Genomic DNA, 286,099 nt, shown 5'->3' with positions numbered 1-286,099 from the left:
CACTGCATGGCATTGTGTATTAAATCGGTAAATCTCCCCCCATCAGACTTGATTGAGTCTCTGTTCAACTTCAGCTCACCTTTTGTATCCAGTGATGCGGATGGTTGCAGGCAGCGGTTCTCTCATTGCCTCCATAAATTGTTCAAACTCCCCATCAGGGACCAGACCCAGCTCCTTGTAGTAGTGCTCGAAAAGCTTATTTTCTTTCACGATATCAGCATAGCCAGCTCCCCAGGCCTGGAGACAAGGATAATCGAGTTGGAACGACTTTAATGCAATATCATATATCTAAAATCATTGTATTTAAGAGTGGTGGTGAATGTAATTCAAAAATATCTGCATATGACGAAAAATGTTCAACTACAGTAGTCGTGCACATTGTATAAACCATTACCTCACTTGGGGCTCAGCCAGTCATGGTAAATACACGCATATTATATTCTCAATTACAGTTTCTGGAAATGTTAGTTCTACTTCCGTCTTTAAAGAGTTCTAACAGGTTAAACAGACTTGTGAGGCATAATTCAACCAAAGTAATCGCACTATTTTTCGCATACGTAGGACTGCGACCGTTACGAAAAGTTCTAATTAAGATCGACACATTGCAATGGATAGATGAAGTTTTATCACTTTGCCAACTATCCATCTTTGCAGACTACACACGTTGCAAGCTAATGTAAGCACCTCCCTTTGACATTTGCGAAATAAAAGCTCATTAGTAACCTGGCAGCTCACTGTACGCCGTTAGCAAGAGTTGCTGCAACATAAATGAAAGTCTTACAGCGCTGTCTCTGCTGGCAGGCTGGTTCCTCTGCCGCTGCCTGCTTCTTTTCCCCATGATGGAACACCAGGCAGTTCTGGCGAAAAGTCTAGAGAGTGACGTTATGGCTCAATGTCCAGAAAACTTCGCCTAAACTCGGACAATGTATCCCTTCAACTGCGCGACAGGCCGGTTCAGCTTCGGTGTGTATCTTCAAAACGTGTTCGAAGATACACAGCGCGCTGACGCACGTGAATTAGGACCCTCTGTGGTGGCCACCAATTTCGCCTGATGTAAAAGAAGTGAAATGAGACAGGCATACGTGTAGGTGGGTTAATCTGCAACTTTTTGTTTTATTTTAGTTATTACAGTTATTACAGTATTACAGTTATTTCGCTTCAAATAAAATTATATGACCAACAAATAATCTGGTTTGCAAATTAATTGAATTACATAAGTGTTTAAAAACGTGGCCTTTTTTTTCCCCCTATGAAATTAGCAGTTGTAGTATTTGTAGCTATATTGCGTAAGTTTTATGCGGCTGTGGACATATTAAAAAAGCAGAGTGCTAAATAGTGTTGGATCAGATTAATTTCCTCGTGTCGTGCTGCTGATCCGCGTGTTCGTTGAATGAAGTCTCAGGAGAAGAATGTCAATTTAAATATATCTTTAGTAAATAAATCAATTCAGGATACAAATATACAGAGCTCTGGGCCGAGTTCAAAATCCTAGCAACAACAAAGTATTGTCAGGGCATGAAGTCTGACTCCTATCTGTCCCTTGACCCAGTCCTTTTATACATAAAGAAAACATGCAGATGCTGCCAGATGTTGTCCTCCTCTGACTGGCTGCCTGGTCTCCAGACCCCAACCTCATTGGATGTTGAGGCAGCCTTTGATCCAAGTCTCTGATTAGTGATTGCAACAGGAAACAAGTCCTTATCTGGCAGGTAGCCAAATGAGCCCATCATTGGTTCCAGCGTGACCTGTTGATATAATACAGTGCACGACATGCCTGAGGTCACAGGTTCCTCTCCCCCGTGCCTCCGATGGATCATGAGTTTTTCCCCCCTGTAAATGAACGGGATATAAGGTTTTATGATGGTCGCAAAGTCCCCCAGGGTCACCCTCTGGTCACCCAGGGTCACCAGTTAGTGAGGGATGTTCTTCCCTTTGTTCTTCTTGAGCCTCCTGAAACAATGCCTTTTTCCTATTAGTAGGTCAGCCAAATGATTTAAACAATTCTATATTAATAATCATGTTATTATAAACAAACATCTAAACTAATTATATTAATCAACACAAACATCTAAACTAATTATATTATTCACCACAAACAGCTAAACTAAATATATGATTCCAACAATAGTAACTAATGAATATGTAGTCATGTTGTCAGCCACCACCCCGTAGTCTTTTAGTGCATTTTCATTGGCTGAATCGATCGAAGACCATTTCACCGAGGCATATGATTGGTCGTACATTGGTAGCCCAGTCGAAAGGGATACATATACGCCCACAGCCCCCTGACAGCCTCATAACGATGTAGTTACACAAATGTAGCACAGCGTGGAATGTTTTAAATATCAATTGAAGTACGCCATTTATTTTTATTTTCAATCTCAGCCGCTCCGCCGTCGCCATGGACTCCCTGCTCTCTCGGCTTTTCTCTTCGTCGGAGGAGGAGCTGCACATTCTGAACTGCATGGCTTACTTCATGCTTTTCATGGCAGCCTGCTCCTTCGTTACGCTGCTCTTCGAGAATGTCCCGTACGGCCGATATGCCTCCAGCAAGTATGGATTTCCGGTTAATGTCAAGTTCGCGTGGTTCGTCCAGGAGCTTCCTGCTTTCCTGGTTCCTCTGTGTTTAGTAGTTTGGACCTCGTCTGCGAAAACCTCCTTCCTGGCCAATAAGCTGCTCATTGCTATGTATTTCTGCCACTATGCCCAGAGGTAGGCGCACACTCGTATCATCTCCTTTGAGATGCGCATCTCTGGTTTACTTTGTGTTCAAAACCCTCAACAGCTGATTTGCCTCTGCTGCAGGTCCTTCATTTATCCCCTTTTAATCCGAGGGGGTAAAGCAACACCATGCGTCTCCTTTGCCCTGGCTTTTGTTTTCTGCATCTACAATGGCTACATGCAGATCAGATACCTGAGCCACTACGCAGACTACCCCAAACACTGGCTCACACACCCGTGCTTCATCGCAGGTGGGTGTCCACTGTCTGCTTCCCCACCTGTCCGCCTTGATGAGATGAGCATGGTTTGTGGGTTGCATTAAAACCAATGCTCTGTGCACACAGTAAGGGTGGGGTTTCTAGATAATAAAAAGCAAAGCTCTCTGACTCCGTGCCAGGTATTTAGCATACATCATAAATATTTGTCTTCCACACATCAGAAAATCATTATTATTATTCTTAGGAACGAGAAGTCCTGTTCAGTGTGGGCATTTATTTCTGTGTTGCTGAATTCCTGAGCTAGTTTGCCCTTGAGAACATTTCTACTCACTCAAGTTAACGATTTAATGTTGATTGAATTTCATATGCCAAACTGGACACTTCTTCACAGCTGGGCTGTGTGACAGCTTCCAAACTCCATCATGTTTACTCCTCGACGTAACGCTGTAAATCTATTTCAGTTGGTTGGTCTGCATGCCAACATAAGACTGTTTGAACCATGATTGGGTCTCATTGAAAAGTCTATTTCTTCTCGACCTGTTTATCTTTCATTTCCTTTTATTATTTGGAAACATAAAACACAAAATGAATGCATACATGATCTGTAAAAGGGCTGTGTGTTTGTGCCTGGTCGAATGCACTGAAAAACTAAAATATACTGCTGCTTAAAAGTAAAAGGATATTTTTTTTAGTGCAAAACCAACAGTTGGTTTTGTTAGCTGGCTAAGCAGCTTTTGGTTGTTTTGTCTCTCAGGGTCTCTATTGTGGTTGGTCGGCTGGCTGATGAACGTGCACTCTGACCACATCCTGAGGAACCTGAGGAAGCCTGGAGAGACCGGCTACAAGATTCCCCGAGGTAAAAATGCCAAAGTCATTAAGTACCGACCGCAAAATGTTTCTCACCCGCTGCAAAGGATATTACCATTACTTTCCCTTAAGTGACCTGGCACCATGCAGTCAGATGTGTCATCCTCACGTCATGTTATAGTGTAGCATAAAGATTATTTTTTTTCGCATAAAATGGAATATAATACATAAAGTCATAAAATAAAATAATCAAGAGAAAAAAAAAGTTGTTTTTTTTCAGTAGATTTGTTATGAGCATTATGAGTCCACTTGTAAGGATGCAACCATTGTGCTTGGTTTTCTTGACTTTCCTCTCACATCGGGGCTCCATCCATCCATCCATTTTCCATACCCGCTTAGTCCCGAGCTCAGGGTCACGGGGGTCTGCTGGAGCCTATCCCAGCTGTCTTAGGGCGAAGGCAGGGGACACCCTGGACAAGTCGCCAGTTCATCGCAGGACCCACATCGGGGCTAATATATAAAAAAAAAAAAGGTGTGAGATCAAGTCAATTAACATTGTTTTTTCTTCATGAGGACTGAGCATGTGATGTTACTTAATCGCTAACACTGCACCTTTAAAGAGGGCACTGAAGCTGGAAATTTCTCGACCATATTAGGTGCTGTTATGTTTTGTGAGTCTCGTACTTGACTGTATTTGCGTTCGTGTCAGATTGGTTCGAGGTGTGATTTGTAGCCACAGATAGTGGTGACCAAAAAAAGTTAAGATAGCCCCAGTTTCTGATTCTACACAAGTGTGCTGGACCTTTAGGGCCTTATGCGGACCGCAGTGTTTTCACTTGGGAGCCAGATTTGGGACAAACCTGGTCCTAATGTTAAATTTAGACAATTTCTTTTTCCGAGAAGCTCCGTTCGTATTGCAAATCCCTCTTCTGTCTCTGCTGAGGGGCGACGGTTGAGCCAAGAAGGTAGTAATCACACCGTGGCACAGAGCTCCCTGCGGTCTCAGGGCGCAGCGCCGCATGCTAATTTTACCGTGCGGTTGCGTGATTACACGGCATCAGAGTGTAAGCAGAATCACAGGTTGTCAGTAGTTGTCTTTTGCGCCGTGCCTCACCCGCTCCATACCCGTACATTAGTGAGGCAACATGGTTATTGGTGCGTTGACATAAATAAGCTCTGACTAACAGTGTAAGGCCACTCACTTTCAGCGCCGTAAAGTGTGGCTCAGTGTGTGCGGGATCCGTTTAAACGCCCAGTGTTGGTGGAAAACGCGTTAAACAGCAGGCAGCCTCGTACTACGCTTTGTGGATTAATTGCCGGGAAGCCAGAGCATTACATTACAGTACAGTGACTAACAGTTACAGTGAAAGTGCAACTGTCAGTCGTTGTGACTCTTTCAATAACAGGCATTGCATCTCCTGCAAAGCTTTGTTCGCACATGCAACCCAACCCTCCTGCACTCAGAACTCCCTTTTCACAAAGAGAAAACTCTGCCATTCTCCAACCACTGACAGAGCTGACTGCAAGAAGAGGTTAGCAGGATGTTTTTCCATCTAAAGTCACGACATGGAGAATAATTCATGAACACAACACACTGAATCATGTATGTTATCATCATCAATGCCTTCTCGTGGAGCTTATTCAACTTAAAAACGTAGCGAAATGCCTGTACTTGTGGCTGAGGTTAACAAATCTATGTCTCATATTAAAACAAATGGAGGGAGTTTCCCACTACCATGTCAGCATTTAAAGACTATTCAGACCGCCCAGATGGATAAATGATTCATGCTTACAAGGACAAAAATTGGCTATGCTCCCTTTGAAACTTTTACTGAAGCAAACCTTCAACGCTTCACCACATGAGCCAAAGACGAGGGACATGAGATGGGCTGTATTTATCATCTGGCTAATTTTAACAGACCCAATGACCAAGAAGCACAAGCTTGATCCTCCCACAACATTTCAGACCTCCCCTCAGAAGAGATGAGTGATTCTGAGCAAACAAATCAGATTTCAGTCATTTCATTGGGAAGGACCGCTTTGGGATCCCTTCTGTAAGGTTTTCAGAAACATACAGTATCAATTTCAGACATCGACATGCGAGAGATCAAGCTCATTTGATTGAGTTACCCCCTATGCACTGCGCTTGAGAATATATGAGTAATATAAAAAAAAAAATGACCGGAATCAAAGTGCAGTAATCTCTCTGGAAGCTGAGTTAAACCTAAAAGGAATTGCATTAATTGGGAGAGAAAAAATTCCCCCAAAATAAGGTAAGCGTCTCACTGAGCTTCTCACATCTAACCGAGTCTGCATCCATTATCACACAGTAAAGGTCACGAGCTGTCAAAATACACCATAAATATCTGATGGCTGGTTCTTAAGGAACAGCTCCACGTGCATGAGATTTCCATCCACCACCACCTCCACCGCATTATTTAATTTTTTTCAAAAACAGCCTTGAGCTCAGGTTAAAGTTTAAATTAGATTTTAATTTCTGCACTTTCAAATAATATCTTTAGCAAGCACAAAAACCCAAGAACCCCCCCCAGCTCCCCCGACCACCACCTAAATGACTTAGTAATCAGATCATGCTCTCGCTGCTCAGAATTTAGCGGCACCTTGCGCCTGAACTTGCAGTGAACCTGTTGAAACAATACGTCCGGGACCTCGAGGAAAAAAAAAGAAGCAAGCAGAGAAGGCGAGGCGAGAGGAAGCCGGGAGCTCTCGATGAACCTCCAGGCACGTCTGGAATCCCATCAGCCGAGAGTCTGCCCTTTTTCTCAAGGATGCAGCGACGCTCCACAGAGCCTCCAGTCAAATAGTGAGATCATCGTGAGCGCTCAGCCATCCGCCAGCCTGAGGCCACTTCCACCAATGCCTTCTCACATTTTAGCCTTCCCGCAACTCATACCTGAAAAGGGACTGTCAGGGAAAAGTGATGGAGCGTTGTGGTTCTGTAAAAGGGATCAGTTTATGGAACAATTTGAACAAAGAAATAAAAGAATCCAAATCAGTATTAACATTTAAAAGAACAATAAATGCCAGAATGTTCAAGAAATATGTCTGTCTCTGATTGTCATGAAAAATAAATAATTATGTCAGATTTTCTGATTTGTTTGAATTAAATGGAAACATAAGTAAAATAGAATGTGACTGTCAGCTAACCGCTATTTTATTTTATTATTATCATTATTATTATGAATGTTTTGATATTTATTGTGTTGCTGTGGATGTTTTTTCAAGCTCTTTGTAAATGTATTTCTTTGGGCTAAAGGGGCAAATAACATGAGATTATTCCTCTTTCTGCTCCATTTCATTCAGGAGTTGGGAATGTTTGTGTTCGTGTCGAATTCTTTTTGTTTTTAACTAAATGAATGAAATAAAAATGTAAATAGTTCAGCCACTTAAACATAAGTAACAGGAGAAATAGAACGCCAATTTATTGATTGTGCACTAAACGATTTGACTTGTGTTTGCTTGTTGGCGAGCGTGCTTGTCGCAATCCCTCAGTCTTCTTCCCGCCCACAGGCGGAATGTTTGAGTTCGTGTCCGGGGCCAACTTCCTGGGAGAGATAACCGAGTGGGCAGGCTTCGCTCTGGCCGGCCACTCCATTCACAGCCTGGCGTTCGCCACCTTCACCGTGGTGGTGCTGGCCAGCAGGGCCGTGGCCCACCACAAGTGAGAGCGCGCGCTCGACATTCACGCGCAAATTTGTCGCCGCGAACGCTGGAAAACAATCTGATCTGAATGTTTGGTTCCTCTTCCTCCTTTTCTCCCTGCAGATGGTACCTCGCCAAGTTTGAGGACTATCCCAAAAACAGGAAGGCTCTGATTCCTTTTGTCTTTTAAGGACGCTGCGTCGTACCGACAGTCTGGAAAGGTACTTATCCTCACAGTGGCTGAATTGTTTTCTGTTCTTTTTTGCTTTTTATTTTTTTTTTTGAAGAAGAAGAAGAAGAAGAGGAGGAGGAGGATGCCTTGGGTCAAAATCGCGTTTTAACATTCAAGTTCAGGGCCATTACACTCACCTCTTCGTTTGCTCGTCTCCGAAAGGCACATATTTATCAGATCCACCGTGAACGTACAGGAGAGGCAACATTTAGCACCGCTGAGGAAATTGGCCTAGGAGTCGCAGCCCAACAGCAATAACGAGGATTTACAGGCCTGCCTCGGCCTTAAAGCGTTGCAGGACTCTCCACTGATCTGCATATTCTCCCTGATAGGATATCAACTGTGAAATGCATTATAGGATTGTTCAATTTTCATTCGTTTTTGGAAGCCGTGTGCGGCGGAAGCATGTGTTAAACATTCACATTCACAAGATGTAAGTGACAGGGACCCCCCGCCCAGCACCAGCACCACCTCCACCACTACCACTGCGTTAATTCAAGAAGCCACTGTGAAACAAACTGCGAGCGTGTATCCGCGTCCTGAGAGAAGACATTGACTGTCGCAGACCCGTTCGCACGCCGGACTGCAGGGAAATCAAAGTGCTCTCAATAACTCACCCAAGCCTGAAATGAGAAGTCGGGAGCGCCTTGCCCTCAACGAACCACTGCTGGCACCGTGCCAATCCTTTACAGAATGGAAGGACGGAAGGGGAAAGCGGCCGGCGGCAGCAGCAGGTTGAGGGGAAATGACACCGAGTAAAAGGGATCAGAATCGTTTTTTACAGTTCAAATGTTGTTACTTGAAACATTTCTGGAAATATCCATCTTGCTTCAGTGCCTTTCTAGATCTAGAGCCCTCCCCCCGCCCAATTTTTCACAGTGAAACCAAGACTTGAACAGTTATGCTGCTGGACTTTCAATAAAACTCTCTGTTAAGGATTTTCTTCTGTTTTAATTTGTAACTTTGTAATTTGAATGTATTTTAGCCGAAGTTTTAACACAACAAACTTGGAACTGTATGAATTTTAATTAGGATGCCCAAGTCGTATTAAATTAAAAAATAAAAGCTGTGTAGACTGCACTGCAAACTATCAGGGTTTCAGCTGCACTCCACTTCACAGTCCACTGTTTGTCAAACTGTTTTCTCTGGGAGTCCCCTGAACTACACTTGATTTATTTAGATCACAGACGACCCAAGAATGATTGGCTGGGCCTTATGACTGTATCACCCACAGACCAGAAACCACTCATTTCAAATTAAATGCTTTCCGAGTCAGGCATTTAATTTATATCTGCATGAGGCTCCAGATAATTTAATTCACCCATGCCAGTCCTCTACTTTAATTTAGACATCAAAATGTCCCACCATAAAAAATAAAGGTACATTCACAATTTCATGAGACCAATTTGCATCTATAAAGTGTAGCTGTTCCGTTGCGCTGAGCTGCGCATAGTAGTTTGGCATTCTAGGCCCATTTTCAACATACTGTGGAGACCTCTGATCACGTACAGTGGTGGCCAAAATTAGAACACCTGACAGATCTGGAGGCATTGACCTGATTTCATTTCATAATGTCCATGGAACATGGCAGATACTGTAGTTGCTCTTAAGCGCGGCAGATATCAGATGGTGCGAGTCATTCTGTTTGGAATCCAACATAAACTTAAATACATGTTATATTTAACAATTATCATTGTTTGTAATAATAATGACACACAGCTGTGTTCTGAGAATTTTACATCTAGATAGATAGATTAAAAAAAATTGCAGAAAGATAAAATACCTAAATCTCCTCATGATGGCTTCATTTTCTGGTATAGACAGCATAGTGATGGCTTTGTAGATATTTGATTTGTGGTGTGGTTATTTTAATGGCTTATTTAAAAAAAAAAAAAAACAGCATGAACCTACTGTATTTGCCAAGTGTTCTAATACATTTGGCCACAAATTCTGTTCTTTTTTTGTGTATCCTACATATACTGCTTCCAAGTCTAAGTAAGTGCAAACATATGGGAGCGGAAAGTTTAAAGTCCGTGAACAAAATTGAAATTCGCACATTGCCTAACTTTTTCTTTTCTTTTCTTTTTTTTTACAAGCTTTTTTGCTGGTTTGATTGATTTGTTTGGACATATCACTATAACTTGTAGAAACTGTTCCTGAGTTGAACAGCTATTTTCTGTTAATCTGGTTTCCCGGTCGCCTAGTCTTCGAGAAAAAGAAAAAATCCTCTTCTTGGAAAGATTTTTTAATTCTTTATGCATGCATGAAAATAGACGCTGACAGATGTGTCCACACTGCTGCCATCACCTTTCTTGCCTGTAGGAGGCGCAAAGTAAATGGCCCAGATTTGCATTTTAAACCTGCAGCTGGATGCAAATTTCTGGGACCCGCTGTAATTCTACTCCAGTCACTAGGCGCATATATAAACCCCGATGGGCTTGACACGTCACCGACAGTGGCTTCATGGGAGGAGAAATGAAATGACTGTTGATGTAAGACAGCAATTTTTGCTCTGACGTGGGTAAAATATCTGGAACGTGCCACGGCCTCATTGTCATTCTAACCACATGCGATCCCAGACTTCTGCCTGCTTCCATCATTACTGTTAAACCCAGGAGCGCCGCACTGTTGCATATCCCCCAGTTCCATCTCTCGCTTACATCTCGCGCGTGATGTGTGTGTGTGTGTGTGTGTGTGTGTGTGTGTGTGTGTGTGTGTGTGTGTGTGTGTGTGTGTGTGTGTGTGTGTGTGTATTTGTGTTGGGCATCCGTTGGCTATAGGGCCCAGTCAACGCCAGTGTTGTAATCCCATAAAAGCAGACAATGAGGCAATCCGGCCTTGAAATCACACACGCACAGTGCGGCACCCAGTGCTCATTGGCTTACATGACAGATAAGAGGGATGACCTATCCAGTGCGATGTGTCACTCCAATGTGCATTTTTCATACAGAGTGAGATGGGATGGATTTCCACAGGCGTACAGTGGGAGGGAGCAGCTGTGTGAGGGTGTGTGTGTGTGTGTGTGTGTGTGTGTGTGTGTGTGTGTGTGTGTGTGTGTGTGTGATACAGATAAAGCAACACATCCTGGCTAGCATGTATTTTGCTCTGGGGGGTTTTCCTTGACTCTGTCACATGCTGCACGTGAGTAAAAAGGGGGAGGGGACGGGCATTATGCAAGACACCCTCTCCCTCCCTCACTCACTCACTCGCCGTTTGCATGCATACTCGTCCCAGGAGATGCACTTCATCCAGCCTGTCTAGTCTCAGCCCCCCATTATTGAGCCTAATGGGCTGCGAAGATAGCTTTCAGAGGTGCAGCAGTGATGAGCACCACCTGCTGTGCAATGCCCCTTTAACAACAAAAAAATATAAATTTATGTAAAACAAATTTAGTAGCATGGTTCACAGCTTCGTATCAAATGATAAACACCAAAAAGAAACGCGCCGTCGGAACTCGAGCCCTGGAACTGTGTGTTTCACTGTAGAATAGAGAGTGATTTTTTTCCCCCCATCCTTTTCCCTGCTGGTTTTATGTATGTGAGCAGCATTTCAATGGGCAGCAGTCGTGATTATGGCCCCCCACAGCAGCAATTGAGATCACATGCAAGGATGCTCTCCTCACTCTCTCGTTTTCCAGAATAGTATTTCAAACAATCATTGGTTCTGATTGTTTTTAGATAGAGATTGGTTCATTTTAAAATGATGATTTTTCTGCTGTTAAATATTTCATACATCCTTTAACAGTTTTTTATTTATATATATTTTTTAGTGAAAGCATTGTGTCGAAATCATAAAAATTCAATTTGAGATTTTTTTAAAAAAAAACTGTATAAAATAGTGGTTCTGGTTCTACAAGGTCCCTGTCCTGTCGAGCATCATATTGATGGGGGATGCCCCGCGTTCCCACCCAATGGTGACAGCCGGGAGGTGGAGAGACGCCGCTCCAGGATCCGACGGCCACTTGACGGAGGCACAGCGAGCGGAACCCCTTTCTTCCTATCTGGCCCTACCGGAGCGAACCGGGCCTTCCTCCCCGTCGTTTGCTTTCGAAAAATAATTACAATTCAACGGCTACAAATGTGTTTATTTCGTCCGACACCGAAAGCGACCGGAGTTATCCGGGAGTGGGTGGAAGAGGGGGGCGCAGTCATCGTTAAAGAGCGCATGCGCCTGGATTTGAAGCGACTACGCCATATTGAATTCCCGTAGGAAAGGGCTAGCGTTTTTCTTCGGCTAGCGGCGTACGGGGGGACCACTTTACCAATGGTCCTTTTTCTATTTCACGTTTGAATATCTCTCTTCGTCTTCCCCCCCCCCCCTCCGCCCCCGGACCGCGTACGGACCTTTGGGGGGAAAAAAGGGTCCGGAGAGCGAGTCGAGATCCACGACGGGGCACGCCACGGTTCCGTACTTGTCCAAAAGGGGGGTTTAACCAGAAGAAGTTGAATGGATCCGAGGGTAGCTTGGATTCAGCCCGAACAGAAAGGACCTGCAAACGCCTTATGGATGCAAGTCTGGGAGACCTCTCAGGGAGTACGGGTGTTCTCGCCTCAGCAGCAGCAGCACCACCACCACCACCACCACAATCAGAATCAGTGCGTGAATTACGCCGCGCTGGATGTTTTAAAAAATGTGGCATCGAGCAAGAGCGTTTGCAGCGGCGGTGGTGGTGGTGGTAACGCCGCTGCCAGTCAGAGGAACGGCAGTGGCCATCACATCATCATGAACGGCACCGCCAGTATCAACGGCACTGCGATTTCCTCGCTGGGACTATCGCTGACCACCGGGAACGCGAACGACCCGTTCGCCGCGGAGCCGGGTGAGGGGAAAGCTCTGCCCCACAAGTCGGCTTCGTTCTCCTCCTCCTCCTCCTCCTCCTCGTCTTCCTCCCAGGAGTCCGGGACCGACAGCCCGCCGTCCGGCTGTCACATGGAGAGGACTACGGGTGGGAGTGTGACGGGCAACGTGAATAAACACGCCGGCGCCGGTGCTCATTTCGGCTCGGGCGACAGCGTCGACAACAACCGTGTGAACCTTTACAACCAACAGCCGCGACACCCGCTGGAGCAGCAGCAGCAGCAGCCCGCGTTCACTTTGCAGCCCGTTTGGATGAGCAGGGGCCAGCAGGTCCACCCCTCCCCTGTACCTGTTAGTCACACGCACAGTCACCACCCGGGCCGGAGGAAAAGTGACAACAAGGCTAGCACGTATGGGATGAACTACCTGCTCTCGAACTGCACTAACGTCAACTACGCGAACGCGTGGACACCGTGGAAAGCGAGAAAGTACAACCCCGGGTTGCTCGGGTGAGTGAGTTTTGCTGATCCGAGGCCAGCGCGAGGGCTACTTTCATTGGCGTGCGTGTGCTGTTAAGGATTCTTACACGACACGCCGAGGTGTTTTCACGATGTGCACTACGTCATTTCACGTCCGTTATGTACGTGCACTCTACATCCCAACGTGCAACAGAGGCTCACTGAATAAATCTATAAGCGACTCTTGATTTGCCGTTTGGCTTCGTTGCGTAAAGACAGTGACAGACCGGAAGTGTATTTTTTTTTGTGGTCCGCTAAAATTTAAATTGAGCGTGGAAAAAAAAAAAATCCCCCGAAAGTATTGCCAAGGAAGATATCAAAGCATAGCTTATAATATATATTTTTAGAACGTGTATTTTTAAAATCACGTTTTTAAAATGCGAATTTCTTGATAAAGTATTCTTTCAACACAAGTTTACTACCGGATGTGAAACTGTCGTGCAGTGTGGCAGCTTGATTGTAAAACTAGCCTAGCCGACGGTTTCCCCGCTCGCCTCCTGATTTTTGAAGTTACAAAACACGCAACCTTGCAGACACCAGCAGAACCAAATGAATTATTTCAGTTGACGAGAGACATTTCTACCGACACGACATCGAGAAAGTGCTGTAATGTTCACCGGGTCTGGCGGGTTTTCGAGTCCTCATTTTAACCGGGGAAGGTCTTCATTATTGTGGCAATTATGACTCATAGTAACTGTCGTTCCTACGTTATAACAACGTCTAAACATCGTGAGTATGTATACACTTGAGACTATTGCGGGATTCGGTAACTGTTACAGTAGTATCACTTCCCCCCGATTTAAATCAAATTTGTCGTAATGGGACAGGTTGCCCTTAGAGAAAACTGAAGCAAGTTCGACAATATTTGTCTGCGTAGTTGCTATCTGTTTACCGAAGTCAAGTGTACAAGAGCCGGTATGGGTTACTCTATGCCGCTTTACATTTGTCTTATAGAGACATGTTTCCTCCCCAAAGAGCATGGACATGGAACCAGATGTGTCGCAGGCCCTTGTGATGTTTGTAATGGCTGGTTGCACCCATCTGGGAGTTTTCTGTACAAGGAATTGGTGTTTGTCATGAAAGCAGGGCCACAAGCTTGATGTGAAGTTTCTCAGTGGCGCTTTGTGAATTAAGAGTAAACACTAAAATATATAGCCCACTGTACTAATGCATTCATTTAAAAAAAAAAACAATCCCATAAAAATAATATCATTTGGAAAGTTATATCCTGTAAACGTTACCCCCACCCTCCCCCCAAAAAAAAGAATGATCATCAATCGCTGTCTCTCAAAATCTTCTGACCTAATGTGAGGAAGAAAGACATTGCTTTATTCCAAGTGTCTCAACAAGCTCACTGCTTTCCCTTTTCTCCATAAAGCAGAAGCATATTGTCAGCGAGGTAATAGATGCCATGTTACTTTTCTGAATTAAATAGGGTATCTCCATAACTTGGTAGACTGATAGACCCATCTGGGTGTTTTAATGACGTTGTCATGGGCGGTGCTGTTCTTAAATTTGAAAAACAAAAAGTGCATGGAGCGGGCCGTGGGCCGCGACAGTAGTCTGTTTTGGAAAAACGTAATGAATCCAAGCGACTCCTTGAGATTCATAGCTTTCGTGGTTGTGTGGTGATAAACAGCTGGATTCCACAGTGGTATCAACATCAGCACAGAGCGCAGAGATGTTTAATTCCAAACCAGTGAGTCAGACATGGCGAAAGTCCGTTGCATTTATTTGACTGTGCCCCCCCCAAACAATAAGCATGCCCTCTGTCAGCGGAGGATCATTTGCAGGGCGACACTCTCGCACCCTGTCAGCAGAGAGCTTTCTCCAAAGAGTGGGCAGCCCACTGCTCTCCCTCCTGGGCTGTGGTAACCGATTGTGACACTCTCCTCGCTCCGTATCTTCACACTGACATCACGACGCGCATTCCTTCAGAAATTGAATGGCCACGGAGTGAAACAGAGTCCCACTGTTTGGAGGCATTCGGGTGGCCAGGAATGTTTACCTTCAATGTGTTCTAGCCTCTTGCTGAGCACATATGATCGGCGCGTTACAATAAGCTCCTCTGCCCACGCAGCCAGGATATTGTGTCCTTCAGTCTCATACTGAAGCCCCCTTCACTTTCCTCTCTGAACACAAGTTGGTCGTTGTGTGTCAAGGTATCGCTGGGGAAAGAAATGTCCTTTTAAATGACAATACGAGAAAAAAGTATGAAAGGTATGACCTCAGCTTGCTTCCAAGTGTTTCCATGTATTGCTCCCTTAATTGTCAAAAACTGCAGTCTTGAGAGCTTGCCACGCAATAGTTGTTTTGTTCTGATTTGGAGATGCGAAACTAGATGATAAAAACCAGAACAAGGGTGTTTCGTTTTTACGCGACTAAGACAATCAGGAATCTGGAAATGTAGAACCATAGAGGCTGGAATAGTTATTTGTGCTCCAGAGCATTAATACTTCAACATTTGAACCTTCTCTTCAAAATCAAATTTCCTTAATAGCCGGGTGGTCAAGTGGGACCACTGTGGTCGCTGCTGTTATGAGAAAGGCTTCACCTGCCGTGAGACAGGATTCACTCTGACAGGTTATTTCACTGGATCGACAGTTTTCTGCTCCTTCTTTCGCAGAGGCTGGTTGTCAATCATTTTGACAAAGTACGAGTCAGGGTCTATAATTATGACGACGAGTCACAGAGTCGTTTAAATGGAACATTTCAGTGAGTCGTTGTGGAAGTGGGTACGTCACAGGGGGGCAGTCATCGGGAAGATCCCTATCTTTGGATGTGAGCGACACTGTTGACTTTGATGCTGACTTCTAAGCTCACAATCAGAGTCCTGACGTTGCACTGAAGAGCTGTACTTCTCATAATTTACCCATGAATTTGCAAATGCATTATTCTATTGTTTGTATTCTTTCAAAAAAAAAAAAAAAACCTTACGCAGCCCTTTTCAATACATTATTACTCTCTATATATAATGGCAGACGATGACAGAATTTTGGTTTATCAGGTCATTTGGGAGAAATCATGGGCTGACTTCAAAGGTACACAGTTCACAGAAAAAGTAGATCTCTTTGGTGTTCATCATGTCATTTCAGATTGGGTGCATCTATAGTTTGACAAAGTTTTGCACAGTAAGAAAAAAAACTGCAATCAAACGTGAATAAGCAGCAATAGCAATCATGAAGTGAATTTTATTTACATATTTGGATGTCAACTGGTATGAATGGAAGCAAAAAAAGCGTATTTTATGAATATAAAGGCAAAGAAAATAACCCATTTGCCTCTCGACTGCCCTATAATCACAACTGGGGTATTTGCAGTTTGCCCGGACAGGACGCACTCCCAAAAACAACCCTGCTACATGATCCCAGTCCAATGATTGTCCTCAAATTGCCCCCCCTGTGCCGACCTTAAACCCTTTCCTCCTGCTAAGCTGATCATCAAAAATATTAAATCAAAAAAGGCTTTAAGGTTTTGGACGTAGACCAGCACTTCCAGTCCACTCAACATATTTGTGCCAATGTTTAGACCCCCAATGCCACAAGCAAAGTTCTGGAAGTGCCACAGCACCCTTAAGGTCACAGCTGACACTGCTCTCAGTTGTTGATGCTTCCCGACTTTTCAATTCCACTCGGTAACTTAATTTTCTCCCGTTAAATGTGGAGCCCCCCAGGCTTGGGTTGTAGGTCCAACTTTATATCCTCGCACATGCGATCGTTCAGGCATCTTATTCACAGACGGCGAATCTCTTAATTTTAATTTTGATTATACACAGATGTGCTTGCCAGTGAAAGCCATGGGACCTGTAACATTCAGTTCACTCAAAGAGGGACGTCAAGTCATTTTTATCCTCTGCTGAGCTCAGTCAAGGTTGACGTGCTAACCAATCTGATTTCAGCACATGGCAAAGCGCATTCATTCATTTTTGAGTTCTGTTTCCCTTTTCTTTTTTTGGGGGGGGAAATTGTATCTTTATTTGGAACGAACAGGCAAATTGCACAGTACAGCAGAATTAAAGGGAATAGAGGTAAAAGTCCTGGTATCCAGCACTTCTAGGAAAGCAGGAAACTTCCTCCTCTTTCAGCATGTACCAGTTGGATGTATTGCATAGTCACTTGTAGAGAAAAAAAACATACACAACAACCATACAGAAATTAAATCAGTAAATTGAAAAAATAAAGTAGTACCAGTAACTATCATTAAAAAAAAAATCTGCTCTCATGGGGTATATGAATAAAATTCTGTGTTCCAGATTTGGTAAAAAATTTGTCTTGTTGGATTCTTAGTGGGAAGGTCAGTTTTTCCATCCTAAATATCTCCAGAATGGTTCCAAACCTATTTTCCCTTTTCATACCTTTTCAGGCTCAGGGTTTCTTGGTGTTTTCGGTTATTCTCAAAGAAATCTCTCCAAAGTGAGAGCCAGAAGATGGTACAGCCACTGCAGGCCTCAGAGGGTGACCTGTGGCTGCCTCTGTTTTTCTTGCACAGGCTCCACGAGGAGGTGATAGACTTCTACAACTTCATGTCGCCAAGACCCGAGGAAGCAGCTATGAGGAAAGAGGTGGTCAACCGGATAGAGATGATCATCAAGGAGCTGTGGCCCACAGCTGATGTAAGAGACAATCACATTTCTGACTTTTTTTGTTTGTTTTTTTTCCCCATAACTTTCTTTCAGCCCTGAATAATCAAAAAAGTCAAACGCCGCTTAAAAAAAATCAATTGATTATCAGTCTACCGGTTTCTCTGTTTTCCACAAGTCCACAAGTCCCTCCATTGTGTAAACAAAAAGTGATCTGCGGCAGCCAGTGTTGACTTTGTGATGGACGAGCGCTAAACGGGTGAATAGCTGGGAACCATTACTCAGTGCAAAATGCAGCCGTGGTGACGTATGAGACTGCTGCTGCTTGGACTTTGTCGGAAACCAATTGGTTGATGTCATGCTTTCGGTCATTACTCAGCCATGTAAAACACATGGAGTGCTCATTCGCCAGCTGCCAGGCTGTCTCGACATTGTCAGGTAAATTGGATCAAGACAGTGATTTGTACCAGCCTCCCTTTTTTCACTTTGCCCTATTTATTCTGGCCCGTCTCTGTGCTGTGGCTGTATCGTACTGGAGAGAACCTCAGCCGACTTAAAAAGTACAGTGTAAAAATTAGAATTATTCTGGTGGCTTGGTGTTTGTCTTGCTACTTTTAGGGCCAATGTATATTAAAAAAGAACTACCTTTCCGCACAATTGGACAAACATGCAGCCAATTAGAATTTACCAAAGGGCATTCTAATAGGTCTGTTAGTTATCAATGCAACACATCCAACCTGCGTATTGGTCCTACCAGAGTTTGCCAGTAAGTCATCGCTTGAAGGACACGATTGTTGAGGATGAGTGACGTTGTGCAGCCCACTTCTCAATGGGTTCAAGCCCAGACCCATTTGTGAAGCGAATTCATTTAGCAAGTGAATTATGGGTCTGGCTGCGCCAAGCATTTTCGTGCAACGCAAACGCAGCCTTTTGTTGCTGTTGAGTGCGTAAAGCGAAGGCTCGGCCGTCTCACCAGCTCTGGGTGTTTTTCCGAGTAAAATCCATCAGTGCTTGTTCCTCCCAGTGTGCAGTGTGTCGTCATAGATGACGCCCGTTAGCTGCTAGACCGTATACACCGACGAACATCGACCGCTTTCTGCCTCAAAGCTGAGAAACTGGCATTTGTATGAGTGCCATCTGACACAGAACGTGACTCCAAACCTAACCCCAAGTTTGTTCCTAAACTATACTGTCGACATAATGCTAAGAGTTACTTAATTTGTCAGTGTTTTGATGTTGTTGATAATTTCTTTGCATGTCCAACACGCCTTGTGATCAATCGTTTTCAAGTATCGTCTTCCAAACTGTTTTCCAGGTCCAGATATTTGGCAGTTTTAGCACGGGGCTCTACCTCCCAACAAGGTAATATCTTTGTATTTTTAACTTTGAAATCAGTCGTTGATTTAAGCTAGAGTTGCACCGATATCTGGTACCGATACCGGTATCCGGTATCGGTACCGATACCGGGATTGAACACTCTACTCATGCTTGTTAAATACATGCCGATTCCGCAACCCCGATACCAGTTTTATATCTATGTATAAATGCTACCAGAAAGACATGCTGAGGAATGTTGTTCCAATAACAGAACATCTGTAATGTTCTTCTATATGTAATGTAATGTAATTATAAAATGTGTAATGGCCTTATTAAGTACTTGGTATAAATGAGCACTGAAATGCAAACACTCGTACTCGTTCTGTAAAAAAAAAAGTGGTATCGGTACATCCCTCATTTAAGCTATCATTATTGTAATACAAAACAAAAATAATGTTGTTGTTCCCCTCCCCCTCCCCCCACCCTCAGCGACATTGACCTGGTCGTGTTTGGAAAGTGGGAGCGCCCCCCGCTGCAAGAGCTGGAGCAAGCTCTTCGCAAACACAACGTGGCAGAACCTCTCTCCATTAAAGTGCTGGACAAGGCCACGGTGAGTTTCAATTGAAAAATCAACCTGTCTTCTCAGAAAGCAGTCCCGCCGGTTGGTTGGCACCACGGCTCCGCCAGCCTCTGACTAGCCGGCCCCATGATGTCATGATTTTTGTCCCACGGTCGCACGTAGCAGAACGCCGGCTGGACCGAACCCAGTTTAATCGAAATTTGCCAGCTCTTTTTACATCGCGGGACGAGTTCCTGTGTGACTTCACTTAGTCAGTGAGGAGTTGAAAGCTTTGGCTCGTTTCAGCAGGGTTTTATTTTTTTATTTTTTGCCCTATTTGAAATCCTGAGGAGAAAAAAAAAAGGAAAGAAAAGGCTCCATCTGTTTGGTGGCACACAAAGCCGTGTGGATGTTTGACTATAAATAAAATCTCAACAGTCCTATAGCAAGAGACCCTTTATCAGTTATGTCTTCACCTCACAATGTTGTATAAAGTCTCCTGCCAACGTGAAAACAAAGCACAGCACTGTGGTTGAAACACTTCCGTCGCTCTCTATACAATGCGCTCTTATCTCAAGGATTGACACGCAGGCCCGGGCGCAACCACTGACATTAAAGCTGACAAGATAATTAGTGTGAAGTGACTGATTGTTTTCCAGTCCAAATACCGCTGCGAGTGCTGCGGGTGACATTGTTCAGGATGCAGCTCATCTCGCGTCCCTTTTTCCGTCCCACTCCCTCTTGTCCAGGTGCCAATCATCAAGCTGACCGACCAGGAAACGGATGTGAAGGTGGACATCAGTTTCAACGTGGAGACCGGCGTCAGGGCCGCGAGCTTTATCAAAGATTACGTCAAGGTGAGACGCGGCACAGTTCAAGAATGGTTCTGAAACCTGAGACCTGCCCGAAGTGTTTGGACACTGAGCCTGAACACCAGAAACGCACAACGTGAACCTAGAAAAAGGAGGCCGCAGCGCTGACTTGAATATAAGCGGCTTTGAATAGGTTTATTAACGTTGTTGTCGCGGCATTAAATATTAACAACGTTCAAACGGAAAACATCACCGAGCTTTTACTTAAGGCGCTGCGGAGTTCTCAAGTTGATTGGAGATGTGTGGATTGAGACCTGGAATGAGCCGCTGGTCGCCCAGTATGGAAGCATGACGCCCGTCACGCCATAGAAATACATGAAAATGAATTGGACGTGGCGAAATGTGCCATTTTTGCAGCATATGACGTTGAATCACACCAGCCCATGAAGTTCCAAAATTTCTTTTTTTTTGTCTCGCATGTTTTAGCCATATTGTTAAAACAAACTTTACTATTGTGATTGTGTGAAATCCGTGTTTCAACAAAACTGTAAAGGAGATCTTCGGAATACGGCGCGTGAATAAGTTCTACGTCTTGTTGAATTGTGAACCAGATTTTGACGATTTCTTCTGGCCGCACAGATTCACTGTGTCGTCTTGATCGTCCAACATTTGAATCCAATAATCCAAGATGTTTCTTTTTCGTGCGTTCATATTGGTGTCTAAACATGGCGCCACAGCAAAATGGCAGTGTGGATGAAGTGACTGGAGTAATAATTTTGCTCCATGCATCTGATGCCTTTTTCAGTCAGTCAGTCAGTCAGTCAGTCAGTCAGTCAGTTAGTCAGCCGCCTGGAGAATGAAATGTCATTTTAATAATTCTGCATTTCATGATGAGACCAAGCAGCTTTTCATATTCAATCTTTTTTGACATTTTTGAAGTAATGATGCAATTGAACGTTGAATAGAATAGACAGCAACGCCTTTATTAATCCCACAGTGGGGAAATTTATATAAATACAGTAACTTAATAGTGCAAAGAGAAGGAAAATTATATTTATTTAAAAACAATGAATATAGAACAAAACAGGATATTTACATCTTATGAACAGTTGGATTATTTACAGTTCTCTGCGTACTGATATATAAGTAAGAGTTTTATTGCACCTTGTGAAATGTAAAGTGGTTCAGAGGACGTCATCTTGAGTCATGACATTTTGAACAGCGAGGTATCTATCAGGTATCCATATAAACACAACACAAAAAAATAAGCAAATTTGTGTTTGGTAGATTGCTTCTTTGTTGTCACAATGCTTCTGGAAATAAATCTTACGTCGTTGGAAAGCCTGTTTATTCCCCTTTCAAATGGGACTGTTGTTCGGTGGATTGGATGATTGAAATTTGAAGAAACAAAACCTATTGGCAATTTAACAAACAGGAGCCTCAGTAGGGTGTGGAAGGACCATACACAGCCACAACAGCCTGGCACCTCCTCCTCGTGCTGGTCACCAGCCTGGTCTCACACTGCTGTGGGATGGCATCCCATTCTTCAACCAGCATTGGAGATGCCAGCCTGTTGTGGCTGCGTATACAATGACAAGATGTAACGTGGCCGAGAAACAGACGAAATCTGTGGAAAATATCCCGAGGGGGTGAATCAAAAGCTGGGGCAGCGACTTTTTCAAAAAAAAAAAAATAATAATAAATTTAAAAGCGTGAAGATCGCCCTTATGGGCCCGTCTCGATCTCCACGTCGAAGCTGGAGGCCGTCCCAGTGGCCAGGGCTGGGAATAGTTGGCGCTCACCTGAAGAGTGTTCCCTGGAACAGCTGACGTGCTGAAGGAATTCCAAGTGCTGATGTTCCAGCACGTCGGGGAAAAGTTTCTGCCTTTTGACCTTCCCTGTTGTTGTTGTCGTCTTCCCCCCCCACCCCCCGGCACCCTCTCTATCTCTCTCACTTCTGTGCAACGGCGTCTCTCAACGGCGTGTTGCGGCTTGCGAGCTTCACAGCTGCACTGGGTTGATTTTGTTAATGCGCCAGTCTGAAAGGCTCCAGCGCAGCGAGCGTGGGGGGTCACCTCGGTGTTAATCCTCCGCCTCTCGCTGCAGTTAAGACTGTGATACCCTCCCAGTCGCTGCCTCACTTGCTGAAAGAAGATTTTGTCATTTATGGCACTTGGCTCCGACAGAATATTATCATCCTTTGTGTGGTGAGCTCACTCGTCAAAAGGCAGATATGATGGGGTTGGGGGGTTGGTCCTGGTCCCCAGACCACTTTTTCAGGGTCTCCGTTTCGCCTCGGACTCGGAGGTATTTTCACTGGGTCTCGTCTCGGTCTCGGACTGGGCCGACTCTGGATTTTTGATCAAGCCCAGTCAAGCAAACACTGCAGTGACATGATGATAACTAGGGCTGTTGGCGTTAACGCATTAATTGCTATTAGTTGAATACGAATGCATAAGGCGTTTAATATTTTTTAGTCGCATTTCAAACGTAAGCCTTCTTTCCCTTTTACTGAGCCGTAGTCAGTCCATCTGGCTGATTTCTGGTAAGAAATACTTTACATTATCGGCTTAAAGCTGCGTTGAAATGAAAAATAACTTCTGCAACCGCCGGTTAATTGCAGTAAACTATGAAGACTCTGCGATTAATCGCAATTACAAAATTAATCGGCAGAAGAAGAAAGTAAGTAAGTAAAAGATTAATAGTTTGTCAGCCTTAATAATAACGGAAAAGAATCCAGTTGCTGCCGTTTTACGCGGTGTTTGTCACACCCAGAGTGACACCCTGCCCCTTATTCCTATTTATTTTTTCATTTTATGAAGCAAAGTTTGTTCAAAAGCAGCAAAATGTTAAAGAAAATGATTAAAAGATCCCTTGCTGAAAAGAGATGTTACTGTTCAATATCTTTTTAAAATTCAAGTTTGCTTCTAAATCGGTCATTTTTTCTGTTTGTTATTTCATACATACAGTATATATTTTTCTTGGATATTTAAAGTCTTGGACTTGTCTCGATCTCATTGCTCTCTAGTCTTGGTAACGTCTTGGTCTCCGTTGGTGTGGTCTTGACTGCAACACTGCTTTGCTCATCAAATTAAAAACGCACATTTTCTCCCTCCTTAATCGATGAGTCATACACTGAAATTTCCTTTCCTTTCCTTATGATTGACTGCGTAAGTGCCACTGTTTCATTGAATATGCTGGAGCTTGAGGAAATGTGACGCAAAACTGAAGAAATAAAGCTCCAAATATAGAAACGCAGTTTGCGACGGCAGCACTGATTTTGTCTGGGACTGCCAGGAATTAATTTGCCCACCGAAGAAACACCCCCAAAAATCTGATTTCCTTCAAAGGAGAAGCTCTAGACTGAGAACTGTGTGCACTTATGAGGCTGCCAGTGGTGTTGACATTTCTTCACGACCAAAATACTTCCACAGTCACTCGAAGCTCAGTAAAGTTTGTATAAAGTAAAAATAAAGTAAAATTCACAGACAAATTTCCCTATTGGGAAAGAAGTGCAACTCAAAGAACCTGTCGATCCTCCTTGGGTTTAGTAAAGTGACAACATTTTTACAGTCTTCTGACCTCAAGATGAATCCCTTGGGATTAATGAAGTGAGAACCTCACTTTCACCAAACATCACTTTCAAAATAAAAGGTTTTTCTATCATCTTGAACAACGATGAATGGATAAATTGCAAAACGTTCATATTTTGTAAAATAAAGAGACGCAAAGCCTGGGAAGCATGTGAGAGGAAAACTTTCGATTTTGAGATTTTCCTTTTTTTAACAAACATCGTGTTGACTAATGCATTTAGATTTAAAATCGATGAATCGCACAGCCCTGATTGATTGATTGATTGATTGATTGATCGATCTGTTTGTTTGAGTGTCAAACACCCTGATTGGTGCCCAGCCAGCCACGATTACATCCACAATAGCCACGGGACTATCGAAAAAAGAAAAGCACTGTGCAGACAGTAGCTGCAATATCCCGATGCTCTATGAAGTCAGCGTGTGTTTCCAGGCCATCTGTGAACTTCCCATAAATGCACAAAGTTCATTTCGTCTTTTGTGTGCTACTTTTTTTTTTTTTTTACCCTCTCTCTTTACAAAACATAAGCCAAAACATGCAGGCCTGGCGCTGAGCCACTCGTGACGTCACTGAATACCCCTCCTTGCTTTGCCAGGTGTATGCACTGCCTTTTAAACGTGGCCCTGCGGACAAACACGCCTCATTTTTAAAAAAATTTTTTACACTTCTGGGGGTGAAGCTTCTCTTCAGTTGCTCCCTCCGACATGTTGATCTCATGTCTTGACTCTTGTTTATTAGCACTCAAACACCACTCACACGTTTCTTCTTCTTCATCTCGTTTCTCAGATGTACCCTGTGCTGCCTTACCTGATCTTTGTGCTGAAGCAGTTTCTGCTGCAGAGGGATCTGAATGAGGTCTTCACGGGGGGAATCAGCTCTTACAGCTTAATCCTCATGGTCATCAGCTTCCTACAGGTAAGATTCCAACAGAGTAGACAGTAGGAAAAAAAGAGCCGATGAAGGAGCAGATGGAGACGCCGTTCATTCAGAGTTTCGCCAAAACTTCAGCGCTCATTTTTGTTTTTATTTGCTTTTATCCCCCCCCCCCCCCCCGCCCCCCCCCCCCCCCCCCCACCTCCGGTCCTCAGCTCCACCCTCGCATCGACGCCCGCAACCCCAACGAAAACCTGGGCGTGCTGCTGATCGAGTTCTTCGAGCTGTATGGGCGCCACTTCAACTACCTGAAGACGGCCATCCGCATCAAGAATGGCGGCGCCTACATCACCAAAGAGGAGATCATGAGGGCCATGAACAATGGCTACAGCAGGCCGTCCATGCTCTGCATCGAGGATCCACTGCTGCCAGGTGTGTGTGTGTGTGTGTGTGTGTGTGTGTGTGTGTGTGTGTGTGTGTGTGTGTGTGTGTGTGTGTGTGTGTGTGTGTGTGTGTGTGTGTGTGTGTGTGTGTGTGTGTGTGTGTGTGTGTGTTTTTTTAAACGATAAGGGTGAGCAAATATTTGCGTTTTCGATTAGAGAGACTAAAATGTAATGTTGAACAGTGAGCAGCGTGGAGTTCAGAGAGAGTTTGGGTTTCGTGTTGAAGTCCTCGAGATTGGTCCTGGTCTCCAGACCACTTTTCAAGGGTCTCGGTCTCGTCTCGGACTCGGAGGTATTATTACCACGTCTTGTCTCGGTCCCGGACCGGACGGACTCAGAATTTTTTGATCAAGACTAGTCAAGACTCAGCCAACATTGCAATGACACAATAATAACAGAAAATAATCCAGCTGCTGTCATTTTACGCTCTGTTTGTGACACCCACAGTGACATCCTGCCCCCTGGTACCAGCTCAGTGGTCTAGTGGTAGAGTGTCCGCCCTGAGACTGGCAGGTTGTGGGTTCGAACCCCGGCCGAGTCATACTGTAAAAATGGTACCCATTGCCTCCCTGCTTGGCACTCAGTATTCGGGGTTGGAATTGGGGGGTTAGATCAGCCAATGATTCCCGGGCGCAGCTCTGCAGCTGCCCTCTGCTCCCTCAGGGGATGATGGGACAAATGCGGAGGACAAATTTCGCATCCTTCAGGATGTGACAATCACTGCGACTTCAACTAAACTTTTTTTTAAACTTTATTCCTAGTTCATTTATTTTTCAATTTTATGAAGTGAAATGGTTCAAAATAGTTGACAAAGCAGCAAAATGTTAAAGAAAATGATTAAAAGACACCTGGCTGAAAAGAGATGTCGCTGTTCCATCTAGAAGCAAAACTTGAATTCAAAAAAAGATACGGGTCACTTTTTTTCTGTTATGCTGTTATTTTTCTGTGATATTTAAAGTCTTGGTCTTGTCCTCCAGATGTCTTGGTCTGCTCTCGATCTCGATACTCCCTGGTCTTGATAATGTCTCGGTCTCGGTTGGTGCCGTCTTGACTACAACACTAGTTTGGGGTCAAGCTGATTAAAATGTGACACCAGAGTCAGTCTGAGACTGTTGGGGTCCTTCTCTCTCATGAAAAACTCTGCGGGAGGGAACTTCAGCCTCAGTGCCTGTGATTCAAGGGCTTTAATTAGTCATTGAAGAGCTACTTTTGTTTGGCATGGTGTTACAGATCATACTGACGAGCGCGCGCACACACGCACACAAACATCGCTTTCCGACGGGCGCTGTTGGTATATTTGCAGTCTTGCAACTCTCAGGGCTGTTATCTTGTTTTATCAATCGGACTGTAAACTCTCTGTAAATGCCATTAAAGCTTACGGGAGGCAAGTGGGTGCCTGTTGTCAGACTCGCTACCCATCAATGTATCACCTCACCTCTGTTTACTTTGGCTGCGCGTAGGACTTTCGAAGCTCACAGTCAAAATCTCCCCTGGTATCACGGCAATCTGACCTTTCTATCACCGAGGTAGCGACGAGCTGGGGCGAGCCAGGCTGAAAAACTTTTAAGTCGCTCCTGTGACCCCAGTTGTTTCTCCAAGTGTCATTTTCTGACATGCTGCCTGTGGCTGCGCAGCGTGCATGGGGGCGGCTTTTGCATTGCGCAACACTGAAGGAAAATCTACGCACTGAACAAGTGTGCAAATGTTCGAAGAGAATGACTTCCTTTGAAAGCAAAACATGTCAATAAGTGAAATATTAAGCATGTGTCTTTACTTGTGCTTTTTTTCTCTTCATTAACAATCAACAGTACAACCTGAATAAATGAAAGAATTCTTTTTTTTTCCTTTTTTCTTTTTTGTTCTTTTTTCCTCTTTTTTTTCTCTTTTTTTCTCTTTTTTTCCTGTGTTGCCACCGTGAGTGGCGTCTCATTATTGTCAGTTAAACTTGATTCCTCGGTCTCTTGCAGGCAACGATGTGGGGAGGGGGTCCTACGGTGCCGTGCACGTGAAGCAGGTGTTCGACTACGCCTACACTGTCCTGAGCCACGCCGTGTCCCCGCTCGCGCGCTCCTATCCCAACAAAGACTCTGAGAGGTGAGCGCCGATCACGGCACGTGCGCGCATAGTTCCAGAGGGGTCGCATGCACAACTTTTTGTTGAGCTTCCAGCTGCAGCAAACGGTTGCGACCGAGGTGCAACGAGTGTCTCTGGAGGTGGAGCTAAACCATCGTGAACAGTGAAATGCTCTCATTGCAAATGTTGATTTGTCTGTGTTTGTGCACCCCCGCCAACCTCCCCCGCAGCACCTTGGGCAGGATAATCCGGCTGACCGAGGAAGTGATCAAGTACCGGGAGTGGATCATCAAGAAGTGGGGCGGCAGGGAACTGGCGCGAACCGACCACAGAGACAGAGGTACCGCTCGTTCCCAAGATGCAACATCTCTGCTTTCGTCAACCTCACGATGCACCAGCGCCTGTTTTAAATGTGGAGAGGAACTTCATTGCAGTTGGCAGGAAGTTCTCATTGATTCACAATAAATGAACACACCTTCTTCTTCTTCTTTTTCCAAACTTTCTTTTCTGGTTCTGCGCAGTTTACACGCCAAAGGGGTCGACGTTGGAGCCGGAGCCTCCTGTGGCCTCGGAAGAGACGCAACGAGACTCTTCGTCTCCGCAGAGCGCCGACTCCCCCATGTCCATCTCCAGCCCTCATCAGCACTCCTCCGCCTCCTCCGTGTCCTCGCTGTCCGGCTCCGACAATGTAAGGAAACGCTGAAATTCTCTGCGCATTTATTGATGCATTGAGCACAGTTTCGCGTGGAATAGGAAACCGATGTCAACCACTGGGGTTTCTAGCCAAATAATAATTCACAACCACCTTAGCTGTTGAAACAGAGGTCAGAATTTTTAGGATTCTTTTTTTCTTGACTAATATTTCTGTTGAGTCAGAGTGAATGTATTTTGATGATGCATTTGTGATTCACTGTTCAGATAAATACCAATAATTGTGTTTCTCATGGGGAACAAAAAATCTGAAGCAGTCAAAAAAAAAAAGTGAAAGGTGATTTGGAGCTTTGGATAAGAAACAGCGACATCAAGTGGTTACATTTAAGATTGCGGGGCTCTTTCGCTCCCCTCCCTTTGCTGAACTTGCCAGTCAACTACAGTGGCCTCTGCACACAAACCTGGATACCTCATGCATCTTTTTCTTCTCCGTTGGTTTAAATGAGGTATAAAGGTTTAATTGAGGATGCAACGTCTAAATCACTCTAACCGTGCTCAAGCAAACTGGATTGTCCACACTGGGATTCCTTAGAAATATGACGATACAACATGGCAGCTCACTGGGAGCGAGACCCTTGCTCTATGTATATTCTTATCTGAAAATAAGAACCGTTCTATGGGTAGAAAAAACAAATTACCTATATTGTACCGTGACTTGTATTGACGTGTCTGTGGGCAGTATATTAAGCTTGCACCAATGCAAAAATCGTAAATCAGACCAAACTTTACCCAGTGGACCTATAAGCTGTCGCCTGACTAATATTCGGACTGTTCTATTACTTTCAACCCAAGTCCCTTCTTGCGAAATCGGTGCAAATTGTGGCATGGTTGCTCCTCCCTCCTGCTGCCTTCTCATCAGTAAGTGCAGGTGGCACCGAGTTGATTTCCAACATCGCTCATAAAAAAGGATAAATAAGTGCATCGACGACAACCCCGGCATCCTTCTCGAGTGTTTGCCGGCCGTGTTTGTTTTGGATTTAAGGGTGAGGAGCGCACTGAGAACACAGCAGAGCTCTCTCTCTTCTGGAGGCACGGCTGGTGCGTGCCCGGGCACAGTTGCTTCCACACCTCTGGTGGACCGTGCTCGGGCATGCATGAGCAGTGCCAGAGACCACCTTGCTTCTCTTGCTGACTTTAGCACAGAGGCAAACCCTCGCGCGAGGCGTGTCGTCGAGTGAACTGCGCTCCAGAGTTCACTGTGATCTGACCAATCAATCAATCAATCAATCACTCAATCAATCGATCATGAAAATGGTCCCGAAACACTGAACAGAAAAGATCAAGTACAATTAAAACACTCCAAGAACAAGAAAACAGAAACAGAAAACAAACAGTTAAGTAACAGTTGATAAAACAAACGAGACCGGACCGAAATACTGAGTAAAGAGGCAGATTTCAAAACTGCGGTGGAGGCAGCTTCTCTGACATCTAGATTCCACAAAAAAAGGGGCACGGCAGGAGAAAGCACTACAGCCAGTGGCCTCTTTATGGAGTGACAGGATGACAAGAAGGCGCTAATTTAGAGAGTGGAGGGAGCGCGGCGGAATGTATGGAGTGAGTAGATCAGACAAATAAGATGGTGCAAGTCCATTTAAGGCCTTATAAGTCAGTGAGGCGATGTCAAGACAGGAGTGGTGCCACTGATCACATCTGTGTCTGCACCCCGACCTTGAAAAACCCCTGCGTCCTTTGCCCCCCCCAGGCTTGTTGTTCTTGTCGTTGTTCTGGGATGCGGACGCACAAGGTCAATAAAAAAAGTCTGCGACCTGCCCCGTCTTGCCGCCCCGCCTCCCTCCTTGTTGCAAAACATTGATTTAGCGACGTCGCCACCTGCACTGCTGGCTGAGAGGCTGCACCTCTGTTATATTTACACAAGAGACATTCTCAACATGCATTCAGAGCACAGCTACTTTGACACCGACTTGGTCACGTGGATTTATTCGTAGGGCATCGGGTGGGCAAACTTTTTGACTGGTGGGCCACAAATTTGACAGAGGGGGGGCAGAAGCAGATGGATGGAGTGTTTGGGTGAGCCAAGTCTATGGGAGGAAAACTATATGGTAGGATGTGTAGAAAACATGTGCTGTAATGTCAATTGAAAATGAACAAAAATGTTACAACAAAAAGCCCAACCGAGCCACAGCTGTTTTATTATTACTGTTATTACTTATCGTTATTGTAACTTCTTCAAGTTCGGCGGCCGGGATTAAAAAGCCTAATGATCTGCAAATGGTCCCCGAGCCTTAGTTTTCCCGTGTTCCAGGGCTTGAGGTTGGTCGATTTTGCAGTCCTCGCCTCCTCCACCAGAGGGCGCCCGTCAATCAAGGCGGCATCGAACGCGCAGGGTCACGTTTCCTCAATTCACATAGTCAACAACGATCCGTCGGTCAGGCTGGGTGTCAGCTCGTCCGCACGTGTTGTGTCGACTGTAACGCAACCATTACTCAGTTTGTGTTTGTTTTCTCTCCCGCGTTTTTTCCCCAGGACTCTGACTCCGCCTTGCCTTGTCACGCCCCCCCACCAGCCATGCATCCGTACCACTCATTCGCACCCCTGGGCCTCACTCTAGCGCCAGGCCTCGGCATGGGCACCAGCAAGGCCATCATTGGGGGACACCACCTCCTGCTACCTCCAGGCTCTCAGGTCAGCACACGGCCACGAGAGAGAGTGTGAGTGGGAGAGAGAGAGTGAGAGTGGGAGAGGGAAAAAATATTGTGAATAATGTTTTTATTTTTCTCCAGGCTCGTGTCTCACTGCCCGGTGGTCTAGCAATGCACTCCTTGCCTGGCAGACAGGTGTGTATAGACGGCGGGCTCCCTCCCTTCTTCCATATGCCTCCCTCAGCCCATGCTCATAGCCCCGCCCCCACCAGCCCCCAGCTTCCGCCCAGCCCTCACTCCAGCCACACACACAAGGTAGGCGCCAGACGCCGCGGAGCAGCACACTGTCGAGACGCACCGCGTCTCGGCCAGGTTCACAGAAATTTCACACAAAAAAATGACTTCATTCTCTGTCCAGCTCGTACTGTTGCTGTTTCTCCCTCATTGCTGACACTTTCCTTTGTCAAACATGCAGCCTCAGACCATTTTTTCCTCAAAGTGCAGAGTAAAACATTTTTTTGTGTGTGTTTGTATGCTTTCAAAGCCAATGAGTGGCTGATATTTAACTTTACAGCTATCCAAAGTGCGTACTTCTACAGGAAACGCTTAACATTTTGCTGCCATGTGACCTATGGCCTGCGTTCAGTATGAGAAGTGTGTAAAAAAAAAAATGCAGTGCAGTCAAATGCTTCACGTTAATTACAGATGACTGTAAAGTTCTGCATGTGTTTATGTTAACGATAGTATACAGTACATATGTTACGGTGCCTCACCAGCCCTCACTGCTAATGTGCATTGTGTATATGGGTCCATGAACCTCAAACCTCAAATTCATATTGGACACAGTTGTAAAGTCCAACAGGTATTGTTGGCCATAGTGTCTCAGTACCAAAAGTTCAGTCTCGCTACCTTTTTGTTTGCCTCCTCCTTGAGCTGTTTGGCATGTACTGCCCCCATCAGTTTGGGAAGAGTCACAGCATTGCATTTCTTCTGGTTCCATGAAAATATCATAGTTACGGAAGTGCATTGCTGCCACCCTAGAAAAAACAAACAGAGGTCAGTATCACATTGTATTATAACATGATAGTTTCACGGCCTCCGGAAAAGCCTTAACATGGGTAGTATCCATAAAACGGGAGTTATCATTTTGGGTTTTGGTTTTTGGTGGAAGTGGGCATAACTAGATGTGTCCACACAAAATTTGGCGATGATTGATTGCTGTTTTCGGCCAGTAAGCTACGTTAAGCGTTTTAGAATGTCCCCTCAGTATCTCCTTATAACATGAAAATTATCACGAAATAACGTGGTAGTTTTACGTTATAATGTGAAAATATAACGTGATAGTTTCATGTTATAACTTGAAAATGGTCACGTAAAAACGTGATAGTGTCACGTTATGACGTGGAAATTATCACAAAATGACGTGATAATTTCACGTTATTACGAGATAGTGAGCGTTGTTTTGGTGGCAGCAGTGCGTTTCCGTACGTAGCATCTCATGGTATTGTAAGCATGGATTCTCAAGGCGTACCTTCGCTGTAGTTCCACCTTCCAGTTCGCTTTTGATTTCTTCATTTTTGAAGAAAAGGTTGTTCTTCTTATATGGGGCCGTGCAAAGAATGTTCCTTCTACCAAACTAAACACTCTGCCTGTTCTATTGGCAAGGAGAATCGCATTCATCCCTTGTTCTCTCTGTCTCTCCCTCTCTCCCCTTCTCTCTGTCCACCCCTCTCCTCAGGCCGGAGCCAAGTTCAACGCCAAGGGCTTCCACAACCCGCCGCTGGTCAACAACGCCGTGCTGGTCAACCGCGGACACATGCACGCCCACACGCACACGCAGTATCACCGCAACACGTGGCGACGCAGAAAGAGGGACAGCCTGCCAGTCAGCCTCAGTAGATAGGAACCACTCCTCTTCCTCCACCACCTCCACCACCCACCACCACTTTTCCTTCCTCTCTACTCCAGCTGCTAGACCCCGCCCCCTCAATGCATCACAGAGGGTTCGGTCGGCAGGGGGTCTGGGATGGGGGAGGGGGTGCAGCCTGGCCAGAGAGAGACCAGCAGTTTTGGAACAACAGCCGCCACTTCTTGCTTCTTCTTCTTCTTCATCATCATCCTCAGACTGACTCCACCTGTTTTCTTTCTTTCTTTTTTTTTTTTTTTTTTTTTTCTTAACATTTTGTTCCAGTCACAGTATTATGTCACTCCTCAGTATTTTGTTCATCATCATTTCAGGTCAGTTCACGTTCTGTGTCGTTATGATGGGACGCAGTGGCGTCGCAACCTCGTCTCGAACCCAGTCAGCCAAGCTGCTCGCGGTTCAGCTGCCTTTTTTTTTTTTTTTTTTTTTGGTTTGTTTTTTTTCCCATTTTGTGCAATAATGTTTTTTCCTCGGGGCGGGTGGGAAAGCAGTGTTTATTTAAGTTGCAAAGTCATTTTTATACTGTTTATTTTTGGATTTTTTTTTTTTTTTAAATTGGGTTTACAGCACCTTTTCCCCGGCAGCGGTGCGTGTCTGTGTGGCTGTGTGTGTGTGTGTGTGTGTGTGTGTGTGTGTGTGTGTGTGTGTGTGTGTGTGTGTGTGTGTGTGTGTGTGTGTGTGTGTGTGTGTGTGTGTGTGTGCGCGCAAGTGAGGGAGTTTATTCGTTCCGTCATCAAAGCGTGAGGGACCATTGTTTACAGCCTGCCCCCCCCCCCCCACCACTTCACCCCTCCCTTTTTCTTTTTTTTTACTACGGTTGTTGTTTTCCGAACAGTAACGGGAACAGTAAAGGGACGCGACGCTCTTACCTGGATCCTCTCTGCGTTTCTCTCCAGTCGCTGGCTAAAATGGCAGAGGAGACGTTCAAATTCCTCCAAGGAAGTTGTCTTCCTCAGTCCACTTGGTCCCAGACGTGGCCGTGGAATGAAAAATTGCCCTCGGGGGACGCGGCGAGATAATGGAGCAGGGAATGTACCTCTTATTTTGGGCCTCATAAAGGTTGTTCTTTAATGGACGGAGCTCTATAAGAGCCACCCCGACCTAGTGTGTGTGTGTGTGTGTGTGTGTGTTCCCTATGGGATGGTTTGTTGCAATATTTTTTTCAGTCGGGGGGGGCGGGGGGCGGGGAATGCCAGTGGCCTGGTTTGTTTTGTCTTCAGCTGTCTCCTTTTCCGCTGCGAGTTTCCAGCCGAAAACCTCACGGCCCACGAGAAAGTTTCAAAAACACAAACACTACTTTGTTTTTCGTTTTTTTTTTTTTTTTTTTTTTTTTCTGTCTCCTTTTTATTAGGTGTTGCCTAGAGGAGAGCCGTTGGCCTAAAAATTAGGCAGCAGCTGTTCTGACTGGAATCAGTCGGTCGGCGTGAGGGGCGAGAGGTCATCAAAGCCACTGATTCCACCTCGGAGAAATGTGTGTTTTATTTCAACCTCCCAGGTTGAGGGTTGTGATTCTTGGAAGCAGGACTCCCCCACCACCACCCCACCCCCTCCCGGATCCCCCGTCCCCACCGTGGCGTGAGGGGAAGTTGGGTCTGCAGCTGTGCAAACCAGCTGGGACCATTGGCGATAAGACCTTCTCCCATTTGGAGGCCAAGGAGGGGGGGGGGTGGGGTCTTCCTGACCGTGGGACCCCGAGTGAAAGGGATTTGTATTATTTTGATTCCATTCAGGAAAATCGTGTGTGTTCCATTGTCAGGTACACCCGCTAATTGTTTGCCTTTCTTTGCATTTACTTGGAGCGCGTGTCCGTCGTCTCAGTCGTTTTTGTTTCGGCCCCGCCCCCGCCCCCATTTTCCGCGAGTGCCACGTGCGCCACGCGAGGCGAACACTCACTCGAGCGCGCACAGACTCAAGCCTGTCGACGGATGCGACGCCTGCGCGGACGGAAACAGTGCACACGCCGTGTTATTACTATGCAAGTGGATCATTCAAATTGGTGTCAGCTCGTCTTTTTATTTGATTTCCCTCCTCCCTCTCCCCCTCCGTGTTCCTTCAACTTGCTCGCTGGACTCGGACAGCCGTGTCGCTGGCTTTGTCCATTTGCGAGCCGCCTCCACCCCTCCTCCCCCTCCCCCTCCAAATCCCCCTGCAAAAAAAAAAAAAAAAAAAAAGATAACCCCTCTTTGTATTTGAATGAAGGTCCTAAGATGTTTCAAAAGTCTAGTTTTTTACATGTAACCGTCAAGTGTAAGGATTTAAGGGGGATGTAGATGTCATTGGTTGGGTCCTGGGTCCGTGTAGTGTGTGACATAGTGAAACGTGCGTGAGAAAGTGTCAAGACTCATGACTTTTTTTTCCCCCCCTCACCCTCAGATGCCCGATGGTTTATAGAGAGGCGTGCGCATAGAGAGCGACTTGCACTCTGCAGGCGCGCAGGGCACCGCCAGGGGTGCAAAGCATCCGCCGACACTTCTTAAGCTTCTTTTTTTGTTCCTTTTTTTTTTTTTTCTTTAATCAAACATCCTGTTCAGCACTGTTGCTCCATTTATGTTTTAGTGTTTCTTGAAACCATGGCAACTCTGATCCTTCAGTCAAAACTGCACCGGGCACCAATTCAAGCCCAACAGAGGCTTTTTTTTCTGCTCTGAATGCGAGGGCAGGTAATAAACTAAAACCATGAGAAACCATGACTTCATGATGAAAAAAAAATAATAATAATTTGGATGCCGCAACTTTTTACCCTATGCTGTTGTATCCTTCGGCCCAGGGACTCCCCGTGGATGAGCATTTTTTTTAAAATAATAAATTGAAAACAATCACGTCACTGTATGAAATGCATCAAATCCTAAACCCACCTGGATAATTTGGACGACAGTGACGCTGCAATTTAAAAGTTCTGTCAAATATTTCAAATCTGCTTCCTTGATAGACAATCAAGACCAGCATTGATGAAGTACGGACGAAGAAATTGCAAACGGGAGGTTGTTGACTGGGTTCGAGTTGCCTGCAACTTCAAAGTGTCCTCAGATGTACGCATGGATTCAAATAGTCTGTGCACCTCAGCCGTCAGATACAGCAAACTCTGTTTTTCACATTCCCCTCGTCACATTCTCTGTCTCTGGTTGTAGCGGTAGTAGCGGTGGTGGTGGGAATAGTAGACACACTTGTGCCCTGACACATTGCCTTCACTTGACACTGATTGGTGGAAGTGACGAGGGAAAGGGAAAGTTTAATCAACACGGAAGGAAGGGCCGGGGACTGTTGAGATGGTGACGCACACACGTACATGTAGATGCAATGTAACGTTAGCCCCATTGCAACACAATGAGGGATTTTAAATCTGGCGGCTGCTTGTTCAGAGAGAAGCTGCAGCCCCTTTATGTCCTGGCTGATTCATGTGAGCAGTGGCCCTCTAGACGGACACCTAGCTACGGGTAGCCAGAGGGAAACACTGCCCAGTTTTTCTTTTTTTTTTCTTCTTTTTTTTGTTGTTGTTACTTTTTTGGGACATTTTTATGTAAATATATTTTTTTCTATTTTATTTTTTAATAAACATTTTAAAACTGCCTTTCTGTGGTTGCTTTATTCTTACTATTTCAAGTATTTGTAATCATTTGCACTTAAAGCAGCCTGAAGATACTTGTCATATATTGTCAGGTTGCAGAAGCAGCAAACGGGTTCATATTTGTGCTTATAATTCATTATGTGTATCAATAATTAAGTATTTCTATATTCTTATCTAATCTTAATTACTGTAGAAGAATGTAGCCTTTTTATGAAAGTAATGGGATTTAGTGTAACAATACAGACCTTCACTAGTGCACTGTTTCTTTATTTGTTTGATTTGTTCTTCTTAATTTCACCGTTTAAACCACTTAACTTGGTGAGAGCTGAGGAAAAACCGGTTGTAACGCCCTCAAATCTGGCACTGTGCAGCTAGTTTTCCTGATTTGTTTGTTAGCCGGAACAGCTTTGCGTTCACATAGCTTATTTGTAAAGTGGGTCAAGGCACAAAAATGTGAAATTCCTCACCGACATTTACACATAAAAACAGTTATCTGCAGCTGTTCATCTTCGTAAGCGAGTCAACTGATTGTGAACTTGTGTTCAAAACACAAGTTAAATTTATTTATTTTGCTGTTACAAATAAAGCTAAGACCATGCAGCAGGCTACAGGCCTGATTTCCGCCACGTCTTTTATTTCTCATTAATTGTCTGTACAAACGTTTTTTTTTTTTTCAAAAACGTTTGAAAAAAAAAAAAACCTCAAAAAAATGTTGAGACCTCCAATTAAAGCATTGGTTCAAGTCGACGGAATAGACGTTATTATATGCAACACAGTTAATTGTCAGGGGTCGTTCCCTCTCGTTTTAAGAATAGCTAACATTTTTAGTTGACGAAGTGCTTGAATAATTTAAGAAATCCCAAATTGTAACACCGAATACAGGCGTTGCTCGTTCTGATGTCGCAAGTGTGTCGTTTTACTTATTTGTCGTTTATTTTATTCATTTATGTCCGTTGTATTATCGGGTGCTTTGTTGTTGCTTGGAGCCACGTTTCCATTTTAACATGCAACCCCTCTCGCCAGCACTAGGTGGAGCACATGCACTTCAGACGCAGGAGTGCCTACATGTGCGAGCTCAATGACGCTTTCATTTCTCCTCAACCCACAAACCTTCTGCCGAGTTTCCTCTCACAATCCTCACTTTCACTCGCAGCGCAGCTTCAGTTGATGCTGCTGAGCGGTTTAGTTCTGGATTAGGCTGCACTGGCTGCAGAGCTTCCCCCCAGTCCCAATGAATGAAGGGGACACAGAGCCATCTGCCCAGGCATTTATGACACTGACCCACTTGTGGTTTTCAGGGTGGGGGTGGGGGGGGGTTGGAAAGTACACTGAAGGTAAAACTTCTCCTCTCTACAGGTCTGACACTCCAAAATTGTATCATTACACTTGTAAAAGCAAGTGTTTTATCACAGTCCACCTAATTCCTGACTCTAATCTCCAGAGAAGTATGGAGACAATGCCCACATCATTTAAAATGGAAACATTTAGGAAACATTCCATTTGACATTATGAGAATCCCCTCACAAACCGATTGTTTCCGTAGCCCTCCCTTAGCAAAGTGTGCCCATCTGGTGCCTTCATTTTGCAAAGCTCCAGTCCAAAACGTTTTCAGTCTTGTATCAGCATTGCGAAAACAGTCGGCTCCCTTTTAATAGCGAAAAGCTGAACCGCAAAGCTGGAGGCCTATTGAAAAAAAAAACGGATAACTCCAACTTACTGCCCCGTTCAGGTGCGCTGCTGCGAAAGAGCCGCCTTTCATCGGGACAGCAGTTGGATACGGTTTCAAGGCACAGCCTGCAAAGTTGTAGATATTCTGTGAGAAAGGGAACTTTTCCCAGGCAATAGAATGACAAAAGGCCCGGTGTACAGGTCGGCCTAATTGTTTGATTGAGAAATCTGTCTCCTGTGATCGTTAATGAATTGCACAGTGTTTGTCTTAATGAGGAATCAGGAGTGCTTGCAGGGATGGGAGGTGGTCGGGGGGGGGGGGGGGTAGTAGGGGTACAACTCTCTCTGTCACCCTCTCTTCCCCACCTTCCTGTCTTGATTGCCACTAATCTGGGCCGCCTCGGGGCTGTTTTAATCACTGTTGAAGAGCTGTCGAGGTGATGAAGCCCATTTTTCTCATCAAGGTGGGAAACAAGCTGAATTTCAAGCATGACGTCGTTCCCGCTGCGGCGAGTGTTGTTTGCTCCCGTCTTGCAGGCTTTCCAATTAAATGTTCACACCAGCGTGACTTTTTTTCCCTTTTTTTTTCCTATCGCTTGAAATGTCTCGCAAAGCGTTGTGCCGGATCGCTGACTCTGGGGAAGTCAGAGTCAAAATTCAGACTCTGAATTCTCTCGCTGAGAAACACGACAAGCTACGCTCTTTGGCTTCGGCACGCCTGCAAGCACGGTGTGTCATACATTTTCATTTCATTGTAGATTTAAGGAAACCCCCCTCAAGGTTAAATGTGTGATATTTGGAGATTTTGAAGAAGAAACGGCGACATCCACGTGGTTTCATTTTAGATTACAGCGTCTTTCACTCTCTCTCTCCCTCCCAAGCTTGCCAGTGAGCTACGGGGGCCTGCGCACCCAAACTTGGATTCCTTGTCCACTTTCTTCTTCTTTGGTTCACCCTAATTACAAAACGCATTGTCAGTTGGGCTGAATTGCCCATACAGTTTCCTTAGAAATATGGTTAGATGGCAGCTAACTGGAAGATCGACCCTCGCTATATGTGTAGTCTTATATACATATAAGAACCGTTCTAAGGGTCGGAAAACCATGTATTTGTGGGCTGTATGTTAAACTTTTACCAATATAAAAATCATAAATTAAACTAAATTTTACAAATATAAGAGTTAGAAATATGCTGATACAAGATGCCAACTAACTGCGAGCAAAACCCTTTCTTTGTGTTTGTGTGTGTGTGTGTGTGCGTGCGTGTGTGTATGTATATACAGTATGTATATATATCTATATATATATATGTGCGTGCATATGTGTATATATGTATGTATATATGTAAACATATATATTATGTGTGTATGTATATATATATATATATATATGTATATATATATATATATACATATATGAATGACCATTCTATGGGTAGGAAAACCAAATGTTATTTTATTATGCTGCGAGTTGACACTTTTATTAACATATCTATGGGCCGTAAGCTTTTACCAAAACAAAAATCATAAACCTAAGCTAAATATGACACACTGGATGTTTAAATGTCTTTGACAGTAATAGCCACCATTACCACCAAAGCAAAACAGCTCGGCCAAGAAATGAAAAGGCTTGAAATGGCAGCCGTTGCACTTGGTGGTTTGGCTTTTGTTCCTCTGCTCATTCTGCTCTTCCAGCTCTGTTGAAAAGGCCTTTCGGTGCTTTCCCCGGCCCGATGGTGTGCCAAGGCGGAGCAGAGCGGCCCGGGGTGTGAAATGCAAGAGAAAGTTGAGAGGTTAAACATAGACACAGCAAGGATGAAGCAGGAGGGAATAGCCGGTGGGTGAGTATGGAGTCATCAAGTGAGCTGTCAGCTGACTGGGGTCGTCTTTGATCAGCTGTTGTGCGAGAGAACTTTGTTACGCTTCCTTTGTACGAGTCAGACGATGCAGTGGCCGCACCCTTGGAATCATTGTCATCAAAGAAAAGCTTTACCATCAAACATCATCAAACAGAAAGGTTCCCAGCTGTCACTTAACAATTGCACACAACATATTTATTTATTCGCTGATTTTAATCCATACATATTTAAGCTGTGTATTTTTTGGATTGTGACATGATGACAACATTTATTCCCATCGGGATGAACGTAAAGGATCACTACAGTCTGGTGTTTTAAAGTCTTGATGACGTCTTCAGTCTACAGCTGCATTACCATTACGGTTTTTCGCAAAATAAAAAGCGATATTTCTGAAATTTCGACAAAGTACAATTGCGATTTGCAGGTGTTTCCATTGAATGGTGTGAAGCGCATAAGTCGTAATACTCGTCGAATCTCGCGGGACGAGACTTTGCTTTTTTGTTTTACGTTTGTTTGCTGTCAGCGATGGTTGTTGTAATTTTCTCTTTGATTATTTGAAAATAAAATATTCCGTCTCCTCCTCCATCCAAACACAACGCGCCATTTTCACTTCAAGTCAACTGGTCATGTGACCCAGATTGATGCGCTTAGGTCTCCTTCGCCGCTCTCTCAACTCTTGGAGGTTGTTGATGCAGACTTACTATGTTCTCCCTGCTCTTCCTCGGCGTGCTCCCATTCTGTCGTCACCTTCTGAATGGGCTACATGTTTAGATGCGTGAGTGTGTAGCTGAGCGAGAGAGCGAGAAAGAGAGAGAGAGAGAGAGAGAGAGAGAGAGAGAGAGAGAGAGAGAGAGAGAGAGAGAGAGAGAGAGAGATGGGTAGCAGGTGGCAGCAGCAGCAGCAGCCACACCTGCTTTAATGTGACGCAGAGTGAAGGAGAAAATATGCCATTTATAGCGCAACATGGGCCCACGGTGATGATGAATGAGATATGGTTTGACAGTGCGGTACAAAAAACCCCGAGAACAACAGCAACATACAAAGCAGCTGTGTGTTGTTGGCTTGTTGTTCTCTGTTCACACTCGCACCCAGTGGCCAGAGTGCAGCCAAGTGTTTGTTCCCCTTCTTCGCCTCGCGTCACCAATTGGCTCCGCGTTTGACGCCGAGCGGACTGCGACAAAGTTTTGGAAGTTTTTTTTATTTTTTTTATCTTCGTCCAATCTGTTTCCGTCTTCCGTTTGTCTTACGCCCTGTCAAGGCTCGCATTCCCGCTAATTGGAAGGACATGACTGCGGGGAGCATGAAAAGCCTTTATTGTACATCGTGCAAAAGCTCTCGCGCCGTGAACCGTTCCGTTTTGCAATTTTTCAAGCCCAGCACGAGCACACTTAATGGCCAGGCGCCGCGCTCATCTTTTTTTTTTTTTTTTTTAATCGGATATGATAATTACATTACAGTGCACAACGTGACCTTGTGGAAGACATTTTCACAGGGTCACAAGAAGGAAATGGAGCCACAGAAGAGTGCTTTGAATGTGTCATCCTTCATGTCCCACAGCAGCCGGACCGTTGGGGAGGGAACGGAGGGGAAGTCCTGACTCCTCCTGGCATTCCTTATGTCACGCCGTCGCCCCTTCAGCTCAGCTAAAATAAATATTTGGGCTTTGGTTGTTCCACTGTGCCTGATAAGGGGGCATCCCGGCCTTCACATTCAGGAGTTTATTGACCCAGAAAACTTTATCCGGAGCAACAGCAGGCCCTGAGCAGCTTCGGCCTGTTTTTACTACCTGTAAATTAGTTGTACCTTAACTGTTCAACACTTGCCTGTCTGTCTGTCCAGTTCAAAGTCTACAGCTGTTTTGAACTGCATTTTGCTTTTATGCACTTACTGGAAGGAAGTCACACTGTTCTTCCTAACATTACTCTAATAGCCTAATGTTTTTTCGACTGTTAGTTTTTTGATGACTATTTTAGGCAAAAAAATTTTATCTGCACATATACCAAATGCTCAGCCCAATGCTTATAGCAGCAACAACATCAACGAACATTAGACATATCATCTTTTCAAGGGACTTAAAGCGCTTAAAATTGTAATTGTATCCTGTATGAACGTATTGATGAAAATGCCTGATGAAAATGTTTGGTTGTCGCTTGGAGCTCATTCCACCCATTTTGCCATTTCCGTTCCACCAATTTGGGGTGAAGACGTTTGAATAAGTTGCAAGAGTTCAACATGCAAGATCCCATTTTTGGACAATTTGAGAATGCAAATTCTCTACTGTATTTTCCCCATTTTACTCAGGAAGAAGGCAGTTATGCACTCAAAATATTAACAATGAAGTAATTGTGTGCAGTTCATGACACAACGTGATACTCCCAAGATACCTTATATACTGTATATTTTGACTTGGCAGTTGTGTCCTAAAAAGTTTACATAAATCAAAATTAATATCTACAATAATCTATCCATACAGTTTTGAATGATATATGTACATGTATAACTTTCAAGTTCAACTACTGTAGTGGTGTTGTGAAGCACAGTGCAAACTCCTTTCGCCTTGTTTTATTTATTCATTCATTCATTCATTTATCTATTTTCGTATTGGCTTATTTTTCTTCTTCCTGCTTATTTTTCTTCTTTCTTTCTTTCTTTCTTTCTTTCTTTCTTTCTGTCTGTCATCATCCAAAGGCGGCTTCAACTAGCAACACCTGTGGGAAGCAGGTGGAGCTGATTCAGACACGCCGACACACTGGCTGTGTGTAATCAGTCCAAATCAGGCACAATGAGCTGGAAATAGTTGCCTTCAAACAAAACTGAGCAGCGAAGAGCTGGGTGAAAAATGACCAGTTTCAGCTGTAATTTCACCAAAGGTCGTTGGTCAGTTGTGTAGAACGCCCACTGTGCACCTACACAAAATAAAGCTTTGTAATCCAGCCACACTACTGCCCAGTACCTTCAAATAACTAGAAATGTGTAGAGTGCAGCTTCAAATGAATGCAAATCAAAATCAGTGAAGAGTGCAGATGTTTTAATGATGCAAGTAGGCCTGCATCTACCGACTTTCTTCTTCCATCTGCCTTTCTTTCTTGTATTTCACCCAAGACCCCGCAACCAAACATGGCGGCCCGTTCATTTGCTCAGCTCGCGCATCAGTCGAAAAAAGTTTCCGGCTTCCAAGATTACTTCCTGCATTATGAGACCAGTAGAGAATGCGCAGTAGCGTCAATTCCCATCATACCTGTGTAACTTCCATGATGCATCAGAAGGCATCAACCAATCAAAATGGGCTGAGACACAGGAAGTGTTTTGAAATGAAAAATCCTTGACTTAAAAAATACACAATAGAAAGATTTGTTGATTTTTGGTCCGCATGACATATTTGGCTGCAATACCTTGAGTGACCACTAGTTAAAATACATTTTTAAAATAGCCAAACTATCTTATTGGAAGTCCAGTGTCCAATCCTTATAATCCATTCCCCCATGATTTTTCCTCATGAAACTGAACCCTTCATTGGTCTCTTGCACCATCTCTCTGACCAAAAGCTCCAAAACGTTTTGGCAGCTGAAGAGTTAAGGCGCAGCAGGACAGGATAATGTTACCATTATCACGTCATTATCAGAATGATGTTCCCCAATTAGATGGTGTCCCTAAATGAATTTATTGCCGCATGTCTCTCTGCACAGAGATTGATTTTCCATCCTGCTCCGCGGTCTCCTGGAAATTGAACAAAATAAGAGCCTTTTCTTCTCCGTCGGTCTGCACTGTCACATCCACTGAGCATCAGGCTCTCTGTGTTTTCCCGCTGGTTTATCTGAGAGTTGAGGCTATTTTTCCTCAGTCATTTACAGGTGTGAAGACGTTTGCAGCACCAATTAAGTCATTTTATGTGTTTGTAGATTTTCCTTTTGGATTTCACACACATGGCTAGACAGAGTAATCAAACATCATTCACAGCTCCTGTGATTTTCTTCTTCTTCTACCGCTTCATCCGGGGTCGGGTCGCGGGGGCAGCAGCCTTAGCAGAGATGCCCAGACCTCCCTGGCCCCAGTCACCTCCTCCAGCTCATCCAGTGGGACCCCAAGGCGTTCCCAGGCCAGCCGGGAGACATAGTCCCTCCAGCGTGGCTCCTGTGATTTCCAAGTGACCAAAATAGTAATTGTTTGTTCTGTTTTGTTTTTTCCTCCAAGAGCATTGGCGAGAAGCAACATCACATTTCCTTGCTTCCGTGCTGTGAAAATGTGCACTTTCTTCCCTTTTTCTGTTGCCTGACAAGAGTTCCATTAGCAAGAAAAGTGAAGCTTTTTAATGTGTGACTGACATCTGGTCCAATTTTAAGGTAAGTACTCTCTCTGTTGAAAAATCCATTTGCATCCTTCACAATTTGTCAACCCAAAGGTATTGCTATTAGTCATGTTTTTTTCTTTCATATCCGTACCACTAAGTACAGTGCAGCAATACTTTTGAAGAAGCCACAAAACAGGATTACAGAGGGAATAAGTGGCGAGTCACAATGACCATGTGTGACAATCCGAAACTTTAAAAGAAAAAAAAATCCAACGGCTTTGGCATTCTGTGTGTGTGTTGCCACACACAATGCTAAAGTGTGTGTGTGTGTGTGTGTGTGTGTGTGTGTGTGTGTGTGTGTGTGTGTACGTGTGTGTGTGTGTGTGCGCGTCCAGCTTATTTTCATGAGACATGTAGAGAGCCCTAAAGGATAGTAACAGAAGGGACCAAAACAATTCGAGAAAGGAAGGTCATTGTAAAACAAGGCTTCAAATTGGTTAATTCAAAACATGGCTTCTTGTTGGCTATTTCAAAACGATGCTTTCTATTGGCTCTTTAAAAACGAGCCTTCCTAATGGCTCTTTTAAAACAACACTTCCTATTGGCTCATGTAAAACAAAGTCTTCCTTTTGTTCAGTGGAAAATAAGGCTTCCTATTAGCTCTTTCAAAACGAGGCTTCCTATTGGCTTGTGTAAAATGAGGCTTTCTATTGGCTCTTTTAAAAACAAGACTTCCTATTGTGTAAAACAACGCTTCCTATTGGCTCGTGTAAAACAAAGTTGTCCTTTTGGTCAGTGCAAAAAGAGTTTTCCTTTTAGCTCGTGGAAAACAAGGCTTCCTATTAGCGCTTTCAAAACAAGACTTCCTATTAGCGCTTTCAAAACAAGACTTCGTATGGGCTCTTCCAAAACGAGGCTTCCTATTGGCTCGTGCAAAAAAGACACAAAAGACTAGAGGCAGAACTGGGGGTAGCAAAGGTTCACAGTTGATCTTCTCTTTACCAGGATGGACAGGATCAGGAATGAGGACGTCAGAGGGACAGAGTATGTCAGATGTTTTGGAAACGGAGCCAGACTGAGACAGTAACAGAGGAAGGACAGTCAAGATATGGTTTTGAAGGTTTATGAATGGAGATTTATGGACAAGGTGAAAGATGGCATGAAGTTAGCTGGTGTGACAGAAGACGTTCAGGTGGAGGCAGATGATTGGCTTAAGGGAACAACTCCAATGGAGAAGCAGAAAGAAATGAACTTTTCTCTTCGGTAAAATGAGGACGAATAACAAATCCCTCTTCATCCCACTAGATGTCGCTCTGGCATCCACCATGGCCGAGCGAACAGCCGATTCCATACATCTGTTGCCTGCATCCCAGGACGCTATTTTTGGCAGGAGAGTCTCAAAAGTTCTACTCTCAGCGCTGACTCCTCCACTTATGTAACTGACTTGTTACTCGTTTCCACACAGGATGAACGATTTTTTTCTCCCTCTTTTCCTTTCTTTCTTTCTTTCTTTCTCTCTTCAGACATGATGCTGATCAGTAGGCGGCGGTTGTTTTGCTCGTGGCTGCTCGATATGTTTGGCTCTCTGAGGCTTTGATTCCGTTTTCATCCGTAAGACTTTACATAAGCTGACAGGTAGCCATTATTTGATATGTTTTGTACTATTTCCGTTTCCTTCCTTCTGCTGTCCACCTTCTTTCAAAGGCAAGCCGTCACCTAGATGTTGGGTCTGCAAATGCTTTTTTATCCACCACAGTTTCCTCACATGCTATTGAGGGTTGCCAGTTTTCACACAGATAATGTTGTCCCCACGTCATCTACTCTTTTTTTTATGGCAAACATTAATATATGTGCTCGAAAACAACCCATATAGACGACAGCTGACCTAACAAGACAGTGTTGTTGAGAGTTCCACACTTCAAAGACTCCGGCACCGATTTCTAACGACTTGTAGATTCCCGTGACGATCCTTAGTGCGCACAGTGTCATGCATCTGCACCATGCTTACCATTTAACTATGACCGCTTCCTGTTATTTCTTCATCCCACCAAAGTAGGGAGGGGATTGTGGGTGTTTGCTTGAAATTGCCTCCAAAACAACCCGCTTCTAAAACAATTTTCTCCCAATTGAACATTCTGAACTGTGAATATTGAGGATGGCTTTAAGCTTAATCGAACTTTTCATTGATTCATCTTCTATACCCGCTTATCCCTATTCAGGGTCACAGGGGTCTGCTGGAGCCTATCCCAGCTGTCTTAGGGCGAAGGCAGGGTGACACCCTGGGCAAGTCGCCAGTTCATCGCAGGGCCACATAGAGACAAACAACCATTCACACTCACACACACACCTACGGACAATTTAGAACGTTCAATTGACCTCACATCCATGTTTTTGGAGTGTGGGAGGAAGCCGGAGAACCCGGAGAGAACCCACGCAGACACAGGGAGAACATGCAAACTCCACACAGAAAGGTCCCAGGCCCGGGCCAAAATCGAACTTTTTGGTCTTAATTCTAAGCGATATGTGCGGAGAACACCTGGCACTGCTCATCACCTGCCGAATACCATCCCTACAGTGAAGCATGGTGGTGGCAGCATCATGCAGCGTGTGGGGTGCTTCAACCCGAGACGAAGCAAAGGGTAAGAATACTTATGGCTGTGTGATATTTCAGTTTTTATTTTGAAATAAAGTTGCGAAAGTTTCTACAAGTCTGTGTTTTTCTGACAATATTGAGTGCTGTGTGTGCTTGAAGGAGGAAAAAAAAAAATCAATTAATTTTAGCCAATGGCTGCAATACGACAAAGAGTGAAAAATGTACGGGGGTCTGAATACTTTCCGAACCCACTGTATAACTATGTTGTGTTTAAATGTTGCAACCTGTACCAGCTGTACTTGGCAGCATGGCTGTGTGCTCATTCAAACCAATCAATCAATCAAACGCCAACTCCAGACGCAACTGTGAAAATCCTGCGGCCGGAAAAATACAGCGAGACGCCACTTTAAACCTCCCACGTGCCCCCCGCGGGCCTTTTTGTGTTCCCCCTCCTCCCACCTGCTCTGGCAAATTACCGTGACATCACCGTGACTCGGGATGTGAAGTGGGGACACCGAAGGCGGCAGACGTTTGATCTGCGCGTCGCCTGGAGAACTCTCTCCGGTTGAGCCGAGGGCGCAGATCAAGGTTGGAGGCGACGGTGTTTGAAGTGGAGTCACTTGTTTTGTTTTTTTTTCGCACTTTCGCTCATTTGCCGGGAGTGGCGCCGAGAGCCAATTGGGAGTCGAGGGCGAATGAGACGGTGACTGGGGGGGGGGGGGGGGGGTGAGTATCCCTGCGCTCACCTGCTCCGCCCCTGACTCGGGGCCCCGACCTCTCGCTCTCCTCCTCTCCTGAGGTCTTTCTCCTTCCTGACTTGTTCTTTTTTCCTCGTCCATCAGCGTGTGCGAGTGTTTTTCTCGTTTGTCTTCCTTCTGCACTCGTCCCCGGCCGACTGCTGGATGGCATTTCACTTCTCCTGCCACACTCTGCTGCTCCTCTTGGCTTCGCACAGCTGTTGGAGCCCCTTTCTCACCCAGTCACTTGCGCATGTGCGTGTCAGACACACATGCACAGACATGCACACACATGCACACGCACACACACGCGCACACACACGCACGCACACGCACGCACACGCACACACACGCACACACACACTTTTTCTTTCTCCTGTCTTCTGCCAGTTTCACAGTCTCCTGTACCTCTCCTGCAAAATTTTCCTCCACTTTCTACGCAAACACACACACACACATACACGCTCACACACACACACACACACACACAGTCCTTAGTCATGCAACAGTTTCCACATTAGCTAATCTCACATATTTTTCTTCTCTCATATTCTCACATTTCCTCTCGCGCCGATAGGTGCAGCGCACAAGCGCACGCACACACACTCTCTCTCTCTCACTCTCTCTCTCTCTTACACACACACACACACACACACACACAGTTCGCTCTCTCTCCCCGGCACACACCCTCTCTCCTTTCACTTCTCCCCTCCCAGTTAAACACTCTCTCTCCCTTTCTCCCTCCCTCTCCCTCAGTCCTCATCTGCACCTCAGCAGGGTAGCATGTTGCCTCGTCGCAGCCCCGGCGCAGAGCGGTGAGCGCAGGCTGCCCGACCACACGTCAGCCAGCCGAGCAAGAGGAGGAGGAGGAGGAGGAGGAGCAGGAGGAAGGGAGGTCGGAGCAGCTCCGCTGGCCAAGCAGCGCACCTTCTCTGAGGGTGAAGGGAAGAAGGGGGTTGTCACACCGTCCAGCGACTTCAGAGACGATGCGAGGGAAGGCAAGAAGTTGACTGCCCCCTTCCTTCGCCGTCCGCCTCTCCTGCACAGCTGAGCAAAACTTTTTTTTTTTTTTTTTTTTTTAAAAGCAAGAAGTAGAAAAGGAAGAGAAGGAGGGAGGGGGCGAGGAGAAGGAATCTGAAGCGCTCAGGGGGGGAGAAAGCCTCCGTCCTCACCCCCCTCAGTCACAGAAGAAGCGGGGACGCTCCTCCTGAAGGCAGCTTCCTTCATGTGGCAGGAGGCTCTGTGGACCCGCGGACGCTACCTGCTGGAGAAGAGCGATGGCGCCGAGGCAGCCGAGGGGCCCGAGGGCGCTGGGGACGGCTTCCCGGGCTTCCAGGGGGGGGAGGTGTGCGCCGACGGCGGGAAGCCCCAGGACTGGCTGTACGAGTCCTACTACAGGATGAGCCAGCAGCATCCGCTCATCGTCTTCCTGCTGCTGATCGTCATGGGAACCTGCCTGGCGCTGCTGGCCGTGTTCTTCGCTTCGGGGCTGGTGAGTGAGGGAGCGAGTGCTGTGATGTTGGAAAGTTTACCCATCCCTGAAAATCATTAGTTTGGATTTGATAAAAGAATAATTGCAGCTGCAATATCAATGATGAGAAAAAAAAACTGAAAACTTTTTCTATTTTTTTTTCAGTTTTTAAAGGTCCCATTTCCTGATCTTTATTTTTCATCCTGTGTTCCGGTGGTCCCCGTGTTGTGAATCATCCGAGAGAGAAAAAACGCTTTTGTTCAATTCAACTGTCTCTGGAAATCGACATATCTGTTAGCCCTGTGTTTGCAACCCCGTGTGAAAAACTTGCCACTTGGGGGGATCTCAGAGGGTGTGGGAGGGATTTAAGCGCCCGTTGTGACATCACAAAGGGGACGGCGTCCAGATGTGGGCATTTTTAGCGTCCGATTTCTCAGAGGCGGAGCATCAGAAATCTTGGCATATCTATTTCCTCGGCAGGTGCGTCGGAGGGTGACAATTAAGTCCAAATTAAACAAAAGTCCCGCATTTTGATATTGTTGACATTAAATGTTTAAGTTCTCTATACTTAGAATGTGGGAAAGTGATTGGTTGGTGTCACACAGCCACTCCTATTTAAGATGGCCTGTGTCGGCGCAAACATTTGCTTGAAAACGGTTTAGCACTGAAACGTCGCGATAAATTCTGCAAGTTGGCCATGTGTGCGGGAACTCTTTTTTGGTTTTCGGTGGCGGAAATTTCTTGCTTGAGTCACATAACGCTTAAAAAACCATTGATAAAAACATTGCTAAATGAAATATTGCAGAATGCTGGGGCCAGTACTGTTAAAAAAAAGAAGCAACCCCCCCCCCCCCCAACCCTCCAAATGTGTCTAGTTTTGAATCTTTTTCATATTGTAGAATGGCAAGAGGACAGCAGACTTCAGTGTGCTTTGATAGATAGACGAAAGAGATGAAAACCCTGAAACTCAAGACTTGAAAGTCTTTCCGTCGGGGCTGCAGAGAGTGCAAACAAAACGCTCGTGCTAAAGCTCCTCCTTTGAATATAATATCTGTTCTCTTCAACAGCCATCGTTCTGTTCATAAATCTTCTCTGTGGTCGTGTGACATGACTCAAGTGCACTTCCTTGATGTATTTCAACACATAATTGAATCAGTCAAAGCGAGAATGGCCCCCATTGACTTGGTGGCGCAGTGGGGAGCATCACTGCAAGCCATATTCTCCTCAAGTTAGAGGCCTCCGTGTTCAACTGTGAGTAGAAATAATCCGTTTGAGTGAAAGCGCCGGGCTCAATGGAACCGGGGTCTTTGCGTGTCTGTGTGTGTGTGTGTGTGTGTGTGTGTGTGTGTGTGTGTGTTTGTGCGTGCACGCAACAGCATTGCGAGGCCATCAAGCGGCACTTTAAAAAAACCACATTGCCGAGTGGCTGAAGAGCGGGACGGGAGTTGGGACGGCTGGCAGCTGCGTGGGCGTCGGTGTTTTTGTCGAGTTAAAAACATTGCTTTGGCCAGAAAACACTCGACCGCAAACGCGAGCCATTGTTTCGTAAAGTGCCGCTTTTGTGTTGTTGTTGTTGGGGTTTGTTTTTTTTTTGCCTTCATCATGTGACAGCCTCACAAAAGGACGCCCACTCGTGGTTGATGTTTCAGAAAAGATCGCCGTGTGATCCCGCGGCCTCGTCCACTCCCCTCGCGCTCTCACCAAGTCCCGCTCGCACCGACTGAACTCCGTAACTGGCTCGCTCCCTGGAGAGCCGCGGCCGAACTCAACCTCTCTCCCCCACCTCGCGATCGCGGCAAATCGATAAATCCCGTCGGTTGGCGGCCCAGTCGATTTAATCTGTCGGCTTCTTTTTACTTCTTCTGGGACCCTCTTCCCCCTACCCCTCAACAAGACGTGTCTCGGCCGAGTTAGGTTGCAATCTCTTGTAATAATTTCCCATCATTCTCGAAGAGAATGGAAGAAAAAAAAAACAACCTCCCTCCTTTTTTTTTTTCCAATTTGTAAAACATCACAGACCTGTCGGCCGTCGGCGAGGCACGTTGTATTTATTAGCGCGAGAAGAATGGTGAGGGGGGAAAAAGAATGGCAGGAATAAATAGAGGCTGGGATTGGGAGTAGCAGGGGCCGGCGGAGTGGGTTGGGGGTGGGGGAGTGGTGGGGGCGGTGGAGGATGTTGTTGTAAGTGGTCCGGCTTTATCAGAGAGCTGACAGAAACCCGAGCAAAGCGCCGCTAATGCTCCCAAAATGACTGCGCTCTTTTATCTTCCTCCTCAAATCAGGGACAGAGTGCAGTTTTTCCTTTTTCTTTTTTTCCCCTTGAGATGCCGACTCCACCCGTTCCGCGCACGCTTGTTTGTGTTGTTTTGGTTTTGGCCGAGGAAGTCTCTGATTTCCGCCCGGGGGTTTATCTGCGTATTCCTGCCGAGGAAAATGATTATCCTTGGTGTTTCTCAAAGGCGTCATCGATTTGAAAAGGGGTGGATAAGCCTTGGACCTTGGACTCTGGGTCAATAGAGGAGCTGCCAGTGTGATGTTGAATTTTTCTTAAGACGGCATTGTTATTTTTATGGATTGCATCACTGAATTTTTCATTAACCTGCTTCGTTGCTCAGTTTTCGTTGTGTGCAACGTTTTTTTTTAAGTCTCTGGCTGCAAAAACCTTTTGACTCGACAAGACTCCTCATGTTCTTCTGTTCTACCGCTCTCTTTGAGCAAATAGCTGTGCGCCGTGCTGCCCAAGTCAGTTCCAGTGTAGGTTTTTGCCTGGTTCAATTTGAGGAGAGAACTCAGAACTGCTTTGTCTGAGACCTTCATGGTAAAACACTTTCTAAGTTGGTTACTGATGACTTAGCTGACTTCAAGTTTCACATTTTAGGCTTATCTTTTGATCTAATGCTATTAGTGTTATAGAATTATTAGCAGTTATTTTCCCAATGAGTAATGAAGTTTTATTTATTTTTTTCTGATCTAAAGTTATTCAGTTCAGAAGCTCCACGCTGTGGAGGCTCTCAATCATTTGGTTCACATGTTCACAAGAGCCATTCATGGATTATATTTGACTTGAAAACACACAGGTAGGTGATCTATTTTCGGCTGGTGTTTATTTTTCAAAAACCACCCTCCAGTCAAATCCCCACGGAGCTCCAGAGCGTTACATTTGCTCCGCAGTTTCCCCGCCTTGATCTTTGACCCAGAGGCCGAACAGCCGGAACGCAGAACAGAGGAAGGGGCGGCGACAAAACAAGATGAGAGAAACAACGCGCTGAGCGCCTGAGCAGCTGTCCAATTAAATGTTTGTTGCCGGGCCCGCGCTTGTAAACACATATCGGAAGTGTTACGAATAGGTTCGGCAGCACTCTAAGGCAGGTCCATTCCAACGTCCCGTAATGACCTCAAAACTCTTGACGTCCTGTGATGATGCCATCACGGTAACAACATTTCCCTCTGAAGTTCATGCTTCTCTTTCACTTTGATGCAATGATAATGATGATCGAGGAACTAAAGACCAGGAATTTCCCTGTTTGGGGAGGAGCTTTGGAATAACTGATAACCCCTGATTCACACCAAAGCGTCCGCTGCGCGGTTGTGGTTCCATAGCAGATCGTGGTCATTGAAGTCAGTGTGCAAGTTCCCACCAGGGGGCGGCGCGGGCGCGTTTCAGAAGCGTCCCAGAAGCGTCTCAGAAGCGTGAAACAACGGCACTTTGGAAAAATACGCGGCTGTTCTATTTTTCACGCTTCACACGTCGAGACCGTGTCAATGGCAGCAGGTAGAATCGTTCAGGCAGGAAGTCAGTGGTTGACTTTCACGTTTACAACGTGCTGCATTTTGTTTTTATGTGTGCCTCTGTCTTTTACTGTAGGATGTCAACATGACGTATCAGCTTCAACACTGTTAAGTTTGGCTGTCAAATAAACTATGGACTATGATGAAGAAAATGTGGGTATACTTTAAATACCTGCATTTTACCGATCTCGAAATCCTCGCTTGAACCGATCGAGTCGCCACTTTTGGTGCGATTTGGGGCTTAGATAGAGAGCAGGTCTCAATACATTGTTGTAATATTAACCCAGTTCAAGGTCAAGTGTGTAATTTTTGGAGATTTTTAAGAAGAAACAGCAACATCGAGTGGTTACATTTTAAATTGCACAACTCTCTCACTTAAGTCCCCTTTGGGACTCTGTACCTTCCCTCTCCCGAGCTTGCCAGTGAACTACCGTGGCCTGCGAGCACCTGGATTCTTCTCTTTCGTCAGATTATTGTCCTATACATCTAGCGATGATGAGGAGAGCATGCAGTGCCTTATGAAGAGCGGACAAATGAATTGCTCCTTAGCCTGTAATAAACTTTGGAAGTATCATATGCTTTGTGTCAGGAATTTCCCCCAAAGGAAAGTCCCTTATCATGCGAAATGACTGTTTCCATTGCGTCTACTTAAGCCTGCACGTGAGGCCGCCTTGTCTTTATGGCCCGACCAAAGCATCAGTTTTCGCAGGAAGCTAATAAAACATCAACAGAATCTCACTGTCATTAGAAAATATGTTTCAGAGTCTGCTTTGAAAGGGCTTACTGCAAAGATGAACAACCCACCGCACTCAAAAGTAACCTTAAAGGTGCTCATCGCCACCCATCAATCACCTTGTTTGCACAGAGGATACTATTATTTTTTTATTTCCCTGCTGCAAACAAAGCACTTCGCTCAGCACTCCTTGATTACTGGTGACAGTCATAACCAGGCAGGGAGCCACCTCTGCTCTCTTAAATTGTGTTTTGTCTGATGGGGTAGACATTGGAAGGCTGAAAAATAAAATAAATGGCCAGGCCATAAATATTCAGCGTGGGGTTCTTTGCTTCCCTCACCTCGTCTCTGAACTTTCGGACGGGGACGTATTTCGGCTCGCCCCCACCAATAATTAATGCTTTTTTTTTTTCAATCTGTATGTGCTGTATCTGCTTCCGCGTGTGCCCGCCCTCGCCACCCAACGCCCAAACTCCCCCTCTCCCCCCTCTCCCCTCCTCCTGCCCTTCAATATAATAGCTACATAAACCAGACAGAGCTAAAAAAAAAAAAAAAGAAAATAATTGTTCTAGATGACAATGCAGCGTATTACAGCAGACAGGCTCGGCTCCCGTTCTTTGTGCCGTGTCGAGGGAGTTGCCTTTAAAAGGTTTTCGAAGGGGGATTTTAACGGGATTAAATGGGCACCTCGATTAAAAATAGAAAAGTGTGCAAAAGCTCCTCCCTCTTTGCCCCCCGGCTGCAAAATAACATTATATTTTTAAAAAATTGTCTTTTTTTTCTGTAACCTGTTTGTACATGCTGGTTGCCCCGTGGGCGACACGGTGGCGCGTTGGTTCGTAAGAAGGTTGTGGGTTCGATGCCTGGGACCTTCCTGTGTGGAGTTTGCTTATTCTCCCCGTGTCTGCGTGGGTTCTCCCCGGGTTCTCTGGCTTCCCCCCACAGTCCGTTGGAACATCTACAACACCAACACCCTAGGTGTGTGTATGACAGCGAATGGCTGTCTGTCTCTATAGCTGGGTTTCTGTGACCCCTAGAATTGCGCAAAACCTAAATATCGCAATAAAAAAGTGGTCATGGAAACACCTAAACTGCGAAAAACCTCTCAAATACGGCTCAAAGGTTTCAATGCTCTCATTAGGAGGTTTTTCAAATGTATCCACATAGAGGAATATCGCAAAAGTGTCACGGAAAGACTTTTTTCGCATTTACACGTCACCAGACGTAACGTATGGGGTCACGTGGCCAGTTCGCTTCAAGTGAAAATGGCGCGTTATGTTTGGACGGAGGAGGAGACAGAATGTCTTTTAGAAGTAATCACGGAGAAAAATATAACAACCATTCTTGACAGCAAACAAACAAACAACAAACGTAATCCTCGTAAATCTCACGGGGACGAGATTTTAGGAGAATTACGGCTTATGCGTTTCACACCATTCAATGGAAACGCCTGCAAATCGCAATTGTGGAAATTTTTAGAAATGTTGCTTTTATTTTGCAAAAAACTGTAATGGAAACGCAGCTGGTGTGGCCCCTCGAATGAACTGGCGACTTGTCCAGGGTCTCACCCTGCCTTCGTCCTATGACAGCTGGGTGAGGCTCCAGCAGACCCCCGCAACCATGAGTTCGGGTAAAAGCAGGTTTTGAAAATGAATGGACGGACTTTTGCCTTCTAACGGCCACTCAGGTGCACTACCAGTGTTCCGTACTCCTCGGCCGCCTTCATCGTCCCTAATTGGGATTCATCACGACGCTCGGCTCCGACTGTACAGCAGCCGTGGCGTCAGCAGCTTCCCCTCGGGATCCTCTCGCCAGACCCTGAGTCATACTACCTCTGCAACTCTGACACACACACACACAAGCAGCAGCAGCAGCAGCAGCAACAACAACAACAAAAACCCAGTAAAGCTCTCCTCCTGCTTTGTGATGTGGCCAAACTGTTCCTGCCGTTTCCAACAAGCCACTCCAGTCGATAAAGTGAAAAATCATCATCATCATCATCATCATCATCATCCTCATCCCAGGGCTGAGAGTGCCGCATCGTTCTGTTGCATAAAAAAAGCAGCCCGGGCGGCCTGACGGCAGAGCCAAACACATTTCTGTGCGCCCACACTGACGCCCGTTGTGCGGGGGAACATGAAAGGGGCCGACGTCTAATCAGACCGGCGGCTTGCTGCATTTTTACACTTTGCAGCCGCCGGCCTATGGTTTTGACTTTGGATAATTTGCTGTAAAAAGTTGGCGGATGTGGGCTGCTCAGTCCTCTTGGCGAGAAATTGATGATGGGGGGGGGGGTCTTGGCCCGCGTTTCGCAAATTACACATCGCCGAAAAAGGGTCAAGATTAGAGGAAATTTTAGACCGACTCGGGCGGAAAACATTTGCATTTCCTTCTTTTGCCCCGGAGCGCATTTTTTTGTATTTTTGCATCACATAGGCAGATTTGTCCGTCAATTTCAAAGAACTCGGTCGTGTAGGATAAACCGACGCTACGGTAATGAATGTGCCAAAGGGAAAGAAAGTGCTTGGATGAAACACTTGATTAGACAATGAGAGTTTTCCTTATGATTAGCGATGATAATTGATCACAGTGGTTACGACAGGGGTGAGTTTAACTTCCCGGAAAACTTTGCCAAACAGCAGAGGCGCTTGTTTCGAAACTTGAGCTTGAGGGTTTTTGGGTTTTTTTGTTTTTTTTTTGCTCTGCTGCAACACCGTGATGACATTGCATTGAGGCAGATAAGCAAATTGCATTTTGTAACTTTTCCTGCTTCCTACACAGAAAATGATATTTTTCTCGAAAAATTCTGACAGCAGCATGACAGGATTGTGCACTCAGTTTTTTATTTATTTATTTATTTTGTCAAAATTTCTCTCACCTTTTCCAATATCTCAGGATTTTCTGCCTCCGTCTGACTCACATTGATATTCACACTCACTCAGCCACACACAATCAGCCATTTTCTATCTTTCTTAATTAATTAATTACCTGTATGGGGTGTACATCCTCCCGGGCCTTGCTAGACAGCATGCGAGTGGGGGAAAAAAGCTCTGCGATTTGATTAGAAATTGAATTGGCTCGTATTATAAGAGCAGGAAATACATTTAGGCCCTTGCAATTTCCGGCAGTCTATTAAAAACCTCTCACTGGCCTTGAGCGACGAAGCTGAAACAAATACGTCTCTCAAGTCATTGTCGCGTATTTTACACGTAAAATTACGTATACACTTTCGTACCTAATGCTAAAAGTCACTTTTATTAGCAACACATGCTCATAAACATAGCAGCTCCAGCGTGCCAATATTGTATATGTATATATTGGGTGTTGAAGAGTTCTCCAGAGCGGCTCGTGGCCACAAATTTAATCTGCCGAGTGGTGAGGTGGTGGGAGGGGAAAGGTCTGTGTGTGTGTGTGTGTGTGTGTGTGTGTGCGCGCGCGTGCGTGTTGACAGCTTCTAAATGCTGACTCTGACAGTGTGAGGTGAGAAGTGATGCAGCGGCACATTCTCTGGACTCAGACTGTCTGCCCGTCTCTCTGCCTTCTTTCCTCCCCCCCCCCCCAAGTGTCTGTGACAGTGTTTGTGTCTTTCGTTTCTGCCCTTTTCATAAAAAAAATTAAACATCAAGAAAAATTCTCGTCAGTGTTACCCATCTGTTCATCCCCTGCTTAAACAAAGGAGCACACACTCACTATGGTACAGAGCACGCTGCTCAAGGGCCCATTGATCCTACGTTCACTTTAGCGATGTCTGCTAACCATGTTATTTGTCTCTACCCTGCCAGTGACCTCCTCAGGAATTCCTCGAGAAATCCATTATTTTTCCATAATTGTGTTGTCAGCTTCTCACAAACAGGTTGTCTGTGAAGGTTGTCAGTCATCCAGGTCATCTGAAAGTAGAAGGTTGAAGTTGGGGCGACTGTTTGTTGCCATCTTCAAGATCACGTGAACAAGTCCAGTTGCCCCAATTAAACACTTCTACTTACAGAAACATGTAAAAGGTACAACAAAGCGTCGTTTTGACCAGGAATCCACAGCTGTTTAGTTTTGTTTCGTTTCTTAGCAAGAGGCTTCGAGCTGATGGCTGGACCTACGTTTTCCTCCACAGATGCCTTTGAATAGTTGATACCTTTGGACGGAAGTGTGGGGTGACAACCTGAGTGTGGGTTGTTGACGTTTTGCTGCAGAAATCCCCACTGTGTCCACGTTTGTGCGACTGGGTGTCACGCGGATGCTCTGAATCTGGAAGCTACTTCCTGTTTTGACGTCTCCCTTTCTCCTCCTCCTCTTCCTCTTCCTCTTCTTCTTTCTCCACCCAGAATACAGAGGACCACCTGACGTTCCTGATCACAGTCCCCGCCGCCCTCTTCCTCTTCCTGTCCATCTTCATCCTCGTCTGCATCGAGTCGGTCTTCAAGCGGATGCTCCGCCTCTTCTCCCTGCTCATCTGGGCCTGTCTGGTCACCATGGGCTACCTGTTCATGTTTTCCGGAGGGATACTCAGCCCCTGGGACCAGGTAAACACACCTGTGCAGGTGTCTGTGTTGACGTGGCCATCCATCCATCCGTCTTCTACCGCTTTATCTGGAGTCGGGTCGCGGGGGCAGCAGTCTCAGCAGACACACCCAGACTTCCCTGGCCCCAGTCACCTCCTAGATCATCCAGTGGGACCCCAAGGTGTTCCCAGGCCAGCCGAGAGCTGTAGTCCCTCCGGTGTGCCCTGGGTCTTCCCACCTTTTTCCTGGTGTTGAGGTGTAATTGGGCTTAATAGGGCATGTGATCAATTTGATTGACGGTTTGCGTAGCCCCGCCCACCGCTAGTTCACTTCTCACCTCCTCGCGCAGCCTGTCCTCAACGCTAATGACGGTGAGACTGATTGGAGACGTCTCTGGGACGAGCGTTTTTTTCGGGCAGAGAAATTATGACACAAGTCGCCAGTTATTTCATTTCATTAATCAGTAAATACTGATGCACTGTTATCTCATGACAATTGCTCAGTATTTTATGATCTCGATGGAGCAAAGATTGCCTTCTCGTGATCACAAATTAACTTACTTTGTGAACTCAGTGTAACGGAAGTCCTTTGTTTTCATGGGATGATTGTCAAGTCCGATGTTGCGCGGCGGTCAGCACCATCGTCCTGATTTCAGCCTTCAAGTGCTGCCACCCGCTGGTCCAGGCATGTACCAGGAAGGTGAAAAACAGCCAATTGCATTATTGATCAGCGCATCAGGATGCACTTCAATCAAGGTCCACCACAGGCAGATGTATTAGGTTGTGGCTTTCTGTTAGGCAACTAGCACGGCTATAACCACACAGGAGATGGTGAAGTGATGCCGCTGTGATTGTTGACGTTGTTCGCAAACAGAAGTTACCGAAAATTAATTGGTTAGTTATCGACAAAACAAACATTGCAATGGCTAAATAACCAAATAATAAGTATTTCTAACAGTGCACAGACATGACCGTTCTTGGCTTCCGTATCTAGATAGACTTAGATCTCCAGCCTTGATGCTTTTTTGGACCTTCCACATGTGTAGGGTGAATAAAAAAGCCCACACTTGACACAGTATCACACAGAGAATTCAACTCTTGGCTGAGGTTGTTATCAATGAGATCTCATGAGCGTTTGTGACATCACAAAGGGCTGACTGTGTGTTTCCAAAAATGTTTTCTCAAAGTCGGACAATGCTCAGGAAGTGAAGGGGTCACATTTCTGATTTGTTGGGAATCCTCTGACAGGCCAGAGACTTAGTGTTGGAGTCATTTCTGCAGAATAATGGGGCCTTTAAAGCGTTCCTGGGTTTGAGACTGACACTGGGCAAAGAGGAAAGATTGCAAATTGCCATGCTTGCAAATTCCACTTTAGAGGATGCAAACAATTTGGATGAAAGCTCCTCTGTTTGTGTTATGAAAGGCAGGCAAAATCTGTCAAAAACTTTACCGAGTAAATATTCCTCTCATCTGAAATCCGACACGCTGCACCTGCCGGCTCCACTTGCGGGATGCGGTTAATATTCATGACCAAAAAGGATCAAACCGCCTTTCATGTGCGTACCTTTGCACGACCCTGTGCGCATGTGCCGCGTGCGTCTCCGACCCCAGGATTAATTCCTGGTGTGACATGTGTTAATTTGGCCTGATGAGTTGCTGGAGGTGAGGGCGTCGGGGCCCGGCGGACACACGAGCTTGCAGCAGCCGGCTCTTTCTCTCCCGGCTCCCTGGAATCCTATTTTCTCCGGCTCGCGCCCTGTCTACCTCCATTCATCACATCCCATTTTCTCTCTGCTGCTTCCCCACCTGCCTCCTCCTAGTCCTTCTCCTCCTCTCTTGTTAGCCATCGTCTCCTTGCCCTGCCCAAATTTGTTCCCCCCCCATCCAATCCTCTGCTGACCCCATTCACATCCTTCCCTCTGCTGGGTTTGGGATATTTTTACCACCAAGCCACCTGTGAGAGTGTAACCATTATCTATTATTAACCACGCTATCTATCTATCTATCTATCTATCTATCTATCTATCTATCTATCTATCTATCTATCTGTATGTCTGTCTATCTATCCATCTATCTATCTATCTATCTATCTATCTGTATGTCTGTCTATCTATCTATCTATCTATCTATCTATCTATCTATCTATCTATCTATCTGTATGTCTGTCTATCTATCTATCTATCTATCTATCTATCTATCTATCTATCTATCTATCTATCTGTCTGTCTGTCTGTCTGTCTATCTATCTATCCAGCGGTGGTCCAGTCAGCCATTTGTTCTTCTTCTACTTTATTGATGGCAAATAGTGAGTGTAGGTGCATAGGTATTAGATTTTTGTTCGTTTTTCAAATTTCATCACACACACAAGAGTGCACGGTGCAGCACTGAGGCCCGATTAAAATGTGCTTCCATGGCTAGGAGTGTGTTATCTAGCGTAGGGAAACAGTGAGGTTAGCCAGCACGCTTTCCCAACCGCACTAAATTTTTTGCATTTTTTTGCACTTCCTCCTCGGAGTGAGAAATTTTCAAGCAATATTTAAAGCATGGATGCTAGGATTTCTTCTTGGTAGTTATGTCCCAACGGGCATACATGAAGGCTAATAATAATGTATGCATATGGTAATGTATACTACATTTTATCTAACTGTCTAGCTGTCTGTCTAACTGTCTAGCTGTCTGTCTGCCTGTAGACAGTCACCAGCTGTGCTCCAACCAGTCATTTGTTCTTGTTCCACTTTGTTTAGAAGAAGAAGCCTTGACGAATCCCACATTGGGGAATTTTGCATAATTACAGCAACAATGCAGTAGAAAAGAATGGAGGTAAAATTGATTGAGGAGAAATAAAGAAATAAAATATTGATAGACTAAGAAGGAACAAACAAGATATTCACATTAAGACAGTTGGATTATTTTACAAGTTATGGCAAATGGCAAGTAGGTGCATCGGTATTGCTTTTATTTGCTTTGTTTTTGTTGTTTTTTCTTTTAAATGTCATCACATAGACAGAGCGCATATCTATCTATCTATCTGTCTATCTATCTGTCTATCCAAAGTTTGGGAGTGAGGGATGCAGTTGGGGAGCAGCAGTGTGTGTGGAGGGGGCACAGCAGCAGCAGCAGCAGCAGCAGCAGCAGCAGGGATTTGCAGGCTGCTCTCAGTGGGTTTGGATTGATTATGATTACTGAGAGAACAGCGTGTCTGATGGAGCACAGGGAGCTCATAACAGCGCCGGGCCTGAAAAAAGAAAAGGAGGCGAGGACTGCGCGGGGAGCAGACGGTGGGAAAAGTGGCGCCCGTCTCGCCCCTCGTCTCTCGCTCTCAGCTGCTCCTCGTCACATCCGAGCGCACTCGGCTGTTGTGTGTTTGTCTCTTCTCTCTCTCTCTGTCTCTCTCTGCTGTCTGTCCGCGCTCAAGACAACACTTCGCCCACGGAGGGTAAAAGCCCTGCAGCGTCACCTTTGTTAGGCCAGCCTTTATTGAATTTCCCTGAAGGCCACGGCTTTTTTTTTCCTCTTCCCAACCACCGGGCACATTGAACGTGGCTTCCACACCTGCTGCCTCGGGAATCGAGTCGCAGTCGCTCTGACCTGTATGGGATGGACTGTGTTTACATGGACTTTAGTGCCCTGGCCCTGACTGGGGTTTTGGGTTTTGTAAGATTTCATTTATATACATATGTATATACAGTATATATATATATAAATATATACTGTATATATATTTATACCGGAAGATGATACACTTTTCGATATGCAGTCGGATCTAAACATTTTGATCGGTGCCACAAATGTATGGGAAATTGGATAAGCAGCCTCTGCCTCTGCTTGAACCTCATCATCCCGTGGTGGTGGCCACAGTCATGCTGAATATCTGATGTCACTCTCCTCAGCCGTTGCTCCAAAGCCCCCGTGGATAAGCTCTATCCGCAACGCTGCGTTGACATTTAATAGTGCTAAGCCGGCAACAAGCCACAGCCATCTGATTTTTCTCGCCTTTGAAAAAAAATAATAAAATTGCTTGCAGTTTAGGCTGTAAAAATCTCAGAATCGACGAAGCACCTGCACAAATAAGATACAGTCACCAGAAACTGGGATTTTGAGTAAATCCCCAGTATGATCCAAACCAGGATAAGGGTATTTTGGCTCAGATGCTAACATGCTTTTATAAATAATCAGTGGTGGGCCGTCCGGGCCAGCAAGGTCTTCTCTGCTGGACTAAACATACTTAGAAAAGTAAAATTTTACCTTAGATATGATAATAAAGTTATTTTCCATAGTCAGTTCTTTTCACTGCATATAATATCCACTTGGTTGCGTTGCTCTCATTTTTGTATATTAAGGTAGAGTTTTTAATCCAATCACATTCCAGGCACTTTGTGTTTTGTAAGGCCTGAAAACCCGATAGACTTAACTCAACCCGGGGATCCAGTTGCCTCTACGACATCCATCTATCTATCTATCTATCCATCCATCCATCTATGTATCTATGTATCTATCTATCCATCCATCCATCCATCCATCCATCCATCCATCTATCTATCTATCTATCTATCTATCTATCTATCTATCCATCCATCCATCCATCCATCCATCCATCCATCCATCCATCCATCCATCCATCCATCCATCCATCGATCAAACTCACGATGGCTGAAGGAGAATGTAAAGATTAAGTTGCTGAATCATCTGCAATTTGTAATGTCAATACCATGGCGCATTGGTGCAGCAGCTGCGCCAACAGGTTCAATTGTTAAATAACTTAATAGCCCAATAGTTTCTCTCATTATTGTCTCGCTGGTCTCTCCTACGAATCGATGACAATGCGCAGTTTATTGGACAAGAGTCAAAGCTGACAGAGTGCAGTTTTGGTGAACTTTTTAAAACTTGTTGAGGAATCCCTTAAAATAGAATTTCAAAAAATCAAATCGAAAAATCAAATTTCTAAGTTTTGACAGATTCAGTGGCCTTAATTACTTTCTCTCAATTGTCATTTAAATACTGCAGTGACAAAGTTTTTCTCGACGCTGACGTGATGTGTTGCTGTGATTCTGTATGGGTTCTCCAACCTTAGTGTCATACTGGGGTATTGTGAGGTGTGTCAATTTAGGGTGGACTAAATACGACGTCACTGATGGCTTCGGGGTGAAATGCCGCGGCCTACCACTGTGAACAAGAGCTAGCGAAGCGCTAAAGCTTTTTGATGGGGATATTCAAGCACGCTTACGCCGCGCACCTTTCTGCAAACGCACAGAGACGAGCGGGTATGGACTCGGTGCTGCTGCTGCTGAAACGCACTTAGGACAAGGGAGCGAGTCAGTGAGGAAACTGGAGTGAGATGGCGGCGGCGGCTGCGGCTGCCGTCTGGAGGCGCCGGGGGCTGTATTAGGATTCAGACTGAGGCGCCGCCAAGATGGAGTGTGTCTGGCGGCCCCAGCGTGGCAGACTGAAGCAGGTGATGCACCTGAAATTGGACTGCCATTCTCGATATTACCAGACTGGACGTCACACACTCCCAGGACCTCTGCCCCGCTGCTGGTTTCCTTCTTCTTTTCCTCCTTTTTTTCTTTTGGTTCTCTCCAATCTGGAAGCTCAGGGTTAATATGAGGAAGGTCATTTCAAATCCTAATCAACATTCAGTGCAGCACACTCGCTCTGACGTCAGCGCCCATCACCAGATTGGCCCCCCCGGCCTCTTGTGGAGGAAAGTTTTGGCCAGCGCCGAACGAGCCTCTGGCTTTTTGTGCTTGCGCTGCCCTGCTGCCCGTCGTCAGCAGAGGATTGGGTCAGCTGTCAGGGAACAAATACATTGCTGCCTGCGTCGTCTGTGTGCGTGTAGAACTGCCTCCCTTTCCTTTTCCTTCTACTTCTTGCTCTCGAGCGGTCTTATTCAGCCTGACAACGAATCCCACCGAGTTATTGTGTCCTGTATTTAAAACCTCTGGCTTTGCTTGATCACGTTGTCATGGCTAGGAGTGATAGCATTTCTCGCTAACTGTCTCCCTGCAGGAGTGTTTGTAATATTCATAGACACGACCCTTCGATAGGTTTGGGCTCACTGACTCGTTTCTGCATTGAACTCCATTATAAGCAGCTTCACAAAACAATCTAGAGGAATGCTCTGAGAGCATGACTCCGGCACGGAAATCAGTACAGATGTGCTGAACACATTATGGGATGGCTTTGACAGTTGTTGTCTTAAATGTCTTAATTGAATGTGATTATTGTAATAGGCATTACAGAAGATAAATGCTTTAAAATTGCAAAATATTTTTGAAACAAAGCCTTGTATTATAATCACACCTTGTTGTGTTTGCTCAACAATAAAAGAGTAAAGAAAAAAATCATCGTGATTTATATTTAAGGCTCTTTAAAGCAGTGCACTTTTCGTGTGTCCACAGAATTTTGCACACTTCTCTCATTCACTTTTAACGAGACATCGCAGAGCGTTCAAGATCATTATTTCATAAAACCAGTTATAATTGAGTTCAATGCAGAAATGAGTTAGCGACCCCCAAACTGTTCAACGTTAGCGTAGATTGTGGAGAGCATGCAAAAGTGAGTGGGTGGGCCCACGCTGGCGATCATAATGGTAGTTATAACAAGAATCAGCTCTGTTTTTGTTGCACCTTTCCAGTGATTCAAACGAGACGTGTTGCAAAAAAAAAAAAAAAAAGGCAACATGTCGGGGTCGGGGGGGATTAACCCCCTGAGCCGTCACTCCCTGCAGATTCCTGTTTTGCGCAGCGGCTCAGTGAACCCGAGAGACACGGGAAGTAAGCAGACCGGCAGGAAGGTCAAAGTTCGCCGGCGTCCCAAGTTGAAACTGACCCTCTCCTGGCCCGGCGGCCACCATAACAGGAAGAGCTGCGCTGACTGGGGGGGGGGGAGGAAGTGGACAGAGACGAGGCAGGGGGTCGAGGCAGGAGGTCGTGGCGCCAGCTATCGATGGGTAACCACGGAGGAAACGTGCATCTGAGAGAAACTCTGTTCCGAAGGAAGAGATTCTTTACTCGCCTCTTGTACCATTTGTGCACTTTTGAGTGCACAAATGGTACAAGAGGCGAGTAACAGCCCTGTTTACTCCCGTTTTTCTGCTTCGTGTGACTAAAAGGACGAAAAAACATACTGACAAATTGCTTAAACGATTCCTTGTGCTCTTACCTCTTTCTTTTACCTCACTTTGCACCTTCATTCGCCAGAGGATAACGGTAGCAATCATGTTGTTGAGGCTGCCGCATCCGCACTTTCCCTCCGAAGATGAGACTGAGAGTGCTGGCGTGTGCGTTGACGCCCTTCTTCCTGGTCTGCAGGTGTCCTTCTTCCTGTTCATCGTGTTCGTGGTCTACACCATGCTGCCTTTCTCCATGAGAGGGGCCATCTTTGCCAGCGCCATCACCTGCCTGTCACACACTGCCACCCTCAGCATCTGCCTGGCCTCTAGAGTGACCGAACTGGAGCCGTTAGTGTGGCAGGTAAGGCCGAGAGCTCTTGAAGTCAACTGAAATGAAAAGAAAATGATGTTTGTACTTTCGCGTTATCGTGATTGTTAAGGATACTCGGCGGGCGATTTAAAATGACGTACGACATTTGAATAAGAGCACGGTTGTAAAAATCGACTTCACTGCTCCACATAAGGCAAAGCACGCTCAGCAGCGGAGCCTCCGGAGTCAGATAAACTGCTAAAAATAGCCAAATAGCGCCGTATCACAAATAGAATAGCCGCCACAGCAAACACACTGACGGGCGGAAAGATGAGAAAGAGTCGTCGAATGTCAATAAAGGCATATGAACATGCCCGGGGCCTCAAGCGGTGGAACACGCAAGCAAACACGGCCGGCGGAACATTTGCTGCAACAATAAAACACACACGAAGTCGCCCGCCGAGATACGGCACCTTTTAAAGCGCTCGGGGTTGACAGAGTCGTGTTAAAGGGCGGTGGGGGGGAGTTGCGCTCTGACCCGCTCCGACTGGATAATAATGATGGGCTTAAGTGGAGGGTACACAGGTGGAAAATAGCAGCAGGGATACGTGGAACATGAGTCACCGACTGATTTTTTTCTCTGTTTTACAACCTTCTGTTTTTTATGGTGTTTTTTTCCCCCGCCGCAGATCTTGGCTAACGTGATCATCTTCACCTGCGGCAACCTGGCGGGGGCGTACCACAAGCACCTGATGGACCTGGCCCTCAGGCAGACCTACCAGGACACCTGCAACTGCATCAAGTCGCCCATCAAGCTGGAGTTTGAGAAATACCAACAGGTACGGAAAAGGGGTTGGGGGGGGAAAGTTCTGATCGCGTTTCATAAAAAACTGTTTTTCACATTTTGTATCGCAACATATGTTTTCAATTTCAAGCCTTTGCGGGTTTGGCTTCTGGTCGAGTTGCTGCTCTCTTTATTGCTCTGGCTGAGTGTCAGATGGAAGGTTTGCCAAATCCCTCGGAATTATCTCATCACAAATCCATCTGGTGAAAGGCCCATAAAGCGTTTTCGGAGATGGGAGGCGGAGATGAGACGAGCGTTTTGCCCGTCTCGTTACGATTTCTTTACTGCCACCCGATCCAGGTAGCTAGCGCTGGAGGCTAGCTCTTGGTTCGAGGAACTGGAAAGTCGGCGCTGCCCCGCGGCGCACCGCCGACTTTCATCAAAGTCGTGGCCCAGAGTCAGTCTGGAACGGTGGAGGCGCCTTCCAGTACCTTCTTTGTTCTTTCTCCCAAAGTAAAAATGACCTCCAGTTCTGATTGAACTGCCTCTGGAACAGCATCCATGCTAATGTTTTGAGCAGCGAGTAGTCTCGCTGAAACTGCTTTCTAATTTCCTCTTCTCGCCGACAAGAGAGCAGTCTGATTGAGACTCAGGACGACGCACAGCGAAGCGGGCGTGCAAGATTTTAGAACCGAAATCTCAGCGATGCCTCTGATGTGAAAGGTTAGCAAACCAGTTTTGCATTTACTGCAAAATAAAGACTGGCTGCATATTTTTTAAAAAAAGCCATCCAATGGAGTCCTAAAATATTCCAGTCTATTCAATTATAATAAGAACGCCAGCGCATTTACAAAATTGAAATCATTTACATTTACCCAATATAATTTGCTGAATCCATGACGTTAATGTTCCTATGAGGCCTGGTCTTTCTCTGTACGTTCATCACTTTTCCTGATTTTCCTTCGGCTCCGAAGGCAGCGGAGCGTCGGGATAAAATTGCTCCGCCTGACTGCGACAATATTTTCCTTCCCAGCGTTTTTCCCGGGTTGAGGTGACGGTGAGTCGCTCGTGTCTAAAGAGGCATTATGTGGTGACATTTGCTTGACATTCGCCTCCCCGGCCTGACATCAGCCGTTCTCCGCGACGAGGGAAATGACACATGAAATTAAACATTTATTGCCGCTGATCCATTGAGTGGCCGCGAGATGATTTTTTTTCTTTCTTTCAAAAAAATAAGAAAAAAAAAAAAAAACAAGTTGTACTTACCGGCGTGAAACATATCATTGCCATCGCGCCATTTTCCCCCATGTGCATCTGTTTCACCCGACCAAATTCCCTGCTCCTAATATAATTACTGTACAGCAAGTGTCCGTGTGGTGTAAATGCCAGCGAATGACTAAAACCAAAATCTGGCCGAGTTCACATCTCTGGAGTTCATCCATCTGACGTGCGACGCAAGCGGCCGCCTGGCATCTCTCAGGGGGCCTACAAGTGTTCCTATTGCCACGGCGGCCAATCGGTAAATAAAGAGGCAGAGGGTGGGGCAGAGCCGGGGGGGAGGAGAAGGGGGAGGGGGAGGGAGGTGGCTTCTATTTTTAGACACCCCTGACGCCTTTCTCCACTTAATTTGCTGCTGTGTTTTAGGAAATGAGCCCGTGGTGTGTGAACAATGTAATGACCCTCTTTGCTGCGAGACACATTTATGAGTCACACCCCCTTAGGCAGCTTTTGCACTCCGGCTCATTTGTGCGGGTGCACACACACACACACACACACACACACACACACACACACACACACACACACACACACAGCGTCCTCCATCCTTTGGTGGATGGCGTTAAATTACAACCCACCGCACACGGCCGGACCAGACCTGCACGTGATGGATCTTTTGTTTGCCTCCCCCCATTTTCCTATCACCTCACACAATAGACTTCATTATGTGCCACATCTGAGGTCAAATGCGAAGAACTGGAACTAAAAAAGTTCTCCAATCACCTTCTGTGTTTTTGCTCCCTTTTGCAAATGCTTAGTTTGGGCCCTTTACCAATTTTTTTTTTATCAGAAATTCTGTCGATGTTTATTTAAAAAAAGGAAATAAATCCTGACTATATAAAGTGAATGTGCTTAATGCCAACAGCTACCTGAGCACAAAATATTTTGAACAGTTTCGCCCTCGTCCATGCATTCTCCAGACACTCGGTAAACAAAAAACACGTTTTTTTTTGTCTGACATCATCGCTCTCACATGTTCAATTTCTCGACACTCACTCTACTACGGAGCATCGTCGGCTATTGGCCTTTTTGTTGTTGTTTTTCTCTTTCTTTTCCACGTGCTTTGACTCCTCTGCCTCCTCTGCCTCGTAGGAGCGCTTGCTGCTCTCGCTGCTGCCGGCTCACATCGCTCGGGTGATGAAAGCTGAGATCATCCAGAGGCTGCAGGGGCCCAACTTCGGCAGGACGGAGAGCACCAACAACTTCCACAACCTGTATGTGCAGCGGCACACCAACGTCAGGTAGGTGTCGGGTAGCAGTGTTGTGGTACTGGAGATTGGTCTTGGTCTCCAGACCACGTGTTAAGGGTCTCGTCACGACACGATAATAACAGAAAAGAATCCAGCTGCTGCCGTTTTACACTCTGTTGGTGACACCCAGAGTGACACATTGCCCCCTTATTCCTAATTCATTTATTTATTTAATTTTATGGAGCAATTTTTTTTTTTTTGTGGTTCAAAATAAGCAGCAAAATGTTAAAGAACATTATTCAAAGACACCTTGCTGAAAAGAGATGTTGCTGCTCCATTTAGAAGCAAACTGGAATTTAAAAAAGACACTGGTCATTTTTTTCTGTCTTGATATATAAAGTCTTGGTCTGGCCTCGATCTCCAGACTCTCTAGTCTTGCTAATGTCTTGGTCTCGGTTGGTGCCGTCTTGACTACAACACTAGGCGAGGACCCCACCTCCCTCTTCATCCATGGCTTCCTTGGCTCTTGTCTCGCCGCTCGAGTGCTCCCCTGCGTCTTGCTGTCGTCCCCCCCGGTCCTCGACGCTGGTGTTTGGATTTGGATCCCGAATCGCCTCCCCGCCACTCGTCCCTTTTAATCTGCTCGTCTTCTCTCCTCATCCACCGCCTCCTCTGCTTCCCTCTCACTGCCTCGGCCAAATTCAATTCTGCGTTAATCCACCTCCATTGTGCTCCGAGGTCACTTTGTCACACGACACGGGCCCTCTGTTCGCAACACAGCGCCCTCAACGCCCCCCCCCCAACCATCTCCCCATATCGGCGATGTTCGCACAAATCCAGGTTTACCTCAAGAGCCTCTCCTCAGACCCCCCCACCACCACCAAACTACGTCTTCCTGTTACGCCGAGGCTTTACGGGATGAGCAATATCACTCTGGTCCTTCACACTGAGATCCCAGGTGTGTGTGTGTGTGTTTGTGTGTGTGTGTGTGTGAGGGAGAGAGAGAGAGCAAAGAGGGTACGAGAACGTGATAATCTGCCCGTTATACTTCCAATAATAATATATCCTGTAAGGACGCTCATCTCCCCAAGAACAAAGAGCTCAAATCCAAGGACAGACTCAGACGCCTCAGTTTGAAGCCAGCTAGAGAATTTTTTGTATTTCCTTCTAACCCCAATTGGTCATAAGCAGATGACCTTTGACCCTCTGGAGTCTGGATCTGCTCCAGGTTTCTTCCCTTGCTCTGGGGGCCCGGTTGGTTTTTCCTCTGATTGACGTCTTTAGATGTGATTTAGTGCTGTACAAATAAAGGTTGATTGCTTGATTGATAAATTAAAATGAACTATGCTAAAGTGGAGCAAATACAGCCAAAAAAAAAAAGGTTTTAGGTGTATGAGGAATGACAGTTTCTGTTGTTGTTGTTTTGCATTATTAGAGTGATCATTCACAATTAGTCCCACTTAAGTGTCATTTGGAAACTCTTCCCTACCAATGCAGAGGAAACTGTCGCAATAACACGAAAGACAAATGCATTTTCATCCACTGTTATTATCTGTCATGTTTCCTGTGTAGCCTTCACCTTTTCAGTGCTTCTGCTTAAAATGTTTTCTAAACAAGGCTGTGTTCATCTAAATTTCCAAACAATCACATTGGTGTTCACAGGTTAATGCTTCTCCCGTCTGCGTGAATCCTACGCCTTTCGCAATGTGCTGCCTTTGTCTGTTTCGCATTTTGAATTTTGCTTTGTGTCACTGTCTGCGCCTTCCCGCAGCATTCTGTACGCTGACATCGTGGGCTTCACCAGGCTGGCCAGCGACTGCTCCCCAGGAGAACTGGTGCACATGCTGAACGAACTGTTTGGCAAGTTTGACCAGATTGCAAAGGTGGGTTCGGTCTGAGTGTCGGATTTAAACCGTGTGAACGCGGTTCTGACTGGTTGTGCACAGAATCGCAGAGAAGAATTATCTTTTATTCACTTGGGCTTCAACTGAGCTTCACACCAATTCAAGGTTTTAACGCATCTTTAGAGCCTCTGCCATGTGATTGCAGGGGCACGATTTATTCCAAAATGTACATCATGAATGCATAACATTTTAGAATTATTCACAAAGTACAAAGAAATTCACAAAATACAAATAATTCTTGTTAAAAATGCTAAAACAGAGCTTCATATAACCTAAATGCATCTGTTATGAAAGACCAAGAATCTAGGCCGGTATTTTGCTTGAAACTGCTTCTCTTGGCTGCCTTGATTTCTTGCGATTACCTCCAAGTGTGCGCAGGCTTAAAGAGCCAAGGCCACCACACCTGTGTCTCTTTCTTCATTCTGCTGCAGGTTCAGGTAATTTGCCGATGGATTACAGTTAATCTCCTAAAACTTTGGCTTGGTCGTAACCAGTAATTTTGTGCAATTTTCACCCTTTCCTTAATTCATTGTTTTGGTTGTGTCACACAAGAAAGAAACACAAGAAAATTCTCTGAAGAAAGGGGCATTTTTGCGCATTTCTCTTCTTGATTGGTCAGCCAAAGGTAGCAACTTAGCACGAATTAGAAGAAGATTTTCGAATACATTGAAGATCCGCAACGATCACAGGATGAGTTTCAAGACAGACGCACTGTGATCGTGGTAGAACACTGTGTGTCCATCACCAAACGCTGCTGGGAGACATTGGCATGAATGTTTTCTGTGTCCTGTGGCCGGCGTCGGCCTTCGGTTCTGCACCTCCCCAGAGCGCCGCGCTTTTTGTTAACCGCTCCGGGTTGTGGCGGTGTGGGCCGCTCTCTCTCTCTCTCTCTCTCTCTCTCTCTCTCTCTCTCTCTCTCTCTCTCCCTCTCTCGTGGCTCTCCGGGTCTCAACAGTTGAGTCAGGCGCTCTCGGCTTTGTGTCCGGCGCTCCGTCTGCTCGACGAGGCTGCTGTTACATAAAAAGCCGCCGATGAGCTGTTACACATCCCACATGTGGAATGAGAGCTAATGCATTAGGTCTGCGTAGGTGTGGATGCTGTTGGGGTGGAGGGGGCGCCCGCTTGATGGATGTGACTGTGTGTCTGCATGAGGGTTGTGCGGAGGTGAGAGGTAGCGCAGGGCTGACATTTTATCGATGAAACGGTTAAGTGTTCCAAAAGGCATCCAAAAGGCATTTCATCATTTGTCCCTTCGGTTTTCCTCTCCGCCGCCTTGTCCCCGTTTCTAAACCACCCTCTCTTCCAGGAGAACGAGTGCATGCGGATCAAGATCCTGGGGGACTGCTACTACTGCGTGTCCGGCCTGCCCGAGTCGCTGCCTCATCACGCCAGGAACTGTGTGAAGATGGGCCTGGATATGTGTGAGGCCATCAAGTAAAACGCCATATTTCTTCTCCTTCGCTCTTTGTCGTGTCTGACACGCGCCGACGTGATCAAAACGCAAGTCCAACGCCGCATTTTCTGCTTAGTCTCAGGGGAAACTGTCTGAGTGCGATTAATTAAAGACCTTACTGAGCAAATAAGACTTGAAAATAGGAGAGATTTCCATTTAATTCCTTTTCTTCCACTCTCAAACTGCTGCGAGTGTTCTTCCAGACCAATATCTTTGTGTGCTTGTGCCAAACAAATCTGGAGACGCTCCTTCCGTCGCTCATAATGTCAACCAGAGTCAATTTCAACGGTGTTTCAGCTATGTACAATTTTCTTTTCTTCTCAGAATAAACATTTTGGAAGTACAATCACAGGATCTACTGTGTAGGAAAGTTTCTTTTCGCAAAAATGCTAAATTCGACAGTCCCATGCTTAGTAAGCACACTTTCATGTTAATGGTCCAGTGTGTAATATTTGGCCTGATTTATGATTTTTATATTCGTAAAAGCAGAATATGGTACCCATAAATACATCAATAAAAGTGTATAATCTCACTACTGAAGAATATACAGTACATATAGCAGGGGTCTTGCACCACCATATTTTTAAGGAAGCATGATGTGAACAATCCAGCCTGCCTACCATAGTACTTCATACTCGGGGTGAATCCTCGCATTCTCGAAAAAAAAACAACAAAGAAGAAGGTGGACGAGATACCCAGGTTTTTGTGCGCAGGCCACCGTAGCTCACTGGCAAGCTCAGGAGGGGGACGGCGAGTGAAAGACGCTGCTTGATCTCGTTGCTTCTTCTTTGAAATCTCCAAATATTACACACTTAACCTTTAAATGAAAGATTATACATCTTGAGTAAGGCAAAATGAAAAGAGTTTCATACTCACACAGTCACGTGAAGGAGCATTTGTGGATTTTTTTCTGCAGACTGGGCCAACTTTCTACCGCGTCTCCAGCGATTATGCTAAGCTAAGATGAGCTGAGCTGCATCTGCATTCTGCCATGCGCTCTCGCTGTCTCTCCCTCTCACAGAAAGGTTCGAGACGCCACCGGAGTCGACATCAACATGCGCGTGGGCGTCCACTCCGGCAACGTGCTGTGCGGCGTGATCGGCCTGCGGAAGTGGCAGTACGACGTGTGGTCACATGACGTGACGCTAGCCAACCATATGGAGGCGGGCGGCGTGCCAGGGTGAGATGTAGCTGAACGCTTCAGCAAAAGCTGAATTTTGCTTCTTGGAGACATTTCTACTGGGTCTTGTCCCGGTCTCGAACTGGGCGGACTTGGGATTTTTGATCCAAGACCGGTTGAGACTCAGCCAACACCGCAATGACACGATAACAACGGAAAAGAATCCGTAAACAGAGGGCTAAACATGAGGCTAAACATCTCGATCTAATAATATGCCAACTTTTAAACAATATATCTTCGCTCTTTTACTTCTCAGGCGGTGGTGTTCTTGTCGAACGTCACAGAACAGACCAAAGTAAATATACGCACATCTGTATTCAAACTGTAAGAATGGATGGAGTGTATCTCGTTGTCAATGTTGATCCACTGTGAACTCCCGTCATGTGATGTTGAGCTTGATCCTGCCCATTTGAACTGGCAGCAGCCTGTCACACAACGCAGTGCTTGGCTAAAAATATTCATGCGACTCGCAATAAACGTACACCTGCGTGCCTGACACGACCGCACACTGTCACAGCAAATATCAGCCGTCTATGACGTGAGAGCGGCTAGTCGGATGTCTTCCATGGGTCCATTAGGTCGGTCGTTCTGTCACGAGTGTAACGAGCCACAGGCAATTTGTCAGGTCATTATATCATTCCTTTAACTAAAAACAAAAGCCTCTCAGCGTCGGTGTGTTTGTCTCAGAGCTCCTAATGGTTGGGCTCCTCTTTAATGCCCGCTAAAGGCGCCTGGAAGACAGATTGGGATCGAAAGACAAACAAACAAAAAAAACTGTGTCCGTCCCTCGGGCGCCGCGCCGATTGTAAACAACTTAGACTTTCAGGCTAAGGCAGGTCCAAGTGTGTTTAACGCAGACGTGGCTGCAGCTGGAGCTTCTCTGTGTGTTTGTCTCCGCAGGAGGGTCCACATCTCCTCCGTCACGCTGGAACATTTGAAGGGCTCCTACAAGGTGGAGCCCGGAGACGGACAGAGCCGAGACTCCTACCTGAAGGAGCACGGGGTGGTCACCTTCCTGGTCATCAATCCCAAGGTTGGTCACATTGTTCTTTGATTATTATTATTTTTTTTTTTTTTAATTAATTTAATAACTTAAGCCTTTAAGCGCCATCATTTTTTTCAAGAAAATATTAAATTTTGATATCAAGATTTCAAATGGCTGTGGCTTGAAATTGGTTAGAGATAAAGCCATACTGTAATTGAGAAAAATCTTCAGTAAACCCAAACTTTTTGATCTGTATGTCAGATCCCTGTCTCCACAATACCCCACAGGCGGGCTTTCTCTCTACTCCGAAAATCTGAATATGAACACCGCCACAAATGCTGCTCAGATTGAAGCCACAGGTGTCTGCCATCTCCTGGTGTAAAGTGGAAACTACTTTCAGCATCATATTTGCCGCTATGGCCTGTTTAATTCAGCAATGACGCTTGAATGACCGTGGCGCCTAAAGGGTTAACTTACTTAATAAGCCCATTTGACATTGTACAATTCCTTTGATTTTTTTTTTCACTGCAGTATAATCACCAATGTAATAAGATTGTTATAAACATACATATACAACTATTAACAGCGTCATGGTATCCGCACGTAGTTTACGAATACAAGTAGAGTACTCAACCTCGATATCGGTACCGATACCCGACACTGGCATTGCTATTGGTACCAATACCCGATGCTGTATCGGTGGATCCTGAGAGCAAATCTTCAGTTTTCTGCACATCTATAGCAGTTTTGTGGACTAATTGATTGAAAACTGAAATCAAGGATGAAAATCAAACCCCTCTGAACTGATGTGTTTAATGTGGAACCTTAAAGCGGAATGTCATGGCGGCCCGTCCCTGTGTCCGCTCACGGTCCACAGTGAAAATTCACACGCAGTAGCTGCTGGTTTGCGGCGGAACAATCTCCTCACGGTAGGCGTGTGTTTGGGTCAAGATGATATAATGAAGCAAAAAATATTTTCGGCGCTGCTGATTTAGAAACATTTCGGCGCTCAGCTTAAGCTTTACATAAAAGAAAAACCACACGAATCCCACGCCACCGCTTGATCCCGCCTGCAGCATGGCGGCAAGCTGAACAATTGACGACAAAGGTGTCCAAAAAGAAGAAGGGACACACTGGCACACGTTGAAGCATCCATACGGACACTTGACTGCTGGTGAGCAGCACAGCCGTTCACGCAGCTTCACAAGTCGACTCAGACGCACTGAGTTTCGAGATATCTTTTCATCGCGCCTCTTCTGTGAACTTTGTGCTGCACACGTCTCTAAATAAGATTGGCAGCCGCTCTCTGCTTCGGCTTTTTTTGCTTGGAAAATGAAAAGACACGCTCGGCAGCCCTCTGCCTCTCTAATCCCCTCCATCGCCTGGCTAAGATGCACCCACCATCCCTAAATATCTGCAATCAGAGCTCCGTGTGACCTCCCTCGGGCGCCCCGTGTTTACTCTCTTCTCTGCGTGCGCCTCGGGGCAGCCGGGGTTCTCGGCAGCACCGTCTTGTTTTGTTTTCTTCCGTCTGAAGAATTAAGGCCTTCCAGTGAATCTCAGGAAAAGCCGCGATGTCCTTTCCAGCACCGATTCCTCTAAATCTCCTTTGCATTTTGTTATTCTGAGCTTAAAAGGAAGAAAGAAAGAGAATCAGATTTGGAGTCTCTACTTTAGAGTCGTCGCTTCACTCATCCTGTAGGTTCTCGGTGGAAGATGCAAGAATGCAAAATAGAAAATAAACCTTTTTCCACCACCAGTAATTGAATTTAATAACAGGTGGTGACGAGTACATCTTTTAAAACGCTTTGCATCCTCCGCTTTGATGAGTCCTCCTGTTTTGAGGCATTGTCACCAATCATGACTGCATGATGTCAGCCTGCTGTCGAGTCGCATGGTTGGATTATTTGGACGTTGTCTTCTTTTATAAATGTTGCTCTTGTTCAACACAGACCCACATCATGATTATAATATTACCAATAGTGGATATTTGCGAAAGCTTCAATAATAGGTGCACAAATTCAGCAGCTACTCAACTAACCCGGTTCAATAAGTCTTGTTAGTGTGCAGTTGTTGTTGGGGGTGGGGGGTGGGGGCAATTTGTAAAACGTGGACAAGATAATTGAATTAGTTTGTTTTGAAGCGTTCTTGCTGGTTTTTGTTTTTGAAATGCCAATATCTTCATTGTTTGTAAGGTTTCGTACAGCTCAGTACGATATTTGCCATAACCTCTCACAAATGATTTTATATGCTACGCTCATAGATTGTGTGTTTGTGAAAGCCAGCGAACCGAACGCAGATAGTTGGTGTGAGAGAAGGCAATGCAGAGGATCACGTTCCATGGAGGCAGATGACGAACCTCAAACAGCCCAAAGATGTTTTCCACAATTTTCCTGTTTCGAAAAAATGCAAAATACATTTTTTTTTGTAGCTCAGATAGATTTTCAATCTCTTGTAAGATATTGATAAAAAAATAAATAAATAAATAAATAAAATACAGCGTGTGCCCAGTGACATTTTAGAGAATCCGTCAAATGGATAAAGGCCAAATATGGATCATGGGTTGCAGGAGGTGTCATGTCCACTGTCATTACTATTGATTGTCACTGTCAGATCTGCTCAGTGCAGCCATGGGAAGCCAAGTCCCGCAACCATCCACGTGTGCCAGGTTCAGCCAGTCACAAAATCTGGAGTTAAATGCTGGAAAGAGTGACCCCCCCCCCCCACCCCCACTCCCCACCCCCCGCTCCCCCCCCAAAAAAGAAGCCAAATGTAGGAGGAGCAGGTCTTCACTGAGCCCACTGTGTGTGGGCATCCAGATCAAAAAGAAAAATGGGAGTAGGGGAATTAAATGAGCAATTGTTTATTCGGGAGCTTCATGCTGCTGAATATTTTCTGACAGCGGTGAAGCGGCTGAATATTTGTCATTGAAAAGCACTCAGCGCACACGCTAAAATGAAAAGCATGGCGGCGTCACTCTGTGGAAGTGTTTTAGCGGATAAAACAAAAACGTAGCCGGCCGCACGTTCCCGATGTCAAGAGCGGTCAATTGGCTGGACTTTCCACCGGGTTCGTTGCACACCTGGTGAGTGCGAGCAGCGAGCGAAACCTGCAGTTTGCGAGGCGCGTCGATAGCCATGCACAAGTTTCCCTACATAGCTTTGGCTTGTGCGTGCTTGTACATACATTGATTGCAATGCAATGGTGTGTTATTTCTTTGAACGATCCCCAGAAGCTCTCTGTAGTACTCAGGATTAAAAAAAGATACTGGTCATTTTTTTTCTGTTTTGTTATTTTTCTTTCATATATAAAGTCTTGGTCTTGTCTCATTCTCAACCTCCAAATGTCTTAGTCTTGTCTTGGTCTCGATGCTCTCTGGTCTTGAGAATGTCTTGGTCACCTGGTGTTAAAACTAAATAATTAAATATTACAAAAATAACAAATAGCTCCAATAATCACATTCAAAGAAATGCTTCAACCTGTACTTTTATTGGGGGAAAAAATGTCAAAAGGGGCAGTCATCAATCCAACATCAATCAATATTTTCAAGAGCAGGTTTAAGCAGGAATGATTTATTTATAGTGTTTCCCCTCAGGCATGGCGGGTAGCCTGATTGTGCGAGCGAAACTTAATGGCTCAGCTGGGAAGCAGGCCATTAATATTTACATCCTGCTCCGTCTCTCCCCTCTTTGAGTAGATTTGCATTTCCTCCTGCGGTACAGTGAGGCTCGGTCCTGCTGTGAGCACCGCGAGAGAGAGAGAGAGAGAGTGTGTGTGAGAGAGAGAGCGAGAGACAGAGAAGTGCCATTCGATGCCCTTTGCTTCTCCAAAGCCGGTCTCTCGCTCTCCAATCCATAAGTGAGAAGCAGTGGGGGGAGAAACACAGGCATTTCCTCGCGAGGCTGAAACCAGAAACTGCTTGCAAGAAAATGCCCCCCTAATGGAAAACATGGCGTCGGAGACGCTTTTCTTTCACAATTGCACTGCCCGTGGCCGTGCGTTTCATCATGAGCAGGAAGTGGCTCCCCGGGGCGCGACGGACGGGAGCAGCCGCCACACGAGGGGTCCGACTGCTTCCAGAACGCACCGAGAGTCGAGTGGCTCTTTGTGGAGCGCTGGATCCGCATAGCTTTCCCAGAAGTGATGCAGCGTGTCCTCCCACAAATCCCTCACACATGTGCCTGACTAAATATCAGGGGTTTGATTCTCCAGCACAGTCTAGTCATTTTTAGTCCTACCTCAGTCATACACCTCATAATACCACCAATACAGCGCTACTCGAGAATCCATGCAGTATCGCGCTTACACATTACGCCACCTTACAACACTTCTGAGCATTTAACTCGCGGCCACACTTCAGAGTAGGAAACTAAGATCACGGATATTGGCCAGAACTACAAATAAATGGCGGTTTTAAGAGATTAGTCAACAACATTTTAATAAATCCACCAAAAGTATCCTATGTGAGCTTAACCCTGTTTGTCAAATGAATTGTTGCAGTTTCATATAAGACACCAATGAGAGGACAATGAAAAAAACACCCATTGAAAATAAAATGCACATATTGCTTGCATTTGTTTTTTTCTTTTTTTTTTTTGTACTCTAAGTGGATGTAATATTGCATAAACAGAGCGGACGATGAAGAATAATTTTATTTACATATTTAAAAAAAAAAAAAAAAAAACTTCTGAGAATCTTGGCCAGCGGAGAAGGTCTTTGCTCAAATCAAGCTTTTCTTTCCTTTGTGCTCCTGCAGACCGAGCGTCACAGCCCCCTGCTGGGCTTGCGTTCCCGTCCTTCCCTGGATGGCGGCAAGATGAGGGCGTCCGTCAGGATGACCCGGTACCTGGAGTCCTGGGGCGCCGCCAAGCCTTTTGCCAACCTCCACCAGCGGGACAGCCTGACCACAGACAATGGCAAGATCAACACAACTGTTAGTACAAGCGCGGTGCCCTCGTCTTTTCCCGACATTCGCAACAGCCCATAGAGGCGCGATAGGTGACTGGTCTGATTCCTCTTCCAGGATGTTCCAATGGGCCAGTACCACTTCCAGAGAAGAGAGAGGTGAGCAGGACACGGCAACGCAGGGTTTAAGAAATTGAACCGGATACACAGAATGGAAAGTTTCTGAATATCTTGGGTTGATTTTAATGCATCCATCCAGAATTGAACCTATAGAGACATATATAATATGTGTGTATATCAATAAATATATATATATGTATTTATACATATGTATATATATATATATATATATATATATATATATATATGTGTGTGTGTATATGTATATATGTATGTGTGTATGTGTGTGTGTGTATATATATATATATGTATACATACATATATGTATATATATATACACACATATCCATATATATACATATCAATAGATACACATACATATTTATATTTGATTTGTACCTTGTGACACACGAACCACTTTTTCACAACACATGACATGTCTTTCTTCTGTCACACCAGGTCTAAATCACAGAGGAGGAGGTTTGAGGAGGAGCTCAATGAGCGCATGATTCGCACCATCGACGGCATCAACTCGCAGAAGTGAGCATTTCTTCGCCAACCGAGAGCCACGACTGCATCACTCCACACGTACATCGCAGGAGAAACGCAAAGCACACGGGAGCCTCAGTGGCTCCCTGATGATCAGGCCTGTACTGAAACACTTGCCTCACTAAAAACATGGCTTTGACATCGGTCAAAGTTGATTATTTTCTTTTTCTTTTTCAAGATTATTTTTTTTAATCTTTTTTTTTATTGTTCATGTATCTCACCATAATGCCATGTGCAGTGGTGGAAAAATACTAGGAAACACCATTGCACATGGTCTCTGATTTCATCACGAAACATTTTAAGATTTTGAAAATATGTGTTTTTTTGTGTGTTCAAAAAGGTTTGGCTGTATCAGCCAGACACAAAGGCACGGCCCGTCAAAAGAAAAAACAATTTCTCTGCACTCTACATCTCGGTTCCTCTGTGTTGTCTCTCTGTCTCACCCGTGTGCCCAGGCAGTGGCTCAAGTCCGAGGACATCCAGAGGATTTCGTTGTTCTTCCACAACAAAGCTCTGGAGAAGGAGGTAGGCGAGCCGGCATTGTTTGCGCATGCACACACACACACACACACACACACACACACACACACATACACACACGCACACACACACACACACACACACACACAAAATCAATGGAACACTATAGTTCCAAGAGGCCAAACACCTTCATTACACACACACATTCTCATATTGCAGCTCCTCCATAGAAGCAGGCAGTTGTGCGTTCTCCAATATTCTCTACTTTTCCCCTCAATAGTACAGATCCACGACGCTGCCGGCATTCAAGTACTACGTGACCTGCGCCTGCCTCATATTCTGCTGTATATTCGTCGTGCAGATCCTCGTCTTGCCAAAGTAAGCAGCTCCGAAAAAAAAATAATTTGTGGGCATGGGCAACAATTTCATCAGTGACGCGGCTGAAGATAGCAGGGTGGGAGTCTTGGGGGGTGAGGGGGCGGAAGAACGGGAGCTAAAAATGAAAGCCAACTGCGAGGGCACCGTGTCGGTGAGCGATTACGGAGCAGGTGAATCAAAGTGTGTCTCTTTATGGCGAGGACGGGTAAAATTACGACTGTGCTAATTTAGCGCCTCTGGGAGCCAGGGGTGTAATTCAGCGTCTGAGTGGGTATTGATCATGCCGATTCACCTCTCATTCTCTCACTCTCGCACTCTCGTTTGGCTCAGCGTCGCCCGGCAGCGTCGTGTGTGTGCGTGACATCGTCTGCCCTCTCAATCAGCCACAGTGTCTGTACAAAAGCTGCGCACGTACGCGCAGCCGCGTTGCAAAGCTCACAGTCGCGCTTGTTCCACGTCGCGCTCGAGGATTTGTGGAATGCATCCATTATACTTGGTAACCTAGGGGATTAAAAGCGTGTCTCTGTGCGTGCGTGTTTGTGTGTTTGTGTGTGTGTGTGTGTGTGTGTGTGTGTGTGCGTGCGTGCACGTGTGTGTGTGTGTGTGTGTGTGTGTGTGCGCACGTGTGTGCGTTTTTACAGAACTGCCGTGCTCGGCGTCTCCTTTGGCCTGGCCTTCCTGCTGTTAGCATTGATCCTGCTCCTCTGCTTCTCCGGCCACATTCTGGTGAGTTTGTCTTGATTGAACATGAGCACACACGGACACAGTATACGCACGCACACACACACACACACACACCTACACACACACACACACTACATTTTGACCAAGCTAGCATTTCAGTCTTTTGTTTTCTCGCTGTTTTGTCCAAAGCAGCCGTTCTCTATGTGCTGCCTGATGTCAGTAATACAGTAATGTGCATGTTAAACATGATACAGCGTATCTGGCAGTAGCATTAGTAGTAGTAGAATAGTTGTAGTAGTAGTAGTAGAATAGTTGTAGTAGTAGCAGTAGTAGTAGAATAGTTGTAGTAGTAGTAGTAGAATAGTTGTAGTAGTAGTAGAATAGTAGTAGTAGTAGTAGTAGCAGTAGTAGTAGAATAGTTGTAGTAGTAGTAGAATAGTAGTAGTAGTAGTAGAATAGTTGTAGTAGTAGTAGTAGTAGTAGTAGTAGAATAGTAGTAGTAGTAGTAGTAGCAGTAGTAGTAGAATAGTTGTAGTAGTAGTAGAATAGTTGTAGTAGTAGTAGAATAGTAGTAGTAGTAGTAGTAGCAGTAGTAGTAGAATAGTTGTAGCAGTAGTAGTAGTAGTAGTAGTAGAATAGTTGTAGTAGTAGTAGAATAGTAGTAGTAGTAGTAGAATAGTGGTAGTAGTAGCAGTAGTAGTAGCAGTAGTAGTTGTATCAGTAGTATTTACTTGTTTTGTAGTGCAAAACAAATCAACAAAAAAGTCTTGATTTCATTCCGTTATTTAAAGGTTAAGATTTGCATATCTCCTTTTCTGGCTAATTAAAAGACTGAGCTGAATCCCATGCTGTTTCTACTTGGTAATGTCTCATTTTGTTCAGGTTCCAATTTCGTTCACTAATGTTTGGGTCCGTCGTTTCGTCACAGATTCCACGATCTTTATCCATCATTCTCCAGAAAACAGCCTTTATAGACCCCTGATTTTTTTTTCTAGCTGCCTTCCTTGTGTTTGTAAGATAAACTGGAGGCCAGTCTCTCTGATTGTTGGACACAGTCATAGAGACTTCCATCAGTGAGGTGACAATCACTTGGAAACACACAAGACCCTTTTACTACAGCCTTCTTTAGGCTCCAGTGCACCAAACATAATGGATGGATGGATGAATGAATGCTTTTAATTGTTTTTGATTTATTGTTAGAACATTGGCAAGGTTAATTTTACATAATATGGGACCTTAAGAAAATTAAATATTGATCTCCCACAATTGATTAATGGATCAAGTTTGTTCTTTATGCTTAAACCACGCTCTTAAATTTCCATTCATTGTATCGATTAAACCTGAAGTGCAGCGCATCGTGGGCTTTGGGATTCTTTTTTCCTAACTACTTTAAGCGAGTCAGCATTTTCAAAGCTAAATACCAGATGTTGTTGCACTCATTTTGATTTCCTGAAAAAGGTTTAGTTTCACCTCTTTTACCTCCCACTAACCGTGTGTTTACAAACTGAGGCATATTGACTCTTTAAATCTTCAGCCAGTCTCTCGTGATGCGTTCGATTCCAGGTGTACATGGCAGAAAAATAGACAAACTGTGATTGCTTTTGTGTTTTTTGTCATAATTTCTCCTCACCTTTCTGCTAAAGTGAACAAACACTAAACGGTGCACCTGCAAACCATTCCACAATAAAAAAAAAATAATAATAAACTGCTCCAAAATAAGGGACCAAAACATGAGAGAGATATGAAACACACTTTTTATTCATTAGTGATTTTGCACATTTTCAGATTTCATGCCTTATTTAAACACACAAAATGACTTTTTGCTCCGTATGAAACAAAATCAAAAAGCGAAAGCATGGATCGCTGACTGCTGGAGTCCACTTGTTTTGCATCCGCCCTGTGCAAGGCTCAAATGATTGAACTGCCCTCTGTCCCCCCCCCCCCCGCTCCGGTCTTTGTCCATCCGCTGCTTTTGTTCATTAGTGTAGCCGTGGGTGTTATTTACAGGCTGCACCAGCATCGGGTCACAAGTGTTTTATAGGGAATCAATAACTGATTTTTACCCTAAATGCCATCCTTCTTGCTCCTCAAGGGGGTATAATCACCCCATAGATGTGTCAGTGCTGAGTGATAAACTGTTGTCATTAAGCTTTGTTCCGCTGCCCCTTGACACAGATGTATTAAATCAAACACAGAACTCGGTCCCTTTTTTCTTCTCTCTGTATTTCTTTCTTGGTCCTAATTAGTAACTTTTATGAGCATTTGCACAGTAACAGGATAAAAGCAATGATTTACAGCCTCAAATTCCTGGGTTCATTTCCCTAATGGGGAGGGCCGGTCTGTGCACAGTTTGCATGTTACTACTGACTGTTGCTGGGTACTGAGTGGGTTCCTCCTCCAGCTGCAGTTCCCTCCACAATTAAAAACATCTATCAGAGGTTTATGGATCAAAGATCTGATTCTGATCCACAGGCTCCCGACTCCTCCTCAGAAGAAGATGAGCGAAATGCTGGGTAAAAATTTAACCACATGTAAGTGACTGTGCGTGTGTAGCAAATTAGTTATCACGTGTTGCGTGTTCACAGATTCCATACTGAAGAACTTGATTGTGCACAATGTCGTGCAGTGGCGCGGGTGTCCGGGATCCACGTCCCCTACAACACTGGCCTTTGATGTAATCTGGAGGGCTGTATTTTTCATTGAGAACACAAAGCCTTAGGTTGAAATCAAAGTGAGATCAGGTGTCGTTGCAACCACCGACCTTCCACCAGTAGTTCTGACTCAGAGGACACTCTCATCGTGGATACATCAGAGTCCCTTCAGCACTGAACTGCTTCAACATTGCATCCTTGTCTGAGCCTGAACAGTCTGGCAGCAGTTGGAGAAGGCGAAGACTTAAAAAAAAGAAAGAAAAAAAATAGATTAATCTAAATTCAGTTGCTTGATCCCTTCGCTTTTGTAGTTTTTGAGGGTGGTGCAGTTCACATCTTTCATTCCCAGTTCTTCCAATTCTTCTTCATTATTATTGTTATTGTTTTGGCATGCTCAGCAGGGAAGAAAAGGCTCCTTCTGCTCTCTCACCTGGTTCCCCACCTGGTCCTCCCGCACCATCGTCACCAACAACCCCTGGCTGCGATTGGTCCTCACCATGACGACCACCTCCCTTATACTGGTCATGGCCATCTTCAACATGGTGAGGAAGCTGCAAACGCAGGTTGAGGTGGCGTACACTTAACGCTCCCCCGCCCCAAAATGTAGTCACATACCAACCAAGAGATTAAACAGGACAGATTCAACAAATCATTTTTAAATAAAGAAAATATTATGAACTAACTATTATTGTTTTCTGCGGTATGAATTAACTCTGTTTTAATTAACTGAAGATGTTGGTGAAAGGTAGTTATTCCCCTGTTGTAGTTTGACCATTGGCTGTTTAAAAAGATGGGCGGAGCTTCCGAATTTCAAAAAAAGAGGCCAACGAGAACTAGTGCCGAGAACCTGCTCTCCATCGTTTGGCCAGCAGGGACCGCCAAAGTTGGTTGCAAAAATCACCAAAACTGACTGCCTGTCTAAACAGAAAGGATTACTAAATTCATAACCTTGCAAAGTGGTTGCATTTTTTTTGTTGGTCTAAATTACAAAAGGCATCTCGGCTCGGATGTCCTTCTTGTCTGATTTGATAGAATTTTGAGAAAAATTGTCGATGAAGTTGTGGGCGTGGCTAAAGTTAAGTGACCCCAACTTCAGTTGGCTGACGGAGGGGCGCATGCACCTCTTGATGAAACATCTACATTATGTGGCCCTAAAAATGTGACCACAGCTTCCACTAACATAGCGGTGATCGAAAAATAAGTCAAATGTAAATTTTAAGTCAACTATCTGTTTGTCCTTTTTTTTGTGTACCAGAACAAAGGGAACTTCTGTCACTGCAGTAATATGTTCACATTATGTTTCAACTTTATTCTGCAAAGCAGAGTGAATATAATCCTTCTCCAGAATAATTTCCCCGGCATTTGCTGCCTCTTTTTCTGTTTTTAACACGTCAGTCTTATTGGAACTCATTACATTCTGTCTGGAACGGCCAGCTCTGTTTTTCTCTCGACATTTTTAAAACAGAACTGCATAATTTATTTATTTTTTTAAACTGCAGAATCCTTCTTTCTGAAATCCTCTCTGTAAATCAACAGCGAAAGATGAGCATCAACTCTCTGCTCTTCTCTCATATCTCTATTTATTTGTCTATTTATTGCTTGATTTGTAAGTTTTTCGTGGAGGAGCCTGGAGTATCCAGAGAGGACGCATTCCCAACTGGTCCACCTGAAGTCCTGGTGTTCACTTCGCACATGAATGTAACCAACGAAAGCCTTTCAGACAGCCAGGGAGAAAATTCAGGAGGAAACAAGTTTTACCTGCCAGTAAGTCTCACCGTCTGTTGGAATTAATACTTTTTTTTGCTTTTGCTATTTCAGCCGTCGTAAAGCTTTACACTGGAGAAAGTTCGCAACTTTTCTTTTATGGTTTTTGTGAGAACTTCAAGGTAGTGTTGACTCAGAATTATAATTCCACCCCCATTTAATTCTGTGTTGCATGTTCTGTAAATGAGTGAGAATTCAAGGATGCAACAGAGTTATTTATATATATTTCTCTATTTGACCAGTTTTACAACAAAAACAGTGCATGTGTGTGCAAAACAAGGCCATCGCATTAGAGAACGCAAGCGTCATTTCAGTCACGGGGGTTCCACAGTCTTTGACAGGATTTTTTTGGGGAGGGCGGGGGGGATTTAATGAATCTCAGCTTTCACTCACAGCTCAGTTTATTCCTGTCAGACTTGAGGCATTCTAAAAACAGCTCTGTCTTTATTGTGTACTGTAAATCAGTGCGCAAACTCTCACGTCCAACCTCCCCGACGTGCCGCTGACAGCGTTTATTTTTACGCATGTAAGAAGAAGGAAAGAAAAAAAAATTGTATCGCTTTACCTGGCAATGCTCTCTCAGCGCTTGCCTTTTCCCTCCAGTATTTGATCTACTGCTGCATCCTCGGCCTGGTGTCCTGCTCGGTGTTCCTGAGGATCAACTACGAGCTGAAGATGGTGGTGATGCTGGTGGCCGTGGTCATTTACAACGTGGTCATCCTGCAGACGCGCTCCTCGCTGCTGGACGAATTCAGCAATGCGCCGTACCCCACCGACACCTTGGACAGGTACCCACAGAGCCCCTCCCTGGCAGTTTGAGGAGCATTAAAGACGGCAAGCTAGCACGCTGGAGGTGCGGACGCCTGTTAAAGTGACGGACGCGGCAGGACACGGACGTCAGGCAGCGAGACGCTGAAGTGGATAAACAGCAGCGAGAGGCAGAGAGGGACACAAACACTTTTTTTTGTTGTATCTTAGATGGATTCCTCCAAAGGACAGTTGGCATCTGGCTGCCGGAGTAATGATATTAACTTCAGAGTTTTCCAGCCATATTCTCTCTTTGTTCTACGACAGCTTGGGGCGTGGTGAAAATGAAATCAGTCAAGGCTGCCTTAGAATTCCAAATTGCATGTTATGAACACGTCTTACATCTCTGTCTTATTATACTTATTAGGATCTAACATACATTTTGAGTGGGTTTCATCTCTCTAGACCTCATGGACATCACATGACTTCAGTCAGTAAAATGCTTTTGGAGTTCTTGGTGTTACTGGCCGCATTAACAAAAGTCCCAGTGCGTGCTGAAAATAACTTTTTAAACAAGTGATGACACAAACTTGGAAATGCAGGCAGCAAAGCAAAGTGGAAAAATATCACATTGCGGTTGTTGTTCATTATCCACTGTCATAAGACAGATAACGTCGGCCTGATCATTATTTTTCACCTCTTCCCCGCTCGTGTGCGTGCAGACCTGGAGTGCTGAAGGATCTGAAGACGATGGGCTCCGTGTCTCTTTTCATCTTCTTCGTCACCTTGCTGGTGTTAGCCCGACAGGTCAGCTCCCTTCTCCGTCGTGCAACAGGATGATTCAACTCTTTCTTTCCTGTTTTTTTTTTGTTTTTACATCTATTTTTCGTCTTGGCGCATATTATTTATCACACCTCAAACCGTTTCATTGCCCCTTTTCACCGGTAGGAAACCGTTGCGCCGTTATGGAAGAATTTTTAAATGCTGTCGTTGATACAGTGTCCCAACATTTGTAACGTCTTTCTTGAGGAGGTCAAAGGGCGATATTTATGGTTGGCAAAAGGTGGCACAGATACACTTTACAATGAGACCATCAGGGATCTTGCATTCAAGATGGAATTTATCTTGATGTTTACTCATGCATGCATCCGCCTGGTTGAGAACCTTTTAAAAAGCATTTGTATAGCGCTGTTATAAATGCTTTAAAAGTCTCACATTACAGTCAGACTTTTCATTAACAGGCGCGCAACATCTCAAGGCTCATGGCTAGCCCTGTGGCTCGCCGCGATGTGTTACAGTGTACAACTCTTTGGCTGGAGTTTAGTCAAAGAACGATTTTCTGCCTCTTTGCCTCGGCCGCTTGGTGCTTTTTAAGTAAAAAGGCCTCCAGCTGCAACTCCATTATCGAGGTTAATCTCTTAGGCATCAGTGAGACTCACAGTCGCACTTCCTGCATTTCTTCTGGAGGCCTTTCTTTGGTTTTTACATGGGCGGTTTTGCAGCAGCTGCTTCCTGCGTTTGATCACTGCAGAAAGGAAGCCGATTGGTCACGGTTATGGTCCCGAGACCTTCAGAAAACTCTCTAGATTGTAAACCGCGCACAACTCCAGCTGGCCTGCTGAAGTTAAATGCATAACATCAGGGACATCAGCATCGACATGTACGTTTGCCTTGTTGCAGGAAGTTGCCAATGACCTGCTCAAGTGTTTCTCACTTCCATGTCTTTTTACCTTCTTCCAGTGACCCTGGCTTGTTGTCTTTGCCTCCTTCTTCCACCGCCCTCGCTTCACACAAGAGCTAAATTTAACTGACACGGATTTGTCGAATATATTTTTTTCTTTTTTGGGGGTGCCATCTATCAACTGTGACCCCACAGAGCAGATGTTTGAAAAAAGAAAGATCCCCCCCAGAGGATTAGAATGTGAAATTGTGCCTCCCCTTCTGGTCTCATTCTAGGTCATTGGAAAACAGAGCGAGCCGTTTGTTTTACAAGCACGGTTTCGCTGCGGTGAAAGACCAAAGTCTCGAAGTAGGAGCTTTTCCTTGTGAAAAGCTAAAGTCTGCAGTCAAATATAAAAATGTTTCAGGACCGTATGGATAACGAGGAGGAGGGAGTAAAAATTGCTTCTTCAATTATCATCCTCGAGCGTGTCAGAAGCACCTCGAGTGGCATCTCCAAGGTCTCAGATACAAATCTGGGTCGGATACGGGAGAACTTCCACTTCCCATGATTTTTGTCACTTATTATCAAATTGCTGCTCAAAAGAAATTTGCCTTGTCAGTCTCAGTGAGCCTGTTTCCATCTATTTCGAGAGAGGGAGGAGGAAGCAGGTTAGGGTAAAACAAGACAGCAGTAATTGATCCCTGAAGGATAGACTGGTAGTGGAGGGAAGGAGCGCACTCTGTCTGCTCTGCGTTTCTGCACCCAGGGTTCTGAAGAGACGCTCAAACTCAATACACCGTTTACATACACAAAGAACTTTGACTAAATGTCCTCTGAGTTCTGCGAGGGAATCTTTCTACTTCGAGTTCGAGATCAGAGCTTTCCAAATTGGCCGCTTGGGTTAATCTCGAGGGTGGCCGTATTCAGTGCGCACATGCATCACGCAGACTTCCAACTCCACATATGAAGAATGTTCCTCTCACTGGAGACTGAGAACACTTGTGATTGCCACTGAGGGTAACAATGGTGTTTCCAGGTCACACTGGCCAACACACACACACACACACACACACACACAAATGTTTGACTCCTTGTTATTGTCCTACACCATAACCTGTAGTGGGAAGTCTGAATAAATAGTGAATGAAAGAAGAAGGAGCGCTGCTTGGGTCCTTTAAATAAAATTAGACAAAAAACTGGTGCGCTTTGGTTGGGGTGCATACATAAGAAGCTGACAGATTCAGTTAAGTCCTTGCACAAAAATGGAGAGTGTGCAGGGAGTGCAGGATGAGGAACTGAAAAATCCAAGGCAACTCTGTTGTATATAGAAAATGAAAAAGCCTTTATTATGGCATGGCTACACAGATTAAAAATGACTGCACCTTCCTGTTCCAGCTTTGTGCCTTCATTAGGGTAAAAGTCCAAACAGTCATGAACACATCTTGTATACACACAGAGACCTCAATGCCTATCCAATTAGAGAATCATGGAGAACACCTGTGCCTTACTAATAAAACACCCAACCTCGTAGGTTGCATTACAAATAAACACGTAAATGCAAGGACTGAACTGAATCTGTCAGCTCCTGAATGAATAGTGTTTCATATATTTTATGCAAAAGAAACACCTCCCTGTTGTTTGTTTGCCTAAGTCATAAGACTGTGGATTCTTGCACCTGCTGATTGCGTTGTTTGAGTGGCCAGCACTGGCTGAGCTTGTTGGTATGACCTTCTGTGGCGTTGCAGTGGAGTGCCTGACGTAGAATGACACAGTTGTCTCTTCGCTCTGTGTCCTCCTGTAACAGAATGAATATTACTGTAGGTTGGACTTCCTGTGGAGGGACAAGTTCAAGAGGGAGTGTGAGGAGATCGAAACCATGGAGAACCTCAACCGGGTCCTGCTGGAGAATGTCTTGCCCGCCCATGTGGCCGAACACTTCCTGGGCCGCAACTGGAAGAATGAGGTGAGCTCCACAATCGCTTTACTTTTGTTGGTCCTTGTCCTTCTTACCATGAAGATGTATGTCTGGAGACTCAGATTACTGCGGCCTCTTGATGCCTCCCATGACACATTATGTGCGATCTACACTTCATTTATTTCCATTCATCCATCCTTCCAGTTTTTGCCACCACTGTACGAGTTACAGAAGTTCAATGTGGACAGGTGACACCGTTTTTCTCCTGTTTTCTTTTTGTTGGCCCTGTAGAGTACAACACGCAGTTGATTAAAGTCATTAAAGCTTGTAGATCAAACAGGGTGAAACCAGAGATTGTGATGCCCACCGCTTTTGTGAAAAACAAAAAACAAGAACAGCCTCGTTACTAATCCTTGTGGTACCCCACATTTTCCTGTCAGTGACTCAGGAATGCCCACACGTTACACTTATGCAAAGCCAGTGGAGTCATGAGAATTATTTTCCAAAACATTCAAAAATTCTTTTCAGCATTTTTCTGCAGGTTGATAATTATGGCCTGTTACATTTGCCAGAGGTTTAAATGATACCTTCAATTAGAAATATGGCAAATTCATAAATATCTGTGAATGTTTCCTTTTAAACGTCTTGATCATGAACAGTAACAGCTGTAAGATAGTGTGTGTGTGTGTGTGTGTGTGTGTGTGTGTGTGTGTGTGTGTTTTTCCACAAAACCTACTGCACCTTCCACATTTAGTAGTTCAACTGTGTTTTCTTGCTAAATTTAGCCACATTTAAAAAATTAAAAAAAAACAGAAATCTCTTATTCAGTTTGCTGTTTCTATATTTGTATTTAATAACAGTGCCGCACAATAAATGGAATCGGTGTTGAATTAGTCCCAAGAAATATTTCACTCTATTCTAAAGCTGGATACAGGAGGTGGATTTGACTTGACGAGCCAATAACCTTCCTTCTTTGCATGTGTAAAACATCCTTTTCTTTAACCAGTACAATAGAATGAGAACATTTTCTTTGTGTGTCTTCTGGCACGATTTCCCTCCACACTCTGCAATTCGAGAAATCCTGACATGCCTTTCATTTCTCCTTGTCTCATTAATTCCCTTTCCAGTGCCTGTATTTTTTGCCCCTTTCCCTCATTTCCTCCATTCTTATATCTCTGTCACTTTTCATTTTTCAATGTGATGAACGCCGCTGCTATTCCTCCGCGGCGGCCGCCTCGTTGCAGCGCTGATTAAACCTTTATTTTACAAATGTGCGGCTTCCGGGTCACCGACTGTTAAGTACGAGGCTTTGAGCTCGTTCTTCTTTCCTCCTTGTCGTGGCTGAGGCTCAAACCCAGCCGACCATCGATCTCTTTTGCGTTCCCTCTCCCAGCGACTCAATCAAACACATCCAGCTGGTATTTTTTTCCTCTTGCTTGTTATCAGGACCTTTATCATCAGTCATATGAGTCGGTGTGTGTGATGTTCGCCTCCATCCCAGACTTCAAAGAGTTTTACACCGAGTCCGATGTCAATAAGGAAGGTTTGGAGTGTCTGAGGCTGCTCAACGAGATCATAGCGGACTTTGATGAGGTAAACTCTCACACACATAATATGACAATGCAGATAAGAGATGGGGAGAAAAAAACACCACTGCTATTTTTCAAAAGAAGCCCCACACTATGATTTTTTTTTTTTGCTCTTAAGTGTCTGGAAATATGTACCACCATGTGACAGCGAGCCAGCATTATTTTTTGTTTTTTGGCATTAAAAAAAAATGTATGCTGCTTTGTGTTTGTAGCTGCTGTCCAAGCCAAAATTCAGTGGGGTGGAGAAGATTAAAACCATTGGTAGCACCTACATGGCTGCAACCGGACTCAACGTGACACCAGGACCAGATTGTGTACAGGTTTTCCTCTCGCACTGGTGTTCAGACGTCTTAATCTAGAAGAAACCTACCTGTCTAAATAAGGAACTTAGTCAAGTGGATAAAAGCTGACAGGAAAACTGTCTTAATGGTTATTAATAGTTAAAAAATAATTAACTATTTCATAAAGTTACATGGATGTAAAGATTATTTGTTGTTTGCTGCTTTTTCAGACACATCAGCTGGAACAACTTATTATTTCTCTCTTATTTAACCTGAACCTTCCTACAACTTTGTGTGGGAGAGGAAAACAAAAAAGGGCCCTTCTGAGCCAAACAGTTTGTGGGTGGGGTCATAGATAGATAATAATGCACTAATGGTTTGTAAAACCTTGCTTATATCTGCCTCTGCACAATTTGACTGTCTTTTGCATGTCTGCGCTTGTCTGTTTGTTGGGTATAGATTGACTTGAATATTTCTTGGAATTACGGTACTGCAATTACTGTATAGTGTATTTTTTCTGCATTGTTTTTAGTGCTGCAACAGTGTAGTTTCCCAATTTGGGATCAATAAAGTACATCTATCCTATTCGACAGACAGACAGACAGACTGACTGACAGACAGATAGATAGACAGGGCTACCCGTTGCCCTGCGGATGACAGATGTCAGCATGTAGAACGTGTCACCTGCAGGAGCACGACAGACAGTACATGCACATCGGCACCATGGTGGAGTTTGCCTTCGCCCTGGTGGGGAAGCTGGACGTCATCAACAAACACTCCTTCAACGACTTCCGACTCCGAATCGGTGAGAGCGTTTCCCTTGCAGACAGCGGAGGACTCTGTCGCACCCGCTGCTTGAAAGGGACTGCGGAGGTTTTGTTTATTCTCAAGGTGCGTTTTTTTTTTGTGTGTGTCATTCCTCGATGCAGGGATAAACCACGGGCCGGTGATCGCGGGTGTTATCGGCGCACAGAAACCTCAGTACGACATCTGGGGAAACAGCGTGAATGTGGCCAGTCGGATGGAGACCACCGGGGTGCTCGGGAAAATACAGGTGGGGTGTCTCACAGGGTCACCGTGTTCGATCCGATTTCTTTATTTTTCACTTTGTGCTGCAGCCGCACACGTTTAATTATCCAAAGAGGAACTCTGTAAATCACCAGGGAGTCGTCGATTTAGCCCAGAGCCCTAACGTCCTGCGTCGTCTTCCTGCCAAAACTGAAGCATTGTGGTATGTTTGCGTCCTTTGTGACATCACAAAGGGCTGGCTATTTCAGTTCTGCATGTTTTAGTCATACTTTTTTGACTGGTAGTGTATATATTTTTTGTATTGTTTTTAGTGCTTCAACAGCTTTAGTTTCCCAATTTGGGATCTATAATATTCATCTGTTCTAGTCATTCATTCTATTTTTCTATTGAAGAGTCGGACTATTCTTATTTGTGGAGAATTTAAGACAAGTAAACATTGGTAACATGAATTATTTTTAGGATTAGCATTTTATTAACGCAATAGCTCATTTAACTGCCTGTGATTTTTCCCCCCCCCCCGATAATTCTTCTGTTTGCTTTTTTCATGTGTGTGTGTGTGTGTGTGTGTGTGTGTGTGTGTGTTGGGGCAGGTAACCGAGGAGACGAGCGTTATCTTATCCGCTCTGGGATACATCTGCTCGTGTCGCGGCATCATCAACGTGAAGGGCAAAGGCGAGCTCAAGACCTACTTTGTGCACACGGAGATGAGCCGATCTCTGTCTCAGGGGACGGTGATGCCTTAAACTCCCACCCACCCACCCACCCGCTCGCCCACCCGCCCACTCACCCCCACCGGCAACCCGAACAAACAAGACCAGGGAATGTGGCCAGACGACTGATGGGCCTGGTAACTCCAACACACCACGTTAATCAGTAAGCCAACGGCGCGGCGGGTGGAGCGTCAGCCGTCCAGAGCCCCATCGATGTAACGAGGACTTTTGCGGGATGGAGTCTCCTCGCTGTCTGAAAGGAGTGCCTGACCGAGGAGCGGCCTCCTCAATTAGCGCCGCCCTCTAGGACCACAGTCGCCCCCAGTCTGTACAATAGTCGTGGTGCGCAGCTAATTTACTCACGCCAGCGTTTGCAGTGCTTCTGAGCCTTTACACTCGGGTAAAGTGAGCTGCCTGTAGAGCTGTGTTGTGTGATTCTTTTGTGTGTTTGTTTGATCCATATCTGCTCATTTGGACCCGTGAGCCACTTTGCGCTGACTTATTCTACAGTGGATGTTACAATAGTTTATATCAAGCAGAGGACGCAGACAAATCGCTCGTGTGATGGGTAGTTTTGCCAACAAAAAAAAACCTGTGAACTGTATTTATAGCTTTAGAGACGTGTTCATGTCCCACTGATGAGTAGGTGGACTCAGGATTCACTAGGAAGGTTTATGTTTTTTTTTCTTGTTTGTTTTTTTAATATAACGTCTCTGTACACGACAGACCTCGACCGTGACGTGTGTGAATGTTTTCTGTCATTCTTTTTGTTATTCATTAAACATTTGTACATAAACGAAACGCCCTCGTGTCTCGTTTGTCGTAGTGCCGTGAGGACGAGCGCACGGCGTCGGACTCGCCGCGGGCTGAGTGCGCTAGACGGCCCGCCGAAAAGGCTCCTGAGATCACGAGTGTGAATGAGTGGAGACGATCCAGCTTTTCATTGGCACAGGTATTTATTTAGAACTGTCACCTAACATGCAGAATGCATGAGTACTCAGTAGAATATTTTGTTATAGTCTCTTTTTAGGGATCATTTGCTGAGAAGATTCATTGAAAGGCGATTAGCCACGTAGCTAGCCTCAGCAGGAAGTCTCTTGATAAACAACGGCTTTTTTCATTTATGCTCAAAATAGGAATCAGATAAACAGTGAACAACGAATAAAAAGACAGAATTCGTTTCACGATCACCTGCAATCAATATGTTGGGTTCAGGACCAATGTTGCCCAGTCTCACTGCACTATCTTCACAGCAGAACAACCATACAATGCCCTGACATGAGTCTGTGGAATGAGGAGGCTTTTGTGCACGACACAAAACTCAGCAGCTTTTTTTTTTTTTTTTGGCCCTCAACATTTCAAATCACCACCTCGTGTAACGCTGTTAATACGTCCAAAATAAGCTCGCTGCAATTCTTGCTTCATGCACATTCAAACACTGTCATCGCTAAGAATAAAGGCTCTATTTTGGCCGGGGCACAAAGGCAGCCGCTAATGAGAGATGTGCACGCTCAAAAACATCCTATTATGTAGGAGGTCTGTCTCTCTTATGTGGGCTCATGATTAAAAATCCAGCATAAATCAAGAAGTTGAAAAATGAGTCTCATTTTTTGATGCGTAAAGAGGATAATTACACAAAACTAGGGAGACATTAATCAAGCAGAAAAACAAAGAAACCACAGGGCCAATACATGCAATATGTAGGACTGAATATGTAGTGGAAAATGTATCTGCCAATTCCACTATTGTACTCCATATCCTGCTCCATTCTGCTCTGGTATTTGTTCAGTGTAATGAAAAAGTTCAGTAAAAATTTATAGCAGAGCCAAGGATCCGTCAAATGAACTGAGATCCAACCAAGAACAATAACACAGCATTTTTAAATAGGACCCACTGATCCATACCCCTCCGCTACGTTCCACACAATCCCATTTTTCATGAAGAATTCCGATTTGATGTGACCAACCCGGGAGTGCTGCCTACCCGGCCGGTAGAGTTCATCAGCAGGACGGCGGCCATAGGCGGAGGAGGAGAGCACAGGGACGGGCCGGGACACCTCCTGACGGTGGGGGGTGGGGGGGGGGGCATTCAGGATGGGTTATTGAAGAGGAAGAAAAGAATACTGCCAAGGTCAAAGCGCTGAATGTTGCCAGACTCGGTCAACTTTGGTTGGTACATACACCCGACACACACTACCATTACACTGCAGAATTCTGAAAAAATAACAAATTGGCTTGACAGTCTGCTGCCTTCATTAGGTCCGCCATAAATCAACTGGCATACAATTGAAAAAGAATTGAATTTATTTGTATTGAGTTGGAAAAAGACACTAAAATTCATGAAAATGGTTTGCAATATACAATTTATATACTTTTTTTTTTAACTAGATGATACTATGTCTTACACTACACACATATATGAAGAGAGAGAGAGAGAGAGAGAGAGAGAGAGAGAGAGAGACACAAAACTGAAGTAACTGAACACAAATTGTTAAAAAAATATATATATTCCCCGCCGTCTCTATTGTATTCTATTCATTCTATTCAGACATTATGCAGCGGTTGACTTTGAAAAAATGCAAAATGACGGGATCTACGCCACCGCATAGGCAAAGGAAGTCATTTTCTCCCTTTCTCTCTCATTCAGTGGTGGCAGACACTTCAGAAAAAAGCATGCACTACTTGCTGCAATGTGCACTGTGGTAAAAAGGGAAGAAAATATTTCATTGTGTATTATCAAGTGAAAATCCAGTGTGTTCCATTCTGAGGTGCACCACGTTTTTTGGGACACTGGGGACTTTCAACTTGAGGGAACTCTAGAACAAACAAACAGCACCCGACTGGGACTGAGTTTGCGTCTTTTCTCACAAAAGCTTCTGTGCGACGGTGGGTAAATAGTTGTCCTTTGGCCAGTTTCAATGCATTAAGTAGTCTTATATTCATATTGAAATGCGAATTCTTGGGCAGAACTGTTTCGCTCCAGCAGGAGCCGTCAGCCGACCTCTCAGCTAACGGTAATTACAAACTCAGCAGTGAGTGTGGCAGCTTTGTTTGCCTCCCGCTCTGCTTTCAGTGACCCAGAAACTTGGTGCGAGCCAGTTTTCTTGACATGAATAATTACTTTATGGGGACTAAGTGGCTTCAAAGGGAGCCATAAACACATCCCATAGGCTCAAGAGATAGACGTCAACCACCACATGATTAAAAGAACTGTAAACCAATTGAGAAACATGGGGGGGAATTCACATTAACGGCTACATTGCTGTGCCTTTTTTACAATGCAAGATGTTTCTGTTGAAGCATCCCCAAAAGCCATATTGCCTGAATATTATGCTAAGCCTGGAGTTGTTTTGAGGACCCAACACAGGGAGGTGTTATTAGCGGCGCACAGGTCTGTGTGCCAAGTGTGTGGGTGGTTGGTGCTATAAGGCAAATGCCCATTGACGTCATTGCTGTGGGGGGGGGAAATAGATAAAAGTTAAGGGCTGTATTAACTAAATCTGTAAATCTCCTGGTGTAAAATAAACCAACAACATTTACATTTCCCCACAAAAGCAGTTTTACTTACTTGATACAGTATGGTCAGATTCTTTTGGTTGAGTCGTGCGTGCGTGTGTGTGTGTGTATGTGTATGTGTGTGTGTGTGTGTGTGTGTGTGTGTTTATCCTTTGAAACAGTTTATTTTAGACACACTGGAACTGTGTTTTTTTGCGCATTACTCTGACTTTATAATTCAACACACAGTCTTTAAGTGCCCTTGGATGCCTGGTGACACTGCCATTGTGTGTAAGTTTAGTGAGTCAAATTTGAACAAAGGCAAGACTGAGTTAGTTTCATAAATCAATCAATTACAATTTTGGTTTAATCCCAACAGCACAATTAAGGTTTCGTGAAGTGAACCTAAAAAGCGCATTACAAATACTTACAGTCAATCAATTCTACTAGATTTCGGCCACAGGAAAGCAAAAATGAACCAGGAGAAAAAGAATAATACTTCATTGAATAAAAATGAAATTTTTGTTTTTACCTCTCCGTGTATGTCCAGGCCTCTTCCTTTCTGGTGTCTTCTGTCATCTCGTTTCAGCCTCATGTCATAACCCTCATCCTGTTGGAATCCACACTGGTATGTGTCATCTGGTTCCTGACAGTTCAGAGAGTCAGTAAGAGAAGTTTAGACCTTAAGATGAGTTTCGTGCTCGTGCTTAATACGTTTTATCATAATAAAGGACTACCTCTAAGGCCAAGTGCATACAATTTTATAGTCTATAATATATAGTACATAATGGTCAAAGAACATCTTGCAAATATTGTCAATGTTAATTCTTTACATTTACATTTGACTTTCTTGTCAAATGTAAATGTCTTGTCTGTTTATGGGTTTGTTTTTTTGTTTTTCATTTGTTGTAAGGCACTTTGAAATGCTCTTGGTATGAAAATTGCCATATAAAGAAATAAAGTTTAAAGTGTTTTTTTTTTTTTTTTTTGAAAAGCAATGTTTTTCAAATTTCAAGAACGCTGAAACCGAAATGAGCTTTCACAGTTTTTACAGAGTTCCATCTGCTTACCTTGGTCCCTGTGTTAAAGTATGACATTTCTTTAGGTTCCTTCCGTCGTGCTGGAATGTGACTGAACGTAGACAGAGTAGAGAGCGGCCTGGTTTTTGCCTCGACAGCCACGTCCATGCTGTGGGTTTTTCAAACCCGTTGGTAAAGTTAGCAAGCACCTAGCAGACACCTAACCAAAGAAAATGGGAAATGTGGCGCTTGGCGTTTTGCGGTTGCTATGATACCAGGATTCTGCTGGTATTTTAGACTGCAGGGGGCGATGTTGCACATTGTCGACCTGAGAGCCGTCGACAACTGATACTTTACTGGCCAAAGACGTTGATCCGTTTCCGCAAAATGTTAGACACTAATGCCCTCTGAAAGTGTTGTTATTAGCTTCTCATTGGGGTCATTCTGTTCGACACTGCGACGTTAAAGTCTTTGTTTGGAGAAGAAGTGGATAGCCTAAAATAGATTGAGCCAAACGTATTTTAAATTACTTTTTTTAAACTTACGTTTTAAATGCTATTAGCTAACTTCACGAGCCCTTGTGTTTACATGCGGACAGACTGTGAATAATTTCCAACTGAGCCGAACACACGGGTAAATTAGAACGTGGTCGCTTTGATAAAAGGTTAACATTTGTGTACGGCTTTAAAATTACACGATCTTATTCTTGTAAAGGTAAAACTGTGGACGTAAATTTACGACCTTATTTTCGTCACGCTAAGATTTGTCTTAAATCTTGATTCTGCGTGATTGGAACTTTATTCCCGTGAATTCACTATTTTATGTCTGATTACACCGTGTCCCTTATACAACAACAACAACAACAACAACAAGAGGTAACACACACACATTTGAGTAAATCGTTTTTATTTTTAATTTTCTTCCCTTCTCAGGATCAGGGTTGACCAATCTGCTGAATATTGCTCAGTCATAATCACTAGTATATTTATATATTTGAACTTATATAAAATGCCAAACTGCTGGCAACACAGCAAGGACTTGCATCATTCCGGTTTTAACCCATGGACAATTTAACAGAGCATCATCATTCTGGTCTGATAGGTTTTCCTGAAAATACTGATTATTTCTGTGGGTGAACACCGGAACATTGGCAACATATTTGTGACCGATAAAGTCGAGCATGTCTCTTTATGTTAAAAAAGTAATTGCTCCCTCAAGGTCCTGTGAAGGTCCTTCGCCGCATCTGCGTTACACCTTGCAGCGGGATCAATTTGTCTCTCACTGTGCCTCGAGCATGGTGAAAAATAGATAGCTTCATTAGGAATCACCACATAGTCCAATTGCCTTGTTTGGTATCAGTGCCGTCCATTTTAAACAGATTCTTATTTAAAATTTTGATGCTCCCTCCCAGAGAAAGCATAATTTAGCAAACAGGTCTGACACTGGGAGAAACCCAGCAACTCAGCCTCGCTCTCATCTGTAGTCTTATTCTTTTGGGTGATGTTGCACAACCCTTCCTGGGCCAAGTCCCTACTGATTAGCAGTACACCTTCCAGCCATAACAAGCCCTTACAAGGTTACTGTGCCTGGCTAGGAAAGAGATAGAGGGTTGACGTACAACATTTGATTGTGTTATCCTCGTATGCCAGATGAAACATTTCTGGGATCTGTTTGATCTGATTTAAATGATACATCCACAATGAGCCTACAGAAAACATTTGTTGAAGGGTGAGAGTTTTAAAATAAATACTTTGAAGGTGATTGGACAAACTTTTTTTCATGCTGTGGTGTGGTGGACTAATCTGGTTGTTAAATGACAGTTAAGTCAGATATGTAAAGCTTAGGACTTCTTGTTGGTGTAAGAGCAGAGATTAATCGGGTGAATTTGCCAGGGAGTTTACCGAAAGCCAGTTGGGTATATCCTATCAACTAAGAAAAGTGTCACTCTTGGTATTTATGTAAAATCGCCATCCATTTCTCCTCGAGCAGCCGCTAATGCTGATCTGCTTCGCAACAGATAGACTCAGTTGCTTCCTGTATCTTTCTTTTTTAGTTTCCACTGTGGTTTTTAATCGTAGCTTTCAGCAAATGCTTCCTAGTTTCACCACAAATTTGCTGTGGAAGCTGACTGTCTGGAAACGCTACTCTTGGATTTCTTGGAAGACGGACGACTCGTCGAATCGAAACCACAGCAATTCAGCTGCCGTGCATGGTTAATATTTTATCCCTTTCAACATAATAGGAGAAAGGAGATGTACCCTGTGTGCCCTCAATTTTAAACAAAACTGTCAAGGCCTTGGCAGCCCAGCTGTGACAATGACAGAAAGGAGGTTGGAGATCTGCAGCCAAAAAAAAATAAAAAAAGACGGTGAGGCTGAGGGTGTCAAAGTAAAGAAGACAGAGCATGATCACCACCTGCTTCCTTTCATTTGAGAGTCTCTGAGCGCAGCAGTAATTACAGCTGACATTTCAGAGGGATATATTCCATTTGGCAGGAGTCACTGTGGGAATGAGACCACCTGAGGGCAGGGTGCAGCCTTTCACTGGTCCAAGTTATTAAAGGCAGACAGATCATAGTGCCACTGATCATTGTTCCTGTCCATATATTTCCCTCCCTGCTGTTTCAGATATTGTGTTATTAATATGCTAAAAAGAAAAATACAAAAAAAAAAGTTGTTAAGTAGTCTATCCTGACACAAATTCCTAACATTGAAAGTCACACTGAGTGAATATTTCTAACACAAGGAAAGCTGAGCTGGTCTAAAAAATTTGGTGCGCTAAAATATATGAATGAAATTATCAAGGGTGGTTTCATGTTTCCGACGACTATGGACCAAAGCCAGTTTTTCACTAGTAGAAGTCTTCCCCCTGCTGGACATTATTAGTAACGCATTAACCCGCTCTGACCTGATTTGTCACGTGGTCGTCTACGTCGAAACTGTGCAGGAGTGATATGTTTCGACTCAAGACAGTGATACAAATACCTGGAGACAAAACCTTTGCAGAATTTGTGCAAAACTGTCACTTCTTCTCCTCCGTCATAGCCTTACACTGTGCTTGGTTATCTATCATCATTTTGTTGTACACGACCATGGATAAAATGATATACAAAGAAAAATGTGTGATGAAACTTTCTAAATAAATGGATTCCAAAATACATGTATGTTTTCAAAGGTTTGACGTTAAGTTATTCTAAAGTTAAGATTTAATGTTTTGTTTGAATTAACCAGGAAAACATCTATTGGAATATATTAGCAATAAAGAAAATGTAAACAGACGGATTTAATTTATTGTTTTAGCGGCTGACAGCACATCTGAAAATCTTAGATTATCCGTTGTTGTCAACTGTAAAGCATCTTTTTATATTATTTTTTTTATTATTATTTTATTTGAAATTGCTTTCAAATGCTTCTTTGCTGGAATACTTCAGGTTAATTTTGAGCTTCAAAAATACTGGCACTGGTTTAACTTTGCTGCATGCAGGTTGTGGTGTCACAAATGTATATAAATACTAAAGTATACACTGAAAGCAACCAAAAGGAGTGAAGGGTGGACCTCTCATTGTTTTCTCTTCTGGGAAACAATTTATTGCAAGAAAATACTGATAAATGTTTTTGCGAATTTCTCGTGGAGATCAATAAAGCATGCGTGCATCTATCTATCCATCTCTGAGTGACCACATTAGTGGCAACAATCATTAGTGCCAAAAATCCTCGGAGTTATTAATGACAAGTCTGTACCAGCAGGTGGCGTTAATAGAACAGCTTATCTCACAAAGCGCAACCAGGTAGTGGGATGTAGTTTTTCCTCTGCTTGTGGCCGCGAGGCTTTTGTTTTACTCCACGATTAACAACTGAACATTTTCCTACTTATTTATGGGGACATTACAGTAACTCCTGCCGACGAATCACAACCAGCCCGATAACCTGTCAGACGGACGGAAGCCGACGATGCGTCGCGCAATTAATCGGGACAGCTCAAGTTACAAATCGCCCCATAAAGTTACTATTTACATCATCGGCGCCGTGACACAGTCGGTATATCTTTTCTCCTCCTTTAGTTGACACTTTCCATTGGTCATCGTTCACAAATCGTGCCCTACATTTCCACTCACTTTGAACGCACATGCGCACGCAAACGGAGCGCGACGGGCCGTCGTTCCCTGATGACCCAGCCGTCTCGCTCGTTTCCGAAAGCCGACGGAGATTCGCCCGAGCTCCGAGCTCCGAGCCGGCCCCTCCCGCCCCCGACGCCGCAGCCACCGCCACTCTCCCCTCGGCTCCACTCCCGAGGAGGAACCCGGTGCCCCCTCCGGCTGAGCGCTGCCCAATAACGTTTACCAACACCCACCCCCCCCCACAAAGATGGAGATCCGCAGATGGCGCTGCTAGCCGTGTGCGAGTCACCGTAGCTGTCAGCGTGTCCGCAATGGCGCTTTTGTCGGGTCGGAAGTGATTTTTGTGCCACCTTTCTTGTCGATTTTTTTTTTTTTTGGGAAGGGGACAGTCTGCTCGGGAGACGCTGAGCGCCAGGTTCGGGTCGTGGCAGCCATGAGCTCCGGGGAAGGAGCGGAGGAGGCGGCGAAGGACGCCGGTGACATAGAGGCGTTCTTCAAGACCGGTGAGACTGAAAAATGAGTGCATTGGGTCGGTTCGAGACCCACGGAGAGCTGCTCCCTTTGGTCCAGCTGCATGAGGGGACATTGTTCGGCTCCACCGTTAACTGATTTTGGGGAGGGGGTGGGGGGTACAGGCAGTGTAAGAGACGTTGCTTGAGCCTTTTAATATCCCGTATTTTGGTAAGCGTATAATACAGCTCCGACTGGAAACACAACTTGAACGATTTGTTTAAAAAAAAAAAAAAAAGGAAGAAGAAGTCGATTTTATTAACGAGCTGTATCTGAAAAGCCATCCAGACTAACCCAGGTAACGTTAGCAAGATTGCTAGTTGACAGGGTTCCATCGTCGGACACATCTAGAAATGTCACAGCAGGCTATCAAGCATACTACTGACCCATACTAATTAACGTGACCCACAATGTGCTATGGACTGTCTTGTAAACATTTCCCCAATGTATTTCTGTTATTTAAAGCTCAGTTATAACGAGGAGAACCTTGGAACCTCTAGTTCTAAGTTCTCGGTCGAGTAAGCCCGACACAGTTGGGTCAAAGCAACTTTTTCCACTTGGATTTAAACAAGGAAATAGATTTTGGGTAACACGCATTCGCGTTTACACCCATCAGAATGAAGATATACGGTTTTCAGGTCCCCGTCTTGCGTGGGCCAGCCCCAACATTAGCTCTCAAAATGAGCAAACGGGCTAACGAATGTATGAGCAGATTTGGTGAATCCTGTCTGCTTGGTTAGCATTGCGAATGCTACTTAGCATAGCATCGTTTGCTCGCCTATTTGTGTGTTGACAAAGCTCGCCGTTTGTGTTCACCGCTTATCGGGGCGCTAAAACTACAACCAAAGACAGGGCATGTGTGCCCGAATTCACCTCTTCGTTAACTGTTGTTTTCGTCTTCCGCGCTGTCAAAAAAAGAGCACAACTGAGGGAGCTATGTAAACAATACATGGCGTGGCACGTACAGCCAGGGTGTGCACTGTACGGGGTTAGCTCGCCGTGGAAGATGGCTATCAAGGCCAAATGACTGGCTTTTTATCAGTACTACGGTGTATTTGCGATAGCAGCCCGCTGCCAGTCTCTCTTTCACTACTATACAATTTGATCGTTGTTGTAAAAAAGAAGAAGAAGAAGAAGAAAAGAATAAATGTGTCAGTGCATCCTCCAAGAATGTGTTCGCTAAGTAGGCTAATTAACCAGCTGGTTCTTACACAGGGCCTGCAGTTATTCCATAGACTGCAACAATGGCTCATAAACTCTGACTTCATGGGGTCCCAGAACGGAACTGTAGCGGAGAATAGAGGGGTTTCAGAGAAAGATTAAGCCTGTATCTGTAATGTTGGAAAATGTGGAGATTTATTGAAATGACTACCTCATCACTTGTGGAAATCCCTAAGATCTGTTAAGCAGCATGAATGATTTGCTGTCTCTTTTTTCATCCTCGTCTTGTTTTTTTGCTTGCACACTTTGGTACAAGTTTAATAGAAGTTGCAATAGCCACTCAGAAATGCCTCAGTGTTTGATACTCTTCTTATAATCTTTAGGGTTTGAGTGTAGCAAAGTGATGTGCACCCTTTATTACAGAGCAAATTGCTCTTTTATTAATTTGGCTGTCATTTGTCGAACTGTTGTGGCAAACTCAACATTTTTTAAAGTTGAGTCAGATGGGCATAAAGTAGTAGAAGAATGCAGAGTATTGACAGGCAGCCTCTGGCTCCTGTGGTTTTGTGTCTAGCGAGATAATAAGCACAAAAGGGGGAGTTTAGCATCTGTATTGAGCTGATCCAATTGCTTCCTCTCTGGGAAATAACCAAGAGGCGTTATGCATCTCTCGCGCGGCTACACTTCTTAGGATTTGTTCTCCACACACAACCGTAGCCTTTCCACTTCGTCACTAATCAGATATGTTTATAGTTGTCTGGATATTTAAGAATTTATGCATGCCCTCTGAATCTTGTTACTACTTCTTTTCCCCCCCCCCGGATACAAAATTCAAGAGCTCAGAATCCAGTGATGCATGTATTTCATCAATTGATGGTCTAATCCAACTAATGAGAGGGTGAGGATGAAATGAAAACAATCGGTTTTGTTTTGTTTTTTTCAGTCAAAAGGCACTTGTGCCAAAACAGCCACCTTGCACAGGGCCATTTGTCGTGGGGATGAATGCAGTTTTGTGTAGTTGACGGTCAACACTGCTCGTCAGCGCAGCTACTTGGAGCAAACATTTGTTTATGAAGGGCCATCGATTGGCATGTGCGCTCTTCACACTTGACACGCCTTGTTGAAGCTATACTTTACAGTGATTAGGAGTCGTGGTTGAGGAGTTGTGTCACGGTCCCAGACAGCTAGTCTTTCCCTTACATGTGTTTTCTCTTGCCTGTTTTGTGTCTGCGCACACCCGAGACAGTCAACGTGAAGTAGGTTGGTGTGCGAGAAGAGGCTGCAGAGGGTCAGGGTCAGATGGAGGTGCAGGGTCCACTGCCGCGAACCCCCCGAAAGGGAGCGGCCGACAGGTGAAGATGCACCCTTCTGAGAATCCAACATCACGTGATCACACATCGAGCCGTGCGGCGTATGTTAGTGTTAATCAAGAAATATTTACTACAGGAACATGTTACTGGAATTCTGTTTTTGGACAAGTAGGAACAGTCTTGTCCGTGGAGAACAGTTCCAGGGGGGTTGCTAATGCAGAAACGCTTGCATGTATGCATGCATGCATTTATCTACGTATCTTTTCCAAAAAAACACCTCGACCTATCCCCCAAACAATTGAAGCAATGTTGAAGGAAGCAACCACCCAAGCAGAAGCTGGTAAAGTCAGAGGAAAACAAACAAACCACAATGAAACTTGTTGGTTACTCCCAAAATAACGGAGCCGAGCAGTTTCGGAATCACTTCTTGTCATTTGGGTGGCATCCGTATTCCAGATTCTGTCATAGTTAGTTGTGCGCAGCGGCCATGTTAGTAATGATAACAAGGAAAACACTGCTGTGCACATTCTTTGTTGTTAAAATGAACACAAAGAGTTAAAAAATAAAAATAAAAGGGAGTCTCGTATATAAAAATACTTAAAAATGAAACACGGATTTGGAGTTATTGTTTTGAATGTGCCACAGCCTTGTCGAGAGCTACTGCAGCAGAGAAAGAAACCGCTTTGGGCCTCGACGTTGGATCGTATACCAACACATTCGCACCGCGATGCAGTTTGAGGGCTTGAGTGTCACGTTTGGGCTCCCCTCCTCTTTGTTTTGCTTGCCGGCGTCCTCTCGGTAGATCTGGGATTCTTGTTTTGACATGCACAGGTTTGAGTGTCTCGCCACGGGCCAGCCTTTCATCCCCAGCTCTGCCCCCCCCGGCCCCCACTCCCGGCCTCGTGCTCGTCTAGCTTTCCGTCCCCTGGCTCGTCGTCTCATCGTCTTTCCCTTTTTACTCCTTTGCGCTCCCACTGTCTTGTTTATTTGGCAAGGCACGTTTCCCGTTTGCTTCCAATCCCGAGTTTTGATGACACGATGCAACATAACCAATAAAAAAGAAAAAACCCTGCTTCTACCCCCCTGCCCCCCCTCCGTCTCCCAGACTGGAATTAATACCTTGGCCTCATTGCGTTGAAAGGGGGAGTTTTGTTGTGGTTTGCTGCCAATCATTACGTCGTCGTCGCACTCCAAACACGTTTTCACCACACCGATGACTAAGACCGTGGATTGGTGTTGATATCGCGCAGTCGGTACTTTTTGCAATGTTTTTTTTTTTTTTTAACTATCTGGAGGGCGTAACAATCGGTCCCCGCTGCGCGGCCGTCATGAATGAAGGTCCTGACATGGCAACACTTGGTGTGTTTGAATGGGCGTCGGTGTGTGTGTGTGCGTGTGTGTGTGTGTGCGGAAGACATGAGAATGAGACAAGGCGAGCAGGGGAGTGAGAAATCTGATCCGGAGCTGCATTTATGACTCAGGCCCATTCACGCAGGATGAGGTCTGCTCCACCACATACACGCACACACACACAGGCGCGCGCATACACACACACACTCACTCATATTCTGCGTCTAATGGATATTGATCCAGGAGATGGAGACTGATTGAGGTCTCTCAGTAAAGGTTTCCTCCAGGCTTAAACTGCCAAGTCAGACACAGAGCAGAGGCTAAAGCCTCGTGCTGCACAAGCACATTTCTGTTTTCATTGCAGTGTTTATAGGCTGGAAGTAAACACACGAGAGCGGCGCATCTTTGATCAGTGCAGCCAAACGCATGAACGTGGCTGTAACTCTTCTCCTTTTCTGACAACGTACTTTTTTTTTTTATTTCACGATGCAGCAGGAAGTTTGGAAACTGGGATCAGCCGTGGAAAATTAAAAAGCGGGCACTCTGTTGAAGTCGGGGACAATAAAAAGCAGCAGCAATTACCGTAGCCTGACTTTTAAATTTCCATGTCGCACCAGTTCTTCATGTCTTGTCTCCCCATACTCCAGGCCCATCAGGATTATCAAACATGCTACCCATCCCGAGAGAACAGCTTGTTTAGCCCTCTGTTTACGGCCCCCTGATGCTTTGATGCGTCTTCGGGGACAGAAACAAGATGCTCTCAGAAGCAAATCTTGGCACCGAGTGTTGCCGTTAAGGTGGAAGAGGTATCAGTAGCTGCCTTTCCATGACAGTTTTTCGCAAAATAAAAGCGGTATTTCTGTAATTTCGACAAAGTTTCATTTAAATGGTGCGCAGCGCATAAGCTGTAATTCTCGTAAAGTCTCGTCCCCAAACATAACGCACCTTTTTAACTTGACCAGCAAACACCGAAGAAGCCTTGAGAATCAGAAATGTCTGCGACGGAAGGACGACTTTCCAGAACCCGAGGTTGTCTCGGTGGGTCTCAGTGAATCTTGCGGTTTGCTGTGCGCAGAAGGGTTTTGAAATGCGAAGCTACTGTTCCCGCTCTCGCTTTTCACACTCGTTCGTACACCCAGTTTCCTTGACCGAGTCTCTCCTCCTCTTGCTGCCTTTGTGCCACCGGAGCGCGGCGTACATTGACATTCACCGCAGAGTGCCGTTCGCCGTGGAACACATGCAAAACGTTAGGTGGCTCGCGCACCTCTTAACTCGATGCACTCCTGCTTTGCCGGAAGAAGCGCACGTGATAAACAGAGGCCAGCGGGAAGGAAGGACGTCTGTTATGAGATTTGTAGCTTTTATTTAGCCAGGCGGCATCAATGAAGAGCAAATGGGACGGCCCGGCTTAAAAGCTTTGCAGAAAAAGGGGCTGAATATTAAGCTAAATCATCGGAACGGAACACACTCCTCCCACTCAAGTTGTTCCCTTCATTGTGGTACTCAAATGGGTTGTTCCAGTTAGAAAGGCATTCATCCTTTAAAATGCCATGCAAACACACTCATCACATGGAAGCGAGACCCACAACATGGGCACTTGGAAACTATTAATGGCAGCATTTGAGACCACGGTTCTGGCAATTTATTTTATTTACTTTGGATAACTTTTATTGTTTTCTTCAGATTTTCATCCGATTAATAAAATTGAGTGGAAATAAATGAGGTTCATATTTCTGACCAAACGTTATAAGCGTCTAAAATTGCCTAAAATGAGCAGACTGATCTATTTATCTGCTCTGGAATAAGACAAACGTCTAAAAATCTCTTTGATGTTGGCAGTTCCAAACAAAAGAGTGATGAGTGATGGCGGTTGGCTGTTGGATGTCCCACTATATTACAAGCACAAAAATATTCTCAGGTCTTGAAACCAAAGATATGCAACATTAAAATTAAACAGTCCACAAATTTGGAATGGCCGCACACAGCAATTTGGATTCACGCACACAGCGAGTTGCCTTTTGGAAAACACCCAACATGCCTCCGTCAGGAGAGTACACACTTCACACGCTGCACGTGACGGGAGTAAAGACGGTGTGAACGTTTTCCTTGTGGCAAAAGTTTCAGTGGCCCGCATGCACACACACAAGAGAACAATAAAGCCATTCACTCTCTTGTTCAAATTATGTCATGAAGTATGCCAGAAAAATTCTGACAGAAAAAAAAAATTCTCGCAACAGTTGGTTGCGGCAGCTTCCTGCCTGAACCACACAAGTTTTGGTGGTTTAGACCAACCGGGCGGAAGTCACATGAAAGGGAGGTCTTGATTACTCTTGCTTCCAAATGTATACAAGGAAGGAGTGAACTGCATCATATATAAAGACACTAAGAGCTACTTTGAGCTTATTCGCCCCCAAAAAGACAGACCAGCAGTGCTTCTTTAATGATTTCTGCAAATGCTTCTGGTTTCAGACAAAGCATGAAAAAAAAAAAACATTCTGACTTCACAGATTGAGTTCCTCTGCAGGACTGGTCGGAAAACCCAGCCCACAAATGTTTAGCTCTGCTAAACACTGTAATTTTTCAATCAGAACATGGTGAGGGAAGCCATTAAAAGCCAGGAGCAGCAGCACTGGTGTCGTTTGTTGCCCAAAGCATGTATGATGTCAGTGTAAAACTCTTGAGGCCCGGTGAGAGAAACTTAAACCAGGACATAAAGCACCAGATTGCATTTCACTGGGAGCAGTTGCAGATGCTCACAACTAGATCACTTTTTTTGGGGGGGCGTTGGGGATTGAGTGGGAGGAGGTGGAAATGTTGTGCTTGGCAACTTGAGGAGTGGCCAGCAAGAGGTTACCAATAAGGAGAAAACATTTAACAATTTTAAATAGCACTGACCTTGTGTGACTAGTAACAAGTCTTTTGTCCATTTCTGGTCATTGTACTTGCAGGAATAGGCATTTTGTCTTATGAGCCCATAATAGAAAAAAATAATAGAATTAACCTTTATTAGTCCTGAGTGGGGAAGTTGCACGCTACAGCAGTAGTAGAAAGTTGTCATTTATTTGGCTTGATTTATCATTTTTATATTGGTAATAGATTAATATACTGCCCATAAATATTTTAATGAGTGTGTGTGTGTGAGAAAAAGGTAGTATTTCGGTTCGGGTGCAGCACAGGCCACTGTAGCTCACTGGCAAGCTCAGGAGGTGGAGGAAGAGATGTTGCTGTTTATCAAAATCTCCAAATATTACACACTTAACCTTTAATGCGTAATGTCAAAATTCTCAAGTAAAATGAATGTTGAAAAATGTTGGGTTTGTTTTCCTTCACGCTGCCTGCCTAGCGCAGGGTTACGTGATCATCAAAGAGGTGGTTTATTCATCAGAATGTTTGAACTGGTTTTCAACATGTTTTCCCGACTGCACAGAAACAACAGGACGGTTTTTGTTGGATAGCAGAGCAATGTGGCAGCAGTGCCACAGCCCGTCCGAGTCGCTGTGAGTGATGTTGTCGGCTTTAATGGTATTAGCCTTGTTGGAGGCAAGAGTTCATTGGATTATGCGCTGCTGACCTAATCTGTTCTGGTAATGCTTCGGGATTGCTCTGCGTGTATGTTTGTTTTTATTTCCTTTGTACACCTTTCTGGGTGGGAGGTACGAAGATTCACTTTAGAACACGTGCAATTAAAGCTTAACGGCCAATTTCCATTAATATTTTTTTTTAGGGTTCCTTTAAACTGTGGTTGTTTCTTACCTTACCTTGTCCATCCAAGGCTGATGCTAGTTTATGAATGATGAATGATTTTGGTACTGTTGGCCAGACATGGCGAGATGAAGTTGAATGTTTTCATAACAAATGCATCTGACTTTGTAAGAGTTCTAAATGCTACCTTCTACTTTGTGAAATTGTCCTCTGTCGCTTGACACAAATTTGCAGAAATTGTTGCCGTGCAGCAGTTTCAGCCGTGTGTATTGGGTCCACTGGTCAGCAGTGGATGTGACTATTTTGAAACGACCCATATACGTACTGCAGGCAATTTTGCCCTCTCCATCTTCAGAACAGATCTTTCCCCATACTGAGCTAAAAGGACATGCTTCAAAGTGCTGTGAGTCACAATCTAATATGTGAGTCAGGACAAGCGGAGCAAGCTTTTTTGGAATCAATTTACAGTCGATAATGTGAGTTGAATAGAGCGTTTCCTGAGCGGCAGCTGGTTTTTTCGCGGCGCTGCTTTGGATTCTTATTCAAAAGTATAATTGCATCAGTCGTACCTCCGTGTTTCTCCGTCTCCCAGGACATTGACGTATTAGGGTGTTTGTCAGCTGTGCAAATCAAACAGTTTGTGTCTCATTTCGAACCCCTCACAGGAACACACGTGCACGCACGCACTCACTCACTGGCACACGCACACAAACCTCTCCCCTCACCATGTTTATAAAAAGGAGCCTGTCCCACTTTTGCCTCTCATCTGCCGCGCTCCTGTTCGCTAATTCCTCCGGTGTGATCGCTAATTGGTGTTTCGCTCGGAGAAAAATTTTTGCCGCCCCGCTTTTTTTTTTGCTGCCTTCTTCTAAAACAAGCTGGAACGAGAGGCGGAGCGGGGCCGCGGGAGCAGAGAGAAAAATGGCAAGAAGGTGGAGGAGGAGGAGGAGAAGACGGGAGGTAGGTCGCAGGTGAGGCGGAGCGTAGCAGGTGTGCAGCTGTGAAGCTGTGAAGTCACGTATGCAGATAAGCAGTTCCTGCACTAGAAGCCGTGAAAAGGAAAGCAAACACTGCTCGAGTGATTACATTTTATTGCCACATCAGAGGGAAATAAGGAAGTCCGTTTCTTAGACGAGGTGCAAAAGTGGAGCAGCCGTGGTATTCAAAGGTAGAGAGCGCGAGCGAAAACCTTGAAATAGAGTGAAGGACGGCAGAGCGGCGGAGACGTGAGTGCCTATACGTTTGTTAACAGAGCCCTCCTGGCGCATGAAAGGGGTCTGTGGAGGTGTTGAATGGGTTTGCCGTCGATCAGCGCGATCGCCAGAGATTCGCTCGAACGATCTCTGCCCCTGTGTTGAGAGCAAAAAAAAAAGAAAGAGAGACGGCGAAGAGAGCGACGCGCAAACTAGGACAAGTCCTGAAAGACCATTGTTCTCCTTTTTCTCCGGGTCTCCGGTGCATTCAGAACTGCAATCTCACCGTCGCACCCTCCATCTCGAGCGCTTTCCTTTTATTTTCCTCTGGCAAATTTTCACCCCGTCGCTCTCCCTTTTCAGGCCGTGAAACCATTCGACATTGATACGCCGCAAACGTCACAGTAGGAGGTCTTTTGTGACTCAGACAAATTCTATGGACTGCGGGGGTCCCAAAAGAGTCCCTAAATAAAGCAAAAACGTCTGTATGTGGAACTGTTTTTTTTATTTTTTTTATTTCTACAGTATGTAGTGGGTTCGTCAGAGGGATAATGGGATGGTTGAAAAGACTGCACTTTCATCTGTATAATCGAAGAGGGCTACTTTAATTGATGAAGCACTCCCACAGTAGTGCAATCATCTTCTTTACCTGCTGTGGATTGAGTATTGATTTTAAAAAATGCTTTGTTCCATTACTAAATTGATAAGACTTTGAGTAAAAAAAGAAAAAAAGGAAAAAGAAGTACTTGGGTATGTTTCAACATGAAACCATGAAGAACTGGCCTTGAACCTCTTGCTACTCGATCAGCACTGATGGTATGAGTCAGTGGAAATGTAACACAATTAAAGAAAAAAAAAAAAAAAAAAAATACCAACGTGACACATGCATAATGTATCAGCCTTTTTTGGTGTTCAAGTCTGAACCAACAAAGGAAAGACGACTATCAAGACAATCACAGAACGTTGTTTAAGTAATGCTTCTTCCAATCAGGTCAGTTTCAGGGCCAGTTATTCTTGTTTTTGTTTTTTTTTGTCACACAAAGAACCAGCTCTCGGCCAGGAAATGTGTATCAGAGCGGCACCATTTCTTTGCTGCGCCAGAACGAGCAAACCTGTCACTTGAGGGGTGATGAGCGTCGTCACAGTGACTAGACAAAGCAAACACCACTTCACAGATGATTTGAAAATCAAAAAGCAGAAAACTGCAAAACACGGATGTAAGGGGGTTCTGCGAATCATTGAAGCAACGGATTTGTCGCACTGCCTTGTGGTCCTCGGCGGTGAGACGAAAAATGCTGGATGGAGTGGCGCGTTGTATTCAATTGAGCGAGAGATCGCTCGCTCAACAGCCTCGCTGCTGACATTGATGTACGATTTTTTTTTTAGACTTCCGAAGTCCTTTTCTTCAATTTGCGAGAATGCGGTGGAAGTTGATGTTTTTTCAAGTCAAGTCAAGGGTTTGTCCGGATGCCAGCGATGTCTGACAAATCCACGGGCAGCAGTCGTAGACTCATTTGGTCACGGTTGAGCAGAGCAAAGACGTACACCATGATGTAATGACGTGGCTCTCTAAAGCAGTGATGGCCACAGAAAGGACAGTCAGTGGTTCTTGGCTTGTCGACAAGTTGAACTGACTTGGAACTGCCACCGGCAACAGTCTGGCACTTGTAGTATGATTCCAGTAGGTGGAAATGGGGTATATAGAGTCCAACTCTGGCCAAGTGCACTTCACAAATACGTCAGTAACGAGCATCTGCTTTTAAATTAGCAAGTGGACTCATGAAAGAAACTCTAAAGTTTATCAGGTTGTGTTTAATATTTCAAGTATTTTAAGAAGCAACAGCGACATCAAGTGGTTACATTTTAGGTTGCATCGCTATTTCACTTAAGTCCCGTTTGGGACCGCGTACCTTCCCTCTCCCAATCTTGCCTGTGAACTACGGTGGCCTGCGTGCACAAATCTGGATACCTTGTCCACCTTCTTCTTCATTGGTTTATTTCAGGACGTTAGCATTCACCCTAAATAGGTAACGTGCTGTCAGGCGTGCTGGATTGTCCATTCCGGGCTTCCTTCGAAATATGGTGGTGCAAGATGACAGCCAAGCATCAAGCAAGCAGTAAGCAGGAGGAAGACCCTTGCTATATGTATGTTCTTCTATACATATGAGAACCTGTTGTAAGGGTTGGAAAACCAAATTACTTTTATTGTACTGTGTGTATACACTTTTATTTATGTATTTCTGGGCTGTATGTTAAGCTTTTAGAAATATAAAAATCATAAATTAAGCCAAATTGTACACACGGGACCTTTAACAATCGTTCCCCCTGTTGTGGCCATGAGTTTCATAGGTTAACTCTGCACGTTTCTCTCGGGTATCTCCTCATCTCTTAACTAGTCAAGGACATCTTCTCAGCTGGGAGAAAATACTTAATTAGTTGTGTTTTTAAAAAATACCGTCAGTGGGTTTTTGATGTGTAACGCTGCACTCCAGAAGAAAGTTTTGACAGCGGGGGGATTGCTTCATTGTTTTCCTGCCTTGCACCTCATTCAAGGACGTGTGAGCCAGACAGAAGGTATTTTTAAATGAAAGGGGGGTCTTTCCTTTTGTGTACATGAGTCAAACGGTGAGTGTGCTTTGCCGAGAAGGGGAAAGGCAGAGGGGCCCACTGAGAGGGTGGTCTTGTGTAAATGGAGGACTTCTGTCTGGACAGGAGAGAGGTGCCTGTGCAAGGAAGACGGCTCGGCTCAGTGTAGGTTACAGTGTTAGAGGAGCGTTCCGGCAGATCTTAGTTCCAGGTGAGTTCACTGCACATAACTGGGCCGGAATGTTGTAAGGGTAATAGGAGTGTTGTGGAATAGGCCAGGCTTTTTTTTTTTAGTGTGTGTGTGTGTGTGTGTGTGTGTGTGTGTGTGTGTGTGTGTGTGTGTGTGTGTGTGTGTGTGTGTGTGTGTGTGTGTGTGTGTGTGTGTGTGTGTGTGTGTGTTCAGTTCAAATATCAGGGCTTGTGCGTCGTGCGCTTATCCTATCATGATCTGAAATGGTTTTCGGTCTCTGTGCTCTTCCTGTGCGTGTGTGTATGCGTGCGTACGTGTGTGTGGGTGGGTAGATTATCCCACCCACCGGCCTCAGTGGTCACATTTCAGGAAGGGAGAACGCTCGTGTCTTTGTAGCAGACGCTTTGCTGTTGATTTTCTTTGTGTCCCAGTGTTTTGGGTTTTTCCTTTGGCTGTAGTTTCTTTTCTGTTTTTGGGTTGCGATAAGAAGTGGACGGCCGCTACTGTACTTGGGTTCGACTTTGTTGTACGCCGCGGCCTAAGTGGACATCTCTGGCATTGCAAGTATGTGAAGAATGTGGGTGTTTGGTCCTTCTCCCGCCTCCCATTTTTCCCTCACTTATTCATTCTTGGTTTGTTTCTTCCAGGTAGGAAAACATTGTCTGACCCTTTTTTTCCCCCACTTCCTTTCTCATGCTCACTTGTGTGCGTGTCGGTTCATTCAAGATCTTTCATAGAAACGTGAGGCCCTCTGGCACTGGCAGTAGTTTCCAGCAAGTTTGCTCATGCACAGTTTGAGTTTTATGGTGCTGCTCTGTACTTTATTAAATGAAATTGCCACCAGCGTTCTGGGAAGCTCGGTTGTTACCTGCCACCAACCATCCATCTTTAATAGTAGCAGTCAGCTCACTGCACAGATTGCACTCGTTTATGATGTCGCAATTTGTCACCAAGCACAAAGTTCAGAGTAAACAGGAAAGACTTCTGTACTCTTTGAGGTTTTCCTGCCTTGGTGCACTTGCTTACGAATGCGATGCATCGTCCCCGTAATCATTCAAATTGATCTCAGACATCTATCTGGTAAAGAGCCCACAGTGAGCATTTGTAAAGGGGAGGTTTAACTTGAACGGTGATCAGGGAAAATATCTGTCTGACACAATGATTGGGGGAAAATCAGATTTGCCAGAATTCAATACAAACCAATGTTATAAAGGGTTGCCTGATAAGCAGGTAGTTTGCATAACCAACTTGGGGCGTCATTGTTCCGGTGTTGAACTTCACGGGATCAAATTAGGATTTTGTCATCCATTTAACACTTTTTTTTTTTGCTGCTGAGTTCTCTTCTTTTAATGTGAAAACAATCCCATTGTCATCAGCGGTCGTGTCCAACTCTCACTGAACTGTTCTTGCTGGTCAACAACTTCGAGCAGCCAAGTGTTCATTTTCATACCTCATCCATTTATCTGTAACCGAAACTGTTTGGTCTTGCAATTCGCAGACCATTGGACCGATTGAAAGCGCCCTCTGTTGGAGGTCGGCTTGATGGATGAGTGAACAAGTTCAAAATCCAGTGATCCAGCTGCTCGCACGCGAACTCGGACACGTTAGCGGTTGGAACGCAGCACGCGATCCTACGGCCGTATTCGGGAGTTGAAACTGTAACTCCCCGGTGTTCTGGATTGATGGTGCGCAGACTCTGATTTTCAGTTGAACCGCTGGTATCGCTCAGCGTACGCGCAGTGGTCTGTGAGGTTAAACGGCAGCGCGCCTGAGTCAGAGAACAGAGGAAGCATGTGTCACTGAGTCAGCCAGCCAGCGAGCATCCAGCCTGTTTACATGTTGACAGCCCATCACACACACACACACACACACACACACACACACACACACACACGCACACACGCACACACTCCATAGGCTTCTTCCTCAATAGACTGTTTGTTGCAGCGGCTTCAAAAACAGTAGGCCTCGGTCATGAGTTGTGGGTGACGAGCTGATGACTCCTGAACGAAAATGTGGGATTTTCTTTGAAATGACAACGTGAGTCGGAGCTGAGTGTCATTTTTTTGTAATCTGTGTCTGACTGAAAAGAAATGGAATGTTCGCACTGTCAGCTACGAGCTTTTATTTCCTGTTGGCACTGTCTTTATGTGCATAATGTCACTTTCGGTGGCTCGAACTTGTCCGACGGGGCTCAGGTTGCGATTTCCGCACTACGCCCGTTTTGCTAGAACATCTTGGCTGCGTGTCTGCTGCGCTTCTCCACCATATCTCCATCTTTGCTGTAATGACAGACAAAACATACACTGAAATAACTTGACCTCCTTCGTAAGAAAAAAGAAAAAAAGTCCCACATCATGTTTCGCCATATCTACTTCAGTCTTGTTTGAAAAAGTGAAAACACTCAGAAAGTCAGTTCTGTGTTTCTTCTGTTTCTCACCCGCTGTGTTTGTGCCTTCTTGCAGATGGATCGCTCCCTAAAGAGCCAAGAGGAGATGTGTCGAGTCAGATCGCAGGTAAAGCAGGCAGACACACAAACACAGTGGTTGAGAATGTCGCTTTCTTGCTCTGTGTGTGTGTGTGTGTGTGTGTGTGTGTGTGTGTGTGTGTGTGTGTGTGTGTGTGTGTGTGTGTGTAAATAGTTTTAAAAAAAAAAAGCACCCACCAACACACAAGACGAGTATTTCGCCTCACCCAATATCGTTGTCACCCATTTGTCACAACTTCCCTGACTCACCTTTCCTCCTTCCCTCCATCCTCCACCTCATCCCTCACTGATGATTGGCTACACGCGTGCCGCTTCCCTCGACACGTGTGTAACACCCGTCTCCGTAGCGACAGTCTGCTCTCGGTGACGAGTTGCAATGGGTGGCATCTGTCCATTATTTTTGGACCATCTGATATTCCTCACTTGCTTCTTCAACCCCCCCCCATCATCCCCCACCTCATGATTTATTCACCAAATGTGTCGTGGCCTGATCCAGAAATGGTATTTCTTTTCGCTCGGATTTGGTCTTTCCTTCTGTGTTTAACACAGAATATAACCCCAAGCCAAACAAAGCATGTTGTGTTTTTTCCCCCCCTCCCTATTTATGAGGCTCTTTGTCTGCTTTCCAAATGCTGTCTGCCAACGATGGGATGTTTTGAGGAGACTTGCGACTTTGACGTTGGAAAAAAAAATACGACCCCCCCCCCACCCCCACTCCCGTGCCTCAGCGGGAGAATTTTAACATTTTAACGGGTACTTTGACGTGGGAGATGCGCACAAGTAACGTAACTTTCACAAAATGACTTTGGTCCAAAACTGTGGAGCATCTTTGTCCATGAAAAAAAATCAAATGCCTTAAGCAGCAAATCTAAATGAGGGCAGCGAGTTGGAAGGTTGCCCTGAAGCCCAGAGGCCCCTGTGGAGACTGCCCGAGTGCCTGCAGAGAGGCGATGAATGCAAGCCCTAAAAGAAACCATACCTAAACAATAACTGTTTTGAAACTCGGCCCCATATTCTGCCAAATCCTTATTTTTCATCCTGGACTCCATTGAAATCAGCCTTTGCGTGATTAGCAATCAAATAAAACCGGACTTTCCCAGAGTGCCGAGCAAATCCCCTCCTGCACCCCGTGACATCACGAAGGGATAGGATGACAGCTTTTTCGGGCACTGCTTCCCGAAAAGCGGAGCAGCAAAGCTAAACAACTTCACCGTGAGCAGCGTTTTCTTTTCCTGGCAAGTTGGCATTCACAGGCTGCGCACAATGCTGTTCAAAGGCGTCGGTCAAATGGATTGTGCACGATAAGGGACGCTTGCATGTTTTTTCATGAGCTCTCTGGTCACTCACCAGTCATCACTGCTGGTCTGCGGAGAAATGAGGCCTGTCCATCTGCTAGCTTGGCCTCTCATCCACTGGTCTGGCTGGGTGGCTGAATAGCAGCTACGTGTGGTGGTGGTGGTGGTGGTGGTGGTGGTGGTGGGGGGGTGCTCTTATGTAATAATGTTTATGCGTTCGGGCAGATGTGCTGAAAAGTACTTTGCAGCGACGGACCGTTGCAGACTCTCAATCCCACTCTTTGCTCCCAGTCTGTCTGCGTTTTTTTTTCCCCTTTTAATTGCGCCTCTGTAAGCTGAAAATGTTAATCTGCAGTCGCCTCCAGATGGCGTGTTTGTGCAGATTGGAATAGCTGCTGACGCGTGAAAGAGGGCTGCAGCCGGCCACTGGCCGGGAAGTAAATCATCGACACTTGAAAGCCAGACAGTGGACGCGTTCAATCAAAAGTTATATCAATTCCATAAAGATTGGTGGTGCCAGAAGTTGCACCTTTTTTTCAGTTGCGTTATGGTTTGTCGACATGAGACCCCTTTGCCATCGGGGGGGAAAAACCCGGATGAATGAACTCTTGGCACAAACAACAAGCCATCTTTTCTCCCTCGCTCCCTTCTTTGTCCTTCCTCCTTCCTCTGCCCTCCTTCCCCGCTGTGTTTGGGTCGCTGGGGTAACCCTGGCCTGCTTCTCGCTTGGTTAGCCTACCCTGCTATTAGAGGTCTGGGGCCGATGGAGAGAACACGGAGAGGAGAGGCGGAGGTAGAAAGAGAAGAAACACGGCGCACTCTCCACGGATCATTTTCCAAAAAGGCAAAAACTCCGATTTTTGGGGACACGGAGAGAAGAAAATTGGGAGGGAGGATGTGGGGGGGGAGGGGTGCAGAGGAAGCCAGAGTCGGATTGGACGAGCAACAAAAGTAAAATTGCTCCGACTGACAGGTTGACATTTTAAGATGTGTTCAAGGCCTGATTTTTAATGATGCGTTAAAATAAATGGCACACATCGCTCTCTCTCTCTCTCTCTCTCTCTCTCTCTCTCTCTCTCTCTCTCTCTCCCTCTCTCTCTCTCTCTCTTTTTCTTTCAAGCTTGTGCCCTCTATCTAGTCCGCCATGTTGCTCTTAAATCTGATCAGACAGCCGACTGGAGAAATCATTCCAGGGCTGTCTCACAGCATCTCACTCAACAGTTGTAAAGGTAGCAGCCTGAAAAAAAATGCTGACATCTCCGCCTCACTGATTTTTATAAAGTCTGTAACAGTGATCGTTCAATCTCTGAGAGTGTAATTCACACAGTTCGAGTCGTACCCATTTCTTTATTGGCATTTAAGATTACAAAGGTCCGGTGTGTAAAATTTGGACTGATTTATAATTTTTATATTGGTAAAAGTTTAATAAACTGGCCATAAATACATTCGCAGTACAATGAAAGTTATTTGCTTTTCCTTTCCATAGAACGGATCTTATTAATTTTGATGGATGTATGTATAGCAAGGGTCTTGCTCCCAGTTAGCTGCAATCATGCACTGCCATATTTCTAAGGAAGCCCGGTGTGGACAATCCAGGTCGCCTGACATCGCGTTTCGTATTTAGGGTGACTGCTTGCGTTCAAGTAACCAAACGAAGAAGAAGGTGGACGAGGTATCCAGGTTTGTGTGCACAGGCCAGTGAGTGTAGTTCACTGGCAAGCTCAAGAGAGGGACGGGGAGTAAAATTGTGCTGCAATTTAAAATGTGAACACTTGATGTTGCTGTTTCTTCACAAATTCTCCAAATGTTACACACTTAACCTTTCAGTATTCTGGCCAATCAGATCGAGCATGAGCTGCTTTGTCAGATGTTTATCTGCAAGTGTGTATGTTGTCCAGCGTTGGAATGTAATCACACTGCAAACTACATGCGGCCACATCTGCAGCTTGGTTTTGGCTCCCAAGATGTAATTTTTGTGCGGATGGATGTGCCAGTCAATGCTAATAGGTGGAGTTGACATCACTTGATGAGATTACGTCATAAATGCATGACATGTCAAAACATATATCTGTGGTCGACCCACATGGTCTGGTGTTTTCTAGCTCTAAGTAGTAGTAGTTGTTGTTATTGTTGGGGTTTGGAAACGCCTGGAGAACAAAGATCTGTGTGAAGACTAAAAGTTCAAGCTTACTTTACTACTCACTTTACATTTTTGCAAATCTCAAAGTGCGTCATAGTTTAAAATCACTTTCAAAAAGCTCCTTTTTAAAAGATGAAATGAATTCCATGTTAAACCTCCTCACAATAACCCAGCCTAAAAACAAAAGAATGGTGGTGCTGATAGAACCGCTTCAGCTAATTTATCATTTCATTATTTTTTTTTTCCAATACACCTGCACACATGTAACCTCTGGTCCTGACGTGGGTCAGAGGTCTGGGTCGCCGACGCCCCCACGTTTCCACTCTTTAGAATTCAGCCCGCCGAAATTCCTGCCATTCCCACGTGTCCCTCGCCAAGGAATCCCTGGCACGCCACAAATGCGTGGAAGTCCAATGCTATGTGGGGAAGGGATGTGCACACATGTGCACGGTTCTGGTTTCGCTCGCCCGCGCAGCAGCTGGTTTCCAACGAGCGCAAGCGGGTCAGTTGCCGGGAAGCCATTATGAGATTACGGCCGTACGTAACGTAACGGTGCCCTCATCAGATACGCAGGAGGATGCTGCTGCTGCTGCTGCTGCTGCAACAGAGTGTTGCTGCTTCTTTGTGGTATGTGAACAACTTTTCCCCTCCCATCTCCCGACTCGCTGTATTACCAGCGCCATCTGTCCCGGTCCGAGCAGCTGTTACATTCCCTCTTGGTTTTTTTTTTTTAATGCTTTTTTCTAACGCAAAACACACATGCTTCCACCGCTCCTCTGGCTATTTGTCACAGTCCCTTTCGGGGTTCGCCTTCTGACGGTGTAACAAATATGGAGCTCTGTTGCATCAGCCAGTGTGGTGCCCGCCAGGCATGGACAGATTACCGGTTCCTTGTGCCACAATTTGAACCCCCCCCCACCGCTAATATTTTCCGTCATAGCGTTCCTATGGTGAAAGCCGTCCCACAGAAAGTGTCGAAATCCCTCTGCTTGCGCGCAGCGTAAAGCAATAGTGTTCTTGCTTTGTGAATTATTTTCACTTTTTTTTATTATTTATTTTTATTATTAATAAAAGTTTTATTGTGTTCAACACCACTTGCAAAAAGTAATGGCTATTTCCCTTTTTGGTGAACTGGTGCACTGTCTGTGAAGGTTCCCAGTCATCCAGGTCGTGTTAAGGTAGACTCACATGGTGGCAGGACAGAAGTAGGAGTTACACCAAGTGGGTCGTTGGATTAACGAAGCTCATGACGTTCTCTCTATTAGCAGAATCAACACCTCATTGATTATCAACACCTTTTGTTTAAAAATCAACACTTTACTAATTGGTACCATCAGCCTTAGCCTCACCCACACCTCCTGGTGGTTAAATACCTGGGATCCATCCCCCCTTTGGAACTGAGCAAGCCCTTCGGATGAGAGGCAAAACGTGTTAAAGATCACAAGAACAAGTCCAGTTGTCCTAACTTAACCCTTCTACCTTGGTGCACCGTCGCTTCATAGCTAGAAGATTGCAGGTTCGATCTCCAGGTCTGAGGCTGGAGTTTGCATGTTCTCCTTGTGTGTGTTTGTGTGTGTGGGCACTAAAGCTTCCTCTCACAATCCAAACATTCATATGAAGTGACTTGGGAACTCCAGATTGGCCGCAGGTGTGAGTGCGAGTGCGATTGGTTATTTATCTTTCCATGTGGCCCTGCGATAAACTTACGACATATTCTGGGCGAAGCTCCGCCATTGCCCCAAAGTGAGCTGGTATTGGCTCCAGCATCACCATGACCCTGAGTGCACGAGGCTATAGAGAATGAGTATAAAAGGCTCCACAGTGATATAGTACCTTCTACATTTACGTAGAAGCATTCCTGCAACTTATTCATCTATTGTAATGAAAGCTACCGGCAGCAGTGGGTAGACCTTGACAGTGTCACTCCACTTTAGTTGACCTTTTGTTGTCGTGTTCTCATGATATGAAAGTCATGAGCACAATGAAGGCGACTGTTTAACTTGTCTTTGAAGCATTGACCACTTAGTGATTGGTGGATTAGACGTGTGTGATTTTGCGGCTAATCGCTTTGCAATGGAACAACGTGTTTCTCAATAAGCACTGAGATGCTGGACACGTGTGTTCAAAAGTTGAGAGAAGGTCAAATCAAGTTCACCTGCCAAAGGTTATTAGGTTTGTTATTTTCTACACATTTGTGTTAGTTGTAAAATGTTTGTTCTTTACTCTGACTTTTTTGTCAGCTGTCACATAATACTGTGAAAACGATTTTGCTTTTCATACCCAGACAGTGTCATCCCGGCCTTTGTCTGGTGGCCATTTGCGCTTCCAAAGACCCCAACGTGCGTCTTTTCGGCCGACATCTTCCGGCTGACCGACACAATCGGGTTTCAGTTCTGACCACGAACGGCAACGGCGCTTTGTTCGGGGGCGAGCGGAAGGGGAGGTGGGGGGCTTCCTAATACAGTGTTGAATGATAGACTTGTCTGGCATTTCCCTCTCATCACTTGCCCTTTCTCACCATGTCAGCCTGTTGCCGCCACCCACCCCACACAGGAGCAGTGACGCAGAGGGTTCACGATCGGACTGTCGATTAGCAAAGGTTGAGCTATTCACAGCTCATTTTCCTCAAATGGGACAAAGCAGCGTCCTGGGGGAGAAATTTGAAGGAAAAAGAAAATAACCCCAGTTTTGGAGCCTAAACGTTTCTGTGGAATTAGCTCCCGGCAAGCGACGTTGAATCCCCTCTTATTTGTCATGAAATGGGTGGGAAGAAATTAGAATTGTTATCTGGGTTAAGGGCTACAAAGGTTTGTCATTATACCTCATTAGCAGTGACGGCGGTAAAGATTTAGCATTTGGTATTATTCCTACTACCCGCTAATTTACAAAGTAATTACTCAGTGGATTAAAAAGAAGCAAAGCTTGATTGAACTAATTATCTATTTCATTCATTTTAATTATTGTAACCACTAAGAAATGCGTATGATGAATTAGGAAAGGTTCTTCTACTGAACAATGCACGCGAAGCATGCTTCCATTTCCCCTTCCAGTTGGTGGGAGCGTTTGTTGCCACCGCTGACAGGAAAACTTGCATTTGTTTTTTTTTTAAATTATTTTCCTGCCTTTCTACCTTTCCACCTAACAGGCCGCGAGATTTTTTTCCCCTGGAGGAAATGGTGATAACTAAACCCGAACACACCCAAACTCATTTGATTGCTCGCCGCAAAGTCTCTCACCTCTACCTCGAGTACGCCACCTTTGGTGGCTGAAGGATAATCATAATGATCATGCGCGCTAGAGGCAACAATATGTAGCGTATGTGGACAACATGAAGCACAGCTCAAGACTCATTTCTCCGCTCTGGTTCTTAAATTTCAGTGCCGTTCTTCATGTCCACACTGTCTGGAAAGTGTTTCCTTCTTGCAGTGAAGTTTTAAATGTTTTTATTGTTTGATGTTTTTACTTTTCATTTCTCATTTTGTCTTGGTTTTTCCTGTTGCACTCTGTAAAGCACTTTGAGCTGCATTTCATGGAATGAAAGGTGCTTTTGTTGTATGATACAGTATATATCCCTAGACTTTCAAAGTCTCTGCTTCCTGGCCGCTTGCAATGTTGACTTGCCATTATGACAAAGTTCGCAAAAAAAACAAACAAAACCAAATTCGTTGCTTGTGTCAGCAGGTATTAATCATCATTCTAAATGATGTACTATAAATGGCGATTTTCCCTGGGTGACCGATGGTGGCGCATGTAGCGCTCTCAATGGCAAATCAGCAAGATGACCCAGAAGAAAAAGAGAGGAACCGATCAAAAGAGTTCTTGGTGTGGTTATCCCTAGTTCCTCCTGGGCAAAGAAATCTCAGTAACAGCCCAGCCATACGCGTGAAGCCACTTGCACTTGCTTATGTTGTTGGTCCGTTGACATGCCTTGTTAATGTCCACGAACTCGGACTGCGCAGGCATAAAGAGCTAACGCGCTCAGCACAGATATTGACGGTGTAATGCCACAAAAACCCAAAGGAACGGCAGCGGCCGGTCTCCTCTGGGACATAATTCCCCCCCTCTTGATGTTAAGCAGCTTGCGAAGGTGTCTAAATGCAGTGCACGCATATTATAGCTATCGCCCCTCCTACACGTCCGGGATTACCTCATGGGACCTTCTTCCCCAAATGACAGGCAGATTAGCAGCTCGCGAGGAAACAAGCGAGCCGGGTCGTCCCGCCGCTGTCGCGACCCGCTCGCGTCTGGAAATGTTTGCAGCAGCTTTTTTTCCACGTGGGCTCGCGCGCGCGTGTGTTTGTGTGTGCGTGTCACTAAAATGGGCGCTTTTGGGTCGTCTGCCGGATTGGAATATCTGCCCTCAGGAATCCCACTGTCCGCCTCAGCTGCTCCGACTGCGCCCACAACTCGGCACATCGGCCCGTCGCTCTATCATTAGCTGAAGCAGCCCGAGACGACCAGTCCCCATCGACAGGGAAAGGATTTACCTTTCAAATTTACTTCTTTTTTTCTTTTTTCTTTTCGTTTTGTGGATGGTTTTTTATCAAAATGACTTGCTGGGCCCCCAATCACAAGTGGCGATACGCCCAGACCGACTCAGCCGTCATCCAGCTGTCAGGTACGATGCTGCGTCTGGTGGGTGGAAATTGCAGATCTTGCCATGAGGTCATCGCCGGATCCTCCGGGTTTTTGTTTCCTGTCTCACCGCCTTGGTGTATAAACGTCGGATTTAACCGTTGAACAAAGGCAGAGAATTCAAAGCATCGAAACGTTGAAAAGGGCGAGCTGATCCAGGTATGGGCAAACTACGGCCCCGGGGGCCACTTGCGGCCCGTTACGCTTTTTGTTCCGTCCCGCTGAACTTTGAACTTCAAGAAATGATATTGATAGCCAGTAAGTCATAAAATAGCTGTATGCCATCCATTTCATCAGCGTTTGAAGAGTCATTTCAATAAAGAGCTAAACACCATAATCTTTTGCCATCACTTCCTGTACGTGACCCGGCCACTTCCTTTCTTAAACCGGCTCTACTTTTGGAGTACCAGGAAGTGTGTGTACAGTCGAGCGCAGTTTCTGCTGCGCCAATAATCTAATGACAATCTAAATGTCAGCTATTTGACTGCCGAAAAAGCCACCATTATATTTTGTAAACGGCAATCTGTCGCTCTTCCTGTATCCATTATGTGTTTGTAACCAAGCAGGCTTTGTTTGTGCCTCAGTGGTGAACGTTTGGTTTTAGGTTATTGCCAGTTGCATTTTTTTTGTCCCACAGTAATTGCAAAACATCCTCAACAAACCTAACTTTTGCGACCGGGGGTGGGGGGTGTTATCCCTCCAAACTTTCGCTCCGGGACCCATGCTTGAGGAAACTAGATTACACAACTCTTTGGATGATTGAATATTTTCGGAAGCTAAAAAATCATCTAACAAGAGCATAATTAGATTCAGGAGCTTAAATGAAATCAAATATAAATCTTAAGGAATTCCAGGAATAGTTGGGCTCTGTTTGACCATTCAAAAAAAAAAGAAAAAAAAGGATTTGACCCAGTTGTTTGTATCTGTTGAAAAAAAGAGAGAATACAAAGATGCTGAGCAAAAGACCCATAATGCCTTGTTGCGTGTGTGTGTGTGCGTGTGTGTGTGTGTGCGTGTGTGTGTGCGTGTGCGTGTGTGTGTGTGTGTGTGTGTGTGTGTGTGTGTGTGTGTGTGTGTGTGTGTGTGTGTGTGTGTGTGCATCTGGGCAGACCTTAATCCGCTGACCGTTAAATTGGGCAGTACAGTAGTGAACTCACAGAACAACAAAGTGCTCTCTGTGCACGCTCTCCCTCTACTGACTCTCTTTCACTCTCATGCACACACATACACACACACACACACACACACACACACACTCACTCACTGAGTTGTTTTTGTGCTTGTCGTCTTGCCGGCGTTTTTTTTTTATTTATTTTTTTTATTCTTCCCCCCTTTTCTCTTTTTATTGAGTGTCGATCATCCGGCCGCTCGATGACAGCCAGCTAATCGGTCTGCGAGATGGTGGGAACCTTCCACTGCGATCTTGATGAATCACTGTGTCTAAAGTAAAGATGCTGACTGAAGCGCTTGTGCGTACAGTCCGTCCCCTTGCGACGGTTAAAGAATGTTATTCAAATGCAGAAACACTGGCGTTATTACTCGAACACTGATTTTAAGTCTGTGGTATTCAAGTCTAAAATCGATAAAGAATTTGATGCCTGCTATTCATCGTTTCAACTCTCCTTAAGTGTGTAAAAAAACTGCCCATTGCACAGCTGTGTGTTTCACACGCTCATTATGCGCAACTGTAATGTCTATTATTTATACACAGATACATTCAGAAAGAGTCTGTGTACATTTTAATCTCATTTCATGTTATTTTTATCACCTTATCTCTCTTATCCTCCAGTTCAGCTCTTTGCATGCATATTACTTTGTGACACTAGTTCCCTGGAAGAGCTGCGTGAAACGCAAATTTCTCCTGGAGATCAATGAAGTATCTATTTAATCTAATCAAATTTTATCTCTAATCTCATGGATGCATCACAAGGAAAAAAAAAAAAAATTCAAAATTCATATTCCTAAAGTTCTGACTGCCTCATCTGATGACCCTGCTTCCTCCTCAAAGAGAAACTACAGTTTGGGAGGCAAATCCTGAGGGTGCGCCCCTGTCTCAGCCGTCCCACCACATGCCAAAGAACCACATACAAGGGAGTCTCAGTTGGAAATGTGTTTTGATCTCACCAATTTGTTTTGTGTGTAGGCACGTGTGGCACCCCGGGGTGAGTTGGGGCAGCTGGAGGGGTGGTGGTAGAGGAGTGGAGTAGAGAAGAGTAAAAATAGCAACTCACCCTCATCGGTCTCCTCCAGTGGCGGCAGAGCATCGGCATCACATTTGCATATGACCACAAACAAGGCAGCGCGGAGAGAACAACGTGGACCAGTACAGTACACTGTCACCTCCTGCAGGGGGCCACGTGTGGGTACGTGGGGGGTTGCATCATAACCACGGCTCCAGCGCCAGCTCCTTGCTTTTTGATGTTGCGCTCGTTACATAATGCGTCCTAATCGCGCGCTCGTGTCTTTTGAGTTCACCGACGCCGCTCGAGACGCAGGAGAATGTTTTGAAAGCACTCACGTATGCACACTTTCCCCAACCCCGGTGTGCGTGCCTTTGTATAAGCCGCGATCACTCCTCCAAGAACAAAAAGCGTTCTGAGAATTGCTACACGGTTTTGGTCTTTCGCTGCCAAATTATGTAAGAGTGTTTCCTGGGCGCTCGTCTGCAACGAGGAGTCGCCCCTTGTTCTTGTCATAATATCACCACTGAAACCACTCCTGATTTCTTTGGCTTTATCTCACATATCCATCTCATTAACAGCCTGTAGAAGTTCCTTGGAAAGGGGGAGGAGAGGTTTGGAAGCCCATTTTATGAGGCTTCTCTCTATTGCAGGCAAAATGATTGTGATTTTTTTTTTTTTTTTTATCTGGTAGCCCTTGTAGCTACGGCTCAAGGCCTCCTTGAGTTGTGATGGTTGACAGGGTCCCTGCATCACTGCTTCATGCCAGCAGCTACGTTAGGATACGGTCTCGTTCAAGCCAGACGTGATTAAACCTAAAAGATGTTCACGGAGAAAAGTCTACCGTGGCAGTCTTTGTTCTTCTGTGACTTAAATAGTTTCATTTAGTTGGGATAACGTTTCCCCTGCAGCATCCACGCTAATCTCTTTTAGCAGTAGCCGCAGCAGCAGCTCGTCGATTTCTGCTGCTTCTTTTATGTTATTCTGCTTCTGGGACTTAGGCTGCTTGCTAGTGTTGTTGTCAAGACCGCGCCAACGGAGACCAAGACATTATCAAGACTAGAGCGAATCGAGATCGAGACGAGACCAAGACATTTGGGGTTCGAGACCAAGACAAGACCAAGACTTTATATGTCAAAGAGAAATAAAGAAGCAAGGTATTATTATAAGCAAGGTATCTCTGAATAATTTTCTTTAACATTTTGCTGCTTTGCCAACTATTTTAAACCATTTTCAAAAAGACAACTTTGCTCCATAAAATTAACAAATAAATGAACTGGCAATAAGGAGCTGTGTCACTCTGGGTGTCACAAACAGAGCGTAAAACGGCAGCAGCTGGATTCTTTTCTGTTATTATCGTGTCATTGCAGTGTTGGCTGAGTCTTGACTGGTCTTGATCAAAAATCCCGAGTCCCTCCAGTCCGAGACGAGACCAAGACCCTTAAAAAGTGGTCTGGAGACCAAGACCAATCGCGAGTGCTGCAACACTACTGCTTGCAGTAGCTGCATTGATGGATGATGAAATCCCAACAGGGATTGAAAACGCTTTAGATTGGAGGCTGCCAAGGCGCACGGGCAAAACATCAGGATTGAGATCTTATCAATCCGGATAGTGTTTGGTTAAATCAATATATTCCCCCCCCCCCTTTTTGGATAAATAGCGAAAACTTTGTGTTTGTGACATGACTGATTCAAACTACCCCGCGGGAGAAGGCAATTTCAGTCATTCGTTTGGGGAAATTGGTCGAAATGTCACCCTGATAGCGGACTAGGGTTGGGGGGGTGTTGAAGTTGAAATGTGACTTTAATCACTTGGGGGAGCAGTCCGTCTATATATAGCAGTTGCGCGAACAGGTTTAACTCATTATCTCCTGACAACCGCTCAATCATTTGGTGCGGAATATTAACAGCACGTCGAGGGCTTGTGGCGCCATCGCGCCCGTGAGACCCGGCTTGACATTTATAGGCTGTCAATTTATAGTTCAGAATATCGCTGCGGGCTTTCGGGTTAATTCTCATGCTAACAAGGAGGCTCTTCTTCCATTTGTCAGAGACAAACACTGGGAAAAAAATAATAAAAAAACAGCCCAGAAATCGTCAGATCCTGTGTGGCGTGTCAGAAACAGACAGGCTGGAGAAGTAAAAGTAAGTTGGAAGACGCCTTTCACTGCAGGGGAATGTGACAACGTGTTTGAGACCTAACCTAACGGCCGCGAACGGCTGAAGTAACCATTTGTGTTTCCCTTTTCCTCGACTGTGACAACACATGGCCTCCTCATAGTGCCAATCACGTAATCTCCTGTCGGAGCAGCAGATGGAGAGAGAGAGAGAGGGAGAGAGAGAGAGAGAGAGAAAAAAAATTAATAAATCTGAACGCCGGGATGTCTTGATTTTTAAATTGAAAACAAGCTCTTGGTTGCAAGAGACGGGAGTTTATATCACGTTTATCTGAATTATTTATGAACAGTGATCACGTTTTGGCAAAGACGTAGATATCTGGAATGGAAAGTTTAATTTATTGGTTAGCGTGTAGCTTTTCAGTTTCTCAGCAGCCATTGGCTGGACCTGCTGCTGCTTCCTCCGACATTACTGCCCATCAGGTGTTCGATCCGACACATTAGATTGTTTTCATTCAGTTTTCTTGGAGAGTTGGGCCTGTTTAACTGGAGTCTGAAATTGGAAGACAGAGATCTTTAAAAGGTGAGACATAGGACAAATTTTTCAGACTGAAAACTCATGCCTTTGTTCCACTCTCACCAGCCTCAGGTGCCACATGTATTTTAATGCTAATTAGCGAATGCTAATCCAGAATAAAGCTACCAGAATAGTGTCAAGACCTCCTTTAAACACTTTACTGTGAGCCTCGTCGCTTCTGGCCTGTTCACACGCCGCTTCTTTTGCCCTCCTTTCGACACTCGTTTCAAAACTGAAAAAAAAAAGTGAGCGCCGTTGCCCTTTAACAGTAGTCGACGGCACTGGAGTGGCCAATGGACTGGAGTGTCTCTTCACCCCGTTTCACCTCTCTTGCGGCAAACTCACAACTGCTCTTTGTTTGCCCCCAACTTCCCCTCAGTTTGGCCTCACTCGGTCCCGCCGCCGTGTCTCCGACCACAGCCTCGGCGCTCCCTCTCGACTTGTGCGTGCGTGTGTGCATGCATGTGTGTAACGGCAAAATCTTACTGTTGCTTTTTCCTCCCCTTCTCCATATTCACGCTGTCTGAATTGGAATCCCGGTGCTTAAACGCAGTCGACTCCTCCTCGCTCCAAGTCGCCGAGATCCGCCTGCTTCCAAATCATCTGCCCTTCATCCGTCTCCTTCTGTGTCTTCCAGGTTTCCGGAGAAATGAGGAGATAAGAGCAATGGAGGTGCTTCCCATCCTCAAGGAAAAAGTTGCCTTTTTGTCAGGTGAGACCAGCAGGGCGAATGAAGTTGAGGAAAGCGGGAAGTAGACTAACTGAATGAGGTGCATCGTGTCTTCATAAGGTTTATGTTATTGTTAGAGAGTTTTTCTTTTAAAACAAACACACAAAGTACATGAGTACAGGAAGTATACTGCTTAAAGGTCCAGTGTGTAATATTATTTAGCTTGATTTATCACTTTTATATTGTTAAAAGCTAAACATGCTGCCGCTAATTACATTAATAAAAGTGTATATCGATGTACAATATACAGATTTTTTGGGAGGGCTCCTCGTTTGGGGGGGGGGGGGGGGGCATGTTGCGCTGCCAATTTTTAAGGAATTCCACCTGACGTTGCTCTAAATGGAATCCTTAGAAATTTTACACAATGGACCTTTAAAATTTTCATCCATATATCCACACACACATCCATACATCCATGTCCGATCTCTCTTCCTCCCCAAGCGTCGTTTCCTTCCGCTAGAACAAGCACGGGTCGAACTGGGGGGCCGGACACTTGACCCGTTGACCTTTGACCCTCCTTCACACGCACACGTGTGCGCGGACTGTCCAGGCGCGAGACACACTCCCACTTGCACACAGGCGCCCATTGTTTCGCCGCTATCAGCGGGGCTGCAGAGAAGAGGCGCAGCTGCGTCTTCGCCTCCTCCCCCCGAGAGAAACTCGACCTCCGCCGCGTCACGTGCGCGCGCACATGCACGCTCGGCCACGCCCCCCCCCAACACCCCCCCCCCCCCTCTCAGGGAAAACTCACCGGAGGGTCAGGCTGTAGACGGACCCTGGCGAGAACAATCCAGCGGGATTATTTGCACGGTGCGCAAAAACTTTTCAGCCTCGCGTGTGTGTTTTCAACACGCGAATCAAAACCCCCGGCACGTCGGTGGGTCTCGGCTGCATCAAAGTGAAACGTTTTTTGTTTTGTTTTTTTTCCCGCGCGCACGCGTTGTTCTTCATCTGAGCTCGCGCGGCGAAGGTCGCGGGCAGGAACAGCGACAATGAAGACGATGACTCAGACAAACGCGCTGAATTCAAGCGGCGGAGAGACGGGGGTCGGCGTTGCCATGGCAACGGCTGACTCTCCCTCTCACCGCATCCCATAGTAGTCAGTCGCTCGCGGAGTAATTGGCTTCGAAATGAGGGGAGGTGGAGAGGGAGGGTAAACGAGCTCAGCCTGTCATCAGAACTGGGTCCTTTGATAAATCGGCCTCGTTCTCGTTTTCCCCTGTTTGCCTCTTGAGTATTATATATATATATTTATTTATTTATTTATTTCCTCCAGCAACCCTGAAATCCGTCATCTTGCGGGCTGCCCGCGGTCGGCTCGCGCCTTTTAAAACTCACGTGACGAGAGCAGCACTTCACTTGCTCGGCTAATTGCTAATTGGGAAGCGCCATCAGCAGTGCGCTGCTGCAATGATTCATCACCGGCAGCAGCTGGAAATAAAACAAGACACAGCAGCTAAATCCCTAAAGGTTCCTCTCGTGGATGTATTATAATAACTGGATACCGGACTGACAATATAGTGGCGTGCCCATTTTCCCCCAGTGGCCACTTGAGGTACTGCAGCAAACAAAAAAAGATCCCATGGGTCCATTTTTCCCATAGACTGCAATACAAACGTGTTTTCAGACTGTGACCTGAAATGCGATTCATAGCAAATCTTTATATTGCAGATTTTTCAGTCATGGTCTTTAAGTCGTTTAAAAAAATGATAAAGGCCAGAAAATCACCAGAAAAGACTTTATTCCCAGTGTGATGTCACAACATTGTACGTGCTGCTGTGTCTCAGCTCGTTCTGATTGTTACTGACGTGTCTGTAAGTGACGTTCTCCAGTATCGTTCTGATTGGCCAAACAGATCATGTGAGTTACAGAGGCACGATGGGGAGTGACACTGCTCCGCATGCTCTATGGGCCCATTGATGTGGAATTCAAAAACTTTTTGGGCGTATGCACTGGGCGAGCAACTCCATTGAGATGAATGGGCCGCCTTCTTGGAGTCTGGAGGTGTGGTTCCTCTGCGCGCTAGTGTCGTAGCATTAGCGACGGAAACGGGTGGATTTTAATGAGTTGTATCAACAACATCTCAAGCAAGCGGCAGGTTGAAAAATATGATCTAGCTCGGCGTTTCTCAACAGATGGGTAGCCACCCAAAATTGGGTCCCCGAGCTGTTTTGATTGGTTGGCGGCATCGTGGGCGGTTAAAATATATATATATTTATAGAGTAAATGTTGAGCTTTTTTTTTTTTATTCAATTCTACAGTTTTGATAATTTACTTACGTGACATGATCGAAAGTGCGCTAGCGTTTTTATCTTTGTGGAATTAATTTGGGTGACTTATCATGACAAGGAAAACACGATGAGGAAAAAAACGACTGATCTGGCTGACGGGTTGACGCAGCGACAAAGGATTAACCTATCTTTGCAAATTGAGAAAGCATTGTCCAGATGTTTGACGTGATTCAGGTCAGCTTTGTGAATAATAATTGCCTTTTCTGTGATCGTTTGCAGCGTTACTGTCACTCTATGAGCGACTCTCCCACACCAAAACGACTATTTCAACCTTTCCAACTATTTATATGATATATATTGGTAACACTTTATTTTAAGGTCACAGTAAACCATCTACCATCACTTTAATAAGCCATTGTTCTCGCTTTAGATCCAGTAGCTGCAAAAAGCATTGTTATGTGATTATTAATTATATTTAAACGGTGTTGTTAACACTTATCCAGTGTAGCCTAACACTTAATAATGTTAAAAATTCATCTTATAGGGGAATTATTACCGTTTAACTAATGCGAATGACAAGGACCTTAATATAAACCGTGACCAATACAGCAGCAAACGGTGAAGTCCTGTGTCGTGTTCGTCGGGGATGAAGTGGTATTTCCCTCCACGCCATCCATCCTGTGGCTGTGTGTGCTTGCAGGTGGCAGAGACCGACGCGGCGGCCCCGTCCTGACCTTCCCGTCCCGCAGCAACCACGACAGAATACGAACGGACGACCTGCGGAGGCTCATCGCCTACCTGGCCGGCATCCCCAGGTTTGCACATCCCGCTTTACGTTTGTGTGTGTGTGTGTGTGTGTGTGTGTGTGTGTGTGTGTGTGTGTGTGTGTGTGTGTGTGTGTGTGTGTGCGTGCGCGCGCGCGTGCGTGCGAGTGTGTGTCCCTGCACACAGCTTCCTCAAAGCAAACAGCCGCCAGCCAGCGAGCGGTGGAATAAAAACCACGTGAAGGCAAGGAGAGCAAGAGAATAATTCACAAGCAGTTTGGCTCTGAGTGGCACCTCTGCCTTCCTAAAAAAATATATATATATATGTGTATATATCTATACATATATATATATATATATATATATATATATATATATATATATATATATATATATATATATACATATCTATATATCTATATCTATATATATATATATATATATATATATACATATACATATATACACAAAAAATAAATAAATTGTTGATGGTGAGGCGGAGCGAGGGGGGAAGCCTGTGCTGAGAGAGAGGGATGTGCGGCGGGCGACAGATGATGAAAGGAGGGAGGGATGAGGCGGGGAGAGAGAGTGGGATTAAGACAGATGGAGGGCGCATGCGCGGGGAGGTGTGAGCGGGCGGGCGAGCGAGCGAGCGAGGGAGCGTGTGTGAACGCGCAGAGAGAGGCAAAACAAAGTGTCGCAGTAGCCGAGGAGGAGCAGCAGCAGCAGTCAGTCAGTCAGTCAGTGTGGACCAGCGGCTCTTCGCCCAGCAGGTAAAACACCGACTGCTCTCTCTCTCTCTCTCTCTCTCTCTCTCCGGTCCGTGTTGACGAGTCGCCCCTCCGATGGAGGGATGCGACTCGAAGGAATCCTTCTTTCTTTTCCCTCCTCCTTCTGACTTTTCGTCTGATGATGTTTTTCCTTTTATTCCTCCTTTTCTCACCCCGACGTCACGTCGCTCTCGGTTGTTTTCAGCCAGCGGAGGTGTGCGTCCTATTTTAGGGAAGGCAACATCTGCACGCCGCTGCACACTGTGACAGGCTGCTTCCCGAGGTAGAGGGGAGAGGTTACGGGAGGGTTGGGCAGATTTAGAGAGGCTGATGCTGGAGTATTGAGGTTATTTTAAAAGATGACTAGCTAGATACTGGATAGACAGACAGACAGACAGACAGACGGATAGATCTTTTTTGTGTTTGTAATGAAATGAGATTTAAACGTGCCAACAGATCAGCGCGTCAAATCACTGGAAAATACGATGCATCAATCACTACGATGAAAATCTACAGCGACAAGCAAGCGGAGGGTTTCATTTTGCGGACGTAGAATTGAAATCGTGCCCTGGTTCCAACAGCCGTTCCTTCAGTGGATCCCCTAAACCCCCAACCCACACACACACATACACATACACACACACACACACACGAAACATTATCTCTGCCTCCTCGTCTCGTGGACGGTCGTCGCTCACGATGTCCCCCGGAGCGCGGCGCCCCCTGGGAGACGAGGTGGCCGATGCGCGAGCGAACGCTGCTGATTAGTGTTTTCATTTATGCACACACGTGCGACCCGTTTGTCACAGGTCTTTCTGTGTGTGTGTGTGTGTGTGTGTGTGTGTGTGTGTGTGTGTTTGTGTGTGTGTGTGTGTGTGTGTGTGTGTGTGTGTGTGTGTGTGTGTGTGGGCGGGCGGCCCCGATGCGTGCGTGGGAGGAGTGTTTGCACCGTTTTCCTGCTCACGCTACAGAAAACCGCCTCACCTCGCCGTTTGTTTTCATTCTTTTCTTCCGCCGTCCGTCTTTTCAAACCGCTCTAAATGTCCGACTCCTCTTTTTTTCCCAATCCCTCCCTCCTCTCCATCCCTCTCTCATCCTTTCCCACGCCTCTCTCTCTCTCTCTCTCTCTCTGGATTACCCTCTTTCCAATCTCCCTCTGCCCCTCCCTCTCATCCTCCCTCCTCTCCCTCCTTCTCTCTCATCTCTCTCTCTCTCTCTCTCTCTCTCTCTCTCTCTCTCTCTCATCTCTCTCTCTCTCTCTCTCGCTCGCGCTCCTTTTAATTCCTCCCACTGCCGCCGACCCTCGCACACCAGCGAGGAGGTGTGCAAACATGGCTTCACGGTCATCGTGGACATGCGCGGCTCCAAGTGGGACAGCATCAAGCCGCTGCTGAAGATCCTGCAGGAGTCCTTCCCCTCGTGCATCCACGTCGCCCTCATCATCAAACCGGACAACTTCTGGCAGAAGCAGAGGACCAACTTCGGCAGCTCCAAGTTCGAGTTCGAGGTGAGCGGCGCGTCTGTTTGTTTTTTTTCTTTGCATTTTTTTTTTCTGATCACAGCCAGATAGTGGAATTCACCGCGAGGACTTTCGTTTTTCATTTTCATTTTAACTTGGCATTGCTGCTCGGATGTATGCGTCTGGCTCTCGCTTGACGTTGATGGGACCCGGCTGCGGCGCTAAGTAGCCGCTAACGGCGAGACTTTTGAGTGCAACAGATTTACACCGGCCCTTTTAGACTAATGAGCTATAAAAAAAAAATTAAAAAAGTGTAGGAGATAGGAGAACATTTTTTTTTTTGCCGTCAGCTGAAATGCGACGAGGACGGCCGCAGCCGTGCGCCGGCCCCGTCCGCCGTCAGCACATTTCATTAAAGCCCCCCTCTCTACATCAGCGGCCAGCTGTCAACCCGAAGGGACGAGAGACAGAGAGGGAGAGAGAGAGAGAGAGAGAACTGCAACATTCATCAGCGGATCACGAGTTCCGCTCTGGACGGTGTTCAGTCATGAGTTTAGGACTGCGCTGCGTCTTCGCAGCTATTTTGACGACGGCCTGGAACAAGGAGCGCTTTATCCGGGCCGACCCGCAGGTTCTGAATCCACCAGTCCGGGGCCGAGTCGCGTTGTCATGGGGACGTCTTTTTCTTTTTTTTGTGCGTGTGTGTGTGTGTTTGCGCTCGTGTCCGTGTGCGTTGCGTCTCGCTTGTTTGCCCGCCAGTGACTTCCAAAGCTGCTCGACTTGCACCATGTGATCCCTTCCAAGGAAGTGAAAAATCAAAAACCAACAAACATTCCCACCGACACGGACGTCACCTGATCGCTCGAACCGGGTGATGACACCTTATTGATCGCTGGACAACAAGCAGGCGCCGCAGGGGGGATGGGGAAGAGGTGGGGGGGGGGGGCGGTGCACCCTCCCACACGCTGCTGCTGCTGCTGCTGCACACACGGCTTGGATTGGATTGGCTCGTAACATCGTTGTCATTGGATTTCTAAAGAGTGTTCACAGCGGCTGAGTTCATTGTGCTTTGTTGAAGTAGAGCTGCAACTGAGGAAATGATTCCAAAAAATTATATAGTCGGGGTGGGACACGCATTTTAAAATGGTGTGTATTTTTAATCCGTGCTTCTGTTTCAGGGGTGGGCAAACTTTTTGACTGGTGAGGCCACAAGGGGTTCTAAAATTTGACAGAAGGGTCTGGAGCAGCAGCAGATGGATGGAGCGTTCTGGCGAGCCACCTCATCGGAGGAAAAAATATATCATGGAATATGTAGAAAACACGTTGCTTTAATGTATAATTGAAAATGAACTAAAGCGTGCCAACAAAATCGGTGTCTTCGAAGCCACACAGTATTTAGCTCTTTATTGAAATTTCTCTTCAAACACTGAACAAATGTATCAAATACAGCCCTTTTATGACTAATTAACTAAAATCCAAAAGAATTCTCAGCACTCCCAAAAAGAGAGGTGCGTCGGAGAAGGACGCCATCCCAGAGTAAGACCAAAATTGATAAAGGCTCCCTCACACTGCTCGACTCTCTTCCTTTTATTTGGTATTCCTGCAACGTTTCAGTCAGAAGACCTTCATCAGGCATCACATAACATGACTAAATAAGAATAATAAATGACTAAATAACTACTAATATCATTTCTTCAAGTTTGGCCGGCCCGGATTAAAAGGCTCCATCTATTTCCATCCACTCGCTCCCTGTCCTGCGCTGTGTCGCAGCGCCGCCGGAGCCCATCTTTTAGTCTGCCGTCATCCAGCCGTCTTGGCAGGGCGCAGGCTGGGAAGTCCTGGTTTGACAGTCGACCTGACAAGCAGCAGCAGCAGCAGAAGCAGCTCAGGACTGTGGGAGAATACCAGGAGCACCCTGGTGTGGAACCCGTGCAGCGGTGGGGGTGCAGCAGAAAGACCTGGGTTGGAATCCAGTCTGCGCATCCCTGTTGCTGTGGGGCCATGATACCACTGTCATGACTCTCACTGTGCTACCCATCATCTTCTTTTGGGAACAATGATTTTACTATGCCACCTCACAATATGCAAATCAGTTCAATGTGATTTGCTGCGTCGACCCCTAAAGAGAACAACCTGAAGGAAGGATTCATTAAAAAGGCCTTTAAAAAAGGCCATTAAAGGCCTCATTAAAAAGGATTCAATAAAAAGGCCTGAATCAGTCAGTCAACACTGGACGGTTATTTCTTTTTTTGTTTGTAATGTATAGAACCAAACTGTGTCTAGGAGGCCTGTTGCCCTTAAAAGCATCTGCTCATTTGCCTTATCACAGCTTTTGCACTCAAGCTGCACTACATGGACTCCAGCTGGTTATGGATGCGTGTATGTCTCTGTGTTATTTTCTTTTTCTTACCAAAAGAATGAAGATCACATCTCCTTTCTCCCAACGAAGAGGTGCAGAATCGCGCCCGCAGCAGGGATTGTAATTCTTGATAAAAAAAAAAAAAACTGCGTTCGTCATCCAGCACCAGAGCTGTATACAATTCAATTAACTCCCGAGAGCAGCGGCGGCACCGGTGGCAAACGACGCTGCTGCCCGTGGTGTTTTCCCCCACCTCGGTGAGAGCTTTTGCTCTTTATTTAACCAGGCGCAACGGCGCTCACACGATTGTTTGTCCTGCACAAAGCCATCTCGCTATCGCTTCGTCTGCTTCCCTTCCTCCCTCCCTCCCTCCCTCCGTCCGTCCGTCCGTGCTTGGCCATGTGTGTGGGGGTGTTGTGTGGAGGTGGCGCAGCAGAATCGCACGGGCTCTGAAACTTAAAAAAAAAAAAAAAAAAAAAAAAATGGAAAAAAAAAAAAAAGAAAAAGAGGAGACGTTTCCTTCCTGCGTCTATGAAATTTGAAAGTGGTATGGTAACGTGCGTTTTGTTGTCCAATGTCCGATTTTCGGATTCGACTTTGGCTCCAAAGTGAGCAGAGCAGAGGAAGCGAGCCGAGTAGAGAACGCACCGCTCGCTGCTGTTTGTTCCAGATCGGGAGCTTTCGGGCGTGTGATGTAACGGTGCCCGCCGTGAAAAGTATGTCTGGTATCCGAAAACGGCGGCGTGCTAAATTAGGAGGATAAAGAGGATAAAAAAGAGCTTTAGTCACGGCTTTGATGTGCGAAGACATTAATTACCTGGCTTCGACTGAAAAAGAAATTTGCGTCTCTGCACTTTCGCTGTTTGACGCCCATTAGTGATGAGTCCTCCGTCCGCCTTGCCTCGGAATGAGAAAAGAATCCTCGGGCGGAGGAAATCGTTAGAGGGCTGAAGGAGAAGGGAAGTGGAGATTAGGAGCACTTTGCTGTCACTTAACGCGCTCGTTTAGCCTAAATCCTCAATGTGTCTTTTTTTCCCCGTTCTTCTTTTTTTTTTCTGAATTGGCACCTGTAGACCACCATGGTGTCGCTGGAAGGCCTCACAAAGGTCGTCGACCCCTCCCAGCTCACGGCCGACTTTGACGGAAGCCTGGACTACAACCATGAAGAGTGGATCGAGGTAAGGCGGCGGCGAGAGCGGGTCGGCGCTCCTGAAAAGAAATGTTAAAGTCCCAACTGATCAGCGTCTCTTTACATTTAAAGGGTAACTGTGTAATATTTGGGGATTTTGAGAAGAAACCGCGACATCAAGTTAAATCTTAGACCCTCCCCCTCCTGAGCTTGCCAGTGCACTACAGTTGCCTGCGCACACAAACCTAGATGATAATTCCATGTGTGTTCATACGTTGTTTTGATATCTTCCGTGAAAAACTGCAATGTCAATAGTCTTCATTTCATAGGGTGTGTCCAAACTTTTGACTGGGAATTTATATGTATACAACTATACAACTGGTTGTGGTATTGGCATGTATTATATGAGTATGAGTTGAGTGCTCAACCCCGGTATCGGTACCGATACTGGTATTGGTATTGGTGCATCTCCAATTGAATAATGGAATAAAGAAAGTGTTTTAAATATAAGTTCCACAAAAGTAGAAAATTGGCGAGCGCAGATCAGGGTTTTTTGAAGTGTTAGGCCAACACAATATAATCTAATCGATTCTCGCGCCTTTCGCCAGGTGCGCGTGGCGTTTGAGGAGTTCTCGGGCCACGCCACCCAGATGCTGACTCGCCTGGAGGAGATGCAGGAGACGGTGTCGAGGAAGGACTTCCCCCAGGATTTGGAAGGAGCTCGGCGGATGATAGAGGAGCACGCCACGCTGAAGAAGAAGGTCATCAAGGCCCCAATCGAGGAACTGGACACCGAAGGACAGAGGTGAGCGGGCCGCCAACCGCCTCGCGGGTCGAGGAAGACGGCGCGGCTCTGTTTGATTTAGCACCTCTTTGTCACTCCTTTAAGGTCACGTCGAAACTGAGCGTGTGCAGCCTCCCCACGACCTGTTTGCACTTGCACGTTGTTTTTTTTTGTGCGGGACTCTGGGAAGCCTCTGCATTTTCACGCCGTGGAAGTTTTAAATGTCAAATGAAAGCAGACCCACAAAGAGAGTCGGAGTGGAAGAAAAGCTACAAATCTCAAATATCAACAGTCAGTTTTGGTGCCACGCAAACAGCCCTCCCGGGGGCTGTCGGAAAGTTCCAGCGTTGATCTCTACGGAGATCCTGCCTTGCTGTTTATTCTTTTTGTATTATAAATGGGGTATGATTGTCATCAGCCAACCTTTTCTGATGCACGAATGAAGATGGCACTGAGTTCTCAGACAGTACATACAAGCTTTTTTTTTACCCCCTCAAAGTTGAATTGGGTATTGAGCCAACCTTACCTGGTAGGACCAGTGCCTTTACCCCCTACTTCCTCCCCTGCTGGTTTGGCTTGATGGCCTGTATGTTAATCTGCTTCTGTATTGCCTAGAGATTCTCACTGACTTCCTTCTATAATATGCAAAGATGTGATTCACCGTAAATACATGCACCAAAAAGAAGCGTGCCCACTTCTTAAATACTACACTCATTACAATATATTCTATAGGTTTATCTATTGTTATTTTTCAATTTATTTTTTTTAATGGTGATATTGAGCTAAAATTAATGTACATTTGGAGCCCTGGTCTCCAGTCGATAAAAAAGTATGTTGTTTTTTTGGTCACCGTACATCATGAACAGCAAAATCTGCAATTGCTTGCTATTAATGTAGCATATTTTTAAAACTAACTAAAAACTGCGCAGGCCTGAAAGTAACCAAAGAAACTGTTTGACTCCGAGCGGCGCCTACGCGGGCTCATATCTTAAAATATGTTTTTGACTACAACCTACTCCAAGCCAATGATGTGCTCTCTTGCTTTTTTTGAGAAGTGTTTTTTTTGTTGTTGTAGAAATCGAGATATAGATCTCAGTTTTGAAGAAGTTTCAACTTCTCTCTTCTCACAGCGTACCTGCAAATGCAAAAGTTTTGCCTTTTTCTCTGAAACATGACCGCAAACCTTGAGCGTTAACAACACTCTTTTCACCCCTTCCCCAGGTTACTTCAGCGAATCCAAAGCAGCGAGTCGTTCGCAAATCGCAACGGCGGGAGCGGCAGCGGCGGGAGCGGCGGCGGCGGCAACGGTGGAAGCGGCGGCGGCGGCGGAGGCAGCAACGCCGACATCCAGGGCCTGGTGCCCCGCATCACCCAGCTGCTGGACAAGCTGCACTCCACCAGGCAGCACCTCCACCAGGCCTGGCACGTGCGCAAGCTGCAGCTGGACCAGTGCTTCCAGCTGCGCCTGTTCGAACAGGATGCCGAAAAGGTTTGTAGGGCGGGGACTGTGTGTTTGTGCGCTTGTTTGTGACGCAGTGGCGATCTATTACCGCCGCGGGGCAGATGGCACCCGATAGACACGGAACCTTAATTAAAATCCACCGAAGAAGAATTGATTCTTCTATTTTCAGCCGTTTAAACAGCGGCTGATCGGCAGCGCGAGAGGGAGGAAAAACATCACCCCTGCTGCGTACGATGAGTTTAGAGGAGGGCTCGCACAGGCTAGTGTTGTAGCACCCGAGATTGGGTTTTGGGTTTCGGACTCGGAGGCATTTTTACTCGGCCTCGTCTCGGCCTCAGACTGGACGGACTCTGGATTTTTGATCAAGACCAGTTGAGACTCAGCCAACACTACAATGACGGATAACGGAAAAAAAAATCCAGCTGCTGCCGTTTTACACTCTTTTTGTGACATCCAGGGTGACACAACCCCCTTATTCCTAGTTCATTTATTTTTTATTTTTATGAAGCAAAGTTGTTTTTTTGGAAATGGTTCAAAATAGTTGGCAAAGCAGCGAAAGAAAATCATGAAATGATAACTTGCGGAAAAGAGATGTTGCTGTTCCATTTAGAAACAATCTTGAATTAAAAAAAGATACTGGTCATTTTTTTCTGTTTTCTTGTTATTTTCCTTTGATATATAAAGTCTTGGTCTGGTCCCGATCTCGATACTCTCTGGTCTTGATAACGTCTTGGTCTCGGTCGGTGCGGTCTCGACAACACTAGCACAGGCTGAGCCCCCCTCCCCGCTCGCTCCCCTCCACTCACCGTCCCTGACAGCTCAGGTGAAGTCGTCTGCGGATCCACATCAGAAGCGAGCGCAATAAAACGAGTTGCGGTTGCGGGCAGCAATGGTGCACTCGAGCAGCGCTGCAGCCGTGTGGGAGCTTGTTGCTAGGACACCACGGGCCGCGAGTCGTTCTGGTGGAGAGCCCGAGAGGAGGCTCTGGATGGCAGGCAGTCCGTTCCCTCTGGGGCCCCCGGCAATGGAAGCGTGTCCACACCGCTGCAGCGCAGCAGTTGCGTCAAGGTCTCACCTGCAGCCGCCAACTTGGGATCTGTGGAGAATCGACACTGAACCTATGCACGTGCATGTTTCCATGTGGCTGGCTGCCTTTATTCCCTCTGCACTTTGCCTTTTAAATTACTTATAAGACTTTCATTCTCTTACATTGTACTGTTTTAGAGATCTTTTCGATCAAGTTTAGTAGCCCCCTTTATTTATTTGATGGATTGATTGAACCTTGACTCCACTATATTCCTTGCTATGGACCACTTTTTTACAGAAAGAGTACTTGCTTTTCAGTTCTCACCAATGCCAAGTACTTCATAAGGTCATGACGCATTATAGAATTACTTAGATGTTTATTGTTTTTTTTTTTCCACAGATGTTCTGTTATTATCATTCTGTTATTACTGTTATTATTATGTAATTTCTTCAGTATATTTTTCTAGAACACGGTGACTGTCAAACGTTTCACTGTAGTACAAACACAAATTTAACACCATTGTCAAATACATCTACATATGCAACTGGTATCTGTGTCGTGGTAGCGGTACGTATTTTAAAAGTATGGAATCATATCCGGAATCAGTACGGATACCTGATACTGGTATTGAAATAGGTACCGATACCAATATCGATACTGGTATTGGTATCCATACCTGATAGTGGTATCGATATTGGTATCAGTACCCATACTTGATACTGGTATCAGAATAGGTACCGATACCAATATCGGGTATCGATACTCATACCTGATACTGCTATAAGAATAGGTATCGGCCCCCATATCTGATACTGGTATCGGAATAGGTACCGATACTTGTATCGGTGCATCCATGTGCCAATTTTATTCTGCTCTGTCTGCCTATTTTTCTTGAACGCACTTGCGACTCTGAATGTTGGTACGCAAGATGGTGGGATCAATCCAGTTGTCTGTATCTGTCTTCTTGTCCCGTGCCCTCCTCAACGCCTCAGATGTTTGACTGGATCATGCACAACAAGGGTTTGTTCCTGGCGGGCTACACGGAGATCGGCAACAACCACCCCCACGCCGTGGAGCTGCAAACCCAGCACAAGCACTTCGCAATGAACTGCATGGTAAGACACGCGCGTGCACGGCAGCGTTGATCCGCAGCGGGAGGGAATGCTCTTCCGCCCACTTGGACCCGTCAAGCTGGCGCCGTCTAATCGTATAGTTAAGCGCACATAGCGTCAACCTCCAGCGCATGCATTTGGAGTGCGCGCACGCACGCGCTCGTGCACGCACGCCATTGTGACCAGGTATTGAATAATCGTATTCCCCAGCCACACCAGCTCTTACGCAACTATTATGAAACTGTTGAGATGGCGAATCAATCCAGCCACCAGAGTTTTTTTTTTTTTCATTATTCTCGGAAGAGAATTCCAGCTGTCAGTCTAGACCAGGCTTGGGCAAACTACGGCCCGGGGGCCATATTCGGCCCATTAAGCTTTTTTATTCCGGCCCACCGAGCTGGAAGAAATTATATTAATAGTAAGTAAGTACGTTTTTTTTCTGTGTTTTAAGAGTGATTTCCTTAAAGAGCTAAATACCATGGGGCTTCAGAGACACATGTTCTGTTGTAACGTCTTTGTTCATTTTCAATAGACCTTGAAGCACATGCTTTCTTCATATCCCATTGTCACATTTGAGAACCCATTGTTGCCCCACGAGTCAAAAAGTTTGCCCAGCCTGGTCTGGACTCACCTCTCCCTCCCCTCATTCTCTCCTCTCGTCCTCCAGAACGTGTACGTGAACATCAACCGCATCATGTCGGTGGGCAACCGGCTGCTGGAGTCGGGCCACTACGCCTCGCAGCAGATCAAGCAGATCTCCAGCCAGCTGGAGAAGGAGTGGAAGGCGTTTGCGGCGGCGCTGGACGAGCGCAGCACGCTGCTGGACATGTCGGGCAGCTTCCACCAGAAGTGCGACCAGGTGAGTTCCAAGCAAAACTGAACATTGGCTGCTGTTTCACTTCAGCGTGTTGCAAATAGCAGTTTAGAAACGCTGCTTGAGAATCGCTGCTTGGGTCGTGGCTTTGTCGGCATTGTTCTTTTTTTTTTTAAAGAGGCGATTTTGAAATATACACTACCAGTCAAAGGTTTGTACACACCTGTTTCTTCTTTATCTTTACTGCTTCCTACACATACCATGTGTGTTCATTCATAGTTTTGATGCCTTGAGTGACAGTTTACATTGTCAATTGTTATGAAAATGAAAGAAAAACCATTCAATCAGAATTATGTGGCCAAACTTTTGACTGGTAGTAGGGGGGGGGGCATTTTTCCGTTCCGGCATTTTTTTCGTTGACCGGGGGAGTGGGTGGGGAGGAAGCACGCTATCGCTGTCGTGCTACGCTAACGTGTCGGCAAAGTTACGTGCCGGCAAAGTTTCGTTTTTTTGGGGGGGGGGGGGGGGGGGGTTTATGACTGCCTTCATGCGGGCCAGACAGCGCCACGCAGAGATGTGGCCCGCGGGCCGTAGTTTGGCCATGCCTGTTATATACTATATTTTGTTCATATGATGATTATGACTGGATGAAGGCACTCTCCATTGTTGCACTATTTTTCTATTTTTGTGGATATACCCCAGCATTTCTCAACTGGTGGGTCTGTTTTGATTGGGATGCAGCTTCATGGCCAGTCTCCCTTTTTTTTAAAAAGGGTTTTTAAAGTATATCTATTTACTAAAAAAAAAAAGTAATGTTGGGTGTATATTTTTCAGGATACACATTTCAATTCAATTCATTGAAATTATTTATTTATTAGGCTTGGATAGAAAGTGGGCTAGGGTTTTTATTTTCGCAGAATAAATTTGAATGCAGTGGAATAAATTTGCCGCTTCATAAGGAGAAATGTGTGGATCATGAGACTCCACCGGTTGAGAACCACTGGTTTAAAGTAAATGTAGCATTTCCTTACATCTACAGCTGGCTCATTAATACTTTTATGCAATGTGTTTGTCTGGTTTGCACACTGTTTCGCCCTTGGAGGAAGCTGAGGCTTTGACCTTCTCCATCTTAATGGACGCTACCTCAACTCGTGCACACGCACGCGCACAAACACACACACACACACACGCAGGGTTGGGAAATAACCCATTTGGGTTTGTTAAATCTCTGAAGCTCATCGCATCTTTTGCATTTCCATATATTTACATGCGCACCGCAGGAGTGTCTGTGGAGCATTTGTTATCTGCTGGTCTCTCTGCCCGTGCTCATTAGCCAGCCCTGTATGGAATGATATATGGCCCCAAATGCTGAATGCCCACTGGGAGATGCCAGTGGTGCAACTTTCTCCGACCTGGAATATCACCGTCATCAGGCCGGCTAGCTTTTGATGTTTGCTAGTTGAAATAGAAGGGGAAAAAAAAGATTATTTTTTTTTTCCCCCCCTGCAGGTTTTACACCAACCTTTTGTCCTTTTCACAGAGCAAAGGCTTATTCTAAACCTTTGTCACTCTCTTGTGTTAACTTTTAACAGCATTTCACCACTTCAGTTGTTTTTCTTCTTTGCTTATTGGTTCATTAATTTCTTATAGTTCGCCACAGACCATTAAACAGGAGTTATAAAGATTAACACTCTGTTTTAACACCCTGCATCCTTGTTGTATGGGGGAAAACGTTGCCCAGCTCCGACTCTGCCCGGGGTCGCTGTCACCAACCTGTAAAAGGTATCGGTGAGATATCACTGCCCTTAGTGACATCACACAGGGCCAACTCAGAACTCAGAAAGGACAGAGTTTTCTGTCAGGCCAGAGGCAAATATTTTTATTTAAAAAATGGTAATGTGTTTTCTTTTTTTTTTTTTATTATTTACGTAATGATAACATGAGTCAATTTAACTCCTCTGTGCAGCCTCCTCTGCTGCACCAATAGCAGACCAGATGCTCTGAGCATCTCTGAGCACAGTTGACCAGTGTGTGTGCACGAGTAAAAAGAGATTGCTTGTAAACGAACCAGAATCAAGACAACAAATTGATGAGTTCAACACTGTTTTTGATGCATTGCCTAGCGTTGTATGTTGAATAGAATAGAGTAGATCATCTTGATTAATCCCACATTGGGGAAATTTGCTGTTTGCAGTTTGATTATTAAAGATGTAGATTGTTGGTCTGACGGAAGAGTGTTAATCCAACACTAAAAAGCTTGAAGGGTTCATATGATGACCGTTGTTGGGAAGCTGAATACTCTCCGTGAAAAAGAAAAAAAGAAAGAAAGAAAATCAGCACATGCTGTCTCTTGCTTGTATGCGGCTAAATGAACAGCAGCAGTGCTGGTTACTGTCCGTGTCGCTCCACTTCACTGTGCACTCACTGTACGACGGATTCAAAGCTGTCTCAATTGCTCATTGAAAGGACGTGTGTTTATGCAGAATGGCTAAACGCGTCCCCCCCCCGCCGTCCCAGGGCGCGCGCAGTTTCGAACGCGCTCCGGCGACCATGTGACTTCCGCGGAGAACACTGGGATGTGTGTGCGGCCGCCTCGCGCTGCGGCTCATGTGAAACGTCCGATGTCCGTGCGGTTAACTGCCTGCGTGCGTTTCTTCCCCCTGCAGTACATGAGTAACGTGGACTCGTGGTGCAAAGCGTGCGGCGAGGTGGACCTGCCCTCCGAGCTGCAAGACCTTGAAGACGCCATCCATCACCACCAAGGCCTTTACGAGCACATCACTGCGGCGTACTCCGAGGTGACGTCACACTTGCGACTCACTAATCGTGGCGGAACGTCGCCTTTCCTGTGTTCTGGTATTTAGAGCTTTCCGAGAAGAAACGGCGACATCGAGTGGTTACATTGTAGATTGCAGCGTCTTTCGCTCTCCATCCCCCCCTCCTGAGCTTGCCGCTGAACTACGGTGGCCTGCGCACCCAAACCTGGTTACCTTAGTCGTAGTCTAATGTGTTTTTGAGAACTGTTCCAAGGGCAAGAAAACCAAATGACTTTTATTGTACTGCAATTATATACGCTTATTAGTCTTATAAAGCCAAACATTTCAGAGTGGACCTTTAAACTCAAGACTGTGACACAGCTTTTCATAATAATCCATTCTGCTTGAAATCGTTTCTACATTCCTGTTTGAAACAAACAAATGCTGTTTTCTTTAGGTGAGCCAAGATGGCAAAGCCCTGCTGGACAAGCTGCAGCGACCTCTGACCCCCGGCAGTGCCGACTCGCTCACGGCGTCGGCGAACTACTCCAAGGCGGTGCACCACGTCCTGGACATCATCCACGAGGTGCTGCATCACCAGAGGCAGCTGGAGAACATCTGGCAGCACCGCAAGGTGCGGCTGCACCAGCGGCTGCAGCTCTGCGTCTTTCAGCAGGACGTCCAACAGGTGAGCGCCCGGCGCCCCGCGGATCGCTGATGTCTGTTAAACCAGGTTGAAAATTCAAAGCCGAGCCTAATGGCCGGGTGGTTTTCTGCACGGCTCGGTGGGTTTGATGGTGATTTGAAAATAGGAAGGCCTGCTAGGCGGAAAATAGAACTCCTAATAGCGAGCTCGGACCCGCACTGAAGTGATGTTTCCCATTGAAACGTCCCTGGGCAAGTTTCTGGAAGCTCACGTCTTTGCTTGTCACTTTATTTTTTATTTTATTTTTTTTAAATTGAGCACTGTCGTCTCACAGCAAGAAGGTTGCAGGTTCGATTCTATGGCCTGGGATCTCCTGTGTGGAGGTTGTGTCTTCTCCCTGTGTCTCCGGGTTCTCCGGCTTCCTCCCACAGTCCAAAAACATGCATGTGAGGCGGATTGGGAACTCTTAATGGTCTGTAGGTGTGTGTTTGAGAGCAAATGGTTGTTTATCTCCCTGTGTGGCCCTGCGATGAACTGGCCACTTGTCCAGAGTGTCACCCTGCCTGCGCTCTCTTGTAAATTGATGATAAACGGATGTTTTTTTTAGTTTGAGTAATTCGGTCATTTTGTAGATCCAAGAACTTCGCATTCCGTGCAGCGTATCAGTTCTAAAAGAGACGAGAATAGCAGTCAAACTTAATAATACCGCTACATACTGTCCAAAAATAATGGGCCTGCCTGAGCGGGTCGACATGGCAACTGTTGCTATGGCTACCGAACTAGGTCATATGTCCATGCAGATGCCGTTCATTCGTTAAGGCCTTTGAAGGACGAAGGTGCGGGGAGAGCAGCGTGGAGAAAGAAAGAGGCTCGGCGCACCGTCACGCACGCCGCCTTTTTGTTCTCGTCCAGCCTCCTTCCCCTCCGGCACCTCTCCCCCATCGTTAACCCGAGGTCCCCCCGCCCCACCCGTCCTTTTGCCGTACGGCGCCTCCTTGTGGCCGCTGTTTCCCCGCTCCGCGTCGTCACGCTTTTTTTGTGATCTCCGCCCGCAGGTGCTGGACTGGATCGAGAACCACGGCGAGGCCTTCCTCAGCAAGCACACGGGTGTGGGAAAGTCCCTGCACCGAGCGCGGGCCCTCCAGAAACGGCACGAAGACTTTGAGGAAGTGGCACAGGTACCGCAGCGCTCTTCCTCTCGCGCCTCTCTCGGTCAACGCCGGATGTGCGCTGAACTCTCCCAACGTCTGTCGGTGAACTCTGGCCACGACAGAAGTCCACCCTTTGCTACTTTTTGGTTCCGTATGTCAGGCGTTGATGCCTCGCTGGCGCCTCCCCCAGGTTCTTGACGACACTCCCGGCCTGGTTTTGGTTTCGCTCCTCGGATGCCGCCTCGTAGCTGTTTGGCTTAAATCGTAGGGGTTCTGCATACATTTTTCTGCAGTTCTTTCCTGATTAGTTGTTTGAGGCGTCTCATACAGTGTTGAAGATAAGAAAAAAAAACTCCAAAAAAGCATAGAATGTGGGATATTTAGTATCTGCAATAATATTGTTTATTATAAAAGTCTCTTGGCTTATTTATTTATTCAACGTGTGTTTCACAACTTGTTAAACTTTTGACGGAATTCATGAATATATTTAAAGAAGTTTTTAGAAGTCAATGACCCCAGACAGGCTCAGCAGGGTTGTCTGCTTCTTTCGAGCTGCAGTCCACACATTTTTACTATTTTTAGAGTCTGTTGTGTTTGATTAAGCAATATTACAAAAGAGGAACTGCGTTTGTACCGACGATCAGCGTAATATTATGACGCAGTCCTCGCCACGACACCCTTCGCCGAGTGCAGCGCGGACTGTTGAAAAAAAAAAGGTCAGAGGAGAGAGCACATTCAACCCTCCGTTTTCAGCTTTACACAAAAAAACAGGCTTTGCTTTATGGAAACTGGAGCAAGAAATGGAAGTTTCCTTTCAGACCCGTTTATCGATGGACAAGAGACAACGTGAAATTTGCCTCATGCGAGACTCATAGCAAGCGTTTTATGTGCAAATGAGCACTTTTGCGTAATTCTTTGGTTGTCGGCGTCTTGCTGATCAGCCTCGGTCGGGGAAATGTGACCGTCAGCGCTATTTGCATGCGCCGTCTCTCTCTCTTCTTCTTCGCCGCAGCGCCGACTTCTTCACTTCTTCACTTTGCTTTTTCTTTCTCCTTCCTCTGCTCACGCCGCGACTGTTTTCCTGACATTCTCTCTGAGTCGACCCCTCTCACCCCATCGCTCTCTGTGCAGAACACATACACCAATGCAGACAAGCTGCTGGAGGCGGCGGAGCAGCTCGCCCAAACGGGCGAGTGCGACCCCGAGGAGATCTACCAGGCCGCCCACCAGCTCGAAGACAGGATCCAAGACTTTGTTCGCCGCGTAGAGCAGCGCAAGGTCCTGCTGGACATGTCCGTCGCCTTCCACACGCACGTCAAAGAGGTAGGCAGCTGACGACGCAGCAGAGGACGCCTGGGGGGGTAGGCAGCGTGTCGGCAAGAGGGGGATTAATTACTGCATATGCCAAAAGCTGACGCTTCTAATTTCTGAAATATGTCCCGCCATTAATTTGTTGTCTTTCTTGTTAAAAAGATTATAGTCCAGCTTCCACACTTGAATTTTGCCCTTGGGAATGAATAAAGTTCTATAGTTCTATTCTATTGTTATTTCATATATAATGGATACTTTCAGCTTTACATGAATTTCTGCATTTGTTTGTGAAAGAAATTGAGGTGAGAAATCTTTTAAAAGTGGATAACTGTAAGTTTCAGAAACCACAACTGATCAATTCTTCAGTATTTCAGTATTTTAAGAGTCGGAGCTGGAACGCTTTTGTTCATTTTCAAAAGACATAAAAGCACATGCTTTCTACATATCCCATGATAGGTTTTCTTCTCCTATGAGGTGGGTCACCAGAACCCTCCATCCATCTGCTGCTGCTCCAGCACCTCTGTCAAATCTTAAAACCCATCGTGGCCCCACAAGTCAAAAAGTTTGCCCACCTCTGGTGTAGCATTATATTGAATGCATGCTGTCACTTATGCCCCCTTCCAGCTGTGGACATGGCTGGAGGAGCTGCAGAAGGAGCTGCTGGACGACGTCTACGCCGAATCGGTGGAAGCTGTGCAAGATCTGATCAAGCGCTTCGGCCAGCAGCAGCAGACCACGCTGCAGGTCACCGTCAACGTCATCAAGGAGGGAGAGGATCTCATCCAGCAGCTCAGGTAGGACCGACTGTTCCCCTCACCAACAAAACAGAGGCCCGCAAAAGCTGAAGCGATACCATGAACAAAAACTAAAGAAAAGAAAAAGAAATTAATAAGTTATTCAAAAAAAGAAAAAAAAAGTATTGTGCGTTTTGTCACGACGATCATGAGCGCTTGCTTGTTTGCACAGCAGCTGTGTGTTTTCCAGTAACTGACCGCAGAAAACGGGATGTTTCAAAGGAAAACAAAGCCAACGCTGAATTTCACTTCTCGTATGAAATCAAAAGAAGCGTCACAGGTGGCACAGTGGAAACAGAAGCTGAGGGAAGTGTATGGGATGGAGGCTTTAACTGCTAAACTACAACTAAGGTCTGATGTTTTTGGGAGGAGATGGCTACCAATAGCAAGATATCTCTCCTAACTGAGGGGAACCCCACACTGGGCTGATGTCCACATGTTTGCTTGTTGTTTCTCAATGGCTGCTTCTGGTCAGCTTTCTGGACCCTACTGAATTGAATTTTGTTTTGTTTTGTCTTCTTACCATATCAGCTGTACTCATGCATGGCTCGTGATGTTGTCAAGGAATTGTTGTATTGTTTGTGTTGTGTTTCTATTAATAAAAATAAAAATAGAGTTAAAAAAAAAATAAAAAAGAAGCGTCGCGGCTCTCGCTCCAAAACAAACTCCAAAGTCAAACTGATGCCCATCAAATTAAAGCAATGAGGTGTTTGTGCAGTTTCAAAGTCAGTCGCCACTCGCGCCTCAAATTGCACAGCAAAGCTTCAGAGTCAGCTGCCGCTGAAAGATTTGTTTGGAGAAAAAAAATTCTGAACACTGATTTTCATTTGTCAGTTGAAGGTTTTGAACCCAACTTGGTGCCGTCACTCTCGCAGGCAGTGAGATGTATGAAACGGGGGGGGGGTAGAGCTGCGAACGAGGATGAGGTGTTGGAGAGAGAGAGAGGTGGCCGCGGTTCACCGTCAGTCTCCAGCTCTATTTTTATCCAAAGGATGTTCCAGTCCCTCTTCATCCCGTCCCTCTTTGTTCTCTCTTCCTCTTCATCCCTCTCTCTTTCTCTTCATCCCTCTCTCTTTCTCTTTCTGGTCGCATTGGCTCCACACTGGATTCTTACATAAGTCCGCCACACAGTTCAGTCACATGCTCGCTGAGCCAGTACCCCACCCCTCCCCCAGGGGGCGACCGTGACTGCGCACCCCTCACTGTGTGTGTGTGTGTGTGTGTGTGTGTGTGTGTGTGTGTGTGTGTGTGTGTGTGTGTGTGGGAGACAGAGAGGGGGACTGTGCTGCACATGTGCACACAGGTGACCGAGTGTATGAGCTCCCATATGTCAGTGCATCTGTCACGGTGATTAATCAGCCTCTCAGCCAATTTGACCCCCCTCCCTCCCTCCTCTCAATGCCCTCCTCCCACACACACATACACACACACACACACACACTTTGCTTACTCATCTTCGCCTGTCGGTAATTCGCTTGTTGTCAGTGTGTGACTGACCGTGCATCATCCATGCATGCGTCTTGTCGGCCCAGCGAATCAGAGTCTCCATGACGGCCTTCGCTCTCCCACTCGCTTCCCCACGTTTTAGTGTTAAACCATCCCTGGCCTCATTATAGTCGAGCGTCTACGCATTTTAGATGTATATTTTCCAGACATATCAGCTGAGCTAACCCACTGTTCGCCTGTGACACCTACCTGATACGTTATTTATCCTCATAGGGAAATTGTTCTCTCCAGCAGCTCATATAAAACACATAAAAAACACATGAAAACATCGTCACATACGCAAGCACATAAAAAAGTCCAATAAATTAATAAGTGCAAGTGTGCACGTGTGTGCATGTGCGAGTGGGGGAGCTGTAAGGGGTTGTATATTCTGGATAATGGTGACAATGGCAACTTACAAAACCTTCTGCAGACCAACTTTGAACTGCTTTTTATGTGTCTATATACAATTTAGAGAGAATCATTGGAATTGTATATATGTATTTACATCTTTTGTGTAACGTCAATGCCGTTCAACATTCCAGCCCACTTAAGTCAGGCTTCTCCCTGAACATACTAGAAAGTGTCTCTCCAGTGCCAGAACAAGTCGCCCGTTCTTGGCTCGTGTGGAAACGTTACGCTGCGCGATGTTATAAGAAAAAAAAAAACAGATTTCTGCCAATTCCTACTCGTCGTTTCTCAGAGAAAAACAATGCTAGACTGAAAGCATTAACCCAGCGTGTGTTGCGTGTGTGCTCGCTGCAGGGACTCGGCCATCTCCAGCAACAAGACGCCGCACAACAGCTCCATCAATCACATCGAGAGCGTCCTGCAGCAGCTGGACGAGGCCCAGGCCCAGATGGAGGAGCTCTTCCAGGAGAGGAAGATCAAGCTGGAGCTCTTCCTGCAGCTGCGGATCTTTGAGAGGGACGCCATCGACGTGAGTCCGCCTTCCCGGGAGGGAGGGAGGGAGGGAGGGTGGGAAAGAGGGGGAGGGTTAGGCCTATTGGATTTGTTTTGCCTTTGGAGTTAGAATCACCGTTGGCACTGCTAAGATTAGCCTTTCTTATATTCCACAGTAGCAGATCCATTCCACAAAGGTCGATATAGCCTCTTGTGTTTTTACCGTCCTCCACAGATCATCTCCGACCTGGAGTCGTGGAACGAGGAGCTGACGGGCCAAATGAGCGAATTCGACACGGAGGACCTGACGCTGGCCGAGCAGCGGCTGCAGCACCACGCCGATAAGGCCCTGACGATGAACAATCTCACGTTTGACGTCATCCACCAGGGCCAGGAGCTGCTGCAATACGTCAACGAGGTCCAAGCCTCCGGTGAGAACAGTGCTCGGACTGCAGCAGAATGTAAAAGCACCACCACTCACACAAGAACTATCAGTCAGTCATTTTCATATACGCATCTCTTTCCGTTGCTTCCATCAAACTCGAGATGGAAATGCAGAAGGCGAAATTGAAGAGATGTCTGTCACTTTCTCCTCCTCCTGCCGGTTGTTCAACAGAACGTTCAGCCCGTGCTCTGCGCCCGAGAGAGCCGTGTTGGCTGCATTAGCGTTAATATTGATGCTGTGTAGGTGTCGCGGGTCAGAGTCGGCCAGTGTTTGTGATGAGAGGCACCCACTCGCCTGCCCATAATAACTCACCTGTGATCTCCCATGCTAATAGGTCCTTTCTGCTCGCTGCGCAAAAAGGAAGGTTACATCATGTCACATGTATTTTGTTTTTTTTCTTGAACGTACACATAAAGTTTGGAAACAGTGTAACGGAACGGGACTCGCGGTGCTTCTTGATTCTGGCACAGCTTTAAAGTCATGGCTTAAACTCCCGGAACAGAAAGTATGGTTAAGTTAAAAGTAAAGCGAAGACAGTGAGTGTTGAGTCGCCGCGGCTCGCGCGTCTACCAGTTGGTTCAAAGTTGACGCCGCAGTGTCTCTCCCCTCCCGCTTGCAGGCGTTGAGCTGCTGTGCGACCGTGACGTGGACATGGCCACGCGGGTTCAGGACCTGCTGGAGTTCCTCCACGAGAAGCAGCAGGAGCTGGACCTGGCGGCCGAGCAGCACCGCCGCCACCTGGAGCAGTGCGTCCAGCTGAGACACCTGCAGGCCGAAGTCAAGCAGGTAGGAGGGCAGCGCTCGCGACACACGGCGCCACTTGCAGGCCAAGACGATCGCATGACTTGGCTTGATTTATGATTTTTAGACTGATAAAAGCCCAACATACTGCCCATATGTACGTGTACGTATGTGTATACTAGCAGTAAAATTAAAGCAAGGTTCTTACTTCTAGTTACTCCTAGCTAGCTGCTATCCATTTTTCAAAGGAAGCCCATCTGACAGTGCTCTAAATACGACAGGTCTGCTACCTTAAACACCGGACTTCCTTAAAGATTTACACACTGGACCTTTAAAAAGTGTTTTTAAATTGATGACCATTTCATTTTGATTTTATGTTTTTATTAATTAATTAATTAATTTATTAATTAATGTATTTTGCAGGTTTTGGGTTGGATCCGTAACGGTGAGTCAATGTTGAACGCCGGCTTGATCACAGCCAGCTCCCTGCAGGAGGCCGAGCAACTGCAGAGAGAGCACGAGCAGTTCCAGCACGCCATCGAGGTGAGACGGCGTTCGTCCTCCTGCCAGATTCTGCTCCTTGTCGCTCATTTCGCTCGTCCAAACTCCTCACCTCCTCTTCTCCACCTCTCCTCTGGCAGAAAACCCACCAGAGTGCGCTGCAGGTTCAGCAGAAGGCCGAGGCTCTGCTCCAGGCCAACCACTACGACATGGACCTGATCAGAGACTGCGCCGAGAGCGTGGCCTCCCACTGGCAGCAGCTCATGCTGAAAATGGAGGATCGACTCAAGCTGGTCAACGCCTCGGTGGCCTTTTACAAGACATCTGAGCAGGTCAGAGACTCGCCGGAGGCGTCATGTACAGTTTGAACCAGGCGAAGATGGGTAAGCATTTTGTTTTGCGTCCACAGGTCTGCAGCGTGCTGGAGAGCCTGGAGCAGGAGTACAAGAGAGAAGAGGACTGGTGCGGCGGGGCCGACAAGCTGGGGCCAAACTGTGAGACGGATCATGTGTCTCCCATGATCAGCAAGCACCTGGAGCAGAAGGAGGCCTTCCTCAAGGTAACACGCAGCCAACGTTACAAATGAGAACCACATTTTCAAGGGAAAATTCTGACAATATGATATAGTTTGACAAACTATTTGAATCTTATCTTGCAGGTAGGAACCCTGAGAAAATTGAGCCTTTGATTATTATAACAACTGTAATTGTAGCTATACATTTACACACAGTTAGATTTCCAGCAGTACTTAGTGAGTGAGTAACAGGTAAAAGTGAAGGGACTCAGAGGGAGGCAGGGTGCAGGAAAATACAGATAAGAGACGAATACTGCTAAACCCCTATACAATCTTATTTCTAACTTTTCCACTCTTTATTTATTTACGTTTTATTGTTACTTATTACAAATTGTTTTCCCCTTTTGACATGTTTATGTCTGATAATATTATAAATACCCAGACACAAGCTCAGACTTTCTTTGTACGCCAGTTTGGTTTGTATTTGAAAATATATTCGTGCAAACACTTTTGTGCAATAGAAAATGAATACCGGTGCAATGAAGTGATGTATGTAAGACCCTTTGACTCAATTAAAACACTTGGAAACAAAAATGAGAAACGAACGTGACGTGAAGTTGTGCAGCGTCACTGACTGACCGCGTCTCGGTGCAGGCGTGCACGTTGGCCAGGAGAAATGCAGACGTCTTCCTCAAGTACATGCACAGGAACAGCGTCAACATGCCGGGGATGCTGAGCCACGTCAAAGCCCCGGAGCAGCAGGTCAAAAGTGAGTGTTTAGTTTGGTATCAGCCCCTCTTCCCTTTTTGCTCATCAGTTCAATTGTTGAAAAAGCTCTTGGAGAAATGTGAATTATTCTGTGTCACAATACCTGAAACTTGACTTTTTGCACATTTCTTTCCCCGCAAGACATTCTCAATGAGCTGCTGCAGAGAGAGAACCGCGTCCTCCACTTCTGGACCATGAGAAAGCGCCGGCTGGACCAGTGTCAGCAGTACGTGGTGTTTGAGCGAAGCGCCAAACAGGTACGCAAAAAAAACGAAGCGACAAATTGAAACACTGTTCCACACGAACGTACCGGCGTTCTGCGAATTAGCTTTCAACCTGTCGCGTGCGTCCTCAGGCTCTGGAGTGGATCCACGACACCGGGGAGTTCTACCTGTCCACGCACACCTCGACGGGCTCCAGCATCCACCACACGCAGGAGCTGCTGAAGGAGCACGAGGAGTTCCACATCACGGCCAAGGTTGTCGCCGTGACGCCACGCGTGCACAATCGCCCGCTTCGAACCGCGTGACTCCCAGTTTTCACTCAAAGCTGTCTCTCCCCCCACCCCCCACACCTCGCCTCCTCCAGCAAACCAAGGAGCGCGTGAAGCTGCTCATCCAGCTGGCCGACGGCTTCTGCGAGAAGGGCCACAGCCATGCCAGCGAGATCAAGAAGTGGGTGACGGCTGTGGACAAGCGCTACCGGGACTTCTCCCTGCGCATGGACAAGTACCGCTGCAGCCTGGAGAAAGCTCTGGGCATCTCCTCTGACTCCAACAAGGCTGTAAGTGTTGGTCTGTCCTGGTACTTAAAGGTTCAGTGTGTAATATTTGGAGGTTTTGAAGAAGAAACAGACATCAAGTTAGTTATATTTTAGATTAGAGTGTCTTTCACCCTCCGTCCCCCTCCTGAGCTTGCCAGTGAACTACAGTGGCCTACACACCCAAACCTGGATACCGCGTTCACCTTCTTCTTTGTTGGTCCATTTGAAAACGCAAGCAGTCACCCTAACTATGAAACGTGCTGTGAGGCGAGCTGGATTGTCCACACTGGGCTTCCTTAGAAATATGCAAGATAGATTTTTATCTATACATACTGTATATATAAGAACCGTTCTAAGGGTAGGAGAGCCAAATGACTTTTATTGTACATCAAATATACTATTTTATCATGTATGTCGTTATGGGCAGTATAATAAGCTTTTACCAATATAAAAATCATAAATCAAGCCAAATATTACACAATGGACTTTTAAATCATGAGAGTGGAAAAAAAATATAATGAAAAACTGTCAACACACGTTTCTTGAGTTTTCTCTATTTCATTGTCTCTCTCTCTCCCGACCGCCCCCCCCCCCTCTCTCTCTCTCTCTCACTCTCTCTATCTCTCTCTCTCACTCTCTCTCTCTCTCGCTGTATGACAGAGTAAGGATCTCCAGCTGGACATCATCCCAGCCACGGCGCCGGGGTCAGAGGTCAAGCTGCGGGACGCCGCTCACGAGCTGAACGAGGAGAAGCGCAAATCGGCCCGCAGAAAAGAGTATGTTGCTATTTGTGTGACATCGCCACCCCTTTGGATTATTTTTAAGCGGGTTTATGGATAAATTACAGCTGTTGAAAAAGGAACCTCAAAGACTTCCCGGACTGCGAGCGCTGAAAAAAAATGAAAAAAACTTTGTCGCATGCAGCCTGCCGAGGTCGAACTCGTAGATAGTCGGCGTCTTCTCCTTTTTTTTTTTTAAAACAACATGGTTACTATACCAAAGGACTTTGTTTTAAATTACGGACTCGGATTTAGTTTTGGAATGCTGCTGGGATGTTTTGGACGGAGATGCGCTGCTGCACATGTGCAGTTGAAGGCAATCCGCATCCAGTCAGTCCCTCTTTCACATCTGAATTAGCTGCGCCGAGCATGCAGCCGTGCGAGCGTTTCGTGAGGACGCTGTATCTCGCCGCGTTTCGCGTCCCACTGCGAGTCTTAGAAGGAACAGCTGACGCGCAGCGATGCTAAGGTCTGTACAGCCTCCTACAACCTCCATCCGATTTAGGCTGAACCTCCACTGTGGTTTGTCTCTTTGATTCTCAGTTATTGTGAGAGCGAAGTAGGAGATGCGATGCCGGAAACTAACTGTTCCGTATATACGTGACGTCTCTCCGTCCCTCTGTGCAGGTTCATCATGGCAGAGCTGATTCAGACAGAGAAAGCCTACGTGCGAGATCTGAGGGAGTGCATGGACGTAAGTCAACGCTGATTCACCTGCAACAGCGTCTCGCTCAAAAGCCCTTTGAAGACATTTGCCTTGTGCTTTGTTGATTGGGTCCCGTTGCCGCTGTGCAGACCTACCTGTGGGAAATGACCAGCGGAGTCGAGGAGATTCCTCCAGGAATCATCAACAAGGAGCACATCATCTTCGGAAACATGCAGGACCTTTATGAATTCCACCACAAGTAAGGAGCCTCTCTCCTCCACTCTGTTTCAATACATTTAATACATTTATTTTAAGTTTAGATTATGTCAAAGGAATGCTAATTGTGTAGGATTGCTCATGCCAAGTAGTTTTAATCGTCAATCATTTTGTACATTTTCTTATTCTTTCTCCTCTCAATAACCAATCTTGTTTTGTTCAGCATCTTCCTCAAAGAGTTGGAGAAGTATGAGCAGCTACCAGAGGATGTTGGACATTGCTTTGTCACATGGGTACGTCCGATTTAGTCATTGGTGCGATTCGGTCACGCTCTAATCACTATTTTCATACGTCTTTTGTTGTAAATAAACATTTAGGTACCCAATATATTACACATTTCTACACTTTAAACACGCTGGTTATATTAAAAACAGCAAACTTAAGATTCACAAAATATTTTTTTCTTGTTTGCCGTCAAATGTAATCGGTATCTCCCTGCATCCCTGTGCAGGCGGACAAGTTCCAGATGTACGTCAACTACTGCAAGAACAAACCAGACTCCACCCAGCTCATCCTGGAGCATGCTGGGAACTACTTTGACGTGAGTGTTTGCCCGCGACTGCCAACCTGAAATCAGCGATGCTCCTCATCACGTGACTTCTTAAATCACAACCTTTTTTTTCTTTTTCTCCTTCCTCCCCCTTGCAGGAGATTCAACAGAGGCATCGACTGGCCAACTCCATCTCTTCCTACCTGATCAAGCCTGTGCAGAGAATCACCAAGTACCAGCTGCTGCTCAAGGTTAGGCGCTCTGTCCGCCGTCTCTCTGCTACGGCCGCCCGTCCGTCTTCCAGTCTCACCGTGTGCGCCTGGCTTCTTCTCTCCAGGAGCTGCTCACTTGCTGCGAGGAAGGTAAAGGCGAGATCAAAGACGGCCTGGAGGTGATGCTGAGTGTTCCCAAGAGAGCCAACGACGCCATGCACCTCTCCATGCTGGAAGGTGAGAAACACGACTGCAAGTCGAAGACGCCGCCATCTGCCACGGGAATGGACTCTTGGAATGATCCCCATTTTTTTATATGTCGTCCCAGGCTTCGATGAAAACATTGAATCGCAGGGCGAGCTCATCCTCCAGGAGTCCTTCCAGGTTTGGGATCCGAAGACTCTGATCCGCAAGGGTCGCGAGCGCCACCTCTTCCTCTTCGAGATGTCTCTGGTGTTCAGCAAGGAGGTCAAGGACTCGAACGGCAGGAGCAAATACATCTACAAGAGCAAACTCTTTGTAAGTCGTTTATTGGGAAAGTGAGCACCACCATGATTTGATTTGATTGATTGAAATGTTTATGTCGAACAGAAAAAGATTTAAAAAGAAAACATATATTCGAAAAGGAGTGCGAAGAAGCTTAGCTTATTTCCCCCCAGAGCTTTTCCATCCATATAAATTCATATCACACACATACATGCATATACATATTAACTACCAGTCAAAAGTGAACCTATGAACTTAATGTCTTTTCTTTCATTCTCATGACTATTGACGTTGCAGCTTCTCACTGAAGGCATCAAATCTACGTATGAACACACATGGAATTATGGAGGAAACAATAAAAGTGTCAAATAACTCAAACACATTTTATATTTCAATTCTTCAATAGCCACCTTTCATAAAGAGCACATTTAGAGTTATTGAACGTGTTTTTCTTTGCTGCATAATTGCTTATATCTTGCTCATATATTTGATGTCTTCAGTATCTGCAGTGTAGAAAGTTGTAAATATAACAAAAATAGCAAAGAACAGGAACAATGTATTCTCAGACTCAGGACAGAGTCAGGCACAAATAGACTGAACCTGGAATAATAGATTAACGGCAGTGCTTCACTAAATGTCCACACTTGAATTTCAAACAACTCTTTGCGCTTCTCATGCCGAGTTCTCGGTCTCCCTCCCCAGACATCAGAGTTGGGGGTGACGGAGCACGTCGAGGGCGACCCCTGTAAGTTTGCTCTGTGGGTGGGACGCACCCCGACCTCTGACAACAAGATCGTGCTCAAGGTGAGAATCACTGACTCTTGCGCCCTCTTCTACGTCTCCTGTGCGGTTGGACTGATGTCTGATTTTCTGAGTTTAAACACGATCGGGGAACTGTCAGTGGTATTAAGAGGATCAAGTTGTTGTTGTTTTTTTTATCCTCCCCCAAAATCTTTTTAAGGGGAAAAGTGAAAATCAGATTGAGTCTAACCCAGTTTGCTCTCCCAGTTCAACCTTCCCCTGCCTTTCTTTTCTCCCCGCCTCTCTGTTGTCTTGTGTGGTTGCATGAGCAGCTTTGAGGCGCCCCGAGAGGCTTTCCTGTTTCACCAATCCCTCTTCTGTCTCCTTCGATTTCTCCCTCTGTCCTCTGTCTGTCACTCGTTGGCAGCCTCGGGGGCCTCCCCCCCCTTCACCCCCTTCAGGTTATATTGTGCTTACTTCCATCTGTTGGCAAACACGGGGACATCTGCATATCTGGGGCGGCGTTTCCTGTCGATGTTTTGAATCTCTAATGCTCTCTGTGGGCTGACGTGCTTCCACCAACGCCGCTGACACTGATTCAACCCCTTAACGCCCACAATCTTCCATCCCTGGCTCAACGGGACGGAGAGCCGCGTTCCTCTACCAGGAAATGTGAAAAAGGCTCTTTATTAAAGCCGCTATAAACCATGCAGTCAGGCATCTTTAGCGTTCCGATGAGAATTACGAGTCAGCCGTTGGAACAGCACGAAGCCGAAAATGCTAACGCGCTTAACTCCGAGTGTGAAACTTTCTGAATGTCGGCAACCAGACTAACCGCTGAGAGGCCTTCATGTGAAATGTGCATCGTAAATAAGACGTCTCATCGCACACAACTGTCATCACATTGTGCCACAATTAATCGGGCTGCTGTCCTCCTGTCCAAAGGCAGATTTATCAGTGTTGTACGTCCGTGTCCGACCATTTTGTTAGCACGCGCAAAGAAAAGAAAAATGTTGTTTGCAGCTTCTAAAATCAAACCAGTGAAATTCTCTATTTTATATTTTAAATTCAAAGCTAAGTCAGGGATCCAAACACGGAGCGATGGTGAGTAGAAACTGCTAAAACACAGCCCTCAGCCACTTCTCACAAGTCTGAAACTGATTCTAGGCTCACATTCCTGCAGCACCAGTTCAAAAGCTGTCAGACAATGATATTGTCTGACAGTGTTTCCAAACGTAGCCACCGACTGAAATATTCATGTTCTCATTGAAAAAGAACAATGCTGTAAAAACCTCATTGTTGAAAATGAAAATGCTTAAAGAAAGGTTGTTTTTCAGTAATTGTTTAGTGCAGGTTTTGGAGAAAGCAAATATAATTTATTTGCGTACAGTGAAAATTAAAAGAAATACTGAAGTTAATTTTGTGAAATAGAATAGAAAGAAATGGTTAACTTTGAAAAGCTAAAAGGGTTTTTAGGCCTACAGCTTCCTCAGTGATTGGTCAAATAAAATCAATCAAGTAATAATTGATTTTAAAAAAAACAAACAAAAAAAAAAATACCCAAGCTGCACTACAGGTTCCCAAAAGCTGTTGATGTTCAACCAGAGCCCAAAAGTGTTTTTCAGACTTGTGCGAAAACAGAGTGGGAAAAAAACAAACAACAACCAAGAATTCCAACGGCGGATTGCTTCCCTGCGACATTTGACCCCGGTGCAAAATCCTTCCTAGGCCTCGAGCATCGAGAACAAGCAGGACTGGATCAAACACATCCGGGAGGTGATCCAAGAGCGCACCATTCACCTGCGGGGGGCGCTCAAGGAGCCCATTCACATCCCCAAGCCTGCCGCGGCCAAGCATCACAAAGGGCGACGGTAAACACTTTGAGTGCTGCTCTGCACCGAAGTCCAGCCTACGTCTTGGAAATAAACCTCCGCTGACCTCTGAACTGTTTTCCTTTGTGTGTGTGTGACGGTCAGGGATGGAGAAGACCTGGATAGTCAGGGCGAAGGCAGCAGCCAGCCAGACACCATCTCTCTGGCGTCCCGCACCTCGCAGAACACACTAGACAGCGATAAGGTACGCAAACACACAAACACACACACACTGAGACTCGCAGATGATGCCTGATCCATTGTACACAGTGAAAGAACTCTGCGCTGCCCCCCCCACCCTCCCCCACCCCCCCGCCCTCCCTCGTCCTCCTCAGCTGTCTGGTGGCTGCGAGCTCACCGTGGTGATTCACGACTTCATGGCCAGCAACAGCAACGAGCTGACGGTCCGCCGCGGCCAGACGGTGGAGGTCCTGGAGCGCTGCCACGAGAGGCCCGACTGGTGTCTGGTCAGAACCACGGACCGCTCCCCGGCCCTGGAGGGCCTGGTGCCCTGCGCCATGCTCTGCATCGCCCACTCCAGGTCCTCCATGGAGATGGAGGGCATCTTCAACCACAAAGGTACGAGCCAGTAGTCGCGATCTCACTTAAATGAATGAATAATGAAGAAGAAACGGCAACATCAAGTGGTTAGATTTTAGATTGCAGCGTCTTTCAATCCCTCTCCCCTTCTTGAGCTTGCCAGCGAGCTACGGTGGCCTGCGCACACAAACTTGGACACCTCGTCCACCTTCTTCTCAGTTGGTTTATTTGACGCAAGCATTCATCCTAGTTATGAAACGCGTCGTCAGGCGAGCTGGATTGTCCACACTGGGCTTTTTAAAAAAAAAAACCTGTGTATTCTTATGTATATATGAGAACCGTTGTAAGGGTAGGAGAACCAAAGGACTTTTATTGTACTGTGATTGTACACTTTTATGAATATATTTATAGGAAGTAAATTATTTTCCCAATATAAGAATCAAAATTTTTAGATTTTGTCGTTGTTATTTAAAAACATCCCATTGTGCATTCGCAGACACGCTGTCGGTGTGCAGCAACGACTCCATCATGCCGGGGTCGTCCGCCACGCTGCAGCCGGGCCACGGCATCGGCTCCCACGCCTCACCGGGACCCAAGCGGCCAGGTGAGATCATGTCCAAGTGTTAATAGAAAACATTATTTTGAGGTAGATGACTCCTAATGTGCTTTCTTTTGATGCATCAGTTTAAATTGCGGGTTTCATTTTTGCAAATAATTTGTAGATTTTTTTTTTTTTAATTCAGGAAATTTAAATGACAATCCAAACGCCAAAGAAATCCCAGCTGTACTTAAAAAAAATAATTTGATTTGAAGTAGAATCTTGTCTAGCCAGGCAGCAAGTGTTCCCTGTAGTTGCTATGGGGACGTCCTCGTCAGCTGCTGAATGTTTATCCAGGGTTCCAAAAAGCCTCAGTTACCCCTCTTGTATTTTTCAAGAATCCTACTCTCAGCGGCGTACCGACCACTGTTGTGTGTTTTCCCCTGGAAGGTAACACCCTGCGGAAGTGGCTCACCAGCCCCGTGCGGCGGCTGAGCAGCGGCAAGGCCGACGGCCACGTCAAGAAGCTGGCGCACAAGCACAAGAAGAGCCGCGACGTGAGGAAGAGTGGCGAGATGACCATCGGCTCCCAGAAAGACTCCGACGACAGCGCGGCTACGCCTCAGGACGAGACGGTGGAGGAGGTGGGTGGGGCAGTAGCAGCAGCAATAGTAGCAGCAGTAGCACTAGCAGCAGTAGCAGCAATAGTTACAGTAATAAGCAGCAGTAGCAGCAACAGCAGTAGCAATAGCAGTAATAGCAGCAGCAGCAGCAGCAATAGTTGTAGCAGCAGCAGCAATAGTGGCAGCAATAGTTGTAGCAATAGCAGCAGCAGCAATAGTTGTAGCAGCAGCAGCAATAGCAGCAATAGTAGCAGCAATAGCAATAGTTACTGGAATAGCAGCAGTAGCAGCAGCAATAGCAATAGTTACTGGAATAGCAGCAGTAGCAGCAGCAACAGCAATAGTTACTGGAATAGTAGCAGTAGCAGCAGCAATAGTTACTGGAATAGTAGCAGTAGCAACAGCAATAGTTACTGGAATAGCAGCAGCAGTGGCAGCAATATCAGTAGCCTGAGTGACAGCCTGTCGAGTGCTGACTCTCTGGTGTGTGTGTGTGTGTGTGTGTGTGTGTGTGTGTGTGTGTGTGTGTGTGTGTGTGTGTGTGTGTGTGTGTGTGTGTGTGTGTGTGTGTGTGTGTGTGTGTGTGTGTGTTGCAGAGGGTTCGTAACGAGGGCCTGTCCAGCGGCACTCTGTCCAAGTCCAGCTCGTCGGGCATGCAGAGCTGCGGAGAGGAGGAGGGCGAGGAGGGCGCCGACTCGGTGCCCCTGCCGCCGCCCATGGCCATCCAGCAGCACAGCCTTCTGCAGCCGGACTCACAGGACGACAAGGTGAGGAGGAGGAGGAGGAGGAGGAGGAGGAGGAGGAGGGAGGAGAAGTCACCTGATGAAAGCTGCCTTGTTTTGGAGCCTTTCGCAAAGATGCAGGACTCACAGAACGTTGGTGATGTTGGGCTTTCGGATGAGATTTCAGGACGCACCTGAAACGCAGCAAAGCTCTCGATTGGTGAACTCAATTTGACCTTCCTACAGACGTTTGAAAGCACGTGTGCAGCTGCTCAGTGTTTGAGTTTTCATGGTGCAGCGTGCCGTTCTCTGGCAGGTTGATTAACTGCCAGAGTTATCGAAACGTTGCCATTTTTCAATGTGCTAAGCTGTGAAATAATAGTTTCAGAAAAGTTAGAGAGGAAGAAATGATGCTGCTTGTTTCACCTTAAATGTGCTGCTTTTATGGTGCAGTATCACCGCAGCATCAGCATTTTATGCTCATCACCCCAAAGTCAAAGTGCGCTAACATTCTGTGAGTTCTGTTTATTAAAACAGTGCTGATGGATAAAGTCCAGTATCTGTATTATATTGTTGGATATAGTGCAGTATCCACAAACACTGGCTGCGGCACTATGCATATAGCGAGTGTGTGTGTGTGTGTGTGTGTGTGTGTGTGTGTGTGTGTGTGTGTGTGTGTGTGTGTGTGTGTGTGTGTGTGTGTGTGTGTGTGTTGGGGCCGGGCAATATCTGAGCCACTGCAAACATCCTTGAAACTTCACCTTTGATGCCACGAGCTTTCTTCGTCCCTGTGGATTTTGAGTTTCTTATTGGACCTTTTGCACATCTTAATGCCTGAGTTTTCCTAAAAAAGTGCTTCTTCTGGGCACACTTTTAGTGATATTCTACTTTCTGTTCTGCATAACATTTGACCTTGGCATTTTTTGCGTCATATTTCTTCCCTCCCCTCTAAAGCAGCGAGTAGCTCAAGGAGGCTCTCGCCTCCGCGGCGACAAACGGCGGCGGCACCTCTGACACTAATTTCTGTTTCTCTTTTGTTTTTTCGTTTCCTGGTTGTATTGTTTGCTGTTTGCCATGCCGTAGCATTACCTTGATTTATGTCCTGTCTTTGCTTTGTCTCAGTTTCCATACCTCTCCATCTGAAAAAAAAAGCCCTGCTCTGCCCCCCTTCTGTCTCCGAACCTCTGCACCCCCCCACCCCCCTTCTCTCAGCTTGACGCACCACCTGTGAAACTGTCTCTTCTTCCGTTTCCACCGCAGTTTATCCATTCAATGGAAACTGTCCACTTGTTGCTTTTTTCCAGACTTGACGTCTCTCCTTCATTTTAGACCCTCCTTCCTCGATTAGCGAGCAGTCCCCCTTGTATTTCTTCAACTCCAAACGTTCGCTATTCTTTCCCGTTCTTTATTCTCTAAAAACTTTGATTTTGCCGTACTTTACTTTACTTTACTTTACTTTACTTTACTTTACTTTCCGCCCTGTTTGCTCGACACCAGAGTCACCAGGTCAATGAATGAGGGCTCCATAGGAACATGTAAATAAAGATGTAAAAAAAAACAAACGTAGTTCTTCAACGGCGGACAACGTGGAGGTGTTCTGTGTTGGCGTTGGCACGAATCAGAGGGCTACTGTACATAACTCTCAGCTTGCGTTAGCTCCTACTTTTACACCGAAATAAACCAAGAGTGCCATTTATCCCCCCCCCCACCCCCCCAACTAGGGCGGGACAAAACGTACGGCGGCGCCACTCAGGCGCAAAGAGAGAGAGCGAAGTGAAACAGACGAGAGCGTCCGTCTGCAGGATTAGGCCCCTCCCCCCTCAAAAAGAAAAAACACTCAAAGTCCCTCCACACACACACCCCCCACCCACGTGTTCCCATCGTCCTCCGACCTCCGTCTCTCACCCGCCCCGCCCCCCCTCACCCGCTCGTCCTCATCCCCACTCCCCCTTCTACCCTCTGTGCGTTGACCTCATGACCCATGCGAGTAATTGGCATCTCTAAACGCTGGCGAGGCCAGACGGGCAACACAGGCCTCACCCAGAAAACCTAATTGGAGAAAGTCTCGAAGCACAGCACAGCAAGGGTGAGAGTCTTCCTCGACTGTATACACGCATACATGCACGCACGTGCATACACACCATACACACACACACACACACACACACACACGGCCTTCTTCTCATGTGGCGGCACCCTTTCTCCATTCAAAGGCCGCTCATCATCACCAGTGCGGAGACTCGACCATCACACCCCCGACCTTCTCGCCATCCCCCTCTTCAACTTCCTCTTCTTCTCCTTCTTCTCTCTTCTGACATTCTACCTCTTTTCCACCATCAACTCTTTACTCATCCCACCCTCAGCCTATTTTTCATTAGTTTGATTTTTTTCACTCTTTACTTTCCCTCTTTTCATTTCTAGTTTGATTTTCTTTGATCATAAACTTTCCTTTCACTTCCTTTTTTTTTTTTCTTTTTTTTTTTGAACAGAGATAAAACCTCAGCACCGGGGTTCCATTTGCTAACATGTTTTAAGAAAGATTCCTCTGGCAGATTACAGCATTAAAACATCAAACGGACATTTTCACAAAGTCATTGCTCATTTTAAAGACGCTGGTGCAGCATCCTGTTGAGAGTGATGGGAGGAGTCTAGAGCACAGGTGTCAAACTCTGGCCCGCGCCTCAAATTTGGCTCGCAGTGTCGTTATATTTGGCCCACAAGGCAATGAGAAATCACTGCTAGAGCTGCCCGCCACTATTATACAGCACATGTACCGCTAATACTACAAATCCCAGAATGCTCTGCTGGTGCGTCGGTCAGGACAGGATAGTATTATGACCTCATGGTTTATTGTTATTACATGTTTCTACATGTATTATTAGCCCTTAGAAAAATGTTACTGTTGAAATTCAAATCAGAAGGCTGCATATTCAAAAGAGGCATAGGATTTCTGTTTACATTTAATTTATTTCAATGTTTTTGGGGGAAAAAGGAAAATGCCATTTTGCTTGGGTGCAATATTAAGTTATTTATTGCTTTGCTTGTTCCATATTCAGGTTGTTTGGGTCCATATAATAAAGTTCACTGTTATATCAGGAGGACGATTTTTTTCAATAAATCAAAGTTTTAGATGTTGGCCCCGCTGTGTATCTGAGTTTGACACCCCTGATCTAGAGTCATCCGGTCTTCACCAGAAGCAGACGTTAGGCTCCGTTCAAGGGAATCACTAGTGCGCTTTTTCAAAGCCATCATTCCATCCGACTCAGCAGAGTCGCTCTCCGTTGCATGCGCCTGGAGCAGCTTCTAATCTTGTCCACCTCTGCCTCTCCTAATGCTCTCTTCTCACCCAGACTTCCTCCCGTCTGTCGGTCCGTCCCTCGAGCTCAGAGACGCCCAGCGCTGCCGAGTTGGTGAGCGCCATCGAGGAGCTGGTCAAGAGCAAGATGGTACGACAGTGTCTTCTGGTGAAAGTTTCGGTCAATGTTGAGGCGAGGCAGACTTTAGCCTTACAGCAGGGATCGCCAAACCTTTTTGAACCCGAGAGCCACTTCGTGGGTCCTGGGTGGTGCGAAGGGCAACCACAGCTGGGATAGGCTGCAGCTGACCAGCGTGACCCAGAGCTCAGGAAGGAGCGGAGATTGAAAATGGATGGATGGATAGAAATGCAAGCGTGATTCCAGTTGTGCTATTTTTCGAACAGGCCTGCGGGCAACTCATGCGGTCCTTGGCGGCGACCCGCGAGCACCTTGCTGGTGACCCTTGACCTATGGCATACCCCACTCCCTGTTTTTTTTTTAAAAAAGCTGTGTGCTGAAAGTGGTGGATGAAATGATCACGCCTGTGTTTGGGTTGCCCCTGGCGCAGGCTCTGGAGGACCGGCCCAGCACGCTGTCAGTGGAACAGGGCGACAGCAGCTCCCCCTCCTTCAATCCCTCCGACAACTCCCTGCTCTCCTCCTCGTCTCCCATGGAGGAGATGGACGAACGCAGGGCCAGCATGCTGAAGAAAAGGCAGTGAGTCATCTCGCCTGGGCGCTAAAACTGCTGTGTTTGTTTTGTTTTTTTACTGTTTCTTGTTTGAACACCACTTATTTTGTCGTTTGAATCCATCGCGCCCGTCGCAGCTACGTCCTGCTGGAGCTGGTGGAGACGGAGAGGGATTACGTGCGAGACCTCGGCCTGGTGGTGGAGGTGAGCGGAGCTTCACCGGCGCGCCGTTGCCCCCTTAGCGTCTCACGCTACCACACTGGCATTCGGAACGTGTTACTCGCGCTGCGAGAAGTTTTTGCTCCCGACTCACACACTCCTGGTCTGCGCGCTTGTGTGTCTCCTTCTCAAGGGCTACATGGGTCGAATGAAGGAGGAAGGCGTCCCCGATGACATGAAGGGAAAGGACAAAATCGTGTTCGGCAACATTCACCAAATCTACGACTGGCATAAGGAGTGAGAGACGCACGCACGCACGCACACACACACACACGCAGTCTACTTGATTTCCACCACACAGGTTCTAAGTGTGACCCCTCTGTGCAACTTTGCAGCTTCTTCCTTGGCGAGCTGGAGAAGTGTTTGGAGGATCCCGACAGGCTGGGGCCGCTCTTCCTCAAACAGGTTGGTCAGCAGCAGTCGCTCGGCATCGCTCGCCTCACATCATACATGTTGACACATATAAGACATATATGTTGATTGAGTCACAGTCAGAATGGTCATTAGTCAAAAGTTTGGATGCACCTTCGCATGCAATTTTTTTTTTTTTATCTTTACAACTTTCTACACTGCAGATAGACACTGAAGACGTCAAATCTATGAGCCAGATATATGGAATTATGCAGCAAAGACAAACACGCTAAATAACTCTAAATATGCTTTTTATGAAAGGAGGCTATTTTGAAGAATTTAAATATAAAATAGAAATTTTACACTTTTATTCTTTCCTGCATAATTCCATGTGTGGTCATACGTAGTTTTGATGCCTTCAGTGAGAAACTGCAACGTCATGAGAATAAAAGAAAAGACATTAAATTCACAGGGTGAGTCCAAACTTTTGACTGGCAGTGTACAGTGGACAACTTTTTCTTTTCCTTTGAGAAGCAACGTAGCCCAACCCGTTCCCTCCTCCTGCCCTCCGCCCACCAGAGTGTAGGAAAATATGATCAAAGAAAAACAGTATGACTAACTAACTAAATACATTAATAGAAATAAAGAAAAAAATACATTCAACAGCTGCCCGCATCTCAACCAACCCGGCTCGACGGCCCCGTTTCAGTACCTTTCCTTGCTGTTTTGCCTTTTGTCCACTAGGAGCGGAGGTTAAACATGTACGTGGCGTACTGCCAGAACAAGCCCAAGTCGGAGCACATTGTCTCGGAGTACATCGACACCTACTTCGAGGTACGAGCGCGGCGGCTTTTCGCAACTTTGCGCCGTCCGTCTGCCGCTCACCGGCTCACCGCCGCCTTTGACTCTTTGCAGGATTTGAAGCAGCAGCTGGGACACAGACTGCAGATCTCAGACCTGCTCATCAAGCCGGTACAGAGGATCATGAAGTACCAGCTGCTGCTCAAGGTTCGGCCCGTCGCCGTGCTGCAGAGGGCGCCAGAGCTCCCGAATTTGGCGCTCTGTAGTGTATTTTTTGTGTTTCACTGTCGCTTTAGTCAACAAGTTTATATTTTCTGATGCACTTTCCGTGTGTGTGTGTGTGTGTGTGTGTGTGTGTGTCTGTGTGTGTGTAGGATCTCCTGAAACACTCTAAAAAGGTGGGCTTGGAGTCGGGGGAGCTGGAGGTGAGATAATTGGGTCCTTTGTACTGAAAACTCCGCCAAAACGTGTCTAACAAACTCAACAACTCTCATCTTTATTGTGACCCTGACAGAAAGCCGTCGAGGTCATGTGCATGGTGCCCAAAATGTGCAACGACATGATGAATGTCGGCCGGCTGCAAGGTTTCGATGTAAGAAGTCATGTGACCGCTTCCAGGTTTTACTTCATGTTGTGCTTTTGTCCTTTTCTCCACATCGATCTCACAAGCCCGTCTGGTTTGTTGCCTTTCGCAGGGGAAGATCGTGGCTCAGGGCCGCCTGCTGCTGCAGGACACCTTCATGGTGTCGGACCCGGAGGGCGGTCACCTCGGCCGCATGAAGGAGAGGAGAGTCTTCCTGTTTGAGCAGCTGGTGATCTTCAGCGAGCCGCTCGACAAGAAGAAAGGCTTCTCCCTGCCGGGCTTCCTCTACAAGAACAGCATCAAGGTGAGCCATGGACTGAATCCGTCTGTCATTTGTAGGCATTGTAGCTCCCTCTGCTGGACAAACAGCAGATCACGCAAGCTCAGTGGAAAAGTTGTTATATCTAAATGCATTTAATAGAAATGAAGTACTACTGTCTTTTTGTTACCGCGGGAACTTTTATCTGAATAGTAGGTGTTTATTTTATACTATTGAAAGTAAGATGCTGAAGGCAGTTTTGGTCTCCTGATAGACAGATAGATAGATAGATAGATAGATGGATGGATAAATAGATAGATAGATAGATAGATAGATAGATAGATAGATAGATACTTTATTGATCTCCTAAAGCAATTCACATTTTCAGCAGCTTGACACTGCTGGTGCAATGAAAAGCATGCAATGTTCTAAACTATAGTATAAAGAGAGATAAAAGTAAAATTAAAATAGAAATACAAATAAAATAGAAAATGAATCAAATAAAGTAATCAGTCATGCCATTATTTCATCCAATAAAATTTGTACACACACACACGTTGTTTTATACAAACAACCTGCCTGTCTTCCGGCCTGCAGGTGAGCTGCCTGGGTCTGGAGGAGAACGTGGAGGGCGACCCCAACAAGTTCATCCTCTCCTCCTGCTCCACCAACGGCACCGTGGAGTCCTTCGTGCTTCACTCTTCCCACCCCGGGGTGCGGGAGGTCTGGACCCTTCAGATCAGCCAGATACTCGACAGTCAGCACAACTTCCTCAACGGTAGGAGTGCACACAACAATGTAGAGCAGAGCTGGTGTTTTTCAACCTCTTTCGAGCCACGGCACATTTTTTTACATTGAAAACAAGTCCCCTGACGAGCCACTAACCAAGAATATTATAAAATGACACTTTTTAGCTGAATAATGACAAGATGACAGTCAAAAGCTTGGACACAGCCTTCTGATTTAATGGTTTTTCTTTCATTTTCATCACTATTTACATTGTAGATCATCACTCAAGGCATCAAAACTATGAGTGAACACATATGGAATATGTACTGAACAAAAAAGTGTGAAATAACTCAAACAAGTTTTATATTTTAGATGATGGAGAATAGCCACCCTTCATATGAAATATATAATACATAACATTTTTAACATTCTTTTCTTTTGCCACATTGATACACATAGCTTGGTCATATATTTGACGTCTTCAGTGTGTATCTACAGTGTAGAAAGTAGTAAAGATAAAGTAGAAACGGGTGTGTCCAAACTCTGGTAGTGCGGTCTCTTAATGATTTGTACTCACTCAGTGTTAAAACCTGGGCCTGTGCAGATGGACACAAGGCTGCGGCCTGGGAGGGAAATAGCTTTACATTCCTTCTAAAGCACAGTCGCTCCACAATGGACTGTTTTCCAAGCAATGAAGTGAAATTGGATCATTTTCACGGGCACACCTGACATCATCTCACGGCACTCCAGCGTGCCGCGGCCCAGTGGTTGAAGAACACTGGAATACATACATAGAACACTGGGCCCAGTTTTTGCAGGGAGAACTTGTTTTGTACCTCATGGCCGTCTGCCGTCTCTGCCGTCTCACAGCTCTGACCTCACCAATAGAGAACCAGAGGAACCACGTGGGGCCAAGCGGCGGCGGCGGCGGTGGCGGCGGCGTGGGAGCGCCCTCTGCAGGAAGCGGCGTGCCGGCCGCCCCCCACGGAGTCGGCGGTGGAATTCAGGGTAACGCAATCGCTTCAGGTCCCCAGCAGGGCGGCTCACGCCGGCCGTCCAGGATCCCCCAACCCTCTCGCCTGCCCCAGCCTCTCCGCCACCACCCTGGGGCCGACCCCGAGGGCCCCGGCAAGATGTCAGGTACGAAGTCAGTATTGTGTGTTCCCTTGAATTTTTCCCCCACGGCTGACCGCCCACCAGGCACGACTGTGGAAGGGGTTTCACTAGCTGCGTTTCAATTACCCCTGGAATTGCGCTGAACCCTAAATGTGGCAATAAAAAGCTGCTCATGGAAACACCGAAACTTTCAACCTTTCAGCCAAATATGGCTAAAAGGTTGTTTTTTTTCTCAGCGGACGTGACTTGCGGGGTCACATGACCGGTTCACTTCAAGTGAAAATGGCGCGTTATGATTGGACGGAGGAGGAGACGGAATATTTTTTACATGTAATCAAAGAGAAAAATATAACAACCATTCTTGACGGCAAACAAACGTAAACCGACTAAAGCAACGGAATTCTCGAAAATTCTCGCGAGAATTACGAGAATTTACGAAATTTTCAGAGAATTACAGCTTGTGCGCTTCACCCCATTCAGTGGAAACACCTGCAAATCGCAACAGTACTTTGTTGAAATTTTAGAAATATCGCTTTTACTTTGCGAAAAACTGTCATGGAAACGCAGCCACTTTTTTCGCATTTACACATCAGCGGCTTTGATGTACGGGGTCACGTGACCACTTCACTTCAAGTGAAAATGCCGCGTTATGATTGGACGGAGGAGGAGACGTAACATTTTTTACAAGTAAACAAAGAGAAAAACATAACAACCATTCTTGACGGAAAACAAATGTAAACAAACTAAAGCAAAAGTAATTCTCGTAAAAAAAAATCTTGCGAGAATTACGATAATTACAGCTTGTGTGCTTCATTCACACCATTCAGTGAAAACACCTGCAGATCGCAACTGTGCTTTGTCGAAATTTTAGAAATGTCGCTTTCATTTTGCCCAAAAACTGTGATGGAAGCGCAGCTACTGACGGTGGAGGTTGGTCTCATTCCTTCCCTGCCACCTGTAGGCGGTAGTCCGCGGGGAAAGCGCCCCCTGCAGAACCCAGAGGACCACGCGCAGCCCCCCGCCGAGCCCGTCCCCCGGGCCACGGTCGGGCCCTCGCCCTCCACGCCCGTTTCTAAATCGCGGCCGGGAGCCGCCCCCCCGGCGCCCCTCCCCCCCCTGGCCAAGGACGGCCTGCCGCCCCCCCCTCCCAGCCCCGGCCAGAAGAGCGCCTCGGGCTTCTGGACCTCCATGCCGGGCTCCCCGGCCAGCCGGCCCGGCTCGTTCACCTTCCCGGGGGAGGCGGGCGAGGCCCCGGTGGTCCGGGCTCAGAACCAGAACCAGAACCAGAACCAGATCCAGGCGGGCTCTGGATCTGGCAGCCAAAGCCACAGACACTCCACGCACAGCAAGGAGGCCGACCGCATGAGCACGTGCTCGTCCGCCAGCGAGCAGTCCATCCAGTCCACCCAGAGCAACGGGGTAAGGCGACCCGGCGGGGGCGCGAGGTGTTGACCCACTAACCTGCGAGGCCAAGAGGGGGGACGGCTCTGTCCTGTCTGCCTGCCTGCTGTCTCCTGTCCTGCTGCAGCCAGCTCTACTAATCTCCACTATACTCCACATCTCTCTGACAACCTCCACTGCTCTTCAGCACCATCTTCTCTCGCCGGTCTTTTTCCCGCCGCGCGTCTCCGGGTTCCCGGAAACTCCCGTCTCTGTAGCGGACCCACCCGGGCCGTCTACTTTCAGGACTGTCTCTAGATTCTGCTGTCTCCAAGGCTTGCACTAACAACCCCCTCGACCTCTTCACGGCTGTTCTTCACATCCCCCTTCTGACTTCATGGCCAAAGAGAGAGTGAAAAAAAAAAAAGAAACTTTTCCTGCAAACTAACCGCCGACGTTTTGCGCTCCGCCCGCAAACGTACCGGACGAGAAACCCTCTCATTCAATCTAACCTTCCTCCTTCCGTCTTTGCCTGGAGCTGCAAAGACGAGCCGCCGGGGGATCATCTTCTCTCCGCCGTTTCTTCATCTCGATCTTGTTTTTGCCAAAGAAGAAAATGGCAAACGGCTGCTTTTTTAATCCTTCTCGCTACTTACTTCTAATCCTCTTCCGAGACATTGTCAGATGGACAATAACAACACCCTGTTTTTCCAGTTTTCCTTCCGCTTCTGCCATTTCTCGTTTCGCCATTCAACTATTAATCTGATTTTGGGATAATTAGAAAAGAACCTTTTTATTATTTCAAGAGGGTTTTCAAGTTTTTTCACTCACACATCCTGTTTTTCTTTTGCCCCTCCGTGTCGTGCAGAGTGAAAGTAGCAGCAGCAGTAGCGTATCCACCATGCTGGTGACCCAGGACTACATGGCGGTGAAGGAGGACGAGATCAGCGTCGCTCAGGGCGAGGTGGTCCAGATCTTGGCCAGCAATCAGCAGAACATGTTCCTGGTGTTCAGGGCAGCCACGGAGCAGGGCCCCGCGGCCGAGGGCTGGATCCCCGGATTCGTGCTGGGCCACACCTCGGCCATCATCCCGGACTGCCCAGAGGGCCCCATCAAGTAAGGAGACCAAGCAGTGAAACCGGCGCCTTCCGCTGGAGTGATTCTGTGGGGCATAAAAAAACAAATTCCGAGACATGTTGGTGCTCATTGAAGGCAGCACGGGCATCTTGTACTATTCAGTTTTCCTAATGTGGGGGGGTGGAAAATTGCCCCATTTTTGCAGTAAATTAAAGGTTTGTTTCTGCAAAAATTTCTACTCAGCACATTTTATTTTCAGTTTGAATTTTGCCAGTTTCTTCTTCTTCTTTGATGGTTTTTATTTTGCAGTTTTACTTTAAAATAAAACAGACAACCAACATTTGGCAAAAAAAATGAATAACTAAGTCAGTCAAACTATCTGTCAGGTCCAGACAAGTCCAAATCAAAGGATGAAACCATCTAATCACTAGAATTAAGGACACGGGAAGTTTCAATGGAAAGTGAAATACACCTTCTCTCTGTCTGTCTAAGACCAAAGTCTGATTGAAAAAATTGTCCTGATCCCGCTTGAAGTCCACATTCTGTTCCTCCCAGTAGGAAGTCCTCCTCCTGGCACACGTCCCTCCGCATCCGGAAAAAGTCTGAAAAGAAGGAGAAGGAGGGGAAAAAAGAGAGCAAGCTGGAAAACGGTTACAGGAAGTCCAGAGAAGGCCTGGCCAATAAGGTTTCTGTAAAGGTGAGTAGGTCAGAACGACTAAAGACCTTCTGGTTGTGGATCTGCTGCATCGTGCCGGGTTTCACTCAGACGTCGCTTTTTCTCTGTTCCAGCTTCTAAACCCAAACTACATCTACGACGGTAAGTGATCCATTTTTTACTATGATCGAAACATATCTTTAAGCAAGAGTGCATTCAAGGGAGAGCTGAAGATCGTCCGACCGTATTGATGTTGGATGTAGCGGCATGATCTTGACTTTACCGCAGCTTAATTGAGACAGATGCAAAAAATGCTTTATTTATTTGATATAAAATGTTTCTGTAAATGCGCCAGACTGACCATTAAATAATAGAAAGAAATAAGACTAAAATCTGCCACCGCAGCGACTTCATATTAGTCTGCCGAGTCTAAATGGCAGGTTTGTTGTGATTTGATTTTGAATTTTGCTGAATAAATAATAAATAATAGTGGTGAGGTGGACTGAAGCTGCCAGGTTGGATCCAACTTGTCTCACCCTGACTCCTCACTGTTGTTTTTTTATTTGTTTTCTTTCAGTTCCTCCGGAGTTCCTCGTTCCCCTGAGCGATGTCACGTGTGACAACGGCGAGAGCGTCACCCTCAGGTGTAAAGTCTGCGGTCGACCTCGGGCCTCTGTCACCTGGAAGGGACCCAACCACAGCAACCTCACCAACAACGGACACTTCAGCATCGTCTACAGGTAAACCCCCCCCCCCCCCAAAAAAAAAAAAAAAAACCCAGACTGAATGTGAAGGAACAACTTGTCAGTTGAGGAGGAAGTTCAGACCTCCCGTGTGTTGACTTGCAGCGACACGGGCGAAGCCACGTTGAGAATCATCGGCGTGGCCTCCGAAGACGACGGCGTCTACACCTGCGTCGCCACAAATGAGCTGGGCAGCGTCACCTCGTCGGCCAGCCTCAGAGTGTTAGGTGAGAGGGCTGCGGCCGCAGGTCACGTGATGCCATCGAACACGGTCTGGGAACACAGGGGCGTCAAACTCAAAACCCGCAGTGCGGACGGAAGTTTCAACTTGTCTCGGTCCAACGTTGACATTTATTGGAAGAATCCTCCTGCAGATAGAACAGTGAACCTCTTTACACGCTTTGCTTCAAAGCCCCCCCCCCAAAAAAAAAAAAACTCATCAAAAAAATAAATAAATAAAAAATAAATAGGCCTCTGTTTTTGCAGCATTCTAATTTAAATTTCAACAGTGACTTTTTTTTCATGTGCAACAATAAATTTCAAATTGAAATAACAATAATCAACCAATTAAGTCATATTGATATCCTTCAGTGAATGTCCTCTCTTGATTGATTTCACCAAAATACAATAATATATATTGCAGTATTAGCGCTCCATGTGCTGTGTAATAGTCAGGGGGAGGGGGAAGGGGGAGGGGCTGTAGTAGTGATTTAGTATTGTTTTGTAGTTTGAGTTGGCCAAATATAATTACACCGCGGGCCAGAGTTTGACACCTATGTGGTAACATGTCATGTCTCCTCCGTTGGGCTTCGTCTCACCGTCTCACCCTCTGCATCCTCTTTTCACACCAACTCACTCCACGCCCTCTTTCACTACATCCTCCTCGCTCCTCCTCCAGGCCTCCTGCCTGCCACTTTCAACATTCTACCCATAAATCCACCGTTCCTCCTCTGCTACTGTCTCAGTCTGGCCTCTCTGGATTTATCTCCCAAATATCTGGCATGCTCCGCCCCTCTGACGTCCTCCTTCCTGATCCTGGCTCGTTTTAACCCCTGCTGCCTCCAGCTCCGCCTCCTGCCCTTCCCTCAGTGCTCTCACCAACCTCCTCCACACGTTTCCTTTCAAGCTTACTGAGCTCACACTCTTTTTCTTTTTTTCACACGTGACACTTTTGTCCACCGTTCACACCTGCTTGCAACCTTGCAACTGTTTCTTCACTGCACTGTTGACACCACATAGCAGTTTGACATGCGTAACACAGTGATTAGGTTGTGGTTGGCATAATATATATATATGTATAATTTATTATGTGTGGCGGTTGCCAATGTTCCAGTTCTGTCAGTGGTTGCGTGGGGCGATTTATGAAGCTGCACTAAATTCTCCCACATGCTGCTGCATCACACTTGTCTTGAAAGAAGACAAATAAAAAATACAACAGAAGGAATAATGATAAACAATAGTTGGCGTCTTAAAATGTTGTTCACTATGAACACATTCAGAAACACCCTAGAAAAAAAAACATAGTTCCACGTACCAACGTGAAACTATCTCGTTTTACCAGATAGTTTTCATGTTATAATGTGAAACTTATCATAAAAATAACATGAAAACGATCATGAAATAACGTGATTTTTTTTTTTTAATGTGCTTGCGGAGGTTTCGGCTGACTTTGTGTTGTGTTATTCCTCCCTCAGCTGTGTCCACTGATGGGATCAGAGTGAGCTGGAAGGACAACTTTGAGTCTCACTACATTGAGGTTGCTGAACTGGGCAGGTAACAAGGCCTTCTTTTTGACAATATGTAGGAAAACATCGGCAAGTGTGTGTAATAATAAAAATCATTAAAAAAAAAAAAAATGCTCCGCGTCTTCCGCCACCAGGGGTCGCTTCTCCGTCGTCAAGCGCTGCGACCAGCGCGGCACCAAGCGCACGGTGGCCGTCAAGCACGTCAACAAGAAGCTGATGAGGAGGGACCACGTGACTCAGGAGCTCAACCTGCTCCAGAGGCTCCAGCACCCCCACATAGTCAGCCTGGTCGACACGTACGAGACCCCCAGCAGCTTCGCCCTCGTCCTGGAGATGTAAGCAACAAGAGGCCCGTCGACAATGAAAAACCCTGTCAGCAAACTGTGAATTCATGAGATTTGATTATCATTAGGGATGCAACCGTACCAGCATCGGTCCTGATGCTGGGGTCGAGTACTCTACGCGTACTCATAAAATACGTGCCGACACCATGACACAGATACCAGTTGTACATGTAGTCAGGGTGTATAACAATTTTCTTGAATTTGTGTTTGTGAAACCTGGTGTAGAAAAACATGCTGAGGAATGTTGTCCTGAAACAAGTAATTCTAGAATGTGTAATGGTCTTATGAAGTACTCGGTATCGGAGAGTACTGAAGAGCAAGGACAAGAAAGTGGCATCGGTGCATCCCTAATCCCTAGTACTTTTTAAATTAGGCTCGGTTCTTCACATGCGATCAGTGTTACCTGATGCTCCCTGCACTTCTTCCTAACTGGTGTTGTGCTGTTGCAGGGCCGACCAGGGTCGTCTGCTGGACTACGTGGTGAGCTGGGGGAACCTGACGGAGGAGAAGGCGGCCTGCTACCTCCGGGACGTTTTAGAAGCTTTACACTACCTGCACAACAGCAGGATCGTGCATTTGGACGTCAAGGTGAGTTCTCCCAACGTCTGCGTGTCGGTATCGGGCTGACACGCCCACAATACAGCAGCCGTTGTTTACATCTCTTGAGTGTATTACCAGGGTTTTACCTTAAGCCGCTTCAGAGGCCCCGGTGCTTGCAGGTGTGATGCCGGTATGCGCCAGTATCGGTTATTTGAACCGATACTGGTTCTACTACTACTACTACTACTATCGGCACGTATTTTACGAGTACTCAACCCCCGGTATCTGTAGCCGATACTGGTCCTGGTGCAACCCTAGTTGTAGGTTTATGAAAGTCTGACTGCTAAATCACACTCATAAAACAGAGTTTGTCATTTTAACTACATGACAAATTCATCCTTGGCATGTGTAATAAGCAGGCTTTGTGCCAAACTATCATTTGAACACGCAAGGTGAGAGGAGAAATGTACTTTTTTTTACGAGACGTAAATGCACGTCATCAAAATTCTTTTTTTTTTTTTTTTCGCTCCTCTTTCCAAAGAAACGGCACATTTTCCATTCTCACTTTCAATTTGTGCCCTCGCTGAACCTCCATGACCTTTGACACTCGCTGACGCCGCCGGGTTTCTCTCCCCACAGCCTGAGAACCTGCTGGTGTTCCACAGCGCCTCCGGCGGCCAGCCCACGGTCAAGCTGACGGACTTCGGCGACGCCGCGCAGCTCAACAGCGCCCACTACAGCCACCCTCTGCTGGGCAGCCCCGAGTTCGCTCCCCCGGAGCTGGTCCTCGGCGAGCCCGTGTCGCTCACCTCGGACCTGTGGAGCCTGGGGGTGGTGACGTACGTGCTGCTGAGCGGCGCCTCGCCCTTCCTGGACGAGAGCGCCGAGGAGACGTGTCTGAACATCTGCCGGCTGGACTTCAGCTTCCCCTGGGATTACTTCCAGGGCGTCAGCCGGGCGGCCCAGGACTTCGTCTGTCTGCTGCTGCGGTCCGACCCGGGCCAGAGGCCCTCCGCCGGGCTCTGCCTGCAGGAGCCGTGGCTGCAGCCGGGCTCCGGAGCGGAGGGCTTCCTGGACACCTCCCGCCTCATCTCCTTCATCGACCGGCGGAAGCATCAGACTGACGCTCGGGCCATCGGAGGCGTCCGGAGCTTCATCCAGAGCCGCCTGCAGCCCTGAGTCGACAGCAGGGCTGACGCTCGCTGCCCCCTCTCCCCCCTCCCCCCCACTGGGCCGGAAGAATAGAAAAGAAAAGAAAGGAAAAGAAAACGCTGATCTCGTCCTCCTCCTTCAGAAGCCGAGTTCCTGAAAGTCCTGTAGTCCTTTTGACCAATTCCACAGCCAATCAGAGCCCTGGAGAACCCAGTTCTCAACAATCACCCAGATTAATGGATGCCCATGTCTACTGCTGCTCGCTGGTTTAGAATGAAAACTGACTTGTCGTTTTTTTTAACATAAGTGAGAAAAATCTTTAAAAAAAAAAAAAAAAAAAAAAGGATGTAATTTATTTTTAATTGCAAGAGCCAACTGATTGAGCCTTGACGCCACTGCACAGACGCTGCAGCGCTTTTCACCAGGAAAGCCACGCCCACAAAGCAGTGCCATGACACACACACACACACACACACACACACACAGAGAAACGTCAGGTGCTTTCGCTCTCGTCCACTAAGACTGTCACTTAGAGACTTGAGAAGCAGCCCCTTTCTTATAGAGACAACGCATAAGGACACAACAGTTCTGTCTCCATCTTTCCAAGAAAATAATAGCAACAACAACAATAATAATGAGTAACACAAACGGTAGAAGACGCTCGTCAGACGAAAGTCGCTTTGCTACTCTGGACTCCGTACGCGACGACTCAACCTCCCGAGACGCTTGTACAGCCAATGAAAGAAAGCTGTGTTTTGTTTTGTTTTTTTCTTTCCTTCCGATGGCTGCGCTTGTATAACGTACGTAAACCGACACGCCATGACACGTCTCGCATCCGCCAGTTGCTTCTTGGAACAAAAAAAAGAAACAAAACAAACAAAAAAAAAATGTGTTTTGCGAGAGGTGAAATGTTTAGGCCTTACCTTGTACATAGGTGCGCGCTGTCCTTCCTCTCGCAGCGTGGGGCTCCCCGCCCTCCCGACCGGGATGACTGGAGGACAGAGCGGGCGAGAGGGAGGCGCACCAGACTAAACTGTAAATGCACTCATTGTATGTTCTGTTCAAACGATCATGTGCAATGTTGCGGCTTTAACATTTTATGCAACTATTTATGAGGACATCTGTCATGTCTGTAATAAATCTAGAAAAAAAATGCATGTACCTGGTACTGCAAAGCACTGCGCGTAGTTTGTGTTTATTTGATATTTGAGTGTTGGGAGGTTTTTTTATTTTGTGTCTTTTCATTTTTATTTTATTTTTATTTTTTTTGGGGGGGGGGGGGTTTCCTCCCCCGAGACATCACAGTCTACAATCATCTGGTTTCATCCGAAGTAATTTAACACTTTTCTTTTTGTACTGTATGCCTCTGTAGTATTGGTACACCAAAGTTGCTATAGCTTTATAGTACTTGATAAGGAAAATATTTTATTGTGATCATGTTTCACTCGAATTAGGTGATCTATGACCATGTGAAATGATTGTTTACATACACACGGTTCAGTGTCCTGTGCTTCTTCTTTTTTTTTCCTTTTTTTTTTTTTAAATATGAAAGTGGGCTTTCACAGAGAAAAATGCTCTCTTCCATTTTCAGAGTTCATTGGGAGATTATTGTGCATCATTAGAAAAAAATGATGTTCCTAACTTTTATGTACAGTTAAATGTTGCCAAAATTCAGAAGGTCCCCTAAAATAGTGAGGGATTTTTTTCCCCCATTATACATCATAGTTCTAATAACTTGAATCCATGAATACACGAAAGGCTACCAGAATTCACAATCCTGCTTTTGCTTTGTTTTTATTTATTTCAAAGTTCTGCACAGGCCATTAAAAAAAAATAAACTTTTGTTAAGGTTTTCTTTTTTTTTTTTTGTTATTTGTTCTGTCCCAATTGTTTTTATTTTTTATCTTCGCATGTATATTTCATTGTACAGTTCATTTACTTCTTGTAAATACTCATTTTTCCATTACCTATTTGAAAAATTAAATGTAATGAAACAAGGATCCCGTTTTCAATATTATTTTTTTTTCGCCTGCTGCCAACTCTTTTCTTTCCTCTTTTATTTAACAGCAACGTTCCAAAGAAGTTTTACTTCCTGGCCAGAAAGTTGCCCTGAGAAAATTGTTTTGTGTGTTTCTTTGTTTCCATTAAATGTGTATTATTTATACACTCAACACGGAACACAGTACTGTAAAACAAATATAACATACCAAAACAAACACCCACCCGAAAGGTCCGTAAGATCCTTACACACCGAGAAGAAGGCGAAGCAACGCGAATATATCTGGAAATTATTCGCCAGCCAATTTTTATTTTTTATTTTTTTCTATACACACCAAGCACACGCGAATATTCCATCTAAAATTTGCCAAGCGCTGAAAGTTTGACGCTCTTCCTTTCGCGCCGAAGGAGAATCGCTGGACAGGTGGATATAGAGGTGAGGTGATTACGTGGCGGCGCAGGCGGAAGATACTGAATGTTTGGTAAGAAGCTGCAGTTACCGTTTTTGACCACGTTATTTGAGTTCCTGTTGCCATGGAAGATTTATTTATTTATTTATTTTTTCCGTTTTCCTTTGGATGTGCTTATAATTTAGAAAGCTTTTCGGGAACAGATTCAAACCAAATAATAAAAGATAAGTTATCAGGTGCTCAAATTTTACCCTGAAATTTGCCCAGTACTTTAGAATGTCTGTCGGACAGTTTGAAGGGCTGCACAGTTACTAACCGTGTCGTTTCATATACAAGCGGGAATATATGAAACGAGACGGATGTTTAGTAGTATCCGATTTTTGAACCTTGTAAGTGTCCGTGTCCACGAGGGAATTCTGTTTGTTTGTTTTTTACAGACAGGAAACATCAGACGAGGGGCAAGTATGTTTTTAAAAAAATAAAATAAAAAAAAAAGATTTATTAACGTTTTTAAAAGAAAAGAAATCTGCAGGTTCCAGTTGTAATTTTCTTTTACGTCGATAAAGAAAAAAGTCGCTAACGGTAACGATATGTCATTGAATTTAGCATCCATGAAAGGAACCAGGAAGTAGGCGGAGTTAGCCTCAGTGGATGCAGGTCCGTCACTGAAAGTTGTCCCCTTGGAAACACGACATTTGGACACTTCTAATAGTCTTAGGTTTGACTATTACGAAAATTGTACGATTACGAAGATTTCCCAGGGGGGTAATGAAAGAAAACCTGTGTCCATGGCGTAGAAGAAATAATTTGGGTCTCAATAATTGCACCATTGTGTTCCACCTGCGTTTTGTGTTTGGCCTTGATCTTTCTTTCCTTTTTCTTCTTTTTTTTTTTTTTTTTTTACTGTTCTGATCATCGAGGGCACCCTAACTTCAACTAAAGCATGCTACATTCACCCCTAGTTGACACAAAACCTCCCAAATCATCCTAAATGGAAATTAACGCAACATTACATGTAATTTATTGCCCTTTCAAAGGTCTTAATGAATTGTTGAGCTATTTATGACAGGGAGCAACTAAATATCCAAAAGTCCAAATATCTTTAAACTGCACTCCTTCTCTGGGCGGCCTTATGTGTCAAGAGGCCCTAATGTAGCCGTCTACCAACAAAATATCTTGGGTTTAGCTTTTTGCTAAAACCGATGCTTTGTTGGCCCTTCAACGTGTACGGTGAGGAGACATAAACACGGGAACCATAAGGCTGGGGGGTGTTGGCAACAACCATTTTGCCGTCTTTCATCAATTACATGTTAGTTTGCCTGTGTTTAACAGGTAGTAACACAGATAGTAACACAGTGTGTTAGTATCTCCACCACCAAGTGTCCTCTCGGGGGAGCAGCAATACAAGTGGAAGCGCCTTTGAGGGAGGTGAATCAGGAGTTTAAAGTTTCAATTAATTGATCAGTTAATCAATCAAGAAATGAATTTATCAAGTAATTCACAAAGTAATTAGGAAATAAGCGATACCTTTCAACAAACTGGCCTGTCACTGCCACCACCTCCGGCTGTCCTTTAGGGGGTGCAAGAGGACAGTCCGTGATTTGTGAGTTTTCGCTCATTAATTGATGAAGCAATTAAGTAATTAAGAATTAAGTGACTCTTTCTAACAAATGGGCCACTGCTGTCCTTTAGAAGGAGCAGCAATACCGGGGAAAAAAAATGTGTCACTATTGTGAGTCTGAAATCAATTAACTGATCCATTAACTAATTAATTAATCAATAAAGTAATTAAGGAATAAGTGACGCATCCCGAACGGTTTGCCTATGCTCCTACCACTACCAGTGGCTGTCCGCTAGGGGGAGCAACAGCACAGACTATGAGAGCACCCGACTGTTTTGCCGATGACTAGTGACTTTGTAGCCACAGTGCTCAGCAACAAAATAACGGAGGTGAAAATGAGGTCGCAGCGTCTGCTGACCCACATGTGACTTTCGTTCTATGGAAACCCTGTGACCAAACCCCTCCACCCCGCCCCTCCCTCCTGGACCTTTATTGCTGCTGTAAAGAGTCAGACATGACTGCTCTGCTGTTATGACGTGCAAAACTACATACTAGTGCAGGCCTGGGCAAACTACGGCCCGGGGGCCAAATGTGGCCCTTTAAGCTTTATAATCCTGCCCCCTAAATTGATAAAATGATATGGACAGGAAGTAAGTCATGAAGTAAGTGTTTTGAGTCATTTCAATAAAGAGCTAAAGCGTCCGTGAGGCTTCAAAGGCACCGACTGAGTTGTAACTTGGCTTTAGTTCACTTTCAAGTGACACACGTTTTCTACATTTCCCATGATTTATTTTTTTCCCTTTCCAATAAGGTGGTCATCAAAACACTCCATCCATCTGCTGCTGCTCCCTCTGTCACATTTTAGAGCCCATTGCAGCCCAACTATTGTGGAGGGTTCATTAAATTAGGTTTCCAGCACTCACTAGATGGTGCAGTGGTTTGGCTTACCGTTGCTTTTAGCCTCTATTGCTAAAAGCAACACAGAAATAAAAACAACCTTTTTAGCATCCAGCTAAATATACAGTAGTGGAAAAAAAATATTTTTGGACTATCCTCTTTGAAAATTCTTTATTTTTGTTTTGTCTGTGCCACTCACTGTAGCAGCTGTCATAAATGACAATTTCATCTGGTTATCAGATAATCGCAACACCTGCAAGTGCCTCAACTGTGTGTGTGGCTGAGGTGTTGCAAGCAGGAGCAGGGTCCTTAAAGGAAGTGAGAGGCTGAAGTTTACCTGGCATCACATTTGTTAGCTGCTAATGCAGATGCAATGTTTTCGCTTAAGACCAACATGACAACGTAAAACCAATGTGATGAAAGATGAATTCTGAAGATATTCTAGTCTAAGATGCTTTTTTCAGCTTTTCCATAATATCTGTGTCCAATCAAGCGCACACACGCATGTATACGCACATATATACACTAGGTGCATGTGATTAGGACTGAGCTTATTCTCTGCGACGTGGAGGTCAGATGTCAATCAATGCACAGATTGAAAACATGCCTGTGCATCTGATCAACCGGCGCAGTCGGCAGAACCGACGCGCCCCTGAACCCAAGCACAAATATCAGGAACGTCAGCGGAATACGTGGCGTTTCCCCGCTTCCAGTCGACGCACGCAGGTGAGGTGAAGCCAGAGGCTCCGGACGACAAGACTGCTGCGTGGACTGAACGTCGTAGCAGGGCGGAGAGCTTGAATAAATCCACAGCAAACGTCTTACGAAGATTTAATGTACATTTATTCTTAACACGTGGAACATATAGTATAAAGATTTCATACTGAATAAATGATATTCATTAAGCCAAAAAAAAGGAAAAAAAAAAAAGAGGAATTTACATCAAGTTTTTAGCTACATCATCTGAAATACAAATATGCAGAATCCGCATCACTGGAGAAAAAAATAAAATAAAATAAACGAAAAAAAAAATTAAATGGTTTCTTCATCGTGGTCTAAGGTTTGTCATTTACCAGAGAAGTTCAGATGGAACCCTTGATTTTCATTTCTTATTCTCTACAAGCAGACCAGAGACAAAGTGAAAGTCAAAAGTTTTGTTGTAGGTGGGGGGAAGGGGGCGGGGCGGGGCGGATTAGAGGGGGAGAGGGAGGTGGGGGAAGAGGGGTCAGCAGCTGGACGCCCCTCACCCGTCCCCCTCGGATACCGTCGGAGAGATGCGAGAAGGGTGAGGCGCCTCGGTTATCGGAGAGAGAGAGTAGTCACATGGCGTACTCAATGCGGAGAGGGAGAGGAGAGGAGAGGAGAGGAGAGGAGAAGGCGGGACATTTTGGAGGGGATGGAGGGAGGGAGGCAGCGAGGGAGGGAGGAAAAAAACAAAACTAAAGAAAAAGAGAAAAAATGGTCAAAGATTTTAAAAACGGTGCCGAGCAACAGAAGAAAGATAGAGAAGTGTAATGTACAACATCGTATATACACTGCAGCTTGGACTGCATCTAGAGTCGAGGACCAGTCCTAAAGAGGTGACTTTTTTAATATAAGGGTCAAGTCATACAATCAAGGGACAAAGAGAAGAGGTCGGGGTGTTGTAGGTTCACCATACTTTGGGGGGAAAGCCGTTTCTTTTTTCTTTTTTTTTTTTTCCTTTTTTTTGTTTTCTCCGTCGACGTTAACTAAAACTGTTTTTAAAAACTACAGTTTGCTGCCAAGCCAGCGTTATCTCAGTGTGAAACAGTATTATTACAGTATGTTTACAGTTTTGTTTTTTTTTTTCTCGTTTTCTTTTTTTTTCAAGGTGTACAGTACAGAAAAAAAGTCCTACAATCTACTGCACAGGCCTCCCAATGACTCGACTCGTCTTGTTCACAGCCAATAAAACGTGTTTCTTCCTGTGGGGCTGAGTAATATAGCATCCAGAGTTACAGCAATTATAACCACACCACGGTCCGGCTGGGGGGGGCGGGGGGGTGGCCGTGAACCATAATATAGTTTTTTTGAGTCTGTGACCCCCCCACCCCGCCCCCCCGCCCCTGCCCCGCCCCCTGCTGCCCCCCCCTCAACTTCCCCCACCCACCTGGCCGACCCCTCCCCCAGGCGAGCGAGCGAGCGCATGTGTGTCCCCCAAACTCACTGTAAACGAGACAGCAACTTTGGTTACAGTTTCTTCTTCTTCTTTTTTTTTTCCTGGAGATTTTTTTTCTTTTCATTAAAAAAAAAAAAAAAAAAAAAAAAAAAGTACTTTTTATCCCCCAGGGGGGGCCGGGGTGGAGGGAGGGTGGGAGTGGGGGGGGGGGCGGTCAGCGCAACTCTGCTGTCCTGTTTCCTGGAGGTCCCGCAGTTTCTGCTCGTCTCTGTCAGTGTGTCTTCCCGCGTCCAGACGTCTTAAAATCCACAGCTACTTCATGATATTCCTTCCTTTTTCATGGTAAGCGGGTCGGGGTGGGGGGGAAGGGGAGTTGCGGGGGAGGATGCGGGGAGGGGCGGCGGGGGTGGGGGGGAGGGGTTAAAAAGACAGTGGAATCCGAGGTGATTTTGCATAAATTAAAAAAAGGAGAAAAAGAAAAATGGGTCGGACAGTCGGGAGTTTTTGCTCTTCTCACTCGCACGCAACAGACACGCTCACATAAAGAAAAAAAAGGAGCAGACTGGGGGTGGCAGGGGGCGGGGCGGGATGGGGGGGGGGTCACGGGGGCGAGCGGAGCTGGGGCAAAAACGGGAAAAAAAAAGCCTCCCCAAACGGCCGTCACGACTGGCCAATGAGAAAGAGTACGTCGCAGACGACCTGCGACACCAGCGAGTTCATGAGCGGCGACACGGAGATGTCGAGCAGCCGCGACTCGTACAGCGTGAACTCCGAGTGGTTCTCCTCCACCTTGGCCAGGGCGTGGAGGGCGCGCGCCGCCCGCCGCATCATGTCCACGCTGGTGGGCTCGAAGTGGCCCGCCGCGCCCTGCAGCTGCAGCAGCGAGCCCTGGCTCTGCTGGTACTGCGCGGCGGCCAGGCTGTCCTCCAGGAAGCCCAGCAGGTTCCCCACGCTGCCCTTCTGCACGGCCACGGCGCGCGCCGCCAGGCCGTCGCCCTGCGCCAGGTTGGCCAGCAGCACCACCGCCATCTCGCGGCACACGGCCACCTTGCGCTCGCCCACCAGGCGCACCAGCGTGCCGTACAGCTTCTCCAGGCGGCCGAACGGCGGCGTGGCCAGGATCAGGTCCACGTTGTTGTCCTGCACGCTCAGCTTGCTCAGCGTCTCCAGGACCAGCCGCTGCGGCGACAGCGAGCCGTGGGGCCCCAGCGAGGGGAAGGGGTCCAGGGCCTCGGCCGAGGGGCACACGGCCCAGTGGAGGAGGCCGTCCAGCAGCGGCAGGCACACGCTCTCGGGGTAGAGCGAGAGGTCCAGCTGGCCCGAGATGTTGGCCAGCGTCACCAGGCAGTTCTCGCGCAGCGCCTCCAGGCAGTCCCACCACCACTCGTCCCGCTCGCCGCAGCCGGCGCCGGCACCGCCGCCGGCGCCACCGCCGCCGCCGTCCGCCACCTCCTCCTCCTTCTCGTAGGTGACTGGCGCCTGCTTGCGCTCGGGGTGCCGGTGGTGCAGCAGCACCAGGCGGCCCAGCAGCAGCAGGAGGCCCGGGTGCTTGGACATCTCCTGGTCGTTGCCGGGCACGAAGGAGAGGCTGCGCACGATGTTGGAGACGCAGACGCAGCGGCGCGCCAGCGAGTCCTGCCAGTCCGACAGCGTGCCCAGCGGCGTCTCGTCCTTGCTGTGCGGCTCGTCCTCCAGGATGGTGAGGTGGCGCCGGCCCGGCGCGCCCGCCGGCCCCGCGCCGAACGGGTACTTGCCGTTTTCCTTCTGCTCCTCGGCGGCCGAGAGCACGTCGTCGACGGCGGCCGCGGCGGGCGACTCGGCCGGCTGCGGCAGCTGCCGCTCCCTGCTGCCGCTGCTGGACTTGGACCGGTCCGGGTTCTCCTTGGCGGCCTCGCCGGCCTGGGTCTTCTTCCGGCTCTCGGAGGAGGAGGATGTGGCGGCGGCGGGCGGCTTGTCGCGCCGCTTCAGGAGCTCCGTGCGGCTCTCGAAGTGGGTCTGGATGTGCTCGGTGGTGTCGCCGCCGCCGACGCTCCAGTGTATCAGGCCGCTGTCGAAGCTCTGCCGCTGGCCGAGCTTGGACGAGCGGCTGGCCAGGAAGGGGTTCTTCTTTCGCACCACCTTGAGCGGCAGCTTATCGAACTTGCTGGCCTGCCGGGGCCTCTCTGAGTGGGCGCCGGGCTCCTGCGAGGGCCCTGAGGTAGAGGTGTTGGGTTCCTTGCTCGGAGGCTCCCTTTCGCTCTCCTCTCCCTCGTCCTCCGAACACTTGTGTTTCTGAGAGCTCTCCTCTTCCTGCTTGACCTTGACCGGCTGGACGTCGGCGTTGGCCGTCTTGGCGTCCTCCGCCTCGTCCTCGTCCTCGTCCTCCTCGTCCGCGTCCATGCCCTCGGGCATGGGGATGTCGTCCTCGGAGTCCTCGGCGGCGTCGGGGTCCAGGAGCGTGCGCTGTCCGAGGTCCCCGACTTCGTACTCCTTCAGGATGCCGAAGATCTCGATGAGGCAGCGTCTGAAGTACTCCACCACCAGCTCCAGGAAGCCGGGCAGCTGGAACGCAGACGCGACAACAGACAAAATTGAAACCTGCAGACTTCCTGTTTTGTTGTTTGGATGAACGGGTCGACGGAGGTGCCTTACCTGGCACAGGTTGAATGTGGTAATGCTACCGTCGTCATACAGTAGAATGTTAATGGTGTCCAGGGCCCAGGTGCTCTCAGCCAGCAAGCCTGACTTTAGTGACATCATCACTCTCCAGGCCTCAGGAGTGCCTGTGGAAAGCAGAGTATCGTCAGTCAATCTGATATCAGAGTTCGTTGGTTACCGTGGCACAGCAGATGGCCGAGAGCCCATAGAGACTTGGTCAGCGCTTCCAGTACTTTTCATCTCACAGCCAAAAATGGACCAATCTGATTTGTGGCCCGTTGGTGAGACGAACCACTTTTTTTTTAATGCAAGGATGTCACTTACAATGTAACCATTTCAACAGCAGACAAGCTAAAAGACACTTCCTGTTTCGCCCGTGTCTCCTTCGACAGGGGTTTCTAAGGAGGACTCGCTGCATTTGCTTCAGCTTTTGCCTCAACCTAAAGTGGGCTGCCTGCCATGGAGAATTAGGATCAATGGGGAGCGCTCTCCAAAGGAGGTCGACTTGATGGGCGAGCAAGACGTTGAGCGCTGAACTCTCAGTATCTGTGCAAGGTCGGTGGTGAGGCCATGGAGCTTGGGGAGACCACCGATCCTCCCTGTGCATACGATGCATCACATTGACCTTCCCACGGCACAGGTGGAACATGAAATAGCCAGTTCAGGTCGGTCTTGAGGAGGAGGTAGGAATCCATCAGACAGGCAGTGCTGTTTGGCACTTGCGTCATCAGTTTGGAGACACGATTACACAGTGATCTAGTTTGCATTACTCTACTTTTGGTCCGGTTGCTTTGTTCTCCTTGAGTCTGTGCAAAATAAGGATTTAGAAAAAGACTTCCTCACCTATTTCTTTCATGGTGAGCCGCCTGCGGGGCTTGAGGTGGGGTTGCGATGCCTCCACTGAGCCGGGAGGGAAGGCCACATCTCGCCTGATCATGGGTTGCTGTACAGGGGCTTGGCCGATATGGGAGGCGGGTACCGGGGGTCCGGCTTTCTGCACCTTGAGGCCCGGGTGCATGTAGGGCGACTTGCTGGGCGACGTCCTGCTCTCCATTGGCCGGGGCATGGGCGCCGGGCTCGACACCTGAGGAATGTGGTTCTGGGAAGTCTGGTAGGTGGACGGCAGGGGCCTCGTCATGGGGGGTCCCGAGCCGCCGGGGCCAAACGGCGGCTGCCGCTGGTTGACGTGGCCGGGCCACTGGCCCTCGTGGTTCATGCGTTGGTCTGAGGGCATCATCTCCTCCGAGCGGTTCATGCCGTGGTAGCCGGGGCCCTGGCCCGGTACCGGGGGCCCCTGTCGGTTGGGATAGTTGGGGTAGCCCATCTCGTTGCGGCCCTGCCACATGGGGCCCTGGGGCCCGTCGGGGCCCGAGGGCATGGGGCTCGCCATCATCTGGGGAGGCATGGGAGACTGGGAGTTGGGGCCCGCGGAGGACGGGCCTCGGTCACGGCCAAAGGGGAAGGGGAACTGGTTCTGTGGGCCCGGTGGTCTGCGGTCTCCTCCGGGGTACGCGTTGTACTGGTTATACATCTCCTGTTGGCCCTGGGGCCCCGAGGGCTGAGGCCCTGGCTGCTGCTGACCACTGTAGGGCACGTTGTACATCTCCCCCTCGTGGCGCTTGGCGGGGGGGCCGTATCCTCCATCTACGGGGCGCTTGTAGTTCTGCCGGGTGACGGAATTAACGCAGACGTTACAGTTGAGGGAAAGCTGCGCGAGGCTGAGATTCCAAAGGTTTGAATTGTACAAAATGTTCTCACCGGTTGCTGCTGTGGATACATTCCAGGCTGCTGATTTGGGTACGGCCCACCAGGGGGAGCTCCTTGGCCAGGGAACTGATTCGAGTATGAGTCATGCCTGTAAAATAATAACACAAGTTGACACAATTAGGAGTCAGACTTCACAGCACCACAGCGGCTTTAAAAAGTTTCAATTAAATCAACGCGCTGGCAAAGCGCCTTAACGTTCAAACTAATACTCAACGACAACTAACATGGAAAAGCTGCTGGAAAGGCGGAAAGGTACTGACCGCTGTTGCGGCGGAGGGCGGCTTGGCGAGTACATCCCTGTGTCGGCTCCAGAAGGCATCATGTTTGGCTGGGGGGCTCCGGGGCCCATGTTGCCCTCGGGGCCCATCCCTGGCTCTTGTCTGTCAACGTGAGAATCAACCACCGTCAGAAACAGAGCTCCGCCTTCTGAGAACGGTGGCGGCGTGTGAAGAGCGACTCTGCGTGTCTACCTTCGGTCATATCCGTAGGGGTACTGTTGCCTCTGTCCCATCTGCATGTTCCCCATGGGCCCGGGAGGGCCTCTGTTGTACTGCTCTCCCATTCCACTGTTGGGCCCTGGTTGCATGAACTGCTCTCCAGCTTCAGGTCAAGATCACAACGAAGGGTTGAAACCGTTAAGTTTCCAGCAGGCAACAGAAATCTGGCACTGGCGTTTGCTCCCTTTAGGGCGCCACCCACCTTTCCTCATGCCTCCAAACGGGTCCTTGTTGGACTCGTAGGGCCCCATTCGGCCCATCATCTCGGGTCCCCCCATCCCAGGCTGGTAGCCCTGGGAGTTGGGGGTCATGGCGTTCCTCCTGGAAAACGCCGGGTCTCCGCCGTCAGCAAACGGGTCCTGCAGGTTAACACTGCTCCTAACGGAGGGAGGGAAGCGTTCTTCAATGAACTGTTGCTTCAATGCTTACTGTCTTTTTTAAAATGACCCATTTTCTTTCCAATTAAGGGCATTTTTGAATCAGACATTGAATTTTTTTTTTTATGACTTAGAGAGATGAAAACAAATCATACACTTATTTCTCAAGCCTATTCTGTATATTTTGTACACAGCGGCTAAAATGTTTTTCTTATCTTCAGCAAATTAACTGCGAGCGAGCGTCCACAGAAAACAAAAATGGTTTTAAATTCCCCGATAAAACCCATTTTGTTCACCTGCAAATAGTGATGGTATTTTACACAGATACAGTGGCTTCTATTCAGATCACTTTTTCTTTGTTTCTTCCACTGAATATTGTTGCATATTATTGCTGAAATGCGAGTATTTCACGTGAGGACGGTTACGTGACGAACCCCTTTCTTTCTTTTTCTTTCCTCCTGATCCTTTTCTTTCGCAGGTTTCCAAAAAAAATCCCACATGGATCCCATTTATTCTGTGATGCTGACATTTCCTCAAGTCTCTTTTCTATGTCAAATAATAAAACACCAATGACAAGAACTCTACCTGACGCCCGGCATCGGAGGCATTTGAGTGTGCGGGGTGGAGGCAGGGGTGGGCGGCTTCAGGTCTCCCCCCTCTGCCATGGAACTACTGGTGGACTGAGGAGTCTGGGGTCCTTGAAGGGATCCGGAACCAGCTGCGGAAAAAAAAAGAAAAGAAAAAAGACATGCAAGCTGAGTAAAGGCCAAAAAAAAGAAAAATCTGTGGACTGTACAAATGTTTTGCTTTCTCCCAGAGATTTCACAGTGCATTCCATCCTCCTCTCTGCGTGTTTGCTAAACTTGAGAACCGGCAATGTCTTTGGCTGAGGGTGCGGGGGGGGGGTGACGCCTCGAACCCTGACGGATTGCCGTCTGATCTGCGACGGCGGCAAGGCGGGTGGGTGGCGGGGGGGCGAGGGCGAGGGTGATTGTTTGCGCGGCGGCGCTCATCCTTAACTTCATCTCCAAGACTATTAGCGCGCCAGTCTGATGAGTCACAGGTTCCCATTCATTAAACTGGCGCACGCACGCACGCACGCGCACGCACGCACGCACACGCACACACACACACACACACACACACACGCACGCACGCACGCACACACACACACAGGCAGCCACCGGGGTCAGTGGCAGGTCACATTTATTCACATTTTCTCACATCACTCTCTCGCCTCTCTCGCTCTCTCACTCACTCACTCACGCACACAAACACACACACACGTGCGTGTGTGCCGGCTTCCCTTCCCCTCCCCCTCCCCCTCCCCCTCCTCCCTCTGGGCAGGGATTTCCCTCCGCTAAAGATGAAGGCGGGAAAGGGGGGAGGAGGCGGAGGGAGGGGGATCTCTGGAAGATAAAAAAAAAAGTAAAAAAATTGCACGGTAGCGGCAGAGCGAGGAGGTGAGAGAGAGAGAGAGAGAGACAGAGGGAAAAAAAAATGGGGAGATTTTCTCACGCATGCACACGCACACACAGACACACAGACACACCCCTCCCCCACCCTCCCGATTCATCACTCCTGGCTCAGCACTAATCTCTGGGGAGATGTTGCCTCAGTAGCCCAGGGCCAGACAACCAGGCAGCCAGGACGAGATCGGGGCGGCCCGCTATCGCCAAATCTCCTCTTGCCCCCCCCGCCACTGCCACCGCCACCGCCACCCCCCCCCCTGCACTAACTAAAGGGGCTGACGCCAATCTGGGTCCCGTTAGCAGCAACGATGGCGGCGGTGGCGCTGACTCAGTGGCGTCTGACTGACAGCCGGGGTCTCCTCCTCCTCCGCCAGACTGGTGGTGGGGGGGGGGGGGGTCGCCTCCACTGTCGCTTCCCGGCAGCAACAGGGGAAAAAAAAAGAAAGAAAAAAAAAAATCCTCCCAAAACAAACAGCCCCCCCCCCCGCCGCCCTGCTTAACCTTCTTGTCCGGCTGCCAGTTTCGACGCCCCGGCGACTTCATTGAGAGATTGGCCGTCAAGCCGCCGGGGAGGAAGCAGCGCTAAAGGACAACTTCTCCGTCATCTCCTGTGCAAATGCCAAGTGGCTACGTGCCCCCCCCCCCCCCCACACACACACACACACATACACCGCTGAGATGTGCGCACACTACCAAGTTTGGACACAGCCTATGAATTGAATGTCTTTTCCTTCATTCTCATGACTGTTGACGTTGCAGTTTCTCACTGAAGGCATCAAAACTACGTATGAACACACATGGAATTGTGCAGGAAACGATTAAAGTGTCAAAAAAAAAACCCTCAAACACGTTTTATATTGAAATTCTTCAAAATAGCCTCCTTCCATAAAAAGCATAGTTAGAGTTATTGACCGTGTTTTTCTTTGCTGCATAATGACATACATCTTGCTCATATATTTGATGTTTTCAGAATGTATCTGCAGTGTAGAGGGTTGTCAAGGTAAAAAAATAAAATAAAAAAAGAAATTGCATGAGAAGGTGAGTCCAAACTCTTGGCTGGCAGTGTACGTAGCTATCCCCCAACACCTGGCCGCTATCGTCACTCCTCTCTGCTCCCCTCCGGCCACAGACAGCCAAATTCACGAGAGGCGTCGGCTTCAGAACGACGGGGAGGACAAACGGCCGGATCTCAAATCGCCTTTTAACGGCGCAATTAATGGGAGACAATAAAGTACGGCAGTTTATAGGGCGGCTGATGCGAGGCAGATTGCGAGGGGAGAGTGTGCGATGACAGGCACGGGGCGGGGGGGGGGGAGAGAGACGTGGATGTGAAAATAAGCTCCGGCTCGTCGGATTGGCCGGTGTGGGGGTGGGGGGTCTCTCACCTGGGCTGGGGGGCTGGATCTTGGGCTGGCTCTTCTTGGAGTCGGTGTTGAAGAAGTCTGGGGGCGGGTCCTCGCCGCGCTCGATCTTGCACTCGAAGGCGTACAGACACTGGATGTACTGCTTCTTGAGCGAGCTGGCGGCGCTGCTCGACGTGCCCACGTTCAGGTTGGTGGCCAGCTCCCTCCACTTCTTGTTCTTGTTCACCTGGTGGGCGACACCAGCGGAAGGAGGAGGCTCAGGAAGCAGCTCGCGCACACACGCACGCGCACACGGATACGACAACAAGCTGAAGAGACAGTAGCTGCGTTTCCATGACAGTAGTTTTTTTTTGTTTTTTGTTTTGGAAAATAAAAGCGATGTTTGTAAAAAAAAATTTCGACAAAGTGCAACTGCCACGTGCAGGTGTTTCCGTTGAATGGTGCGATTCTCGTCAAAACTCGTCCCGCAATTACTACTACTAAAAAAAGAAATTCTGTCTCCTCCTCCGTCCAAACACAACGCGCCAATCTCACTGGTCAGTCAACTGGTCACGTGACCCCGTACCTCCCGTCCGCTGACATGAATGCAAAAAAGTGTCTCCATGACACTTTTGCGATATTCCTCAATATGGATGCGTCTGAAAACCCACCTCGATAGAATGCCAAAAATTTGAGAGGCTTTTTCCAAGTTCAAGTATTTCCATGACGAGCTTTTATCGACATATTTAGGTTTGGCACAATTCTAGTGGAAACGCAGCGACTGACAACAGCAGCCTGTTTCATTCTTCTTCTTCTTCTTCTACGACTTCCGCCGACGGGTGACTCGCCGTGACCAAACGGGCGAGATGTCCGGGGCGAGCTGCACAGTACCTGCGTGAGGCCGCCGATCTCCTTGACGGACACGTAGAGGCGGAAGAGGTCGAGGGGCTTGCGTCCCACCGCCGGCAGGTTGTTCATGCCCAGGGCCTTCTCCTCAGCGAAGGCCAGGTATCGATCGACCCACATCTTCCTCTCGGGCTCTGGGCCGAGCTCGTACAGCCGGGTGATCTTCTCGTTAGTGGTGGTGGAGGAGCTCGACTTCTGCGTGGGGGGGGGGGAGAAATCAGAGGATTGAGGAAAAAGCACCGAGGAGAGACGAGGCGTCGTCCAGAAAGCTCCCGCTTTACCTTTTTGGATTCAGGCTTGGGGGTCCCCTCTACTTTGTTGTTCATTTTCTGAGCGGGGTTCATTTTGTCCATGCCGAACTCTGAACTGGGAGCCATGCCTGGTGGAAAAGACAGGATTGAGAGATCGGGAGTCAACGGGGGGAACTTTCCGCAGAACCGGAGCATCCAGAGGCGACGGGGGCAGTTTCACTCACCAGGGGTGTTGTTGGCCATGTTGCCCCCCATCGGGTACGGCCCTGGCCCTGGCCCTGGCCCGGGGCCGGGCCCACCCTGGTTCATCATCCCGTGCATGCTGTTCATGCCGGGGCCGTATGGAGAGCCCGCTCCCATCATGCCTTGGGACATGTTAGGGTAGCCGGGTGGCCTGGAGGGGAGAAAGATGTTCATTGCATTTATCTTTTTGAAAGAGAAAATGACTGTTTTTCATTTTTATGTAAAAATGAAAAATTGCAAAAAAGGAAAGCAAATTTTAACTGCATTTTTTTTTTAATCAAGTAGCCGATAGTAGCAGATAAATTACACTGCTTTTTCAGCACATGTACACCGTTCTATATTAGCAACGCGTGAGCAACATTTCTGTCGGCTCATTTTTCCAAGGCAGGGAATTCAGAAAGACGAATTAAAGCCAGTGACCCACAACTAGCTGCGATGAGGCTACAGCGTTAACACAGACGAGGGGATTTAACACTCAATCCGAGAATTTTTATTTTTCATGTATTTTCTTTCTGCTTTTTTTTGCAGGAAAGATTAATTTACGTCATATTCAAGCAACTCTAGCCCACAAGTGCCTCTCAGTGGGTTGAGCTGGCACCCTTGCAGGAGAAAGATATGATTCACTGATGTCAGAGACCATCTCCCGCTCTCTTCATTCTCTCTCACTCTCTCTCTCCCTCTCTCTCTCTCTCTCTCTCTCTACTTTTTTTTATTTATTTTTTTTCCCTTTTCTTTCCCAGATAAGTGTTTGGTCTGCTGCCATCGGCTCTGCGGCGCACTCGAGCATCGAAAAAAAACCGCACAACAGACCAGCTTGCACGTGGGAAGAGCCAATCATTTTTATTTATTTTTTTCTTCCTCCCCGGCCCGCGCACACACGCGGTGCAGAGCAGAAAGACGGGGAGAAAAAGTTGTGGGGGAAAAAAAAAAGTGGAACGACCCTGACCGCCTGACTGCCTGCTCGACAGCCGACTCGTGGAGGCTCGGCGGCTTCACGCACCTGTTGTGTATGGAGTTTGTGGGTCCGTGGTGCATGGAGGGCCCTCCGTCTTTCCTGTTCATGCCCGGAGGGGGGCACATGGTGGATCCCACCTGGGGATGCATGCCGCCCATGTTGGAGGCCATGGCGGGGCCGTAGGGCCGAGGGCCCATCTGGCCGGGGCCCAGCCTGCCGGGGGGTATGCTGCCGTAGGGGCCGCCGCCCCCCTGGCCGGGCATGGGGTTCATGGAGCCGCCCATGCCGGGACCGCTGGGGTAGTTGGCGTTGGGCATCCCAGCGTAGCCGGGCTGCCGGGGGTAACCTGAGAGGATGTGGTGGACGAGAGGAGAGAGAGAGTCATGACGGTGGGATGACAGAGAGGTTCACCCTCAGATACCACACTGGTGCGCTTCCTTTGTTTTCTAAAAATAGTCGATATAGTGCTATTCTTAAATGTCCCTGCAGCTCCTTCTACATCAGGGGGGTCCATTTATATGGACCCAAACAACTTTTGCTTCAACAACAAGACAAGCTTAATGCTATACAATAAACAAAATTCATTTTCAATTTCAAATTAAAAACCCATCAAAATAAATAAAACGTAAATAAAAATTGTTTGCGTCTTTTTTGTTTGCAGGCTTCCGATTGAATTCTTTCAACGGGCTGATTATAAATTAAAAAATAAAACGACAACAACAGTAAAACAATGAGGTTATGATAATGCCCTTCAATGAACATCCTGTCCTGACTGAGGTGCCAAAACACCAGCAGAGCATTCTGGGATTTGGAGTATTAGCGGTACATGTGCTGTATAATAACGGCGGGCCAGATCTAACAGTGATTTTTCATTGCCTCACAGGCCAAATATAATTACACTGCGGCCAAATTTGGCCCACAGGCCAGAATTTGACACCTACGTATATGTTGTGATTGTTGTTGGTTTTTTTTTTTTCTTCTGCTGTTTGCACAATCGTTGTCAAGCATTGCTATTTTAACATTTCACTGCACGTAACACATAACCCTTCCCCTCTGTGTGACAGACAGCATTCTGGACATTTCTTCTGGAATCAATAAAGCACTGATGGTTTAAAAAAAAACCTTGCTTATCCCAGGTCTCTGCACAATTTGACCGTCTTTTGCACATCAGCTTTGGTTGCTTGTTGTACGGAGATCAATTTGAGTGTTTTTGCAACTACTGTATAGTTTATTTTTTTTTGTACTGTTTTTTAAGTGCTATAACAGTGTAACGTGACAAATAAAGTTCTTGAATGTTGAATCAAGTACGATGCTGGGCAGGGAGAAGGAGCGACTGGTTTCTGGCTGGCGGAGATAAAGAGTCGGAGCGGCTCTAAATTTACCAACTGTTCTGCCGCCTGATGAAGCAGGCTGTATCTGGCCCCTCACTATGACTCATAAGCAGCAGCTTCTTCAAAGTGCACAGAAAACCATCCGAGACTTCAAAGTGAAATGTTATAATTTCATAAATATATGAAGTGAGGGGAAACTTCAAAGGCCTTTTCGAAAGGGAGAGAGCGAAGAGAGAGCGAGAGAGAGAAAAATCTGGGTTATCGCTAAAACTGCGATGGCCTCAAAACTGTAAACTCATTCATAATATTTTTTTTTTTAGGATGATAGGAGAGAGGAAAAAAAAGAAAAAAAGAAAAACAATCTGACTCTCATTTGGTGGTATGGACATCGCTTGTGCTGTTGAGCTTCCTTTACCTTGCGGGCCGTACTGGCTACCCTGAGGGCCGTAGTTCCCCATGGAGTTGTTCTGGGGGTAGGGTCCCATCCCAGCATGCATCTGGCCACCCGACGATTGGCGCGGCGACAAGGCGGAACCGGGCTGTCCGGGGGAGCCGTAAGGGGGCATCTGAGGGCGCATGTACACTAGAGAGGGGCGGGAGAGCAGCCGTCACAAACACAATTCTCTGCTTCTTCAAGCAGGAAAACTCCCCCCCAAAAAATATATTTTTTTAACTCTGGAGATAATGGAAACGCAGCTTATGTCATCATTATTGGGCTAAAAAGTGTCTTTTTATAATATTTTTGGTCGGTGGTGCTGCCCTGGGATTTTTTTTATCAATGTAAAAAATGCACCGTGGCTCAGAGTACGACAGTTTTTTTTGTTTTTTTTTATGATCTCGCGCTGCCTCTTTGGCCCAGTTACCTTAATTTGCCTCGCGGCCCGCGCTGGCTACAACAACACACTTATCTAAACACGCGGCTGCGGGCTGTTTAGAGGGGAGAGGAATGCAAACAAATGCAAACGAGTCTCCGGGCACGCATTCCAGGAGCGAAGGCAAGCAGAGGGGAGGTGGAGGTGGCGGTGGAGGTGGAGGGGGTGGGGAGGTGAGCTCGGGTTCCCCCGGTACAAATGGGCACTCACCCCGGTCCTGGCCCATGGCCGACTGGTTCATGGACGAGTGCATCATGCTGTCCGACTGCACGCTGGGCGGCCGCGGAGGCATCTGGTTACCTGCAGGGCGGCGACAAGAACGAAGGGGATCCAACACGGAATCTTTAGCGGAATCTGATTCTGCATCAGTTTTGGTTTTTTTCTCTTCACGCATCCACGGTAGAGGGAAGGCGACGGTCGCGCGAGCGAATTTTAATCCAAACGGATGAAGAAAACAGCCGGAATAAACACAGAAAAGAAACATCCGAAATTTGAAAAAAAACAAAACATCCAAATCTCTCTGGTGTTTTCGGGATGTTCCAAGTCTCATCCAACACGGCGCCAATACGAGAAATTTGGCCGACAACTGGCAGTCAAAATTTTTTTTTTTTTTTGCTGTTTGCTTTGTAAAACAAGAGGAAAACAATGAATTTGGATGAGCGTGTCCCTTTTTCCGGAAAGTCTGCGCTGAGATCTCGGAACAAACTAATCAATTCCACATCTACATTTACTTTCCTTCATTCTCATGACTGTTGACGCTGCAGTTTCTCACAGAAGGCATCAAAAGGACGTATGAACACACATGGAATTATGTAGGGAACAACAAAAGGGGTAAAACAACTCAAACGTGTTTTATACTTCTTCAAAATAGCCTCCTTTCATAAAAAGCATGTTTAGAGTTATTAAGCATGTTTTTCTTTGCTGCATTTGCTCAGTGTCTATCTACAGTGTAGAAAGTTGGAACGATAAAAATAAAATTGAAATGAGAAGGTGCGTCCAAACTCTTGACTGGTTAGTGTTATAATCAATGTGACTGCAGACACATTTTCCACCTCTCAACAAAAGTTAACAGATTCAAGTCTCACAAAGGGATCCATGGACATAATACTACACATCGCGATCATTCCCATCCTCCCAGATCCCATGTCATGCTTTGCATAGGAAACCCTGGAACATGTCTTTACCTTTACCTGGCACGGCAGCGGGCGAGAGGGGGCCGGTGCGGGAGGGCGTGACGCTGGCCGGGGAGCCGACGGGCGACGGCGACGGCCCGCGGATGCCCGGCAGGTGCGGAGAGGTGTGCGGGGAGAAGGGCGACTGGGCCGGGTTGCTCTGCTCGCCCTGGCTGCTCGACACCCCGGAGGTGCTCACCCCGGGGCTCAGGGCCCCCTCGGTGCCGGTGGGCAGGTCGTCGATGGAGCCCGACAGGTCCTGGAGAGAGACGAGCAACACGGGTCAACCAGGGCGGCCCAGCCTCGTCACGTCATAATAACAGCTTTGTTTGGAGAGCACTTTTCACAATAAACTTACAAAGTACTGTGCAGAACATGATAATAAAGCAACAACCAAAACACACTGGGAAAAGACCTGATCTGCTTCACAGGGCGAGACAGAGCAGAGTCAAGTCAGAACCATGAAAACCACAATTAAAATATAAAAAATGTAAAGTGTTGATGACTGTTGTGATGCTGTGATCTGTGTTTATGTTTTGCAAATTTGTAATTATGCAATGAAAACTGGGCTGATTGAACTAAATGCTGCAGATTTAACTGAACTTTACAGTTGAGCAACTTCTAAGTCAATCATTTTTAAATCAGCTCAATTGTTTGTTTGTTTGTTTTTTTTACACTGTTTTGATTGTGATTTTTCTAACACAGGATGTTCTGTTCTGGAGAACAAAGGAGGAAAAATAGAAGATGGAAAAACTCAAGATAATATGTGGAGAATAAATTGCAAATGGGAAGCAAATGTTCAACGGCAGGTTGATTTGCCCCTCGTGTAAATGAGACCCTGGGTCTCGATGAGGTAAATAAAGGTCGAGAAATAAATAAGTAAATCGCATCTGAATGAAATCTAGACAGACAGACAAACAGACATACAGATAGACACATGCACATTTTCTTGCACTGCTCCTTTAGAAGGCCGTAATGCTCCGTCGGGCCCCGGAGCAGAGCTCCATTGGAGCGGCCCGGCCCGGAGAGAGTGACGACGCCAGTGGTGGAGGGAGAATATTAAGAGCGAGGGTGGGAGGGCGAGGAGGTGGCTATTATGTGTTTGTGGGGAAGGTGAGTGTTTACATAGTGCCCCCCCCCACTCCCCCCCTCTCCAGCTCACGTGGAGGCCAATGCGCTGGCTGAGAAATGCAAGCTCATCTGCCAGTCACATCGGAAAAGGGGGTGTGGGGGGGGGAAACGGGTGGGAGTGAAGGGAGGGATGGGGGGGGAAGGAAAAGGAAAAAAACACACACACACACACGTTGGACGGTGGCCAACTGCTTCCCATAGAAAAATCTCACACTCGCAGACTGGCTGCGGCCCCGAAGCCGCTTTTTTTTTTCTCTCTCTCTCTTTTTTTTTTTGCACTTGAAACGGCGCCCGTTGCTATTTTTGGGACGTGACCTGATGGAGGAACCCCAGAGGGAGTGACAGGAGCGGAACGCTGATTCAGAAACCCCCCCGCCCCCCAAGGCCCTCCCACCAACAACACCAGCAGCTTCCCCTATGCCCTCCCCTCCCCTCCCTCCCTCCCTCCTCCTCTCACTTCGCCGATTACACAAACGCGGCGGGCGCCCTCGGCGCTGACCCGCGAGGTGGAGAGAAAAAAAACGGCAAAAAAAAAAAGCGGGGAAGGATGACTGCGTGACGGCGACACACACGGCCGGCGCTCAATTAACGTTGCGGGGGGTGTGAGGGGGGAAGGCAGTGAGGTCTTAATGCTCAGCGGCGGCAGCGAGCGGAGATCAAACGGCGTTCCAGCCTTAAACAACCGTGGCGGGACCCCCCCCAACATCCAGCGTGGTCAGCTGACCCACATATCATCCTCCTCCACCTCCCCCTCCTCTCCCAACTTCTTTGAGACATCACAAGACTGGTCATCTGACAACAGCACCCCTCCCACCATCAACACCACCACCACCACGAGGGGGGGGGGAATATCAGTCCCGCGTTGAGTAGCGTCCGTGGGGTGTGCGCGTGTCTGTAGCTGCGTTTCCATGACAGTTTTTGGCAAAATAAAAGCGATATTTCTAAAATTTCGACAAAGTAAAAGTGAGATTTGCAGGTGTTTCGAGATTTGTCGATAATTACGTTAGCTTTCATTTGTTTACATTTGTTTGCTGTCTAGAATGGTTGCTATATTTTTCTCTTTGATTACTTGTAAAAAAAAAAATGTATGTCTCCTCCTCCGTCCAAACGTAACGCAGCTTTTTCACTGGTCATGAGACCTCATACATCCCCGTCCACTGACGTGTAAATGTGAAAAAAGTGTTTCCATGACACTTTTGCGATATACCTCTATACGGATACGTCTGAAAAACCACCTCATGAGAGTTTCAAAACCTTCAAGCGATATTTGAGAGGTTTTTCCAAGTTCAGCTGTTTCCATGACCAGTTTTTTTATTGACATATTTCGGTTTTGCGCGATTCCAGGGGGAATGGAAACACAGCTTGTTTGTGTGTGTGTGTGTGTGTGTGTGTGTGCGTGCGTGTTACGGGCCGAGAAAAACCATCCCGCGCAAAAGCCCCACGAACGACCACCTCGCTCATGACCGGGGTTGGGAGGTCAAAGGTCGGTTCCTGGAGTCACGTCTCGTCAGGAGGTCGCCACGGCTGACTTTACCAGTCACATAGGCCTCGGTCACAGGACGAACCCTCCAGCTCTGTTTTTCAACGTTGTACATTTGTTCTGGTCAGTGTGAATGAATTGGTCAAAAACTGAAGGGTCCCACTGTCCTGTTCTTGGGGCACTGAAAAAAACGGATGGATCAATGGATGATTGCACGTATTTAAGGAAGCTCCTCCTTCTCCTCCTCCTGGTTCAAAATCCGAGCAGGGAGAGACGAGGGCGGAGCGACTGTCTTTATTCCACAATGTTGCGCGTTTGTTACAATAGCCGGCAGAGACACGCATGCAAGAGTGTCCATGGGTCCAGCACTTGACGGGAAAGGGTCACAAAAAGAGACCTTTAACTGAAAAATGACTGAAAAATATTCACCTGAGATAATGGCTAATAACGGCTTTATTACAGCGACGTCCCAAAAAAAAAAACGTCCCTGCGGCTCGCACTCGGGAGCTGGAAGGAGCTCTTTTGGTTGAAACGCCTGACAGCTGCCGGCTCTGCTCCGTCAGGCCCGGGCAGGATGGCGGAGGTGCGCGCAACACGCGCACGTGCGCACGTTTTTGTCAAGCCGTGCGAGCGCGAGCTCCCACCTACTCCCACTCTGCAGCCATCGATTGTCTCTCTCTCGCCGGCCCGGCTCCACGCTGCACGGGCGCTACCGAGCCCGTTCTGCTGACTGCACGGGCTGGATGGAGAGAGAGGGAGAGAGGAGGAGGCGGAAGAGGTGGAGGAGGAGCGACCCGATACTGATGCTGCTCCGCTCTCCTCTTTAGCCATGATAAATAAAGAAAAAAAAGGAGGAGAGAAATGAAGTGTAACCCGGGAGGTTACGGCGTCAATCTAAGCTGACGCTAATCGCGGCCGACGGGACGAAAAGGCGAGAACGAGCGAGCGGGCCGCTTCTGCGGGAGCAGAGAGAGAGGAGAGAGGGGAGAGAGGGGGAGACGGAGCCGCGTCGGAGAGAAGCAGAGAGCCGCGGCTGTTTCCCGCCGAGCTCCCGGCTCCTCGGCGGCAGCCATTTTGTGGGCTTTTTTTTTTTTTTTTTTCCCCGGTGCTGCCTAACATGGAACTTCAGAGGCGAGAGCCTCCCTGCGACAACACAGTGATGAGAAGAAGAAAGAGGGATTATTACTCGGGCGCGGGGCGTTGAGATTCAATTTTAAAAAATCTTAAGCGTGGGGGAGAAAGAAAGGGATGAAAAATAAGAGACGATTATGGCAATTTGGCAATTATTGTTCATTAAAGTGGGGGGGAATAGAGAAAAGTCTCGGCCGCTCCGCCATCACTCCCAAACTCTGGGGCTGCCGTTTGCTGAGTGCGTCTGCTGCTGCTGCTGCTGCCGTCCCGCTCGCCGCCGTCCTAATGTATTCCATTTGCAGATTACTTCACTGAATCAATCAGGCTCGACCAGAGCCATTAGTCTGCCAAGCAGGCCTGTTTCTTCTTCTTCTCTCTCTCTCTCTTTCTTTCCTCTCTCCCACAGAGGAGGGGGAGCGGGGGAGGGAAAGGTGGGGGGGCTGTGAGAAACAAAACGACGGGAGGAGACGATAGAGAAGGAGGAGCAGCAGCAGCAGCAGCAGCAGCAGCAGCAGCCTTGCAATAATCAAATTGGCCAAGGATTGCGCGACCCCGGCCAGTAGTTTGTAACTAGATCTGGTGGTGGTGGGGGTTGGGGGGGGGGGGGGGGCAGAGTTCATCCCTCAGTCACACATTCTCTCCCTCCCCCGCTCCTCCGCTGACCTCGGGGGGGATGGGGGGGAGTGAAGGGGGAGTGAGGAGGTGTTCGCCGAGCTCCTGCGTTGGCAGCCTTCCCGCTCTCAGGCCTCCAGATGCTGGACGCAATGCACTGGGGGGGTGGGAGGGTGGGGGGTCCAGACGCAGGCTCTAGCGTCGTCCTCTGTGACGAGGCAGTATTTCAGGAAGGAGAGTGAAGTCAGACTCCCCTGGCGGTGGGGGAGGAGAGGGGAGGGGTACAGCGGGAGATGGGGGGGGGGCTGCCATGGCAACTGCCGTCCACGTGGTCGTCGCACCAGAGCAGACGTGGGCTCAACCCCCTCCCTCCTCCCCCGGCGGCCTCCTCCCCCTCCTGAGCCTGCCAGGGTCACGGCGCAGTCAGCCGCTACAAAGGAAGCGGCCCGTCGTTGGAGGTTGGGGGGGGGGCGCAGACGCACAGAAGCCGCCAGCCAGGGCCCCACCGCTACCCCCACCCCCACCCCCGCAGCCGCCGCCGCTTTAATTACGCACTCCAGACCTTCATTGTGTGCGAGTGTGTGGAGGGAGTGGGGAGTGTGTGTGGGGGGAGGGGGGGGAGTAGGGGAGACACCCGCACAGATGCTGACGGATGAACACGGAGAAGAAAAAATCCTTGAACTACACGGTCGCCGCCGCTGCCGCCGCTCCTCTCAAAGTCACCAGAAGAGTTAAAGAGTCGCCCGGGTTTCTTTTCGCCACGTGTTGGGTGGGGGTGGGGGTGTGTGTGTGGGGGGGGGTGCTTTTGATTTTTGCTCGGTGGGGGGTGGTTCGTGGGAAAAGTCTTCTCCCAGATCAAGCGAGAATTCCTCCACCACGGCGCAATTTTCTGATGCTCTGAAAAGGAGGAGGGAGAAGAAGGTCGACGGGCTGAAGAGATTCTAGTCGGTTTATTTCCAGCCTAAATCAGATGCCCAGGAGCAGATTCTCTCTCTCTCTCTCTGAACCAATCGGGGGGGCTTCTACCTGAGAGCAGCCAAAGGCGGCCAAGAACAAACACAAAAATCAGGGGAGAGACAGAAACAGACGCGTGAACCGGCGGCTCTTTCACAGCGACACCACGAGTCCATCAAAGCATCCAGAGTGCTGCGAGGGGGTCGGACAAGGTTGGCCGTCCGACGACCCCCAGAGCTGGGGGTCCCCCCCCACCCGCCATCACCGGGGAGGGGGGATGAGGTGGTGGCTGCGGCAAAGAGCCGACTGTCGGCAGGGAGGAGAGGCGGCCACAGCCCTCCGTCTGGAGCTCTTTGCAGGGCTGAGCTCAACCATAAGGGGGCACTCCCATCCCACTATGAGGGAGGAAGTGGAGGAAAAAAAAATAAAAAAATAAAAGGAGGAGAAGCAAAAGGCCCCTGCCTCATGCAGCAGCAGCAGCAGCAGCCATTACAGGGCTTCAACGCACGACGCGATGAAAAAGCCGACGAACGCGACAACTGCAGGCGGGGAAAAAAAAAAAGGAAGAAATAATGACGATTAAATAAAAATGAAAAAAACCAAAACAACAACCAGCTGAGCGACTCCCGACACTGGAACATCCCGCATCCCAAACAGTCGAACACATCAGCTAACGGGCGCGTGCGCGTGCACGGCGGTCCGCCAACACCAGAGGGCCGACTCTGACTCGGGCTCCCCAGAGATCAACATTACACTACTACTTCATTACCAGCAGCCACGTGGGGAGGATAATAACACGGGCCAGGGGGGAGGGGCCAGGGGAGGGAGTGGAGGGGGAGAGGGAAAAAAAAGGCACCACATGAAAGAGTGAAGCAGCATTATTCAGAGGGACGGGAGAGAAGAAAGGAGAGAGAGAGAGAGGGAGAGAGAGAGACTCCTACTGCCGCCGAGGCATAAAAAATGCATTTCATCTGACGCTAATCAATACCCCCTCATCCACCCCCACCACCACCACCTCCACCTTTGCTTCGACATTCCTGTGTGACGGAGGCCGGCGGTGAAAAAAAGAAAGAAAGGAGAAAAAAAGAAGAGAAAGGACGGCCGGCGATGAATCTTAATCAACGAGGGGGGAGTTCTTCTTTAAATGCTCCACATTTGCCTAATTGAGCTTCTCTGTGGGTGGGTGGGGGTGTGTGTGTGGGTGGGGAGGTGTGGCCCCCCAAAAAAAAAAAAATTGTGTGTGTGTGTGTGTGTGTGTGTGCGCGCGCACGCGCGTGTGCACACAAACACTGCAGCAGGCTCGCGCTGAGCCGACGCCGAGCTGGATGAAGGGAGGAGGAGGCGGTGGCGGGGGAGGAGGGGAGGGGGAGGCGGTCTGATTGCTGTGAATAATGGAGCCACGGTGTGTTTGTGTGTGTGTGTGTGTGTGTGTGTGTCTTTTGTAGCCATCACAATAGTGGGGGTGGTGGTGGTGGTGGTGGTGGTGGTGGGGGTGGAGGGGGTCCCAGGGCAGCACACAGATGCCCGGGCCGAGGCAGGCAGCTGCCCAGCCTGAGGTGAGGGGCTGCTGGGATACCGAGTGCGAATCAGTGTGTGTGTGTGTGTGTGTGTGTGTGGGGGGGGGGGGGGGGGGGGGGGTTATGTGGTAGAGGGGTGCAACCTACAGAACAGGCTACACAGCAGCGACACCACCCCTCCCCTTCCATTGTCACGCGTGTAGTACGTCCAGGGGGCGCTGCTGCTGCTGCGGCTGCTGCTGCTGCTGCTGCAGCAGCACCGGTGAATTGGCGGGGGAGGGGAGGGGAGGGGCGGGGCGGGGGTATAATACAGAGGTTATTTCATAAGGTGAGAGTTAATTTCATTGCGAGGCCTCATCCATCCATCTGGCTGCTGCTGCTGCTGCTGCTGCGAGGGGCAGCGGCGGCAGATAGCAGCGAGGCTCAGCGCAGAGCAGCGCAGCAGCAGACACTGCTGCAGTCAGCCACAGTCTTTGTGCTGCGAGAGAGAAAAAAAAAAAAAAACAGCTCAGCCCAGCAGAAATGGAGGCTGAGGGGAGGGGCACGGCAGAGTGCGAGAGAGAGTGAGTGCGAGAGGGAGAGTGCTCTGCAAGAGTGTGTGTGTGTGTGTGTGTGTGTGTGTGTGTGTGTGTGTGTATGAAAACAGGGGGGCTTGGCTTGCAGCGGGCGCAGCGGGAAAAAACTATTCAGTCGGGGTGAAAAACGCAAAAAGAAAAAAAAAGCCGGCAGATTGGATTTTTCTGAAGTACGTTAATTAAAAATCACATGGATGGAAGAGGGAAGGAAAGAAGAAGAGGTGGTGAGGCTGAGAGGGAGAGAAACAGACGAGCTGGGAGGAGGGGTGAGAGCGAGCGAGCGGGCGGGCGAGAGAGTGAGCGAGCGAGCGAGCAGCGGCCCGGGAATCTGAATAAGACGCGTCGGCGCAGGAAGCAAAGGCCCCCAGAATAGCAACAGGAAACTGGCCCAGGACTCTGAATGGCGTCAGCAGCGCGCAGCCTCGGCGCAAAAAAACAAGGCTCGCTCGCGCAGGCAGGCAGGCAGGCAGGCAAAGGCGTTATGAAAGCTGATTTACAGAGAGAGGGGGGGGGGAGAGAGAGAATCGAGAACGTTGGTAGAAAGAGGAAGACGCAGACGGAGAGACATGGGGTTTTTTTCCACTGTAAAACGAAAAGCTGGGGGGGGGGAAGGAGATAGCAGCAGGAGGAGAGGGAAAAATAAGAGTGTGACACCGAAAGAGGAAAAAAAAGGAGGGGAAGGGCGCTGTGTGTGAGTGTGAGAGAGAGAGAGCGAGAGAGAAAAAAAGTGGGCCGGCCTTGTCAGGCTGATTGCTCCAGAGCTATGTCGCAAAAACAAGCTTAGCTGCAGGAGCCGAGCCGAGCAGCAGAGCAGCAGAGTGGGGCTGGGCAGAGAGGAGGAGGAGGAGGAGGAAGAGAAAGCGGAGCAGGAGTGAGACCCCGAGTGGATCGTCAGCAACAGGGCCGCCACCAGAAAACTAGAGGTCATTTGCCCCCCCCCCCATCCCCATTACATTTTAAAGGCCCCCTCGATCACATGATGCGGAGGGAAAAAAATAAAATCAAAGAATAAATGGAGGTCCGGCCCATTTATGAAGCCGCTGGTTGACGTATAGACGAGCGGCTCAAGGCCCCCTTTGATGAGAGCACTCCGCCATAAGAGGAGAGGGGGAAGGGAGTGGGAGCGGGGGAGATGGGGGGGGAGAGAGAGAGAGAGAGAGAGAGAGAGAGAGAGAGAGAGAGAGAGAGAGAGAGAGAAACCCCGAGACTCGACGTATGACCAACATGTGACCTCCCCCCCTCTTCTGAAACGCGTTCATTCAGAGACATCAGAGGAGACGGGCAGAGGGGGCAGACCTCCAGTGGGATTAGCCACACAACCCCCCCCCTGCACCACACACAGTGGTGGAGGAGGAAGGATGAGTGCACAAAAGACGTGGGAGAGGGCGGAGAGATTAAAAAATAAAAGGGGTGATGGTGGAGTGGTTCCGGGCTCGGACAGGAAGTGCCACCTCCATGGGGCTGGGTGGGGTGGTATGGTGGGGGGTGGGATGCTAGAAGTATCAGAACTTTGTCCAGATGTGGAGCGGCTCGTCCAGCAGCGGCTGTGACGGCGATGGAAACGTTCAGTTGCGCAATGTCGCCGTTTTAACCGCCGACACGCACAGTTGCACAAGGCTGTGTCACCCCTCGGAGCCACGGCTTTTGCTTCGAGCTCGCGTAGCGCTTAGCGGCAAAGACGCCAGCGGTCCAAGAGCATTTCCAGCTCAGCCTGCCTTGTCCATGTGCTCGTTGGATGACATTTATCCAGAGTTGAACAGAACTCTGGAGATATTTTTGAAAACTCTGGGAGTGCCCGTGTGAGTCTTTCACTTCCCCATCAGGTTGAATTCACTTCCTTTCCTCGACATCTGATCAGACACAGAGCGAGAGACACAGTGAGAGAAGTGTGTCAAGACCAGAGACTGCACGTTGAAAAAAGAAAAAGAGGGAGAAAAAAACACATCGTGACTAAACACAAGGGAGCGTTTCCACGCCGACTTCACTTCCAGCGAATCTGCGTCGTGCTCAACACCGAACGGTTAAACTATTCCTGTGTGTGTGTGTGTGTGTGTGTGTGTGTGTGTGTGTGTGTGTGTGTGTGTGTGTGTGTGTGTGTGTGTGTGTGTGTGTGCGTTTGTCCTGAAACAGGGAAACCAGCTCAACCTGCTGGGCTCGTTCCACCCAGACTGCTTGTGTTCTCCCTCCCCCTCCTCCCCCTCCTCCTTCTCCTCCTGCTCCTCCACCTCGGCTACCTGAACCTCTTTCACCTCTGCCGCCTCTTCTTCCTCCTCCATCTCCTCTACTTCCACCACCACCTCCTTCTCCTCCTCCATCTCCTCCACCTCCACCACCACCTCCTTCTCCTCCTCCATCCACAGCTTCGTCTCCTCGACTTGACAGTTGCTTTTCTCTACCTGTGTTCTCCTGCCGGCGCTGATCCTCCTGCTCCACGCTGGGGGTTTTCTAGCACCTGGCTCAAACAGACCCATCTGCGCCTGGTGGATGAGGCAACGTCTGGGAGAAAAGCTACCCAAGTAACGACTCTAACCCCCCGAGCTGCGGTGAGCCCGGGTGTGGAGGATCCCGACAGATTGAAGGTAATGCTTCCAGCGAGAACCACAGCAGGTTCTCACAAAGTAAACACTTTTTTTTTGTTTTGTTTTGTTTTTTTTTTAACACAAAGTTTGAGATTCTGTTACTGAGCGGGGGAAACAAAATGTTTGTTTTCCAGGAAGCGAGTTCATGGAGTGGACAACATTGGAAGCACCTGCTGGATGAGCGGAGCGGGACGAGGACCCGGCGAACAAGGAAGAGGATACAGAGAAAAATACGACGCCTTACTGTCAGCACGACGGTTGGGGGGGGGGGGGGGACTGTGATCATGATAAACTTTTCTTTGTAACGAGATGATGAAGGCCGCCGGAAAAAATGATTCCAGGAGGCTATCGGCATTTCATTAATTACACTAGCAGTTTAATATCCCCACAACTTTAGTGGTTTTGTTGCATCTTTCTCGCGGAAAAAAAGAAATCACTTACTCACTTAATCTGAAATTTTTCAGTATTAAATACCAACATCAGTAAATCCAGCAGCAGCAGCAGTAGAGCGCTGCAGTAAAACCCCGAGCGCCGTCAGAATCTGTACATTGTCGTGCCACAGATATTCTGTCAATTTGCTGCTCCCGCAACCCAGAACACTTGACGCTGCACATCAAAAAGAAAGAGAAGCTGTATTTTACAATAGCTTTGCTGCTGACATGACGCACGTCTTCAAAGAAAGCTGGTCCAGCCCGGATCTCGCACTCCCTGCAAGGAGGACTTTGCATTTCTATTCAGAGTGCCTCGGTGGGAGAAGCATCCAACACAAGGAGGTGTGTGAAAACGTAGTGCGCTATTTGCACTTCCAAACCATCACGAAAAAAAAAAAATATTAGGATGGGAACAACGAACTGCTCACGTGCCACAGCCAAATCTCTTGAAAAACACACCAAAAATATTTAAAGACTGTAATTGGGATTGAGTAAAGTTTGAAGGGTGTCCAAAAACTTTTTTCCCCCACGACTGTATAAGCCGTGGAGGAATTCAAAACAGAAAGCCAAGGTGCTTTAAATTTCAGGAAAAAAAAGCAGCACAGTCAAGGCGACTACAACTCATTTACAATGAACCTTTAGTCAACAGCGGCAATAAACCTCCTCCCTGGAGTCAATTCCACGGTTCCGACCCGAACTGCTGCTGCCGCCACCGCTCCTAACTTGTGCAATCGGCTCCGTGCACGGTGCCACGTGCACTGCAGGGGGTGTGGGCGAGGAGGCGAAGGCCAGAGATAAGTTCATCTCCACCTTAGCGGGATTAATGGCCCTGGCAGCCAATCGCCGAGCAGCGGCGGTGGGGGGGATGGGGGGGGAGGAAGAGGAGAGGGGAGGGAATCCCCGACGAGTCGGAGAGAAATAAATAAAAATAGCTCATTGGCCGAGGGCCGGGGCCGGGGCCCGGCTCGGCCAATGGCGGCGCCCGCCGAGAGAGATGTATAAATAAAGAGGAGAAATAAATAAAAGAGGAGGGAAACACATCCTGAGGGCATCCCCCTGCTGACATAGACGGCGCCGCCGCCGCCTCACCCCTCCTCCTCCCTCCCTCACAGCGTCTCTCACTCCGACCAATCACTCACACTGTTTCAAGTTATTTGCTTTCACCCCCCCTCCCACCACCAACTCCTCCCACCACCACCAACTCCTCCTCCTCCTCCACTCGCCTGTGACTCTCTCTCTCCTTCCCTCTCTCCCTCTACCTCGCTTTCATTCCCTCTCATTAATGATCTCATTTCTCACTCTCCTTCCCCGAGGCCCGGAATGAGGTTAGCCGTCTGACCTATAAACACTGCCATGGAAACTGCAACGTGTTACAGTGACAGACACACCTCCTTTTAAAGGAGGGAGGCAGGGAGGAGGGGAGGGAGAGCTGGCGGGAGGAAGGCCGAGGGGGGAGAAATCCTCACCTTCATCTGTAGCTCCGGGAGGCCATCAGACCGGAGATTTTCTCGACTTTCCACAATCTTTCTTTTTTCTCTTTTTTTTTCTCTCCCAAGCACGAAGGTTTTTTGTTTTTTTGTTGGGTTTTTTTTTTTTGGCCCTTTTCAGAAAAGTAAAAAACAAAAAACAAAAACAAAAAAAAAACAACAACAGACGAGTCAGTGGAAACCTGGGCTGCGCGAACCGCCGTTACTCACTGCTGGCGTGGTGTTTATTGCGCACTTTGTCGATGCCGGAGCCAAAGGTAGCGGAGGAGAGGTCCGAGGCAGGGCAGGTGTTTTTATATAGATTATTTTTATTGTACGTTTTTTTTTGCCCTTTCGGTAACATTTGAAAACATCAGCTCGGCCGCCTGCAAATTTCTCCCTCTCCGTCGATACGACCAAGACACCGGGCGGGAAAAAACAAAGGTTGCAGCTCCATGCCAACAGAGATGAAAAACCCAAAATAAAAACGTTTAGAACTGCGCCTGGGTCAGCGCTGTATTAAAATGTTGCGCATATTTCACCATTTCAATGCCAGCGCTGTGGAGGCGGTAAACAGACCTGGGAATCCACCGGCGTCATTGACCCTGCGAGCGCCGGCCGAGCCGCAGCACTTGCGACTCAGTGCAGGAAATAAAAAAGAAAAAAATAAATTGCAATCTGTGCAAATCGCACGGATTTGCAAAGATTCAAGGGGCCGGTGCGCACAACCTCTCCAGGGTGGACGAGGCTTTGACATTTAAAACAAAGCATGCCTGTTTTTAATTTTTCTAGTCAAAATTGGAGAGAACTGAAGATATTAAGTACAGACGTGTGGAGTTGAGCTGAGCCTGGTATTCACTGACGCTACCGTTTTGAAAACGAAACAAATATTCCCGAAATAATAGAGGAGGAAATAGAAGACAGCAGGAGGAAATGCTGAGGGATGTTTTTGATTGCTTTGTCTTATTTTGGAGGGGTGACTTTTCTTAGGTCATCTCACCCAAAAACAGCAACCTGCAACCAGCCAGGCCAGGCTAGGCTAGGCTAGGCTAGGGAAGGATAGGCTAGTAGTATGTTCCTCCTGACTGGCTCAGAATTATTTATTTATTTTAATGTTTATTTAACTGGGGTGATACATACAACAATGCCACGAGAAAAGGGAAAATGTCGCCACGAGAAAGGGAAAATGTGATGCATATAAGATGTCAAGCTTCAGCTAATTTGTAGTCTTTGTCCCTGGTTAGGCTTTTAGAATACAATGAGATATACTGAAAAACCAACGAAAAATTAAATTATACAAATGCAGTGGATAATACAAAAAAAAAAAATGTCGCAGTTGTCAATTACAAAAAAAGCATGAGTTAATATAATGCTACTTTCAACATGGCTAGTTGTGTTTTTTTGTGGCTACAGCTTTTTGTGTGCAAGTGCGTTGCCTGTTTTTTGCAGTGTAGGAGGTTGTTAAATATTAGCGTTTGGCATGTTTGGGTTGCCTGGAGGGCAGCGGGTTGGAAAAGAAAAGAAAAGAAAAGAAAAGAGAAGAAAAGAGAAGAAACTTACCGGGAGACTGGATGGCCGGCCCTGCATGCTGTCTTCCTGGCTGCTCTTGTTGGAAGCCATGGGCTGGTTGGATGGAGGGGCGGTGGACTGCGAGCTGAAGGAATCCTGGGAAAGTTCCTGTGTGAAAAAGGGACGAGGAGGGGAAAACAGGAGGGACTTTACCGAAAACATTCCGACTAGACATCCAGTCGCAGCATGAAAACCTTTTAAAGAGCTGGAAATTTAGAACTGTTGACAAACAAGGTGGGCAAAATGAGGCCTTTGCACTGAGCTTCATGTTCCGCGGCGACTTTAATTTAAGCGCAGATGGTATAGCGGGACCTCGTCAGCGTGGCAAAGAGCAGACGGGACAAAGTTTAAGTCTTTTTCAGCTCGAACTTTTGGCTTCAATTCATCAAACAAACAAACAAAAGCTGTGTTTCCATGACAGTTGTTCGCAAAATAAAAGCGATATTTCTAAAATTTCGACAAAGTAAAAGTGCGATTTGCAGGTGTTGCGAGATTTGACGATAATTACGTTAGCTTTCATTTGTTTTCATTTGTTCTCCTCTTCCGTCCAAACGTAACGCAGCTTTTTCACTGGTCAGTGAACTGGTCACGAGACCTCATACATCCCCGTCCACTGACGTGTAAATGTGAAAAGTGTTTCCATGACACTTTTGTGATATACCTCTATACGGATACGTCTGAAAAACCACCTCATGAGAGTCAAAACCTTTTAGCAAAATTTGAGAGGTTTTTTCAAGTTTTGCGATATTGTGCTATATTTCGGTTTTGCGCAATTCTAGGGGTCATGGAAATGCAGCCAATGAGGCAGTAGTACAGTTTTGCTTCCATTCTAATATTTCACCTAAGAAAGACAATTTCATTAACTATTAATGTGTCGTAAAATCTCTTGCGGTTCAGACTAAATCCAACACGGGTTTGACAGTGAGGTCTGCAAGTAGCGCAACAGCGAGTCGTGCATCAGCCCGCCTGCCTCCGACGACTGAGAAGTCGACGGCGTTCGAGGCGAAACAAACAACTTTGGGGAGTGAAGGCGCTGAGTGGGGAACAGCTGCGGCCTAATTGCACTTTGTTCTGATGCCAGAAAGCAGCGCCGCGACACGGACGGAGAGATGAGAATCTAACTGCGACACTTGTGAGCTGCTACCTGTGGAGGAGGTGGGAACCTCTGATATGGTGACTGCTGCTGCTGCTGCTGTTGTGGTGGTTGTTGTTGTTGCTGCTGCTGCTGCTGCTGCTGCTGCTGCTGCTGCTGCTGCAGGGGAGGCGTCTGAGAGTAAGGTGATGGTTGACCCTGCTGGCCGTGACCGGGGGGTTGCTGAGCTTGTGGAGATGGACCACTGGGTTGTTGCTGCTGCTGTTGTGGTGGTGGTTGTTGTTGTTGTTGTGGGGGCTGCTGCTGCTGCTGCTGCTGCTGCTGCGGGGGTCCTTGCTGCTGCGGCGTTGGCTGCTGCGTTGGTGGTGGCTGCCCCGGACCGGTGGGTTGTGGGTAGCCGGGTTGACCTTGAGGGCCCTGCTGACCTTGAGGGCCCTGCTGACTTTGAGGACCTGCCCCCGGCTGTTGCTGCTGCTGCTGAGGCGGCTGTTGCTGCTGCTGCTGCTGCTGCTGGGGAGGGGCGTAGGGCGGCTGTCCCGGCTGGGACTGTGGAGGTTGGCTGTAGGGAGGCTGACCCGGGGCGGGGCCGTGGGGACCTTGGGACTGTTGGTAGGGGGGCCCTGACTGGCCGTGCTGTCCCGGAGGCTGAGAGGGGTGACCCGGCTGCGGGTAGGGGGCCCCGGAGCCGCCCTGGGGCTGGCCGGCGTACGGAGGCTGCTGCTGCTGCGGCTGCGGCTGTGGCTGCGTCGGCTGCTGCGGCTGCTGCTGCGTCGGCTGCGGCTGCTGCGGCTGCTGCGGCTGCTGGCCGGGGTGAGGTGGAGGGCCGTGCTGGCCGTAGTAGCTCTGGCTGTGCTGGCCGTAGCCGCCGGGTCCCTGCTGCCCGTAGGCCGACATCTAGAGGAGGAGACAAGGAGGTTGATGTGCAGAGTTAGAAAAAAGTATTCGCAAGCAGGATTTAAGTAAAAGTGAGGATAGTTGAGGAAAAAATACTCTGGTAAAAGAAAAAGTAATCATTCAACTGCTGCAAAAAAGCGCAGGTTCTGAAATGTACTGGTCAAAATGTTTTTTTTTGCCATTAATGAAACACTACATTTGTTGATAATTGAGCAATAATGAAAAAGTTATTAGAGAATAATCTAGACTGAACCGACCAGAGGTTTTGTTTGAAACAGCTTTCATTCATTCATTCATTCATCTTCTATACCCGCTTATTCCTATTCAGGGTCATGGGGGTCTGCTGGAGCCTATCCCAGCTGTCTTAGGGCGAAGGCAGGGGGACACCCTGGACAAGTCTGAAACAGCTTTGCTATTCTCAATACTAATGAAACTATACTTTTATTTCTTTTTCAACAACAGAGCAACCAATCTGCAGTAATACTTCTGACCAGCCAGTCATTATTGGATGGTTGCACTTTTACTAACAATAATGAATTTTATTTTCTACATTTTTATTTTTCTTCAGTCTGAAAACGCGCTGAACAAACGGACCCAAAGCCAAACTACTCTGAACTACTACGCAAAAATATGCTCCATTTCATATTGAACTACACAACAGCGTAGTTCAAATAACTCTCATAACTCAATCTAATCTAATAATTCAATCTAATAATTGGACTACTTTGACAACAATTTGTGTCTTTTTAACACAAAAGTAAGCAGAAAAGCAAATTTTTTCCAGTGAAAGAAGTAGAAAGTGCAGTTACTTGTGTAACAAACACAGGGAGTGAACGCGGAAAGTAATCAGAAAAAGAAAAACTCAGGTCAGGTAGGGATAACTGAAAAGTCTAATGAAGTACGGGTGTGTAAAGTGTACTTCATTACTTTACACCTTTGATGTGCAGGGGATTTACAATAATACTTTTTTTTTTTTTTTTTTTCTTTAAGGAAGAGAACTCGTGGGCGAACACCTCCGGTCGGGGACAGTTTCCTGCGAATAGCGACGACTTCCTTCAGTTGCGAGGTAATTTTTTTTTCTTTACTACGGTTTTACTACACTGAAGAAAAAAAAACCTCGACGGAATTTTAATCACGAGCTGAATAAAGCCAGTAAAGTGACAGGATCGCTTTTCTTTTGGAGCGGCGGGGGGGAAAAAAACATAAACAAGCACAATATCCAAAGTCATCTTTGATGCCCCTCAGCCCCCCCCCCCCGCCCCGCTCAGCGGCCTTATCAAAGCCGCTCTTCATCTCGCTCTCACATTAAAGCGGAGGAGACGACTGTTGTGCGAGCGAGACGAGGGAGGCTGCTCCTCCCAGTGAACCCATCAGTCAAAAGTGCAATGAGGGTGAGGGGGGGGAATTCAGTCGCGCACTTGCTTTAGATTACAGCTGTGAGAAAAGAAGCAGGATGAGAAAAAAAAATTGACTTCCGACTGCGTCTCCTTGAACTTTAATATCAGACTTTCCATCGCCTGCTCCCCCATTTCCGCGTGCAGACGGGCCCCCTTTCCGGATCCTTTTCTCCTTTTTATTTTGCTTTCATTATTCTCCAGGAGCATGAAAGGGGAAAACCCTGACCTTGTGAGGAAACGGCGATAAAAAAAAGGAAAAGTAGAATTACCGGTCTGCTCGTCTGCCTGAGACAAGCAGCCAAGCTGAGGTTTGCGGCGCCCTGCGAAGGCGCGAGAAACCTCTTCCGAAAAACACGCAGGATTTGGCTTGGTAGGGTTCCAAGGCACCCCAAACATAACTGATTTACATATTTCATTATTGTTTCTCTCTTCTGTGATTAACCCCCCCCCCCCTTTTCATTCGTATACCTTTTTATTCATTTATTTACTAATTTATTTCTATTCCCCATGTTTTCTGCATGATAATTATAGTATTTATTCTTAGATATTAATACAACAAATTTTCCATCTGCTATATTTACACACAAACACACCATTAATGTTGTTTAGTATTCACTCTGTCTGTATGGTAATCGCGCTATTGTCCTATTTCAAAATAAAAAAACAAAAACTAGAAAATATAGAAATACAACATAAAAAAAGGGAGGAAAAACTATCACGGGGCAGGGCTGCAAAGGATGTTTCTCTTGTTTGGGTCTGCTACATGTACTACATACACTATGTATCATTGTGTATTTCTACTGCTCACGGCGAGCTACACTCCACGACGCGAGTCCAACGACCTTGAGCACGGCGTCAAAGTTTTCCGTGTGCACAACGTACGGCGAAGACGGCGCGCGCACTGGCTAGGCTGCGACGCAATTGATGCAAGATCGGCCGACGTCCGCAGCCGTTAGCCCGAGGTAACGCAAACATAAGCCGGGCAGCGAACGACAAAATCCTCGCCGCTACTCCCTTTATCGGTGTGCGGCGCTAATCTTTGCGACGCGTCCCGCTGCTCAATCGGCATTGCGACGAGCAGAACGAGGAGTTCCCCGCTTGAATCCAGCCTGACGTACTACAGTACGAGAAGGCAAAGAACTGGAAATGAATCGTAAAAAAACGGCACGTTAAGATGCATTTGTATCGAGCCATGCCACAACCGCTATCTTCTGGCAATGTAAATGCTGAGCAGATCTAGGCTGAGTCATGAGTGCAAACTGTTTCCACCACAAGCGAGAACTGGGCTGATTCTGCCTCAATGGAGAGGCAGAAACCCTGACAAGACCCAGGATCAATTCCTCAGCTTTACATTGTCCATTGAAAACACTTTTTGTCATATTATACATAATTATCGTATCACTTGCTTGACTTGGGTATCAGCAGATACACTGACAGTCTAAAGTTTGGACACACCCCATACCCAATTTAATGTCTTTTCTTTCATTCTCATGACTATTGCCATTGCAGTTTCTCACTGAAGGCATCAAAACGACGTATGAACACAGATGGAATTCTGTAGGGAACAATAAAAGTGTAGCTTTGCAGCTATGCTTGCTCTTCCTGTGTTTGTTATTCAGCTGAAACTGAGTGATTTTGCCATTTCATTTTGTGGAGAAGGAACTTTGTTTTTGCAAGTTAATGCCATTTGCTTGATTTTTGGCTGTTCGGAGGATGATGGGGGGGGGGGGCATACATCCCGACGTTTTCAACATCTAAAAAACCTCGAGAGACGCAGTTTCTTTACGCTAGACCGGCCACGGCGACACACATCTACTTCAGCATTACTCACGCGCACCAGCTTTGAACTCCTGCAAACATCCTCTGGCCCAGACTGATGATGTCACAGAGCAAATAAAGTTAAAAAAACGCCCTCAGCTAACAGGGAATGTTGAAAACTTATTAACCCACGTTGCTGAGCTTTAAACACGTCGGACAAAGTGACCAGACGCGAGGCTGTTTAAAGTCGGGATTTTTTTTCCATCGAACATAGAAATGTTTTTATTTCTCTATTTCTTTTAAATTTCTTGTGGGATGAATAAAGGCAGACTATTATATTCTATTAAAACTGTCCGTCACATTTTACTTTTTTTTTTCTGAATGTTGTCCCTGGCACGCAAGATTCTATCTGACCTGACACATATTCTATTTGAGGAGTAGCAGTGACTGCCATCCAACAGGAGATATAGAGTTGCCAAAGTTAGATTAAACAGACTGAGGAACTCTTTTATATTACTGAAATGTTGAGTAAGTGTTAGTATAGGGACTTGGAGGCCACTTTGACGTGTTGCTTTGTATAGCACGTTACATGCCTGATGCTATGCTGTGTGTCTGATGTTATATCCTGTCTAATGCTTCAGTTATGGTTTTGTTGTATATGTTGTATTTCTGTAGCGATTTGCTTTGTGGGGATTGTTTTGTACGTCTAAGAAACAGGAGTCACAGACGCAAGGCAAATTCAGGAGGAATTCCGACAATAAAAGTAACCGATCAATCATAGGCCCAACCACCACAATGAAAATTTAACCAATGGAGTTTATTCGCATCAGTTGTTGAATTTGTCTATATTGATTCTTCTGGAAAATTTTAGTTTAGCGAAGCGAGGCAACCGTGTTGGACTCACCTGCTGTCCGTACTGCATGCTGCCCATCCCTCCGGGGGTCCGACCCTGCATCCCCATGGGATACCTCTGAGGGCCCGGAGGTCCGTAGCCTTGGCCGGGGTAGGAGCCTCCCTGCTGGGGCCCCGGCGCTGTGGGAGGCCCCTGCTGCTGCTGCTGCTGCTGTTGTTGCTGCTGCTGCTGCTGCTGCTGCTGCTGCTGCTGGGAGTAAGGATTGGGTCCTCCGTATGGCTGGGCGCGCATCTTCCCCACCTGGTCCATCGGGCTCGGCGGCTGAAAGAGAGAAGGGGAGAAGGTTTGAATGGGGCGTATAATGGCGGAAGGTTTGGACTTGAGAGATAATTGCCCGTCATTCACTTGTTGCGCTGACGCGTCCGCCGCTTCTGCCGAGGCACAAACAGCAACAAAAGAAAGGCACGATCATCGTGCGACTGCTCAGAATCCAGTGATGTAACTGGAAATAGATGAGAAAATAGACGGGAGCTATTTTGGAAGCTTTTAGTGGGTTTCGCTCTGGGAAAAAAAAAAAAAAGGCGCCGTTCGCTGCTGCGATTGCGATGTGTCGCCCGAACGTCATCCCATAAAGCCGCCGCGGCGTAATCAAGCAAATATAGAACAAAAAGCAGGAGTGAGAGGCGGACAGGGAAGGAGGGGAGTAGTGGATTTACTTTACCAAGAGAAAGGGGGAGAAAAAAAGATAAATTGGCAGCGAGTGAATGAATGAGTGAATGAATGAATGAATGAGCGAGCCCACTACATCCGCCAGGAGGAGATGACGGCGCCAGCGGGCGGATACGGTTACAGCGAAGACGTGGGGGGGAGGAAGTGGGAAGCGCCGCACCGACTCGAGCGGGCCGAAGACGGGGATTTTCTTTTGGCAAAGAAGCCGAGAGGAGGTGAAGGAGCGGGGGAGGGGGGCAAGGGGGGGTAATGGGGGAGTGCACGAAGGTCATAAGGTGTCACTTTTGGTGAAAAACACCCCTGCAACTAACTAACCGACCTGGCTAAATCAGTTTAGGGCAAACTTTTTGACTTGTGGGTTCTAAAATTCTGACATCACATTTGACTTCCTTAGATGAAGTGAATGTTTCTGTGCTTGCGTTCAAAGAAAATGAAAAAAATTGCTTGACCCAATGGTTTAAAGGGGAATTTGCTGAACTATAGCAGCATCCCACTCATTCTTAACCCGTCTAAATGCTGATGAAAAAAATAGCAAAAGGAAGAAGGTAAGTCTTCAATTCATTAATAAAATGTTTGACTATTTAATGACTGGTGGGGCCACAGTGAGCGTTTTGGTGACCCAAATATAGCAAAATATCAAAAAAAATATATCAAGGGATATGTAAAAAAACAACAAAAAAAACATGTGCTTTAATGTCAATTGAAAATTAACAGAAGCGTTACAACAAAATATGTGTCCTTGTAGCCCCACAGCATTTAGCTCTTTATTGATATCACTCTTAAAGCACTGAGAAAAGATGAAATACACCTATTTTATGACTTGCATACTATCAATATAAATTCTTCAAATTCGGCAGGCCAGATTGAAAAGCTTTAACAGGGCCACATATGGCCCCCAGGCCGTAGTTTGCCCACACCTGACCAGTATAATAAATAAATAAAAAGTGAAATTTTTTGACGAGCAGAGACGGCTCTAAATGTCTTGATAACGACTGACGGGTTTAACGGTGACCTGAGAGTGTGAATCACACATAGTCGGTTCTGGAACTACCTGTTGAGTGGTTTTAATTATATTCAAGGAGTGAATTTCAATGGAGCGGGAACGGCTCGTCTTCAGTGGGGGCAGCAAATCAAACGATGCCAAGCGAAACCCGCAAGTTTGTTGGTGCTTTTTTTTTCGTTTGTGCGTTTGTATTTCATCAGCGCACACACACACACACACACACACACACACACACACACACACACACACACACACACACACACACACACACACACACACACACACACACGCAGCGGCTCACACCTACTGGCCCGCTGACCTCGGCCAAAAAAAAAAAAAAAAACCTTCCGTCGCTTCCCACGGTTATTAATCTGCGCGAGTGTGGCTGCTTTTCTTTTTTTTTTTTTCCCTCCTCCCTCCCTCCCTCCAAAAAAATAACTCTTTTTTTTCCCCCTTCCTTGGCCGAAGGGGGTGAGGTGGGGGGGTGGGGGGTGGTGAGGGTGAGAGAGACAACCGCAGGGGCTATTTATAGCCGGCGAGACGGCGAGGGCAGTCTGCCGAAAATGTAACAGGTCCCAGCTGCGCCGCTGTTTGAACCCGGGCCAGGGCCCTCGCTCTTCCTGGGCTTTAATAAAGCAGCAGCGGGGCCTTTCTGGCACCGCATGAATGACAGTGTTGCAATGAGAGAAGGGGGGGTGGGGTCATTTGAAGAGGAGGGGAGGGGAGCGGATGTGCGATGTGTGCGATTTGAAAGGGGCGGGGGGAGGGGGGAGGGATGGGTCCCCCCGGTGTTGTATGTTGATTTGGGTATTTGGGTATTTTGTGGGTGTGGGTGTGTGTGTGTATGTGTGTGGAGGGGGGGGGGGGCACAAATCGAGACGGTGGAGGTGGCGCACTCATCTCACTCCGCTCCAGGTTTTCCCTGCAGCCCCCCTCCCCCCCTCCCCCCAGGCTGCTGCTCCTCCTGAGCTCCTCCAGGTTCAACGTGTGCCCGTCTTCGCCTGTTTGTGTGTGTGTGTGGAAATGAAGGGAGGAGGAGGGGCGGTGGCGGTGGTGGTGGGGGGGGGTTACTACGTTCCCCGGGGTCATTACCGGTCACGCCGAGGGGGGGGGGGTGTAAGAGAGGTCCCGGTAGACGCTCTCCGACGACCTCTGATGCACTTTTAACCCCTCGAGTCTGGGTGGAACGACACCAAACAGCCCCCCACCCACCCACCCCCGCCCCCCCACCCCCCCACCCACCTGACACCGCCTCGCTACAGGGTGACATCACGGCTTGCCCGGCTCCTCTCGCACGTGCTTGAGGTCGAAAGCCAACAACAAACACGAGCGGCCGCCCGACCCCGGCCTCCTCTCTAGCTGCGTTTCCATCACCCCTAGAATTGCGCAAAACCTAAATATCGCAATAAAAAAACTGGTCAATGGAAACAGCTGAACTTGGAAAAAAAACTCTCAAATATGGCTGAAAGGTTTTGACGCTCTCATGAGGTGGTTTTTAAGATGTATCCATGTAGAGGAATATGAGTGTCATGGAAACACTTTTTTCGCTTTAACACGTCAGCGGACGTGACGTACGGGGTCACGTGACCAGTTCACTTTTCAGTGAACTATGGCGCGTTATGATTGGACGGAGGAGGAGACGGAATATTTCTTTACAAGTAATCAAAGAGAAAAATATAATGACCGTTCTTGACAGCAAACAAACGGAAACAAACCAAAGCAAACATAATTCAAAACGTAAATCTCGCGGGACGAGATCGGACCAGGAATTGCAGCTCGTGCGCTTCACACCATTCAACGGAAACGCCTGCAAATCGCAAATTGTACTTCGGCCGCTAGCTTCATCACCATCATCATCATCATCATCAAAAAGAAGATGGTACAAGGCATCGTCTTTTCACCCGGGTTTCCGTGAAAGAATCAACCCGATTTTCTTCCGATGGATGTTGCGCTGACAGTAAGATTCTTTCCGCTTCGGCACCCGTAGGCCAAGGAGTCGCAGCTTCATGACTGCATTTGGAGCTTCCAGAGGGGGGAGTGAGCTCTGGATAATAATATGTTTTGGGACAGCGACGACAGATAAGGCTGCCCCTTTTTACGAAGCGTTTGGACAGTTTTCAGAGAAATGTCGCGATCTCTGCGGTCAGATTTTAAATCCAGTGACCTGCAGCAGACAGAAGATTGTAAAGTATGAAGAGCTGCTGGTTGTGCAATCACAGTTTGATGATTTTGTGAACATGTGAATTAGTTAGAAAATATATTTTACACCGGCTGTCACCCCTTCACAGCAACGTCTGGTGTGAGTTACACAATGCGAGGCTGCAACTCCACAAGAAAAGGGCAAAGTGTAAAGTTCTTCGTACTTGAAATGACGCCTTTGGTATTTCATTATTCCTTCTTCTCATGTTTTATTTTATTTGCATGATCAAAAGCAAAGACTGTCCAATCAAATCAAGAATATTCTGGGGTCGACAAAGAGTGCGCGAGGAGACGAGCGGAGCAAAATGAATATTTGACCAGTTTTTCAACGGTTTCGCAATCGCAGTTGGTTTCTCAGGGAAGTTCAATCAGGTGGCGCTGATATGAATTGAAGTAGCAAGGGTCAACTGGGGGGGGTGCGACTCTACTGAATTCCCTGTGGCCTCTTGGATTTTATAATTACCATATACTTGAAAACGTTTTTATGGTTTCATGAGAACGGCCAACGCTTTGAAATATGAAAACAAAGATTAATAGATTTTTTTTTAAACATGCCAAAAGACAAAAGAGCAGTTCAACAAATTAGCTTCTCCCGGCTGGTAATTGAAAACAAAAATAATAAGTTCAGAACAAATATCAAGAAGTTCCGTTCTGCATTACCAACACATTAGCCTGAGGGAAAGACAAATATTTCTTCGCTTCCTCACTGAAACTAGTAAAATCACCACCACCAACAGGTTTTTGGAGATTTATTAAAACTAAAAATTTCATATAAAAAAAGACATATTTTCAGTAAAAAAAAAATAATGGCAAAAGGCTTCCTTGCTACTACACAACATGTCGTAAAAAAGTATTTACGAAGGAAGGAAGCTACCGGAGATGTCTCTTTTCTTCCCTCGGCCCTATTCGATCATGTTAACACACCTGCGTGCCGGAGGAGAGGGAGGGAGAGAGAGAGAGAGAGCCGCTGACGGTCCGCAGCCGAGGCTGCTATTGATCTGTTTACCAGTATTTTCCTCGCGTTGCTGAAGTCGTTCGCATCTGAGACATGCGACTGTACAGGGAGAGCAACCCGGCTTCAAGTGAGGCCCTTTTGTGAGCTGGCTCTTCGACGGCGGCGACACAATCCCCGCATCGGGGTGGGGTGGGGGGTGGGGGTGGGGGGGAGGTCAGGGACCGCCGGAGAAGACGGCGCGGCTCCCTCTTTTCTCTCCGTTACGCAGCGAGAGGCTCTTTAGGAGGCCCAAGCGCCTTGAGCGAGGACCTTGAGCGCCGGCAAACGCTTTACCCACGATTTTTTTTGTTCACTCGAATCTTGGCGCTTGAAATTTAAGCCACTATTCTAAATCGGGGGTGGGCAAACTTTTCCGACTGGCCACAATGGGTTCTAAGATTTGACAGAGGGTGCCGGAGCAGGAGCAGATGGATGGAGTGTTTTGGTGACCCCCCCCCTCATAGGAGACAAAAATATATCATGGGATATGTAGGAAAACCTGCTGTACTGTTAATTGAAAATGAACAAAAGCATTGGAATACATTTTTTTTTTACAGGCCCAAGGCGTTTGGCTCTTTATTGAAATAACTCTGAAAACAATGGAAAAAATGTATGAAATACAGCTATTTTATTTACTTACTTACTATTAATGTATTTTCATCAAGTTCGGTGGGTCGGATTAAAAAAGCTCAACGGGCCGAGCATGGCCCCTGAGCCGTAGTTTGCCCGCGCTTGATCAAAAAAAATATGTGAGACAAAATTGCCAGGAAGGGAGAAGTAAAAGGAACGACATGTCACAATTTTTGAGGACGCCGGAACGTCTGAAGGTGTAGCAGCAGCAAAAAAAAAAAAGGAAGAACAAATTAGGTTAATTTATGCGCGGGAGGTCGTTTTGTTTGGCGTGACAAGAGGAAAGATTGGCCGGTCGGAGGTGGTGATGGCGAGATGAACGCGGTGGAAAGGCGATAAGGCACGCCGCGAGACCACATTAGGGGGGTGAATTGGAGTCACGCCGCCAAGAAACACAAGAGGAAAGCCTGTTTACCTGACCGCAGCCAAACATGTTAGAATCAGGAGCGACCATTTGCAATATGTGTCACCGGATTTTTTTTTTTCATTTATTTGTTAGTTTTTTACAATCATACGTCACCAGTATTCAACCCGCTGATGTGACCAATCAGGGTTCAGGCAGAAAATGCTCACTACAATATACTAGAAAGAAACAAGCAAGCCTTAGTACACTCAAGTAACACAAAACCTCAACAAGAACACTTAACAAATTCGCTGTTCTTTAACTTTACGACCAATTATTTACACACACACACACACACACACACACACACACACACACACACACACACACACACACACACACACACACAGCAAGCGTAGTTTCCCAATTTGGGATCAATAAAGTACATCTATTCTATTCCATTCAGCTCGTGTCACTGGGTTCGCATCAAATGTCAAATACATTTTCAAATCGTATGATTTGTTTGTTTCCTCTAGCGGCAGATTTAAGTTGCGAGTGAACACGTAAATACCGGAGCAAACGTGAAATACAGTCCAAAAGCGACGGGAGAATGATGGCTAGAATTTTAAATACAATTGAAAAATCGTAAAAGAAGTTCGATATCCATCAAAAGCCTTTCTGGTACATCAACCAGATGGTAAGCAGAACCTCTGTTGGTCGTCACATCTGTCTGCTGCAAAAATCTATTTTTTTCTTACATTAAGTGAATGTTTCTGTGCTGGGTGAAAAAAAACAAAAAACAAATTGCGTGACTTGACTAAACAGTTTAAAGGGGAATTTCCTGAACTTTTGCAGCATCGTGTCATTCTTAAACTATCTACGCGCTCGTAGAACACAGCAAACGTAGACGTAGAACTCCTCGACTCAGTTTACAAAATGTTTGACACTTCATGAACATCATCCACTGTGATCAAGCAATCATGGATTATATCACTTCTAACAGATGTTGTTTAGATGTTTTTTAGGCCTGAGAAAGCAGAATAAAAACAACCCCAAAAAAATTATTTGAAAAAGAAACGATCCTGAAGGCCACACGCTGCGTTTGAGACTCCCAACCAAACCTGCTATCTCTCCCGTTCCCTCCACGCTCAGTCATCTAATCAATTTCTGGAGGAGACGCGTCCCCTCCCCTTCTCTCTCTCTCCCTCTCTCTCTTGCTCTCCCATAAAAAAATAAATAAATAAACAACTACAATTAGCACATGGCTAATCTGCATACAAGGAAAACAGAGCCGCTCTTGGCAGAAGAGGTTGCCCCGAGTATATTATGTCACGACTGCTGGTGGGTATTGCAACTATTCAAAACTCTGCGTGTGCGTGCGTGCGCATGTGTGTGTGTGTGTGTGTGTGTGTGTGTATGTGCGTGCGCGAGACATGCGGACAGGGATTTGTAAAGGGGTTGGGGAGGGAGGGAGCGTAGGGGAGGTGACGGTGGTGGCGGCGGCTCTGGAGCCGTGCCCGAGCGCAGGCCTGCAGTCTGAGAGGCCGAGCGCAGCAGATGGACCGAGGGGGGACAGACCATAAACAACTGCTGCTAATTTAATCCGCCACACGGCCACATGGCCTCGGCGCAGAGCAGCGCGCGCACAAGCACGCACGCACGCTTGCCATTGTTCCGCCTTAAAAGCCTCAGACACGCAAACGCACCGGCACCAACGCAAGTCGGCTCGCGACTTTGGGCGCCTCATTCAATTCTCGGGGTCACGATTCCATTCAAAATCCATCCTCAGCTCAAACAATTTGCGATTCAAGAGCCGGTGCAGTGAGTAGTGTGTTAATAATTCGGGAAAAAAGGTGGCATCCAAACAGTTCATCTAGCGCAGATGGATGGAGTGATTTGGTGAGGCACCTCAAGGAGGTAAAAAAATCTATCATGAGATATGTGGAAAACTTTGATGCTTTGATGCCTATTTAAAATGAACAAAAGCGTTACAACAAAATATGTCTTTGAAGCCTCACGGTATTTAGCTCTTTATTGAAATGACTCTCAAAACATTATAAAATATCACTATTTTATCACTTATTTTTTAACACTTACTATTAATATAATTTCATCAAGTTTTTAATATATACTTTGTTTTATCAACTCATTCCAATGACATAAACACAAAAAGCTAAACTTAAGACAAATGGAAACATTTATTCATACCAAACTTGCACAAATGAAAACCTGAGAGGGAACCTGAGAAAACAAGCTATGCAGGATGCAATGCTGCTAGCTGGACTGCTTTCCTCTCCGCAAGGTTACACAAATAAAGCTGTACACAAATCACACAAATGAGCTGTTTAGTGCGATTCCAAGTGCCAGTTTCTCTTCTGACATGAAGGTGCACCGTGCGCCATGACTTCACAGCGCAATCGGTGTAAACCCTGTGGAGCTTGCCAGTGGTCCGGGGTCATCGCACTCTCTTAAGGGTTGAGGTGCAACTAGACTTCATTCAAATACATTTCAGACAAGAAAACCCTGTCCAGTTTCCTGCAAACTCTCCAAGTCGTTACATGAGTGTTTTAATCCACATATTGTTTTTACAAGTATCAGAAAAATGAGACCGCACCAAAAATATTAGTAAATGAAAAATGCCGTCATGTTGTTTTTCCTTCAGCATCTGTGCGCCGGACATCTCCGAGTCAGACACGCGTTGCCTGCGCAAGCAAACAAGCGAGTATTTGTCGTACGGCACCAATCTTTTTGTTACTAATTTCTATTTGAACGGCCGGAAAAGAATAAAACACACTCAACACAGAACCCAGCGTGACCACATAGTACTGCCACTTAATGTTACACTCGATGCATATTCACTCAAATACCCCTCGCGGACCATTAGCGCCACTTTTGAGATGCCGCGAAACGAAGCCACAGATTCCCTCGGACGTATTCGCGATCGATGCGCGCACAAAAAAAAAAAAAACGTACCTCTCACGCAGGCTAAGTCGACTTTTAAAGTTGGTTGATTTAGAGGAATTGCAAAAAAAGATCCAAAGACCGAGCAGCCAACCATTGCGAGCGAAACACGCGACTAAGGAGGTTTGACGCTCTGCGACCGAGACCTTGCCGTGACCCGGGAGTCTGGGCTCGGCGATGCCACTCACCCAGTTGTTTTGCGGCCGGTTCATCCAGATGTTGACGGAAGAGAAGAAAATACACATGGGGCAAAGCCGTTTTCACTTTCTTTCATTCTTCCTGTAACACGCGCGACGACGACACGCGAGGCGGTTAGCGTCCGTCGTAATGATGATTAAATTGCCCCTCGGGGGCAAATAAAGTATTTGCTTGATGGATATGAGCGAGTTCATCCTCGGAGGCGGGGCTGGGGGTCTCTTTGGGGAGAAAAGGTGGATTTTCCACGTTGATCTGGCGTTTGTTGCGGTATCATACAGCCAGAGAGTGACGGCCGGCAGACGCACACGACTCACGACATTTTCTCTGCAACTTCCTAAAACTCTCTTCGAGTCTGAAATAACTCGCAGCGATTTTGAGACCGACTCTACTGGTGAGCGAAAGCTTCCCAAATCAAAAATATACCGCACAAAAAAAAACAAACCTGACACAAAACAGACAAACCAGTGCAGCTTATTTACGCCGGTTTAGGCTGATGTGATCGTAAAAATGGCTCCATTCAAGTAAAAAAAAAACACAAGTCTGGTAACTGCCAGATGATAGAAATATGGTTTCACTTTAATTAGGGGTAACGTAGTCAAAGCATCTCGAGTTTGGATCTGCCGTTTTTTAAAATGCGAAATTCACTTTACACGTCACTGTGAAGCTGTAATGTGCATCAGCCCCACTGGCGACTGACGCACTTTTTTTTTTTGTGATAGAATCCAATGATAAAATACAATTTTGATAGCTTGGTTTTGATACCGGCTCAAGAACTGTATTTTTTCTTGATACCAGAATTTTTACAGCCAATTTGAGCAACAAAAACCACATTGTCATTACAGCAACAAACTTTTATTTTCCATTTTGCTGCTGATTCACTTCCTCGAAATCAAGTTTGCTGAATTGCACCACTTTGCCGCTACATGTTTGGCACAAATGTTGAATTTGGATTTTATTTCAGCTTCACCTTAAAGATCCTGTGTGCAAAATTTTTCAGGGAGCCCCGTTACTTAAGGTCAATGTATATTCTTATATCCAAGGAAAACCAAATTACTTTCATTGTACTGCAAGTAATGATGTATTTATGGGCGGTATGTTAGCTTTTACCAATGTAAAAATCATAAATCAAGCCAAATTTTACACACTGGGCCTTTAATAAAGTGGAGCCACAGTTTCGACACAAGTGCCTTTAGTTTATCTATAATGTGATGTCGCAGACACTGATATTTCCTTTCTCGGATGTCAGAATTTGGCACTGACAGATGATTCATTTTTCAGTACTCGACAGGATCGGCTTTCCACCAAATTAAGTTTGTTGTATTTTGGCACAAATGTTGCATTTTGCTTTATTGATTCACCTTAACGGAGCGGCGCCACACTTTAGACTTCTTTGGCATGCTGCTAATTTTCACTCTTTGAGTGCCTTTGGCCGACGCCTCTCTACTGTGGATCGCGACAACGCATCCGGGTGCTTCAAATCAGAATCTACCGAAGGACACGCAGGTCGAAGGCTCAAAACAGCCTCAACATAACCATTCCTGCTCTTCCTGCTCACGCCCTTGCAACACCACCAACCATTCTGCAAGCCACAAAAAAAACCAACACTCGTTTCGTTTCCCCTCCCAGTCGCCCCCAGTGGCGTCAGAGGGGAGCGCGATGCGATGCTCGGAGTAACAACGGAGTGAACATTCACCCAATCGGCCGACTGCCGGCTGTCATCCTGTCAGGAACAAGCTTATATTTCCAAGTGACGGCAGCAGAGTGAGGCGGGCGGGACGGAACGTTCATCATTCTAACCGAGGATAACGGCAAACTCCTGCGGACATAACGGCGCGCCGAGCGGCCGATATCTCACACGGACGGCGTCGGCGAGACGACCGACAGTCCGTCGGAGGAGCGATGACTCTCTGACCCGGCGGTTTACCCGCTCCGACTCGGCGCGAGCGAGATGAAGAGCGTCTGGAAGCGTTTAGACCTAATGAATAGTAAAGAGGGGAAACAGATGAGGTGATAAATAAAAGATCAAGTCCGAGGGGGGGGGGGGAGGCGAACATCTGTACGGGATGAGTCCCGCCATGTTTCCCTGCTTACATTACTGACAGGATATTTAAGCTTTGCGATGAGGATTATGATAAATATTGGCTATATTTAATGGACACTTGTACTTTTGACCCCCCGGGGGTGGGGTGGGGTGGGGGGGAAACTGTCTACTTCCTGCGGCACACGGAGGAATAAAAGTAGCTTTTTACAGCAAATTACTTAGATTGGAGACTTCTCTTTCAAATATTAAAGCTGTCCAGAGAGGTGAGTCAGTGAGTGCTGTTTGGACAAGAAGAGTGGATATCGTATCACATTTGCTTAGTTCATAAAGAGTAAAACTTCCATCCAAAAAGGTTTTTTTCCAGATCCATGATCAGAATTTTAATTCAACTGTGACATTACAAAACTTTTGAGAAAAATAAAGAGTTTCACAGGTTCTAAAACTAAGACTAGCACTATTATTTAGTACCACTATCTTAAAAGCACACGTGTCGGACGATGGTGTTCACATTGGACGTCTTAAACACCACTAGCAACAGCAACACCATAACAAATGCAACCAGTTAACCAGTTTGACCAACAAGCGGCTTGAATGACTCTAGCTGCGTTTCCGTCACCCCGAGGGTTGCGCAACACCTAAATATTGCAATAAAAAAAAATTGGTCATGGAAACACCTGAAAATGGAAAAACCTCTCAAATATGGCTGAAAGGTTTTGACGCTCTCATGAGGTGGTTTCTCAGAAGTATCAATGTCGAGGTTATCGCAAAAGTGTCATGCTGGAAACAATTTTTTTGGCATTTACACGTCAGCGGACGTGACGTACGGGGTCACGTGACCAGTTCGCGTCAAGTGAAAATGTTGGAAGGAGGAGGAGACGGAATATTGTTTACAAGTAATCAAGGAGAGAAACATGACAACCATTCTTGACAGCAAATAAACGTAAACAAACAAAAGCAACCATTCAATGGAAACACCTGCAAATCGCAGCTGTACTTTTGAAAAAATATATTTAGAAATATCGCTTTTATTTTGCAAAAAAATGTAATTGAAATGCAGCTTCTGACAGACTAGAAGGGGCTTTTCCAGCAATCTCAAAATAATTGTATTTTTTGCGAGTTAATTTTGTACATCAAAACATGTCCCAAGCAATCCTACAGGTGTGAAAGACTTGAGATGCTTTAAAACAACACAACCGCCGAGCCGGTGAACGGCAGGGTTTCAACGGGCTGCAGACTGGAGGAGTGCGGTGACCACATACCGGAGCCCGACGGCTTAGTGTTACAATGGATCACTGGCGACTGCCAGGAGTGTTTACAGTTACAGTAAACACTCCTGGCGGTCACAGTCCGCTGGCAAACATGACACGCGGCGCCGTGGCATTATTTAAAGCCACCAGGGCGACTGGAGTGCTGAGGGGAGGCGGCAGCAGTGGTGGTGGTGGTGGTGGTGGTGGCGGCGGCGCTCGGGTTACACAGCGGCGAACCCGTCCAACACCAAACCTCCTCGAAGCCACCTGCCGCCTCGCTCTGCCTTAGAGAGGGCGAACTTTGAGCCATTTCTAGCACTGGCCGAAATTCTCAGAGCCTATAGAATATTGAAAGAGCCAAATTCTGATATCCAAGAAAGCAGCGTTGTAGTACTCGAGATTGGTCTTGGTCTACAGACCACTTGTTAAGGGTCCCGCTCTGACTCGGAGGCATTTTTACTCGGCCTTGTCTCCGTCTCAGACTGGGTAGACTCTGGATTTTTGATGAAGACCAGTCAAGACTCTGCCGACACTACAATGTAGTTTTGCTGCTGTTCAAATTTGTTTAAAAACATCTGGTATCAAAAACGTAGGGATGCACCGATACCAGTATCAGGTATCAGTGCTGATATCGGGGTTGAGTACTCATACTTGCAAAGTATGCGCCAATACCACAACACCGATACCAGTTGTATGTGTATGTATCTGCAAATTTGGTTAAGTTTGTGTTTGATACTGCAGTGAAACTCATCACTCATACGTATCAGTATCAGTGAGTACTCGTCCTCCTAACTCCTGTAAAAGAAAAAGTAGTATCGGTGGATCCCAAAAAAGTATAAAGTATAGTTTTTAAGGTATCGAAATTGGCAATGAATCCAAAACAGGTGAACGGTATCCAGGCCTACGCATGGCGGCGACAAAAATCTAAAGGGAGAGAGAGAGAGAGAGAGAGAGAGAGAAAGAGAAAGAGAAAGAGAGAGAGAGTGGTGGCGGCGGTTGCACTGAGGAGGATGCTTTTCCTGGCTGACCGTTGGCACTTTGGACGACCTGCTACGATAAGTGTGTCACTCACTACGACGCCAAAAATACCCAGGGGCTGCTGAATGAGGCGAAGCCACTTAAGGACCTGGCCGGGTCGGCGGCTGGCTCGCGGTGAGAGGCGCGAGAGTTCCTCTCACTGACGTCGGCAACCCCTCTCAAAACAACACACAAACGCACAAACACAAAACGCAGCGAGTCCTGATCCTGGACGAGACGGGCAGCTCGACCAGGAGCCAATCAATCGCTTCCTGGGGATTGCAGACCACCACGTGGCGCCATTCCACGGCTAAATAAAAAGGTGCGCTAGCGTTAGCGCTCCTGCCGGTGCCTCGTTTCCCACGTTTGTGGAGCCTCGCGACGATGCGGCCAACTTGGCAGGAGGCCGGCGAGCGAGCGTCACACCTGCGGCCCTCGCGCCAGAAACAATGACGTGGAACAGTTTTGCTGCCGTCGCCTCTTTTGTCCGCGCAACTTTGTCCCAGCTGACCACCCCAGCTGCTTTTTTTTTTCATATACATATATACATATATATATATATATATATATATATATATATATATATATAAACCATAGGCTGTTCAAATCAAAACAAAACAAAGGCTCTGTGACGGGCTCGGCTGCCGGGTTGCGCTGCTGTACAGTCGGCGGGGTGGCAGAGAATTCTTGTTCCTGTGTGCGTTTGGAACCGTTGCAGAACAGCAGTTTCGTTTGGAGTATATTTTATTTTAGACAACTGAATGGGATTCGTTGTGTCTGCATTAAATATTCCATACCATACGCTGCGTTTCAAAATAAAAGCTGTACATTGTAAATTTCGCCAATGTACAACTGCAATTTGCAGACGTTTCCATTGAATGGTGTGAAAATAAAATGATTGTGTGTTTGTTGTAGAAGAAAAATGCTGCCAATCGCGGGAACCATTTTCTTTTCACGATTAAAATAAGCCTAAGTAATGATTACCACACTGCTAGCCCATTCAAAAAGGGGTACGCATAAGGTGGCATTTCATAGCTAGCACATTAGCCGCAGAAAAAGTCAGCACAGCACATAGTAAAGCTGCTCCACGTAGTTCACTGAATAGAAAATGAGTAGTGACAATATAGGATCATCTATTTAGTCATAAAAATTTACATTTTGGCAAAGCTGAACCCGTTCTTCAAAAAGCCACGACTACACACCATCGTAAAACTTTGCTATGTAACATTTTTGCCTGAAGCGAACACATCAGCCACGTAGAGGTAGAAGCAAAACATGGCTTAATGTGCAACACACCGACCAATGAAAGTCCCTCGCGTTACTTGAGAAACGGCGGACTTTCCCTTTAAAGCTCGCTCTTACAAAACACCACACGGGCCTCAGTTTCTGCGCTTGCAGCTCATCAACAGGCAACGATCTATTTCATGCCGAACTTAGTCACGATTCATTCTTCACTCGTCCAAGGCCGGTAAAAAGAAAAGGTCCATTTTGTTGCTGAACATCGCTGAAGGCCATTGTGAAATATTCACTCAAGCAAACAATCCAAAACACTCGACAGGCAGAGCCGAAAAGAGGATTTTATGCTGGGTGTTGACTTAACAAAGCCCGAGGACGCAGTGAATTATCATTTCCATTAGCCACCAATTAGGTCAAGCAGTCAAATACCACAGCCTTGTTTCTCTGAAGGTGGAGATGACACGATAGACTGTTTGCAGATAAATGTGAGTCCCACAATGAGCTTTCGCAATCAACAAATTGCAAGGATGGAATGGAGGGGTTGAACAGAATCTGCTGTTAGATGTGAAACGTATCGGGGAAAAAGGAGGATCATTTATGAATGTGTGATTAACCAACACCTGGGACCACCCACATGCAACTTCACAAACCCACCATTCCCCTTCTGAACAGTCTGCTGTCAACACCAACAGAACCATATTCAATTCCACCACCACCAATTACAAAAAAAAATTGCATTACCAAAGAGAAAAATGGATCGAATGGAATGTATATGACTTTGGGAAGCGGCATTCATAGCTCCAGGATGCTACTGACTTGAACTGGTTGAACAGGTCTGAGGTCAGGCGCAAGTGTAGGAACCTTTACAGTAGTGACTTTTGAGTCCAGTTGTGTTGGTGTGGCTAATATTAGTGTGTAATTTTCACCTAATAGCATCATGTTTCTAAATACAAATCTTCTTCCAGTGTGTTATTTAAAACTCCCGACAAATGTCCCACTGTTTACCCACAACCCACGTAGCTTATTTAGAAGTACCCAAGTTGCATTTGAATTGTTGCATACTTCTTGTTATCATCCATCCAATAGTTATTTCTTACATGAGACACATTTTAACCAATGAGGTTGAAGGAATATGACATTCAAGAGTCGCATTAAATTGAAGATTTAAGTGTTGATCCATATCTGGTAGGACGTTTTAAGTCTAGCACGAGCTGTTTGCACTTCCACTCAGTAAGATTGGTTTTATTTAAGAAAAAGAGGGAAAAACAGGAAAAATAAGCAAAATAAACAAGCCTACGACCCAAAGGCACAATCTGCAAGACCGTCTGTGATTTAGTTCCACGCCCAGAGAGAAAACCAACTGCTGCTCGTGTGATTGTGTTGCCTTTTTTCGTCATTATGTATGATAAATATAAAAATGCAGACCGCATTAGCCACCACACCCTCGTCCCCTCGGCTCAGAGCAGAGGTGAGTCGTACGAGAGTGGCGAGGAAGCAAAGCACTCCACCTCCCCGCGTCAACAGCTGAGCAATTTAAAGGTTAACCACTCCATTCGGTGAAAACACACACATCATACGTCATGTAAATGAAGTTGGGTGGGAAGAACAAGCGGGCGGGCGGGGCGGGCGGGGAGGGTGAGCGGGCAAGCGGGCGGGCGGGCCTCGCGCAGGCACAGGCGACGATATTACTATGCTAATCTGGAGCATTTTAGGGAGGTAAATGTCAAAAGAAATGAGTTACTTTTACATTCAAGTCTGGCCCGACGCAGTGGCTAGAGTGTGACATTTGTCCACGGGGGGGGCGCCAGACTTTATTTACAGGAAGTTCTTTTTTCAATGCAAAACTCGAAAACGCGAAATGATTTATTTTTGATAGTCTTGATGGCATTGGACGGAATCAAAGAAGGGGTTGTCTCTGGGGATGCACCAATACTGATACCAGTATCTGTGCTGAAAACAAAGGATCAGTACTCTACTCATCGTCATAGAAATATGTGTATATGTGAATACCATGACACAGATACCAGTCAAATATACATATCTATACATAGATATAGATATATCTATCTATATCTATATATATATATACACTATATCTATGCATATATATATATATTTGATATATATACACATATATATACACAGATAGATAGATAGATAGATAGATAGATAGATAGATAGTGTATATTCTTATATATGCATATATGAGAACGTTTTATAGGTAGAAAAACCCAATTATTTTTATTGTACTGCAATTATACACATAATTACAGGCAGTATATGAACTTTCTACCAATATAAAAAACATAAATCAAGGTGAGGTTACACACTGGAACTTCAAATCTGATGGACGGAAGCAAAAATCAGAACAGTAAGTCATCGCATCCGCATCATTTTCCAAACACACACTGGAACAGAATTCAATGCTCAGTAGACACTGACAGCACCTCTGACTTCCGCGTACTTCCGTCAATAAATATCGCACTGCCCACCCGTTAACGAGACATAACCACACACGGGAATCCGACTGTGGTCCACCTCTACGCTTCCAACCGCAGCATCCACCTGGATGTTTTTTTTCTGAAGTCGAATGCTGCCGCGGCCGTGCCGGTTTCACAACTCGCTTTCGCCGCCGTTTGTGCCCTCAATCCACCTCTTCAAAAGGATGATGATGCAACCGAGGAGGGGGGAGGGGGGTAGGGCGGGTGGGGGGGAACAGCTGTTAACTTGAGGTGGTGGTGGGTGGGAGGGGGACGAAGCGGGAGAGGTGGGGGGGTGGGAGGCTGGTGAATGCAACACGGTCTGAAGCGGTCAGTGGGATGAAAGAAGAAGGAGAAAAAAAAAGAGAAAAAAAGGGCAACGTTTCAAACAAATTACGGATGTGTGGTGACACGTGGAGTAAGAGCAGGTCAGAGAGGCTCCTGAGGCGGCGGCCAAAAGAGGCGCGCGTGCACGAGCGCGGGCGGCCGCCGCTACTTTTGACACAAATACACACAGCTGTCAGGGGCAGACGAAGATCATTCACAAAACAACCCCTCCTCCTCCTCCTCCTCCTCCGCCTCCTCCGCCTCCTCCTTCAACCCTCCACTCCCTCCTCCCCTGGGTATCACTGACACAGTTTCCTCCCCCCCTTCCCACACACACACATACACACACACACCAACCAAATCACACACACACACACACACTCGCGCAAACTTGCTGCGAGGCAACGTGCTTGTCCATGTGGCCTGTGGAGAATCATTACTCAGCAGCGCAGCAGCTAAAGAGCCCCGAGTGCAGCACTTCCTCTTTCCAGCGCTACGGCTTCCTCTCTGCTGCGGCACCGCCCACCACCACCACCACCACTGTGACTCCGCCAAGAAAGCAGTTCTTGATAAACAAGAACCCCCCCCCCCACCTCCGACATCAGAATGCCGCGAAAAAGACACGCTTCTATTGATTGGTCGGCTGCACTTCTGCTCTCGTACTTTTTGTTTGAGTATTTCTGTTTTTATCTGGGATTCAAATCCCTTTCGTTTCCTACAAAAGTTTTTTTGTTCAGGACAAGTGCATTATGGGTTTTGACCAGTGTGCAAAATGTGGGGGGAGGGGGTTCCGGGGATCCCCCCGACACCCCTCCGATAAACCAATGAAACCCCCTGAAAGCCTCAAAGCTAAATTTAAGAGGGTTAGGGTTAGTAGTAAGTAAGTAGTAAGCTAAAAGATATATGTGTAGAATTAGCTGCGTTTCTATTACTCCTGGAATTGTGTAAAATCTAAATATTACACAAAAAAAACTGCTCATGGAAACACGATCTCGTCCTGCGAGCTTCTACATGAATTATGGCTACGAAATTTTAGAAATATCACTTTTATTTTGCGAAAAAAAAACTGTAATGGAAACGCAGCTACTGTCACCACTGGTCACTAAAATGTCTTTAAGATCAGCCCTGTCTCATTTTAAATATTACTCACAATTTATTTTTTTGTCAAGCTGAACTTGTGTAACATGTGTATGTGTTGTTATGACTGTCATGGCTTGTATCTGTGAAATACTGTGAGGTTATTATAGGCCTCCTACATTTGAAGGAAATTGAGATTTAGATGATTTTGAGTCATAACCAGGAGTAACAAATATCGACGGGTCTTTCACACAGTGGCTTTGACGATATCAAAATGTTGGCGACGGTGACGGTCTGATCGGGGTCACGACTGGCACAAACTGCTTTACCGTGACGGTGATCGAAGCCTTGGTTCAGTTTCGAGGAAATGTGAGATTTCGGTGAAGCGGCTTCGAACAGCGGAGGCAAAAAAAATAACAATAATAATAACACAACCTGCAAATATTAATTAACGATCCATTTCAAAATTTGATAAATTGCTTTTTATATTTAAAGTGTACATTTCAAACGGCAATGCTCTGTGTGGCGATTCCCAAAACGCTCACCAAGAAGACGAACGCACGCTGTTGCGTCTCGAGTGCTTATCAGCTCTAACGAGGCCGGGTTGTCTTAATAACACCACGCTGCTAGAAATGCAGCATGACTTTTTCCAACGTCTGCACAGTCGACTACCCTGAGCGCTGTATATATGCATTCCTTAATGCCGTCTAGTGCAGCATTCAATCCACTACAAGTACCCTTTCCTAATAGCGTTAGCTGTAAATTAAAAGGGGCCCTTTTAAGGCCAATTCCAGATTTAATAAATTGATTACGGTGGTCCACTTCCAACAACCAACGAGGTTGATTTGGTCAGAAAACTCCCAGCTTCTCTTCCGCCCCTTCCTTACCTGCTCCATCCGTGGCTCTGCCTTGGAGTGTCTCGCTCCCTTGTGATTGGGCAGTCTCTAGCGGATAGCGCCAACTAGCGTGGAAGATGGCTACTAGTGCTCATGCGGTGAAGTTTCGCCCACATTTTTAAAAGAAAAAAGTCTGCAGAGGCGTCGGTGTGATAATTAGGTTAAAAGTCCCGGTGACTGTCACATCCCGAAGGATGCAAACTTTGTCCTCTGCATTTGACCCATCTCCTGGGGGAGTGTTGGGCAGCAGCGGTGCCGCACCCCGGAATCGTCGGGAGCGTAGGTCGATTTGTGATGTAGACAACGGGAAAAGTCTGAAGCCACTGATTCTGATTTAACTGATAGCTTCAGATTATCAATGAAAACTGCTCCAAATACGACAGCCACACAGATGCGCGACTTAATGTTCACTTGCGTCTTTCTAATTACGCCTGCACAATATACTCAGATCGGGGGGGGGGACCGTACAATTCTACTATTAATATAGCAGAAGAGCGTTGAGAGTCTTTGGAAAGATCATGCAAATGAGTTCTATTTATGCACGAGTGAGGTTTTTGTTCTTTTTTAATTCCTATCATAAAGCGGTAATGTGCCGTGAATACGCTGAGCAAGTATTCAAGTGGGCACTCACCATCTACTCCGATAATCAATCGCGCATTACGGCGTCAGCAAAGTAATACAATGCGTGTGCCGATACGCGCTCCTAAAGTCCCAACGCGGCGCACGTTGCACTCGAACTGAAGAGCGGGCCGTGGTTGACGGTTAGCTACGGCAACACCACTTGGGCATATTCAATTAAATTAGGGATTTCATTCCAACGGGTTATCTGTGTGAGGATGAATTTTATTTATTTTTTTTCCCCGAAAAAACTCATTTTAAATTTAAAGCAATTTTGCGGCGAAGCCTGCGCCCTTTGAGCAAACTCTGTAAGTCGGCCTACCAGCAGATGAGCACATGCAGGGTTTTTATTCATATCGGTTTCCAGGTTGCGTCTTGAACGCAGCAGTGCGACTGCCTTTGCCTTTAAAATGCATGTTTTTTTCCTAAGTGAAAAAGCTGCAGCTGGCTTGGCAAAGACGGTAGAGCAGCTATAGATTATTTATGTAATTGATACATTTATTTGATTAAACAATTATTTGAAAAGCTGGACAAAAAAACAGTCCAAATGTCAAACATAAAAACCCCCAAAAAGTTAAAGGATATTTCTATCCTATCTACATCTGCATCCGTCCTGGTGTCATGTGCGCCACAATAAGCGTCTTTGTGAAACGCAGCGGCGGAACCAATGTTTAGCTGCAAAGAAATAAAGGAAACAAAGCTTCAATTCAGGAAAAAAAAAAAAAAAAATTTAAACTTGATTAGAGTCCATAAATCAATTGATTTCCAAAACAAATAGGCCACATTGCAGAACAAGCACACCTTCATGCATATCAAGCCTTTTTGTGACAATTTTCAAAACTTCAATTGAATTTCAACAAATCAACGTCATTCGTTTGAATTTTTCTGAAATGGTGAATGAAAGCGATTTGCGACAATCTTAATCGCCAGCAGGTTACTCGTTGACAAACATAACTGCTGTTCTTTGATTACTCTTACTATTTTGTCCGTATAATAAACTCATCAATTCTACTGGATGACTGCACGGCACACTGTGTACAAAGCCGGCTTTTATACAACGTTAGTTTGATTCAAACTTCAAAAATTTTGATTTCAAAAAAATCTAAATTGAGACGGCGGAGCCGCTGCAGGTCGTTTGCACCTTGTCATGAAAAAATAACCAAAAACTTTTTTTCTTAATCTCCTCATGGAGATTTTCAGAAATTTCAAAGCCCTCATCAAACGTGTTTGTTTGGAACCTTATTCCCTCTAATTGTAGTTTCCAGAACTGACTGTCAATTAGTGGAGGAAAATTTTTACTTCACACTTTGGACAGGACAAACTCCACAAAGTGTTGTACGTTGCAATTTTCCCTCAACTAAATTTGAACAGTCAGCCTCTTAGAGTTGAAAGAACCCTTAGTAGTATAAACCCACAGAGTTGTGTGTTTGTTCCTGCGCGAGTCACATTAAAAGAAACCAATATTATCAGCGCTAGCCCGCCCTTTAATTAACAGGTTCATTCGTATTCAGCATGCGGAGGATACCCCGAAAAAAAAAACAAATCTGACCAATTACCAAAGTATTTGCAAATTGAAAAGCCAATAACGCCGCAATTAGCGAACATAGCGGTAAAGAATTTCATCAACTCTGCCTGAGAACAACCTGCAAGACTTTAACTGAGACGACTCTCGCTGTCGTGAGGCCTCATTACCGGCTGCTGCGTCTCTCACGCACACCAAGCAGTTCCTTTACCATGTTTCCTATCAAGAACTATTCCTTTCATCTCTTTAGCCACTTGTCCTTGTGAGAGGTCCTGCCTTCTAGATGCCACACTGAGCCTCACATCCATTAAAGTAATGTGTTTTCTGCTCCTTCACCACCCACACAAGACCAAAAAAATAAAATCTTGCCGTTCCGTCGTTGGGTGACCTTGATAAGGTTGGGATGCAGCCGAGTTTCTATTCCCAGTTTCTAAGAACTTATCTCATGTGCTTATTATTATTACCTAAAGGTCGCGTCTTATTCAGAATTCACTTGACCAGAGTTTTCAAAAAATATTTTGTCACTGGCCTGCGAATGAACCAGAAACGGGAAACGTTCACCTTCTGCTTCTTCTGCTAGTTCAGGATGTGCTTAAAAAAAAAAAAAAAAAAAAAAAAAAAGAGTTCTGGGCGATCTGGCCTTTGTGACGTCACAAAGGGCAGTGATACACCGGCACAGCCATAATATTCGTTCAGCCGCCTCAGTTGACCTTAGGATTGCCTTGTTTTCGTCCTCATCCCAAACACGTGAAAGATTAACCAAACAAGGTAGCAGCCTCAGCAAATAACTTTTCATTTTTTTCATACAAAGCTGCTCAACTGAAGATGGGTAGAACGTCTGAACATGGGTAATATTATGAGGCTTTTACTTTCCAGGAAACACTAGCTCATAGCAACAGCATACAGAGGGGGTTTTAATTAGGGAAGCCACTAGTTTCCCTAATTAAAACCTCCTCTGTGTCTAGTTTCAAACTAGACAGCTTTGCAACAAGGTTTGCAAAAGCAAAAAAAGACTCTGAAGCTGTCACTTGGAATGTCTGTCTAGTGACACAAGTATTGGGTTACCCATATATTGTATCCAACTTTACCGCTTTGCTACCACAACCGCCTGTCAAGGTTACAAAAAGATCTCACACCCACCGAAAGATGAGAACACCTCTTAGTCCTAACCAAACACTCTCAAAACACAAATGACATCCGCAAAACCTTACACGCATCAACCGAGGCCAATGATAATTCTTGGCTTGAAATGATGACACAAAAGAGGTTAAATACTTGATCAAACTTAAAACCACGCTAATATTAACACCACTAGACCAGGCATGGGCAAACTACAGCCCGGGGGCCATATGCGGCCCGTTAAGCTATTTATTCCGGCCCGCCGAACTTGAGGATTTTATATTATATTAATAGTAAAAAAAGCTAATAAAATAGCTGGATTTCATAATCTTTTTCAGTGTTTTTCAATAAAGAGCTAAATATCGTGGGGCTTCAGAGACATTTTGTTGTCACATTTTTGTTCTCAATTGACACTAAAGCGTGTTTTCTACATACGTCGTGATATATTTTTTCCTCCCATGCGACCCCACCTGTCAATAAGTTTGCCCAGCCCTGAACTAAGAACCGTTCTTTCAGTGACACACTCGACATGATGATTTTAAAAAAAAAAGTCCTAATTACATTGACACAACAAACAAACACTGAGCAATGACATCGCCACTGAGATGCAACTCATTCAAAGGTGTTTGTCTGAGTGCGTACCCCCACAAACAGGCAGGGAGAAACTGAGAAAATGAAATGCAAACGTTCACATAAACAGCCATGAGGAGAAGCGATGCTGAAGCACACACAAGTCTGAAATGGCTGTTGTTTTACATTATATTCCAAATAAATCTCTCTCTCCCTCTGTCTCTCTAAAAAATATACGTTAAAACACTTTGATCCAGATGTGTTCCCTTTTCGCAAAGGCAAAGCAATCGCTGTGCAAAGCTCCACATTGTCCACAGTTTTGGCCTGCTTGTGATGCCAAATGAGGCAATTAAAAATTTTAAAAAAAAATCAAAAATGTGCCAAACGACGACCCCTTGCAGCAACAAGTGGCGGCCTCGCTTTTTCAGACGACCGGCCAGACACACGAACGCCTGCACTTTAGCCGATGTCGAAGGAGGAAACCGTGTGTCCTACGACAGGAGCAGGTCGAGGTGCTGACAAACGCGACGCCGTGAACTCATCTCGTGGACACAACGTTTCAGCTCGAAGAAATAAAGCGAAAGGATGTCCAACCTGCTCAACGAATTAGGGCGAAAGCATGAGCAGACATGGGTAAACCATGTCCCGCGGGCAAAATGCGTCCCGTTAAGCTTTTAAATCCGGCCTGCCAAACTTGAATTATATTAATAGTCAGTAAGTCATAAAATAGCAGTATTTCATCCATTCTTTCAGTATTTTAAGAGTTGTGTCAATAAAGAGCTTCATACCGTGGGGCTTCAAAGACATATTTTGTTGTGATGCATTTATTCATTTTCAATTAATATAAAAAGCACATGTTTTCTACATATCCCATGATATATTTTTTCCTCCTATGAGGTGGGTCACCAAAACACTCCATCCATCTGCCGCTGCTCCGGCCCCTCTGTCAAATTTTAGAACCCATTGCAGCCCCACCAGTCAAAAAGTTTACCCACCCCTGTTCTAAAGTGTCAGAGGGGGAAAAAAAACACAAAATGGAACAAACGAAAATGTTTAAAATTCAATAGACTAACGCTCAGAGGACCTCATGATAGTTAAAAAAAAAAAAAAAAATCTCTACATATAAATATACACACACATTCATCCACAGAACATGCTGCCTCCGTCGTGAGAGACGCGGGTACGCGCTGCTATTGACATGGTTACACTTTCTGCATGCGGAAGCGATTTGCCCTATTTTTGAGAGAAATAAATAAATAAAGTCGTGCTGTGACACGCGGCTGACACCTTTGCTTGCTTGTAAACACAAACTGCAGGCTAGTCAGACTCTCGTTCACGTGGCCAAGAGACAACCTCTGGCACACGAGGCTTCCCGGACGCCCCCCTGATGTGGAACCGGCGGAGGAGACGGAGGAGGAGGAGGAGGAGGAGGAGGTGGTGGTTCATACAACGGGGCCAACGCAGCCACACCTATTCTATCCATAGCTGTACCGGAGTCGGTCGGGTCTGTCTTTTTGGAGCGGGCGCGTACCCCCCCGACCCACCCACCAATAGGTGGATGTCAGCGGCTGAAATGTCAATCCGGAACGCTTCTGACACCTGAGGTTTCTGTAGTAACAAAACAAACGTGACGGCAGGTCGTCATGCAAATTACTGCAGAGGAAGGAAGTCGAGCAAATGTGTTCTCAGAGTGCTTTTTCAAATAAAACAATCATAGCATGATCATTATTGTTATTACTATTGTTACTATTAAAATGTAGTAATCTATCTAGAAACTAATTTCTGCTAATCTAAAAGGTTATGCACAAATTAATCGGTGCAAAAATATTTTTTGATGGGTGCATCCGGAATTAAAACATGCGATCAGTTTCACGGAAAAATAAACAAAAAAACATTAAATGCATTGAGCACGTCTTGACCAGAGGACAGCGAGCGGGGAGGCTGAGGTGGTGGGGCTGTGTTTTCTTCTGCAGCCCTTCCATTAGACGCAATTATAAATGGCCGAGAGCGGAGGAAGAGGGGGGTATGCAGGGAGCCAATCAGATCTCGGCTCGCATGTCAACCTAAGACCAACTGTCTCCTGGCTCTGACAGCAGGATTTTTACCTCCATAATTCAAAATCCCAAAGCAAAGGCAATCTGCACTCCGCCAACTCCGACCGGCGGGGCCCGTGTTTACGCGGCGGCGGAGGAGGAGGAGAGGAAGAAGAAGAAGAAGAAGAAGAAGAAGAAGAAGACGACGCAGGAACCGGAGGAGGAGGAGGAGGAGGAAGGAGGCAAATGGATCGAACCGAGCCTGCAAATGAATGAAACCCTCGGTCGTGGATGAATCAATCGCGGTCACAATCACGCTCAACATCGGGAGAAGGGGTGGTGGTGGGGAGTAAACACTTAAACGGAACAGGTGAACGGCTTCTTAAAAACATTAGAACACCGAACCGAACCGAGGGAGGGGAGTCAGGAAAGGAGGGGGGGTCTCTTCTTAATGATTATGCAAATGTTATTTAACGGCTCCCGTTTGAGTCTTGTTTATTGCGCTGACAGCCGACTGTCGCGCAACTTTTTTTCACTCGTGAGCGCCGGAAGCAGGATTTTTTTTTTTTTCATTCTTCATTTTATTTATTTTTCATTTTTTTTAAGCAAGGATTGACAGCGGTTGAAATCAGGGACGGGGACCGAGGAAGAAATCACCTTATCTCCCCCTGCACGCACACACACACTCACATTCACACAAGCGCGCGCGCGTCCGCGTTCACACACATACACACACACACTTTCTCCTGACAAACTCCTGCTCTACTTAGCCAAACTCCTGCCCCGTCGTTACCCAGCAGGGACACAACACAATAATACGTGCGAGTTTGGAAAGTTTCTCCCACCACCACCAGCAGCAGCTACGATACGCGCCTCGCTCGCTCGCTCCGAGACACTATTGCAAACTGGGAGAAACACACAGAGGCAGCCATTTTAGAGCTCTTTGCTACATAGACAATAGCTGGTCCAACGCGAGACACAACTCCGCGGCGCCTTTTCCGAGCCACCCCGAGGCATGAACTCGGCCAAAGTGGGCCCGAGAAGTGAGCGAAGTTTACCTGGTTCCTGCTGGGAGGCTGTCCGGTGTTTCCCGGGCTCATGGGAGGCGGGTGATGGGTCCTTTGTTGCCAACCCGGATGGACCCCACCGTACTGACTGCTGCCCATGTCTCCCGGTCCCTTGCTGGCCCCTTCCTGATTGTTGTAGTCTCCTTGGGGGTAGTTCGGGTAGCTCCTGGTGGAGCTTGGCGACGTCAGGAGCTGGTTCAGAGTCGGCGTGGACGTGGGCTGTTGGTTTCCCATGTTATACCTCTGGTTATTGTACGAGGCAGCCATAGCCGTGGTTCCTCCTGCTGGCTGTTGCTTGCCTGGCTGCCCCCCAGCCGCCGGAGGCTGGTTGTTGCGCGGGGAATTCATGGCCCCGTATCCTTGGCCCTGGTAAGAAGTCCTGTTCTGGAAGGGGCTGTAGCTGTTGTAATGGTTGGGGTAGCCGTGTTCGTGTGAATTCGGGGGGTATGGGTCCATCATGCCCGGCCCCGATGCAGCTGCCATGCCAGGGCTTTGTTGTCCGCCATGTTGATGAAAAGGGGCCCGACTGTAGTGCTGGTTGTAGCCGTAAGGAGGTGGAGGAAAGGGCCCAGGATGGTGGTGTCCCATCCCGGGATGGTTATTCCCTTCGGGTCCGCCTGAATCATTCTGATTACTGCTATTATTATTTACCCGGGGCAAATTCCCGTTGCCGTTCTTCATGTCAGGATCCCCTCCTCCCCCAGCATTTCCAGCATCGGTACCGTCCTGCAGCTCCTTCTGGTGGGGAGATCCGCCGTCGGGTCCCGTTTCCTTGTTCTCATGCTGTTTCTCCCCCGGTACCGACTCTTCCTGCGAGTCCCGATCCGGCTTTTTGAGTTCGGATGGCGGGCTAGTGTTGAGAGTGGCGACGCTAGCGACCTGAGCGGCCATGATATCCCTCGCTCTCCCTCTCTCCCACCCCCCCAACTCTCTCTGTACCTCGCTCTCTCAGCACGGCGACTCACTCGCAGTCAAACTCCGAATAAGCATTGGATATAAATTCGATTCGATTAGTAACAACGTACCCGTTGTTCCGGTTCATTCCCAACCTCTTTGCCCTCCGCCCGGACCGGTATCTTGGTAATCCACCGCGAGTCCGGTTAAAGTTTAAAAAGAAAAAAAGAACGGAAAGAGGAAAGTTTATGAAAGGAAAAACCCATATAAATAACAGAGCCAGGGAGATGATTTTCACCGACACTACTGAGTGAGTGAGTGTGTGTATGTATGTGTGTGTATGTATGTGTGTGTGTCAGTTGGAGGGGGGGGCTTGTGTTACAGAACGAGCGCGAGCTAGAAATCAACCAAACCAGCACGAGGCTCCGCGAGACACAGCCATCTTACCGAGCTATCGCGAGAAAATGAAAACCCGGAACGGAGTTTTGGGCTGAAATCTGGATCCGGACTCAGTCTCCTGATTTAAAACATTGGCAGAAAGATTGTTTTGTTTTGTTTTGTTGGTAGACTATGCGGGGTTTTTTTTTTTTTTTTTTTAGACACACACCTTAGTACAAGTAAAATGTCTCGGTTTTTTTTTTAAAAGCACATACAAATAAATGTCTTTTCAGGAAAAACACGTTATAAATACTGTTTGTTTTTTGTTTTTTTTACGTTCTATCACTAATCTATTGTATGTAGCAAGCTGAGGGCTTCTTGGCAATAAATGGTTGGGGAGACTCTTCGAATGATGCATTCTTTACATTTTTTTTCTCCACAAAGACTCGTCTTTATCTGTTTAATGCTGTTTTTTTTATCCAGTGTTAATGTTTGGTTATGCATAATTATGTTTTGGCCTTCCCAAAATATCTTTCCTAGTAAGTAAAGAAAATTTAAATTTCAATCAACCAATAACTCATCTAGTTTGGTGTGTTTCAAATATAATTTTTAAAATATAATAATTTTCACAATGCCCTCTTTTGAACACGGCTAAATGCCAGACATTGTGTCTACAATTTGATGCTATTAAACAATTAAAATACCCCCATCCATTTGCCACATTACCCTGCCTTGAAGTCAACCAAAACTATTCAACCATTCTGATGGCAAAAATTGTATCATACATGAGCTGTATTTTTTGACGTTTGTCACATTCACTTGTACACTTTATCTTATTAGCTCATTATAAGAGTGGCACAAAACAGCCTTCTTCTGTAAAAGTGGAGGGTTGATAGATAGAAGTGAATGCCTCAGCGTTGCTGCAGTGTGTCTGTATCCACAGCGCTAAAATGAGAAACTGGGGGGAGGAAGGAGGATAGTAAGAGGACAGCATGAAATCACAACCTGTGCATGTCTGTGCAGTATGTATGTATGTATGTGCACGAAGGGGCTGGCAAAAGATGGGGGGATGGACTAAAGCGGGAATAGAGCAGGAAGTGAAAATGCAGAGAGAGAGAGAGAGAAAGAAACAGTGACGGTGGAAAAGTGACAGTGAAGAGGGCCCTGGCATTGAACGCATCACATGTTATCTGTTAAAAGTCAAATCTCACGCCGACACGCGGGAGAAGGAGACGAGATTGGGCGAGAGAGAGAGCGTGGAGTCGCCCTATACAATTAATGGGAGCAGACGTCCTCCGTCTCTCCACCACTCTCTCGCTCTCTCTCCCTCTCTCTCTCTCTCTCTCTCTCTCTCTCTCCCCACCCCCTTCCTTCATGCTCTCTGCCTGCCTGCCTCGCGCTCTCCTAGCAGCAGCAGCATTCGCGATGCCTTCGGCGACCGTCGGAACTTTCGCGATTACGAGCTGAGTCACACTTAGCGGCTTATCGCGGCGGGCTATATGACTGAACAAGTGAACGTTGCAGTGAAGTGTTAAGTCACACAGTGCAGAGTGCGTGAAAGTTTATACCGTGAACCACAACCACGTCTGTTAAATAAAAAAGAAAAAAAAACAATAGAGATGTAAATCTGTAGCTTGCCATAATTACAACATGCAATTGCTGTAAAATGTTACATTCACGAATAACAGTGAAATATTATACATTGCAAACATGTATGAACTAATTAAGCTCGTTCCATCTGTTTATGATCAAACAAGGTAAATAACGTGTCTGATAGGAGAGACTGTGCCCTACTTTACGTTTCTTCACTGTAGTCGTGAATTTCAGTTCTTACAAATTTAGTAATCCAGCCGCGGAATGCACGAAACTGAGCAGAAACTTCACAAAAAAAAACATAGACACACTCTCACTTATATAACTGCTAAAACAGAATCGTCTCCATCCAGAACGTACACGCTATGCTGCGACATGGTGGCTTTACGAGCCTCGGCTGGAGCCCGTGAAGGCACCACCGCCGCTTGCAAAAGCAGCAGAACTTTGCTATGTGAGTGTGGGGGATGGGAAGCAGCAGCTCTGTGCTCTGCTCAGCCCTTTTCTCTCTACAATGCGGAGCTTCTTTTTTTCGGCTCATTCTGGTGGTCGTTGAAAAAGAGATCCTCCTTTGACTTCAAGTTTTTTTGCTCAGAGACCCGAACAAAAATATCCACGTGTGTTTTAGTACAGCAAACACGGCCTTTTGTGCCTTTAATAAAGGAGAGTATGCTGGGCGGAGGGGGGGTCAGTTCAGCTGCTGTCTGCTTATATAGGCTAAGGGAGGTGTGCGACTGTGTGTGTGTGTGTGTGTGTGTGTGTGTGTGTGCTAGCACAGAGAGCTGTGAGGGAGGAGGGGGTAGGGAGCTTCTTTTTCTCTCTCTCTCTTTTTTTTTTAAAAGTAAAACTTGATGGATATTATTAATGGACGATTCTTACTAACCTATTTGAAATATTTTCAGATGAACAGTTCCATCTGCTCGTTCCTCTTGTTTTGCTCGCGGCTCTCCATTTCACTTAAAAATTTATTTTGTTTTGTTTTTCTCCTAAGGATAGATAGATAGATAGATAGATAGATAGATAGATAGATAGATGTACATTATTGATCCCAAATTGGGAAACTACACTTCTTCACCCTCCTTGATCACTGCTGCGACGTGACCTCGAACGCCAAGATCGCAGGTTACATCTCGACAAGAGAGACACAACGTGGTGCCAAAGATCTGAGCGTCATACATTTATTTATGCGAACCTTGTTTTACAAGGATGTGCCGTTCTCTTAAGACGCCACGCTTCCTGTTCACGCAAGCTCGTCGTCGAGCACGAGGAACACTTCAGCCGCGGAGCAAATGGGGACGCCGTGACCGTCGCAGCTGATGCGACTTTTCTTTCCAACGTTCGGAAAGGGAAACACATCTATATCTACGTAGGTTCACACGGAACCACCTGGGCTCGTCACTCGTCAATGTGCCGGTCAAAAAGGACGTCACTGTGAAAACCTGTCCTGTCTGCCTCGTATCATTTGGGACTTTCCACGTCATGTGTGTGTGAATTATTCCCCCACGTCTGGTGATTTAGCGTTATTCTCTCGAAAAGAAGGGGGAAAAAAATCTAGACTTTATTTTTAAATGCTGTCTGGATTCTGTCACATCTGTCCCCTCGCTCTGACTGTTGATAAGGGGAAAGGAGGTGGGGGGGTTTGCGACACCCCCTCCCCATCTGTCCCAGGATGATGATTTAAGAGTGTTTACTTGTGCCCCCGCCGCCGTCGCCGCCGCCTCCGCCTTGCAAGGATGACCGTGATGCATCACCTTCGGCTCCGCGGCCGCGGCTCTCCCCCAGCCATCGGCCGAGGCAGAGGCTTGGACTTCATCCAGTGGGCCCTTATTCTCTCGAAATCCTTATTAAATTCAAGACAAGGCCCCGATTTTGGAGGTGTGTGTGTGGGAAGGGAAGTGGAGGTCCGGCGGAGGGGGCGGGGGTCTGACAATGAAAAGCTACGCTGAAAATCCCCTTTTTTTGAAGACGCAAAGCGTTAAAGTTGGTTCATTATTCAGGTCATCAAATGCAGTTTATAAATGGAAGACACACATTTCGGCGGACAGTCGAGGGTGATGAATATTTTACTAATTTTACCACGCCAAAGTATTCCGTCCCTGTTAATTTATGTAAGCCTTTGATATCCTTAAATGTGCATTTCCCAATGTCTCTCTCTCCCCCACAATTAATCTCAGCTTTGAGCGGCGAAAAGTGTCACTCTTGTTGAGGGAGTTAACTGATGACTGATCATTCATTAGTTTTCTATTACTTTAATCCCTCGGGATCCAGTCTGGGAACGGAGCCATGCTCACACCAAGACAACCCAATAATGTGGCGTGGAATTTCCTAACAAGAGCGGAGTTGAACCGAGGGATGCACGCACAACACGCGCACATGCGCACGCACACGCGCAGGTGCATGGCGCACATGTGCAATAGAGTAATGTACACACTGGGAATGTACAGCGGCCGAGAGCTTAACGCACAACTGCGCCAAAAGTCAGTGGCAATCCCACAGTGACGGCGTCCTGACCACACACACGCACACACACAAAGAAACGCACAAACAAAACAATTGGGCCCTGTCCAGATGGTTGCCAGGCAGTACTTCTACACATCGTCTGGAGTGTGTAGAGGAAGGAAGTGCCACTTTTTCGAAGCGCGATGGGCATCCGGCTCCTTCCCAGACAGTGCGTGAGAGCGTGCACGTGCGTCTGCGTGTGTGTTAGAGCTGCCGTTTAAACTCACACCTGACAAACACACACCCACCACTTTGTAAACAGAGCCGGGGATAAGGAATGCGCACTCTCTAAAAGAGCCTGTAAGGATGCCTCTGGGATTCCTTAATAAATACAGACAATCAGATTGGCTACAGAAAAAAACCCCACAAAAAACCCACTGTCCTCAATGACTCAGTTTAGGTCTAATCCAAACACGTGGCTTTTAGAGGATATTTCAAAAAGGAAAAAAGAAAGAAAGAAACACTTGTGGCTGGCTGGATCATATTTCAGATTAAGCTTTCGGCCATTGTTCTTACCTGATTTGCTCAAACGAGATGAAGGTATTTAGAAGCCGCAGCCCACCTTGAACTGCCTCGCAGACATTCAATCACTTCCTCTCCTCTCCCCGTGTGTTATTCTCTCCAAAGCGGTAAAATCCTCCTCATTCCTCGGGTGAAAATAGCTTCGGGGACCTCATGACAGGCCTCGAAATCAAAGCTCATAGGACATATTCAGGTTGCACCGCAGAGCACTTTTATCTACCTTTTTTCTTCTGCGAGGGCTAACAATTTGCTAGGGGGTATTTCTCTCTCTCTCTCTTTTTTTCCTTTTTGAAAATCTCTAAATTCATAAGAACTGGAGCTGAATTCTAAACACTCTATTTTTACACAGTGTGTTCAAGCGAAGCAAGGGAAGGACCCCTGATATCCACAAAGCCAGGCAAGGTTAAGTGCACTCAAAATTGCAGTGTCCACCCTGCAAGGACAGAGAAGTGTCTACTCTCCTTTCAGCGGGGGTGAAAGGAAACCGTGCCGGGAATCTTGTAAGTAAGGGAACTCATGGCTCAGGACATACTGGGAACTGCTCCATTGTGGGTCACGGAGTGCAATTTGTGAGCTTCCACTCGACTTGCAGCCCTGTTCCCTGTTTGGTCACCTGGAGCATCGAGTTGGTGTTTCAGCCACAATTTAGTTTCAGCGTAAGGAGGAAACTCTTACGTGGTTAATTGGAGAAAACCGCTTGCAATGTTTAGAAAGTTTTGTGATCGGAAATTTTATTTATAGTTGTAAAATCTTCCGCTGTAGTTCATGGAAATTATTTGCAGGTTCGACATACCCAAATATAGTCAGAAAGTTCTTTCTGCATGGTCACAGATCGACTAGCAAACGTGCTGTGAAGTAAATTAGCACAAATTAATTGGCAAAGCTTTCCATTTTCCACTCTGAACTGTGCTGTTAATCTCGCTAATCCTGCAACGGCAGATGGACTGCAGAGACATAAGCCCAGAAATTTCTCATATCCATTCTTACCAGACTCCAATAGAAAGCACTTTTAGAAAGTCACTGGTTTACAAAACCGGCAAGCTTCCTTGTAGCTGCAAACTGTCACTGAAGTAATTCCTCAGATGTTTCAGTAGCGGTAGTTTTACCACACCTGTAAGACCTTTTTGTGTAAAAACCTTAACAAAAAAACGCCACTGAAGGTTTTCCTTGGTGGGAAGGCTGTTCCAAAGTACAGTGACACCAGTCTATTGTCAGCCCTCACTTCAAGCTGTACCTATAACTCTATTATGATCTGCTTTGAATGCAAAAGGCCCAAGGTTTTTTTCAGTCGCGTCGTTTCTCAGTTTTCTTTCTTTTCAGTGGCCTTCCTATTTTCCCAGGTGGATGTGTGAAATAAATTCAGTCATTTCAAATGAGTCATCCTATTCAGAGGAGGCAGAGCAAACGATAAGTATGTAAATAGCATGTGCAAAACCTGTGTAAATTCAGTCCATTGAGGTTTTCTCACTTGGTGCATTGCATTTTCACTTCCTTCTGGAGGACCCTGTTGACCTTGGCAGGAGTGTCTTTGTTTTCTTACAGTTGCGAACACCTAAAATTATTAATAATTTGAAAAAAAGACAAGGAAAAAACAAAGATGCAGTCAGTAATACAAACTTCAACACAAATGTCCAACACTGGGTAATATTTGTCTATTCATTGTCTGTTATTGTATTATTGTGATTTGATTAAAAGTCAGGACAGTTATATAATTTGTTTGTCTGGAATGAAATACTTGTAGATAACTCAATAAAATATAACATTAAGTGCAGGCCCAGTGGAATTCCAGTATTTTTCAAAGAGTCTGTTGAAATCAAAATTTAAAGCATGGTTTAAAGCTCACACAAAAGAGTATAAATCAGATGCATTTTACTACTTCCTGTCAAGCAATACAACTATTTTTCAGGAAAATACAACACTTTAGTTTGCCGCTGTCCTTTTTCATATGTGGACGGTAAGCTAGGCCACTGGATTCTTCTCATACGGATTACTCAAGAAAGAACGAGAGAGAGAGAAAGTAATACAAGTCTATGAATGAATTAGTGATTTAGAAGCCATGGGCTTCCAATCAATAGCAGCAGTCTGGGGACCCATGTTTGTTTTGTGGAGAAATAGCGAACCGTAATGTAGACGCCACAAACAGCACAGTGAGTTGGTGGAGAGATGGACAAAATTGACACGTTGGAGACGGAGTGATTAAGTTACCTGTTAGCAAACAGGCCCTGAGCATACATCAATAAGGGCTGTTGCCGTCTGGAAAAAGAAAAAAGAGATGTACTGGACGTGAATGAATGGATGTACGGGGGGAAAGGAAAAAGGAATTGCGCACAGCTGCACTTATCCGGCAAAGAAAATAGAGTCCATATAGAAACGAAGGGAGCATTTTATGGAGGAGCCATTTTCTGCGCGGCAATATCAGCATGTTGGTTCCGGGGCATTATTTTGAAAAACAGCTGATGTAATTCACTCCCTGGGACTCCTGGATGCTCGAGAGACCAATCTTCTCATATATTGAAATTGGACGTATTTCGGCCGTCGCCAACCGAATCATTTTCCCGTCCTGTTCCCGTCCGATTGTTTACAGATGCACCTTTTGTTGCGTTCAATCCCCCACCCCCTCCACTCGCAGGGGTTGATGTTTGCGCCGTTACAAGCATGAGTGCCTCAGCCCGCAGAGGGAAACAATGAACTGAAATTGGGAAAAAATATATAAAATAAATAGAATGCATTAGTGTTCTGATGTGTAATGGGTATTGGCATCCAGACTGACGCAGCAAGAGAGCCACGTTTGAAGACGCAGATCGCGCAATCTTTAGCGGGGGAGACAACATCGGGACAAAGTGGCTGTGAAGGAAAGGCAGCCGTGAAAGCAGGCGGGTGACAATCCAACAATACCCCCAACCCACTTCTGCCGTGTAATGAGCATTGTATCCACCATGTTAGGTGGCACACTTCAGGAATGACCTTTTGCATCCATGCTATAGCACAGCCAGAGGGGCTAAGAGGGCCCAGTACCACCCACGAGTCAACTGTGAAAACAAAACTTTATTTTGACTCCATGGGGAGACTCCATGGGGGCGGGGGGGTTGAGTCTTTTGAGGGGTAGCAACTATTCTTTGGGACTGATTATCAGCCCTGGGCTGCAAGGCAAGGCAGAAGGTACGGGGTGGTGGTAGTGGCTTGGGAGGGGGCGGTGGCGGGGTCAGATCTCGAACCTTTGCATTGAAATGCAGATGAAGGAGAGGACATTCAGCGGTAATTGCTCTTTTTTGGAGCGAAATTCAGGGTGAGACACCTCTAAGCCGAAGAAAAACACACCGCGAGCGCTGACGGCGAGCGCTTCCTTTTCCCGCCGAGCGAGCAGGAAACACAGATTAACGAACAAAATCTACCGTAATGTGTGGCGCTGAAGAAAAGCAAGGCGGCGCATATGACTTTCCAGTTTTTCTTTCCTCCCCCCTCGCCTCCCCCTCCCCCCACCCCCGTCTGTTGCCAGTTATAGTTGATAAAACATAATCCACGGTTTCCTCTGAATGTGATATGAGAGCTTACAATTTGGAACGCGTCATTTGGATCGTTTAGGACTTGGATCGGGATCACATTTGAAGAGGGTATTTGAACCAGAACCTTAAGAGACACTGCTGGGCACAGCTCTTGCCAAATAGGGCATTTATAAAAGGCTGGCACAGGCCCTACAGAGTGAAGCCTGGCAAAGGCATGATGCCCACATCATAGTGCCAACCAAGGGTTTTGTTTGGCATGTGTCTCGGTAGTGCGGCTCGTCTCCTCCAGACAACTGGCCCGGACGCAATTTAGCATTAGCTTGCAGGAGCGCTACAAACTGGAAGTGACTCATTATCCAAAAAAAACTAGGCTTTTTAGTCTCTCCCTGTGATGAGAGACGCAAAAATTAGGACAATTTCAAAACATGTATGGGAACACACGTTGAGCAATGCCCATTTTGATTTCTTTAAACTCCGTGAAATGACAATGGTTTGTTTTATTACATGGATTAGAAAAATAAGTGTCTCCCTTTTTTCATCCAATCTCTGTAGTAGCTGCTGCGTGTAAAGGTAAGAAAACACAATTAAACTGCGTGTCAGCAAGTGTGAGACGCTCAGCCCTTCCCTCTGAAGGATTTAGCCTGTCTGACAGATTTTGATATCCCCCGTATGATAGCAGCAGGCGCCTCGTACGCGATCCGCATGGAGACTCGTCACAATAATAATAATAAAAAAAAGCCTCTAGGAACGGAGTTGGGAACGAGAGCGACGCCTAATTTCAGGCACCGAGGAGAGCAATTTCTGTCTTGCAAACTGTACAAATCAAGACAGTAGGGAAAAAGGGGGACAAATATAGCGAAAGTAATTTATTCCGCCTCATCTTAACCTGCCAGAGAGGCCTATTTTAGGAGGAATAAAAATGCAGGGAGGAGGTGCAGAAGACAATGCATTTTAAAAGACCCTCTTCCCCCAGTGTGCCTTTATCTGTCTGTCAAACCCGGCAATGTAAACACACATTAAGGGGGAAGACAGAGGGGTTTCCATAGCCACAGTTTTAAATGGCACAGTTGTGCTGTGCACAGTACCCCCCGCCTCTCCTCCTTTCTTCCTTTCTTTTTTTTTGCGACGCTGTTTATTTGCCGTCGTGCTGGAAGAATTCATTTCTGTGCAGAAAAGTGCTGATAGCGAGGCTCGGCGCGCCGTTTCCACTGCAAGGCGAGGAGGAAGGAGAGAGAGGCAGAAGAGGGCCCAGCAGACTGAGAGAGAGGAGGGAGGGGAAGAGAAAAAAATACATACAAGGCCGGTTATGCAGAAACACAGATTTAATGTAAGGCTTGGCTCTGTTATAAGCGGCGGAGAGAGGAAAAAGCTGGGCTGGACTGGACGGGAAGAGCGGGGATGGAGATTAGATGCGGAGGAAGCGGAGGCGCATCCAGAGGCCTTAGGAAGGATGCCGGTTATCCTGCTGATGGAGCACTCAGAGCGGGCTTTTGAAGAGATTGAGTCCACCGAGGGATCTCCGGGTCCAGGACCGCATAGATGGTCTCCTCTGGCACGCGACTTCATAGAGGACGGCACCCCTATTGAAGCAACTCCTGCCCCCTCTTTAGATAAACAGTCCTATAATGTACTGAATTAACAACATAGGCCCTGGGGAAATCAGGTCCCCTTACATTAAATTGGTAGACCCCCCCCACCCCCTGACACACACACACACACACACACACACACACACACACACACACACACACACACACCTGCCTCATCCCAGCACATATACACCCACCCATCACCTTCTATCCGTGATGATTTTTTATGGTTTCAAGCTCTGTAACACATTTATAATTAAATCATTTTTTACTGGACTCACCCTCATGTCCTTGTCCCAGCTCTGTCGCCCCTGCGTCGGGGATTTTCAAACGTGCCTTTTCAGGCCCCCTCCCCTATTGGCTGAATTCATTACATTGCATGATATTTCATAAGCAGTATTGATTGTAGCTGTGGGCAACAGGAATCCAGCGAGGCATTTGGTCTGTGAATCAGTACCGGCAAATGGTTGCAGCCACAGTGAGAGAGAGAGCGAGAGAGAGAAAAAAAAGAGAGAAAGCATTTGGTTTATGCCATTTGCTCAGTTTAGCACTTTCTAGATGCTCTGTCGGTTCGGGCAGCGGCGTTCCTTCGCGTGTCTTGTGCTCAGGCAAGGCACAAAACGCCAAGTGTGCGAGCGAGGGAGCCCCTCTTCAACCGCACACAGTGCGCGGCGTGAAATAAAGAGGATACGGTTCTAGCTGTGCCACATGAAAGCGCTTCCCAAAAACCTCTGATTCTGTTTGTTCTGTCGTCTCTGCTGGAGACCAGGTAGGAAGCCCCCTCCCAACCCCCGTCCACCCCCCCCCCCAAACTGTGGCTTCTCACCCGCCGCTTAATCTTAGCCACAATCACATTCAGTGGCAGGCGCACAAAGCAGTCCGGGCGAACCCAACAAGGCTCCGCTATTATGTAACTGCTGACAGCTGGGCTTTCAAGGGATGGGTGAACCCCCCCATCCGTGTGGCAGCACTTTGTGTCAACCAGACGTGACAGTCAAGAAAAGGGCCCGGGTAGAGAAAGGGTATTATCAGACCAGGCGCAGGCGTACAGCCCCCTCTCACCACTCCTCCTCCGCCCCCCACAACAAATGCGCTCAGTGATGGAGTCCAAATAAAAACAGCAGGGTGGCTGCGATTCTAACATTTCCACCCGATCTGTCATCAGACGTCACGTTACATCTGTGTTACAAGTGCCCCATGTGATCCGTGGAGCCGATGTAGTTTATTTTCTTGGCTTCAGCATCTCACGCTTTTTTCCCTGGGGTAGTGGGATTTATATATTTTCTGTGATGCGCAAACCAATTGGATTTTTCTCTTTTAAGATCGCCCAACAACATCGTCTTTTTCTTCTTTTTTTTTTTCGTCGCAGTCCAATCGGATGCAGATCCCGTGTCTTCAAAAACAAAAATGGCGAAGGTCTCCTTGCTCCAAAGGTGGCGATGCCCCACATTGTTTTTTTGTTTTTTTTGCTCCCCCCCAAATGTGCGGATTCTTTGAGAAGGTGGCTCATGACCCTGAACACAGAGGCACCCAAATGTTTGATTAAACTGAGCATCGCCTCCCTTTAGGCCGACATCTCTGACGGGTCTTTGATGCTCTGAACACACAGCGGATCCAAAGGACCCAGAATAGCAGGGGGATAATCGACAGACGGTGTGTTGATTTTGCCACCCTTTCCAAATAATTCCCTGTTGTTCCAGAGAAGAATTGCTGTCAGTGGCGGCATTCCAGGGCAGACAGACTGCAGAGATTGTGCAGGATGAGGGCCACCGTCTAGATACAGTAGATCTAAACATGTCTGTGGTCACACAGACCTGGCCTTCAACGTGCTCTTCAGCCAAACTGGCTGTGGTTCGTGCCAGCCAGTGGATCTAAGCAGCGTGCATTTAAACTGGCTTAAAACATGCAAGTCAGTGACTAGCATGAATTTATGCCAGTCTTTAGACACGGATGGCATCGGATCATAGAATTAAGTCATACAAGAATAGTGTTAAAAGGGAAACAAAATGAAATAAATCAATACGAATATTTATTTTTGTGTACCATACTATCTATGTATACTGTCAATTCACACTTTTCTAAAGCAGTTTATAATTATAATAATATTATAACTTTCTGCAGCAGATGGAAATCCTAGTATATTCTACCGGAAGAAAGCTCAAAAGAAGAAGATGGTTGGGCGAGCAATCTGTCTCTTATATTCAAAGAGGATCATAACATTGTAATGGATATGTTACTGTTGAGCGACCCAGCGAGCAACAGCTCAAGGTTCTCTCTGCAAGAAACAGGACTTGTGTCACTGCCCCATGACAAGCTGTGATGCACTGCAGCGTTTTACTAACATCTCGCCAAATCCACTGTGTGAAAACATCACAATACTGAGCAGAAAGCTTGTGGTGCTCTTTTTCCCCCCTATTTTCGTCAGAAATGTCATCCTGTTGCAGCGCTTTGTAATCTCTAACCCACGAGTTCTGTCTCTTTTTTCCTATGTATTCATGAGCATTCATATGTATTCTTCTTCTTTCTTTCTTTTTTCAAAGGTGGCATGCAGCATTCACTTCCAGTCTGTGCCTTGACAAAATTGCTGTGGATTGGCTATCTGATACTGTGTCAAGCCAAAAGTCTCTTCAAGAGTCAAGTGTCTCAAAAAATACTGCATGCGACTTTGGGGTTTGAAATCTCCAATCTCAGCTGTGAAACATGAACAACTTGATATTTGACAGGAAAAATGTATGAAGCTATGGCAGCAATAGCATTTCTAGAACAAAATGTCTGCCTGGGTGCTCGGTGTATTTATCCACACAGAGTTCTAGTGCAGATGAAGAAAACGTGTTGTGGGGGACGTTCGGGGGGAGAGGGGGGGGGGGGCGGTGTGTGTGTGTGTGAACTGGCCTTATGGTCCAAGCTAACAGACCACCAGTATAACCAGTTCCACTCCCTGTCTATGTGGCTGGTGTCTGGCTGGCGCTCTCACAGTTGAGAGCCACAGATAGTCAAGTCTAGATAGAGGTCATAGTACAGCAACCGCTCCCTCCAACACACACACACACACACACACACACACACACACACACACACACACACACACACACACACACACACACACACGCATACACTTCATTAGCACACAGAGGCTGGAAACCCAGGCACAAAGGACAAAGGACAAAGAAACAGCAACCCGTCGCTGAATCGGTGGCTTGAAATACTCAAAAGCACTGTTTTTGTGACAACCCTTTCCCGTTTTCTCCACTTTAAAACGTGTTTTTCGCTTCAGATTAATATCAGAATCCAGTCCGCGTTTTCCACGAAGCCGGAGCCTCAATTTACTGTGTGTGCTTTCAGCGCCGCAGCGCTCACTGGCAACCTTAAGGATTCCTCCGCGGCTCACTTGTGAGTGCTTGTGTGTGACTCTTGTTTTACAGCACCGAGCGAGCCGCGGTGCGCGGCGAAACGCCGCTAAAACCCAAGCACAATAATTATTTTTTATTGTCCCTCACCGGGTCAGTGCGCACGGCGCGTTTCCGCCTCGAAAGGTCGGGTTTGGGGAACTTGGCGCACTATTTCGCCTCTAGCTGTCCTGTCTTTCTAACGCATACAATACATTCCTGTGTCGCTCCGCGGTGTGACAAGGCACTGCTTGCCTGCTGTTCCTGTAAACTCCCGCCTTGACTCGACGAGCGAGAGCGGCCGAGAGACAGAGAGAGAGGACGAGGAGAGCGAGTGGAAAAGCCCTATAAAGCAAGCTGAAGCAGTCCCACAGCAACCGCTGGAGTTCATGTTCCATTAAGGAGCTGGCATTAAGTTTACAACCAACACTGCCATGACAAACGGCAGGCTTATGACTTACATGTTTCAGAGTAAACACACACCTTTATTATCATTATTATTATTATTATTATTATTAGTAGTAGTAGAGCTGCCCATGATAGAATTGATTCAACACCAATGTAGGAAAATACATATTCGCCTGATATTCAAGTCTCCTCTTATTCAGGGATAAGTATTTAATTTCTTATAATTTTTGTGAGTTTTCACCAAGTTGGCTATCTCGCTCGTTCATTCAATCGAAGGCAAAATTCCATCCAGCTTTACGCAGAGACGTAAAAGTGCATCAAATGTAAGCAAGTTGTCCCTTTATTGGATTGCTTACTATCACCTAGCCCACCACTAAAATACAGCAACGACAATAGTAATAGTCCTCCTATCAACTTTGGCATCTTGAACCGTCTTTTAATTTCTGACCAGGTACCGAGTGGTGAGATGTTGCCGTCTGACAACCGATGCTCTCACAATCAGATAGAGTGAACAACCAGATTCCTCTGGCCCCCTCAGTGACGGTTTATGATCTTTGATTCGGTTTGGCCACAGACTGCCGGGCAAACAAAAACTAAACCGAGTCCTGAATGAAACAGCCATCTGTTCCATTGCCCGGTAAAACAGAATTAATTTGAGGCAGGGCCTAATCCAGGAATTCATCTGAAGATTCATCTCTTTTTTTGGAAGTGGGGGTAGAGAGTGGGGGACTGGAGATAGGAGGAGAGAAAAAGTAGGTTACAGGGGAAGAGTGCGGTCAGCGAGGTGAGACCCACGCGGAAACATCGTCAGCACGCTCGACAAGGGTGGCCGTGTGAAACGTTAAGTTAAAAGGGAGAAAAAAAGAATCAAAGAAAAACACAGCGGAGGCTTTTGTCTGTGCTGACTGTAAAGCAGGTCATACCACGCTAATCCCCTTGTCTGGGCTGTTAACCGTTTTATGCTGGTCATTCCTTGCGACTTCGTATTGACCGGGCCTTGCCAATTACACAAAAAGGGAATATTGGAAAAATTATAAGGTAGGAAGCAAAAATAGAGATACACAAGTGACGAGTGAGTGGGCTTTGGCCAGCTCCGATCTACTTTTCCGTGACCTCTTTCCCCCCCCCAAAGATTACCCAGCTGGCCTTGACCCGTGGCACACGGGGGGCAAGGCTCTTTGGTTCGGATGACAACCTCTCTCTTCCAGTGTCCCCTCCCAAGCTTTATCCGTCCTGCTTCATGCCTGTTAAACCTATATTTATTGTTTTACCCTCAGAACCATGGGGGCCGCACAATACCTATTGAGCAGAAGAGGTCAGAGGCTCGTCGCGGCGACCCGAGCGCAGGGGGGGCTTTTGTATGGAGCTGAGCTTGTATCCCATTCTCCACCCCGGCTCAGATCATGTAGCCAAGCACACGGCACACGTCTGGGCTCACACTAAATCAGCTTCCCAAAGGGTGGTGGGTGGGAGGTTCAGTGGGGGGGAGCAGCGACAATGAGGACAGAGGATCACTTTCTCCAGATAGGTTGAATACGCCCATCACCTTGCAGCTAGATTTCAGATTGGAAATGTTGCGCCCATGTCATACTCAAATACTTCTTTGGTTTTGTCCTTAGGGTTTCATTGCGGCTAAGCTTTTTTTTTTGAGTTGTATTGAGACCAGAAAGAGACTGCTTTTGCAAGTTGTGATATTTTCCAAAGAAATGGAGGAATAAAGAGTAAGAACGAGATTTGTTCTGAAACGGCAGCAGTGGCTGCATTATCAAAACATCTTCACATTGACGGAAGCACAGAATAAGAAAGACACTGAATCTTTTACGCTTTAGTCCCCACTGGCTTTGGCAGGAGTATTTTTCAAAAAATGCAGTCTGCCACTGGAGACGTGGATTACTTGACCACTTGACCAGCTCAGTGGTCTAGTGATAAGAGTGTCCACCCCTGAGTCTGAGAGGTTGTGAGTTTGACCCCTGGCCGGGTCATACCAAAAGATTACAAAAATGGTACCCATTACCTCCCTGCTGTGAACTCAGTATTCAGGGTTGGACTTGGGGGTTTAGATGGCCCAACGATTCCTGAGCGTGGCACCGCTGCTGCTCACCGCTCCTTCTGGGAATGGTTCAAATGCTGAGGACATGTTTCACATCCGTCGGGACGTGACAGTCATAGTGTGACTTTAACCTTACTTGCTGTGAAAGGAAGCTAACTGACAAGCTAAACTTGCACAAAGCTATGTGATTGGTCTTCTTGAATGTGATAGAGGGAAGGTTCCATCAATCACCGTCCAAGTTTTTTCCATTTATGGAATGTACCTTCCATTTTCAACATTCCGCACCCGCCGTTCCCCAGATACGCATACGCGAAATAAATTGAAAGACTTCAGGAACTTTTTTTTTTAATCTTTAAGGTTCCACTCTCTCGAGTTTTTTCCCCCCTCCCTCCATGATATTAAACCCAGAAGTGCGCCGAGGGAGCCTGACACTGACAAATCTACTAATCTACTTGTCATGGTGTCAGACACACTTCCAGGCTATCTCTGCCACATAAGCTAGCCAAAGCAGCTGATAACTGCTGCGCTCTCTCTTTCATCTCGGATGGGGTCTATTGCTCCTGCAAGGTCAGAAGGTGTTTCAGTAGCAGCAGAAGACCTCAGATGCTGATTGTGACGCCTCTGGTTTACCTGCGGTATTGACAACAAAGAAGACGGGCCTTGTGTGTGTGTGTGTGTGTGTGTGTGTGGGGGGGGGGGGGGGGGGGGTGCACTTAAAGCTACGGAGAAACGTTTGATTTCCTCTTTCACTTCTTGTAATGAGATTGCTTTTGAAGAAGCAGATAATTGGCAAAGAGGGTCAGGAGGAAAAAGGAGGGGGCTGCGCTGCTATTTTTAAGTCTTGACACACAGCAAGCAATGGGCTTTCTTCTTAAATTTGCCGGGGCTATTCTTGATTCGCCAACCAGCTTTGACAGCAAAACGCGAGCGTCTGTCTCAGCCAGAGGAGCGATGATGGTGAGTGTGTGTCGGTGCGCGCGCGTGTGTGTGTGTGAGGAGGCAACAAACAGCTCTCCTCTCCGCCTGCCAGTAATTAAAGCGGCGGTGGGCGGGAGAGTGTGGGAAAAGGCGCGGGGAAGCTGGGAAAAGGACCGGTTCTCGGTTGCCACCTTGTGGCTTTACTGGCGAAGTGCATGGAGGCAATTTCCACGGGCTTTTGTTCCCTGTATTATTTACTGCGGTTCTAATTATGATTGGCCGAGGACCGACCGCGCACTGCTATCGTTGCGCCTCACCTCGGCTGAACCCTCTCGACTGTGAAAGCAGCGACTGGCAGGATGTCAAGGATCTCCTCGCGCCGTGAATTGCAAAATGAAGAAGAAGAAGAAGAAGAAGAAGAAGAAGAAGAAGAAGAAGAAGAAGAAGAAGAGAAAAATATTATTGAATAAGGTGACCCACACTTGGCTGCTGAAGTGGAGGATGGATTCTGATCCCTGTAATAATAGGGCTCAATAAAGCGCCGCAGGAAGCCACGGCTGGGCCGCTGCAGGAGAATGACTGGGTCAGATTAAGGTTGAGGAGTTTAATTATGGACAAGGAAATGAAGTTCTCCAAATCTCTGGCTCATGGGATAATTTTAGCCTGGAGACGACGGCGGCGGCGGCGGCGCCGGGTGTCTCGGCCCCGTCTTCTCTCTCTGCGAGCGCGCACTGTAGCAGAAGCATCTTTCTGCCACTTCACAATCAGAGGGCTCCTGAGAGACGTGGAGGAGGATGAGGAGGAAGAGGAAGTGAGGGAGCGAGCGAGGGAGGGAGGGAGGGGAGTGTGGAAGAAGGAGACAGGGATGAAGTGCCACTTAGGATATTGCTTCAAGGACTGCTCTCCTTGTTAAACTCATTGCCGTGGGCATAAATATAGCCCGGCGTCTGATGATTTATTGACACGTGCTCCCTCTCCTCCTTCCTCCTCCCTAACAAGCCTGTGGACAAATGAATTGTCGAACTGAAGGAATTCTCCCTTGATTTACACTCGCTTCCTGTGGCGCCTGTGGGAAATCGTTGAGGCAGGGGCTTTGTGTGTGTGTGTGTGTGTGTGTGTGTGTGTGTGTGTGAGTGAGAGAGAGAGAGAGAGAGGGGGGAAAAGAGGACGTAAACTTGGAACAAGAGTGAAAGATGTCCCAGCATCAAACTGCAGATGTTTTGTTCACTTTGTTAATAAAAAGCAGAAGATTTTGGAAAAGGGGAGCAAAAGTTGTTTGAAGGTAACTGGGCGAATTATCAGAGTCAGGAAGGCCAATCAGATTTGTTACCATCACCGCTGTACTGCTCACTGCCAGTACCGTGGTTATCAACAGAACTCTGAGTGTGCAGAGCTGTGCGCTGTGCTTTCTTCTCCTACAACACACACCCACATTTGCGTAGACCTGTCAGATGTTTTGCTGCCATATACTTAGGTAGAAACGACTCAAGATTTCCTATTGGTGCGAGGGAGAGCACCCTTGATGCACGTCACCGCCTCGCGGCGAGCCATGATGCAATGCGGTGTTCAACTCTGCTGACGACCCAGCGAGAGAAAAAAAAGAAATTCTCTTCTGTGAAAAAGCACACGGTGCAGTTCTTGGTTCTGCCTTTACTGTAAATAATAATAATAAAAAAAAATACCATCCAGTTCTTCTCCAATGTCTACAAATACACTCAGGGTTGTTATTGCTTCTTTTTCTTCTTCAATGGGTGTTAAGGGCAGTTTACAGCAGTGACTTGCTGCTTTTTGAAAAGATGCTCAGGGTCGGAGACGGATGAGTGAGATCAGACTTGGAATCGTTGCACTCCAGCCGCCCTGCAACGTTCATCCGGAGGCAGAAAGGACGAGCGAATCTCATTTTCTACTTGCTATTTAAGCCCGACAGCGAGAGCTGGGGCGCTTTAGTCGAGCTTGAAAACAACATCCGATGATGTCACCGGTTACCTGGTTACGGCGCGGTCATTACACAAGTCTCCATGCAGCAACGAAACTGAGAATTTACATGGCAGCAAGATTTCCAAAGACACAGCATTGGACAAAGCAGGGCCTGTCTTTAAAAATGTGCTTGATTAAAACATTTTTTAAAAAATTCAATTCGATTGAATACCTGGAATGTCTGAAACAGACAACGTAGAGTAGTTGTGAAAATGCATTTCACCGCATTAAGCCGTCAAGAATGCACAGGGCCAAATAACAACACAAACCAACGGTACGGCTGAAAAACTTCCCAGGCAAATGATAATAAAAAGGACCCTTGTTGTTTGAAGACGCAAACAGAGGCACAGAGGGAGCTGAGATAAAACAAGTGTGAGCGGACAGGGATTTACTTCATGGAGGTGTGGCGTCAAAGTTTGTTGCCGCGGTGATGTGTTTACTCTTACCACCAGGAACTAAAGGAAGAGGGTTGATGGGACCCCGACTCTTTCTTTGAATGGATTAGGCAGACCTTCAATAATTCCTACCTTCAAGTGACTACTTTGCCTCCAGCGTACCAACAAGATCAAAGTTTCTGTTTGAACTGCAATTATTGTTTTTCTTGTTTAATGCCCATTTCTTTGTGAAGTATCCGACTGCTTACTTTAATCCTTTTTTCTCAGACTGCTTCCGCTAATGGTAAAAAAAAAAATTAAGCCCGTGGGAGGGAAAATACCAGAGGTGACTAGACAGACAGAAACCAAGTGTTTTAATGATGCGTTTTGATTTTATTGTATTGAAAAGTAAGCTGTCATTTTTATTTTTTATTTTTTTACAAGGGATTGTTTAACGTTGTATAACATTAGTACTGTACATAGAGGCACTGCGTAAAGAGACGTACAGTTTCCCCAGTTAGCAGGTTTAGGAACCAAGCTATAAAATCAGCAGAGGTTGAAGAATGAGTTGAAGGCCAGAATAACAAGTTGCATGTACAAAGAATTGACCATTTAAAATGTGTTGAAAGGTCCATTGTTTTCCTCAAATTCCACGCTTCAGTTTTAAATACCAAATATTTTAACAGAAAAACTGCAAGAAGCAGCTTTTGAGAGCACGCCGCTGACATTATACTCTTTTAAAATGCTACATTAAAAAACGCATTCATTTGAACACAATATTGATGACGCAAGCAAGTCACCTAACTTGTGAGCCCGCGAGCTAATGCGAGCAATCCCAATCCTAGCCATGGATGCAAGCTAGAGTCCGACATTAAAGTTGTGATGTGCATTGAAAAGTTCTTTGTGCTGTGTTCACCTCCTTCTTGTAGGCTGCTATTTAAAAGCAAAGAAAAATGGTGATGAAAATAACAAAAACAAAAACAAAAACAAAAACAAAAACAAAAACAGAAAAACAAAACAAAACAAAACAAACATAACCACTATCTAAAATGACAGTTTCGGACATGTCTAAATTAGTGCAATTTGGGACACAGCTGTTACCTTTTCTCCTACTTGCTGCTTGGTAGAAGCTTTTTAAAGCAATTGCTTGATTATTGCATCATGACTTTGTACTTTTTTTGTTATTACAAAATAGACCCATCATCATGCTCACTCCATTTGTATTGAAGTAAGTAAACAGAGATGTTTGGCTGCCATTACAATTATTTGTGATTTTTTTTTTATGATTATTATCTCTAAATATGTGCCTCTGAATCGCCTAGAATGTAAAAGTGTATTATCAGTCACAATCCCAAAGTGAATCATAGCGCGCACACGCGCACGCATGCACGCACGCACGCATGCACGCACGCACGCACGCACGCACGCACGCACGCACGCACGCACGCACGCACACAATACATCCTATTTACAGACGCCTTTCTAAACAATCCAGGTCACGGTACAACAGTAAATAGCAACAAGCAAAATCCACAAAATAGAGTGAAATCATTCCAGGTCATTACAATTTCAATGAATGCGCTTGTCGGAAGAGATGGATTTGCGGTGGTTTTAAATACATACATGTGCAGCTGAATTTTTGATCCACCTTTTGGTACTTTTTCTTTGGTGCGATCGCTGAGATTTCATGCCTGAAATCACATCCATCATGAAATGCTCCAAACTCCAGGGTGAAAAACATGAAGGGGAAGAAACTGTGAGTTGTTCATACTGGCTACATCTAAATATACATCTAACAGTAGTTATTTGTGCAGGGCCATGAGCAGTAAAGTGCTTTCTCTCTGTAAAAAAAAAACATTCTCTTTGCTCCCAAATGGCATTTTGTGAGACACTGCAGTATCTCACTGCAAACCCACTGTTTCGTGACTGATCTGGTGGAACCCCTTAAGCCAAAAAGGTGTTGCTAACTGGCTAAGCTAGCATTAAAAAGCATCTGACCGATGTGTTTTGAATGAATCTTCCGGATGGAAGTACAACAAAATTGGATGACGACAGAATGTTACACACAGAAGGTTCATCCAATCATCTCTGCCTGTTTGTTTTCTTAGTTTCTACATCACTGAATGGCCTCTTCTCTCCCAAGCATTCTCCTGAGCCTTCCCTCCAGACGGGACAGTGTAATGAGACCAACTGAGTTATGCAAGCCAGCTAAAGAAGCAATAACAAAGAGTGAGACTTTTACTTGCGAAACGGTCAGAAACATGACGCGTAAATCAGCAATAACTTTGCTCCGTAACTGCTTCCCTGATGTGTAAATAGACAAGCGGCAGCTAAATGGCCTCCATAAAATGTTTACGGGCTCTGCATTGATGCACCGGCAACGATACGGCAGGATTGCAACGCCGCTGCATGGAAATGTTCATCTCCTCACTTTAGCCCACTGACACCAGGATGGCAGAAAACATCAGCCGGTCAAGTAAGTTTTAATTCAATCATAAATTAGGTTTATTATTGGTTAAAAAACCAACAACTATCTCTCCTGTTTAGTCTTGAAGCACACAAAGTAGTTTTTCTTTTTTTACCCTTTAAAGGACACTCATTGAAACAATTAACAATTTATAACAGAACTTGCAGAGGGCCAATAGTGAATATAAGATATTTTTTCATTAGTGACTTTTAAAAATTGTTCAGTTTTAGGTTGAATCAGCGTCAAAGACATTTCCATACACGGTTCCTCACAAATTTAAGGTTCTTTGAAAAAATGTTTATGTAAAAAAAAAAAGGAGCATATTTTAAAAATTAAAAGTAGTCTACATTTCAAAAACATGAATTTCCTTTCCTTTTGGACATTATTCTTCGCATTAGAATTTAACTTGTCATTAGTAAAGCAGGTCATGACACAGTGTAAAAGCAACTTCAGTGAGTTGCTGCATGAAAAGTGACTGGAACCTCCTCCTGCAACCAGCAGCGAGAAATCCCTGTTATATTTCTCATTATATCATAACGTGTCATGATAAACCTCTGGAAATGACCAGACATGGTTCTTGGCCCTATAAAGGCTTTGTCTATAATTTGCAGATGTTCATTGACAAAACTGTCTATTGATTGTACTTTCTATTGAACCGAGTTGCGGCAGAGCTGTTAAATCGACGTGCCTTCAAAGCTTGTCGCGGCGTTGGTGTGAAATCCCACGAGTGTGAAAGTTGCGACCGCGTCGCTTCGCAGAAACCCAGGTAGCCGTTGTAAAGAACAAAACAAAACAAAAAACACGCTCAGCCGTTGTTCAAAAGGAGAAATGAGAGAAAGACTTGCGCGTTTTACAGCCTCCAAATGCAGAAGTGGACGTTTAATCTTTGACTCGAACCTACAGGAGAAGTTTTATCGTGCCGGCAGCGGTGACAGAGGGAGGCCCTTCCAAAACCCCTGTGACAATCCCCCACCCCCACCCCCGCCACCCCCAACCCAACCCAACCCAACACACACACACACACACACACACACACACACACACACACACACACACACACACACACACACACACACACACACACACAAAAGGACGCAAGGGAAGACGCTAATCTCGAGCAAATATTGGCGGAACTGTGCTTTGAAAGCCTCTGCGACAACTTCCCTAAAACATCCTGGCGTTAAATCTGTTGTTGTTTTTTATAACATCTTTATTTCTCTCCTCCCCCCGCACGCCACCCCCACCTCCCCCAGATGCTGCAGCTGGCGGGGGACTCCGTCGGGCTGAAGGAACACGGGAGGAGGAAGACGAGGAGGAGAAATTACCGGCCCCGGCCGCTGTTCCCCGGCTCGGCGACTGAACACAATAATTGCACATCTCATATGCTGTCAGCCGCGTGCGCTCACATGTAATTTCTTTGTTTCCCTTGCTCGCCAAGGCCTCCCTCTAGCCCACCCCCCCACCAGACCACTCTCACCCTCCCTCCCCCCTCGGCGAGCAGAGGAGGGTGACACGTAGGGGCTGATTCGCTCTGACAATGAGCCACTCGCGCTAATTTACTCATTTATTCTAATATGATTGACATTTCATTTCGGCACCCCACCCCAACCCCCCTACCCCCCCACCACTGATAGTGCTCAGCTCAGGCAGCCAGTAATCACTGACAGGCCCATTAAAGGGAGATTGCATGCAATTATCTGACTAATTTGGAGGGTTCTTTTAATTTGGCAGCATAAAATTGTCAATCTTGGAAGTGTAATCGGCCTCATTCCCGTTCGTGGCTTCTACAAAAAATAAATAAGGGACGGGCGTGCTTTGCCCACCATTCCTCCCCTTGTGGTCTAATGACAGAAAAGATGCAGAAGCAGCAAATAAGGAGGGGAGCGGCAGCTCTCGTCTGTTGTCCATCTGTGCTGACAGGCGTCAGGTCCATGCGTGCAGTGCAGGAAATGAATTCTGTTCTTGCTGCCACATCAGCCTGGCTGCAGTACGTTTCAACGAGCGGCTCCACGTGCTGCCAACAACCCCATGCAGAAAGGAATAAAAGGCAGGAACTGTAAGCTCATAGGGAGGTGGGCATCGCTGTGTAAGAAGATGGACGGAGCATCTGGTTTCAAAAACGAGGCCCCAAAATAACTGCATTCTACCGTTTGGCCAGCAGGGACCGCCAAAGTTGGTTGCAAAAAGACTCAAATTGACTGGATTTCAATATGTTTGTATATTTCGAAACTAGTTTGATATATTTTGTTGGTCTAAATTACTTGCAAAACAATATTAAATAGGCACTAATGTCCATTTTGGTCTAATATGTCCTAGTTAAAATGTCCATAAAGTGGGAACAGTTCAGGTTTAGTAGTCAACTGCAGTCGGCTGTAGTAGTCGGCACTCACACTCCAATCGTTGCCCACCTCTGTTACCACCCCCGCATTCAAATACAGAACCTTCCAGTTTGAAAATGGACCTGACACTCAAGATGTCACTGCGAGTTAAACCGATCTGGAGGCCTCAAAATGAGTATTTGTACACCAGCGGGTTGTCAGGTGTTGGTGGACTCAAATGCGCGACAACCACTGATGCAGTTCAAGAGGTTTATTGAAGAGTCGAGGTCGCGCAGTCCAGGGTCGAGTACCAGTGCAGGCGGTGAGAGAGGTGAGATCGGCGTCGGGGACTGGTGGAGGTCGATGACAGCGACAGGATCCAGACGGGGCAGACGAGGAACGTAGTCAGAGCCGAACAGGGTCGTTACCGGGGAATCGGTCCGAGGACGAGGCGGAGGCACGGTCGGAGACGGGCTGTTGTCAACCGGGGAACGAAGGAGTACAACAAGGAGACAGGTGCTGGACTACTGGTGCAAAGCAAACCAGATAATCTGGCAACGGGGGAACACGGGAGACTGGTTAATAAAGGCAGTGCAGATCAAAGGCGAAGATTGTTGGCTATCAAGAAAATAGGGGAAGATTGTTAGCTATCAATATCAAAGGGCGTTGCCTTGGAGACTAGGGGCGTTGGCTCGGGGACCGTGACACGGGTGACGTCACCAGGACTCAGAAGTCGCTCGCCCCAAAATTCTAGTTCAGCCATTTTCAACTCCTACTTGTACTGATAAAGAAAAGCAAAGGGAGATCTGAAACTTTACAATCCCTCTCTGTTTGGGCCACAATGATGTAGAAGCCAAAAAGAATTATATATCAATCATAAAAAAAAAAAAAAAAACAGCAAAATAATAAAAACTTTGGCTTAAGTTAATGTTACTGTCACGAGCCCAAGAACTGTGCCTTTACCATACTACATTCATGGCAAGTTTTTAGAGAAGTTCCTGAACTGTGTTGACATAGATGAGCACTCTCTGTTCTAAATAAGTGAATAATTACAGTTTGTCCAAACCCGTTATTATACAATATTGGAGTATAATATTGGACTGTTTGTTTACATACCCTACGTTTATTTTCAAGTCTGTCTCTGCAAACGGTTTTGAAGACTAGTTCAAGCAAGCTTAAATACAGAAACACATTGTATTTAATATCACAGAGAGCGTTTTGAACACTTCTAAGGGATGAACAATAAGGCAGCTTCAGGCTAAATCCTCGTTTGTGGTCTGGCTCATGTCATAACTTGCTGTAAATTTCAGTCTCTACTCGAATGTAAATGCATGCATGGCACCTGAAACTGCGCGGGAAGCCATGAGCTGAAAATTGAAAACAGCCCTTATTCCACCACAACAATCAAAGGGGCAATGAGTGAGTTTTCACCGCAAGAGTGCAGCTGAGCACAGCGTCTATGCAAAAAACAAAGAGGCTTCGCTCTCGTCTCCGTCGCCCCACCCCCTCACTAGCCTCAAAATAAAGTTTGTCTGAACGAGCGAGGTAAATGTACAGGTAAATGTATGTCTATGATGCTGCAAATCTGGACGGTCGCCTTCTGCTACCAAAACTATGTTGTGTTTCAATGGGGGGGCTAGTATCAGCGATGTACAGTGTGTACCTCTGACACACAATTCTGCCCAAAACATACGTAAGACATTTTGTTAAGTTCCGTGTATCCAAGGTAAATTGAATTAAAGAAAGTCAAAGGACTTACCTATTATAGCGTTAGCATTCTGTGGTGGATGCAGTTCCGTCTCAGATAGTTGTCCCCTTAGAAACACGACATGGTAACACGGTTCTTGTAACCTTCCAGAGATTCAGGATTTATATCCTGCACGATTTTAGCTTTAGCATTAACATTAGCATATGTAGCTCGTTTACTTTTACTTACTGACATTTGAAGTGCGTTTCGTGCAATGTACACCACCAGTCAAAAGTTTGGACACACCTGTTTCTTCTTTATCTTTACTAATTTTCTACGCTGTACTGAAGACATCAAATATATGACCAACGTATGTGGATTAATGTGGCAAAGGCGGGGGGGGGGGGGGGGGGGGGGGGTTAAATACCTAAATATGTTCTGTTATATATATTTTATATGAAGTGTGGCTATTCTAGATCATCTAAAATATAAAACTTGTTTGAGTTATTTCACATTTTTTTGTTTAATACATATTCCATATGTGTTCATTTATGGTTATGCCTTTAGTGACGATCTGCAAAGTAAATAGTCATGAAAATGAAAGAAAACCATTAAATCAGAAGTATGTATCCAAACTTTTGACTGGTAGTGTATATTTTGAAGTTGTGTTTGCTTCTCGTCATTTATATGAGTGGTGGGGCAACTGTACCAATGGTGGAGATTGACATGCACTAACATGTACACAGGCTGCTGGTCCAGCTTTGCAAACAAAGAGTAAAAAAAAGGGCTTGAAATCAACAGAGAGAGGACATGTGATGTAACACCACTAGTGGTTCACACGGCAATTTTTATCCCCTCATATCGGACAATGGTTAAAACTGCTCATTGCTCCTTCAGATAATAATTGTATGAAATTAGCAGATGTGCAAAATGAAAACAAGATGTGTCTCAAGTTGTGTCCCCTCTGCTACAGTAGTGGATGTCCAGTATATGTGTTGTGTTGTTGAGGTTATTTTAGAGCTTTGTTTTAGCAACAAAAGCACAAAACAGTGCAAATGAGAAAATGTGAATGGCAGAGGCTCAAAGTAATAATAATAATAATGATAGTAAAAAAAAACAACAACAACACCCAAAACACATTTCAGTGCGTCAATATGCCAATAAATTGCACCGCGGCCATAATTTATGCCATATGTCTGGCTTTTGCCAATATGAAACAGTGTTTGTATTTACATTAACAGGGAATACAAATGTCCACAGTGCCTGTGTGCGTGCGTGTGTGTGTGTGCGTGCGTGCATGCGTGTGTGTGCGTAAGGGCCCTTGCAGAGATTATTCACCTCATCAGCACAATCAGCCTGCGCGCGTTGATAACACATGACATTTACATCCCACCGCTGTCCCAACATATTTCTGAGGGCCGCTTCACGAGAGCGCGCCCGCCGACCGTCTCATCACGGCCCATATTTTCCACAAAATTGCTGTCCATTTCACCTCCCCATCCCCCGCCGGTCCGCCCGCCCTCACCCCTTCCAATCTGCCGTGACAGTTCCCACCATTTCCAGATGAGGGAGTGATTGGTCACTTCCCTTAGAATGAGTGCGGAGTGAACCCCTCCCCTCTCGCCAAATTTCGAGAGCCATCAAGTGGACCGCGTATTGGATGGGAAAAGGCTGCGAGAAGTCGACCCCGGCGTGAATGAGGAGCAGGAAAGGGAGGCGGGGGAGGACGAGGAAGAAGAGGAGGAGGAGGAGGAGAGGAGGGGGCAACAAAAAAAAGGCTTTTCATGCCCACGCTCGGAGTGAAGCCAACCGGGCCGTGATGCGTGGCACGTCTCTCACTCTCCCCCCTCCTCACTGCGGGCAATTCAATTACCTCCAATGCAAATTGGCAAAAAGGAAAAAAAAAAAAAGGGAGGATGGGAGTGGGTGGGTGGGGTGTAGTGGTGGTGGGGGCCTTCATTTCTAGGAGGCAACCCTGGTAACTCACTCATAAAGGCATCTCATTGGTAATCCCGGCAATTAGGGAGCTAAATGTGCGTGTTTGTGTGGAGAGTGAAAAAGGCGGTGGTGCAGAGAGGCCGCGAGAACGCAGGGCGGAGGGCCAAGTGCATGCAAACCAGCGCAAATTCAATTTAATGAAATTTGATGAGAGGGAGAAGAGAGAGAGAGGGAGGGAGAGGGAGAGAGAGAGAGCGAGAGAGAGAGAGTCCATGTTCACTAATCACTCTCAACCTCATATTGTGCATGTCGCAAAAGAACCTTTATATTTTCAAACCCAAACCCAACGAACGGGGTTTTGTCCATCTAAAACAGGCATAGCCAAACTATGGTCCGGGGCCAAATGCTGCCCGTTAAGCCTTTCAATCCGGCCCCGCCGAAATTATATTAACAGTAAGTCATAAAATAGCTGTAATCATCCATGTTTTTCATTGTTCAAAGAGTAATAAACAGCTACACCGTGGGGCGTCAAAGACACTTATTTTGTTGTAACACTTTTGTTAAGTTTCAATTGACATTAAAGCACATGTTTTCTATACATCCCGTAATATTTTTTTTTTTCCTCCTAAGAGGTGCGGTACCTCTTGATACCTGAAAATGTCCATTTTTTATTATCATTATTATTATTATTTTTAATTTTTTTTACTGTAGTTGTTTGTGTTTATTAAATGTTGAGCGAACATATTTGCACCACCAATATTATTAATGAACCTATATCAGCTTGTTCCTACTGTCCTAGGATCAGGCTTAGTGTGAAATTGAAGTTCTTCTTTGTCTTTGAGTGTCTTGTTTCCCAAAGAACAAAATCCCGGCCAATCAGCCAGTCAGAAATCCATGTTAAAATGAAGACGGAAAAAGATGGGTACATCAATAAACAAAGCTATGACTTGAGATGCTGTAGCGTCCCCCCTCCCCCTCTCCAAGGCCACCAATGACCGCCACCTAGCTCCGCCCCTGGCTCCGTGCTACAGACTTTAATGTTTATCTAACTGCTCATGAATAAAACATTTCCTCTCAGTAATTTTTCTTCTTTTCTTTTTTTTTTGCAGCTCGCCATTGCATTATATCAATCATTCACCAAGCCCACGCGCATAATTCGATTCCCAGTGTAATATTTATGGAAACAATAGCGGGCCCGGAAATAAATAAGAAAAACAAAACACACACACACACAGAAAAAAAAAAAAAAAAAAAAGTGGAAGTGCAGCGGTGCGCGTTGTTTCACTCCGACCGACCGTCTGTGATTTGCGGCTTATTCATTATCAATCTTGCGCTTGCCGTAGGCGGGGGGGGAGGAAAACTCTCGCGCGCTGTTTTGGGAGCCGCGTGCGGGGAAGATTAAATTATCATACATCCTGGTTGTAACGCGCAACGATGCGCGTGGAGGGAGCGCGGGTAAAGCGTGCAGGGTGCAGCGTTTAAACATTGCCGCGAGAGGGCGGACGCGTATCATATTAGGTCAGACTGACGCGGACGTAAAGGTTGATCGATGGGAGATCGTCCCATTGACTACCACCACTATCACAACTACTACTAATACACGTTAAAAATAAATAAAATGCCGAATGAAAATTAGACATGACAACACATGACAAATCGTCAAAAATATGATCTGATTGAAAGTGGACAATTTTTTATTTTTTTATTTTTTACTGACATCTCTCTCTCTCTCTCTCTCTCTCTCTCTCTCTCTCTCTCTCTCTCTCTCTCTCTCTCCCCCTCTATCGATCGATCTATCTATCTATCTATCTATCTATCTATCTATCTATCTATCTATCTATCTAAACAGAAGTTTGTGTCAAATTGCACAAACGACAGTCTGACATTCAAATTTTTCTTAAAATTCAATAGAACCTGAACCCAGTCAGTGATTTCTCTTTTACTTTGCAACAGCATTCCTTCATTTGGATTAGTAAGGGGTGACGTCACCATTTGAGACTTATTAATATTTGACAAAAGTTTAGGTCAGTTGCATCCTGCTCTCCACTTTTGCTTGAACACACGAGATGTTCACCTGTGCTGTCAGAGAGCCTTGAAATGCAATTACACAAAAAAAAAAAAAAAAAAAAAAACTGTTATAAATCTTTCAACAAAATGAAACAAAAAAGTAGTAACGACCCCCGAAGCAAAGATTGAAACAGTTAAATTCCCAAATTCCAAACCAGCGGTCTCACTTTCACCTTTTACCTAATTTTTGAAATGTAAATTTGAATCCTTTTTTTAAGATAACTTTTCAAGTTATTCACTGTGTACACACATACATAGAAAAAAAGAAAATGTATTTTGAAAGGAGCCCATTTAATTATAACGAATCAAATTATAACAGAAGATTAAACTAAGAGGCTCTTAATAGGTGGCATGAAGGAAGGGAACCCTTCCTTATTTTACCTTTTCTCACCTCCTGCTTCAAAGCTCTCACAGTCCTGGACCACTTGCACCGCACGTCAGACCATCAGCGCCATCTAGCTGAGAGAGAAGACAGTTTATATCATTCTATCATAGAAAAAAAAACATGATAATATAATAACACAATTACAACATTTATATAATTTCAGTGTCTTTCAAATTACATGAGTAGATATTGATATTAAATTGTAAACTACCCTTTGCTGGTAGTTTGCACTGTTCTCATTGAATATTGTGTTTTCTATGAATAATCATTATCTTCCAGCTGCGTGTCATGAAATGAATGCAATGACTATGAGGTGTGTGCGTGTGAACGCCTTGCAGTCCCTGTCTGACTGGTCGTGACAGTGCAATATATCATGCCGGGAACCTGCTCCCTTCACTGTCACCTGGGATAAAACAATCTCCAAAGCAAATAAAGCGGAGGCCTGCTGTGGCGACGGGAGCAGCCGCCGAAGCCGCGAGGCCCCTCGCAGCCCCGCTGGCTCCCCGTGCAACAAAGGAGCAGACGGTGATTCCAACCTGGCTCTTTTGTCGGGGTCCGCATGGGGCCCTGATTAAAACAGGCCAAACTCTCCGAGGGGGGTCCGCCGGCCCCTCCCCTTCCCCTCCGCAGCAGCACCCTCCCATTACCTGCGGCCTTCCCACGTACAGGGCTCCAGGAAACCAAGGAGACGGCAGGGTCGGAGGCCCGTGTTTTTTCGTCAGAGGTCCTCAATACACTGGCAGAGGCGGCAAAGGTACTCACGTGCTGTACTGAAGTTGGATACATGAGTAAAAACAAAAGTACCCTGGTAAAAGTAAAAGTACTGATTCAGCTCCTTTACTCAAGTAAAAGTAAGACGGTACATGTTCTGAAATGTACTTTTCTTTTTTTTTTTTTACATTAAAGAAACAATACAGTTGTTGAAAATTTTGCAAAAATGAAAAGGTTCTGACAGAATAATCTGGATTGAATGGCCCAGAGTGACTGCAAAACCAAGTTACTCTAGAATAATCTCCCTCTAAAATATGATCCACTTTTACGTTGAACGATTACAACAGCACAGTTCAAGTCGCTCCACTTCGAGCGACAGCAACAAATTACTTTTGACAGAATTTGAATCTTTTAAACACTTTAAAACACAACAGTAACACGCGTGTTTTCCCTATACAAGGAGTAGAAAATACAGATACTTGTGTGCAAATGTAGGGAGTAAAAGTCATGTCAACAGAAAAAGAAATACTCAAGTAAAGTACATATACCTGAGAAATCTACTTCAGTACGGTGAAAAAAAATATTTGTACCTTGTTACTCTCCACCTCTGCACGCTGACAATCACTCTGTATAAAATCACCACTAACCTATTGCTGCATTATTGCTGAACTCTGCGTGCGGTCCTGCTGGGCTCATGTGTGAAACTACATGTTTGACTTTGGTCGTTGGTGTTGGTGCTGATAGTATTGGTGACACGCAGAGGCCCGCCAAGCGCGTCTAGATCCCCCACCACCAATCTGTTGACGCTGCATTCGCCCTCGCAACACCTCGGAAGTTCAAAGTGAGCCGGTGAAGCTCGGTGACGGGCCGTGGTGTGAACGTGGGAGAGAACTTGTTGATTCCGGGGCTTTGTGACGCCACGTGTAATGGGTCTTTGTTTGCACCATTACGACGATGTTACCAGGCGCTACTAAACTTGATATAATTTTTTTTTTGTTGATATAATAAAATGTGACGTATTGCAATTTTGTTTTTTGACATAACAAATTTGAATAGATATGATCCGATATGTACCATACAATATATTTTGATGTGATATGAAACAAAATCAAATGATATATTACATCAAAATACATATACAGGATATGGCACAGAATGATATGATTTTGTACGATAGGAAAAAACAAATAGGCAAAACTGGAAAAGAATAATCTGAAAATTTGCTGAAAGACAACATTTATTTTAACACAATCTTCCAGAAAAGATTCCAGGTAAGAAAATGTAATAATTTTACTCATGTTACCAACAAATATAGCAAATGCTGCTAATCCTAGTGGGTGACATATTATTACAATAAAGCACTTGTAAACACTAATAATCTATAACACTCTGACCAGACATTTCATTATTCATGTGAGAAAATGTCATATCTTAAATATATATTATGTAGTTCTTTATTATCATTATTTTTTTAAATTTGTTTGTATTATTTTTACAATTAATAATTAATTGATTTTTATTGAAATTATTTTTTATTATTTTGTTTTTTCCCAAAGAAATTGAATAAAAACAAAAAACATATTGTTTGTTAGACATTACGCATTGCACAACTCTCAGGCTACGCTGAGGTCACACACAGAGAAGAACTTCTTTAAAGGGTACAATGACCGCTCAAAAATGTATGTGTCTTGCTTGACAGAAATGGACAGAGAAACTCACAAGAGATTAAATTTTGAACCTGCTTGCAACAATCCGTCAGCTGCCAGAGCAGACACACGAGGTCAGGTCGGAGGTTAGGAGAGCCCCGTGGTCGTGACTCTGGTGTTTTGGACCTCCGATGTCCCTCTATACGCACTGGGAATCAAACAGAGATGAGGGAGATGAACAGCGATGAAGGTTTAATGCAAATGCAGGCTGACAAAACGTTTTTCGTGCAGTGAGTGCACGCAGCGTACGGAAAGTTCTCCCGGTCAGGTAACGCAGCGGGATGGAGAGATGGAGAGCGATGGAGCAGGAGCAGAAGGAAGGCAGGGTGGAGGGGTTGGAGGTGGAGGGGGTGAAGAAACAGAGGAGACACTTCAAGATGAAGGGGCAGCAGAAGAAAAGGGGCAATTACTGTTCCTTTCTTATGGAAATGGTAATGAAGTGGGACATGGGGCCGGGGACAATGGGGAGCTGCGGGCAGGTTGAGCGTCACCGTGTAAACTGCTTCCTGTTAGGGAGCCATTTAGCCCTCACTTTTACTGACTAACAAGCCATCTCCAGGCCAACTACAAAGAGGCTTCGCCATCAAAGCTGGAGGCCGCCGCTGTCTGTGGAGTCCACGCAGGCTTTTTTTTCCCAGGAACGGCTCACGCGGCACAGGGAGGCCTTTCAGGGTGGCGCTTTTGAATCTCCGCGTTGGTTTTCATTCCCCAGCCGATCAGCGACGTCAAACCGTTGGAAGAAGCTCGGGAGTTCCGACTCGCGCGAGACGTGGAAGCCCCAGTGAGGGCGAATAAAGTCGGCCGCATCAAAACAAATTTCTTTCGCCGCTTTGAGGATTACGATCCAACTGCACTGGAGGGGAACTCGAACAATAAGTTGTTTCAAAGCGAAGCTTTCGTGCATCACTGTACCATTAGCTGCAACTCGGTGACACCTCTCCTCAGACAGCTGGAAGAGGAACGTCTAGTAGGAGTAAATCCCACTCGAAATATAAGCCCTCTCACCGTTAGTGATATAACATAGCAACACTTATTTAATAAAAAAAAAAACCCTCAAAGTTTGACGCGTGGCTCCAAAACATGGGAACCCTTTCGATCGGCCCTTTAAGATAATGGATATATTACACAAGACATTCAAAAAATTAGCCACCCAAATATTAATAGATACCAGGCTGAAAAAGTTGACATTTGCAGCCATTATTTCCTGAATGCTTCTTAATATTTTGTCATAATAAGTCGACATTAAAAAAAAAACTTCACAAACACCAATACATATATTCCACCTCCAATCTAGAGGATAAAGATGGAGCTCTCCACCAATCCTGGACACATCCACATGTTGATCCACACTGCTCTTCTATTGCAGAGTTACAGCTGCATTTGGAGTTGGAAATACATCAGTTTGTGCTACGAACGGCCTCTCTTGCCATCTTCTTGGTCAATGTTCATCTTTAGATCTGTAAATTTGCTGTCGGACGGTGGAACACTGCGACAAGAGTGAATAGGATGCTGAAGATTGTCTGTATTTTCAAAGAGATTGGCTCAGCAGTGCAGAGATAACACCCAACGGTCTTCATACCCTGGGATCGGGTGAAGACGAGGCTGCGGGAATCAAGGAAAAAAAACGCCAAGGGGTCTCCTACTCTCTTGGATTTTCCTCCAGTCCCACGCTCCCCCCTCGCGTCTCTGGCCCTGTTTTTATCGCCGCTCGCAGTGCTCACTAGGGGGCAGCGTGCCAGGGCTGCAGGACGATGAGGGGTCACCACAGAAGAAGTGGGACTTGGCGGGGGGAGGCGGTGGGCCGAGTCCATTGTCTTTTAATGGGAGCCTTTGATGTGTCGCCACCGTTTGCTGTTTGTACACCTGGGGTCCGCGAGCAAGCGCTCTGATTGGCTGTCGGGCGGTTGCAGGGGGAAGGGGAGGTGGGTGAGTAGGGGGGGACTTGGAGGAGGGCAGTCTGCATACCCCAGGTAACACTTTCCAGTCAGCTGACTGCCGCTGCTGCTGCTCTGGCTGGCTGGCTGGCTGTCTGGCGTGGGAAGGCAGTAAAAGCAGCCCATCCCCCTTTGTTTACCTCCACTCGCCCCCCCCCCCCTCCCCCCCCCCCCCACACACACACACACACCTCCACCCCACCAAGTTTATGGTGCCTCCTTCCCCATCCACCTCCAGAGTCCGCAGACAGACGCTGGCGGCAGGCCCTCACTGGATTCTCCAGGATGGCCGTCCAGGATTGAGCGAGGAGCAGTCGAAAAAGAAGAAGAAGAAGAAGAAGAAGAAGAAGAAGAAGAAGAAGAAGAAGAAGAAGAAAAAGAGAGCTTACAGTAGTTCAAGGAAATGTCTATCAGCTGAGGTGTCAAATGCATTCACATTCTGTATTTAAATAAAAGGGTGGATACTTTTGTAAAACAAAAAAATGCTCTGGTATAATTGAACATACTGATTCAACTCCTTTAAGCAAGTAAAACTAAGAAAGTACAGGTTCTGAAACTTCATGAAATAATGCAAGGCTCCAGCAGGCCCCCTGCGACCCTGAGTGCAGGGGTAAGCAGGGAGAAAAGATGGATGGATGGATGCATGCATGCATGCATGAAACAATACACTGATTGATAAGTTTGTAACACTGAAAAAGTTGTGACAGAATAATCTGGAGTGAACTGGCCAGAGGTCTTGATGAGCATTGGATGACCCAAATTTATTTCACAGCACTGAAATTTGTTCCACAAAAATGAAGATGCTAGCCCACTTTCTATCATGGCTAGTAAATAAATTATTGAAATTATTGCATTAAATTGTGTGTGCTGCAAAATAAATGCCCAACATTTTCTCTCTCTCTCTTTCTCTCTGTATATATACATATGTGTGTGTGTGTGTGTGTGTGTGTGTGTGTGTGTGTGTGTGTGTGTGTGTGTGTGTATGTATATACAGACAGTCCTACCACAAATATGAGCAATCTCGAGTACTGCAACAAGTGTGCCACAGCACTGAGCTGATAATCACGTGTAAAAGGGGACACGCTCGTGCTTGAGACACAGCTGATTGGCTGCGCTGCCACCTTCCCAGCCGAAGCCGCGTGACAGCATCTCATTTCAATTGTGCATTTTACAGAAGAAGGGGAAGTGGCGTCAGAGGAAAAGGGCGACAAGCGCCCAAGTCACACGTTACGTCCCGCAAATAGTGCATCAGGGCCGCGGCATCATTAGTCCCTCTGCCTTTAACGCTTGTTAGCGCTAACACGGGCCGCGCTGCTTTTGATCTCCCCCACCTCTCTCCCTCTGACTGGGAACAAAACCCCACCCATGTCAGAACAGGGAGGCGCACTTTAAGGCTTTGTATTCTAAAGTATCTCAAAGCAGAAGTTCAACTCTCTTGTTTATCCACACCGTCTTTTCATGAGCGATCTATCTTTCTGTTGTCCGTGTTGCTAATGTTGTTGGCGAGCTACAGCTTCCGTAAACAAGCTGTGCTTCAGATGTTTTCCTCCTTCTTCCGCCTTCAGGGAGTGAACTTGCGGTGCCACACCAGGCCTGGCATGGGTACTACATAATTTTCAGTAGTTTCCAGCCTATTGTAGCTACATTACCATGACCCCTAGCATTGTGCAAAACCTAAATACCGCAATAAAAAAGAAATGGTCATGAAAACACTTAAACTTCTTCTCTTAACCTCTCAAATATGGCTAAAAGGTTTTGACACTCACATCAGGTGGTTTTTCAGACGTATCCATACGGAGGTATATCGCAAAAGTGTCATCAAAACACTTTTTTTGCATTCGCATGTCACCAGACGTGATGTACGGGGTCACGTGACCAGATCACTTCAAGTGAAAATGGCACCTTATGTTTGGACGGAGGAGGAGACAGAATTTATTTTACACGTCATCAAAGAGAAAAATTTAACAACCATTCTTGACAGCAAACAAACGTAAAGAAACAAAAGCAAATCTTGTCGGCAAGTTTTTTTTATGAGAATTACGGCTTATGCTCTTCACACCATTCAATGGAAACACTGGAAATTTTTAGAAATATCGCTTTTATTTTGTGAAAAACTGTAATGGAAACGTTGGTCGTGTAAATGGGAAATTTTTTTTAGGACGGCTTCGTGTAAACGCAATTTTTTTTTTAGTTTTTTCAAAGATTTTCTGTTTCAAATAAATCCCGTCTCCATGTAAACAGCGCCTGAGGCAGATGCATTGGATCTGGATTTGGAAGAAGAAAAAAAAAAGGTGTGGTGGTGGGGTGGGTGGTGGTGGTGGTGAGGGGTGGGTGGTGATGGTGATCCTCCACCTCAGAGCAGAGTGGTGATTAATACTGGCTAATATTTGCTCATGTCCCATCCCTTCCCCACGTCAGGAGGTGTCATCCTACTCTGACGGGGCCCTACAGTTAATATGAGTGTGTGTGTGTGTGTGTGTGTGTGTGTGTGTGCATGTGCACACAGCTGGGGGCAGCCGTGGAGGGGATTTAACTGTGTTTTCTCACACGCTGGTGTCTGCTGACCTCAGCTGCTCATATTTACATCAGACATCAGGGGGAAGAAAGTGGCAAACGGGCCGAAAAAACAGCGTCGCCAGGGAGCAGAGGGCCCAGGACCGGAGCTTCAGGAGCTCCAGGCGCAACACTGCTGACGTTATGGGAGAAAAATGTAGAATTTTTTTGTAGCAACGAAGAGGGATAAGAATTAATTCACAGAGCATTTTTTTCAAAAGATCGTACATTTAAAGTTTAAAAAAAAGTGTTATGTAAGGATAACATTTTAATGGGATTAAAGGGATTTAAAATTTTCCTGCCATGCACAACAAAACAATAAAACTTTAAATACTTTTTTTCTGAAATAAACAAAAGGGTTTATTCTAGCTGCTACGTAAAATACAGCTAAATTTCCGTATTTTTTCTTTGTCGGACCTAATTGTTGATCATAAAAAATAAGCAGTTGTTATTTTAAAAATAGTAGACAGTTTCCTGCAGAATAAACTTTTTTTTTTACTATTTATTTTTTATTTTTTTTTATCTCTGTGTACGGAAAAATGACATAATAAATATGCCAAGGCTTCCTGTGTGGTGTAAACATAACTATGCCGTGATGTAAGCCTGGCAAAGCCTTTGCAATGTTGGTTACTTTTCTCAACAGTTTTTAATGACATGAGGAGTACTTTTCTTTTGTGTTTCCTTCACAAAATTCATTCAAACTTAGAATAAAAGTTAATACATACTAACTAGTACGCAACTAGTAAAATACCTAATAAGTAACGTTTCTTCTCCAGCATCTTGTTAATACACACCAACATTTTTTAGCGTTTAAAAAGTTCTGCTGTGAGCAGAAGGTCTCATATTAATGTGAACACATAAAAAAAAGCCAGTTAAGTCAGGGCTCATCTGGTATTAGTGTAGCACTTCCTAGAGCAAGTAAAAACTGTGGAGTCCCCAGCACTCACTCACTCACACACACCCACACACACACACACACACACACACACACACACACACACACACACACACCCATCCTCCCTCCCCGCTGATGTGGATTGAGCCCCTGAGCTTCGTCTGTCACTTTTGTGTTTCCACTTCAAGTTCAGGAAATCTAAACTTTCCTCTTCTAATCACCCGTCCCTTTGAAAGGGATAAAAAGAATTAGTGGGGACAGTAATTGGCCGCCCCCCTCCCCCCACCCACCCACCCACACACACACACACACACACACACGCACACCTCCCTCCGACCGACGGCCCTGCCTCCCCCACCCAGAGCCCCTACAGTGGACCTGGGGACCATTGGCATGC

At 46.3% G+C, this 286,099-nt stretch overlaps 7 protein-coding genes across 14 annotated transcripts in view; 4 read left to right on the top strand and 3 right to left on the bottom strand.

Moving 5' to 3' along the window:
• Positions 1-1,017, bottom strand: part of nsun2 (NOP2/Sun RNA methyltransferase 2) — a 10,611-nt gene extending 9,594 nt beyond the window's left edge. Inside the window, exons 1-2 of the mRNA XM_076011296.1 lie at positions 782-1,017; positions 80-237 (exon numbers count right to left, since the gene is read on the bottom strand). Of these exons, the coding sequence (XP_075867411.1) occupies positions 80-237; positions 782-838 (215 nt within the window). The 5' untranslated portion in view covers positions 839-1,017. The remainder of the gene's footprint in view (positions 1-79; positions 238-781) is intronic.
• A 1,222-nt stretch (positions 1,018-2,239) lies between these two features.
• On the top strand, positions 2,240-8,763 carry srd5a1 (steroid-5-alpha-reductase, alpha polypeptide 1 (3-oxo-5 alpha-steroid delta 4-dehydrogenase alpha 1)). Its single transcript, XM_076011456.1, has 5 exons — positions 2,240-2,712; positions 2,806-2,972; positions 3,694-3,795; positions 7,278-7,428; positions 7,533-8,763. The coding sequence occupies exons 1-5, from the start codon at positions 2,402-2,404 to the stop codon at positions 7,597-7,599; spliced, it is 798 nt and encodes a 265-aa protein (XP_075867571.1). The 5' UTR covers positions 2,240-2,401; the 3' UTR covers positions 7,600-8,763.
• A 2,785-nt stretch (positions 8,764-11,548) lies between these two features.
• On the top strand, positions 11,549-32,985 carry tent4a (terminal nucleotidyltransferase 4A). Of its 2 annotated transcripts, none has more exons than XM_076012064.1 (13): positions 11,549-12,947; positions 17,445-17,568; positions 18,851-18,897; positions 19,342-19,462; positions 20,161-20,268; positions 24,601-24,729; positions 24,903-25,119; positions 27,098-27,224; positions 27,434-27,543; positions 27,725-27,891; positions 30,399-30,557; positions 30,656-30,709; positions 32,253-32,985. In XM_076012064.1, the coding sequence occupies exons 1-13, from the start codon at positions 12,088-12,090 to the stop codon at positions 32,415-32,417; spliced, it is 2,388 nt and encodes a 795-aa protein (XP_075868179.1). In that variant the 5' UTR covers positions 11,549-12,087; the 3' UTR covers positions 32,418-32,985. The 2 variants fall into 2 exon arrangements, with proteins under 2 accessions (XP_075868179.1, XP_075868178.1); XM_076012063.1 differs by having other exon boundaries at positions 11,550-12,947; positions 30,656-30,829.
• Positions 32,986-47,895: 14,910 nt separating this feature from the next.
• adcy2b (adenylate cyclase 2b (brain)) lies at positions 47,896-94,092 on the top strand. 4 transcript variants are annotated; one of them, XM_076012060.1, is made up of 25 exons: positions 47,896-48,638; positions 57,456-57,653; positions 64,942-65,103; positions 65,742-65,891; positions 68,207-68,355; positions 70,076-70,187; positions 71,515-71,642; positions 72,683-72,841; positions 73,742-73,874; positions 78,583-78,759; positions 78,850-78,890; positions 79,311-79,391; positions 79,856-79,925; positions 80,161-80,258; positions 80,900-80,984; positions 83,995-84,135; positions 85,205-85,357; positions 85,961-86,145; positions 86,827-86,911; positions 89,572-89,730; positions 91,129-91,275; positions 91,484-91,591; positions 92,243-92,357; positions 92,482-92,606; positions 93,172-94,092. In XM_076012060.1, the coding sequence occupies exons 1-25, from the start codon at positions 48,372-48,374 to the stop codon at positions 93,322-93,324; spliced, it is 3,381 nt and encodes a 1,126-aa protein (XP_075868175.1). In that variant the 5' UTR covers positions 47,896-48,371; the 3' UTR covers positions 93,325-94,092. The 4 variants fall into 4 exon arrangements, with proteins under 4 accessions (XP_075868175.1, XP_075868177.1, XP_075868176.1 ...); XM_076012061.1 differs by having other exon boundaries at positions 47,897-48,638; positions 83,992-84,135; positions 91,484-91,585; XM_076012059.1 differs by having other exon boundaries at positions 47,897-48,638; positions 83,992-84,135.
• Positions 94,093-95,119: 1,027 nt separating this feature from the next.
• On the bottom strand, positions 95,120-98,078 carry cfap90 (cilia and flagella associated protein 90). The gene is made up of 3 exons (XM_076012068.1): positions 97,856-98,078; positions 97,318-97,431; positions 95,120-95,350 (listed from the first exon to the last, which is right to left on the bottom strand). The coding sequence occupies exons 1-3, from the start codon at positions 97,970-97,972 to the stop codon at positions 95,171-95,173; spliced, it is 411 nt and encodes a 136-aa protein (XP_075868183.1). The 5' UTR covers positions 97,973-98,078; the 3' UTR covers positions 95,120-95,170.
• Positions 98,079-102,012: 3,934 nt separating this feature from the next.
• LOC142877412 (triple functional domain protein) lies at positions 102,013-182,377 on the top strand. 3 transcript variants are annotated; one of them, XM_076012031.1, is made up of 63 exons: positions 102,013-102,424; positions 116,389-116,439; positions 129,993-130,067; positions 133,017-133,131; positions 135,165-135,357; positions 138,742-138,846; positions 139,406-139,602; positions 140,803-141,070; positions 143,063-143,185; positions 143,850-144,041; positions 146,663-146,794; positions 147,210-147,440; positions 148,454-148,576; positions 149,681-149,872; positions 150,485-150,654; positions 152,905-153,079; positions 153,278-153,473; positions 154,107-154,273; positions 154,652-154,771; positions 154,870-155,061; positions 155,139-155,288; positions 155,898-156,012; positions 156,153-156,268; positions 156,367-156,489; positions 156,600-156,794; positions 157,434-157,549; positions 158,180-158,246; positions 158,348-158,457; positions 158,638-158,707; positions 158,926-159,015; positions 159,123-159,215; positions 159,302-159,413; positions 159,505-159,695; positions 160,365-160,466; positions 161,478-161,507; positions 162,132-162,274; positions 162,380-162,479; positions 162,610-162,853; positions 163,311-163,418; positions 163,803-163,996; positions 164,572-164,742; positions 168,048-168,143; positions 168,562-168,710; positions 168,821-168,887; positions 169,036-169,139; positions 169,238-169,307; positions 169,998-170,087; positions 170,169-170,261; positions 170,429-170,479; positions 170,569-170,646; positions 170,750-170,941; positions 171,494-171,674; positions 172,514-172,765; positions 173,703-174,160; positions 174,990-175,237; positions 175,754-175,895; positions 175,988-176,015; positions 176,431-176,593; positions 176,702-176,823; positions 178,291-178,369; positions 178,476-178,676; positions 179,135-179,273; positions 179,865-182,377. In XM_076012031.1, the coding sequence occupies exons 1-63, from the start codon at positions 102,355-102,357 to the stop codon at positions 180,402-180,404; spliced, it is 9,270 nt and encodes a 3,089-aa protein (XP_075868146.1). In that variant the 5' UTR covers positions 102,013-102,354; the 3' UTR covers positions 180,405-182,377. The 3 variants fall into 3 exon arrangements, with proteins under 3 accessions (XP_075868146.1, XP_075868145.1, XP_075868147.1); XM_076012030.1 differs by having other exon boundaries at positions 102,014-102,424; positions 172,496-172,765; XM_076012032.1 differs by lacking the exon at positions 161,478-161,507 and having other exon boundaries at positions 102,014-102,424; positions 172,496-172,765.
• Positions 182,378-187,057: 4,680 nt separating this feature from the next.
• arid1ab (AT-rich interactive domain 1Ab) lies at positions 187,058-248,260 on the bottom strand. Of its 2 annotated transcripts, none has more exons than XM_076011841.1 (20): positions 246,945-248,260; positions 220,698-220,967; positions 215,796-216,638; positions 214,643-214,759; positions 201,219-201,465; positions 200,245-200,334; positions 199,578-199,745; positions 197,877-198,177; positions 196,858-197,027; positions 196,664-196,761; positions 196,368-196,577; positions 195,519-195,723; positions 193,247-193,379; positions 192,487-192,662; positions 192,258-192,387; positions 192,048-192,167; positions 191,779-191,875; positions 190,864-191,683; positions 190,015-190,145; positions 187,058-189,924 (listed from the first exon to the last, which is right to left on the bottom strand). In XM_076011841.1, the coding sequence occupies exons 1-20, from the start codon at positions 247,842-247,844 to the stop codon at positions 188,044-188,046; spliced, it is 7,107 nt and encodes a 2,368-aa protein (XP_075867956.1). In that variant the 5' UTR covers positions 247,845-248,260; the 3' UTR covers positions 187,058-188,043. The 2 variants fall into 2 exon arrangements, with proteins under 2 accessions (XP_075867956.1, XP_075867957.1); XM_076011842.1 differs by having other exon boundaries at positions 201,225-201,465.
• Between the last annotated feature and the right edge of the window lie 37,839 nt (positions 248,261-286,099).

This window comes from Nelusetta ayraudi, unplaced genomic scaffold (assembly GCF_046127955.1).
Source record: "Nelusetta ayraudi isolate G7.1 ecotype Tasmania unplaced genomic scaffold, CSIRO-AGI_Nayr_v1 ptg000135l, whole genome shotgun sequence".
Taxonomy (NCBI): domain Eukaryota; kingdom Metazoa; phylum Chordata; class Actinopteri; order Tetraodontiformes; family Monacanthidae; genus Nelusetta; species Nelusetta ayraudi.
This window is presented reverse-complemented; position numbering and strand designations above follow the sequence as displayed.

Coding starts and splice junctions, on each gene's coding strand:
- srd5a1 (XM_076011456.1), top strand. CDS start 2,402: ATGGACTCCCTGCTCTCTCGGCTTTTCTCTTCGTCGGAGGAGGAGCTG. Junction 2,713..2,805: donor TTCTGCCACTATGCCCAGAG/GTAGGCGCACAC, acceptor CCTCTGCTGCAG/GTCCTTCATTTATCCCCTTT. Junction 3,796..7,277: donor CGGCTACAAGATTCCCCGAG/GTAAAAATGCCA, acceptor TCCCGCCCACAG/GCGGAATGTTTGAGTTCGTG.
- tent4a (XM_076012063.1), top strand. CDS start 12,088: ATGGATCCGAGGGTAGCTTGGATTCAGCCCGAACAGAAAGGACCTGCA. Junction 30,558..30,655: donor TGCTACCTCCAGGCTCTCAG/GTCAGCACACGG, acceptor ATTTTTCTCCAG/GCTCGTGTCTCACTGCCCGG. Junction 30,830..32,252: donor ACTCCAGCCACACACACAAG/GTAGGCGCCAGA, acceptor CCCTCTCCTCAG/GCCGGAGCCAAGTTCAACGC.
- adcy2b (XM_076012059.1), top strand. CDS start 48,372: ATGTGGCAGGAGGCTCTGTGGACCCGCGGACGCTACCTGCTGGAGAAG. Junction 78,891..79,310: donor CACTTCCAGAGAAGAGAGAG/GTGAGCAGGACA, acceptor CTGTCACACCAG/GTCTAAATCACAGAGGAGGA. Junction 89,731..91,128: donor GCCGCAACTGGAAGAATGAG/GTGAGCTCCACA, acceptor GCTTGTTATCAG/GACCTTTATCATCAGTCATA.
- cfap90 (XM_076012068.1), bottom strand. CDS start 97,972: ATGGACGTGGCTGTCGAGGCAAAAACCAGGCCGCTCTCTACTCTGTCT. Junction 97,432..97,855: donor ACTTTAACACAGGGACCAAG/GTAAGCAGATGG, acceptor CTGAACTGTCAG/GAACCAGATGACACATACCA. Junction 95,351..97,317: donor GCCTGGACATACACGGAGAG/GTAAAAACAAAA, acceptor CCCCACCGTCAG/GAGGTGTCCCGGCCCGTCCC.
- LOC142877412 (XM_076012030.1), top strand. CDS start 102,355: ATGAGCTCCGGGGAAGGAGCGGAGGAGGCGGCGAAGGACGCCGGTGAC. Junction 156,269..156,366: donor TTGAGCGAAGCGCCAAACAG/GTACGCAAAAAA, acceptor GTGCGTCCTCAG/GCTCTGGAGTGGATCCACGA. Junction 159,216..159,301: donor AGTACCAGCTGCTGCTCAAG/GTTAGGCGCTCT, acceptor TCTTCTCTCCAG/GAGCTGCTCACTTGCTGCGA.
- arid1ab (XM_076011841.1), bottom strand. CDS start 247,844: ATGGCCGCTCAGGTCGCTAGCGTCGCCACTCTCAACACTAGCCCGCCA. Junction 220,968..246,944: donor AGCCTCCCAGCAGGAACCAG/GTAAACTTCGCT, acceptor TCTCTCTTTCAG/CCGCCGAGCCCGATGGACCA. Junction 192,663..193,246: donor CCTCCGATGCCGGGCGTCAG/GTAGAGTTCTTG, acceptor TCCCTCCGTTAG/GAGCAGTGTTAACCTGCAGG.